At 54.6% G+C, this 272,655-nt stretch overlaps 15 protein-coding genes across 25 annotated transcripts in view; 6 read left to right on the top strand and 9 right to left on the bottom strand.

Moving 5' to 3' along the window:
* EMILIN3 (elastin microfibril interfacer 3) overlaps positions 1-5,386 on the bottom strand; it is a gene marked incomplete at both ends in the record, with an annotated part of 5,973 nt that extends 587 nt beyond the window's left edge. Inside the window, 4 exons of the mRNA XM_082773634.1 lie at positions 1-1,308; positions 1,855-2,102; positions 3,332-3,454; positions 5,199-5,386. The exon at positions 1-1,308 is cut by the window's left edge and continues 587 nt beyond it. Of these exons, the coding sequence (XP_082629760.1) occupies positions 1-1,308; positions 1,855-2,102; positions 3,332-3,454; positions 5,199-5,386 (1,867 nt within the window). The remainder of the gene's footprint in view (positions 1,309-1,854; positions 2,103-3,331; positions 3,455-5,198) is intronic.
* Positions 5,387-64,058: 58,672 nt separating this feature from the next.
* On the top strand, positions 64,059-83,705 carry RPN2 (ribophorin II). 2 transcript variants are annotated; one of them, XM_082773042.1, is made up of 17 exons: positions 64,059-64,277; positions 65,123-65,218; positions 66,549-66,724; positions 67,580-67,655; positions 68,044-68,178; positions 70,218-70,394; positions 70,792-70,910; positions 71,335-71,440; positions 73,838-73,929; positions 74,785-74,899; positions 75,391-75,585; positions 76,103-76,189; positions 76,744-76,839; positions 77,738-77,813; positions 78,705-78,834; positions 81,202-81,287; positions 83,303-83,705. In XM_082773042.1, the coding sequence occupies exons 1-16, from the start codon at positions 64,074-64,076 to the stop codon at positions 81,251-81,253; spliced, it is 1,932 nt and encodes a 643-aa protein (XP_082629168.1). In that variant the 5' UTR covers positions 64,059-64,073; the 3' UTR covers positions 81,254-81,287; positions 83,303-83,705. The 2 variants fall into 2 exon arrangements, with proteins under 2 accessions (XP_082629168.1, XP_082629169.1); XM_082773043.1 differs by lacking the exon at positions 81,202-81,287.
* Positions 83,706-86,993: 3,288 nt separating this feature from the next.
* On the bottom strand, positions 86,994-91,393 carry GHRH (growth hormone releasing hormone; the record flags this gene model as incomplete). Its single annotated transcript, XM_082772961.1, has 6 exons — positions 91,130-91,393; positions 90,158-90,289; positions 89,185-89,289; positions 88,455-88,592; positions 88,056-88,115; positions 86,994-87,018 (listed from the first exon to the last, which is right to left on the bottom strand). The coding sequence occupies exons 1-6, from the start codon at positions 91,207-91,209 to the stop codon at positions 86,994-86,996; spliced, it is 540 nt and encodes a 179-aa protein (XP_082629087.1). The 5' UTR covers positions 91,210-91,393.
* Positions 91,394-101,647: 10,254 nt separating this feature from the next.
* On the top strand, positions 101,648-108,594 carry MANBAL (mannosidase beta like). The gene is made up of 3 exons (XM_082772996.1): positions 101,648-101,706; positions 103,400-103,597; positions 106,132-108,594. Exons 2-3 carry the CDS (start codon positions 103,448-103,450, stop codon positions 106,237-106,239), a joined length of 258 nt encoding a protein of 85 aa, XP_082629122.1. The 5' UTR covers positions 101,648-101,706; positions 103,400-103,447; the 3' UTR covers positions 106,240-108,594.
* A 2,603-nt stretch (positions 108,595-111,197) lies between these two features.
* SRC (SRC proto-oncogene, non-receptor tyrosine kinase) lies at positions 111,198-147,815 on the top strand. Of its 6 annotated transcripts, none has more exons than XM_082773321.1 (13): positions 111,198-111,398; positions 136,015-136,080; positions 137,958-138,207; positions 138,437-138,536; positions 141,456-141,554; positions 141,983-142,086; positions 143,075-143,224; positions 143,705-143,860; positions 143,969-144,148; positions 144,230-144,306; positions 144,444-144,597; positions 144,733-144,864; positions 144,974-147,815. In XM_082773321.1, exons 3-13 carry the CDS (start codon positions 137,967-137,969, stop codon positions 145,180-145,182), a joined length of 1,602 nt encoding a protein of 533 aa, XP_082629447.1. In that variant the 5' UTR covers positions 111,198-111,398; positions 136,015-136,080; positions 137,958-137,966; the 3' UTR covers positions 145,183-147,815. The 6 variants fall into 6 exon arrangements, with proteins under 6 accessions (XP_082629447.1, XP_082629446.1, XP_082629445.1 ...); XM_082773320.1 differs by having other exon boundaries at positions 136,012-136,080; XM_082773319.1 differs by lacking the exon at positions 111,198-111,398 and adding an exon at positions 124,023-124,187.
* Positions 147,816-150,974: 3,159 nt separating this feature from the next.
* BLCAP (BLCAP apoptosis inducing factor) lies at positions 150,975-158,481 on the bottom strand. Of its 4 annotated transcripts, XM_082773314.1 has the most exons (3): positions 155,990-157,080; positions 155,173-155,402; positions 150,975-152,696 (listed from the first exon to the last, which is right to left on the bottom strand). In XM_082773314.1, the coding sequence occupies exons 2-3, from the start codon at positions 155,236-155,238 to the stop codon at positions 152,349-152,351; spliced, it is 414 nt and encodes a 137-aa protein (XP_082629440.1). In that variant the 5' UTR covers positions 155,239-155,402; positions 155,990-157,080; the 3' UTR covers positions 150,975-152,348. The 4 variants fall into 4 exon arrangements, with proteins under 4 accessions (XP_082629440.1, XP_082629442.1, XP_082629441.1 ...); XM_082773316.1 differs by lacking the exons at positions 155,173-155,402; positions 155,990-157,080 and adding an exon at positions 158,325-158,481; XM_082773315.1 differs by lacking the exons at positions 155,173-155,402; positions 155,990-157,080 and adding an exon at positions 157,108-158,146.
* Positions 158,482-159,800: 1,319 nt separating this feature from the next.
* PIGT (phosphatidylinositol glycan anchor biosynthesis class T) lies at positions 159,801-165,808 on the bottom strand (the record flags this gene model as incomplete). The annotated part of the gene is made up of 12 exons (XM_082772940.1): positions 159,801-160,318; positions 160,690-160,773; positions 160,910-161,075; positions 161,615-161,815; positions 161,920-162,085; positions 162,358-162,455; positions 162,538-162,625; positions 162,964-163,050; positions 163,166-163,266; positions 163,890-164,017; positions 164,814-164,991; positions 165,610-165,808. 12 exons carry the CDS (start codon positions 165,806-165,808, stop codon positions 160,066-160,068), a joined length of 1,749 nt encoding a protein of 582 aa, XP_082629066.1. The 3' UTR covers positions 159,801-160,065.
* Positions 165,809-167,282: 1,474 nt separating this feature from the next.
* DBNDD2 (dysbindin domain containing 2) lies at positions 167,283-173,934 on the bottom strand. Its single transcript, XM_082773690.1, has 4 exons — positions 173,775-173,934; positions 169,223-169,378; positions 168,582-168,719; positions 167,283-167,725 (listed from the first exon to the last, which is right to left on the bottom strand). The coding sequence occupies exons 1-4, from the start codon at positions 173,815-173,817 to the stop codon at positions 167,517-167,519; spliced, it is 546 nt and encodes a 181-aa protein (XP_082629816.1). The 5' UTR covers positions 173,818-173,934; the 3' UTR covers positions 167,283-167,516.
* A 1,813-nt stretch (positions 173,935-175,747) lies between these two features.
* On the top strand, positions 175,748-182,894 carry TP53TG5 (TP53 target 5). Of its 2 annotated transcripts, none has more exons than XM_082773691.1 (5): positions 175,748-175,762; positions 180,884-181,030; positions 181,704-181,769; positions 181,852-181,988; positions 182,394-182,894. In XM_082773691.1, exons 3-5 carry the CDS (start codon positions 181,713-181,715, stop codon positions 182,710-182,712), a joined length of 513 nt encoding a protein of 170 aa, XP_082629817.1. In that variant the 5' UTR covers positions 175,748-175,762; positions 180,884-181,030; positions 181,704-181,712; the 3' UTR covers positions 182,713-182,894. The 2 variants fall into 2 exon arrangements, with proteins under 2 accessions (XP_082629817.1, XP_082629818.1); XM_082773692.1 differs by lacking the exon at positions 175,748-175,762 and adding an exon at positions 179,018-179,095.
* A 1,406-nt stretch (positions 182,895-184,300) lies between these two features.
* LOC309884438 (neuritin-like) lies at positions 184,301-187,620 on the top strand (the record flags this gene model as incomplete). Its single annotated transcript, XM_082773393.1, has 3 exons — positions 184,301-184,352; positions 184,839-184,974; positions 187,380-187,620. The coding sequence occupies 3 exons, from the start codon at positions 184,301-184,303 to the stop codon at positions 187,618-187,620; spliced, it is 429 nt and encodes a 142-aa protein (XP_082629519.1).
* A 3,467-nt stretch (positions 187,621-191,087) lies between these two features.
* Positions 191,088-194,057, bottom strand: SYS1 (SYS1 golgi trafficking protein). The gene is made up of 3 exons (XM_082772939.1): positions 193,710-194,057; positions 193,365-193,432; positions 191,088-192,703 (listed from the first exon to the last, which is right to left on the bottom strand). The coding sequence occupies exons 1-3, from the start codon at positions 193,869-193,871 to the stop codon at positions 192,463-192,465; spliced, it is 471 nt and encodes a 156-aa protein (XP_082629065.1). The 5' UTR covers positions 193,872-194,057; the 3' UTR covers positions 191,088-192,462.
* Positions 194,058-199,173: 5,116 nt separating this feature from the next.
* Positions 199,174-217,807, top strand: SDC4 (syndecan 4). The gene is made up of 5 exons (XM_082773165.1): positions 199,174-199,326; positions 212,482-212,623; positions 213,533-213,585; positions 213,833-214,016; positions 215,229-217,807. Exons 1-5 carry the CDS (start codon positions 199,261-199,263, stop codon positions 215,378-215,380), a joined length of 597 nt encoding a protein of 198 aa, XP_082629291.1. The 5' UTR covers positions 199,174-199,260; the 3' UTR covers positions 215,381-217,807.
* An 11,791-nt stretch (positions 217,808-229,598) lies between these two features.
* On the bottom strand, positions 229,599-234,226 carry LOC309884301 (dynactin subunit 2-like; the record flags this gene model as incomplete). Its single annotated transcript, XM_082773130.1, has 13 exons — positions 229,599-229,724; positions 229,811-229,902; positions 230,013-230,115; positions 230,230-230,301; positions 230,492-230,569; positions 231,147-231,185; positions 231,263-231,328; positions 231,409-231,556; positions 231,677-231,837; positions 232,092-232,153; positions 232,270-232,366; positions 233,611-233,679; positions 234,191-234,226. The coding sequence occupies 13 exons, from the start codon at positions 234,224-234,226 to the stop codon at positions 229,638-229,640; spliced, it is 1,110 nt and encodes a 369-aa protein (XP_082629256.1). The 3' UTR covers positions 229,599-229,637.
* Positions 234,227-237,687: 3,461 nt separating this feature from the next.
* LOC309884236 (antigen-presenting glycoprotein CD1d-like) lies at positions 237,688-244,261 on the bottom strand. Its single transcript, XM_082772995.1, has 6 exons — positions 244,143-244,261; positions 242,735-242,992; positions 238,471-238,752; positions 238,103-238,387; positions 237,869-237,965; positions 237,688-237,784 (listed from the first exon to the last, which is right to left on the bottom strand). The coding sequence occupies exons 1-6, from the start codon at positions 244,198-244,200 to the stop codon at positions 237,778-237,780; spliced, it is 987 nt and encodes a 328-aa protein (XP_082629121.1). The 5' UTR covers positions 244,201-244,261; the 3' UTR covers positions 237,688-237,777.
* A 6,127-nt stretch (positions 244,262-250,388) lies between these two features.
* LOC309884565 (antigen-presenting glycoprotein CD1d-like) lies at positions 250,389-256,992 on the bottom strand. The gene is made up of 6 exons (XM_082773649.1): positions 256,869-256,992; positions 255,462-255,719; positions 251,172-251,453; positions 250,804-251,088; positions 250,570-250,666; positions 250,389-250,485 (listed from the first exon to the last, which is right to left on the bottom strand). The coding sequence occupies exons 1-6, from the start codon at positions 256,924-256,926 to the stop codon at positions 250,479-250,481; spliced, it is 987 nt and encodes a 328-aa protein (XP_082629775.1). The 5' UTR covers positions 256,927-256,992; the 3' UTR covers positions 250,389-250,478.
* Between the last annotated feature and the right edge of the window lie 15,663 nt (positions 256,993-272,655).

Here is a 272,655-nt window from a genome sequence, read left to right as displayed (position 1 = left end):
CCGCCGCCTCCTCCTCGATTCGCCGCTGGATCTCCAGGATGGTGGCGTTCAGCTTGCGCAGGAGGTCGTAGTTGCTGTCCATCCGGAGGAGCAGGTCCTGGTTCCTGTTCTGGCAGTCCTCGATCTCCGTCCGGAAGGTCTCCACGTCTCTGGAGGCAGACGTGCAGCCCGAGGAACAGGTGCTCTCCAGCGTGACGAGGCGGCTCTGCAGCACCTCCAGCTTCTCGTCCGTGCGCTTCTTCATGCCAGCGAGCTCCCCCTCCAGCACGGGCACCACCGCTCCGTCCATGCCCACGGGAGCACTGACGTTGTTCAGCTCCCCCACGATGGTCATGAACCTGTCCTCCAGGGTCTGCATTTTGTCCTCAAAGGCAGTCCTCATGCCATCCACCTCTGCCACCACTGTGCCTCTCATGCTGTCCTCTATGCTGGAGCAACAGCTCCCCGTTTCCCTCTCTGTAGCATTGAGTCTGGCTTCCAGGTCCTCAAAGCGCCCTTCGAAGAGGTTCCCCAGGGTGACGGTGGAGATTTCTCCATCCATCCGTGAGTGCAGGTTCTTCTGGGACTCCGAGATGCTGTGGAGGCCCTTCTCCAGGATGTTCATGCGATCGGTGAGGTAGTCGAGGTTGCTGCAGCAGCTCTCCACCACCGTCAGCCCTTGGATCTGGGTCTCCAGCTGGGAGATCTCCTTCTTGATCTCCAGCTCCTTCCCATCCAGCGTCTGCTGCAGCCGCAGGTTGGCGGCTTTCTCCTCCTCGCACTGCTGCCGCACCTCTTGGATCCGGAAATCACACGTGGTCTGGATCTTGCCCAGTTTCTTCTCAAAGCCATCGAGCAGCTCTCCGCGCAGGGTGCTCAGCCGCGTGTCCACGTACTCCTCCAGCAGGTCGATGGAGGTGAGGGGTGAGGGCCGGGCTGACTCCAGCAGGTGCTTGATCTGCCCGTCGTGGTCCAGGACCATGCCGCGAACCTCGTGGAGTAAATCCGCCTTGGATTTCAGCACGTCGCTCACCTCCGTCACCTTGGTCAGGATCTCCCCCACCGGAGGGAACGCGGCGACGTCGGCTTTGTCCGCCGCGTCCACCAGGCCGTCGGGGATGATGCCGAAGCCCACCGTGGAGTCGGGCGTGCCCGGGCTGTTCATCAGCGAGCCGATCATCTTGGTGGTGTCCTCCTGGATGGCCAGGCGCAGGCGGTCCCCCAGGCCGCTCACCAGGGCGTGCAGGCTGTCGTAGGACTGGGACAGGCGCCTCACCTCCTCCTCCAGCCGCTCCAGGCGGTCCCCGAAGAGCCCAGGCAGCTTCCTGCCTGCCCAGGGGAACAAAGAGAGGGGACAGTCAGTGCCAGAGCTCCCTTAGCCTCCCCCCGGCTGCTTCTCCATTCAAGCCCTTTTCCTAACAAACGTTAGCTCCCACCTCCCTCTCGTTGCTATTTCAGCCAGATCCCTCCCCACCTTTTCTCCTTTCCCCCAGGATCTTTTCTCGATTAGATGGGGAAAACCTGCTCTCTTTCAGTGCATGGGGTCAAGCCCCGTGATCTCAAGTTCAACAGCAGGCAATGAGAACAGCCTAGGGAGCTTCATCTTGAGACACGCTCTATCAACCCCCAAATTAACAGAGACATGCTTTAAAGCAATGGGGTGAGGCGATTTCCAAGCTACACGTTTTGAAAGGCAGCAGGTAAGAAAAGCAGGTGAGCCTCAGAGCAATCAAAGGTCGGGTTTCTGGGCAGAAAACAGGTCACCCGCTGGTGTGCCAAACTCCTGCCCCATGCTGGAACAGAAAGAAGCAGGAGGTTTGTGCACAAGGCCACAGGGTGACAACCTAGGGACGTGAAGCAGGCATGAGGTCTCACCGTATTGATTCTTCTTGGGTCCTGCAAACAGGTCAGGGTGGCTTTTCGGATGGGGAGGAACTCTAGGAATTGGAAACATCTTCTGCCCGGGTGGCATTTTAGGGCTGGGATGCTGGGGCAGGAGGCCGGGCTGGTCGGTGGGGCTGTCGTGGCATCCTTCTCCCAGGAAGCCTGGGCAGCACCTCCAGGCCAGCTCGGTCACGGTCTTGTAGCCAATCTTGTATTTGGGTCTGAAGAAGGTGCGGTACCTTTCCAGGAGAGGGGAGGAAGAAAGAAGACAGTTTAGAGAGACAACCTCAGCTTCAGGCACTACCAAAGAGCGGGGCCGGGGTCCTGCTGGGTGGGGGAAAGCCCAGCTGAGACCCGAGCTCTGCACCCACAGAGCACAGCCCACCTCCTCCCACAGCATCCCTCCACCTGGGGCTGCAGCTCGGCAGCGGGCACCCCAGCACGCTTGCCCACCCTCCCCAGGTGGTGCCCAGAGCCCTCGTACTGGGCTGGGACAGGACCCAGGCAGCATCTGTGCCCACCACCAGCTGAGTCCTGTGGGGCTGAACACAGCGCAGCCCTTGCCACCTCCAAGATCCCGGTGCTTTGAAACTGCCTTTCAGAAAGCTCCAGCCTCAGGTTCTTCAACCCCTCGTAAATTGGGGTTCGTTGTTTTGAAACAATGCACACAGTTTGTCCTTGGTTTTGGAGGGCAGGAGGAGAAAGCAAGCCCAAACCCTGCAGTCTCTGCATTGCTTTCACATTTCTCAACATCAATAGTTTGTCCTGTGTCTTTGAGAGTTTCAAACGGCATTTGGAAAAGAAAAAAAAAAGAGAAAAAAGCAAGCTCTTCCTTGTGCCATTCCTCTTCACAGAAGCTGCCAAGTTCCTGTGCTCCTTCCTTGTGTACAGAAGCCTGCCTGCAGGTACCAGGGCAGGGAGAGGCAGGATGTGTCCGTGCCCAGCCACCACCAGCAGCATGAAGCAAGGCTGAGCACAGCCCCCAGGACACCTTCCCTGCTGCCTGCCAGGCTCCCACGAGAGCCCCTTCCAGCCCTGTTTTCCTCAGCACTGCTGCTCCAGTGGGTACGGGGAGGATGCAGGAGCACGGCACTTCTGCACAGAGAGCATCCCCAGCCGGGGGCGATGCACAAAGCCCCGCTGTCTGCCCTGCCCTGGCACAGCGGGGTGTTTCCCTTCAGCATTTATAAGGTGGCAGAGAGGTTTGCAAATATTTTCCCGGGGCAGGAAGCCCTCAGCCTTCCTCAGGCTCTCCCCTCACTGCCACCTTCCTGCCAAATTGCAGCTCTGTGACAAAACGCTCCCCTGCGCTCCCCCCCTGCTTCCCACGGAAACATTCCCCATTTATTTCTGGCGAGGGGCCGAGCTCCCTCCCTCTCCTAAACAATCCCACCTTGCCTCCTGCCGGCGCCGCAGCATTAACCACCCCCTTCAGCCCCTTTTGCTTCCAGGCACCCCCCGTACTCACAGCACTTTCCCCGGGCACTTGGGTCCCCAGCTGCACTTGTGGTACTCGGCCTTGACGTAGCTCTCGGCGCCGTCCTGCAGCGCGCAGGTGACGTTGCGCTGCACCACGTAGGCACAGTAACTCCTGGGGGGGGAAAAAAGCACGGTAAGACAGCGTCAGCCCCTGCCCCGGGGCCAGCATCACCAGCAGCCCCCCACCAGGCTGGGGAGGGGGCAGCAGGAGGGTCCCGGGGCAGGAGATGCCAGCGGAGTGGAGGCTGGGAGCCTCTTCGGTCCCTCGGATGGGTGGCGCGGGGAGCAGAGCCGGGTGCTGAGGATGAGGCAGCCGGGAGGAAGGCTGCAGGGACAGATGGAGGCCAAGGCTGTTCCGCTGGAGGTCAGAGCAGGTGGCCCGTGGGGATAGGGACAGCGGGGACGTGCAGCGAGGCAGGGATTGAGGGCAGTGGGAGGCGGCAGATGGCAGAGCGGGAGGAGAAGAGGGCAGAGGCAGCGCAGCTTGGGGACAGAGGGGCAGCAGGATGGAGCAGATGGGTCAGAGCGAGCTGCCGGAGCAGGGAGGTGTTTGGTGAGGCGGGAGGACCCCGCTCATCCCCGTGAGCTGCAGCGGTGGCTGCTGTGCCTGGCCGCAGGCTGGAAGCAGCCTGGCTCCTCCAGCTTCACCGTGGTGCAAGGAACAGCCTGGGGCTGCCCAGGGAAACGAGCTGCAGGGCCTCAGCCCTGCTCCTGTGGCACCCAGGCAGGAGAAAGAGCTGCCCCCTCTGTCCCCCAGCCCCACAGAGCCCCTGCTCCCCCCACAAGGAGCACCGGCACCCCTTCCCCGGCCCCTCTACGAGGGCTTCTTCGCACCCCAGTTCCCGGCAGCATTTCCAGCCTGCCCAGGTGCAAGTGGCTGTGCCCCAGCAAGAGGCTGCCAAGCTCCAGGCATGTGCAGGGACCGGTGCTGCTCCAGAAGTGAGTCATCTGTCCGAACACACGGCTACCCGAGAGCTAGGGCCAGCCACTTTGCTTAGCTGGAGGGAAGGGAGATCATGTGTGCCTGTGGAAATTTAGGCTCACTGTCTATCCATAAGTCCAGGATCTGGTTAAAAACGCTGCAAGCCTCCTCTTTAAGGAAGCTGGTGGCCAACGGAGGCAGATCTACTAGCCACTGCCAGTGACTACCTGGGGCAGGGTGCTGCTGGCTCCCTCTCCTCCACAGGAACCCTTTTCCTCCTCACCCACCTGTGGCTAGCACTTTTATTGCTCCAGCCCGATGCTTGAAGAGTGAGCAGCTGGAAAATGTTACGGGTTTTGGAAAGCTCTCCCTGGCACTGCCAGCATTGTTTGTTTCAAATGTTACTTTATTCATTTCAGCTTGTTCAGAGCGCTGCGTCCCCCCTTTTGCAGAGAAGCCCGATCAAAACCCTGCTCTGGCAAACAAGCCGGGGGGGGGGGAGCCCCCCAAAGTAACACTTTTTCCATTCAGTTGCAAAATGGGTGTATTGTACGCGCAAAGCCCGCATTCCTCCGCCGCCTGAGCTTTCCAGGTTATACTCGGAGCTTATTTAAACCCCAGTAACTCCGCAGAGAGCTCCGCACCGAGCCAACCCGCACCCCCCCGGGCAGTGCCACCCTGCCCTCCCCGCATCGCCCCCGGTACCCACGAGGAACAGGTACCCACGGGCAGCCCCACAGACCCCCACCCACCTTCACACCCCTTCCCCAACCCCATCCACGGAGCACAGCAGCACCCACACCCCCCACCCCGCTCTCTCTCGGCTCCGGGACCCCCACAACCAGCGGGGGCGCAGCCGGGGCTCGCCCCTCCAGTCCCGACCCCACTCCCCGCTGCGGGGATGCCCGGAGGGTCCGCGCATGGGGTCGCTTACTTGTGCTTGCCCACGGGCTTCCCGGGGCTGAGCTGCGGGCTGGAGCCGGCCGTGTAGAGGCTGTACCTGCCGCCGTAGGGCAGGGGGGCGGCGGGGGGGTAGAAGACCCCCTTGGCATCAGCGAGGGCCAGCAGAGTCCCCAGGGAGATGCAGGCGAGCAGAGCCCCGCGGCGCAGCGCCCGCCGCATGGTCCCGGGGCGGGATGGGACCGGGAAAGGGAAGGGGAGGGAGGGGGGGAAAAAAAAAAAAAAAAAAAAAGGGGAAAGGGGGGAAAAAAGGACCGGGGATGGGAAATGGGATGGGAATTGGGATGGGGCCGGGACCCCGCCCGCTGCGCCCTGCCCTGCCCGGCGGCACACGCCGCTCCGCCGCCCGCCCGACCCCTTTTGTAGGGCGGCGGTGGGGGCGGGCCGCGCTCCTCCCCACTGCCCTCCCCCAGCCCCCGACCCCCGGCCCCGCGGGCGGGGAGACAAAGCCGAGCCCCCCGCCCCATCCCATCGCAGCACCCCCCCCTCTCCATCCCACCGCACCTCCTCGCCCCGCCGGGGGCCGCCCCGACCTTGCGCAGCCCCCGCTGGCCGCCCCATGAAGGGGGCTGGATGGGGCAGAGCCCCCCCGGCGGCAGCAGGTGCCCCCGGGTGCCCCCACCCGCAGGAGCCCCGGGGCAGGAGGTGCTGGGTCCCTGCGCTGCCCCAGCACCCCCTTTAAAAGCGCACCCCCAGCACCTCCACGCGCCCTCCGTGTGAGCCCCCCGGGGCCTCGACTGCTGCAGGGGGGGGTGCAGGGAGAGGAGGAGACCCCCACCCGTGGGGTCACAGCCCGGGTGCTGTCCAGGTCAGCCCGTAGCCCCGCAGAGGTGAGGCCACCACCATGTGGATTTGGTCCTAAAAGTGGAACCTGGGCTGAGCATCCCGTGGCACCGGGACACTCGCACCCCCTCCCCAGGAGCAGGTTCTCCACGGGGTCCTGCTGGGTCTGGCCGAGGCCATCCCGGGCAGGGAAACTCTCCAGAGGCACACAGAGCTCCTCTGAAACTCTTGGAGGGAAGCAAGCGGCTGGGAAAGGGTGGCTGGGTGGGATCCCAAACACCAGAGTGAAACCTGCTGCTGGGGGAAGGAGTCGTCAAGGCTTGGGCTGACGCTGAGAGAGATGATAAGATACCGAGACAAACGGCCCTTTTTTTTTTTTGTTAAAATGAGCCTTTGGCTGGGTCTGAGGCGGATACGGAAACATTAGCAGGAGAAGAAAACCCATAGGAGAGCCGTGCCGGGGGAGGCAGGCTGGAAAGATCGGGCAGGAAAGCCGGAGGAGGTCTGCACAACGAACCAAGGCTTGCCCACCTCTGCTCAACCTGCTGCAGGGCGCAAAGGGAAAACAGGCTGCACCCCGCGGTGGCTGCGCTGTGGCTCCCGCACGGTGCGTTTGGCAGCACGCGGAGCAGTCCTCGTGCAGCTGGCCACTGGCTGTCCCCATCCCCTGGGACAGCGCAGGAGGGACAGGCCAGAAGCAGCTCCGTAACAACAAACCCAACCTGCCGAGACCGCGCGGTTGGATGCTAAAGCCAAGAAGTAACCCTGCGCACAGCTTTTGTTTTTTTTTTGTTTTTTTTTTTTTTTTTCCCTGCGTTCAGGGAGCACGATCCAGTTTTCATAACAGCGTGCTGCACGTGCGTGTCCGAGGGCGCAGGAAGAAAACATCTGCTGCTGCGTGGTTTCAGCAGAAACCCGTGGTCCTGCCTTTCGAACCTGCGGCGGGACGAGCGGGCACAGCGGGGCTGCTCAGGGTGCTTCATCGCCCTCCCCAGCCCGGCTCTGAAGGGGAAGGAGGTGGGAGCCACCGCTCTCGCAGGGCTGCGGGTGCACGTGCCTTTCTGTCCGCCTGTCCCTGCTGTCTGACCCCATTTCTGAAACCCTGGGTCACTTGCTGCCAGATTTCCTAGCGAGGCGAGATCCTCAGAGAGAATGAATTCCGCTATCCTGTTCCATTGTCTAATTGTTTCATGATAAAAAAAAAAAAAAAAAAGCATCTGGGTAGACAAGAGAGAGCCAAACCTGGGTCCCCACTGCGGAAATGGATTCGTCATCAACTGTGTTATAAAACATCAAAGAACCCACACGGGAGAGAGCCATTACGAGTGCCCCAAACCATGGGAAAAACTCTCATGTGCCTTGTTAGCCGGGAGCTAATCCCACCGTGAGACATGGGGTGGCAGGGAACGGGGTCTCGCTGAGCTGCACTCCTCACGGAGCTGCTCGCTGCTCGCTGCTCCCTCCTCGGTGCTGCCGCACACCCCTGGGGCCGGCATCCCAGCTCCGGGGAGCGACCACCCCGGGGTGAGCCTCAGCCCCAGGGTGTCCTCCCGACGTGGCCATGTCCCAGGGTTAGCAGAGAAGAGGCCAAATTTCATCCCCCGAAGCCACCAAGTGGGGCAGGAGGGCTTTGCCACCCTGAGCTGCGACCGGCGGGCTCTGCAGGCGCGTTCCTTGGTAAGCTTCGTGCCAGGGAGCACCAGCCCCGGGTGCCTGCCGGAAGAAAGCCCGGCTTTCCCTCCTGGGAGAGGAAAGGGATGGTGCCAGAGCTGCTGCTGGAGAGCAGTTCTGGCCGCTGGGTAAATCTGAGACCCCCCCCAGGGGGCTGTGTCCATCGGTGTCCCCCATGTGAGCAGCCCTGCAGCAGCTCGGGGTGTGATGGAGACCTTTTCCCCTGCTCTGCCTGCCAGAAGTTGCTTGTTTCTGTCCCCATATTTGCAGAAAGAGCTGGATCTCACCTCTCGCTGTGGGATGCCCAGACTTTCAGGCTACTGGTACCCCAGGGAGCAGTGATGGGCTTGGTTTGCTCTTGCTGTGGGCACAGCAAGCTGCTGCTCACCCCACAAAGTGAGGACACAGGCAAACAGATCCAGAGTGCAGGAGGGGAGCCCAAAATCTCTGTGCCATCCTGTGCCTGGGGCACGGCTTCTGCCCGCTGGGGGACTGGTGCTCAGAGCTTGGCCACGGGCATCTGGCCCTGTATCCTGTCCCTGTACCCAGCTGAGCTGCTAGGGGTGAACGTTTTCCCAATTAAGGATCCAGCAGAGATCTGGCTAAAAAGCAGGGACATTGTAGATGGCCCGAGAGGTGCCCCAAAATAGGAACTGTGCCCCAAAATAGGACCTCGGTTGGAGAAGAGAGCGGGAGCAGATGTCCTGCAGGCAGCTCTTCCTTCCCCTGCTCTGTCCCCCCGGGGTGGGCTGGGCGGCGAGGCCAATTTCACAAGTGGATGACACCAAACACTGCCCCGTTCTGCTTCACATGCTTTTTAATTAACACCTGCGTGGCCTCCCCAGCTGAATAATTGCCTCCCTTCATGGGTCAACAAGCCAGCAGCCTCTGACCTCCCGTTCCCACCTGGGTACGATGTTTGGGGTCCGCACTGCCCAACCCCCTGCAGGCCCACACCGAGGTGGGAGAGGTGCAAGGATGCTCCAGGGGCTCGGCAACGCCGCTCACTCCTGGCCAGGACCAGCCTTTTTCATCCCCGTCCTGAGCCAGCAGGGCTGGGCAGGGGGCACAGGGCGCGACGGTGGGAACAGAGCTGTCCCCGTGCTGCCAAGGGGTGGGAGCAGGTCCCAGCAAGGGAAATTTAAGATGGATATTAATAAAATAAAATAAAAATATTCTGGTAGTAACATTAATATAGCCCTGGAGGAGACTGCATTGAGCCATCTGGAGGTTTTAAAGGAAAGGTTAGATTAAAAAAAAATCTGTCAGGACCAATTTGGGGTAGGGAAATGGATTGGATGTCTTCCCAAGACCTCTCCCAGCCTGAGTTTTTCCGAGTACAAATTCATTTCCCAAAGTGGCAGCCCAAGTTAGAGGCAGAGTTCCTCCCGAATGATCCCCCCTGGACCAGGAGCGTTCCTTGACCTGGCACTGACAGGGGCCTCTTCCCGTGGCAGCAGCTCTGTGTCTGTGAGGGGGAGGCTTCAGGAAGCCCCAGCCCTCCCGTGCCTCCAGCAGCATCTCCCCAAGGCCATCTCTGGTGTCCCCACGTCTCTGGGAGGCACCGCAGATGGGGATGCCGCGGTACCCAGACGGGCAGGGGAGATGTCCCAGGCAACACCACTGCCTGCCTCGCTGGGAGGATGCTCAGGTTTTGTCCTCAACCACCCCCAGCCCCGCTCCCCAGGGGCTGTGGGTGTCCTGCCAAGCTCGGGGCAGGGAGGCAGCAGCACCAGGGGCAGAGCCCCCCGCAAAAACCCCTCCTGGGGTGGGGGCACCGGGGTCTGGCCGGGCTGGGGGGGAGCCGGGGCCCTTTCTTTGTGGGAAGGCGCGGTGAGGTGAGGCGCTCAGGCAGCCTTATCTCTGCTTCCCAAAGCCACGGGCTGATCGTTTGTCAAGAGGAGCGCGTGCGGTGGAAGGGATGGAGCTGCTCCAAATCCCCGCTCGAGTCTCTTCCCCGGGCTCGGGGCCATCCACGGAGGTGCCAGAGCGGCGGTGCTGGCAGGCAGCGCGCTGGGGCTGCGGTTTGGGGAGGGCCGGGGGGGGACAGCCACAGGTTGGGCAGGGAGCAGGATACCTCCAGGTGGCTTTATTTATGTACCCACGGGCATCCTGCCGCCAGGAAGGCTCTCAGGGCAGATTTGGCAAGGGCAAGGGGCAGGCAGGAGGTCTGATGAGTGGAAAGGGGGGGAGGGAGGGGGGCGATGGGTTTTAAAAAGCTTTTCCCAGCTGTGCCAGCACCCCGGGGACAGGTGAGCATCAAGAGGTGACAGCCGTGGGCACGGAGCAGGAGCATCCCCAGGGGCAGTCCCAGCTGTTCAGCAGCACGCAGTGAGGAGGATGAAGACCGAGCAGGGATGAAGGAGGTGACGCTCCCCCAGTAAACCCCAGCACGTTGCCGGTGGGGCACTGGGGACCCCACCTCGCTCTGGGCTGGCCTGTAAGCCTGAGGAGGAGCAGCCCTGACCTCAGCTGGTGCCACCAGCTTGGGCTCAGCTGGGCAGCAGCCAGGAGAGCTCTAAAAGGCTGCAAGGGGGCATCTGGGGCTGGGGCTGGCTGGGGTGGGGGGGTGAGGAGCAGGTATTGTCTGGGGGCAACGTGTTGCTGCACCCGGGGCATGCAGAGGCATCTTTTTGTGAGAAAAAAGCTCATCAGCTCCTGCCTGCCTGCGAGGATATCACCGAGGTAAGGTGACAGAGTCCCTCCTGCGTGTGCTGGGGAGAGCTCTGGCAGCTGACCTGGGGCTTGTCCAGCCTGGCTGGGACCTTGGGGGTCCCTGGTGCCCCCTGCTCCCAGCAGGGGCTGAGCTGCCTCAGGGCCCCCCTGTCCTGCTGTGCCAGCAGAAGGGCTGGCTGGCTGCTCCTCTCCCAAGGGTACCCCACAAATCCCGGGGGGACTGCAGGGCTTTGGGGCTCCCCCCAAGCGGCTCTGCCATGTCCCAGCCCAGGGCTGCCTTCAGCAGGAGGGGATGGCTTTGTGTGCTACCAGAATAATTCGGTATTTCCACCTCTGTGGCTCGGTGCTTGCCGTTCAGGCGGCCCTTTGCATCTCTGCTGGGCCTCGTTTTTCCTAGGGACAGTCCCTGCTGCAAGGAGCCCTGCCCTGGAAGGTGGAGGAGCAGCAGCCCGAGGTTTTGGTTTAAAGAAATGCCACCAGCTGGGATGTCTGATCGCCGCTTCAGGGCTTGGCCACGTCCTCCCCTGACAGCTGGTGTGCTGTGCGGAGCTGTGCCTCTGCCTGTCGGGCAGAGCCGAGCTCCAAATTGGCCGTGTGCTCAGCTGGGCCAACCTCTGCCTCTCCTGCGGGCCGGTGGCAGCAGCCCAGGGATTTAGCCATAAAACCTCCGCTCGGTGACCTCATTGCTGCGCACGGTGGAAGAAAAACACTGCAAGAGCGGGAAGAAAAAGCTTTTCCTTTGGGACCTGGGGAATACTGACGGACACCAGCATGAATTGACCTTTTTTTTTGCTGTGTTTGAAAAGCCAACACCAAGGCACGGCTGAGCTAATCGTAACTCAGAGCCTGGTTTCTGACCCTCCTGCAAAGCCGAGGGATCGCCCGCATCCCACCCAACGCTCGGGGGGCTGCCTGCTCCTGCGGGCACGAGTCGTGTTTGACGGGGTGGCCGTGGTGACAGCCAGACCTCAGGTCCTCTGTCTCCATCACCTCCAGGGTTTTGGGGGCAGGAGCCACGTGGAGCTTTCCTGGCTGCTCCAGCAGCCTCCTCGTCTCAGGGCAGGCGTGTGGCTGGGATGGAGAGCCGCCCAAAGAGCCCATGTGGGACAGGGGACCGGTGCACCAGCTGCCCTCCAGGGCAGATTCTCCAGTTTGTGCCTGTTTTGGCCAAGCTGTGGCCATTTTTCCTGGAGATGGTTCCCCATGCTGTGGGGCTGCTGCTTCTTGCCCATAGCCAGGAGCTGCCTGCTCTGAGCCATGGCAGCACGGCCCCAGGCACTGGGCAACATCTTGGAGAGACCAAAGGTGGGAAGAGCCGGGCTGAACCCCTGCTGTTACCCACCCTGCTTGCGGCAGGGGGGCAAAGGATGTGTTTTCAGGTCCTAAAAGGAGCCCTTTGGGCCTCCCTGCTGCAACCAGTTCTCCGGGGTGACCCCGCAGGCACGCGTGCCGTGTGTGTGATGGGGACAGCCGTAAATAACCTGTGGTTTTTTAGGCACACGCAAAGGAGCAGGGAGGAAAAATAGAAATGATACCAGCCTGGGCTGCTTCCAGAGCTGCTTGGAGCTGGGACCTCGTGGATATTTGGCTTCGCAGGCTTCCCTTCGCTAGCAGCTGTTCCTGCGGGCCCTGCATCTGCATTTGGCCTTCTGCAGCGCTCTGCTGATCTCTTTTCTCACTGTGCAGCAGCACGCGCCTGCCAAGGTCCCACTGACCCATCACCAAAAAAAAAAAAAAGAGGAGGAGAACTCGATATCTTCTGCAAGTGAAATAGCTTGGGTTCGGGCTTGGAGAGCTTCCCGAGCTCTCAAGGAATTTCCTGATCTTAGGAATCTGCCAAAACTTGGGATCTGCCTCAATTGGGCTGCAGATATTTCCAGAGCACACGCTGCCGTGCTGTGTTTTGGGTTTCCACCCGTGTCTTTGCGGGGGCACGCTCTATCTGAGCGGGTCAAGAAGGCCAGGAAGGAAAGCCTCTCTGTCTGTGTTAATGCGCGGGGATTTATTTAACATCCTCCCTGCCTTTATTTTGGGATCGAGGAGAGGTTTGGTTCTGAAATCCCATACAGCTTCCCCGTGCCAAACCCCAGCCTGTCGCTGCAGCCCTCATGTGAACATGGAAACGTGCAGTTGTAATACTGTAAGTCAGTGGTTCACCAGCTGAACTGAAATTAAAGGCATGACCCCAGATTGACTAAAATCCTGTGTTTTTTTGTTATCAGAAATCATGCCTGGGGCATTTGCACCAGAAGGAAGCCTCTTTGCTTGTAGCTGGAGCTCGACACTTGTGTGTTTATTGCACATATTTCAAGAGCAAACAATCTTCTGGGTGGGAAAAGCACAGCCCTTCCCCTTAGAACAAACTCAAAAGAAATTCCTCAACTCTTTTTTTTTTTTTTTCCCCAAAAAATTAATGCTGCCTGGATTTCGACCAGGTCGTTTTCGACCAGCTTTAATCTGTGAAATCAACACTGTGTCAGGAAATGCTTACATTGACTCCGAAAGACAGCTTGGCCAAAACTTTTCTCCTATTTTTGGGGGTATTTGGAAAGGGGAAAAACGTCCTGGAGGGGCCGTGTCCTGACCTCCCCACTGCTCTGCTTGATTTCAGTCCCGGGAGCTTGCTGGTCCCACTGGGTCACGACGATGCTGGGATCTGGGGCAGTTTTCCCACTGCTTCCAGCAGGTTTTGGACCAGGGTGCTGGGCCCGTTCCCCTCTGGGCCCGCAGTGCTGTCTTGGGGAAAATCCCAATCCCCGAGGCAGGGGGTCAGGATTGAACCTTTTGAACAGGCACCGACCAACCCAGAGCTTCCTTGGTGTGAGCTCTCCAGCCCCAACAGTGGGGTCGGAGCCCGCGGTGTCCCCGTGTCCCTCCGTCTGTCACTGTCCCCTCCCCAACACCTCGCTGGAGCACAGCAAGCGTTGCCCGTGAGCGGGGAGGAAAAGAAAACCCCGCGTGCACACATGTGGTGGGCAGGGGGAAACCGCTGCTGCAAAGTAAGCGGTGAGCTTAAAGAAGTGTTTGTCTGGGGTTTGTTTGGTTATCCTCTAGGTAATTTCACAGCTGAGGAGGCCGGGCCGCTCAGGCAGTGGCCCAAACAATATCCCCACTGTCTGAGCTCCGCGCGGCTCGGCGCTGCTGGGGGAGCAGAGGGAGACGGGGAGGAGAGGTTCCTTCTGCCAGCCGCAGGCAGCAAACCCCACGGAGGATGCCCTATAATTAAGACGTCGCTCCGACCGATCAAGTCACTCGGCTGTCAGGTTGAATAAACCTCTGGGTGCGAGGGGGGAGGAAGGGGCTTTGCTGGAAAGAAGCCCAGCCGCAGTGTCTCCGGCGGTGTCGCTGGCACGGAGCGGGGTGCCTTCGGCTGCTGGCTGGGGAGGAGGTGGGTGGGATGCTTCCCGGGGCTCAGGTCTCTCTGTCCCATGGGCAGCAAGTTTTTGGGATTTGTCTGTGCTGCCTGCACTGACCTCTGCCCCTGCGAGCCCCTGGGATGAGGGGAGCTGGGTCCTGGCCCCCTCGCTCGGTGGAGACGTGTGCCAAGGCGGATTTGTCCCATTGCCCTGACGTCCCCCTGAAAAACTCCCCCGCCTCTTCGGAAAGCCTCATGCAGCCCAAGCTGGAAACACGGGGGCTCGAGTCTCACAGCACTACGTGCAAATAGCTCGCATCAGCTCATAGCATTGTTCCCAAGAGCCGCAGTGCTCGCAGCTCGCAGCCAGCTTGCAGGAGGATCCCGATATTTCATGCAGACATGGCGAGAAACCAGCCCTGTTTCCCATTCACAAGGGGTGGCTCCAAAACAACACGGAGATCTGTCACAGCATATATGCGGCATCTGTGCAAATTGGCCTGACTGCCTAAATAATTCCGTATATATTTATAAACTGCGAGATGTAAGGTTTTTTCCTGTTTACTTTTCGGTTGAATTCCTCGCTCATGGAAATGCGAGCCGCACCGCGGCGGCTAGACACAACCATTGTATGGGGAGGACACTGTACAAACTGTCCTAGAAAATTCTGCCAAAGTGCCAGGCCATATCAGCCCTGATCTGCAGCCCCCTCGCCCCTTCTCACACATGTCCCCACCTCCGCTTCCCCCCCTCCCTCTGCTCCAGCCCGCCGCGTTGAACCGAACCCAGCTGGATGCTCCCGTGCCAAGGGCGCGTGCAACGTGCCCAGATTTTCATGGGGACGGAGATCCCCGTGGGCAGCTGGCCCCCAGGTTGGGTTTGGAGCCACGGCAAGGGTGGTGGAAAGGAGGGAGGGGAAGTTTTCCAGCCGGGCAGGAGCTGGTCCAAACCCCCACAGACAAATCCTCTGCCTCCCATCCCAGCACAGGGGTGCTGGCAGCGTCCTGAGCAGGCACCGAGGGGGGTGCAGGTGTCAGCGTCTGCCCTGCGTGGCTGGGGTGCAGGTGAAGCGCCACAACCACTGCCGTGGAGATTTGGGATGCCTTTAGGGGCACGTTTAGGGGCTCTGCTCCTTCCTGTGTGTGTTTGGACACAAGGGATGGTGTCCAAGTCACACGGCAGCTGCAGTGCTCCTGCAAGATGCAGCTCTGCAGCGCGTGTGCAGGTTCGGGACTGAGGTGCCAGCAGTGTTTGGGTACTGTAAGGTGAGGGATGCACGCACGGGGGCTGGTCAAGGAGAGGAGCTTGTGGGGGCGTCAGCCAGAAAGGTGACAGCGCCCTGCTCCTGCCACAAGCGGCGCCGTGAAGGACCCTGCAGGGACGGTGCCGGCTGGAGCTGGGGCTCTCACAGCTGCTGGGGAAGGAAGGGAAAGGAAATGAGAAGGGAGAGGGGATTTTAAACACGGAAAGTGAAATGTGAAACCTGCTTTCTGGGTGCTCAGGGGCCGCATGGGGGGCTCTCAGCTGCCCAGGCGGGCTCTGGGGGGCGAGAAGGGCTCCCGGTGGGGACAGCAGCTGGGGACCTGTGGTGGAGCTGAGCCAAGCTGCCCATGCTGGTCCCACCACACTGTGGGGCTGTTTTGGGGCCAGGCAAACATCGGGGAACGGGACAGGGTTGGTGCTGCAGCCAGGGCTGCTCCGCGCCCCGCAGAACCTTTACGTTGCACCCAGCTCCCATTTGCTTGCACCCTTGGAGCGACTCAGCCCCAAATATCGGCTGTGGGCAGCCCTCCAAAGCAGGAATGGACAGGACAGCCCCGGACACCGCTGATGTGGATGGAGAGGGTCAGGACGTTGCGGGGACATTGTGGTTGGCAGCGCTGTCCCCAGATCTGCTGGCCCCTGGCTGTGTTTGCGCAGTGCCCAAGGCAAGGGGAATGCAGCTTGGGGCAGCGGCTGAGCTGGCAGGAGGATGAATTGGCTACGGGGTGGGGCTGGGAATCAGAAGAACCAACATTAAAGTCAGAGTCCACGGAAATCCCGGCCTCTGGACACAGTTGTTTCACACAGTGCCAAAAAGCATCGAAAGGAGGGAGAAGGGAAAGTGGAATCGGATGTTTTTGTAATCCCTTTCTGCAGGAGGCACAGCAGCCCATCGGGCCAGAACGGGCAGCGGCTCATCCACTCCTGGGAGGGCTGGGAGAGCCCCGGCCACCCCACAGAGCCCCTGGCCATGAGGTGCCCCAGCTCCTGCCCCTGTCCCGGGCAGGGAGGAGCCGCTCCAGGGGTCCTGGGGTGGCCGAAGGGGCAGGGGAGCTGCCGGGGCCATCTCACAGCTGCTGCTGGGTTTAACAGTGTTTAGTGCTGGGGATGTCCTCTGCAGAGACAAACCTCAAAATTACACATTTGGCTGTCCTTGGGCGGATGCAACTGGCAAGGCTGTCCCTGCACCCTCCCTTGGCCACAACATGCTCCCAGTCCCGCTCAGGGCTCGGGCCCTGCTCGTGGCAGTGCTGCTGGGCGAGAAATCCTTAGCTGCATCACTCAGAGCTTTTTGCCTTTGCTTTACCCAGGTGCTGTCCAGGCAGACCAGAAAAATTGGCCAGAGCCTCGGGTGGGGGCTCCCTCCCTGCGGCAGTGTCCGGGCTGGCACCGTCCCCAGAAGCTTTCACCACGGGGATGTTCATGGGCAGGATGGAGGAGGTGGGGAGGTCTCGGTGCTCTCTGTCTTTCAGAGGTACCCCACAGCCCTGCCAGAAGCCCAGGATGCTCCCCCCGTTTCTGCACCAGGGCTCTAACCACCGGGGAGAAACCAACGGCAAAGTCGGCCCCGCTTCCCCCCCAGCTCTGCTGTGAAACTGGATCTGTTTCCTGGGATTACGTGCAGCACCTTAAAGAAAATATTTACAGAATTTATATTCACATCCCGTCCACCCTCCTCTCCGGGGGCTCTCCCGTGCCGCCCTCCTGCTCGCTCTCCATCCCCCCACGCCCCCACCCGCTGCCTGTGCCCCCACAATGCCCGCCTTTGTCAGGGGAACAATGTTTGCTCTCCCTCGAGGATGGGGGGATTGGAAATGAAAAGGAGCTGCCCCCTGCCTCGCCCCAGCCCCGTGCTGCACTCTGCGGCAGGAGAAGGAGGAATTCCTGCAGGAATGCCGGGGCGAGGGGATAAATATTCATGTGCTGGGGTGTGTGTGGCTGCAGTTAGGGGGATGCTTGCGAGGACGGCATGCTGGAGCGTTACGGGCGCATGGCTCTGCCTGCCCTTCCTGGTGCTGGCCACGTTTCCCCACCAGAAGCCGGGTTCCTGCTGCTCGCTGGGAGCCCTCCAGCCATGGGGGACCCAGGGGGAGGCCAGGAGGAAACCTCAGCCTTGAAACGTTCAGCAGCCAGTCAATGTTCAGCAGTCAGTCAATGGGGAAAAAAAGCCAAGCTTGTCCTGGCTGTCAAGCAGACGTGCCCCAAAAGCCTCCCAGCACCAGCAGACCTCCACCCCAGGGCTCGGTGGCAGCCCGTGCCTGGCTGCTGCTCATTCCCATTGCAGCGCTGGCCCCCCGCCAGCTGCTCTAAGCTTTTCCCCATGTGCAAGCAGGGGGGCTGGTGAGGGTGACAGGCATTTGGGGTCCTCTGGTGCCTGAGGGAAGGGCTGGCAGGGCAGGAACTGCAACAAGGTTTGCACTGAACCAGAGATGGGCTTTGGGAACGGTCCTGGTGCTCTGGTCTGCAGGCTACGAGCCACCTCCAGAGGTGGGCACAAAGTTTGTGCAAGTCTCTTTCTGTTTCCCGAAAAACCCCAGTGTCTAAAATTAAGAAATGCTTGGGCATCTTACTGTGGGAAGGGAAATCATCTTGTTCCTCTCCTGTTTGCACAGCGAGGGCTGCCCCATGTCCTCTGCCTGCTCCCGGCACGGGGGGCTCCTGCTGGTGGGGGTTGGCTCCCCCCAGCCCTGGTGCATCCCCCGGACCAGTGATCTGAATGATGTGGGGAACCCCACGGCACGCTTTGCCCTGAGCCCGACATGTGGAAAGACACTGCTGGCTCCTGGAAGCAGCACAGCTCTCTTCCCAATTTGTTCCAAAAAGAGAGAGAGAGAAAGAGAACGAGAAAATTTGCTGTTTCGATTCAGTGCCAAAGCAGGAAATCCTCATTCCCAGGACACCCTTTGCCTGTTGAGCTGGGACACCCTGCACAGGTACCACATCCTGCAAGGAAGAGGTTTAGGAAGAGGAATCCATTGAGATTTTCATTAAAACCTTCTGTCTTCCCCGTCCAAGAGGAGATTTGGGCAGAGGAGCCCGTAACATGGCCCATCCGCGTCGCGGGATGCTCCCGGGGTACCCGTGGGGCACACAGCTATCCGTCTTGTCCTTGTTTTCCCACCCAGACAGCCAGGTCCACCCCTTCCCTCCCACTCACTAATGTTTTCCTCGCCTCGTTTCCAGATGCTGGAGGACAAATGGGCTGTGCAGCGGCCCTACAGCCTGCTGGCCGGGCTCTCTCACCCATCCTGGGGCTGCCGGGAGCTGGGGCCGTGCCGCAGCTGGGGTCCATCAGCCCTGCAGCCACCCCGCCGGCTCTGTGCACAGGGGGTGGCAGGTCCCTCTTGTCCCTGTCACCACGGAGGGCTGTGGGTGGTCTGGGTGACCCACTTTTGCCCCCGGCCTTTGCTCCTCAAATCAATGAAAACAAACGAGCGGCAGCCGCGCTGCCTTCGCGCTCTGCAGCACGCCGGCTCCCGGCTGCTTTCCCCTGGTGCTGTTATCGGGAGCAGGCAGCGGGAGCATCGCTGTGCCATCGTGCTCATCTCCAGGCAGCACACCCAAACCGCTGCTCAGCGCCGAGCCCCAGCAGTGGTAGGGATGGCACAATCCCCACAGGGCTCGGAGGAGAGTGCACGGCCTCAGCAGAGAGGCTGGAAGGCTTTGCCCCCCTCTCTAAGGTCGTCGTCTCCAGGACATGCCAAGGTCCCTGCACTGCTTCAGCAGCACCCCACAAACCACCCGGGTCACCAGCCAGAGCAGCAGGGATCGGGGTTTTGCATCTGTGAGCTCCACACAGCGTGCCCCGTGCCTCCCCAGCCCTTCCTCTCCCTTTCTTTGGCTGCAGTACAGCGCTGGCTGCTCAGCAGGGCACCCTCCTGACACCCCTGGGTGCCCACCCAAAGGCCACGTGGATCCCACCCAGCCCCAGCCCCCAGCCAGTTTGGGGCTCCTCTCACCATGTCGGCTGGAGGAGGCTCTGACAAGAGAGCGGGAGTGAGTTACAGGGTGGAAAGAGGCCCTGCCTTTCTCTGGAAAAGCAAGGAGGATTAAAATCTCTGGTCCCTATATTGCTTTTTCTATTTCCCCTTTTTATTTTATTTATTCTTTTTTTTTTTTGGTGGTATTATTCGATGGTTAGAGAAAGCAATCTGGAAACATAACTGCATAAATTGCTGTGATTTCCGGCTGTCCCTGCAGAGCCCGGCGCTCTCCTCACCAGATGGGCTGGCGGAGAGAGCCTCCAGCTCCAGCCTGGCTCCCCGGGGGCCGCCGCTGCCCTCTCTTCCTTTGCCATGTCGGATCCTGCTCCCACCGCGGGGCTCGCAGTGGGAAGCCGTCCTGCTGCCGAGGCCAGGTAAGGGAGGCAGCTGGGCTCGGCCGCCCCCGCGCAGGGAGACACGGAGCCCTTGTTTGCTTTGGAAAATGAAAACCATGCACAGCCCGCGGCCGGGAGCACTTGGGAAATGTTGCTGCGTGCAGGTTGGGGTAGGCGCCGGGGCCGCTCCGAGGAGATGGCTTGAGGGGTCTAATGCAGCACAGGTTTGCAGCAGGAGAGCAAAATGTCCCTGTTTGCAAGCCATAAACCCCCCGAGCTCTGCTCTCTGTCCCCAGGGAATTGCATGGGAGCCTGTGCCCATCTGTCATCGTCCTTCCTCCCCCCCAGGAACAGCACTGCTCCCTGTGCCTCCAGGACACCGCAGGGACACGGAGGGTGCCCAGGGGGCTGCGGGAGCATCACCAGCCTCGGAGGTAACCCGGGGTGCCCAGAGAAGGATGGGGCGTCCCCAAGGTTGTGCCAATGGTGGCAGGAGACCAGGACCTGGAGCTGAGATGCCCGGGATGGGAGAGCAAGGGCAGGGGTGGGTGGGAAGCAAAACCTCTTCTGCCCGGCGCTGCAGCCACGCTGGGGGAATTGGCACAGGCTCTTACCCAGGAGGGCTCCAGCGTAGCTCTGCTCGCACAACCACGCACATCACCCTGCACTTCAGTCCTGCACAGCCCAGCAGTGCAGCCAGCTACAGCCGGGCGCAGGAGGCTGGAAGGAGCGTGACTCCCAAGCTCACATCCCTGATGGATACGGTCTCAGCCCCAGCTTGGTCTCTGGCCGATGGCAGCCCAGTTCATCAAACAAAACACAGCTTCCCAGAGGAAACGGGACAGGAAGGAGCCTATAGAGGTGATCTCATGATGCAGTGCCCAGCAGGAAAGAGGAGGTAGGCAGATCCCCGAGTCTTTGGGCTGCATGGGACGGGCAGCTCCTGCCACACAGCTCTGTTCCCCGTGAGCTCGTGGCTCCTCCACGTCGTCCCCACACCAAAACAGGCTGTCCCTGGGGCAGAGGCTGCTCCCCACTCCTGCCCGAGCCTGTCGGCAATGCCGGCTCCTGTGCCATGGCCAGCAGACCATGCAAAAATTCCTCAAATGCAGGAGCACCGCTGTGTTCAGCCTCATATGCGAGGAAAAATATGTATATGTTCCATATGCACAAGAAAGAGGCCTTGAAAGCCGGGAGGATACAATGATCAATAAATTATAGCTTGGATAATATTTTTCACCATCACCAAATAAATCAGGCCTTATTTTTCCCCTATGTCCACAGATTTAATGGCAGCAACAGTGCCCTCGGTGCTCGTAAAACTCCATCCTCTTGCCGAAGGGCCTCCCAAACAATTTGTCATTTGGCCTTTGCTTGTTTGCTTTAAAATTAGCTGGTCCAGACATTTAATAGCCCAGGAGCTAGGAAATCCATCAACCTACCCCAGCTTCCAGCTATCTGTGCGTGTGCTCCTAGGGCCACTCTCGCTGGCTGCATTGCAGCAGGGCGGGTGGAAGAGGGGTGGGGAGCCAGCAAGCCGTGGAGTCAGAGACTGTGGGCAATATATTTTGTCTGGGCTTTCATATCACCTTTCTTATTTCTATTTCTCTTGTTCTTCCCATCTTTCCTTTTCCCCCTGTGGTCACTTCAGCTCTCCAGCTGCCATCAGCAGTGCTATGCTTCCAGCCGCAGCAAGCACGTCAGGAGCTGACCCCTGCTCATAGGTGTAAACACTGCCTTGTTAAAAGGGGATAATTACCGGGGTCTGGTTAACCCCGGTGTAAAATCAAAGTGAATGGAGCCCCGCTGAGACTTCCAGCCATGCAGACCATGAAGCCTGCACTCCGTGGTAAACAGCCAAAGCTCCACTGCTTGTCAGCTCGGTGCATTTGGTGGAAAGTTAACTTCTTCCTGAAACAGAAATGCTGTCGTTTGGGGGCATTTCTATCCCCCAGACACAGGACCAGCAAAGGGCTGCGCTCCTGTCCCATCAGAGAGCCTCCCCAGGATTTTTTCTGGCTGCCCGTGGGCTGTTGTGTTGGGAACACGTGGGGTTGTACCTGCAGGGTAGGCGGTGTGTCACTGCGCAGGCTGCAAGGAGCATTCTCAGCCCCACAGCCCCCATAACAGGGTCCCCGGGGGCCTGGGAGAGGCCAACCCTGGGCTGTGCACAGGAGGGGGCAGCTCGGCTGCCACCATCCCTGCTCCATGGAGGAGCTCGTGGGTCGCCACCACAGAATAGCTCCTGTGTGTCTGGAGGGCTTGCAGGGTAGCCATTTCCAGCATCTGCCGCCTGAGCCACACGGCCGTATTGCCCTGTTTCCCCTGGACCACGAGCTGGTTTTAGCAGCGAGGATGCTTAGGGAGCTCTCCTGGAGCCACAGGGAGATGTGCACCAGAGGTGGGAGCAGAGGGCAGCCCTTACTCCGCATCCTTCCCCCCGCACTGCCAGGCCTGCTTTGGCACCCAGGGGTGCTCAGCAGGACCCGGGTGGGATGTGCTGAGCACAGCACTGAGCAGACAGTCCTGCCCTGCACAACCGGAGCACCTGAGGGAGGTTTCGAGGCCAGCCCGCAGGAGCAGACCCCCCTCAGGCTCCTCCAGCCATGCGGAGCACCAAGCCAGCTCCCTCGGGTCCCCTCTCACTCTCTGACCAGCGGGGCAGGCCACAGACAGCCCCAGTAACTCAGCCTGAAAGGCCAGGAATCGTATTTCTGCCTCTGCTTTCTTGCCGAGCTCATATGTGGCCTCAGTGAGATAAAATGTCTGCCTGGGAGTCGGGGCTGTGACCTAGGCCATGGGCTCGGCCGGCGCTGCTGAGAGGGGCTTGGCAGTGCGAGCTGCAGGCATTGCCATCGCTCCCAGGGTTACTGCCCAGCGTGTTTATTCCTCGAGCGAGGGGGACTTCATAACTCAGAGACTCCTGACAATGTATATATATTGAAATCTTATAAGAGTAATGACCATATCCAATGATATTTTGCTCTCATCCTGCCAATATAAACAGCTCTCCGGACTTACCGAATCGCAGTGGGTCAGCCTGAATAATTAGGCTCGCATGTTCCATTTATTACCTTGAAAATCCTTCCTCATTGTACTTTTTATATATATATTTAAATGCAATATGTTTAAATGAAAACCAGATCCGGCTCGGAAGGAATTTGAAATATGAGGCCGAGAGCACAAGAAGCGGCAAAAAGGTCCTCTGCTAATAGGAAAGGCCGGGCCGCCGGGGGGACGAAGGGAGGGAAGGGCAGGCTGAGGTGCCAGCTGCCCCCGGGGCCGGCCTCGGGCTTGTCTCTGCGGCCGCTGGTGGTGCTGAGCGCCTGGGGTGTGGGGTGAGCACAGCCCGGTGTCAGGGGTCTGCTTTGGTGCCCCTTGGAGAACAGGAGACCACCAGAGGGACAGGAAAGCATGAACCCAAGGTGTCGCCAAACCTTGCTTTGGTCAGAGCCCAGACAGTCTCCTGTGGCATCAGCAGAGAAGTGAAATGTGCTGCCAGCACCCCAAAAACTGTCCTCGGAGGAGCTACACTAGTGACAGTGGCAACAGCATTTCGTGGATAATGTCCAGATGGAGCAGTAACCACGGGGAACTGGATCTGTACATAACCCCTGCCCAAGCCCCCTCTCCCCAAGGTGCCATACAAACAAGCGGGGTGAGCAGCACCGTGGTGCTGAGCCACAGCACAGCGGGCATTATGGCAGGGGAGGCAAAACGACATGGTCCTTCAGTGCAAAAGCCCTTTGTGCTTTGTTTCCACTGGTCTTCTTTTCTCAGCAATATCCCTCAGCAAAATTAAACGGAATTGTGATTAGCACGGATCCAACAGAGCCCAGTAAGTGGCACGCCAGGAGGCAGAGCACAGCGGGTGTCAGGAATCCCCCCTGGACACTGCACCCCTCAGCCCTGGCTCCCTGAGTGTCTGAGGGCTCGTGCCTGTGGGACTCCAGTGTTTGGGTTTCTTCTCTCCATACATTTCTTCTCCCCCTGAAGGTGGAGCAGATGAGCACATCTTACGTCAGGGCTGTCCCCTTGCCGTCCTCCTCCTCGAGGGCTGCCACAGACACTCCCGACATGGGCACCAGGGAAGGAAACGTGCCTCAGGCTGTGCTGGACCAAAGCACTGCGGTGGGGTCACCAGGAAAAGCACAGTGTGAGCCACGGCCCCGTGCAGGGTGGGTGTCTTCCAGCGAGGCATCATCCCAAACCCTGCCATGGGGTGGGTGTCCTCCACCATCCCAAGCCACTCGAAGCCATGGGAAGCAGCATGGGGCTGTCTGTGAAGCCCCAGCGGGGGGTCCTGGCATGGGGACCCTGCAGCAGGGCCCAGCGAGGCCGTTTGGGGTCAGCGCGGAGGCGCGCGGTGCGTCGGTGTGGGAAGCTGGGAGCAGCCCTGCCGGCTCTCCCCATGGTTCTGGCCAGCGCTGCAGAGTGCTTCACTTGCCTGAGCAGCGAGAGTAGAAACAAAATGACATTCATTAGATGTTTTAAGGAGTGTTCAGGCATGTAATCCTCCTGGAATGAGGCAGCCATAACAAGTTACTGTAGTTATTGATGGCCATGTCAGTTAGCCTTTTCCAAGGATTAATCACCATCCTGTTCATGCCCTACAGGATGTTTTTATCTCCGTTTTCTCCCAGCATCGCACCGTGCAAAGCCGGCTGGTCTGCATGGTGTGGCTTCCGAACCCGGGGGGGAGGCTGGCTCCTCGCACCTCGATCCTAAATATTTAGCAGTCTGGGAGGGCGCAGCATTTAGAGGCATTGCGGAGGCAGAGCTGCAGCACTTTGAGGTTTCGCCACGGAGAGGCTGAACTTAAACATCTCCTTCGCTGAGATCTGGGGTGGAAAAAGCCGGGACAAGGCTGCCACAGAGGAGCACATCGCTCGTGCAGCCAGGCTGCCTCTCTGGCTGCCCCTCCACAAAACCTGGCAGGTCTTGGTGTGCAGCCAACTTCACTGGGAACCAGTGCTTCCAGGAGGCCCTGGCCTTGCAGCATTTGCGGGGGCTTGGTCAGACCCCATTGCCTGCTCAGGGGGGTCAGCGAGGGGCAGGTGCTTTTCATTTACCCGCTGGCCGGGGCGGCTGGACGAGGGCCAGGGCTGGGCTCCTCGGCAGTGCCAGTGTAACCAAGCCTGGAGCTGGGTTTGGCCTCTTGCCCCGGGTGTTTGTGCTGGCACGGCTCAGCTTGCCCCTTCCTGCTGCACGGGACAGCTGCAGGGCTCGTTTTCACTGCAGCCCTCATGCTGGGGTGGTCCTGAGTCTTACAAGGGCTCCAGAAACCACCCAGCAGGGCTCACCAGGGAAGGTCCTGACCCGCTGCTGTGGTACGGATTTCTTACTAATGCTGCTCTGTGTGGTGGGGAGGGAGAAATTCAAGTCCCAGCGGGGGCTGGCTATGTCCCCAGGTTAGCTCACGGAGCAGGCACTCATGTCCTGCTGGTGTCTGGGTGACTTCAGGAGCCAAGCACTGCTCCACGTGGCTGTCCCGATGGAGGCAGACTCACCAGAGCCACCAGGAAATCCACCCACTCACTACAGAAGGGACCCATAGCATGTATTAAAACCAGGCAAGGCTGGAAAAACACCACACGGCAGAGGAATTAGCATTAATCAAGCCTGACCCCACAGGGGATCACCCAGTGCATGGCTCAGGTGTGCAGGACCCCAAGCTGGCTGGGGAGTCTTGGGCTGCTGAGGGGTCCCAGTGAGGTCTTGCCATCAAGCAGGGACCTCCAACGCCATCTCCATCCCCCCAGCCAGCAAGGGGAGGAGAAGAAAAAAATCCCGATGCATTTCTTCTGCCCTTCAGTGCCTTTGTGGCAGATCTGCTTTCCCCAAAGGCTTCCCAGAGCTGACCGACCTCCTCGCCAAACGCTGCTCGATGGAGAATGCAGCTCGGCAGGCGGTGATGCCCTGCCCTGTGTCCACAGGAGCAGAGCCCACAGGAGGGATATCCCACAGGCTGGGAGATTCAGGGGCCAAGCTGCAGCGAGGAGGACTGGGCTCAGCTCAAACGGGAGGGGTGTCCTGCTCAGCACCCAGGGACACAGCTCGTCTCCAACAACTGGTGCTGCAATGGGGTAAATGAAACCTTTTGTCAGCATCATTTCCCCTGGTTCAGCTGGGGGGTGGAACTACATTTTATAGACCTTTGGCTTCTCATCCAAAGGGGAAAAAATAAAAGAGAGAGAGGAAAAATGCCCTTTAAATAGAACTTTCCATGCTGGAAGTACCTCTGGAAACACAGTGAAGGGGGAGCCGCCAGCACGAGCGATAGGTGCAGCACGGCGGGACAGGGGATGGATTGGGACACGACCCAGGAACAGGCGTCTGTTCTCCTCCCAGCTCAGCTCACCCTGCTGATGCTCTGCCCTCACCAGGGGAGACTAAATCCTGAGCCTTCTCCCTGCCCAGGGCTGCCCCACGGAGCCTGGCTGAGCTGATCCCTGTCCTGGCTAGGGAATGTGTCACCTGGTGCCACCCAGACCCAGGTTGCTCCATGGTCACCCCCAAAGCGATGGGACACAGTTCTCCTGCCCCAGCAGTTTCCTTTCTCAGGAGAGCCACAGATGCCTCTTCTCTTGTGTTTAATTTTGCCCAGCGTCTGGGTGCACTCTATCCCTCCCCAGGTCAATCTCCCCGTCTACTTTGCCTTTTCCCCAGATTTGTTTAATAGGAGAACTCCCAGGATTATTTTTGCTGCCGGAGCTGCATGCTAGCAGCTGGTGGGAACGTGGGCTGCCTACAGCAGGGAAAGAGAAACAAGATGCTTGGCTCATTTATCCGGCTCCCTGGCCCCCGATAAAAGCCACGCTAGCTTCGTATCCACTGGAGGAGACCACCAACCAGGCCTTTAAAGTCCAGCCACAACTGGGAATTCACGCTCAGCACACGGTGCTGCGGCTGCAGAGCGCCCTTTACCTGCTGGTGCTGGAGCTGAGCACGGAGCAGCCAGACCCGTGCACTCCTGGGCACATCGTCTTCATCCAGAGCCTTGCCCTGGTGTGCCCCGCTCAGCAGCTCCTGGCTGCATGGCAAAAAAACACAGTGAGGCACGGCAGGGGATGGCTTTGGGGGCTTTTTGCAGTGTGAGGCTGCAGATGTGGGCTTGCACTCAACAACAGCGAAGCCACTCTGAGGGAAGGGCACAGCTGGATCTCTGATGGAGGACATGAGCCATTGGAGACGGGGACGAGGAGGGACGTCTCTGAGACGGGGAGGTGTCTGCAGGTGCTGAGGTGTTCGGACACACGGGCCAGGCTCCAGGCACAGCCAGCAGGTAGCAAACCAGTGCAAAGCTGGGAGCCGGGCAGGAGGACGGTGCTGCATTGCTCCGAGTAGCAATAAGGGCTGGTTTGCAGCAAACACTGCTCCACAGACCTCACTCTTTCATTGTCCAAGTAATTCGCATTTATCCTATACTTTTTTTTTTTTTTTTCCATTTTCCACCCTTCTGTCTTATCCCCAAGGATCTTTATTCCCTATGGCAATGACTTATCAGCCTTGCTTCGCTGTGACTTGGGATATGTCACCAATGCCATTTCCTGGCTGGGATGAGACGAGCAGGACCCAGGCTGGGGGAAGGCTAGGATACACCATTGGGTTGCCCCATGCCTTGGCAAGCAGGAGCAGACCAGAGGGGCTGGGGACCCAAAGAATCACACCACTTCCCCGTGTGCAAGACCTGAACATTTGGCTTCTGTTGCGCTGAGCCCAGGTGAGGGGCGAAGGCTCAGAGGCCAGCAGAGGACGAGAACAGCGGTGGTCGGCGCTCAGCTGCGCAAAGCCCCAGCCCTCCGCCTGAGCTCATCGCCTCGGAAAACATTTGGGGAGGACGCGTCCAGTTCGGATTCGTAATGCGGAGCGGCTTGGCAGGTCTGCAAGCCCCTGGGGCCCTTTGCGAGCATTAACGAGTGGGTTAGAGCAGCCCAGCCATCTCTCTCCTTGCCGGGACCTGGGTTGCTCAGCGAGGCTCTGCTCGGCGCCACGTGATCCGGGGAAAAAGCTCGGCCGGTCCCTTTAAGGCCGAAATGACGAATATATTTCTGGAGGCTCTGGAAAAGAAGTCAAGTCTATTGGCTTCTGCGTCACCGGCACCGGCCATTGATTCCCTGTAAATGTTTCATATTTGGCCAAACTGGCTGTTGACGGAATAGTTTCTGATTTAACACTCTCGGCTACAGCCGAGACCCAGATGGGTCCCATTAGCTCTGGAGAGCACGTCCCCTCCATTGGCTGCCGGAGGAACACTTCCTCATGGCCCCCTCCTCCTTATTCCCAAACAGACACTTAAGCCCCTCTAACGAGATTTGCACTGGAATCCTGGTTATTTCAGCCTTCAGCGGATGTTGCCTTTTATCGTTATTGTTATTTATCTCGTGTTTTAATGAAAAAAAAGGGACATGCGTGGAAGCAAGCCCCGAGTCCCCGTGCCACCCTCTCCCTGCTGTTGGGGTCCTCGGTAGCTCCCAGCCCTGCAGCCCCCCCCGCCCGGCTTCCCCAGCCCCACAAGGGTCCCCCCACGTCCTTCCCTCTCCCCCTCCCACCATTTCTCTCCTCCCCTCTGCCCTTCTCGCTCCCGCTCTATTTAGTCTGTGTTCAAAACCCTGCACAAAAGCTCTTACAGATCCCCGGGCTGTGACCCAAACAGTAAAGAATGTTTATATGCTGGTCGCCTTCCATTTCTGTGTATTAATATTGCGCACACACGCTCATGCACTCACACATGGCGTTTCTGGTGCCTCCTCGGGCTGCCGGCCAAGGGAGCCCAGCCAAAGTAAAGGCATCTGGGCCCTTTTTGAGCAAGCAGGAAAAGGAGGAGGAAAGAAAAGGCAAACGCAAAGGCGTCGTGATAGAAGCAGCCCCCCCAGCCTTTGCCCCTGCAGTGCCAGGCTGTGCCTGCCCCAGCAAACCCCCGTGTCCCTTGTCACTCCCTGCACAGCTGCGGGTGGCTCTCTGGGGACAGGGGTGGCAGTGTCCAGAGGTGTCCCAGGGGCTCGGTGGGAGCCGCAGCTCAGGGTTAGGGCTTGAAGAGGGGGCACAGAGCCCCAGCAGGAGCCTTCTTCCAGCCTTTGCCCCCGGTCTCTGGAACCTGGGGTTCCTGAAGGCCTGCCTGGGGAGTAAAGACCAAGGCGAAGAAGTCCTCCAGTACCTTTTCACCATCCCATGTAACGAGGTCTCCTGTTTTATTCAGCATAGTGCTCACATTTTCCACAGTCTTCCTTCTGCTGCTGATGTAGTTACAGAAGCTCTTTTTGTTGCCATTGACATCCCTGGCTGTATTCAATTCCATTTGGACTTCACCTTTCTTAATTTCATGCCTGGATGCTCAGACTATCTGTGTTCCTCCCAGATTATCCATCCTTGCTTCCACCCTCTGCACGCTTCCTTTTTATTTTGAGCTTTGCCAGTATCTCCTTGTTCATCCACCCAGGCCTCCTGGCACTTCTGCCTGCCTTCCTCTTCGTTAGGATGCATTGGAGGAGGCGATCCTTCAATATCGACCGGCTTTCTCAGGCCCCCTTCCGCCCAGAGCCTTGTCCCGTGGCACTGCACCAAGCAGCTCTTAGGGGCCAGGTTCTCCTCTCCCCACATCCAGGTTTGTGAGCTCGCTGTTCATCCTCCCCACTGCCATAGGATCAGGAAGGCCACCAGCTCGGGGTCACTTGCTGGCTCCGTTATCACGTGGAGAAGGAAGTTCCCATCGATGCATTCCACGGGGCCTCATCTGTTCGTTCACCTGGCCGGGCAGCCTGCAGCAGACCCCACTATAATGCCACCTAACCCCGTCCTCCCTCAGCCCTAACCCCTAAACCCTCAGCCAGCTCCTCACCTGTCCCCAGGCAGAGCTCGGTGCTGGTCCCTCACGGAGGACAAGAGCCCCTCCTCGTGTCCCCAGCACGTCCTACAGAACCTGCAGCCCTCCATGGCAGCCTTCCAGTCGTGCGGCCATCCCACCACGTCTCCAGGACCACAGCAACATCACGGCCCTGCAACCACATGCACGTCCCTGGCTCACCCTGTTTGTTCCCCACCCTGCCCTCATTACAGCACAGGAGCTCAGAGGGGCACCCCAGGGTGGTGGGCTCCTAGGAAGGGGTTGGGGGATTCCTCCATAACAGAGCCCCGTAGGTATTGCCTCACCAATCTGCAGATGCCGGAGGTGACCCTGCTTAATCCCCACATTGTTCCTGTTGTGGTTTCTCCCTCTCACATCGCCCCGTGCCCTTTGTGCTCCCTCCCTCCTCGTTCCCAGCTGAGAGCAGCACCCAGGCTGTTGGCCACAAAGCACCCGTCTGCCTCCCAGTCGTTTTCCCTGGTGCTGCACAAGGTACCGACCTGATCTCACCCATCTCACCTCCTGCCCTCCTTCTGCACTGCCCTTGGTGTCTGCAGGGCTGTTTCTCTCTCATTTCTCATTCCTCTCTCCCAGATGCTGTTGCAAAGGATATTTTTTACCCTTTCTTAAATCTGCTTTTGCTGAGGCCGCTCATTGGCACAGCTTTATCAAGCAGAGGATTGCTTTTCCAGCTGGCTGGAACTGGCCCTTATCTAGCAAGGGACAATTATTAGGTTCTTCTGCCACCCTTGCAGCCCCCTCACTACCAAAACCTTGTCCCAAAACAAAAACCAAATAAATAAAAAGGGAACTGACCCTCTAGTGTAAGAGCAGCGAATCACACTCATTAGAAACACCTAAAGATTGTCAGAAACCTCTAGATCTTCCTCAGGTCCACACCCTACTGGCTCATGTTAATTTTCTACTTCAGTAAAGAACAGCAGAGGCAGCTGAAATACCCAGACAGCTCAAAGGAACTGCCTGGTGTTCCTGGACCTTGTCTCCAGATCCCGAAATTCCCAAAGAAGAACAAACCCCGATGCACAGACTGCGGGGTCACCGGGTTGGTCTGTGTGGGATTTCAGGGGGCTGCTGAGGAAGGTGAGGCGTGCCGAAAACTTCAGCCTTGGGCACCGGGGGCTGTGCCAGGTGGGGTGTCTGTGGGGCTGCAGAGTCCCCCTGCGAGAGGGGTTTGGACAGGAGCAGGCTCTGTTATCTGCAGAGAGTCGGGGTGGATTTTAGCAGTTGCGTTTTGGTAACTTACTGCAAGGGGCTTGAGCCCACCTCCCTTCTGCCACTCCTCAGAACCCCCTTTGAAAGCTCAGATACTGGGGCCAGAGTGCAGCTGCTGTTTGGAGGATGCTCGCTTTCCTCGTTAAGTGCCACTGATGGCAAAGACCTCGTTAAGCTGCTGGCAGTGCTGCTGGCCGCGGATGCCAGTTTGCATCCCGCGCTGTCTGTGTGAGCAGATCTGGGGGGTGGCAGAATGGTTGTTACTGCCCCCCGAGCTGCAAGGGGGCCTCTACATCAGCAAAACAAAGTAAAAATGGCTAAATGTGAAGGCGAAGAGGAGTTTCTTAACCTGGTCTTGCCTGAAGACCCCTACGTACGTGTACTGAGGTCTTCAATGCTGGGGCAAATCTACAAAGCCATGGGCTGCCTGGGAAGTGCCAGGTCTTTTGACTGAGCTCATTTTCCTTGTCTATAGGAACAAAAAAAAACAGTGCCACACAGCTTTACCGGCACCTGCAGGCTGTGATTTGGGGAGGGAGCAAGAGGAACCCTGCTCATCGGCGTGGTGAGGATGCTGCCTCACCCGACACGTGCTGACGGCTGCTGCAGGCTGAAGGGTGGTGGAGTTTGGTTCCTTACACACAGTCTGGCACTGATACCCACGGAGGGGAAAAGCTGCCCAGTGCCAGCAAAGCCACCAAACCTCCTGCCGGACACTGTGGAAGCTCCCTGTGCTGCTCAGCTTTTAACCCAAATAATCAGATGGGCACTGAATTTCCTCCTTGCCTTCCAGGAAAATGACCTCCTGGAGGTCTTGGCAGGGGTTAACTCTGCACAAAGTAGTCACGCAATGGGGAGGTCTTCTTCCAAGCACCAAATAACTTGCAGAAGTAATGCATTTGTTCCTAATTAGGATAATTGCCCCATCACTTTTCTCTGTGGCATCGGCCAACCTAACTCACAAACGTCTGAAAACACTAGCTGAAGTATGACCAAATTTAGGAGCTGAGTCGAGTAATATATTGCCTCGATTTGTCCTAAAACATGAATTGGCTGGGAGTCCTCCTGCGTATTGCATTTCCAGGGAACATGAGGAACCCATTGTGTAATTAGCAGTAGTATTTTCAACGCGCTGCGGTGTGCAGCCTGCACCGCGCTCTGCCCTCCTGTCCCGGGCTACTGCACCTCCTGGGACCCTCGGTTCGTGGCTGAGAGCTGCTGGGGGGCTACCAAACGCCTGTGCCACAGAAGTGCTGAGCACGGCTGTGGTTAAGCAGGAGGTAGGGGCTCACCTCCTCCTTCCTCCCCCCAGTCCCCTGTCCAGAGGCAGCCAGAGCAGGGATGTGCCTTGCTGTAACCCGCTGGGGGCCAGCAGCAGAGCTGGGGACAGGATGAAGTCCTGTGTGGGGATCCCTCTGCCTGCCGGCAGTTGTCGGCTGCAGCAATCGCTATCTCCCGGCCCATCGGATGTCCTTCCTCGGTGCCTGGCACTGCAGCAAGAAACCTTCCCCTCTTGCTGCAGGGAGGTTGTGGAGCTGAGCCGCAGCAGGACCGTGTCCTGCCCCGCGCCCTCCTGCCCACCCACACCCCGCTCCCCACAGCTGGAAGGACTCCCCACAGCCCTTCATGGAAAGAAACCCTCCCCAGGTGTGGAATTTGGTGGATCCATCCTGAATTGGACGAGAGCCGGGCTCTCCCACCCTCCCCACATTGCCTGCAAGGAGCAATGCTGACACCAGCACTCCCCACATTGGTCTAATCCCATGTTTGACAACACTCCCTTCTCTTTTCCCTCTGCATCTCCCTTTCACCATGCAAGACACCTCGTGTGAGCTGGAAGGCTCAGAGCAAAGCCCAGGCCATACACCAGTGTGCCCAGCCCAGGCAGCTTGCTGGGGGACTGGCAGAGGCGATGTCCTGCCTGCAGGCTGCCTGGATCTCTCTTGCTCCTCTTTCCACATCCACCCGGCCCCTCTGACTGCCATACAAAGCTTCTTTCCCCCAGGGGTGTTGATATTTAAAGGTTTTTGGAGAAATCCATTTGCACTGTAAGAATGACTAATGGTGAGGCCTGGGAGTGAGTTCAGTCTCCTCCAGGTCTCATCCCCACCAGGCCAGGAGCTGGCCAGAAAACAAGAGAGTGCTTCCCCCTTCCTCGGCCCTGTGCTAGCAGCATCGTGCGTTCACCCCTCACATCTCATCCTGAAATGTTCCCCCAACCCCTTGCGACTTTTGGGAGCTTCTTTGGAGGGATCGAGCGCTGCTGCCCTGGTTGAATAGCCACGCTGCTGCCCCAGGTCTCTGCTGAGAGCCTTTTTGGAGGGGAGGTCACGCAAAGGGTCTGGGGGTGCCAGAGCTCCCGAGGAGCCTGGCTGGGTCTCCTCCTTCTCACCCTACCCCATGAGCTGTGTCCCAGGCTGGGCACTGTCCCCTGCCACCCGCTGTCCCCTGTGAGGAAGGGTTCATGCTTAAAGGATCAGGGAAGGAATTGAGAGTGGACTTTCTGCGTGCCAAGACATCCTCCCGGGACAGCTAGCTGGTCCGTTTGAAGCCTGTCTCTGCTAAAGCCGTGCATTTCCTCTCCACAGGGATTTTCCACCCCATCTCCACATTTCACACAGACTTGCTGTGGGTGAGGCCCAAGCTGAAGTGCTCGTTCATTCCTTTCACAGAGCTGGATCCTGCACCTTGTACCGGCTGCCCCCCGGCCTGGCCATGCCTTCGCCTTTGCTTCCCTCTCCTCTCCCCCTCCACCTTCTTTCTCCCCTCCTCGGAGCAGAGGACTCATTTTCTTTAAAAAATACAAACATGGAAACCTTCCCACTAGTGTGTGAGCTGATGGATTTCCAATCGGCTCCATGGCCGAGGCAGTCTGCACACGCAGAACAGGGACCCGCAGCCCGCCTCGCGCCGTAGCCTTTCTATTTTTTGATGGTAGGGAGGTTCAAGTCAAGACAGAGCAGCCCCCAGGGAGTTTTTCTAACCGCAGTTCTGCCTGTTTGAAGATCCCAGCCTGGGAGGTCAGCGGTGTCTGTGCAGGACCTGGGCAGGGAGCTCAGCCCCATCCCCTCCGCAGGCTGCAAATCTGCCTGAGCCCGGCCGCTCGCATGTCTGTGCTCTTGGGAGAGCACTTAAGCCTCTTGCTTCCAGTCCAAGTGCATCCTGCTTAAATCTCCCTCCTGGATCTGGGCGCTTAATAAGTCTTAGCATTTTATTAGCAGATGCTAATAGCAGTGGCTCCGAGCCGCGTGCTTTGAATTCAAATCCCCCTCGGCTCAGCATGCTCCGCTCATCCCCCTGGCCGCGTGGACACAGACATCTCCCACATCCCCTACGTGGAGCCCTTCCTGCCCAAGGGCTGAGCAGCCAATTCCTGCTAAGTGCAGGCTGAATCTCACCAGCACCATTAACAGGGGCCAGCAGGAGAGAGGGGGCCACCAAAACTGCAGCCCCCAGACCTGCACCGAGCAGAAGCTACCGTGTCCAAAAGTGCCTCCAAAAGCCTTCCCTCCCACCTCCGGTGGCCTCTTCAGGGAAGTGGGCCTCTAGCAGGCGAGATGAACCAAGGCTGAGCTGGTGGATATTGATGGCAACCTAGGAACTGGGCCAGAAAGTTGCCTCTGGATAGGGAGGAAGAGATGCAGTGGAGAGCAACGAAGCCACATCTGGGTTTGAGGGTGAGCCGAACACCTCCAAATGGCTACACGAGGGCTCTGGCTGATCCATTTACACCTGCCGTGGATGGAGAGACACAGAAGAGGGTGGGAAATCACTGCCCTGCCTACTGGTGTTTTGCAAGCAAGCTCTGCAAGAACCTCTTTTGCCTGCAGGATGGGCGCACATCCCACAAAATCCCACCACGTCCCTTGGACCTGGCCCCTTCACGTTTTCCAGGCTGTTCCTGCAGGCTCAGTGGGAAGGTGGCACACTCTTTCCTCAGCTCCTCCTATTTTCCCTCTCCACTTCCAGGTCCAAGGAAACCCCAGACTGGTTCCTTCCTCCTAGCAGCCACGGTGTCCAGGTTTTTCTCACAGCTGAGAGAGCCCCCAGCATGTCCTGGGAAGGCCAGACGTGGTCAGCTCATCAATTCCTCAGTCCCCAGTTATTGTGGGTCCCCAACCACATAATTCTCCCCATCTGTTTGATGGCGATGTGATGCTTGCAGGCAGTCCCAGTGAGTCCCATGGCGGTGTTCCCAAGAATTGCTCCTCACCCCAGCATTGCCCACCTCTTTCTCATGCACTGCTGAACAAGCCGGTGCTCGGTGACCCTTCTTGCTGACCTCCTCCAAAAACAAAATGTGGGACCCAAGACGGCTGCCAAGGATGGTGAAAGTTGTGCTGGAAAAAAAAAAGGAGAAGGGAAAGCAATGCTCTGGGAAGGTGCCGCCCCCAGGATGGGGACATCTCGCCCGGCTCGGGGGCTGGCTGCTCCCCCTGCTCCGCAGAGGACCAGGCAGATGCCTCGAGTCCAAGCAGCACATCTGGAAGTGGGCTCCATTAAAACAAACCTTATTACATAACAACAGACATCTGGAGCCTGTTACCACTACATTTTTAGTAAAAATAGTTTTTGATATGATCTCTCCGAAGAATGTGGCAGAAGGGCTCGGAGCCAAAGTCCTCCAAGAACGGCTGTAACTGCTTCTCATAAAGCATCCCCCTCTGCCTGCTCGGGGCAGGGCTGTTTCCTCTCCGTGCACACACCGTGCCTCCCCGCTGGCGCTCGGGGGCACCGAGGGGAAGGATTTGGGCTGAAGGCAGGTGCAGGGCCAGGGGCAAAGCTGTAAGGGTTCACCAGTCCCCAAGCTCTGAGGTCTCTGTAGGCTTCACACAGCCCCTGGGATCAAGAGAATTGAACAGTGTGCACCCAAATCTCAGTTAGTCAGGGCAGGAGGCTGTTAGCTGCCTACAGACCATCTGTGCACGCAGGGAGGAGCCCCCCATGTGCTGGATGCTGCCAAAGGGCCAGGGCTGGATGAAACTCGTTGTTTGTGCCATCAAGGTGCAGCACGATGAAGCGAGCCGTGGGCTCTGTTCCCCTCTCTGAGCTGGGGGCCAGGCTCCGACCACCTCCGTGCTGCTGCCCTCACTCTTCCTGAGCAGTCTTCTCCTTCCCCTCCCACCCAGGTCCTTAGGCTGGAGGTACTTGGTGGCCCCACGTCTCCCCAGCACAGCTCCCCATCTCCTCTCCGCCCCATCCCATTTGAGAGCCCCAGCTGGTCTTCATCATCACCTACAACTTGAATTTGCACCATCCCCAGAAGTCCTCTTCTTACACCTCGCTACTCCTCGGCAGCCCACGCGCTCAGCACCCTGCCCCTCTGCTCCCTGACTTTCCCTGCACCCGCTGTGCCGAGACTTTGGTGCTCCTGGCCGGGAGGAAGATCCGGCTGAAGCTTTCACCTCCTCTTCCTTCCAGAGCTTTTGAGCCATGAGATTTCTTCCTGGCATTGTGGCTGCGATCCTGGCTCCCCCCGGCTGCCTGCAGGTCCCTCCCCAGAGGGCTGCGGAGGCTTCGCCCGGCGCTAGCAGACCCCGTGCAGCAGCAGCAAGGAGGGATTTGGCCGCCCCAACTCTTTTGCAGGTCAGAATTGGCCCGGCAGAGGAATGATGGAAACTCCCTTCCTCGCTCTTGATCTATCTGCAAGGTTAAGTGATGGGTGGAGCTGGAGTGGGACAGACCCCGGCCGCAGCCAGGAGGGCTGGTGTTGAGAAACCCGTACGAGATGGGGGATTTTGTTGCTGCCTTGGGATGCCAGCACCGAGGACCCCATGCCTGCTGCTGCCTCTCAGCACCCCAGCCAGCATCTGGCCCCAAAAAAGCTCCTGGCAGGGAGGAGGTGGCCACGCTCCATCCGGCCGCTGTCCGGCTTGGGCTCGCTCCTGGCATGCGGGTCCCTGGAGGGGAGGGTGAGCAGAAGGAGAGCTGAGCCCAGCTCGGGCTGGGCACGGGACTGCTGGGGGGATTTTGGCGACTGCCTTGCCACATCCCAGGAACAGCTCTGCTCTCCGTACGGGGCTGGGGGCCACGCGGCATTAACGCTGTCAGTGCCCTGGAGTGAGGCTGTACCCGCTTCCTCTTGCACCAGGCTATAAAAGACATGAACTTAAATCCAGTCTCTCCTTTTTGCTCCCATTTATGCCAACCAGATTGCAGATTTCCAGAGGTTATAACCTGGCTGCATCTGGGCAGATTTTCACGTCGTCACCAGGACACACACTTGGTGTGAAGCCATCCCCCCACCCCAGCAGAAGGTTGCTCGAGGTCTCTTGCAGCAAATGCTCCTCGTTTTCCTCAGCCTGCTCCTTGCACATGGCAGTGCTCGTCTGGCTGATGTGCAGCTCGCCTGGGAAAGCCCAAGTGGTTAGTCTGGCAAAGCTGAAAGCAAATGGCATGAGAGCCCTGTCGCTGGAAGCAGCAGGCTGCTTGCCTTACAGGTGAGGTTACCAGTTCCACCTACACTGAAAAATGTCAGAAATACGTAAGAATGCTCCTCGCTCTCTGCTTTTCTTTCTTTTGCTTGGAGACTCTCTCCCACTGTGCAGCCTCTGGCTGAGATCAAAGCAGTCCCAACACCCTCCCCATTTCCCATTTGCTCTGGGGGCTCTCCTGCACCCTACAAGCATCCCAAAGGGGCAGCTCCCAACAAGCTGCAGGAAGGGAGAAGAAGGGCGAGAGAAATGGTTCCCAAAACCCTGCTCGGGGCTGACGTGAAGCTGGTGCCTGCTCTTGGCTTCACCTTTGCAGCCATCATCTTGGGAGATGTTGTCCAGCTGCTTCAAGCCTGGAAAACAAAAGGTCTTTATTTTCCATCTCTCTCTTTTTTCTTTTTTTTTCTTTTCAATTTACAGATTAAAGGGATGGACATTTATGGGAAAGTCCTGCACAAAAGGAGCCGAAATGCAGGCTGCTGGGGAGCAGCGCTCATGAACTGAGTGCAGTTCCTGTGCTCATCCTCGCGTGGTTCCCCTGCATCTGCTGGTGCTGTTTTCTCTCACACCCTTCCTACCCCTCTCTTTGCTTTGGCTCACCCGACATTGCCACTGATTTTCCACCAATTTTATCGTACAAAGCCTGTGAACAAACACAGTGGTTTGGAGAAAAAACAGAGGATCAGATTAGCCTCAGCTGGCATTCGCCTTGCTATTTCCCACCCGCCCTCAGCCTGTGGATGTCATCTTCTTCTCGCTGGCTCAGTGGAGTTGCTGGACCTGGTGCTTTTCTGTGCTCCTGTGCTCTTGCCTGGTCACTAGAAGCCCTGGAGAGCAGCATCTAGGCCTGGAGCGAGGAAAAGGGAGATGTTTCTGCAAGCACCAGGCTTCCCCTGCCTGCAACATTCACGCGAGCAGGGGTGATCCCTCCTGGGCGCAATACTGCATCCTCTGCTGGGATGCTCGGGCTGTGCTATTTCTCCTGGAGAGCTGCAGGAAGAGATGGGGCCAGGGCTGCCCGACCCACAGAAGGTGTCCCCAGGAGCCCAGGCACCCCACACCTCTCTGCCAGCCTGGCACAGCTCGGGGACGTCCCTCGTGTCGCAGCAGCAGGGAGGTGCTGGCAGGACGCCGGCTGTGCTCAGACAGGACGTAGCTCCCTGCCCACAGACCCAGCGTCTGGCCTCAGCGTGCTGCAGCACAAGGAATCCAGCTCGTTGAGCAAGAAGTTCAAACTCTGATTTGCAGATATTGTTAGGAACAAAAGCCCAGAGCTCTGCTCATTGTAATCTCTGACATAATCGCTGTCATTGTGTACATTCCCTGCATGAACGTTTGACACTGGGAAAATACTTGCAGTTCCTGAAGGACTGGCAAAATCGAGCAGGAGTGTTTATTCATGCCAGAACCTAATCCAGAAACTCATTTTTCTTTCTCGCTGGATAATTTATCTGGGGAGAACACAGGTCGTGGTGAGCCGGCACTGCCCGCTCCTCGCCAGGCAGCGGGTGGGTAATGGCAACGGGATCCCACCAAGAACCCCTTGGGGAATTCGTTCCTAAAGAGACACGGCCAGCCCCATAGCACCCTCCTGGTCCTGCCCTGCATCTCCCGGCTGATCCCACCACCAGCAGGGCCACCCAGGAGATGTCCCCGATGTGCCCAGGGTCACAGTGCCGCGGGACACCTGTACCCCCGTGGTTTCCAGAAGCGCACTGTGCCTCCTGTGGCACACCAGACTGCTCTGCACACCTTCCTGGGACCAAAACCAAGGGGTTTTGGCAAACTGTGGCAAGTGTGAGCTGAAAAGTGTCCTTTGAGAGCCCCATTGCAGGCAGGGCTGGGCAGGGGAACCTCTCTGCATGGAGCATCCTCTTGCATCCTCGCCTCCTCTCTTTCCCAGCCAGGCAGGGCAGCGAGCGTCCCCCAGCCGTGTCCCTCCCAGCACTGCTGTCCCCCCGTGCCTGCTCAATGCCCTTGAGAAGCACTCAAAGAATGGGAATTAAAAAAAAAAAAAAAAGTGGGAGCCCCTTCCTCTACCCCTGCACACCTCGCCAGCAGGCAGGGGGGCAGCGATGCCATGGCCAGCCACAAGCCCAGCAGCTGGACCCTCGTCCCTCGCGAGGCTGTCAGGGTGCAAAGCCCCGGCAGCTGCCACGAAGGGAGCAGTGATCAGAAGAGCCCTGCTTGTTTTGGCACTGCAAAGGGCTGGAAATAATGCTTTGCTAATTGGAAAGCAGTCCCTGGGTCAAAGTGGCTTTCCCAGAGCCAAGAGGCAGGCTGAGGAGCGTGAAGGAGCCCCAGGATGGTGCGGGGCAAGGAGGGGATGTGGAACATCTGGATTAAACGTCCAAGATTAGGTCTGGATTAAATGCAGGTGCTGGATTAAACGACCAAGATTAAATCTGGATTAAATGCAGGCACTGGATTAAATGGCCAAGAGTGAGAGGCAGACAAAAGAGTCTGGCGTTCAAGGTTTTGTCCAAATTGCTTCAAAGCTCCCCAGCGAAGGGAAGAGCTGGAGATCCCAGTGCTTCTCCTTATTTTGCAGTGCAGCCCTCGTGAGAAGAAGGGGTGGTGCTGTGGGGCTCTTGCAGGAGTAACCCCAAACCCCACGGGACAGTCCCCGGCCAGGCAGGGAAGCACCCCGAGGGCTGCGGACAGGCAGGGGACGGAGGCACTGAGACTGGGAGCCAGCAGACCCCAATCCCACCCTCCTGTGGGTCACCATCGGGGTGATGGGACCCTCTGAGATGCCACCTATGGGGCACATAGGGCAGGGTTCACCCGAAGGGTCCTGCCCCTGGTTCATCCCCATCAGCCCTGGGCAGGTCCAAGGCCACGAGGAGCCCGCACGGCGCGGAGCAGAGCGCAGGGTTTTCAGGTCCTGGCCCCCGTGAGCCTCCACACCCCCAGCGAGAGCGGCCCCTCGTCTTCTCCCCCTTCCCCTCCTGCACCCCCCCGGCTTTGGCACCTTTCCACGCAAGGGAGTTTCCACTGCTCCTCTCAAACCGCAGCCCGGGAACGTGAAACCTGGGCTCGATGGAGAGAGGGAACCAGATTGTAGGAAACGCAGCACATGGATAAAAGGGGACGGGAAGGGGGGGGGACGGGGCCGAGAAGCCGGTTTTTATTGCTCCCAGAGTCTCTCGCCGTGGTTAGGAGCGTGCTTCTCATTCCAGCACACAGCGGGGCACCGCGCTGCACGGAGCAGCCTCTTCCCGACACCTCGCAGAGGCTTCAGGGGCAGCGCTGGGTTCGGCTGGCGGTGGCGGAGGGCTTGTGTTCAGCTCCGGGGTCTTCCCCCCCACCTCCAGCCCTGCTCCTCTTTATTTACTTCCTGGGATATTTCCTAATCCCTCCCTTTTTCCATGGCTGTCACAGCCCCGCTTCCATGGCCAAGACACGACGGAAAATATGCTTTATTTTTTTCCTGGCAAGTACCTGATTTTTATTAGGGGGAAAAAAAAAAAAAAAAGAAAAGACGACCAGACGACCATCCCTCCCTGCCCCCAGAAGCACAGGGAAGGTCCCCGTCCTCCCTGCTCCCTTCCCAGTGCCGTGGTGCTGGGGTGCCCAGCGAAGCCCCCTCCCTGCCCCATGAATCCGGTCCCCAGGGCTCCCAATGCCCCTGGACCTCTGTGTCCATCTGCAGCACCAGCGCCCTCCCCTCTGCTTTGCATCCTTTTTTCTTTCTTTTTTTTTTTTTTTTTTCCTGCTGCCAAATGATTCAATACCCTAATTACAACACTTCAGCAGGCTGTAAAATTAGCAGGCATCCAGCAGTGCTCCGCTCCAGAGGCCAAAGGCAGAGGGGCCTAATCCTGTCCCTGCTGAGGGGCCCTGCCCCGGCTCACAAGGGGATGCTCTGCTCACCGAGGAGGGAAGGGGAAGGGTCTTCGTGCCAAAAAGGCGAGGGCCAGCACAGACACCCCATGTCCCCACACTCTGCAGGAGCTGGGGTCTGAGGATCCGGGTGGGATGGGCGCACCGGGGGCTCCCTGTGCCTTCCAAGGGGCCAAACCAGGTGGCCAAGACCCTCCCGAGTCCCAGCTGAAGGAGGCTGGACCATCCGGAGAGCCAAATTGGAAGAGACAAGCTGCGGAAAGAGGTCTTTGAGGAGCCCGCAGCGGAGCCGGTGCTATCGGATAGCAGCGGGACGCAGGGGAGGCTGCGGCTCCGGCAGAGGGGCCGGGGAGGGGAGCGCAGCCGCGGGGCTGAGCCGCAGGATCTGGCCCCAAGGCAAAGAGCTCCGGCTCCATCCCTGCGGGGCATCGCACCGCGCAGAGCACCTGCAGGTTCAGGAGTGTCCCCAAAGAACGAGGGTGCCCTGGGCTGCAGAGCTGCCAGGAGGGGTTGGGAGATTCTCCCAAAGCCACAGGCTTCAGCTGCGAATTCTGAAGAAAAAATATTCCTCATGGAAAGCAGCTGGCATTTCTGCTCATTTAACCCAAAAAGCTCCCACATGGGGATAGCTGGCATGGCCAGCCCCCCTTCTGAAACAAACATCAGGAGGAAAGAGAGAAAAGCAAAATAACAGATTATAAATTTGAGGTTTTCCTCTTGTTTTGCCCTTTTCTTTCTTTTTTTTTCTTTTTTTTTTTTTTTTTCCCCCTCAGGGCAGCGCTGCATTTGCACACCTCGCACTGGGAAATGCTGGCCTGGGAAAACCTGGGGGCATTTGTGGGCTGAAGCCCGCCCCGGTCACGCTCTGCAGCAGCCGTAGGCTTGATGGGTGACCCTCGTGCCGTTGCTGGTGCTCGAAGCCGAGCCGCACATCGGCGGAAGCAGTGCAAAACCCAGGCGCAGGCTGCGCGCACGGACCCTCCCCGCAGCTCCCCTCCTGCCCCCGCCGCCCCGCTGCGAGCCCCCGGCCTCCAGCACCCCCCTGGCTTCTCACAGCCCTCTCTGGCCATGGCAGCGGGGTAGGAAGCGAAAGCTTTACTGTGCTTTTCCACCGCGCACGCAGGGCCGGGGGCGACGCGGAGCCAACGCGGGGTCCGCGCCAAGACAGCGCTCGGCAGCCCCGCTGCCGTCCAGCTGAGCTGGGCTGGGGTTTCAGCCGCAAGCCACGCGAGGAGGAAGAAGCAAAAGCAAGGGGCAGCGAGGCCACGACCTGAATTCAACTCCGGGCAGCGAGCAGGGGGCTCCCCAGCCCTGCATCCCCTCTGTTCCTGGGCTTCTCCCCCATGGGGTGGCTGCCGCTGGCTGGCAGGGAGGAGGTTGTGCTGGGGGCACTGGGGACCCCACGTTTGGTGCCTCTGCACACCCCATCCTCGAGCTGATGGCCCAGGAACTGCTTTCATTTTAAATAAATAGAGAGCCAGGGAGCGGTGGCCCCCTCGGAGGCAGCTCCCTTCCCCGCTCCCACATTGCAGCAAGCTTTAGATCAATCTCAGCTTGGAATAAAACCTCCTGCAGCTCATGCGGGCTTTTTTCTCCGTTTCCTTTCCTGCCAGGGCTGACAGCATCAGATCCGTATCTCCCCAGCAGACCGTCCTGCTCCTTGTCCTGGAGCCTGCCCCCAGCTCCCCAATGCTCCTGGGGAAACCGCGCTGGTGCCTTCCCTGCCCCTTCCCTCACCTGGGGCTGCTGTAGGATGGGAGCAGGAGGAAATACCTGGCATTCCTGCTCCCTTCCCTCACCCAACAGGCAGGGCCCAGCTCTCGGGGCTCCCATCCCGTTATTCGGGGAGTTTCTCTTCCCCTGGTGGCTCTGGGGCTGGCCGGGAGGCACACGGAGCCCTGCTGCCCTTCCTGGGACAAATGTGGGACAGGGCACGAGCTGGGGAAGGGAAGGGAAGGGAAGGGAAGGGAAGGGAAGGGAAGGGAAGGGAAGGGAAGGGAAGGGAAGGGAAGGGAAGGGAAGGGAAGGGAAGGGAAGGGAAGGGAAGGGAAGGGAAGGGAAGGGAAGGAAAGGAAAGGAAAGGAAAGGAAAGGAAAGGAAAGGAAAGGAAAGGAAAGGAAAGGCAAGGCAAGGCAAGGCAAGGCAAGGAAAGGAAAGGAAAGGAAAGGAAAGGAAAGGAAAGGAAAGGAAAGGAAAGGAAAGGAAAGGAAAGGAAAGGAAAGGAAAGGAAAGGAAAGGAAAGGAAAGGAAAGGAAAGGAAAGGGTGTCAATTCTTTGTTTCTTTTTCCCCTCTGCTGGCCAGCAGCTGTGCACAGCTCCTCCAACATCTGGAGCCTCTTGGCCACCGGCTGGGGCTCTTGGAGGACGTGAGTGCTCGTGCACACTCTGGCTGGACACGGCACGCCGGGTGAGGGAGCGATGTGCCTTCGTGTGCCTTCGGCCGGGGCAGCAGAAGGGCCACCAGCTCCGGAGCATTTCCAGCCCCGTCCCTCCCTCTCCTGGTTCACAGCCCCTGCGGGGTGCTCCCACAGCAGGAAGGGGATGTTTAGGGGTCCCCATGGGTTGAGCCAGTGGGGCCAAGCCCAAATTTCCATCTCCGGCCCCGCTGCTCCTCTCGAGGTCTCCTCCCTCCCTCTGCCATCGCCGCGGGTGGCTGCCAGGCGAGGGGGCAGTGAGGGTGCCAGGAGCTTGGGGGGAGCCCCCGGCACTCCCAGCCCAGCACCCCCCGACCCCAGCTGCTGGCGCTAAGAGGATGATCGCAGGACCCCAGCACAGCACAGGCAGCTCCTGGGCAAACAGGAGAAACCCATTAGGTCTGCGCCAGCAGGGTTGGGAGGGGGCTAGGCACTGAAATTTGGGGCATGGCTCCAGCCCCCACGCTGCCCAGGGGGCTCCCATCCTGTTCTCTGCCCAGGGCAGGAGCCGAGGGCAGGGGAGTGTTACGGATCCGCCGCTCTGCTGGCGCCGGCCGAGCCAACCCTGCCTTGGCCAGGGCTGGAGACTATTTTTGGAAGCTCTCGAGACTTCCAGGGAGGGAAACGCCTTTTTCTTTCCCTTCATTCACAGACAGGCTCGGTTTGATTTGTTACGTGGGTTTTTTCGTTATTATTATTTATTTATCCTCGCTGCCGCTGACCCGGGATTTGGGCTGTGTGTCCCCTGCCCCTTGGTTTCTCAGCCCTGCCCCTGCCTCACAGCCCCGCTGCTGGGGGCTGCCTCCTCCCCGGCCCACCTCCCGTTTCTGGGAGCCCCCAGTTCCACAGCAATCCCCCCAAAACACCACGCAGCTTTTCTTCCTTGCACGCAGCACAGAATGCAGAAAGTTCCCAAGCTTTTAGGAAAATTTGACCCTCTGCTACGTCGCCACCTGGTTTGTGCCCCACGGCCAAGGATGGCTTGGTGACACGTGAAAGCCTTCATTGCACTGATGGAGATGGAAAAAAAAAAAAAGACCCAGCGGAGGCAGTGGAATAAAATCCCCCAAAACAGCCCCCGGCTGGGAGATGCCAGCTCCAATTCCTGCAGCGCTTTCCCTGCTTGGGACCCGGCTTCCAGCCTGGCCAAGGAAACAGCAAAAAGCAGGAAGGGCAGTAATGAGCCTGCGAGCAATTAGCACACATGGGGCCGGCTCTGCTCGGCTAACCTTGGCGTAAAGCTGGGGCTGGCGGTGTTCCTCCAGCCCGACGGCAGGGAGGCCGTGAGCAGGCTTTGGTCGCGAGGAGCACATGCAATAAAACAGCTGAAATCTCGCTAAAATAACGGGATGGGGTGGGCTGCAGGCAGGTAAATCCCACAAAAGGACACAGCATCAACGTCTGCTAAAGGTCAGCCTACATGGAGCATCCCCGTGTCCTCCTGAGCTGGAGACAGGCTGGTGTGGGTGTAGGGAGTGGGTGTAGGGACTGGATCGGATGGAGGAGCCCTGAGCAGGCCTGGGATCTCGCAGCTCTTTGGAGGAGCAGCTGTGGTGAGAAGCGGGCTTGGTGCAAGCGAGCGCCCAGGTGTTGGAGCAGAGAGAGGCAGGAGGCAAGGCAGAGCTGAGCTGCCTCGGGGTGGTGACGGGTTCCCAGGCCAGGCACGTTTCTGCCCTGCCTGCTGCAGGTGGGAGCACAGGCGGAGGCTCTGGATGAGCAGTGCTGTTGGTTCCAGCCCTCCCGATGTGGTCCCACCGTGTGCCCTGGAGAAAACCTCCTGGAGAGGCAGGGGAGCAGCGTGGGGAGACAGCGAGCATCTTCCTCGCCTCCCGAATCGCTGGCTGCTCCCTAGACACGTGGGTCAAGTGAATGCTGCCAAGGGGAGCGCGGGTGGTGCCTGGAGAGGGAAGGAGGCTGAGAACAGCCTTCGTTTCCCACTGCTGCAGAGCAGCAGCTCGACATGTAACGTGTCTGGAAGCTCGCGGGGAGATCTGGCCAGCGTGGCTCTGCATCCCTCCACCAGGCACCTTCCAAGGGGAGCTCTGCAGCAGCCTGGGATGAAACGGTGGCTCCCAGGCTGAGAAACACCTTCCAGCCCTCAATGGGCTCCCTGCTGAAGCCCAGGCTGCTGTGCCGTGCCCAGGTGGTGTGGTTCAGACCTGCCCTCCCTGCGCAGCCTCACCCTGATGATGAGCCCAGCAGGAGAGCTACAGCGTGGATAATTTTGTTTTCCTGTGTCCATCTGGAGGAAATCCATCGAGGCCACTAGACCTGCCATGGTGCCCCATCTCGGCCCATGAAGCTTGGTGCTGACACAGAATTTTGCCTTTCTGGGTGCTGCAGCCATGGAGCAGAACCAAATCTGGGGCTTTCTGGCTTAACTCCAATTATCCCAGCCCCCCAGTCCCTCCCTGTGCCAGGAGCACGATCCCTGCTCAGCTCGGGATGCTTCCCTGGGTGGCGGGGGGGAGGAGGGTGGGAAGCGAGGTAGCTCCATTCCCCTCTTGATCCCTTGGCCGTGAGTCCTGCTCGGCTCCCCTGGGGCCACAGGGCTGGGCAGGGGAGGGCGGAGTCCTGGAAGCATCCCGGGGATGGACAGAAAGCCAAGAAATTCTCCAGGATGGAAGTCATCCAGCGTAAACACAAGGGTTGGGCATGTGTGTGGTCTCCATAAATTAAAGCTACTAATTGGCTTTAAAGTGCCGTTAAAAAGAACACGGTCAGGGCTCATAACAGAAGCTGGGAAAAGTGAGCCGGGCCCTACAACTGCGCCACGAGAGCCGTGCCGTGCCCCGGTGCCACCGCTCGCCGCCGGGCAGGCAGCCGGCAAAAATCCTCCCTGACACCTCCTCGGAGAGCTCCCTCCTCAACACCCTCGAGTGATGTCTGCCCCTGTCAACACGACCTGGATGAAGAGAAAAATCCCCCCAAGTAGCAGGTGTGCAGAAGGCCTGTCAGAACACATCAGCGCCGTCTCCGGAGCAGGGCTGGCCGGCGGAGCTCAGCCTGACCCCAGGATCTGGCCGGTCCCCGCAGCACCTCCGCAATTAGGGCTGGGGAAGGAGCAGCACCCGGATCGTAAGGTCCCGCTGCCTCCATCACCTTGGTGGGTGCAGAGGACGGCGCAGGGGTGCGGCTACGTGCAACGGGGAGAGCTGCAGGAACGTAAATAGGAACCTTGTGTCCCACCAGGATGGGACCGGGGCACTCAGCCGGTGCTTGGTGCATTCTCACCCCTATCTAAGGAGGCAGGACGCGCTGGGGAACATCCCTCGCCCACAGCCCAACATAAATCTTCAGCCACTGGACTGCCAAAGAGATTGAAAAGGGGTTAAGCGCTCATTTCTCAGAGGCTGACAGATTTCAGCGCATGTAGCCTGGAGGTTCTCCAGGGGGCCTGATGTTTTATGTCTTTGGGATGTTTTTGCCTTCTTCCAGTTTTGTTCAGTGCTGGTATTGTGTTTGTATCAGCAAAATTCTGGATTATTGCCTCTTCTCTTTTTTTTTTTTTTTTTTACATGCGTCTGCTACTTCTGCTTGTACATTGCTGTACCACTGTGCCCTGCTGGTGGGGAGAAGCAGCCCTCAGCAGCACTCGGATGCCCAATGTGATGCTCCATGGCTTTTGGTGCATCTCAGTGGGGTGCCGAGGGTCTGCCCCTGCTCTGGGTGATGCACAGCAAAGCATCTCTGTGCCAGCTGCTCCGTAAGGAAAGGCACCGCTGGCTCATTTAGGGAATTAGGTGAAGTTCCCTAAAGTGATGGAAGGCGAAGCTGCAGGTTGGAGAGCTTGAGCAGGAACCGCTCGTGGGGACTGAAGCCCTGAGCCCCAAGGTGGCACCTCCAGCACCTCATCTGTGTGCAGTGGATGCACATGGGGTGTGGGACCCATCGCATCTGGGGGTCTGCAGGACTTCAGCGAGGGCACTGCTCCCCGCTGCCTTGCAGGGGATGGCACAGCCCCTTCGGCACAGCCAGGGAGCGGGGACCCCAGCCCAAGCTCCTCTGCTCCGTGGCGCTGCCTCCCAGACCAGCACGAGCCAAGGGAGCGCATCACCCTGCAGGCACCTCCATCCCCTGCTTCTCCTAGTTTCTTCCATCCCGAAACTCTGCAGGAAGAGGAATGTGAGCAAACACGGACCCGCCGGGCCCCTCCTGCCCCAAATTCCTGTCTGCACCAAGCAGAGGGAGCGGTTTCAGTCACACTGGGGGTTTGCTTATGACTTCCAGCCAAAGGGGTCTGGAGACCTCCCAGCCCAGAGCTTTGCACCCAGCATCTCCCTGGAGAGGAGAGGCTTCTCCTCCCCGGGGTACATCTCCCTTTGGCTCATCACCTTCCCTCTGCTCTCCTGCCCTTCTCTCCCTTCCTTCCTCTATGCATATACTGGGAAAAAAAAAAAAAAAAAAAAAAAAAGGTTTCTGTAGGGGAAAATATAATCAAATCAAAAGAGAAATGGAAAGAAGCGCCTCAAAACTTGCTAGACAGGCGTTTTCTTTGCAAGATCAAGGGCCAAATTCTGCTTTCATCACATTGGAGAAAAATCTGGCCTACCTCCCCTTGAATTAATGGCATTCCTTTGTAAGGGGAACAGAATTTCATTCATTCGCGCCTCGTACAGCAGCACCGGGGCCATCAATCCTCGCAGCTTCCAGTCACGTCTCAGCCCACAGCTCCAGCACGGCCTGCTTGGGAAGTCCCAGATCGTTTCCCTGCATCCTTCCTTGACTTGTCAGCTCATGATAAACAGCATCTCGTCCCGATCCCAAGCGTACGAGCACACTGAGTGCTTACATCACCTCCGAACCCATTCCAATGAGATAAAATGTAGCTCAGATCCAGTTTGAATAGCTCGGTATTCCCAAATGGGCTCTCCCTGCTCATGTGCAGCGCTCAGGGGCCAAATCCTGGTGTCTGCTGCAAGGCATTCGACCTGGAGTCCCTCCCTGGAAGTGGGGGCTGTGAGCAAAGGCTCCCAGAGGGCAGCAGACCCATAAATCCACCCCCAGCATCACCACACAGGAGGGGAAGATCCCTGGGAGCCCTGACTTTCTTCTGTGCCGTGTGCCAGGGAGGGGGAGATGGACACAAAAATGTCTGGTGCTTCTAAACCATCCGGGCTAGCCTCCCCCAGGTACATCGGTGCTGTACCTACATCCGCCAGGTGCCCTCAATGCTCCTTCAGATGCATCTTAATGACATTAATTGTCTTGGCCAGCCTCACCTGGGCCCCGACCCACACCCCTGCCCTGACCCCAAGCTCTTCTTGAGCTCAGCCCCAGCTCTAAATCCTGCTTGGTGCTGTGCTGTGCCCTGCTGGTGCTGGGACCCCTTATGCGGGGTCACCTCTGGCCCTTGCCCCGTGGGGTAACGCAGTTGTGCTGCTCCCTGGTAGTGCTGTGACTTCTGCTTGCTCACACCTCTTTCTCCTGGGCTTCACTACTGGTAGGACAAGAGAGAATATTTTGTTACTGCTGTGTTTTTTTGGTTAAAAAAAAAATACTACTTGCATCAAGAGCCCCCCGAGCAGTCACAGCTCCAGCCCCTCTGGGATGGGCACGAATGACAGCCGTGATCTGGAGTCACTTGGCCCAAGGGGTGTTGAAGGTTTTTTTGAGCAAATGCTTAAAAACCAACAAAATCAAATCTCAGCCCATCTGCACCGGATGGGCAGCGAGGTGCTGCCAGGGAGTGAGGAAATCGCTCTTAACACCTCTGAAGAGCCCAGCATGGAAAACCAGAGGTCTTCCAGCAGGAAGGTGACTGCCGAAGCAATGCCCAGGCTGCTTTTTAGGACCTCCCTTCCCAGTGCGTGGAGGGGAACATGCATCAAAGTACCCCAGCCCCTGGGAGCAGGTATGGGACTGAAGCAAGGGCAGGGGGATGTGGCAGGCTGTGATAAGCCTCGGAAAAGCAGTACAAAAAGTACCGGGTATGAAAAGGAGCTGTGAGAGGAGAGCTGCCTGCCAGCGCTGGGATGCAGATGGGGAGCAGGCAAGCAAGGGTGTTTGGTTGTGCTACACCTCTGGGGCTGCCACGGGGAAATAAACAGCTCCAGCTTCCTGCCAGGTCTCCAGCCTCTGCAAGAAGAGGCTTTTCGAAATAAGTAAATCCAGGGAATTCCTGCTGTTTGCTGTCCTACTGCGGGACATGCTTGGCATAGAAAGGAGCCGTAACTGGTGCCAGGCCAAGCTCTGCTCCGGTGCGCATCCTTGATCGCGAGGGTGGAGATCCGCATCCCCTGAGCCTTGCAGCGTTTCCCTTCCAGAGCACAAACTCGGCTGCTTGCTGCGAGCTGGGACTCTGTGAGAAATGGGTTGAGGAAAGCCTGACCCGAGCTCCGGAGAGCCCAGCACCACTCCACCAGGGCCAGCAGGGATGGGGCCGTGGGATCTCCGTGGCTCGTTGTCTGCTCTGGGTTTGGAGGTGATGGTTTTTCTGCCCTTCAGCAAGCACGCCAGCCCAGAAAATGGCCATTTTCAGCAAAGCCCCTCGAAGCACTTGAATATTTGAACAGCAAATGGGGTCTGGGAGGAGCCCTGACCCCAGCTGCAGACGGGTCCTTGGGCTCCCCTTGGTTTTTGTTTAACTTGATCGATTTGCACGTGAGACAGAGCAGCCTCCCACAGATGGAGTAACCCTGTTGATTTACACAAATTCCTCCAGACATATGCTAGGGTTTATGCTCTACTGGCATTTGCATTTCTACAGTCTGGACTGAGGCTGGGAACTTTTATTGGGTGGATTCTAGGAAAACAGAAGCCAAGGAATAAAAATAACCTTTTTTTTTTTTCTGGGCTGGGTTGATTGCTCTTGCACCGGCATGAATCCAGGCCAGCCCTATTGATTTTTTTTTTTTTTTAAAGGAGTAACTGGGTTTATGTTGGTGTAACTGTGTCCCCAGAGCTGCATGAAATGTTCACAACAAAACCTGGAATTATGTGAGACCAGCAGAACTTCACTGTTTGGGGGTTTCATTACAAATTTGAATCTCAGATCAAGCTCGTCAAAGGATTCCTTAAGGTTCGTGAACCTTTCAGTCAGGCCTTGGCCTCGAGTCAAGCCAAGGCTGAGCTGATTTATAGCTCGGTATTGAAATAATGTGAAATCGGTGGTTTTGTTTGGTCTTGAGGCTGAAGCTCAACACTCACAGCCGAGCTTGGCTTTGGAGAGGTCAGTCCTCTTTGAAAGCCGAGCTCCAAACTCAATCAGCGGTGGGAGCTGGAGGAGAGGCTATCTGGATGAAAACCACGGGCCAGGTTTCTGAAGGTAACAAAAATGAAAAAATCGTTTCCAAAGGCAATTTCTGCCCAGCCCCCGAGCACAAAATCAGCACAGCTCGGGCTGCGAGCGGCACCTCGCCGCTCTGCGCTCGCGGAGCGGGGCGAGGAACCAGACACAATTCGTTAGGACGTGAGGGCAAGTAAGGATCACTTGCTTCAGCTGGCTGCCGCAGCGAGCTAAGTGCTATTAGCGCTAAGCTGACAGCCCCTGCGACCGCCCCGCGGTGAGGCAGGGGATGGGAGCACTCCTCTGATGTCCCGCTTCGCACTCCAGAGACGGTGTTGTTCCCGCTGGTTATATATTGCCTGCGGGATTAGGATTCACAGGCAGCAGCAAAGCAGTTGACAATGTGGTTTGGCAGCGCCGAGACGGCAGCACATTGCCTCCTCCCCGGCCAGGGCTGGATGCGAAGCACTCGCGGCAGCCCCGGGAGGAGAGGAATTTCACATGCAGCTCCCTGAGCCGCTCAGAGCTGGCCTGGCCAGCCTCTGTGTTTGGCTGCTTTTCTTGGCCAACTTGGGGCAAGGAAGGCCAGGAATGGGACGTTCCCCATCCTCTGCAGTAGGAATGGCCGTGACAGGGCAGGGCCTGGCTCCACGCGCTGTGCCAAACCTGCTCCTGGTGTGGTGCCGTGGCAGCAAGGGCCCTGTGTGGGCTCGGGTTTGGCTTGAGAAGGTGCAAGGCCTCTTGACGGCAGGTGGGGAAGGGCTCGGTGGGGCAGTGGTGACAGCAGCCACCATGAAGCCCCTTCTTCAGGCTGCCGGGATGGGCAGCACAGCCTCCCCTGAGAAGCTCCTGCTCGGACGGTCAGGCTCCTTCTGTTGCTGCTGTTCTTATTTTAACCTTCTGGTGGTACCCAGAGCACCCAGACACAGCCAGAGCCTTGCGACGTCCCCAGCCCTTGCTGCAAAGAGCAGAGTGGCCTGGCCGTGGCCCCACGGCGGAGCAGAGACACTTCTCAGAGGGATGTGAAGGCAGGAGACAGCTTCCCACTGCTGCTGGAGCAGCACCACCAGCCTTCCTCTAGGACTAGTTAGATGAGCATCTTGGAGAGCTCACAAGCAGCTTGCTGAGCTCTTCCTTTGAATAACGTGACTGCTGTGTCCCGGCTGATTAACGGCAGTCTTGCCTGAGCATTTTGGGGGCTGGAAATCACCGGCCAAGCCGTGTTTACCTAATCTGAGACCAGAGAGAGCAGCATGTAATCTTGCTGGGCAATCACAGATAACAAGTGCTGCTCAAATGTTAACTTCTGGCCAGCCACGTGCAGAGCGAACCAGCCAAAAGGAGATTAATTGAAAATCAATTGGAGGGACTTGACGTGCTCACAGAGATGGCCCAAGCAAAACCAGGGGCTAAATTCAGTGGATAAATAACTCACTGCGAGTTATTTGCTCAGCTCTACTTAAGTGGCTGATTATGTGGGTCTTTGGTTAATTGACTTATTGAGTGGCTGGCGTGGGTTTTTGGCTGCTCGCTCACTCCCTGCACGTTTTTGCTATTAACTCAGCTGTTTGATGGAACAAGTGGTCTATTGTCTATTTTTTGCTGGCTAGGTTGGTGTTTGGTTGGATATTGGCTCTTGGGCTAATTGAATACATCTGCTGCTGGCTGTACGGTGGCTTTGCCAGGTTCATCACTGGCTCTTTGTTTCATTCCCTGCTTGACATCTTGGTGGCACAGTTTGTCACAGACCCGATGTTTGTCTGTTTAACTTCCTCCTCCTTCCCACTTGCAAACCAGGCTCTCATTTTTTTCCCCTTTTTCATTGGGGTTTGCCATTGCTTCTTCCATGGTGCTTGGGATCCCAGGTCATAGCAGGGCTCCTTGGCAAGCTGTGTTTGATGCTTCATCTCTGGGACATCTGAGGATGGTCCCCAGGAAGGATGGGCCGTTTTCTGGAAGTCTGCTCCCAGCTGTAGCTGCATTCTGCAACCCTGGCACGGCTCCATCCTGACCTTGTACTTTTTCCATTGAATTCCTCGTCTCCTGTGCCACACTTCCCAGCAGAAGCTTTTGGTTTAGAAACAGGTGGGTCGCTGGCTCGGAGCAAAGCTCCAGCTCTGGGAGACAAGGGGAGGGAGACAAGGGGAGCAGGGGAGAAGAGACCTGGGCAGGAAATGATCCCTGAAAACTTAATAATCTCGGTCGATTTGACAAACACTTTTCATGCTTTTGGCCCTGATGTAACTTCAATTTGGGGGGTGAAAGTATATTTTTCTGCTGTGTTAAACATGACTCCTTAGAAACACATGCTGTGTAGGCTTGATATCAGCATCCTGTGGCGAAGGGTATGCAGGAGAGCAGAGCCAGGAGCCAGCTGAGAGAACTTTGCGAGGGGTCTGGGTGGGAATGAGGGAGGGAGGGAGGGGGGTGGGATGTTCTCCCTGCTTTTCTTCCACCTCTTGCTGAAGCACCTGACAGCAATTAGCACGAGGGTCCCCGAGGCAGCCTGGCCTTGCTGGTCTCTGGCTGACATGAGGTGTTGACCATAGCTGAGGCTGACTTGACAAGGCCCTGGGGAGATGCTCAAATTAGCTTGTTTACAGCTCTCCTGCCTTCATTCTTTTGCCATGCTTGTAAAATGCTTGGAGAGGACAGCAGTGCTCGTGTCCTGCCGGGCCTCCCCCGCTGCTGCAGGGGGGCCAGGGGAGCACCGGGTGTTGGGCAGCTGAGCCTTGTGGAGGGGATGCAGGAGCCCCCAAGGTCCTGGGGGATCCTTTCACGGTGTACCCAGTGCCACTGCGGGCTTTGAGTCTGGATGTGATGTATGGAAAATGCTGGTGGTGCCAGCCATAAGGAGCCTTAACCCTGCCCTGGAGCATCCATCCCTTGGTGGCCCTGCCCTGGGCTCTGTAGCCCCCAGACCTCATCCCCAGCCAGAGCAGCCGTGGCTCGGGGAGTGTCTCCTTCACCGTTTCAAAGCCCATCCCTAGGGATGCTTGTTTCTTCCCCCAGACCTATCGTGAAACTCAGAATCACAGAATCATGTAGGTTGGAAGAGACCTCCACCCAGTCCAACCTCTGACCTACCACTAACCAGTCCTCCACTAACCCATATCACTGAGCTCTACATCTAAACGTCTTTTAAAGACCTCCAGGGATGGTGACTCAACCACTTCCCTGGGCAGCCCATTCCAATGCCTAACAACCCTTTCGGTAAAGAAGTTTTTCCTAATATCCGACCTAAACCTCCCCTGGCGCAACTTTAGCCCATTCCCCATTGTCCTGTCACCAGGCACTGTCTGGGTGAAAGTTAGCTGCATCCCTGGCTGGAGAGCTGCAGAAAGAATACTTTCCTCATCGGGGCAGTTCCTGTTGCCCCAGCTTTTTATCTGCAATCCCACACAAGCCGTTCTTTGACTGTTTGTGTCCCCTCCTCCAAGTGCTGCAGCGGGAGCTGCTCCCCCTGTGCAGCTCTCCAGCTGGTGACCGCAGGCTGGTTTTCTGCCCCGCAATACCCAGGTAGGTCTGGCTGCCCGCAGGGGAAGGTCTGTAGCCTGGGGTGATTCCTTGGCGGTGTGATAGAGGGAAGGAGCGGGACACAGAGGAGCTGCTGGGGACAAGTCGTCTGTTTCAGACCTTTTCTTGGATATCTCCATCCCTGCTGTGGCCCAGGTGAACACAATGAATGCAAACCTAAAACTTAGGAGTCCCTTTGAGCAACCAGGCTCCCTCGGCAGCTTTGTGCACCCAAAGAGAAAGAATTCGTGGCCCTGGGAGCACAATGCTCCCAGCTCCCACCACAAACCAGGCAGCAGTGCCCACCCTGGCATCTCTGCTTCCCCATCCCGGTCTCCCCACCCGCCTTGTTCTTTCTCTCTGCATTCCTGTGGCTTCTTCCCCAGCAGGCTCAGGGCTGGGGCTGTCCTGGGGCTGGATGGGGAGCGAGGGAAGGTGCTGCCTGTCTACAGCTCCACGAAGGTCACTGAAAGGTAAGGGAAGAGAATAAGCTAAATTCTGTACATTTTTGCCGGTCTGAAGCTTCTCCTGTCTTGGAAAATGCCTGCAGGGGCATCCTGCTGCAATCCTGCAGGAGAACACGGGGCTTTGGGAGGGCAGATGAAATGAGGTGGCTCGGGGCTTGGGGCATAGTTGTCTTCTTTAGCTTATTAGAGGGGCAGTGAGGAAGAAGAGTGGGATGACTCCCTGCTAAAGCAAGGGAGAGAAAGACAGGAAGAAGTAGAGGAAGCGGGGGAAAAAAGAGACTTAGACCAGCCTCGGATTTACTGCCTCCAGTCCTTGGATTTCAGTGAGCTGGGGTGGCGGGGGTACAGGGTGAGGGTACAGGGTGCTGCATGCCCTGGCACCATTAACAGTTTGGGAAACGAGGCAGTAAACAGGGATGCTGTGTCTATAAATACATATAAATATATATGCAACCATATATACATATGGGTAAAGGGGAAGCTGACAGGCTGGGTTTGCTCCTCGTGGGTAGCTTTGGTGGCTGCTCAGCCCTGCCTCCCTCCTGGCAGCTCCCTCCTGCCTGGCGGTGGCCGGCACTGCTTAGTTTTGACTTGCATTTGCAAATCTGTCCAGGTCTGTGCCCCGTTTCCGTAGCACCAAAGCACTCCCGGTGATGTTTCAGCTGCGGGGGGCTGCGCCGATTGAGTGATCAGTGAAGAAAACCAGAAGGATCTGCCCGGGGGAAGGGCTTGAATTCCTTAGCACGGTGCCAGCTGCCCCCAGCCGAGCAGGCAGCCCTGTGCATGTGGCACCAGCTCCCTGCAGCCTGATGGTGTCTGAGCAACCCTGACCACATTTTGGGAGCCAGCTGGGGCCCTGTGGAGCTGCCAGGCTGCTCCTCGAGCTGCTGCATGGCCAGGTGCCTCGCTGTGGTGGGGACACGCAGCACCTCCATCCCTTCAGCCCCTGCCAGGATCTGCTCCTTAGAAGTTTTCCCAAAGCAGCCCAGTCAGCAGCACACGTCCGCTTCGCCACAGCCCAGCTGGGCTGGCCTGAATTAGGAGCTGAGCTCCTTTATGGCGCCTTTTTCTCCCATCAAAAAGTGCCCCCAACAGAAGCCTCTGGGCACACCTGAACTCCCCTGGGGAGCCTTTACACAACCCCACACGCAACAGGACTCTGCTCCTTCTGTCTTTCCAAACAGCCCTAACCATAGCACTAAGCCTAACCCTACTTAGGACCCTAAAAAACACGTACGGTGCCTGTTTCTCCCATCCAAAAGTGCTCCCAAGGGCCATCCAAAAAGATGCTGTAAGGATGGGAGAGGCAGGGTGAGAACAAAGGAGCTCCGAGGGGTCCAGAGATAAATGCCTGGATGGCTGCTGAGTGCTCAGCCTGATTTCATGGCATAAATATTGGTTACCCTGGGCATCTGAACCGGCCTTAACCCCAGTGAGGTGAGGACAAGTATCATTGTAGGGGTTCCTGTTGGATAGCAAGGAAGAATTTTCTGCATGAAAGCTTTAATTAGATTTGTTTGGACCGTGTTCGTGTGCCTCCTGGGTTCGCTTTCTGTGAATACTTTAAGTTTTGTTGGCAGGAACGCTTGTGCAAACTGCAAATTTGGGGTCAGCATCTCATCTGATATAAATCAGTGCAGGCAGCAGAAGCCCACCAATTTACACCCATGGAAAGGCAGACTCCCTAAATGAATAGTGAGAAATTAGCCTTGGAACATAAATTTGGAGTGAAAAACTCCCAGTACTTGTGCTGAAAGCGTTACCCTGAGGCTGCAGCAGCTTTCTAGTGGCAGCAGGGAGCATCGACCACTGGCCAGCAGGAATCCTGGTGCAAAGGTGGAGCCCGTCACCCTCCAGCAGCCCCTCGCCTCCTCCCTCGTGCCTGGCGGAGGGTCGGGAGGGCAGCTGCATCTCGTGGTGCCTCCCCAGGCTGCAGTGCTCTGCTCCCACCAGCCCTTCCCAGTCCTCTTGTCTTCCAGTTGCCACCACGTGGAACGAGCTCCGTGCTCTCTGGACCTGGCGATTCCTCCTCCCTCGGGGTACGTGCAGCCTTTGCCCCTCTAGGGCCTGATCCAGCCCTGCCTGGGGCTTTGGGGGTGTTGAGTTTGGATGGAAATTGTAGGGGATGGGGCTGAGCCTGAGGACAGCAGGAGGAAAAGGAGGAGAGGGGCCCTCTGATTGCTATCTCCTGGAGGAACTGGAGCGTGCCCAGAAACAATAAATGTCCAGCGATGATTTGATGTGAGTTAGGATGGAAAAGCATCACAGGGCGCGCCCGAGACGAGCTCTCCCTTCAGACTCCGGTGAACTCTTAAACAAACTCTTGTGCGCCTGCAAGGCTGGGCTCCAGATGGGCTGGGGCTGGGGGGGCTGCTCCCAGACCCACGCCTGGGGGTGCCCAACCTGCCGGGGGGATAGGGGAGGGTAGGGCTGGCTGGGGAAAGGCTGCGGGCAGCAGGGAGCAGAGGAGCAAGGTGGCCGTGTTCTGGGGCTTTGTGGACAGCCCCCATCCTTCACCCGGTCCCAGACAGCGATGGGGCAGAGCTCCCTGTCCCGCCTGGCCCAGCACAGGGCTTGGGGGGAACCTGGAGCGTCTCCTGGGACTGCCAGCACTTGTTTCGAGGCAGCAGTGGGGGATTTGTGAGGGAGCTGAGCCGCAGGGCTGCTTTCCCTGCACAGACACAGATGGAGCAGCAGGACTGGAGCCCCTTGGCACCCTGCCTCTCTCCCAGGAGCATCACAGCTCACTTTTCTCAGCCCTTTTTAGGCAAATTCTGCCTGCCCAGAGCCCCTGGCTCAGAAACCCCCTCTGCAGGGCCGCAGGTGGATGGTTTAAAAAACCAGCAGAGGGCTTTAATCCCCCAGTGGCCTGAGCAGATTATCCTTGCTTCCCAGGCCAAGCATTTTGGAAAGGTCGGGTGGCTCAGGTCTGCTCCCCGGCGGGGAGGGAAGCTGGTTATTTCTCCCCCCAGCACCTCCCTGCTGAGAGCTGGCAGCGCTGCGATGCAAGCATCATCTGGAGGTCACCTGGACTTCTCTCCCCTCCTGGCTTGAAGCACGGCAGCTCTGCAGGCTTCTGCAGCAAAGCATCAGCAAAAAAGCATCAGCCACTGAAGCCAGCGAATTCTCCTGCTTGTCGCTTCGGTTCTGCACGTGGACAAGGGCAGCAGCGACCTCCCTTCCCCTCTGCTCTCCCCAGAAAATTGCAGGAGTCACCCCGTGAGGCTGGGGCGGCTGAGCAGGGCCCCAGGGATCCAGGCCAGGATTTGTCCTTCGTCACCCATCCTGATTTGGGGGCAGGTATGGGGCTGGGAGTCTGGGCGGTCAACAGGAATAAAAAGGAGAGGAATGCAGGGGGCTCGGCCCCAGAGGAACAGGTTTGGGGTAACGGGAGCTAACAGGAGGCTGAGCTCCTTGCTAGGGCTTTATGAAGCAGCAGTGCTCCTCTGGGAGGAGGATTTCAGTCCATAAAATAATGAAAAATAACGGCGGGGTGGCCGTGGGGTTCCCTGCTCATGTATACACATGTACGCGTGGCCCCGTGTACACTGCTAACCAGGAACATCCCCACAAGCAGCCAAAGCCCTCCGCTTCCACGCCGGCATCGTTTTGGGGTGAGCGCAGGGGAAGGCCGGATGCGTGGTAGCCCTGCCCTCACACCCCATAAAACGGCTCTGTCTCTGGTTTGTGTCTGAGGGGAAAAAAGGAGAGGAGGGGGGGGGAAAAAGCCTCTCCGAAATGAGATTCCTGAAATGACAGCGTGCTGACACGCCGCGGAGTGATTTTGGCAAGGAATGAGAAAGCTCAGCGGGAGCGGGGGGCTTGCGGGATTGTGCAGGCCCCCTGGGGGCTGGGACCCCCGACACCAGCACCCTGCCTGCCTCTGACCTCGCTGCTGCCGCGCTCTGGCCCTGCTGAAAAGCAGATTCTGTAACTCAGGGGTGTTGTTTTTTTTTGTTTTTTCCCCTCTCCAGCACTGCTCTGTCTCCATCCCTGGATAAGCCATCAGAGAGGGGGTGGAGAGCAGCTGCAGCTCCCGCACATAGGGCAAGCAGCTGTGCACGGCCCCGGGGGGGGGAGAAATGCCACCCTACAGCAGGCACGAGACCCAGCCGGGGTGGTGAGCGCCCCTACCAAACGTGCTGGGGTGGAATGGGATCAGGGAACCGTCGGGGTCACCCTCAAAAAGCCCTTCTGCCTGCGTCCCGCTACGGGAAACCCTTCAGGTTTCGCTGTTGAATGGCGAGCAGACCCCCGGGGGGCACCTTCACCCCCATCGCCCTCCGAAAGCAGCAGCCGGGTGCATGCAGGGGCTGGGGGTGCTGAGCTCAGCCCTCTCCGAGCTGCTCCACGCCGGGCGCCTTCTGCTCGCGGGGCCGGAGGAGCCGTTTCAGCGCGGGGCTTCTTTACGAGCTGCCGGCCTTGGCCGCCTTCTCCCTCAGTCGGGACTGGGGGCTGGGGGCTGCTCCGAGCCGCAGAGCAGGGGCCCGGGGGGATTCACTGGTGCATTTTTTTTTTTTTTCCAAGCATCTGGCACTTGAATGTTGATGAAGGAGAGGAGCAAAGCAAGCTCGGGCAATCCAAGGCGACCCAACCTGATGCTTGCAGTCGCAGAAGGAGGCAGGAGCCGGCTGCTTCCGCGGCGGGGGGAGGCAGCAGGCAGCGCTCTCCTGGCCGGCGTCGTGCTGCTGTCACCTGGCCCGGCTCCAGCCGTGGATTTACGCCCTGGCCCCAGCTCCTTCACCCCTCTTCAATGAGATCCTGATCCTTTTTTCTTTTTTTTTTTTTTTTTTGGAGAATGAAACGCTCTCCCTCCACACTGCAGGGAGCCTAGGGGGAGAAAATCGTCCTCACTGGGAATCCTTCGCCCTGCAGCCTTGGCACCAGGCCCCGGTGTTTGTCCCCAAATGCCATCCCGAGGGGTGCTGGAAAGCCCCAAGCAGCCCCCAGTGGGTGCTGTGACCCCGTCAGGGTTTTGGGAAGGGCCCTGCTGGCTCGGCGGGGCCGTCAGCATGGGCAGCGCAGGGGGCTGGAGCTTGCACAGCCGAGGTTTATTTCTCCAGTCTCTCTGTGTTTATTTATTGTTTTATTTTAATTATTTTTAATAGTTTCTCTGAGTGCTCCCTGGGGCCTTGTTCCTTATTTATGGGCTTGAGGAAAGCCGGAGCAGAAGGGAAACGCTATCAGCCAAGCCGGGCTGTCGACCACATGCACGCAGAGGCAGGTCCTCCCCCGTGCCCGTCACCACCTCCGCCCACGCTCGGTGCTCCAGCGAAGCCAAAAAAAGGGGTTTTTGCAGGCACTCAGCCCCGGGGAGCCCCGTGGCAGCGACTTGCCTGCATCCCGTCCCTGGGTCCATCAGGAGGAGACCTATTAAGGCCCCTCCGTGGGGGCAGAGGCAGTCTGTAGGGCAGTTTCTGGCAGCATCCCTGCTCAGGTGCTGCTCCAGGGGGAAATTTGGGGCAGGCGAGCCAAGGCGGGCCAGACCAGCGGGCTCGTGGCTTTGCACTGCCTGCAACCACCCCAGAATAAGGCAAAAGGCAGCTTTGTGCGGCTCATCCTACCAGCCATATGGGAAGCATTTGGGGCCTGGGGGGTGAGATACGTCCCCATCGAGCCCTCCCCGAGCGCGGGGGGCACACAGCTCCTCCCGGCACGCCTTGCCAAGCGCTCTCCCCCTGCTTTCCATCCAAACAAGCTGTCAAGTTTTCAGCAGTCACCCCTGCGCGGGGCCGGTCACACTCAGGCAGACGCGAGAGAATTGAGTCCCACCTTCCCGGGGGCCAGGTGGGTCGGGGTGACCCCGTCCCCAGCCCCACATACCGGCATGGCCCCGCAACTACCCAGGGCGACGTGCCCCGGATAACCGGGCTGGCGGGGCTCTGCGAGAGCTTGGCTAATGCAGAGCTTTCTGAGCTGGCACTGCATTTGCTGCAGAGCCCCCATATCTTTGCACACTCCTCTATCCACCCAAAAAAATTGTGTCCCCCCCCCCAAACCTCTAAAGCAAACCCTGGGGCCCCCACGCTGCTCCCCACCAGAGCTGGGCTGCAAGGGGCCAGGCTGCTGCAGGGGGGCTGGGGGTTTTTGGGACCCCGTGACCACTGCAGTGGGGATAGAGGAGGTGGGAAAACCCATGGGCAAGGGGCACTTTTTCAAGAGGAAGACGGTTCACTCGCCTGTCCAGCGAGTCTGATGGGTGGAAGGGAAAGCAGGAGGTGGGTGCAGACGGAGAGGTGCCTGAGGGTGCCTGCAGTGGGCCAGGATGCACATCCTCTCCATCCCTTCAGGCCCCACTCAATCACATTTTCCTGCCAGCTCCTTCTGGTGGGTTTTTACCCATGGTGGGATCTGAAAAGCTGCCAGGAAAACGTCTGGTCTTGGTATGCCAGACAGGAACGGGAGCTGTGAAAAGCCGCGGGGGCGAGCCAACGGTGTTTAACCTGTCTGCGCATCCCTTTCATGTCTGGAGGCGAGTGGGGAACGCCAGGACCCCTGCTGCCCCGCAGCCTGCACCAAGCGGGAGCTGCCTTTTATTTGGGAGCAGGAAAAAAAGGAAGAGCCAAAGGGGAAAGAAATGAGGACGCAGTGCCAGCCCCTGCCCGCAGGCAGCATGCGACAGAGCAGCCGGCAGGGAGCTGTGCTGCCCTGGGGGTGTCCCCGCTGGGTTCCCCCCACCCCCAGCTCCGTGCTGCCTCCCCCAGCCCATCTCCCTGCTCGCTGCAGGAGGATCTGGCAGGGCAGCGTGGCTCTGACATCATCCCAAGGAAAAGGGAGAGCTCCAACGTGTGTGACGGGAGCGATGCAAACGCAACCCAGCTGGTGCAGCCGCCGCATGGCACCCATCCCGCGCCCGGCTCCCCCGCTGTCCCCACCGGGGTGACCCACGCTGCTGCTCGTGGTGGGGTAGGACTCGGCACATCACTGCTGCTGGAGGGGTGCTGGAGGTGCTGCCACTGGAGGGACTGGGATAACTGGGAGAGCCCCCACATCGGTGGGACACCCAGGGGTGACGCCCAAGAAGAAAGGTTGGGTCCGGGTGCAGGCACCAACAGCCCTGCAGAAAATGCGTATAAAGAATTCAATGAGATTTTAAAAGGCCTCCCAGCTGGGATTCATCAGGGAGAGCTTTCCAGGAGTATTAATAAGGCGAGCAGAGCCCAGCCAGCACCGCAATACTTTCGTGCCAGCCAGGGCGAGCTGTGCTCCTGGGAAGGCAGGTTGAGCAGCACAGGCTCCCCGAGAGGCTGCGCCAGGAGGGGTCCCTGCACTGCCGGGGCCGGGGCCGGGGCCGGGGGCTGACGGTTCAGGGAAGGGCTGTCCTGAAAAGCCGTTTACATGCAGCCTAGGAACATGCTTTAGCCCCAGAAGCACAGCACAGGCTCAGAGGCTGCTTGGCAGCGGGTTCGGAGGGACCACGGCAGCAGCAGGGAGTGCGCTGGGGGAGCGGGGAGTGCTCCTTCCCAGGCTGCTGCTATTGACCCTAAAAAGGGAACTGTTGGAGTCTTTACCAAAGAAGGCAGGGTGGCTGCGGGGCAGAGCGGCATGGAGGAACGCTGTGCCGTGGCCTGCAGGTCTGGGGGCTCGCTGCTGTGCTTGTTGCAGGCTCCTCTTGAAGGCACAGGGGTCAGGTCCATCCCAGCACTGCTGCCTCAGGGCCACGGCAGGGACTGAGCTGCCCAGGTCCTGTGAATCCTCATGCAGCAGGTGTGGGGAGGCAGCTGGGGCATGAGGCCCACGGTCCTTTCCGTAAATTCCCCCCATAAATTCACCCCGTACCTTCCCTGCTTGCACCTGCACATGTTTAAGCGAGGATCCCACAGGGGGAGAAGCAGAAGCCATCCCACCAGCTTCCCCCTTGTCCCAGGGCCCTCCTCCATCCTGCATCCTCCTTGCTCCATCCTCTCCCCTCTGCCCTCCCTCTGCCACCCACCCTCTTCTCTCTTCCATCCTCCCTGCTCCATCCTCCCTTGTTTACCCACAGCTCTCCATCACCCATCCTCTGTCGTCCATCTCCATCCTCCACCCCGCATCCTCTGAGACCTTCTGCCCTCCATCCCCTCTCCTCCCTCCCCCAAACCACGTTGCCCCCAGCAGAGCTGCAGAGGAGGCTCCGTGCGGGGTCACGCTCAGCCCCTTGCCCACCCAAGCCCCAGGAGGGGATCCTGGCAGCGCCAAACATTCAGGTTTGTTCCACACCTCCCCATTTCTCCGCCTGTGTCACCATCAGAAAAGCAAAGCTGTGGAACCCCCTCCCCGGACACTGGCCAGTATGGACCAGGCTGGTCCCAGTAAGGATCTGCCTGGGGCGAGGGCTCGCGACTGGTTTTGTAACGGGGGATTGCAGCTCTTGAAGGGACACGGGTCAGACGCATGGTTATTAGAACTCAGTAAATGTGGTTTTAACAACCATCTGGCACTTCTTTTATATGCAATAACCATCCCATTACATCGAAATAAAATCCACATTTAAGGCGCTTAATTGCACCAGTGGCCTTTAGCTCCTCTCCCATCCCATAAAATACTTCCCCTTCCCAGCAGCCACAGCAGAGGAGCTCAGCTGCGGGTCTCCAGCCTCCCCTTCAGGCCGGGCAGGTGCACAGGGGGGGTTTGGCCCCTGGGGATTTCAACCCCTGGGTTTTCAGCCCCCACGGGGATTTTGTGAGCATCTGATGTGAACTCGAGCCCACGTCGGGCTTGACCAGGAGACAAACGCCATTTCTGGAGGGATTTTAAGTCCTTCTGCTTGGCTTCGCCCCGATCCTGGACAAAACCTGCCCAGGAAGGGCAGCAGGATGGGGAGCGGCACCGCAGCTGGCCGAAACGTGTCGCTTGTTGAGCGCCAGCTGTGAGGTGACGCAAACCCAGCGTTTTGTGCAAAACCCAGGTTTTTGTGCAGAACACAAGCCCTTTCTGGGACAAAATATCAAAGAATCAGACACCGTGAGGCAGCACGTTTCTGCTTATATTTCTCCCCGTGAAGCTGCGGCAGCACCACGGGGCGTTATGGGGTGCTTGGGAGTTATGGGGTGCTTGGGAGGGCCACCCCCGGGGGACCCCATCCCCAGGGATCTCCCTGCGCTGCCCCTGGGCTCCCGGGGGGCTCCCAGCACGGGCCCCCAGTGCCCTCTGCAGGAGGCGGCCCAGCCCCGGCCCCAAATCCCGGGCCCAGCAGGAGGGCAGCCCGGCCCCGTCCGCAGCACCCCTCTGGGCAGCCCGCCTGGGGGATTTGCTCCTCGCCTCTAACCCAAATCTCCCCTTTTTTAGCTTAAAATAACACCCCCCCCCCCCCCCCCCCCATCCTGTCATCGTGTGGTTGGGAAAAGGGGCACTTTGTCTTTTTTTTTTTTTTTACAAGCCCCCCTTATAAAGGCAGGGCCTCGGGTGGCACGGCGCGACACTGCATGTCGCGACACATCACGGCATGTCGCGACACGTCGTGTGGCTTTGCCGCCGCGTCCCCTTTAAGGCGCCGTGGCGGTGCAGGGGCCGCGGGCGGCTCGGCCAATCAGCGGGGCCCACATCCCCGCCGGCCGCCGGGCGGCACGTACCACTGCGCTCCGCAGGGGGGGGCATCTCTGCCTATACCATTCCCCCCTCACCCCCTCTCCGCCTCCAACCCTCCACCCACTCCAGACGGCTCCGCTCCCATTTCCACCCCCACAGCGTCCCCGTTCGTTGTCTCTGAGGCAGGCAGAGCTCCGCGGCAGCAATCCCCATCCTCCCTCCCCCCCCTTGATCAGCATGGGTGGTACGCTCCATGCCGGAAGCGGCGCGGCGGCGCCGGAGGAGGGCCACAAGATGGCGGCGCCGTGCGGGGCGCGGGCCCTGCTGCTGCTGCTGCTGCTCGGCGCCGCCCGCGGCCTGGCCCCCAGCCACCGCCTCACGGCCCGAGACCTGGCCCGGCTGCGCGCCGCGCTGGAGCGGCCCTTCAGCGACGTGCGGGCCGCCTACCACGCCGTGGTGGGCCTGAGCAGCCTGGGGCTGCGGCTGGAGGACGAGAAGGTGAGCGGGGGGCGGGGGGCGGGGGGGGAGGCACGAAGCCCCCGTGGGGCAAGGAGGGGGCGCCTCGGGGCTGTGAGGCCGCGGGGAGGCCGCTGCCGGGCAGCGTTGCCCTGCCCTGCCCTGCCCGCATGAGCTGAGGCTGGTTAAAAGGTAGAAGTAATAAAAAATAACAGCTAGGCATAATATTTGAATGTATATCTTTGGTTTAAAACATTAAAAGTTTGGTTTAAAGCATTAAAATCCTGTCCAAGTTGAAAGGCCTGTTCTTCCCATGCTCAAAGACCAGCGGTTTATGTACCAGCAGTTAAATTCTTGGTTATTTTCTGGTCAGAAGGGGATGTGGGCGATGCACGTATCATGTAGTCCGTCAGGAGTACGCTGGCTGCTTGTCAGTGAGTAATCTCATTGCTCGCCTTCGTAGTTTAGCTGCTTACCTGGTTTATCTTATGCTTTGACATTCTGCATCCATAAATGTGTTTATGTTTGTGACGTACAGCTGGGAAGCAAGATTCTTGTCTCTGGAAGATTTTGTCTACGAAATATACACATGGGTCTTGGATGTTGATGAATGTTATACTCAAATTTGAGCTGGTTGCAGTAGAGTCAGCGTGAGAATCACTGATCACTTTGAACAGGAGCCATCTTTGTTACTGTGCACCATTTAGTAGTGTAGGGTCTGGGGCTATAGGTTCTGCTACATCACAAATGTTATTTGGATTTCTTTTGCCTTTTTTCACGTACACTGTTGTGCGTTTCTATACTGAAATTGTCTTATAGTATCTTTTAATTTGAGTCAATCATTAAAGTCAAGGCTGTTGTGCAATTTAACTTGTCTTTCCTTGCAGGCTGCGTGTAATTTCATCAAATCTCACGTAGACTCCAGCAGTGTCGACTCCCTGTTCTATGCTGCACAATCCATCCGCGTCCTGTCTGGTTGCGAGGTGAGTTTGGGGCCCTAACCTCTGAAGACAGATGCTGCGAAGTCGACATCTACCTTGATACGTGTATAAGCATAACTTCTATTTTACTTTCTCTTAGTACGTGGTATTCTGTTGTGTCTTAGGTAAATAGCTCACAAAGCGTCTGGGAGTGCTCCCAGACAAGGCAAAGTGAACAGGTATAAAGCAAGCATTTTCTTCACCACAACTCTGAGTACCTGATCCAATACTGGCTCCTCAGCCACATTCTGATTTTTTTTTTTTTTTTTTTTTTGAAGAGTAGAAACTTCCAGTTCTCTTCTTTGTTAACTTTCTGGTTTGAACAGCATCTCATCAGTAAATGACAGGTCTAGGCACAGCTGTAGAAAGCCTTTTTTGTTACATCTAATAATGTCTAAAAATTGTTTAAAACCATGCTACTGTGCTGCATCTTAGACACACGACATCCTCTCTCTGTCCTGAACGATGTGGGGATCTAGCAGAGAAGTTTTCTTGTACGCACCTGATACCAAATGATTGAAACAGAACGAGTAAATACCTTCTTAAAATGATCCTCTGCTATATTTCACACACGGTATCCAGCAGCTGATCGTTTCCTACCCCAGCTGTTTCCCCTTTACCCACCAAGTTCAGGTATCTTCTGTCCTTCTCTGTGATGGTGCTGGCTCTTTCAGCCTATGCACAACAAATAACTTCTCTGAACAGTCACGCATTTTCCTTCAAACAAGTAGATCTTCACAGAGCTGATTGTCAGAAGATCCATGGCTGTGAAGGCTGTCTGCTTCCACTCCCTTCCTTCCCCAGGTACCCCTCACATTCAGTCAAGGTGTGAATGCAGAGCATTGTGTGGGGCAGAGCCAGCCTGTAGGTATGGGAGATGACAGAGGTTTGGATGTTTCGGTGCTTTCTTGATTGGAATATCAGTGGCTAAGAAAAAAAGGAGCCAGTGTGTTTTAATAACTCCACAAAGCAGCATCAATCATGCATTCTCTGGACAGGCAGCACACCGTGTGGTTGAAAGCCCGGCAGTGAACACTGCAACAATGCACGTGCAGTCCATGCTTGCTAAGTTGTGGGTATCAGATGAAAAGCAGGTAGTATTACTAGCAGGCTTCCAGGATAAATCTGAATTGTGGATTATCCTGACTAATTGAGAGTTGACAGCAAATCTTAGGGACTTAATTGAAATGAAAGGTAATGAATGGTAAATGCTTTTTCCCAGCTGTAGCTTACGGTTCACCAGTCACGCGTGCTCCTCCAGAAACAAGTCAGCAGTGACTAGGAAGCTGTGTTCTTCGGTGTGAATCGGTGTTTTCTTTGTGCTCTTCCTCAGGTTACCATCTCAAATGAGACCAGGGAGCTGCTGCTTGCAGCTGTCAGTGAGGACTCCTCGATCACCCAGATCTTCCATGCTGTCGGGGCCCTGAGTGGCTTTGGCCTTCCTTTAGCTTCTCAGGAAGCACTTAGTGCCCTTACTGCTCGTCTTAGCAAAGAAGAAAGCGTGCTGGCGTAAGTCTTTCAGACAGAAATGTTTCACCGTTGCGCACTTACCTGTTAGCATTTGGGTTGTAGAGTAAAGGCTCTTTTAACACTTTAGGTTTTGCAATGTAGTTCCGGCAGATTGTGCTGTGTTCTCATTTGGAATATGTGTTTAGTTCATTATCATCTCTCTGGGAGAATGCGGAAAATGTTTCTGAAGCTGTTCTCTGTGATTTTAGCAAATGAGCTTATGTGCTCAGTTTAGTTCAAGAACAATGGTCAATAAAGAGGATGCATGCCAAAGAAGCCTCTTCTTCTAAAAAGATTCACAACAAATCTTTGACTTAAAATCCAGCCATGGTTCTGCATCATTCCAGCTTGTGGTATGCTGCATGCTCATCCTCAGACCTTTTGTTTATGGTCTGGGATGTGTGTGCTATGAGGTGGAAAAAATGTGCCAGTAAGCAGAAGGAATCCTGGCACTAATCACCAAAGAATTGGTTAAGTAATTTTTACTGTGAAAGGAAAGAATAGAGCTTTTCTTTAAAGCTAAGAAAGAAAGGGAAACCTTTAAAGGCTTGTTTTCTAGGCAAAAAAAATCCAGATTCCTAGAAGCTTCAGTAGCACGTTTGGGGATCTGGGCAATGCAGAGATAAGTTTGGTTTCTTCTCCGCATTCAAATCTGAGTTTATTGCAAAGCTGGTACAGCTAAAGTAGTCTTCTCTAATGAATTCTAAGTTTCCACCTTCAGATTCATTGCCTAGAGTTAACTAAATGCAGTAGTGGCTGCCTTACGCCTCATTTGGAATAGAAACTGTAATTGCTTTGAAGGATGTTTGGCTTTTAAGGAACAAAATTCATACACTTGTTTTTTTGTTGTTTCAGAACCATCCAGGCATTAGAAACAGCATCTTACTTGTCCCAGCAGGCAGATTTAAGTGCCATTGTTGAAGAGATAGAGGTAGGAACACGCTATGGTCTCTAATTATTCAGGATTATTTGCTAGATGTCTGTGATATTAAAAGATATGTTAACAGGAAACGCAGTGAAAAAACAATCTGGCAAATTCCTTGTTTGCATCAGGTGGGTTGGCTTGGCTCTTCCCTTCAAGCAGATATTTCTCGTGGAGTTCAGCTGTTTCACAGTGGACTGTGACACAAAGTCCACTGATGTAAATATAATTAAATCCAGGAAAGGCTGAAGGTATTTTTTTTTTCTTATTTCTAAATGATGTAGAAAATAATTCAGTGAATCCTGTACCAATTCTCCTGACTAGAGGTCAAATTGTAGAGTTACCTTCCTTGGATCTACTAAAATGCAACCTAAATAGAATTTATTCTTTCTGTCAGGATCTTGTTGCTCGCCTGGATGACTTGGGAGGAGTATATCTTCAGTTTGAAGAAGGAATTGAGACTACTGCACTGTTTGTTGCTGCTGCCTATAAGCTGTCTGACCATGTGGGTACAGAGCCAGCAATGAAGGAGGTCTGTATCTGCCTTGTCCTGCTTTGCATGGTGTAATTTACAGAAAGGATCTACCTGGTCATCATGGTGCACTGCAAGAGGCCAGTTTAATGAGGTGGAATTTCTGCTGGAAAAATGAATACGCTCAGTGAAAAAGGAGATCTCAGAGTGAATGTTAAATAACAGAACGTAGGAGGAAATTCCACCTTTGAGATCACATGCTGAATTTGTGTTTTGTTTTTTTTTTTTTATGTACAGAAGGAAATTGCAAGTGAGGCCTAGGATTTCTTTGTTTATTGAGACAAACTGCTGGAAAAAAAAACTCTTGTTTCAGAGTTTGTTCTGGTATTTGGCACTTGCCTAGCACTTTACAGCATTTCAAAGTGTTTTGCAAGTGTTATTTACCTGTGAGGAAACACAGACACCCTAGTCAAGAGTATCCAAAAGGGAGACAATGTTAGTACTGTACTCCTACAGGAATTCAGGCGCATAAACTTGTCACTACTATAATGAAAGATTGTTTGAAAATTTCTTTAGAGCTTAATTAAGCTAGAAATCACTATTGCAAGCTCTCCATTTAGTATTTTTTCCATAACAGGTTAGCCACAGTAGATGCGCTTTTGATTGAGAATGGCAAGAGAACAAGGCAAAGTGACAGGGTTGAAACAGAAGCAGGTGTAAGACATCTGAGTTAATTCCTGGCTCTCTTCCATGCTGCTGCCAACAAACTAACTGCGAAGTAATTTTGATGTCATTTCTGAGGTGGTGATTCTCCTACACACAATTCTAACTGTCAGCATCCAAGTGATGTAAGGAAAAAAGAAAAGGCCCAATTAAGGAAAATTGTTTAGTGTTGATTCAGAATTGTGCTGTCAGAAGTGCTATTGTCAGGGCTTTAATGCTCTTATCTCCTGTGAATGGCAAAGGTGCCTCCTGAAAACAACACAATTCACTTTAAAAAATAACAAATGAAGTATATGGAAAAATAGCTTTTTAATTTTTACAAATTAAATGTGTGTGTAAGTTGCTGGTTAAGGTCTAGAGCTATGCCATGCACTTCAGATGAAGGAAAACAGTTTGTAGCATGCAGGAGTTCTGTAGCGTCTGTCTGGATGCTTTCTATAATCACATGACGCATTAATGAGCACTAATGTACAAGCATGAGGTGGAACATCTGAGATGCTGTGGGTTTCATTTAGGGTACGTCATCTGCAAGTTACTAAATAGCGTGCCTAGTGCTTTATTTGGGGTTGTCTTTGATTATTCTCGTTTCTGGTTAGAATTTAGCCCACAGTCCTTTTTTGGATCAAAGTACAGGTAGTGAAATCCGACGTTTTCCTGACTAGCAGGGAGTACTGGAAGAATCTGTATCAGGTGGTGCAGTCTGCTCAGTGTGGTGCTGGTGCACCAACCCTACAAGGTCAGGTAGGAAAGCCAGCTGGGGAACTGTCCCATTCCTACTTCCAAGAGAAGAAATTAGTTTAGGCATGTCCCAGAGCTGGCTCGGTGTTCCTAGTGGCACTGCTTTACAGTTAAGCCTCCTAGCCTGAAGATGCTGCTATGCCCAAGGGGCTGAGCCTTTGAGGGCCTAGCATGGCTGCTTCCAGAGTCGTGAGGATGCTTGGCATCGCCTCTCTGTGGCCTTCCCACTTTGGCTGGTAGCCAGGACGTGTAGCCTAGGCCTTCTTCACAGTAAGAAGGCAGTTTACATCCTGCTCCTGGAGCCAAGCTGTCTGTTTGCAGCTGCGCGCAGTGTGGACTGCTGAGCTGAAGGCACCTTCCCTTCTTAAACACATAGTTTGATAGGTAGATCCAAATCCTATTTTTGCACGATTTTAGCACAATTACAGTAATTGTGGTTGGAACCTCCCAGCCAAGAATAAAATGCTAATGTGAAAGGTAGCTAATTTGGGGTTACCTCATAACTTGAGTTATTTTTAAAGCAAATGGGGGAAATTAAACTGTCTGTCTGAATGATGTTTTTGTTAATACCACTGTACTGTTCTGCAGTGTTGTGGTAAGCTGCTGGTGCTCATGTGTAGTTTGCCTTTCTTTTTCAGGACCAAATTATCCAGCTGATGAATGCCATTTTTAGCAAGAAAAATTTCGAGACACTCTCAGAGGCTTTCAGTATTGCTTGTGCCACGGGTGCTTTATCCCGCAACCGCTACCACTTGCCTGTCGTTATTGTCCCTGAGGGGTCTGCAGCTGTGTCTCACCATCAGCCTGTGCTCAAGGTAAGTCCATACCCTAAAATCTTAATTCATCTCTTGGCCTACTCTGTAGTCTTGTAGGTCTGGGTGAACTGGACGCATAAGGTGATGCCTTTCATTTTACGGTCCATGACATGCTCCGTTTCGCTAGGTCTGGGGTTTTAGTGCTTTTGTAGTAAATAATTGTTAGAAACCTCTGCTTACCCAGGACTTAGTCTGCCTTGACAAGGCACCTTGTAGTAGTCAGCTCTTTTACAAACTTTACCTTTCCCTGTTATGTTAAGAAGAACTAGGTCAATCAAGGATTCTGGGCAGGAGAGAACTCCAGGTACATAATACAGAAGGGGTAGAAAGTTGTCTGTGCTTCTGCATTCCTCCTGAGACAATGAGTTTCCCAGAAATTCCTCTTTTGCTTTTGTAGCTTCAAGTGACCAATGTTATGTCCCAGCCACTTACTCAAGCTTCTGTAAAGCTGGACTATGCCAAGTCTGCATCCACCAAAGCCACCGTCCTTCAACAGACACCATTTGTTCTGTCAGGGTAAGAATTCTATCTTATTTTAGGCTTTGTAAAGCAAACAGCTGTTATTTAAACAGTGTTGGACTTGCTTCCTATGCTCTTCCACCAGAAAAATGCCTGTGTGATGGCAGACTCAATGCTGTAGTTGCATTTTGTTGGCAACAGGTGACAGCATGTTCTGTACTGATGTTGAATTTGTTGCATAGGTCTTTTTCTTTGGGGAGTGGGGAGTTGCAACATTCTTCTTCTGACTTCGAGGGAGCTTGAAGATACTTTTCACGCTGTACTTAGTAGTAGTGTTAGTTTTGTGTCACATTTCTGCTTACCTGCTTAATCTAGCATATTTGGAGACATCTTGGTAGCAAGATATTACCTGCTTGTAGGTTGCCTTGTTAGTGTCCTAGAGGATGCTTAATACATTGCCTTTTTTTTTTTTTTATTACAGAGATGTCTTTGAGCTGAACTTCATGAACGTCAAACCTGCGAGTGGATATTATGATTTCTCTATCAGTGTCGATGGAGATAACAGATTTATTGCTAACAAAGTTGAGGTGGGTGTGTTTGTCACTTCAGTTCTGTGGGATTTGGTGAAACGGATTTTTATTTATATATGCTAAGCACGTTGTACAGCATCTTTATCACGTTTTTCTATAAAGTATTGGATTTTGACTTGAGATTGTGACCAGTAACCAGATTAGTATATGATCAAAAAAGATTTGTATAAGTTTCAAAACTGACTTATTGCTTAGATGTTTACTAATTTGACAGCAAATGAACAAAGGCTAACAGTGGAAATGTTCATGTAGCAGCCAATATTTTAAATTAGCTGTGCAAAAATGATTACTAAGAATGTTCTTCAGAGCATTCAGAACTTGAGCCTGTAAATCTCAAAGCTTGGCTAGCGGATGACTGATTGTCTGGTGATTGCCTGATGCATGGAGGTTAAGCATTTGAGAGCTTTAGAAAAGAGCTGTGGGTGTCTTTCTGGCTTCTAACTGGCTATGTGGTGATGTTTTTGTAGCAGAGAAAGAGTGACCAAAGCAAGTAGAAATTAATTCTTCATTTCTTGTGTTCATAAACCCTTTTTGGTGGCAAAAGCTGTTACAGCACACCTCTCAGAAGAAGAGTTTTTTGTATAAAACACTCAGAGCTCTACTTTCCCGAGTTTGTTACTGTGAGAAGCGTGCGACCCAGCTGACTACCAGCATAGTCACTGCAGTGTCAACAGCTGAGAATGCTCTTCTCCAGTGATGTCTGTTCCCGGGTTAATTTTTGCCCTCAGTTGCCTATTTAAGGAAAAGCTCAGCTTTTTAAAGTCTTGCAACGTAGTCAGCTCAGAGCAGAGGAAGACACGTATTTACAACTGCCGACCTTTCCTGTCTGTATCAAATTGATGTTGTCATTGCAGTAGTAATGGCACTTAGGAGTGTCAAAAGGGCAGTGATTGGTCCTGCTTCAGCTCGCTGCTGGCACACAGAGGTACCAGGGGGAATGCATTAACGCCGCGGTGGCTTTGTGTGAGCTGCTTCTAATAAGACACATTGTTATGGGGGAGGACTGCTGGGGGAACTGCTTTTTTTTTTTTCCTTACTGTTATTAGCATTAATTGTCCTTAATGCACCATCGTTTTTGACAGTAATGAGCTAAACCAGTGGGTTATTATTCCAGGCAGAGCCTGCATTTCCTGGCATTAAAATATTTGAGGGATGTTTGTGTACTATGCAGTTGGAGGGGCTGTGTGCAGCAGCTCTGAGTTGCCTTCACATAACTCTTTTTTAATGATTATTTCATTAGTCCATCTTTCTTTGCTCCCATCTTGGAACAGAGAAAGATTTTGCTAAAGTTAGCCTAAAGAGTCTGCTAATGGATCCAGTTTCAGTAGTAACATCTATATCAAATCATGCTTTTTTTGTAAAGGAGCTCTCAAGGTTATTGTGTTTGAAGTCTGACCTGAATAGTTTGTTTTCACATATTCTTCCCGCAGGTTTTGTGGGAATTATTTTTCAGGTTGAGGGGGTGGGGCTGTTTCACATCAGCAAACCTGCAGTAACAAATCGGAGTGTGTGTTGAAAAATGTCTTGGCAATGAAACGAATTCTCCAGGGGAGCGTTTGTAAGCTGTGAGAACAAATGTGCTAATTAAATCCTATGGACTGCAGTAACCGCTTGTGTTTGGGAGAAGGGCTGAAGTCAGTCAGACCCGCTGAGGTTCACTGTCTGGGTTGGATGGTCTGAGGTTTGGGGCAGGGGAGAGGGCAGGAAGTCGTTCCTCTGCTCAGCGTTTGTAGGGCACTTAGCACAAAGGAGCAGTGATAAATGGCAAGGCCTTAATGTCTGCAGTGCCCTAAATGATAAATAGCAAGCCTTCCTTCAGAGGCACAGTTAAAAAAACAAAAAAGTGCAGACCTGCAGGAATGCTTTGGCTTTTGCCTGCTGGTAATAAAATCAGCAGAAACCTCCTAGGGTTCAGGAGCCAACGCAGGCATAACTGGCTGCTGTCTGGAGACATCTCTCATCTCAGATTGCTGTCCAGGGCACAGAAGTACAGTGCATGTGCAGTTTGAAGTCGTGTTTTATATGATGTCATGTTTAATAGCAAGCTTCTACTAGTGTAAAAGGAAAACTAGCTGGATCTGGATATCTGGGCTGTTTCATTAAAAACAGTTCTGCAAAGTGGAGCTAACTCCAGCGCAACTGAGGGATTGGTGTCTTTAGAGACAGCTGTTAGTGAAGGGGAAAGGGTTGGTTTGGGGCTAGTAACAGATGCAAGAGCTTTGCCAGAAGGTAAATTGGTGTAGACATGCTTGTTCAGGCTAGGTTCTGTCTTGGTGTAGAGGAAGGTTCTCCGTGGGGAAGGGGACAGAAGAACGAAAGCTTCTGAAGTGAACATGACCATTGTTAGTAAATGTAGGAGTGGTCCCAGTAACTTTCTGTTGTGTTTTGTTGCAGCTGAAAGTCAAAGTTTCCACAGAAGTTGGGATTACTAATGTAGATCTTTCTACTGTGGATAAAGATCAGAGCATTGCACCAAAAACAACCAGGTAAAACGACTCACTCTGTGATCCTGTAAGGGGCAGTGCTCGTTCTAGACTAGAGGTCTTCAGAGCTTTACCTCCTTGGATCTTGTATTGGAATGCCAACAAAATTGTACTAATGCTGTTTGTTACACCTGTGAGCTCTTTGGGAGAATAGATTTGTTTCTTATAAGTGGTTTTCCTTATTGCTGAAATAATTTCTAACAGAAAACAGGTGACCTTAGTCTTCTGTTCCTTTGTTGGTACCTCTCTGTAGCAAAAGTTGAGTTTAAAACGTTTATTTTAATGTTTCTATTATTGTTGAACTTTGGTAGAGAGGATCTAATGCAATATGTACACTGTATTTTGAGGTTATGGCTTTATCACAGCCTGGTGTGCCTGATTCTCAGTTGCTCTTTAACTGACATCAATTAAAATGAAATGCTTGTAATTTAACTTCATTTGCATTGCTTCTCTGAGGTCCATCCCTGCGTATTGATAAAGCCTTTCTGTGCTGAAGTCTGATTGTGTTACATCCGTTACGCTGCCATCACACCTTTTTGTAGCAGAGCCTTGTGTAATGAAAGGTGGGGTGTAGTATTAGCAAAGCCTTGTTCTTCTTGTTCCTCCAAAACCTGCAATGAACTAATGTTTTATATAAAAACGTATGTAGCTTGCAAAAAAAAAAAAAAAGAAGAATTTTGTTCCTCCTTTTCCTTGAATTATGGGGGAACAGAAAGAATTAGGTCACCTGACTTCTTGTTAAAATAGACCACTTGAGTAAATAGCAGTGCTGTTAGTCAGGCTTGCTTGCCTCAGTTTCTTTGAATGCCAGGCCTTCATTTGAAAGATCACCTCAACTCTGTTTTTTTTGTTTCCTAGGGTAGCTTACCCAGCCAAAGCCAAGGGCTCATTCACTGCTGACAGCCATCAGAATTTTGCTCTATCCTTCCAGCTGATAGATGTGAACAGTGGAGCTGAACTCACCCCCCACCAGGTTAGGACAAATTCTTGTCATCCTGTGTCACCAAAACGCTCCATCTTGAAGCATCCAAGGTGATGGTTGCTTCTGAAAAGGTTTGGTAGGTTTTGAGAAGCCTTATGTTTCTGACATGGACTGTGGAAAAAACACTAATCTTGGTAGGAGGGAAGTGGATTTGGCTTGTTCATGTCTAAAAAATAAAATGCATCCATCCCTGTTGTGTGTTGTTGCACATACACTCTCCAGTAGCATTCAGTATGTTGCCTTGTACCCCACATGGGCATCTGGACAGAGTTGGTTCTGTGTTAATGTGGCTACTTGAAGAGACATTGTACAGGGCTGGCTGTGCAGGGATCTGGAGAGCTGGCCTCTCAGTTTATTTTCTAACTTCTGTTAAATGTTGTGCTTTTTGTTTGGGGGTAAATCTCTCATTTCAGTGGCATTTATAAACACATACATAAACATATTGTGAGATACTCCAGCAATTTCACAATCTTTCCTTTCAGACTTTTGTCCGACTTCACAACCAGAAGACTGGCCAGGAGGTAGTGTTTGTTGCAGAACCAGACAGCAAGAATGTATACAAGTTTGAGCTGGATACCTCTGAAAGAAAGACTGAGTTCGATTCTGCCTCTGGTACCTATACTCTGTACTTGATAATTGGCGATGCCACTCTGGAAAATCCAATCCTGTGGAATGTGGTATGTAGCTGGAAGTGTGGTGACATGGTTCTGAGATAATTGACAGTCTAGCAGGAGGGTGGTGTACCAGCTTGGAAGAAAAAAGCTCATTTTTTTTCTTCGTAGTGAAGCAGAAACCTTTCAGCCATTTATGGGTTCTAAGGTTTGCTGTTCATTTCTAAGTTTTCAAACTCCATGTAAACATCAAAGTGGGATTGAAATGTTTATTTCATCACAGGGTGAAATAGGAACTTAAGTGTTTTTGTGGGTTCAATTGTAAATTCACAGCAAACACTTCAAGGTTTAGCTTTTCTGTGCTTGCTGCGCTGGAAATAAGTCCAACCTTTAGTGATGAATAAAGGGCGTTACTGCTTCTGTGTAGGAGAAATTTCTTTTAAGATGTGGAGGGTTTATTTTAGATTCCTTTAAAAAAAACTTTCAATCTGATAGGCATGATAAGCAAATTGGTCACAGTAATGTAATAAAACTTTTCATACATTACAGTTAAAGTTCATGAAGTTGTGGTATTTCATTTCAGGCTGATGTTGTGATCAAATTCCCAGAGGAGGATGCACCATCCACGGTCCAGTCCAAGAACCTTTTTGTTCCCAAACCTGAAATCCAGGTACAACCAAAACCAAAAATCATGCTCTGTAGATGGGGGGGCTCGTCTTATTTTTGCATATCTAGTCTTTGCTCTCATCATAACTTTTTTTGATAAGTAATCTCTCATAGAAATAGTAACTGTGCAAGTAGTGTAATTAAAATAACACAAATGTACTGCTTAATGGGAGGGAATTAATTGCAGTCCCCTGCAGTATGAATAAATAGGCAGTGTCCTACCTGTGAAAGAGCAACTGGTGTCAATGAGAAGACTCAAACAAGAAAATTTGACGAGGTAGGCACCACAGAATGCTCTCTGCTTTTGGACATTTCTCTTGCATCATTCTAGCCATCTCTGCTGATGGCAAACTAACCAGTGCTTCTGTGAGTGCAAGTAAAAGTTAACTGAGCAAGGGACCAAATGTGCAGAGTGGAATAGGTGCTACTTTAAAGAGGCATGCTCTTCAGCCAGAGGAATGCCTAGGAACAGCAGCAGGGCTGAAGCTGGTCCTGTGTGGAGCTGAGAAGCTGTTCTGTTGGAATGCTTTCTTACGAGCTGGGTTTGTGTGTTTGCAGCACCTCTTCAGGGAACCTGAGAAGAGGCCTCCCACCGTGGTATCTAACACGTTCACGGCATTGATTCTCTCACCACTGCTCTTGCTGCTCATTCTGGTGAGTGAACTGGGCCACAGAATGACATTTCTTTCCATTTCTTTTTTTTCCATTTCTTCTACAGGAGAAAAGCAGTGATTCTGCTTTGCACTCAATATAGCCATCACAAAATCTGTGTTACTTAATCCCATCAGACTGATTCCCATTTATGGACTTAATTGGCATTTGTGTGTCAGTAGTTGAAATGTCTAGCCCTAGTTCAACTGTAGCATCAGTTCAGTGTTCTAAACTTAATGTGAAAGAAAAATCTCATCTAGTCAAGTTAAATTACCTTATTTAGAAGATGAAACTGATCCCTTACTTGCTTTGCAGTAATTTCCCATTAGCTATTCTTGCTGGAGGTTGACTTTCAGAAAGCTGTGTCCATTGGTCTCTGGAATTTGCAATGTATTTGTGGATGAGAAACCACTTTGAGGAATTTCATTGCTCCTGGTTTCCATCCTTCATGCCTTTCTCTTCTGTATCCTGAAAACTGCGATTGTTTTTGCGAGTAAATATCATGTATCTGTAATTGGTCTTTTGCTGAGTCCAAAACTACATAACTGACTGTTACCTGTTTCATCCTTTTAAATTAATTCAGCTGGAAACAAATAGCAATATTTTTCTGGAAAATGTAGATTTCAAGCGATATCCTCTCTTCACTTTAAAATAATTGAGGAACTGCCTTTGGGGACTCAGAAGCAGTAGGAGAAATTTCCACTAAAGGAACTTAACAGCGCTGTCTTTGACAAAATTACTCTTCTGTCCTCTGTACTAGAAGACAATGTGCTTCTGTAGAGAATACACTGTGTTCATTGAAGAACTTAAGTGTCTTTCAACTCTGTTTCCTTTAAGTTTAAAATAAAATCTTGTGTTTACAAGACCCTTTTTATTCAGGTTTTGTTTCTTTTCCTTTTAGTGGATAAAGATTGGTGCCAACATCTCCAACTTCAGCTTTGCTCCCAGCACCATTGTTTTTCACATGGGACATGCTGGTAAGTGTCAGACGCTTTCTGCTTTGACCTTCTCACCTGGGAGTTACAGATGAGAGCCCTGGTGGTAAATGGGCTTGCAGCCTATTAACGATAATGACATAATAGCATAACATTTGTTCTCTTGTTTTCATCTGCCTTCCTGCTCTTCATGATTGTTAATATGGTGATAAACCTGTTTTGGCCATCAGCTTATAACAGCAGTCATTACCTAGGCTCCTCTCACACACAATTTATCTGTACTTGATAGAACTTTGTATTTCCAGAGGTCACGCTTTTGTTATTGCATGTTTGTCCTCTTAAGCAGGGAGTTTCTGTGGGGACTGAAACATGCAGGGCTACCATCTACATCTTTTCCTTGAAGCTCTTCCTGTGGAAGTCTTGTTCTTCAGTTGGACTAGGCTTTGTCATCACTATAATCACACCTTTGATTGCATGGTTATTTACAGTCTTGGTAGGCTCTCAGAAACACAGGAGATTGGAAGAACATTGGGTCTACTGTTTCCTGTATGACAGCATGTTGCTTATTCCAAACCAGTTTCCTTGGAGGCCTTATAAAGCTATAAGCTCTTAAAAGTGAGTAAAGGTTAATATCCTCTGTTGAAATCCAGAATATCCTCTTTTTAAAAGCCTTCAAGGTCTGTAATAGCTCCATAATTATGCCACAGGAGGATTGGTTGCATGCTGTCCGTCATTTTTCTACAATATGAGGACCCAGATGTCGTCTTCCCTTGGCAATAATGTATAGTCTTTAAATCTGTCATTTTGGAGATTCAGAAATGAGTTAGAAACCAAGTGCTTAGGCCTGGCAGTACAACATAACAATTGTTCTGGGAATAGCTAATGGTCTGTCTTTGAAGTATAGTTTGAACTGTGGGCTGTTTTTTTTCACAGCAATGTTGGGACTCATGTACGTCTACTGGACTCAGCTCAACATGTTCCAGACTCTGAAGTACTTGGCCATTTTGGGTGGTGTCACGTTCCTGGCAGGCAATAGGATGCTGGCTCATAAAGCAGTAAAACGGTAAGCCAGGCACGGATGCCTTGGTGGGAGCAGCTTTTGAAGATGTCAGGGAGGAGATTGCATCGATGCTATCGTATGTCAGTAACTGATACAGTGATGAATGTTGCTTTCAGTTCTTAAATCTTGGGAGGGGGGTCTGTTCTTTCCCCCTCTCATGCCTGTTTTCGGATTAAGTGCCTGAACTAGGGTGATGAGGCGCTGTCACTGAGGTGCAGCTAACTGCTCCTTCAGAGAGAATAGCCCCTGTGGCCACTTGCTGAAGTGGTCAGGCACGTAGAGAAAATGAGTGGAAGCACGTGCATCTTGGCATGGGGAGAGCCACTTTTGGCAAGATAAATACCCTGACAAAATTGCTTTACTATGTGGCGTATCAACATTTTATAATATTAGGTAATGAGAGCTGCTATAAACACAGAAGAAGCCGAACTTCTATGCAGCTGTGCTTGCGGGATAAGTTTTAAGAGGAAGAATGTTAAGGTGGGGGTTGCCTTACTGCTGTCTTCTACCCAAAGAAGGATTTCAATGAAAAAAGGAGCAGCTGCTTTTTGAGAGAGTGCAGTCACAAACAAAAGGCAATACACACAAGCAACAACAGGTAAAATTCTGATAAATGTTAGGGACACAAAATTCAATGAAGGTTGTCAGGCACTGTAAAGGAGGATTCAAAGAGGTTGTGAAGCCTTTATTTCTCTGGAGGTGTTCAGAACTTGGCTGGATATCACCTTGAGTGCTCTGCTCTGACCTCAAAGTTAGCTCTGTTTTGAGCTGGCACTTGAGCCAGATCTCTGCAGGTGTGTTCCAACTCAAACTATTCTATGATTCTGTAATAAATACACTGAGGAATCTGTATCAGGCACTGTGAAACACAGGCCAGCCCTGAGCAAGTTTTCTCTCCAGCTAGAAGTTGTGCAGCAGGGCCTGTGTGGTTTTGTTCCTAGACTGTGCTGCTGAGGCAGGGCTGTCAAACCTGACTGCAGTGCTGGTTCTGAACCTGTGCTGGAACAGCTCAGCAGCACTGGATCGTGCCCTGCCCAGCTGGGTGGGTGCCTCAAGCATGGCACAGCAGTGTCTTGCCCCATATGGACATGGTTTTTGAATGGATACCTCACCTGTACTTTCTGTACTGGCGTAGGACTGATTCTTCACGTTCATGCCCCGTGCCACAGGGTCTCACGTGTGTGCCATGGCTGAAGCAGCCCGCAGGCTGTTTGCTGACCCAAGCTTCCAATACCGTGCATCAGTCAGAAGTCAGACCTTCACCCCTCCTTCACTACTGCCACTTCTGCCATGGAGTCTCCACATGAGATTTAAATTTTAGCCCTTTTGTACTCTGCAAATGTAGAGTTCGGCTCTGAAGATGATCTCATGATCTGCTTAACCATCAGACCTGTGCTTTTTTTAAATTCCCCTTTTTGAGCCTTTAGAAGTTTATCCTTGCATGCCTATTTGCATAAATATCCCTGGGTTCTCACATTTTTGATCACACTATTAAAATGAGGATAAGCTGTAAAAAAATAAAACAGCAACAACAACAAAACCTCACAAACACAGAAGAGTAGAATTTTCAGGGGTTTCACAGGGATTTGTTGCATTTAAAGCATTTCTATTTGCATGGGTATACAGGGGGCACAATTATTGTAATCAACCCTTTCCATGCTGTTCTTTCAACTTCTTCAGACTTGCTCCCTTGGATGTCCAGCTGTCTCTGGTGTGGTACTTTACTCTGTTAGCATAACAGTTCCTACCAGGAGTTTGTTGCCAGAAGGGCTATGTTATGTCACTTGAATAGTGATTCATTTTTAATTTAAAGAGTAATAATAAATCATTATTAACAACATGTTTCCTAGTGTACAGATGTGGGGAGGAAAGAATACAACAAACCTTATATTTTAAGTGTCTTAGCTCAACCAGGGCTTCTGCTAGCACAGAAATGCAGGTGGTTGGTTCCTGCTTCAAAACACTGCAGGGGGTGTCTGTGTGCTTTCTCACTGTAAATGACACGAAGCTGCAACTACAATGGCAAATTTGAAAGTAAAACTTCTACCTCAGGCTAAAGTTAAACCCTTTGTACATGACTTTAAAGTTCAAAAAGATGTATCTTTTTGTTCACACGCAGCTAGTCCATCTCAGATGTTGAAGTGCGCTGGTAATTAACTAGATTGCACTTTGAGGCAAAGCTGCTGTTGCGCTGTGGAGAGCGCTGGTAGAGGCTGGGGGGGAACTGTATTTAAACCATGTTTTTACAGAAGTTACCAGAAGGCCTGGTTTTGCTTTTTGCGTTTCTATCGTTGGCTCTGGTTCTTGGAGCAGGGCTGCTTTCCTCTTTCCTATCTTCTCTGAACCTTTCTTCCTCTCTCCTTTTGGCAGGATCGCTGCAGAGCAGAGCAGTAGGTTGGCAAAGTATAGGACGCTGCGATAAAAGGGGGTTTTGCTAGTGACCAGCTCTTCTAGAAGTAAGGGTCTTTTTGGAATTTGCCTTTCTTGGGCTTGCTGCCTGCTTCATTTCTTTTCATCCCTCCCTTCTTGCACAAAAAGATACGAGCTGAAGCTGCTTCCTTCCAACATTGTTTACTTGGCTTTCAATCAGTCCTTGGGTGTCCTTGGCTACCGCTGGGTTTGCATACTAGCAGTGCGTGTCCTCTGAGACTAAATTGCCTTCTTGTGATTCCTTAATCATCTTGAGTCTGTGTGGTGATATGCGCACATGTTAATACACTGAGGTGTAGAAATCAACCTAGTCTAAGCAATATTGTTCCTGTAAATAATTAGCAGTGTTAGCTAGAGGAGAACATAATAAAGATGCCCCGTATCCCATCCTGCTGTTGGTATTCCCTTTCCCATGTGCAGTATTCTGGTTATTCAGCTGCTAGACACTCTTTACTGTTGGTGGAACTGAATTATGTCCTTGCTTGGATTGACAAGAGCTCTGTATGCAGCAGAAACCAGGTCAGCACCACCTCATTCAGCCGAGAACATGACCTTACCCAGGGTTCACCCTTGGTTTAGACTGAACCGGTCATGATGGCACAGTCAGCAGCAGCAGCAAGCTCCCCTTGATTGAATACAACCATCTGATAGGTCTCCATTATCACTTGCTGGTGTAAAGCCCATCATTTCCTTTGATTCTGAGCAGGAAAGGTCCCAGTTTGCGATGTCCACAGTGGTGTGGGAGGCAGGACTACCCGCTACGCTGTTACCCAATTCGCTGTGCGTGGCATCACTTCTTAGCAGCACGTTATTCTATAAAGTAGAAGGGAGAAAGAATCTGGGACAAGTCCTGCAACGGGACTGAAATTGCTGAAGAATATGCTGCACTGCTGTGTCTCATGAGCGTCTGCTTTCTCTCATGTTCATAGCCAGTGCTCCAGGCACACACGCAGTGTGCTCGGCAGAGCTCAGTTCTGCGGTGCAAAACAAACCAGCGTGGCTGGCTGCATCTCAGAAACCACGTGTGCTGTGCTCTGAGCTTCTGTTTGCACATCTAAAACCATCCTCCGTGCTATCTGAAAAATCACCTATGGAGAGCTTGGCATTGTGTTGCATAGGAAAAACACCCTGGTACTGCCTCATCCCTCCCTGGGGTGCTGGAGGGGTGTTAGCACAGCACAAGCTCTGACAAGGAACTGGAGAGGAACAGGAGGCGGCTGTCGCTCGTGCTGGTGGAACGGTGCTGACTGTAGCCTGGCTGTTGGCTGGTGCTGTGCTGGTTGCTGGATGCTTCACTTTTGACCAAAACTTTGAGCCACTGCTTTTCAGCTTTAGTGGTCAGTTGCCAAATACCCAGGAAGTGTGTTCTCCACAGCTTGCGAGCTTTTTGCTTCTCAGCTGGGTATTTTAACTCCTGAATTCCCTATAGGCTGTGAGAATAATCCTGGAAGATGTTAAGAATAACTTAATATCCATGGTCCATATGTTAGGTTTTCCTAATCCCTAAGTGCAGTCACAAGCATTTTTCCTCATTGCTGGGTTTTCTGGTGCCCCAGATACGTCATATAAGACTGTATTGGTACCAGTATCTGGGGACTGGCCTGTGAAGTGCACCCAGCTATGCTCGTATCTGGCATCTCGGGAGAGAAAAGGACCCCAGAAAGACGGACCTGCTGTGCCAGCTTTGTTGGAGGCCTCTCCTCTGTGTTTACATGGACCACCTGATTCCAGTTGGATAAACTGGCCCTGTTTAAAGTAGAAGAATGGTAGAGTAGCTGCAGGCTTTGCATTCAGCCCTGCTTTTTTTGTCCCGTTTTGTTTCATAAGGCTCATCCATCCCTTTGTGCCAGACCTTCATGTTGTCTGAACATTTCCATGCTACTTGAGGTTCATTCCTCAGTTACATTGCAGTACTGGTTTTATTGCTCTCCTGTCAGATAAGCTTCCTTTGAGAGAGAATGAGGGTTCGGGGGGCGCTTTTACTCTTCGAGGAAGTACTTTGTTGCGTGGAAGAGTTAATTGTTTGGATTTTCCTTTCCAGGACACACTAGCACCAGAAGAATGGAAGAAATGGGGGAAAAAACAAAGCAAATGCCTTCAGAACAGAAGTGAATAACTGAAAGAGCAGAAGAAGGAAGGCAGAAGATTTTTTTTTTATATAAATTAAGTCGAGAGGGTTCCAGTTATACTTTTTTTAAAAAAAAAAAAAAAAAGTTTTGATTTTCATTGTTGTGTTCATGCTACCTGAGTGGTTTTCATATGAATCTCAAAAATCCTTTCTTCCCTGGATCCATGCCCCACTCCACTCTCCCCTTTTCTTCTCCTGGGATATTTGAATTTCTTTTAGAAAAAGAAGAAAAAGGAAAACATAATTCTACCTTTCCCCAGGCGCCCTCTCCTCGTACTAAGTGATTTGTGAATAAAGAGGAAAGAATGGTCCTGAATCTTGTTTTGGCTGTTTCAGTCTCGGACTGGAAGTTGAGCTCACATGAAAATGAAAAGAGCTTTTTGGCTGGGCAATTTTTCTGTATTAGTCATTGCGGTGCAAAAGTTCCTCTTCTTTCATGTCCTTTCCCAGAGGTACGTGTTTATTTGGGGGCGTTTCCCACTTCTGCCATCATTTGTGATGCTGTCATCTGCATTTCTCTGCTAATTGCTGTCCTCTCAACTCAGGATGGCGCCAGGCTCTGTGGAGCTGCCACGGGTGCTCAGAGCTCAAAGAGGAGGGGTCCTTGGGCTCTGGCCCTTGTAGGCCTCATGCCTGGCAGGTTTGGGGTGCCCTTCTGGTGGGTTTGTTTTCATGGCAGCCTCTGGAAGTGACCTCCAAATATGAGTTCGGTGCCTTTTAATTCTATGTCATTGGCTCGTGTCTTCAGGCTAATGGCACATGCACTGCTTCTCGCTCACCATCCTCCTTATAACCCTGAACCTTGTAGTTGTATTTAATAACTTCATATAATCAACAAATTAATGAGCTGGGGAGGGGGAAAGATGAATGCTTGCTTGGAGGAACAACAGATTTCTGGGGAGTTCTCCTGATGAACAACTTGCATGTGGTAAACTTAACGGTTGCTCCTGGCTCCCTCCCCTGTGTCTGTGTGTTGGCTCCTGTTTGTCCCGTGTCAGATGGGTTTCTTTAAAGACCTCTTGGCAAAGGAACTTTACAAACTGTCTTTTGGAAATGCAAGGAAATTATATCAACCAGCAAGCATGTGGATAAAGGGTGTGGAGCTAATTCCTCCGAAGAACCTCACATGTGTGAGGCATGACTCTGCTTTATAAAAGCCATCTTGCCCCTTCCCCGCTGCAGTTGTTCACACTTAGCTCACTGTTTCTGTTCTTTGTAACACCAATTCCTACCAGTTTGTTCGTGGTGAACACTGTACTGAACACCCTGCAGGCCTGATGAACTAGTCCCTTGACCTCCTCTGCACTCCTTGAAAGAACTGATCTCATGCTGCATTCGAGCCTTCTGGGAATAAAGGGGTTGTAAGCAAGAAATAGTTAAGCTACTATTTACACTATTTTACCCTGCAATTCCTTTTCACTCTTGAGTTTTTGAGCCTTTTTTTTGGGTGTTGTTACTGCACACCTATCAGCTTTGATTTATAACTTTGTTTTATAACTAATCTGTTGATACTCACACTATGACAGATGCTCCGGTACACCCCCGTAGCAGATCTCTGGCATGTTCTCCAATGACAGTACAGATGCAAAAAGAAAACCATGCAGTTCTGTGATTCATTTTCTTTGAGCTCTGCTTGTTGCTGTTGTGTTTTTTCTTTTTTGGCTATATGTTAGGGAAGGATGTTTTTACTTCCAGTGGCCCTTTATTCTTAAGACACTTTCTGATTTGCTTTTTTTTTTAAACATTTCATGCTCAGAGTTTGAGCATTTGCTTCCTCATTTTTATGCAAACCAAGCTTTCAAAGGAATCCCTCTTATTCCAGATTGGTACACTCACTCAGCTGTTTAATCATACAGACTTCGGTATTTCCAAGGTATTTTATGATACAGCTTTTGATTTAAAACTATTGAGTGTAGTATAGTGTTTGTGTATAGCTTTCATGTCACTTGTAATTTTTTTGCTACCTTGTTTACTTTCTAATTGATGAATATGCTTTTGGATAGGGGGGTTCCTTTCCTTGGAGCAATTTGTAATGACTTCAGGCACGTTGGCTGGTGTTAGACAACAGCTTTACAAACCCACTTTGAAGCAGTCCCATTCAGGTTTCTTCTGTTCCAGCTGTACTGTGAAGCAGAAGGATGACATGTCTCACCGTGACAGTTCTCTGCCTGCATAAGGGTAACGGATCACCCATTAGTGGGCTGCTGCTGTCGGAGCTTTACTGATGGACCTCAGCATCCCCCTGTTGCTTCCCCCCCTGCTGGGCAGTCGATAATATTTCTGTAGTGCTACAGTTCTAAAACTTCAACAGGGAGAATGCAATCTATCGGGATTTGGTGCAAGTATGAACTCATTTCCATGTGTGCTGGAACCTACTGCACTAAGACATGATCACCTGAGGAAAAAGGAGATGGTAAATAGTGTGAATTATCAGGGAATTGTTTGGGTGCAACGAGGGATACTTTAGGAGGCCCTCACATGCTTGTTTGCAGGTGTAATTCCAGCCTGGCCTGAAGTGGTTGGCACTGGACCCAGTGCCTTTGTAAGCACAGCTCTGAGTTGCCCTCTGTGCTCTTGCTGCTGTCTTTGAGCAACATCTTCCATTTCCATTCTGTGGCTGGAATCAAGAAACTAACATCTCGATAGACACAGAGCCATCTTGACCTGCTGTTGGACAGGTTTATTTAGAACAACTTTTATTCCCTGCTAATGATGGGAAAGCGTACCCCATCCTGACACTATTTACATTTCTGAAGACATAAATATTACATGAACGATGGGATAATTGGGGTGACAGAGAAGGAAGTAGTTATGTGAGAGATCACTGGGTTAATAACTTCTTGTAAGTGGCAGTGGGAACATTTACAGCTGTAGCCCTAGCCGTGGTGGTGTTCAGAGCCCCTGGCTGGCACCCTGAATTAAAGCAGTGTCAGCCCCATCTGATGCACAGGCCTCTCCTTTTCCTTTTACAGAGCAGAGCTGTAGCCTCAGTGTAAACACCTCGAGGCTGAACAGTAACTGCTCATCACCAGGCTTCTTAGAGACCAGGTTTGCTGCCAGGGCTCTGTGCAGGGGCTGGGCAGTGAGAGCCCCCAGCGGGGTTTGGGTGGTGGGCTGGTGGAGTCACGCGTTACCTCGCCCTGCTCTAACTGCGTGTGGCTGTGCCATCAGCATCTTTTTGGAGGAGGCTGTAATCAGTTCACTAAACTGCCAAAAGGTGCCTTTTGGTGGCCTCGTATTTATTAATCAGGCCCTCAAACAGAATGATGACTTGGCAGAAATTTTGCTGCACTTCGTGATTTGAAAGTCTTAATTAGTAGACAATATGTCTCCAGGATTACAAGTGTACTCATTTTAGCCTTTATATGTAAAGCAGCCTGAGGTTAAACCACAGAGGCTTGTTGGTTTGTTTGTTGTTTTTTTTTTTTCCTGGTTCAGTACACAAACCAATGTTTAGAGAGGGGAATTAAATTGTAATGACTGCAGTAAATTAAGTAGTGCATCAGAATTGCATTCCTTTAAACGGGTTTGAGGACTGTATGCTTCAGTTCCAGCTGGTCACCTCCAGGAATGTCTTCATGGCTGTGAGTGGCTTACTGTACAGTTAGATCCGTGAGCTCTGAGTTATTCTGTACAGAAGCAGGAGGAAAAGAGAATTATGAAAAAGCTATAGGTGAGTGCACACTTTTTATTTTTTTGAGGCTTTTCCTGGCTGACCTCATTTGTGAAAAGAACTGAACGTAACCAACTCAAACACGGCAAGAGATGCTTAAATGCCATGCTTTCCTAGCTGAATCCACACATATGATTTATGTACAGTTCTGGTCTTTCTCCCCTCCTCCCCCCCCCCTTTTTATTTAATATTCTCACAGATCTCTCCACGCTGCTTCATATTGTGCTGGCTAGGGCTAGACAAGCTTAATTTCTGAGACAGGAGTAAGATGGAATTGCTTCACGGAGGAAAACACATTTGTATGAATGAAGGGATTACCAAGGATGGCCTGAGTGCTGGCTCTGAATCCCCCAGGGCTGGCAAGGCTTAGAGCATATTTCAAGTTCCAGGCGACTAATTTTAGGACTGAGGGGAACAGAAAACTAAGGTTTCATTTCCTATCCAGTGCAATGAGGGAAAACCTGAAATGTACTGGGCATCTAGAGGAACTTTCTGTGCCTTGGGAGAAGATTTTTGTCTGCGTTTAGGTTAGCTTCAGCCATGGTGTCTGTCAGCTTTATGAGGATGTTTTGGTTGCTACCAGCCTGGTCCCACATATCCAAAAGGGTGTCTGAGTTCTGGATTTGCTGATAGATCTGAGAGCTGTGGTTGTGGTCGGGCTCAGGCCAGAGCAGTTAGACCAGGGGGCATCTTGTGGAGACACGTACCTAGGTGTCTGCTCTGACTAACAGGTCTGAGTGGTACTAATGTCAAGTACCTAAATAAGGTACTTAAAGTACCTAAATAAGGTACTTGACATTAAAAAAAAAAATGGTTGGGAGCTTTTTTTCCCTAAATTGCAGCCTACACCCTTTTCTCATGGGCAGTGGTGGGAGTTGGCTTTGCTAAGGGAAAACCTCCGAACCACTTGTTGGGTGCAGCATTACACACACAGTTGTGCAGGGAATGGTACTCACCAGAGCACGGGGAGGTGGAAAAGGGAAAAATATTTACATGAGCTTAGCCAGGGTGTTGGGAAACCCTTCTAACTGGCTGCTGTTTACGTCCCGAGGCCTGTGAAAGAGAATAGGACAGTGATGACATAACTGGGATTGAGATTTGTTTTTTTCTGCTGCTGTTTTACTGAATTATGGGGGTGAGGAGGCAGCACAGTGATGTGCTGCTGTGTGCTGCGGGCTGGCTCAGCACAGGCTGATCCTTCTGTGCACCCACCCTCCTTGCCCATGAAAGGGAAGGGGTGGGTTATGGAGTCAGGTAGGAGCTTTATTTTTTTCCCCAGGTGTATATGAGAGGTAGAACTTAATCCAATAGCTTCACAACTAAAAGCCAGACAGCAGAAAGGACCTGGCCTTATTCCTGCAGAGAGCAGGTTCCGGACCGATTCCCACCTACCTCTGATTCTGCAGGATGGCTCCCAGGAAGTCCCTCAGCACCATCCGCTGGTGGTAGCGGCTGTCCATCAGGATGCTGTCGGACTGGCGCCTCGTCAGAAGCTCGGGCACCCCTTCTTCTGGGCTGCCTTCACTGTTCCTGTGATGCGAAGACGAGAGCCGTCTTGGTTTCAGAGGTAGGTTTTAGTCCTTCAGGCTGAGCAGCGCGGCAAGGAGCCTGCTGGGCCTGGGGCTGTTCTGCCTCATTTCAGGAGGAAATTGGGCAGCTGTTTGTTCCCGTGATAGGAGTGGGGTCAGAGCTGGTTTGCATCTGACTAGCTGGTCATATTTAGTGGCAATAACTGATCTGTCTAGCCACAGCTGCCCAAGGTGTAGCAGAGAGGCTGTGCTCAGAGCAGGCATAACAGCGTAACAGTGGGCGTTTCTCAACAGTGAATGATCAGTGCAGCTATTAATCTGCAAAGACTGTTGCTCGTTGCTAGCATGGTACAGCTCGCAGCTGATCTGACGCTGATAGCCTCCGAGGGATGGATTAATTAGGCCGTTTAATAATTGTTGTCATTAGAGGGATCTTAGAAGTGGGGATATAGGATGCCCTTTGGGGTGTGGAGCAGCAGGAGATTGCTTCTGTTGCAGCAGAAGGCAGCTGTTCCTGCTACATGCATTAAAGAAATAAAACAAACACAGTACCAAAGCATTGTCTCTGGGACAGCAAACCCCCCAGGGCTTACCTGAGCCGCTTGCCAATGATGGTCTGTAAGAATTTGCGGGCAGAAATCTGCCCCAGGAATTTCCGGTAGTTGTCGGTGAATATGGCATCTGCGTGGCGCTGCATCCTAGGGGTGAAAGACAAGCAGGAGGTGTGCTCACTGAGCTAGCAGGGAGCGTTCTGTGTAAGAAGTGGACGTTTCAGGTGTCAAAATACACCAGATGTAACTGCTGAGATCAGGAGTGTAAAGGTACCAAAGGCTTCTTAGTATTGGACTGAGTTAGTGTTGGAGGGTGAAAAGATTTGAGGGATTTGGGGTTCTGAGAGGGAGGCAGCCAGAAAAACAAAATATATCTGTTAATCAGTATTTGTACTGAAATGGCTAATGAGAAGTGCCTGCAGAGCAGCAGTGAGGTCAAAGAAGCAGCAGGAAGGAGAACCAGGGACTGGTAGAGGGCAGAGTGGCAGCTGGGACACTGCTTGTGCTCTGTAGCACCGCTGTCACCTCCTGAGACAGGGCAACAGGAGCCTCGGACAGTTCTCCAGATACAGAAGCTCCACAGGTAGGAGGAGCACAAGCTGTTTGTATGGCCCCCGCTGTTGTAAGGATGAATCCCCTGTACTTAAGATAAGCAACCATCCCTTGTCTCCTGGCAGGGGTGGAAAAGAGAGGCTCTGACAGCCTTCCAGGTGGGTTTGCAGAGCCTGGTGAAAAATGATGCTCCCTGCTGAAGTGCTGGGCTTGCAGCCCTGCCCGTCAGAATGCTTTGTGCTGCTGGGGGAGAGCAGGAAGCAGCTCAGGACAGCAGCAGTGGTGGGAGCTGCCATGGTCCCAGCCTTCTGCTCCAGTTTCAGGGTTCATCTGCATTCTCCCCCTTGAGCCTGGCCTCTGTGGTGCTGGAGGGACTGAGTGACCTGCTGGTGTGCTCCTGGGCTGCAGGAAAAGCGTAACCAGCGTCCTCCGTGGCAGTGGGGGTGAGAGGCAAGGTACAAACCTTTTCTCAGTAGGGTCTGTTAACAAACCCTCCTCGTCCTGTTCCTCTGTTGAGGGGTTATGGCCCTGCAGAGGGCCACGGTCCTGTAGCTGGAAGTTCACGGCCTTGCCAGTAACAGGCCCTGGGCTGTACCTGCAAAAAATAAAAATAAAAAGGAAAAAGGCATATTGCAAAACATGGTCAAATGCTGCTCAGGGTTCTTGACTGCTCCTCCTTGTTCTGTTTTTTCCTTTCTCTCTCCCTTTCCATCCCTCCCTCACCACTAACACGAGCTCTGTCTGTCACTCTCCTCAGCCAGAAACTGCCCCGAAGCTGCCCCAGCAGTTGGGGCAGCTTCACTAACTGCCCTTTAAATGTGTTTTCCCCTCACTGAGCTCCCAGCAATGTCAAGCAAAACTCCAGTGCTTGTGGTATCATCATGCCCTGGCTTTGGCGCAAGGCCTGAAGCATTTTCTGTGGGGTGTTGTGAATCCACTTTAGAGAACCCTATGGCCAATTTTGTACATCCATCAATTTGTAATAGTGAGAAGTAATATTAACTTCAAACAGTTGGCAATATTAATATTAAAATATTAATATGCAGCTGTTGAGTTCATGTACTGATATATCTGTGGCTCCAATTTCAATGCAGGTAGCCTGCAGGCACAAATTTTAATCAGTGACGGTGCTGGTGGTGCTGGCTGCTCTGGAGTTTGCCAGATTCCCCTTCATAGGATCCAGCAGTCAATTCCACAACCAACTGTTTGGGCTGAAATATCCCATGTTAGGTGTCTGCCTTCCCTGGAAACCACTCCTAAGCTAGTGGCATTCCCAAAAAAATAAGCCAGGGTAAAGAAAGAGGTTCACCAGAGCACACACAGTTTATCTGGCTTTTGAAAGGGCTGGCAAACTGAATTTGGCACGTGCTCATTTTGCAGAAGGTCAGAGCTGAGGCAGAGAGTTCCAGCACGGATGAAGCATTCAGTATCTTACCTGAGAGCTGGGTAGAGAGGAGAGGAGATGGAGCATGCAACTAAATGCAGGAACAGGAGCAGGGTGGCCTTATCCAGCATCTTCCACCCTCTGGACTCACCTGAAATGCAGACCTGAGTCAGTGGCAGTGTCTGCGTAAAGCAAGCTCCTCACCAGCCCAGCATCGCTGCACAGGACCTTCGCAATCTCCATCTGCAGCTGTCCCCCAGGACCTCTCCTGCCCTGCTGTGTCAAGAGGAGCCCCTTCTCCACCGATCAGAAATGCCTTTGGAGCTCTCAGGACTGTGGTGCAGGTGGGATGGATTTCACCAGCAGTGTGTGTCTGCCCAGAGACAAACACTGCGGTGTTTTGCACCCTGGGGCTGGCTGAAGGGCTGTGCATCCACCATCCCAGATGGATGAGTCAGGGCAGAGAATCACCCGAGGTCGCACACCATCGGGAGCTGAATGCAATGCTTTTGTTACTGGAAGCGAGAGATGGTGGGAGAATATTCCAGTTAACGCTCTTCCTCACTTTTGATCAAAAGCAATTGATCTTTAGTTCAGAAAAGATTCTTTAAGAAAGTAGAATGTGGATGGAAGTCTTTAAAACATCAAGTTTCCTTGTTCTGCTATGTTATTTTACACAAGAAAAGAGCAGAAAGATGTTTGATCTCCGTAACAGAAAAACGTTCATTTTTAAGGGGAAAAAAAGCTTCCAAACATTTAACAATACTTAGTTGAAAAAAAAAAAAAAAAAAAGAAAGAAAGAAAAAAACACCCCCACATTTCCAAATGGAAAGGTTTTGGCTGGGCTTCTCATTTCCCCAGGGAACTTCCCAAGCAGTGGATTTTACTGACGGTGGTGGCAGGAGGGGGCCCGTTCTGGTGGAAAACATCGGCAGTGGGGACCGCTTCGCTGCTCGGATGTAGCTGAATGTAGATGACTAATTAAGGGAGAAGGTATAATTAAGGACTTGTGTGGTACCCACGCAAGTGGTGTGATGGTTTGATGTCCCACATGCCTGGACAGACATGGGCAAGGGGACTACGAATTCGGGTTTCTTGCCACAAGCCCGTGCTCAGCCAGCTCCCTCTCGCCAGCTGCTCGCGCTCTGAGCCCGCTTCCCACCCGCTCCCTGGGAGCTGAGCCAACGATCCCGACCCGAGCAGAGCTGACTTCTGGCAGCTGCAGGAGGAGCTCCCCTTCCTTCCAAAACCTGGTCTGCTACAGAGCTGCTCTTGCCCCTCGGCGAGCTGAGGAATGCCCAGAAGCAGCAAAGGAGTGACAGAGGCACACTTACAGAGCTCCTGGTCCTGCTGCTGCTTTTCCTCTCTTGCATTTGAGCTTGAGAAAGCATGCCCCTTCTGTGCCTCTCTCCCTGAAATATCTCTGAGACAAATCCCAAACCAGATCTTATTCTAGATAAAGGAGATGATCTAAAGCACATGTTGGAGGGTACCAGGAGGCCACGGCACCAACATCTGAAGAAAGTGCCAACCAGGAGACTTATTCAGCACCAGGAGAAGCCGGTACATGAGCTGTGAAGTGAAATGCCACCAAGTGAAAAGAAAAGCTAGCCCAATGTTGGCTGCTTCCCTTTTTAATTCCTAGGATACAGCCCTGATTATCTGAGTGCTGGGTTTTCCTCCAGGAATGAAAAGGTTTTCCTCCTCACATTTTGTCCCTTTGAAATTTTTCCTTTCTCTGCTTTTAGTTTTTGTGATTATTTATTTATTTATTTATTTATTTTGGTTTTGCCTTTCATCTCCTGTCTAGCTTTGTCTTCTATTCCTTTGCTACAGCCTGTTTCTCATCCCTTCAGCTTTTGGGATATTTGTCTCCATTTCTCTCTTGTGAAGGAGCCTAAAATGAAAGTCCTTCTCCCCTTTCCAGAAGCGCTTGCTGTTTCAGAGAAGAGCCTGGAGAATTTAAGCATCACCCTGCGTGCAGGCAGCGTGACAGCTCTGCAAAAACCTTGTCACCTTCAAAATTCTCCAGGGGCGAGAGATGCCTTCTTTTCTATTCTGGCAGCATGTGAAAGAAAATGATTAATAATTTCCCGTTAAGATGAAGAGCTCTTACTCCATTCCAGCAGATAAAGCACAGCAGCTTCGTTCCAGCCTGTGCAACGTTAACACGGCAGCGTTTGTGGAAACGACGTTGGAGAGATTGGGTGACTGCCTCTGAAACCTCACCTGAGCGGTCTCAAAAATACCTCTAGAGATGAAATGGAGCTTTTACTGTGCCGGCAGGTTTATGAAGTTCAGACTTTCATACTAGGATTTCTGCTTTTCTCGTGCCCTATTTCAATTTCAGTGGCTTACTCTGCGCCGTTGGGGCTGGCTTCGCGTTACCCGTAACGCAGCTGCCTTTCTCCTCACACTTGGGGATGGTGCAAACACGGTTTTACTGCTGGGTGAGTAAAGCAGCATTCATTTTCCAGGGTTAAAGGAATTTGCATGAGTACAGCAAGTGAGGAAATCTCTGCTTCCTCTAGTAAATGCCTCAGAGTTTTACAAGGCTCACCTACGGCACAGCTCCATCAATCTGCACTTAGCCACAGCCCAGCTCCTGTTTCATTCTCTAACTTGGTACAAAAAAAATCCTGTTTGCTACGAAGGGCACTGTATCTGGCAAAGCTAATTACTGATGCCAGCTTTGATTGCATCTCGCTGTAGTTTAATTGCCTCCAGTTTCCAAACAGACATCATCTTGTTAAACCCACGCACAGAGACCCGCTCTTACCGTTCCCTCAGACCACAGCTCGTCCTGGATCGGCTCCTGCCGAGGTGTCCCCTGCCCCTCCTGCAGATACAACTTCTCTGGTGCTGCTTCTGAGAGCCCCGCTGGCTGCGTCCCCTCCACTGCTTCCCGGGCAGGACCCCGCGAAGCCACTGAGCAGGGACAGGCGGCTGTGCCCCCAGCTGTCCTCTAGCTGCCAGGGAGAGGTGCAGCTCCTCCTTTTATACCTGTGCTCCCTCGGGAGCCCTGTGGTCTCCTACGCGTCAGAGAGGCAATTATCCTCCTGGATTTCAAAGGCTGCGCTGAGCAGCCCCTTTTTTCTGTGAGCAAGGACGCAGGCAGGAGGCTGTGGGGAGGGGGCTGTGGCTGTAGTTGAGGGGTGTTTGCGTGTTTTCTCTGCGTTGTTCACAGAGTGAAGAGCAAATAACAACAACGATAATCCGCCGGGGTGAATGACAAATTTGCTTTGCAGGGTAAACTTCTTTCCCTTTGCGGTTGCATTTCTTCCTCCTACCCCACAATAAGGAAGTTAACCATTAATACTTTTTCACGCTGCCTGCTCAGGAGGGTTTATCTCTTTGCTATTTTCTTTTTCTTTGATTATCAGCGTTTTCCTCCTTCCCCTTTGTTGCACACACCTGCTAGCGTTAGCGGGGCACTTCATGCTTCAGTCCCTCACAAACATCACAGCTTCGCATCGAGCTCACAGAGCAGCTGGGGAGCCCTGCTCTGCTCGTCTGCTCTGGAAAAAGGCAAGGAAGGGTCTCCCCTGGGGTGCTCCGTGCACCAGCAGCTGTTTTCATTCTTGGAACAAGGAATGAAACCCCCCTTTAAAAAGAACACACCGCTGTGATGCCAGGAAGACCGGGACAGTTCAGAGGAGTTAATAAAAAATAAAAAATGAGGTTCCAGCACGAGTTCCACCTGCCAGATTGTTAGCGTTGGTTTTATAATGCCCAGAACTGATGGGGACCCAGAGCTTCCCAGCTCAGGGCTTGCGTGACTTGGTGCTGGAGGGAAGTTTCAGCAGGTGAGATGACTCAGAGCCGCCTGCTGCAGAATGCCTTCACCTTGCACCAGGGAGCTCATCACAGCTCCAGCTGGCAGAGGCGGGATGCGGGGCAGGACGCTGCATCTGGTGTGCGCAGGGGGCCAGAGCATTCAGCACGGGTCTCTGCCATTGCTGAGGTGAGGGATCAGCACTGGGATTAGGGCTCGCTTCTTAGCAGAGCAGTGTCCTTCCAAACCGTGTGGCCTTGGCAAGCAGCAAGCCAGCGGTCAGAAAGCCTCGAAGGAGCTCAGCACGCCAAATAACGCCGTGGGATTAAAGAGCAGCCACTCCATGCCTAGGCAGATGTGCACCATCACCTCTGGCTCTGCCTGCTTTGAATGCTCCAGGGGCTCGCCCTCCCTTTGGTATCACATCAGTGCTAGGCCACTTCACAGGGAAATCAAGAAAAAGGAGTGCATGGCCCGGAGCTGGAGCTGGAGCTGGCCCTGAAGTGAGCAGCTGACCAGGGGACTTCTGATATGATCCTGAAACAGCCACGTGAAGAGAGAGCAAGAGCTGCTGCCTGCTTCCCGGCCGTAAGAAGTGACACCAGCCAGTCAACGGGGAGAGGAGCTGCTGTACAAGCCAGGTGATAGATGTGGCTCATCCTTACTCACAAACCCCAGAGAAGACTATTTCTAGGCAGTACAGAGCAGGCTTTCCAAAACCACTGGTGCACAAGGCTGTGCGCTCTCTGCAACTGGAAAGGGATTTTTGTCTGTATTTTTGAAACAATCTGTTCGTGTTCTCTCATGTGTGAGGCTGGCTGCATCAATTTTTCAGCATGACTTATTTTTCTGCCAGTCTTGGTGCTACACTGGCTGAACAGATGAATCAGACCACGTTGTTAAACCAGTTGAGAGCCAATGCTATTGCAAGATATTATCCTATAGCTTGTTTTTGAGCTAATTCTCTATCTGCCTGGCCCGTTGCCTTACACAGAGCTGCTCTAAGACCCGGGGCAATCTCTCTCAGATCAAGAGGAATCGGTCTATAATTGATTTGTTTATAGCTGCCTGCTGCCCAGCTTGGATTATGAGGGCTGTGCTCTGCATTTGTATCTCCAGTGAGCTGCTGTCAAAGAATGCTATGTAAAACCCCATGGTCCTAGGGGTTTCCTTGTTCTGCCCGGGCTGGGTTCCTGTCGTGCACAGCTGGACCAAGGAGACCTACACGACAAAAAGCTCTCTTTGTGACCAGATTAATTGTGGGAGGCAGCAGAACTTTCTGAAACCCCTTCAGGCTCCATCGGGTGGATACTGCTTAGGAGTTCTTAAATAGCATAAAAAGAGCAGCTTTTCTTTCCACAGAATTTTGCTGTTCTAGCTTTAGTCGTAGCCTTGGTGTCTTCCCAGGGCTGATAGGGGTCAGTTCTGGAGCTCCTCCACCAGGCTCCTTCAGCTTTCTCTTGGCTAGCGAGGCCGCTCCTGGGGCAGCAGCAGTGGCTGTCATCCCCCTGCTGCCGGCAGCTTGAGTCCTGCCACGGGGGCTCCGGCTGCTGACAGCTCAGGACGAAGCTGCTACAGGCTGCGATAGGATCCAGTGCTGTTTGGGGACAGTTCTGCACCCATCTGTTTCCTAATAGGGTGGTCACCCAGGTGGATCCGTGCCCCGTGCAGGTACACGTGCAAGCAGCGTGAAAGCTCTCTTCATGGGAGCTTCACTTTAGGACTAGCAGCAATTATAATTTGGCACAACAAACGACAAATCTGCCTTGTAAAGGGAGCAAACGGCTTTTTCCCTTTAGGGCATCTCTTGATTTGTTCCTAGAACCTTCCAGCTCTTCCGCACCTCTCCTTCCTCCTGCGGCTGGTTCTGTGGGCATTCTGCTGGCCCCCAGAACACAGGGTATGTGACTTTGGGATTGCCCCCACAGGTCATCACTTGGGGTCAGCAATGCCCACTGGATAGCTCTCTATTTGCCTAAGCCTACATCATTGCTGTCTGTGGCCATATACAGGCCACCACAGGTACCTTCTCCAGCTGGAGCTGCTGCATTTTGGAGTCACGTGCGCGTAGACCAAACCTCCCTGGGTGAAGCACACACCAGGTAGGGTTATATTTCACTGCTGGTCCTTCGCTGATGAAGGACATGGTGTTAGGATCCTGCAGCAATTTCCCAGGTATTGATTTCCTCTTAGCTTTACCTCCTCTAGTCCCTGTGCCATGCTTTAAAAAATCGCCCCTGTCTATTCCAGGTGCAGAACGGGTAGCTCCAGATAAGCTGAGCAGCGTGTGAAATGGGCCTGCTCACCCTGGGAGGCTGAAACTAATGGCAGGAAGAAGTAACCCATCAAATGACAAAAACATCGCTTCCTATTCTCAGCTGTCAAGAGCTTTTCTGCGCTCCTCCAGAATGTCACAGACGGGGACTGTTGGCCTCCAGTTTCTCTAAGCCCCACAACTGTTTCCTGTGGGTTTCTTTTACTCGAGAGATGTGGTGGTGGCCCACTTATCACAAGCGTCCTAATGGTACATTAAACAGAACTGACTAAGAAGATTAGGAGCTTTATTTTCTGCCTAAGTTTGCCACCTTAGAGATAGACTGGGGCATATCTGAGTTCAAATTTCTTATCCCGCATAGCAGACTGATGACATATTATAAATAAATTGACCGTTACTACATTGTCTGTTGCTGGTACATACCCAGTATTTTTAATTCCAAAGGTTTTTTGCAAAGATGCAATAATTTCTGTGGAAAGCAAACAAAATGAGACGAAACGAGAAAGACAAGGCTTGACCTGTGCTATCAGTTACTTCTAAGGAAGAAATGGAGAAGCCAAATCTCAAACACAGCAGGTGTGGTAAGACTTGCCTTTAGAAAATTATACGAGACTGGGTTTTTCCACCTTGGAAAGATGAAGTGCTGGGATTTGGATCTTCAGAGCTTCCCGAGTCGATCCTTTGAACAACACTAGGTATCCTGGGGAGAAATTTCCCTTGAAGAATTCAGATTGGTAGGAACCTGAATACAAACAATTATCAAAATAATCTCTCGCAAAAGGTCCCTCTGGATGGGAGCACAGTTTGCTCCATGAGAATGAGTCTGAAGCAAGGGATCCGATTAAAAATAGCCAAAATAAATCGGTAATTCAAAACGTACAAGGAAGTGCCATTAGAAAAGGCTGTCTCAGAGAGTTAAAAGCTTGCTTGAAAAGCCTACTTAATCTTCAAACATTACCGTATCACTGACACTACAATAGAACAAATGGCACCAGCCAGCAAGATACGTATGTGTCAGGAGGCCTGATGTGCTCTGCGGGTGAGAGCCATTTATAGAGCTGCTACCTGTCTGGCTCTGTTTATCTCCTGGTGGAGCGACAGCAGCATTTCAGCATCACCCAAGTGAACTGCCAGGAGTTTCAGCCAGATGTCAGCATCCTACAGTCACCTGAGAGTCACTGGTTCCTGAATTTCAAGCTAAATACCAGCTCTTTCCTCTTCCTACCCAGGCAGACAGAGCTCAGATGCCAGCAGTGAATTCATCTTTGGTCTTCCACTCTCATTTCAGTTTGGAAAGGAGCTTTGGCTAGAAAGTTACACAGCACAATACAGCCACATTCCAGGAACAAGAAGAGCTGGCGTTAAAATCCTAACCCTGTCCCTGGCTCACAAAAGTCCTTCATCTGCTGGTACCCCTCCTGAGGAAACACTGCTTTAAAAGCTTCTGATGAAAAATCAGAGTTTAAGTAAGACGTGTTAGTTTATGGAGAGGGTGTGAGGAAATCCGTGTTTCCAGTAAGGACCTAAAAACAAAGCAGTTATACTTATTTTCTCCTGGCTCGATAATAACAACCTGAGGATGAAAAGATCATGGTGAGCAAGGACATATGTGTAGTGTATGGTAATAAACAGGTCTCACTGCAAAGACTTGCAGGGAATACTGCAGTGCAAACCAAAAGAAATTTAGAAAGAAATAAAAAAGCTAAGGATGAGTTGGATTTGGAAAAAGACTTCACATCTGAGCTCTGTCTCTGTTCAGAATTGGGCGCTGACAAAATTGCCATTTCTGCCTGTTGAATCAATGCTAGCTTTGAAACCCACACAAATCTCACAGGCTTTGGAAAGTCATCCACCCAGCATACACCTACAAACAGCTTCCTTTTTCATCGTTTCAAAATCAGGGAAATGAATGGGTCAGCGCGGTGCAGGTGGAAGGCACGCAGCCAGGGCAGGCTGATGGCACCACCTGCTTGCAGCTCAAAGGCCACTGCCCTTGCACAGAGCCTGGCACTGCCACCAAGGCGTTTGATGGTCTGCCAGGGGGCTGGTGGTAGAGGGGATGGGTGGGAGCTGTATAAAAGCTGCAATTTTGGTCTGCCTATTTCTCCTGTCCATAGCTAGTGCCAGTTTTGTTGGCAGAGGGAATGGAGGGGCTTTAACCTGGAAGGCGGACGGTACTGATGTGAGCACTGTGTGTGCTCTGCCCTCAGACCCTGAGGATCAGTGCCGTGAGGGTGTACGTGGATGGCAGCACCCCCAGCTCAGTGTGCTGGTAGCATGGAAATAATTTAACCTGGTTGTTTAAGCCGCACTGACAGCGGCTCTCCTGACATTCACAGGAGTTATTTCTCCATCCTCAGGGGTTTTGTATCCTCGATGCTGTGTTCAGACCTTAAAGGCCAGGGTTTATTGCTGTTCCTGAGTCTGGGTTTATCCCTTGGCCATCACAGGTAGTGAAAGCTCTGATCATTATTTAAGAGTAATTTTTTCTTAATTTTTTAAGCCAGAAAAAATGCTTTGTAAAGTGCCTTTGTCCTCTGCAACTCACAGCTGTGCACATTCCCTAGTTGTCCGTAAAGTCTTCTGCATTAAAATAAAAAGATAAAAGGTTTTAAATCCAATTGCTTGAAACCTTTGAAATTGTTGTTGTTAATACCTATGTAACTGAAATGCTTGGTAGCAGCCTGGGAAATCCTTTTACTACAAATGCCGCACCTTACGCCCTCTGTGCAGAACTGATTCTTTATCAGCAAACCGATAAGGGTTCCTCAAAGTATTTAGACTCCTGGACCTGCAGCAAAACCAAGCTGGTGCTATACGGACACTTTTGGGCTAGGAAAAGGGCCAAGAAGATCTGAGTCTTTTAACACCACGGAGAAACAAAGCGCAGCACGCGCTGCTTCCCCCTTTACATATCACATCGAGGCGTCTCCATTTGGGAGCTGGGCAGGGGGAAATAAACAACCAAATAACCAAAGAATCAAACAAATAAAGCCGGGCAGCAGCAGGAGGCTTTAATTAGGGCCGCTCGGGCGCTTCGGGGAAGCGGAGCCAGCCCCGGGTGAGGGGCGGCCTGGGGGGGGCGGTTCGGGGTAGGCCGCCCTTAGCAACCGGGCGGCCGCGGGCGGTTGCTAGGGGCGGGCCGAGGCGGGAAGCGCTTCCGGGGCGGCGCGGCCTGGCGGAGAGCGGCCGGTGAGGGGCGGCGGGGACCGGGGGGGCTCGGGGGGTTTTGGGGGGCCCGAGGGGGTCTGAGGGGACCCTGAGGAGACCCGGGGAGACCCTGAAGATCCGGGGGGTCCGGGCAGAGCGGGTGGGCCCGGGTCTCGTCCAGCCTGGCCTGCAACTGTGGTTGCAGTGCTCCTGTGGCCCTGCCTGTGTTAGTTATTGTACGTGGAGATGGGGCTTGGGGGTGCCAGCTGGGAAGCACGGGGCAGCAGAAGGAGAGGTTTTATCTGCCCCTGTTAGGGTGGCTCGTGTATGGCCCTGAGCCTGAAAGCACGAGGTTCTGTATGGTGGGGCCTGTTTCTGCCCCCAGCAGGACAGCTGCATCGGCTTCCCCTGGTGGCACTGAGCAAAGCCTCGAGCCAGAGCCCTGCAGCCCCGCGTTGACTCCGTGGTGTGGCTCTGTGGTACTGCTGGGTGGCAGCAGCTAGCTTGCTGTAAAACCCCAAGAGTAGTTTTAAACCAATAATCAGGTCAGTTCTTTTAGTGTGGTTCAGCTGTGTTTTTACCTGCTTCCACCAGAGTGTTCCAGTGAGCCAGCAAGGCCTGGGGGGAGAGGCAATACCTGCTGGTAAACCAAGTGGGAGAGCTGGGGAGGGCCGTGCTGTGTCATACACTTAGGTCTTCTGCCAGAGTATAAACCTTTAAATACAGCCTAAGAACATTTACTTTAGGTGTAGGTAACAGGCTAGGCTGTCTGGGGAAAAAGGTGGCTGAGCCTGTGGTGAAGAAGAGATGGTGAAACTGTAGCTTCTCTGGAAGAGGGAGGAAGACCCGACTGGCACTCAGGGCCCTGTTGCATTGGCCGCCAGGCAGAGTGTGACGAGGTAGCTCCCTGGGTGAGAAAACTCACTTCTCGTTTGGTGTGTGCTGCAGGAGGCAGCATGCCTGGTACCGAGCCCGGCTCCCTGCTGCTTGTTGGGCCTCCTGACACATCTACCTCAGAGGTGTAGCCTCCTTCGGCGTGCAGGTCTGGGAGTCTTTTCAGAGCAGGGAATTTTTTTTCCCCTTGTATTAGTTCAGCTCCACTGATAGCAGCAAAATGAGAGGCTCTCCCGTGGGGTGCCGGCTGTGACTGCTGCGAGAGCTGGAGCGTGGTGTCAGCGCAGGGCGTGCTGCGTGGGCTGTGTTCGCCACCTGGGCGCTCGGTGCTGCTCACGTCACTGGGGATATTTACACAATTAATAACGCCCTAACGAGAGGTGAAGTAGGAAAGGGAAGGGTGACTGGCGGAATACGAGGACGGGGATTTTTGGTGTTGTTGTCTCTGTGTCAGTTCCCTTTTCTGATTTGTGTTGGTGTTTCAGGTGTGTCAATCAGGACTGTCGGTAGCAGCTTGTGCCAAGAAAACCCCAGGTGAGAAGAGAAGCAACGTGCCTGCCTGCTCTGTTTACAAAGACTGGGAGCAAGAATGAAGTTCTCTAAAAGTGTCCCAATAAGTAAAATCCAGACAAAATACAACTCAAGGCTGAAGTTTTCTGTGATTCTTGCTTAGGAACTGCTGCCTTGGTAGATTAGAGGAAGGGGAATTTTCAAAGCTGAGGGTAGTTAGGAGTGCATTACATTTATGCATGCTTTACTGGTGCTGTCCTAAACCCAGTCCCAGCGTTGGGTCTGCACTGGGACTCTGTGAGCCTGCATGGCCCAGTCCAGCTTCATGCACAGATCACGAATTCAGTCAGAATTTGAAGTGTTTTTTTTTTTTCTCTTCACTGAAGTATAGACTGAAGGAGGTCACCTGTTCCTATCTCCTGATTCAAAGGAGATATTAAATTGTATCCTGATTCAAAGGAGATACTAAACGCAGTTGGGAATACTTTTGCTGTCTTCTTCAATCCAAAATTAGATCCCGTACTTCAGCTGAATTAAAAGAATTGTTATTGCTTGTGATTTATTTACCATGCCTTTTAGTTTGTACCCAGATTTGCCTCTGTCTGTGACAGCACAGAGTTGTTGAGGTTTTTTCTTCAATGTGTCAATTATAACTTTATTCAAGTTAGCCTCTATGTTTACTGTCCTTCTGGATGTGGTCACATCTGCAGATTGTAGAAATCTCCTAGCGTAAGAAATGCAAAGCCTGCTTGGGAGATAGAGGAATTCCAGGAGACAGGTTACTGCCCTCCAAGTGAAACGTGCCTGCAGCACCATCGTGCACCCAGCCTAGTCATACAAAAGGCAAACGAAAGCCAAGAGAGAACTGTGTATAAACAAGGAGTGCTGATTCAATCAGCACACGACTGAATCATGCAGCTCAGGAAAACCGAGTAAGACAATCACAGCTGAGTTCTGGTGGCATCTCGGAAGAATTGAATTTCCCTTTTGTGACTTGCTGTGGCGTACTTGAGCAATTCTGGAGGGAGAGTTCTCAGTCATTGTAGTGAGCCATTAGTCATTTGTAGAATGAAGCGATAACTCCATTAGGAAAAGGAAGGGAGGGAGTGGCTGAAAATCTAGCTGGGGACCCAGGAGATCAATATTTAACTGTGACACAAACTTCCTGTGTGAGCACTGCGAGGTATGTGGGGCTTCCTGTAGCCATCCACTGACACACTGTTTGTAGTTAAACATTGAACTCATCCCACTGTCTTCAGCAAATCTACTCTCTGTGTGCTTTATTTAAAACGTTGGGTTTTGTACATCTAAAACAACAAGGCTGTGATTACATGTACAGTGTAAGTGAAAATGAATAATTGGCATTCATCCTGCATGCACGATCAGCCTCAGGGAGAGGTATCTTCTTGCTTTTTTAGCTTTCCTTTATTGTGTTATGGCCATCTGTCATATTTTGCTTGTTTTCCCCTCACCTGCAAACGTACTAAAACTCATATTTGAGGGCTGCTTTCTTAGGCAAGTAAAGAAAAAGACGAGCATCCAAAAGAATGTGAGTTTCATTTCCCTCTTTGTGTTTGGGTCTGTATCTGTACCAGTGTATTGTGAAGATATCCAAAGGTTATCTTCAGAAAACCCTGTAAGGTAGCCTGTAATTTTCTGCTGCTGGAAAGTAACGCCAGAGCACACGATGTAAATAACTACTCTTTTTTCTTCCCAGTGGAAACCAGTCTTCCTGAGAGCACTAGAGGAGAAAGGTGTTTCCACTATGGCTGCTGAATTGGATTTCTCCCCACCCGAGATCCCCGAGCCCACATTCATGGAGAACGTGCTACGCTACGGACTCTTCTTCGGAGCCATTTTCCAGCTTATCTGCGTGTTAGCCATAATCCTGCCAGTTTCAAAGTCCCATAAGACAGTAAGCGGTGTTCTTTAATGTTGTTGTAGATGCACAAAATCACAGAAAATCGGGGGGGAGGGAACATTTCAGAGCTGGTGGAGACACAGTAGTCTGCTCCAGAACTGATGATCCATAGCTCATTCTCTTTCCTTCCTTCTAGCTTTCCCACCTCCCGCTGGGTGTGCGTGCTGTTCCTGATCGCACACAAGAATACTTCAGTCCCAAGCCCACATTATCATCCTACTGCTGCTTTGCTCTATTAATTGCCAGGCAGGGCGCCCCCTTTGCAGGGACTGCCTGTCAGAAAGTGGTGTAGGGCTCTTGTTTGCGTGTGATTTTTGGAAACAAGGTACAGGTGAAATGTCGAGTGTATTTGAATGCCAAGAAGGCAGTTTTCAGTCCTGGCGCCCAATCCTGTGCCAGCATGTAGAGAGCCCTTTGCTGTTCGTAGAAGAGAATGTTGAAGTCAAAGGTTGAGGTGAGCTACAGGGCTCTGATTCCATCTTCTGTTTAGTTTAAATTGGGCCACAGTGGGGTGACCTGCATCCACCCAGCTGTTGTCATAAAAGAGCCCCAGGTGCTCAGTAACGCTCGTGTTGGTGGAGCTGGCAGTATTTCAGGCTGCAAGTTTGTTGGTTTGATGTAGGTTTTCTCTAAACATGCATGGTATTTGGTATTATTTTCAGTAACAACTCAGAATGGAAAGCTTTGATTTCAGGCTCTGTTGCCGTGCTTGCACCCTCTTGTGCAGAGGAAGCATGGAGATTTTCAGCAGCACGTGGAATTGATGTTACCTGCCTTGTAAAGGAGCTTGTAGGAAACAAAGTATGCCTAGGGTAGCTGGAGAAGGGAACGCCTGAGGGTGAGGCACGGTGCAAAGGAAAAAGGCTCTGGCCAATGTGTTCTGATAAGAGCAATCTGGGGGGTTAAAACCATACAACAGAGAGGGCAGAGCGAGATTTTCCTTTCTAGCTCAGGTAGGACAGTTCATGGCCCAACTTCCACCTTTAACTGTCAGTGGGATGTGGAGGTGTGTTGATGCACTGGATTCCTGATGCCCTGGCCTGGGTGCACGCTCCCTCTTGCTAGTCCTGCTGCAGCCACCAGAGCCCATCCATCTGCGTCTGTCGCTTCCCTTTATATATTTATGGCTGTTCTTGAAAGCTGGGAAGAGTGACGGTTTTAGTTTGAAGTGGGAAGCTGAAGACCAAGCCTCCAATTAAAGTGATAAAGCTCAAGGACCTGTTCCTGTTTAAGGTCATCCTTTGTTATTTGCATGCCCTTTTTTTTTTTTTTTTTTTTTTTTTTTCCCCTCCATGCTGAGCTATTGATGTTCTGCCCTTGTGATTAATTTCCGAGACAATAAACAAGAAAGACCATCCCTCCAAACCATGGGAATGGTGCTCGAGTCCAGGTAGGGTACAGATTGGCTTCTCTGTTTTGGAGGCTTCAGGTTTTGGAGACTACCTTGGTTTGAACATTAGAAGGCAGCAGTGTTCGCTTTATGGCAGCACCACGCTGCATCCTTGAGTAATATCTGCCTGTTGCTCCGTTTCTCCGGAGCCTGCCAGCTCCCTGTGCGCTGATTACAGCCTTTGGAAAGCCAGCCAAATCTCCTTCCTTGGAAAGCCACGCAGATGTGAACTGTAATAGCCCAGTGACTTGAGAGGTGTTTGAACAGAGCTCCTTGATTAAAAGGATCCTGTCAGATACTTGCCTTCCCCTCTGTTATCTGGAGCTCTGTCTTGGAAGCTTGAAACTAGCACGTCTTGCTCTGCCATTTTTTGTGTGTCCTTTTCCAGTTGGCAAGCTCTGACTGATAGAAACCAAGATGCTAAAGCAATATTTGTACTCAAATGCATTTAATGGAAGCAGGCAATCTGCGTGTGTGTGCTTTCTCAGATGAGACTGGCGCTGCTCCCTTATGTTTTTACAAGATAAGTAGAGTTTATTTCCCATGGCTGAAGTATTATCTGTCATCTCCCCTGAAGGAAACAAGCTGGATACCTAAGGACTCCTTGTTAGGCCAGGTGAAGGAAGCTTTGCCTTTGGTTCCCTCCCTGAATTTCAGGCTTGGCTTAGTGGCTCTGAACTTGACATTCGTACTGCTGTTTTGATTACCTTTTGTCTTGCACAGGATGAGGCTTAACATTTTGCAGAAATACCTATGGCATGTTAACCACGCTTACTGGTGATTTTTATGGTGTCTTTTCATTTTCCCAGTTTGAATAGTTTGCATTTAGTGTTGATTTTCTTTCTGCCGTTAAAATTGGGGTACTGTGTTTCTCCAAAGCCTGATTTAGACACTTACACTTACAACAGCTTCTCTGGTAACAAGCTGTTTCTGGGCATGAACTTGCAGTCCTCAAAAAGCACACGCAGAAGAAGCAGACATGGTGCTGCTCAAGTCTCATTAAATGTCGGCTCGGTTTGATAGAGACGTGTTCCAACAGAGATACCCAGCACTTGTTCCTTTGGCTTGCACACAAATTCCCAAAGTGAGCTGTCAGCAAACTGTTAAAAAGTTACTGTTTCTTGATTGATTCCTGTAGGACTCGGATAGTTTTGAGCCGAAGACGTCAGAGACCGTGAAGAAGCCAAAGGCAACTGCTCCGCAGATAAGCAAGAAACCCAAGAAAGAAACAAAGAAGAAACGATAAAGGCTTGACCGACGAACCTCAAAAGACAAAACAATCACCTGTAATCATGCTTCCTCAGAGATGACATCAAAGGCAACTAACTATATTAAATGGTTTTCTGGCATTGCCATGCTTTAGCTTTCAGGGACAAGGGAGAGGAACTTATAAAAGTGGAAGGGAAGGGCTTCTGCCTTAGATTTATTTTTTTTTTAAAAAGCAAAGAGGACTTCACATATCCAGGACTTCATTTGACATGATTAATTTATCAGTCACCATCAAAGTGACTTCTGTCATTTTTGATGGGTGGAGAGGCTTGTCCTATCTACTCAATGCTGGCCAGGATTTGTAGAACAGTCCCCGTGGAAGGTGGAGCATGGGTTTGCTACTTTGGATACCGGTTTGTGTTGTGTTTTTTGAAGGCAGAAGGATCAAATGGATCAAGGATACCACACTACATAGCTTTGCATTCATCTCTGTTGTCATCTAGTCTGAAATACATAGCTGCGTTTTATGGCTCAATAATAATGGCTTTGTCATATTCTTTAATTCTTTAGGTAATAACTCATCAGATGCCAGACTGCTGTAGATGAAAGCTTTCATTTCCTCAGCGTCGCTACCTCTTTCTTATTCCCCACCCATGTACTCTTCCTTTCTATTCCCTTTCTTGAAAGCAGGAGTCTTTCAGGGAATTGAGATTGTGGTGGAGACTGCAGTGACTGCAGGAATCACCGTTCGGGAAGGTGCTTAACGCCTAGAGTAATGGGATGTGCTTGGGAACTTGGAAGGACCAGATACTGCCTGGTGGAGAAAAGCTGCTCTGAGGTGGGGGACTTGAAGCGCTGCATTTGTCGTGCATCAGCCAGCACTCCCTCGCCGTGCTGTGTATAAACCTTCCTGTGAGCTAGCTGAGCCTTAACCGTGTGCTCCATTTCAACACAGCTGGGGTTTGTTGAATTTGCAAACACCCTCCCAGCCGTACCTGCTACACGGTGCGCTGCGTCTCCTCCTGTTGATTTTTTTCCTGAAGTTAAATAGGATCTCAGCCTGAGGAGATGCGGCAAGCTGACTGTGTAGCATGACTCTATGGCAAGAGACATGTACGCTATGTTCCTTCAGGCTCTGGCTCTCCAGGGCCAGGGACAATCTAGTATTAGATTTAAATATGGCTAGACAGGACTGGAAAGAGATAGGTGGTGACGTAGCCACGGAGTCTCTGTAGGGCAGCTCAAGCTTCCTGATGCCAGCTCACATCTTGGTTTGTTTGATCACGAATGAGTCAATGGGAGGAGAACCTGCTGTTTTAGGCGCACCCAGGGTTCAGAGCGGCTTTGAAGGAAAGGGTTCTCTGGCGGGGCTGCAAGTCTGCGATCCTTTTTGCATACGTAGACTCCCGTCCTCGATTCACAAATGCCTTGTGAGCCTGGGTACGGCAGCAGCGCTGTGCTGCGTGCGGGCTCTAACAGAAGCCTAGCAGCACGTCTGCAGAAGCCATCGGTTTGCAAAAGGCCGCATTTTCTGCTCCTTCCTGCTTTTGGTGGGTGAGCCAGGTGGATCCCAGTGCCAGTTTGATTCCAGCCCCTTCCTGCTTCCCTGCTCCACGTTCTCTGCTTCTCTGAACCGGAATGCTGATGCCATTGCGCTCCTTGAAATCCAGCTTAGAGTGCTGCTTGAAATTCAGCCCTTTTTTTTTTTTTTGAACTACTTAAAGGCAATACTAGGAGAACAGAACTAAGCATGTGAGACACAAGCACTCTAAAGATGCTTTGAGTTCTCAGTACAAAGAAACATTACAAAAATTTCCCACGCAAATAACAAAGAACAATATTGTGCTATGAGTTTCCATTACGGGCTTGTGCTCCTGTCTGTGATCTGCAGGGGAAAGAAAAGTGTTGCCCTTCCCTGGATAGGTACTGTAAATCACTTCCTTTTTAGTAAATGAGGATGGTGGTTGTTTTATCTAACAACTCGGTCTTTCTGCAGGTTACCTAAAGGTGGGTTCTATTGCTTTGTTCTCACAGAACTGTAAATATTGAAAGAGTAGTGCACACATTACCCAAAATACAGAAGTGCTTCCACAGCCGAGAACCAGTTAGGGATGAGCCCTGTGTGGTTACCCTGGAATGGCAGGCTACTACATCAACATCTTTGTCTAGCTGTCTAGAGGCTTAACTGCTCATTGCTAAGTGGAAATCATGGACATTGGGGGTTCATTTTGTCAAGGGGAAGTGGGATTGTGTTGTATTTTCACTCTGTTTCTAACAGCTTGATACCTATTTCAATGTATTTGTTAACTGAATTTACACTGTGTCTTTAGAAATTACCAGTGTCTTGTGTATTTTAGTTTTTGTTGAAATGTGTAATAAATACAACCTGAATATCTTTCTTTACAAAAAAACTCTTTCAAATTTTGCTGCCTCTTTCTGTGCGTTTTCTGTGAAAGCTGCCAGAGCTCTCAGAATGTAGGAACACAGAGACATAAATAACCTATTCATAAAAAGCGATCCATTAAGGGAAAGCCTTTGAGATCCTTTAATCTGCGAGAAATTGGTTAGTTAATACTTTCAGGCATGCGTCTATTTGTGTTTGACTTGGAGGTAGCGAGCTATCTCCCAGAACACCTTCACCTTCCTGGCAGGAGGAAATGGCGCAATGGCTAAATTAATTTGCCTCTCATGAGAGAGTTTGGCTCCAAGAGCCCACCTGAAGGTTCCAAAATAAAGGCAGCATTTGTTAGTAATATGAGCAGGGGATTAGGTGGGGATTCAGGAGATTGATAATGGGGATTTTCACAAGCTCCATGGTGTGTGAGTGTAGCTCAGGTTTCTGTGGCTGGAGCAAGGAGCTGCCCGGTGGCCGCTCTTGGGCTGTGGGAAGAGCAGGCGAGCTCTGGCAAGTGCCACTGTTGGTTCCCTCACCAGGAAAGGAAAGGACTAGTGTGGTAAGTCCTTTAATTCCCAAGCACTTTTCTCCAGGCTGTTTTGTAATTAACATCCCAAAGGGAGCTGAAGACTTCATTAAGTCCCTTTTATTGAAGGGGAAGCTTTCTGATGTCTGCCTCCAGATACCAGGCAGCCGGCAGCGCCTCTGTGAGCTGCGCCTTGTGCTCCTGGCCAGAGCCGGGCTGGGAGCTGGGCTTCCTCTGCTGATGGGCAGTACCACGTTCCTTTCCCTCAACAGGCCAAGAAAAAACATGGCTGGGATTTGAGACATCTTTTTGCTTCGTTTCTGGTTGCATTCAGGCAGCTCTCCTTTTCTGGCCACCCATCTCGAGAGCTGTGGCCATCGCCGTCCCCGTGAGCTGTCTCATTCACAAAGCATCCTTGTGCTCCTCCGGTGCAAGCAGCACAGTCCCCCGAGACAGCCTAATAAGTAGCTCGTGACTGGAGTTCCAGTTCACATAGTTCAATTAAATCCCTGTTAATCTTGTTCAGACCTAATTTACTTTCCTTCTCATACACACGTTTCTCTCTGCTTCAGAGGTACTCCGGTGAGGTTCCCTGCTGACAGGAGCTGAAGAGCCCGAGGCCGTCTTTGAAGAGGACTGATGTTTGCCAGTCGGCCCGTGAAGAGGCTATCAGCTAAGATGATTTCCCTGTCATCAAGAATGCGAAAACATCCCTTCGGTGCCTGGATTTCAGGGGGCAGCGAGGCTGTACGTGATACTTGAGGAGAAAACGAGGCTGTAGGAGAGGAGGAGCTGCTCGGTTCCTCTGTTTCCCAGGGCAGTGCTGAACATGCACATGTGAATTTTTGGCCAGCCTAGGCAGAGATGTCCGAAGAGCTGGGGTGCTGGCCTTCCCTCTTGGGAGCCCCCCTACCAGGCAGAGTTTTTGCAGGCAGACATTCTGTTGTTCACAGCCCGCGGCCTGTGGGGATCAGGATGAGCGTATTGATTTAGTTAGTTTGCTCATTAAACTCATGAGGCATCAGGGACTGACTACAGTGAGAAAATGGGATGATGAATGGCGAGTGATGGCGTAGGGAGCACGCGTGCTTGTTTGATGATTAGGTTGACTGCCAGATTTGGCAGTTCGGAGGCATCTGACCCTCCTCATCCTCCCCAGAGCAGGAGGGATTATTCGGCTGGGGTTGTCTTGCAAGAGACACCGGTGCTAGCCAGTGTTTGCTTGGGCATTGCTTCTGAAATTGCCAGTTACTGCAGGTGAAAGCTCCTGCTCTTCTCTGGTACCTGGTAGTTTGTGACTGTTGTTGGGGCTGTTTTGTGGTGTTTGCTGTATGGACTAGTGCAGTAGCCGGTCTGTCTAAAATGGCTCTTGCTTGGGCTGGCAAGTGCAGGGTGATGAGCTGGGCTTCTCGTCTCTCCCTTGAAATTCAGCTCACGCTCCCATCTTTCAAGTTGTTCTTCCCAGTCTGTGGCCTTTCTGTCACTTCATTTCACCCCCAAGCACCCCCTTGGTGTTTCCACCCTGTAGGCTGATGTCCATTGCAGTTCTTCAGTCCTTGCAGCCCAATTTGAACTGCCAGTGACAGACTGTGAGAATCGCCTCGCTTTGCAAGGACTGATACAAAGAACGTGGAAAGAAAGCAGCCCAGGAGGAAGAAGGCTGTCACCTGTGATCAGCCCCTTGAGCTTGTTCCCCTTTCCCTGAATATTTTTTCAGCATAACAGGGGAAAAGGCAGCTCTCGGCCCTGGGAACCCCAGGTGCACCCAGGGAGCCGTGCCACGCACCTCAGCCTACCCTTGAGCTACGAGGAGTTACAGCAATTAAATATTACGCTCCCGAGCTCTTGCGCTACACCAGCGCGATGCTGCTGCGCCGCTCAGATCCGTTCCTCGCCAGCACGCACGCATCGGCGTTGTGCAACCCCAAACCTCTCGCCCTGTTTGCTTCCCTCCTCTGAGCTTGCCCAGTTCCGTTTGGCGCCCGAAGGCCTCTGTGTGGCTTTGATGCTCTTTGCACCCTGCGCGCCGGAGGCGTGAGCAGCCACGCAGCAGACGCCCGCAGCCCCTCGGCGCGGCGCAGCGGGTGGTTGGAGCGGAGGCTGGCAGCTTCCCCCGTGGCTCGGGGCCAGCCTGCCTCCCACCCACGTCCCCACGCTGCTGTCTGAGGCGCGATCAGCCAGCCCGGAGAGAAGGAGCCTCTTTTTAATTCTGGTTTCTCTGCTTCGCAGCCCGTGGTAGCTTGTGCCCCGTGCGCTCTGGCGTCCTTTTTGGCAGGTAGGTACGAGGCAAGCCCGCTTTGGACCACGTCTGTTTTGCTTCCTTTGTAAAGACCTCTCCTGCCTGGCTGACTGCTCTGCAGCACCTGAAGAGCTCAGCTCCCAGGTGTGGGCGGAGGGGCTGAGGGTCTCTCAGTTCCTCACGCCTTTTCAAGTCGAGGGGCCGTCATCCCCAGTGCTAGGCTTTACTGATGCCCTATTTCCGTGCTAAATGCAGCATTCCTTATCTGTGGGACCTGACCCTGGACCGGCCCCTCCTTCCTAACCAAAAGGTCCCGGGGGTCTCTGTGTGCCAGCTCTGCACCAGCGCTGGCCTGGCGTTGCGCATCTTGTCCAAGCTGAGGCTACAGCCCAGGTGCCCTTGGCTCCAAAGCCAGTTCCCACCACCTTCCCTCTGGCCGCTGCTTCTGCAAAAGCCACCCCGAGCCCGTAAATGCCTCTCACACAAAACCAAAGTCCAGAGTGCAGCAGGCAGCGCGGGCCGGGCGAGCTGCTGCAGGGCGCAGGCGCTCCCCTCGCTCGGGGACCTGGCGGCTGTGTCAATGCCAGGCTCCGGCCGCTTCCCTGAGGTGGCTGCGCCCTGCTGGGGCCAGGAGCCGGCCTGGTCGCGTCCCCCCGGCTTTGTCCCTGGGTGCCTGGGGCTGTGGGCTCCACGGGTGGGTGCTCCTGGCACTGCAGCTGCTCCCTTGGGTGGCTGGAGGAGACGTCCGAGCATCCCCGGGGGTCTGGGCTTCGAGGTGATGAGAACTGCAGGGGAACAGGTTTTGAGAGACGCGGGGGAGCTGCCAACTGCTCCCCTGCCTCCCTCCTTGCTTAGTTCACCATAAACCGACCGCGGATCCGAACGTCATGTGGCTTAAATTTGTCAGACTCAGACTTTGGCCTCCTCGGCCCGTCCCTCGCTCAAAGGACCGGCACTGGGCGATTCGGGGGAAACACCCTCGTGTCTGCGCCGGCTCCGCTCCATGCAGCTCGCAGCCGCTTGCCGGACCTCGAGCAGCCCAGACGGGTGCCCCGGGGGCTCCTCTGCCCCCCGGGGGTGTCCCAGCACCACGTCCCCACGCACGCCCTCGGCTCCGGGGATTGTTGCGCCAGGGTGGCTGCAAGAGCTTTGAACCGCCCGGCGGCTGGGAGCGTTCCCCAGCTGCTGCGCTCGCAAGGTGGCTGGAAAGAGGGCCGTAAATCTCATCCGGACGCTCCTCCCCGGGCTCCTCTGAGCCGCTCTCTGCTGTTGATGCCGAGGCTGGCCAAAAAGCAGAATTTCCACCGCTGGGAAATGCTAACGTTTCGTGGGCGGCTTTTCTCCTGGACTGAGGCGGGAAGTGGAAAGTGCCAGAGTTCAGCATGAGCGAGCTGTTCCAAGATGCTTAGTTCAGATCTTGGTGAAATGTTGTGCGTTATCAGTCCGAAGCCCGACAGGGAATGTTGTGGCTGCCCCGAGCACGCGGAGCTGCTGAACTTGGTGCCTTCTTATCAGACGGCAACAAGCCAGTGGCTTCCAGCGGTCCTGGTCCCCGGGGCACTCTGCAGTGAGGTTTCCTGGCTCGTGCAGTTTGGTGCCAGGGTTGAGGGTCCCCAGCGCAGCCGATTGTCACCGTGCCAAGGGACAGGATGGGTCCTGAGCCCTCCTGGTGACTTCTCCTCCACCGCCCCCTTCATCACGCAGCCTGCCAGACACCAGCTCTTGCTGCCCCAGTGCTCGGTGAAGGGCAGAATGGCCAGAGTTAGCATTTCTGCCATGAAATATTGCCAAATAGCTCGTGCCTTGACTGTCCTTCTGGTCAATCCCCCTCGGTACGCCTAAGTCAGCCCCTGAGCTCGTCACTGCAGCTCTCCTGCTGCTGGCCGGCTGCTGCCACGCACACTCACTCTGTGCAAGACTGTAAAGCTCGGGGACGCAGCCGTGGCTGCTCCTGCGTCTGTCCAGCATCTCGAACACAGACATTGTATTATTAATAGTAATAATTCATGCAAATATATTAGGGATTTGCAGCGCGCAAAATGCAGCTAGCCTCAGGAACGGAATCCATGAAACAAAACTTATTCGTGCTTGCCAAAGGGATGCTTAAAAATAAACCTGGCTGGAGATGAATGGCTGTTTTGTTGTAAATCCCCGGCTACGCTGGGGAGGGCAGGACTCGGATCAGTGATGGGACCCCAGCGGCACCCTTTTGCCTTGCAGGAAGATTTTAGGAGCCCCGTGGAAGGTTTGGAAGGGGCTCAGGTTGTTCTGGGAGCTCGGTGGCTTCTGCAGCCCCAGGCAGTGTCCGTGTCCCCAGCAGCAGGGCCGAGCCTCGGAGCTCGCTGGGGAGGAACACTGCAGCACCGGGTGCTGCAACGCGCCCTCCGTGCACAGCACACCTAAAGGGGGAAAAACCACGTGCAGTTATTCCTCCTGCTGAAACTTGCTTAAAGGTCAGGGAAAAAAAAAGTGCAAGCATACCTGTGCTTGTCTCAAGGTGGAACTCTAACAGGAAACCAAGATGTGCAGTGAAGTGAGCCACCAGAAATACTCGGTGATAGATACACGGATTGCTTTGATTTGAAAGAACCTGCTTTCCTCCTAGTTTCAGTCCCTATAAGCTTCCTCCCCTCTCCCATGTGTTATTTTCTGGTGGTGTTTAAAGGTGAGAAGGAAGAGAATAGTTTCAGGAAAGAGACTGGAGTCCCAAGCTGGGTGAAACACCAGTCGTGGCTCGGGCTGCTTGAAGACAAATATTTGGAGTGTGGCAGAAGGAGCAGGAGAGCAGCAGGGCTGCAGGTGAGCACCGTCAGGCTCAGGACTTCAGCTGGGAGCCAGGCAGGCAGCGGGGCGTGCTGAGTTGCTTAAACCCAAATGTTTTAAATCGCGTTATCGCCAGCGCTGCATGCTTAATGTCAGAGTCCTGCGAGGGCACATTCCTGAACGGGAGCCCAAAAGATAAGAGGCTGGTTTTAAAGAGTGTCTGTTTGCCACGTGAAATTTGCACGTTGGCATCTTCCTCCGGGAGGCTGCGTCGCGGGCCCGGTGCAGCGTTGAAGGCGCCGCTGCCTCGCGCTGCCTCCGAGCCACAGCCCAGCGCTGCCAGAGATGGAAACGCGATTGCAGGGCCGCGGGTGGAAAAGGGGCCGATTGCAAAAGAGGAAAACAAAATTCAAATATTTATAAGTCATAATTGCATCTTGGGCTCGGGTCTGGATCCGGCAGAGGCTGAGTCACCCCCAGCAGCTCCCCGGGGCTGGGGCTGAGCCGCCCGCGGGGCTGCTCCTGGGCTCCCCCAGGGGAGGCGGCGCTGGGCGGCTGGCGGGGGGCGCGCAGCCCTGTCCCCTTGGGGTAGGGGCAGCGGGGACACGGCCAGGATACGTCCCACTGGGAGACAGCACGGGGGGGGCCGTGGTATGATTTATGTCCTGACAAGTGGCACACGCAGTGCCCACATCAGGTGGAGGAATCCCTCCCTAACACCTCCCTGTGCCTGCCGGGCTGCACAGTGGCACCCCAAAAAGCCTCGGGGGAAACCCAGGCCACATTTCAGGATGGTCTCAAGGGCTGCTGCCCCAAAACCAGCTGGCATGGGGTGCGCTGGCCCTCGCCAGCTTTATCAGCGGCGGCTCCTCCCAGGTAGGGCCCCTCGGCGCTGCGCTGGCCGGCGGAGATGGATCAGTGCGTGCGTGACTCCTCACTCCTGGTGACTCATGGACTCGCTGGCCTTCGGCTGTGTCATAGGAAATATTTTTTTAATAACTCAAACGAACGAGGGGGGAGGATTGGAAACAGAAAGGAAAGCTCCGCCGCATGGTTCCCTGAACCTCCTTAACTTCCCAAATTGCTTCTGAAGTGCCAGGGCTCGCTCAGCCTGGGGGGGGCTTTCCAAAATCCCCGCTCCGGTGGCTGTGAGGGTCCCTGGGGTGGGCAGGGGTGGCGGGCGAGGTGTGGATGTGGAAATACGGCCCGCGGATTGCCACGGCCTCATAAAACAGGGCAACGGGTGCGCAGGGCTTAAGGAGCGGGCTGCTTCGCCCCGCTGGTTCGCGGAGCACCAGGTGACACCGTGGGTGGCTGATGGGGGCCGTGGGGGGTGATTAAGGAGGCATTGGGGAGGCATTGGGGAGGCAAGGACAATCCCCAGACATGGACTGTATATCTCGAAACAAGACACTGAAACTCATGATAAGGAAGCGGCAGACGGACAGAGAAACAAACGTAAGGACTATAAATCTCAAAACTGGACATTGGAATTCATTATAAAGATACAACAAACGGAAGAATTGGCAACAACCAGCTCTCGCAATTAAGAAACATGCCAATTCAGCAGATTCCTGACCAAAGGTGAAAAGTACACTGTGAGGAAGACTCGGGGTCTTCCTCCCAAAGACCCCTGCCCACGTCCCAAAGACCCCTGCCCACAATTCTTGGAAGGCTCTGCGCAGGCGCAAGGTGCCAAAAGACTAATTAGCATGAGAAGCGAGGGAAGGCGGGGATAGGTAATGCATATGTATAGGTGCTTGTAGAATATTGATAGATTGATTGTATAAATTCAAGACTGCTTTCTGCTTTGAGTATGCACGATAGGTGGAGAGATCCCCCGTGCATCCAGCGCTGCAATAAAGAATATACCACTTAAAGGAATTTCGGCTTCGATCTTTGAATCAATCTGGCACCCCAGATGGGACGACCTCTCTGCCGGACCGCAGGACCCGCTGGGGACAGGACTCCCTAGGGTACCCCCGGGATTTCCCGGAGGGACTCCTCGACTCACCGGATCACTGTGGAGGCAGACAAGGACCCCATCATTGTAAGTGAGTATATTCTTTATTCTGGTTTGGTTTTCTGGTAGACCGGTCATCTGGGACTGTCCAGTAAGTCGGAAGGTGACTTCTGCAGGACAGTATTTGGTATATACTTTGTGGTTAGTACCACAAGTATATCTGGGGACCTTGGGGTCCATCTGTATCTGGAACTGTCTGTAAGTCAGAAGGTGATCTTCTGCGAGGCAGTGTTTGGTATATACTTTGTGGTAAGCACCATAAGTATATTTGGGGACCTTAAGGAAAGAGCTCGCTTTAAGGTCCATCTGGAATTGTGTTGTCTATTTCGGTTTTCTGACTCATGGAGTATGGTATTTAACTTTGGTTATTGTTACTGTGATTTTGGCTATTTTTCTGGTGGTAATAGTAGGTTCGTGGCATTGTTATAAGAGAGATATCGTTACGGTGTTACACAGTTCGGTTTTCTGACTTATCGCATGTGGAATTTGACTCTGACTATTGTTATTATGATTTTAGCAATATTGCTGGTAATAAGTAGTTTTGTGACATTGCTACTGAAAGATAATGCGTGCCTGTATTTTGTGAGTGATACGTTTTGTGATATGCTTTTGCAAGTAACATGTGTATTCTGAAAGTGTAAACTGGAAAATGGGGGGGCAAACAAGCAGTGAAATTTTAAAGAAAAGTGTGTTAGGATGTGTTTTAAGTCACTGGAAGGATATTGGAGGATCTGCCGGTGGAAGTGTGAACAGGAAAACATTGATAAAATATCGTAATCAGTGGTGGCCGCTTTATAAGCTGGAATGTGGAGAAAAGTGGCCCCTAAATGGAACTTTAAACTATAATATTTTGTTACAGTTAATGTTGTTTTTTTTGAGAAGCAGAACAGGATGAAATGTTGTATACTGATGTTTCAGCATCTTGGTGGGAAAAGGTACAGAATTAAGTTGGCCCCTGACTGAGCCTTTGATGATGGCATTAGAGAAGTACAGGCTGGAGAAAGATAAAGGAAGTGTTAAAAGGGTTGTTGAAAGTGTTAAAGGTGTTTGAAGTTGAATGAGCAGGGAAAGAAGATGTAGGAATGATAATAGTTCTGCCTCTGCCCGAGGCAGAGATCTTAAAATCATGGGTGTTAGCCCTTTGGGGCAAAGGGACCATGATGGGTCCGAGAGAGTTGTCACAGAAACAGAAAACCAGTTAACTCTTAAAACAACCTGAGTTCATGTGCGAGCTCAGATTGCCGATGGGACCGCTCAGGGAACTGTGGACAATTGCATTCCCCTGACCGACCCCCACTAAGACCCGAATCATCCTGAAAATTATGAACGGTTAAGTAAATACTAAAACCTGGATGAATTGGGAATTGAGAATATGCTTCCAACAAGGTCTAAAAGAAACCCCTATGGAATTTTTGGACCAACTCTGAAATGTAATGAAAATAAATAAATAAATAAATAAATAAAACAAAACGGTTTGGACCTGGCTTCGGAGGACAAATTGACTAGCCTTTTCCTAGGGTAATCGACCCCTGATTTCAACAGGAATAATGGGGACTTGGTGAATCTACCCTAGCGGATCCTCCACTGGTTATAATGAAGCTAGGGGAGGAATGGAAGTGAAATTTCTTATTGATATGGGGCAACATATTCAGTTCTAAATCAAGCATTAATGCCTTCACAGAATTATTATGTTAGGGTAAAAGGCGTGTCGTGGTTTAACCCGGCCGGCAGCTAAACACCACACAGCCGTTCGCTCACCCTCCCCCCTCCCTCTCTGGGACGGGGGAGAGAAATGGAAAGTGAAGCCCGTGAGTTGAGATAAAGACAGTTTAATAAGACAGGAAAATAATAATAATAATAATAATAATACAATGATGATAATAGTACTACTACTAATAATGTGTACAAACAAGTGATGCACAATGCAATTGCTCACCACCGGCTGACCGATGCCCAGCCTAACCCTGAGCAGTCCGGCCCCCCCCCCCGGCTAGCCACCCCTATATATTGTTTAGCATGATGTCAGATGGTATGGAATACCCCTTTGGCTAGTTTGGGTCACCTGTCCTGGGTCTGTCCCCTCCCAGCTCTTACTGCACCCCCAGCCTGCCTGTTGGCAGGACAGAGCAAGAAGCTGAGATGTCCTTGGCTTGGTATAAGCACTGCTCTGCAACAATTAAAACATCAGGGTGTTATCAACACTCTTCTCATCCTAAGCCAAAACATAGCATTCTACCAGCTACTAGGAAGAAAATTAACTCTGTTCTAACTGAAACCAGGACAAGGTGTAACCGAAAAGGCTTATTTTTGTGATCCTTTGAAGTACAAGTTAGGGAAACAATGGGGCATACACAGATTTTTATATATGCCTAGCTCCTCATGGGCACTCTTAGGTAGAGATTTATTAGAGCAAGCAGGAGCAGAAATTGTCTTTGAAAAAGGGAAAATGGAATTAAGAATAGGAGAAAAACAACTAATAAATGTGTTAAGCTTGGCACTAATACAAACTGACCCTAAAAGTGAAATACCTTTAGAGATCACAGATCAAGTATGTCTAGGAGTTTGGGCTACCGAAGTCCCTGGAAGAGCTAAAAATGTGACCTTAATAATTATTAAATTAAAGCCAGGACAGAAACCCGTTAAGGTTAAGTAATATCCTTTGAGGATAGAAGATAGGAAAGGAATTAAAGAGATAATTAATACATTTTTACAGTACGGATTATTGATTGAATGCGAATCAGAATACAATACACCCATATTGCCAATTAAAAAGGCAGATGAAAAAGCTATAGGCTAGTTCAGGATTTGAGAGCCATAAATAAAATCACTGAGGATATACATCCAGTAGTGGCAAACCCTTATACTTTGCTGACTAAATTAAAGAATAGTCAAGTCTGGTTTACCGTACTGGATTTAAAAGATGCCTTCTTCTGCCTAGGCTTAGCCACAGAAAGCCAAAACCTATTCGCCTTTGAATGGGAAAATCCCGATTCAGGCAGAAAGACGCAGCTTACGTGGACATTACTACCTCAAGGATTCAAGAATAGCCCCACTATTTTTGGAAACCAATTAGCAAGGAAACTCGAAACATGGATGCCTCTGGACACTGAAGGTGCTTTGTTACAATATGTACATGATCTCTTAATAGCTACTGAGACTAAAGGGAGTTGTATTCAATGGACTATAAGTCGTCTTAATTTTCTGGGTTTAAATGGATATCAAGTCTCTTGACAGAAAGTCCAGCTGGCTCAACAAAGTGTGACCTATCTGGGATTTGAAATTTCGGAAGGACAACGAGAACTAGGAACTGAACATAAGGAAGTCATTTGCCAGACTCCAGAACCTCAAATGGTAAAGGAGCTACAAACCTTTTTAGGAATGACAGGTTGGTGTCGCCTTTGGATTTATAATTATGGACTATTGGTAAAGCCTCTATGTGAATTGATAAAGATTAACCAGTCAAAGTTAGTCTGGACTGGAGAAGCACAAAAAGTCTTTAAACAACTTAAACAAGAATTGATGATTTTGAAATATCAAGCAATATTGGTAGAACAGGACAACGTGGAAATTGTGATAACTAATATTGTGAATCTAGCCTCTTTTCTTAGTGATGCTCCAGCACAACCTGTGATTCACGATTGTTTAGAAACTATAGAGACTGTGTATTCCAGCCGACCAGACCTTAAGGAGGAGCCCATGGAAGATGCGGAAGAAACTTGGTTCACGGATGGGAGCAGTTTTGTTATGCAAAGACAACGTAAAGCTGGATATGCTATAACAACTACTCAGCAGGTAATCGAGTCTAAGCCTTTACCCCCTGGAACATCAGCTCAAAAGGCGGAGATAGTCGCACTCACGAGAGCATTGGAACTGGCAGCTGGAAAAAGGGTAAATATTTGGACAGATTCTAAATATGCATTCGGCGTGGTACATGCTCATGGAGCGATTTGGAAGGAACGTGGATTACTGACTGCTCAGGGAAAACAGATAAAACATGCTGAAGAAATTTTAAAATTGTTAGAGGCTGTAAAACAACCAGAAAAGGTAGCTATCATGCATTGTCAGGGACACCAAAAGGGGAACACCGATTTTGAAATTGGAAATCGATTGGCAGAGGCTAAGCAGGCAGCTGAAATAACTGAGGTGAAGGCATTGTCTTTGATACCAGACGGTAAAATCCAAACTATATCCAAATTATACAAAAGAAGACTTAAAATTAATTGAAGATTTGAAAGGTAAAATGAAACCAGATGGATGAGTATATTTAAAAGATAACCACATAGTAATACCCTCTAGTTTGACATGGCCCATAGTTCTTACAGAACACAATAAAACGTATTGGGGAGCTGGCACACTGCATAAGAGCCTGCGTCAGACATTAGTGGGATGATATGATAAAACAAGTAACTCAACAATGTAGCATTTGTTTATACAATAACCCCAATACCAAGAATAGAATAAAGTTTGGAATAATCGGTAAAGGAAATTATTCGGGGCAACAGTGGCAAATTGATTTTTCAGAACTCCCTAGAAAAGGGGGATATCATTATTACTGGTTCTGACTGACACGTTTTCAGGAAGGCTTGAAGCCTTTCCCTGTCGAACAAACAAAGCAAGAGAAGTGGTTAAAGTCTTGTTAAATGAAATAATACCATGCTTTGGGATTCTAGTAGCAATGTCTTCTGCTAGAGTTTCACATTTTTGTGCACAAGTGGTACAACAGATAAGTAAGATTCTAAAGATAGATTGGCAACTGCATACTCCTTATAGACCACAGGCAAGTGGACAGGTAGAAAAATGAACCATTTAATTAAACAATAAATAGCTAAAATTGGATAAGAAGCTAATTTGTCATGGCCTCAATCCCTCCCTTTAGCATTACTTGGAATTAGAGTTAAACCTAGAATAAAAGGGAATTTGAGTCCCTTCAAAATCTTATATGGAAGGCCATAGCAATTTCTATTTAGTGGAGAGGACCTAACGCAGTTAGGATCAGAATATTTATATGCTTATATAACTGAACTTCAGAAACAATTAAATAAAGTACATAAATTTGTTTTAGGGACCAGGGCTAGAGGGTTGGATCAACCAATCCACCCCTTTAAGCTCGGGAATTATATATATATAAGACTTTTTCAGGACAACCCCTACAGGAAAAATGGAAGGAAAGTGGATGGGACCATACCAAGTATTACTGACAACACACACCGCCATTAAGATTAAGAAGCAAGCAGCTTGGATCCACAATTCAAGGGTGAAGAAGGTCCCGGCGAGGATATAGACCACCACTCCAATTGGACCAACAAAATTACGGTTTTCCAGATCCTAATGATTGCAGGGGTGCGGTTCTCGGATTCGGGGTGGGCAACTTGGGATGAGAAATTACACCTGACCTTAATACAAACAATTTCTCAAGTAACTAATAAGACGAACTGTTGGGTATGCACCCATCTGCCACAGCATGGGAATAAGGGTGTATCGTTAATCGGGATTCCCTTGCCTGCAAACTTATCTTGGACTAATTTGTGGGAAAACACATCTTGGGGTCAAAAATATGAAGAAGTTTTGGAACTAGAAGTGAGTAGCTTTGTGCTGTTGGAATCTTACTATGTATGTGTACAAAGGTGTAACCCACCTAGGGGTATGGGGAAACAGGATTGTATAAATACGGATACTACTTATGTGGGAAATCAGACATCTTGTAATCGAACAATTGATATTAGTACGACTAGCGGCTGGGCAAATTCAACCAGCTGGACAGTTCCAGAAGGAAAAGGGTGGTATTGGCTATGCAACGATACAGCCCGTAAGGTCTTGCCTGAGAATTGGAAGGAAACTTGCACTCTTGGAGCGGTAGTCCCCAATATGACAGTACATGATGTAGTGCCTCGAGGTTACTTGAGAAATCATATCCGGAGAATCAGATGAAAAATTAACAATACAATGGTAGAGAGACACACCCCTTTTCATAGTTTTGTGTGATGGTTTATCACATGGTTAGGAGTGAGTGAATTGGAAAAGGCAATAGTTAATATTTCTGCAATTATAGAGAAGTTAGAAAACAAAACTCTGGATGCTGTAAAGGCTCAACAAGAAGAGATATCTAGTTTATCACAGGTAGTATTACAAAATTGGATGGCCCTAGACTTGTTACTGGCCGCTCAAGGGGGAGTCTGTACAGTAATAAACACAAGTTGTTGTATGTATGTAGATCAGAGTGGAAGGATCTCTACCGACCTGGAAGAAATATGGAAGCAGACAAGGATCCTACATGATATCAGTAAAGATGATCTTTCGTGGAGTTTTAGTGAAATATGGAATAAGTTAACCTCCTGGTTGCCCAATTTTCAATGGTTGAAACAAGTGTTCATTGCTCTAATCACATTAGTAGTATTAGGAATATTTGTGTGCATGTTGTTTAGATGCCTGCTTTGTTGTGTTACTGTAAATAATGAAAGTATCTGATGCAAAAGAATTTGCATGGGAAAAGAAAAGGGGGGATTGATTAAGGAGGCATTGGGGAGGCATTGGGGAGGCAAGGACAATCCCCAGACATGGACTGTATATCTCGAAACAAGACACTGAAACTCATGATAAGGAAGCGGCAGACGGACAGAGAAACAAACGTAAGGACTATAAATCTCAAAACTGGACATTGGAATTCATTATAAAGATACAACAAACGGAAGAATTGGCAACAACCAGCTCTCGCAATTAAGAAACATGCCAATTCAGCAGATTCCTGACCAAAGGTGAAAAGTACACTGTGAGGAAGACTCGGGGTCTTCCTCCCAAAGACCCCTGCCCACGTCCCAAAGACCCCTGCCCACAATTCTTGGAAGGCTCTGCGCAGGCGCAAGGTGCCAAAAGACTAATTAGCATGAGAAGCGAGGGAAGGCGGGGATAGGTAATGCATATGTATAGGTGCTTGTAGAATATTGATAGATTGATTGTATAAATTCAAGACTGCTTTCTGCTTTGAGTATGCACGATAGGTGGAGAGATCCCCCGTGCATCCAGCGCTGCAATAAAGAATATACCACTTAAAGGAATTTCGGCTTCGATCTTTGAATCAGGGGGCTGCCAGCTGCCCCGAGGGTCGGGCAGCATGGGGGCAGCCATGGGGGTGACACGGCCAGACCCCACTCGTGTTTGTTATGGTATGGGACACGGCACGGCCAGCACTGCGCCCACAGGGCCTCCGCGCTGAGGTTTTGCCTCCTCCTGGAGATCGGGGGGCCGGTGGATCGCAGCCCTCCGGGACAGCCCGGGGCTGGAGGTGCCCGGTCTCGGTTCCAAGCACAAAATCTGCGGCCAAACAGCCGTTTGCTCTGGGGCCGTACACCAAAACGCACAACGGCCTGGCTCTAACCTCCCCAAAAAATCACCACTCTCATCTGGTGCCACCTTCGGCTGCCAGGTCAGCACCAACACCAGCTCCGTGCTGCGCCCAGCCCGAGACCCCTCGGCCCCGGGCCCCAGGACCCCCTGACCCTGAACCCCCCTCAGCCCAGAGCCCCCCAGCTCCAGCCTCGCGGCTCCCACGGCCGGGGCGCGCCCCTAAAGCCGCAGGCGGGGGAGGCTCCGCACCCCGCTCCGCACCCCTCGGAGCCCGGCTGCCCGGAGCCTTCTCCCTTTAAAAAAAAAAAAAAAAAAAAAAAAAAAAAAATACAGGGGAGGGGCTGCATTTTTATTTTTTTCCGTATAGCCGCTTCCGGTTTGCTGCCATATTCCTATTTTATTTTTTATTTTTTTTTTCCTCCCTGTGGGTTGCCCCCCCCCAAACACACCCCGGAGAAGGTGGCGGGGGGGGGGGGGGGGGGAGAGGTTGGAAAGCGAAGCGGGGGCGGGAGCGAAGCGGCGGCGCTGCGCGATGCTGCCGGCGGCGCAGCCCTGAGCGCCCGGCCCGGCCCGGCTCGGCTCGGCTCGGGGCTGCGGGGGGGGCACCGGGGCTGCCACGGCTCGGGGGGGGGCGGCGGCCGCGCCCCCGGCACGGAGACAAAGCCGCGATCGAGCCCCGGAGGGCGCGCACGGGGGAGGTGAGCGGGGGGCGCACGGTTTTGGAGAGGGGGGGGGGGGTCCCCATGGAGGTATGGGGGGGTGCTCGTGGGGTACGGGGGGGGTTGGGGAGGAGCCCCCCCGAGCGGCTGGGGGTGTCCCCGCCGTGCGGTGGGGTCGGTCCGGGCGGCGGTGCCCGCGGGCGGGTTGTGGGGTCTGTGGGGTTTGTGGGGTCGGGGGGCGTCCAGCGGAGGATGCGCGGGGTTTTGGGGGTCGGGGTCTGCCGGGGGATGCCGAGGGTCGGGGTTTGGGGCGGTTCTGAGCCCGGCTGGGGGTGCCGAGGGTGCAGCGGGGTCCGGCGGGGCGGCACCGCCTGCCTGCGCTCCCCTTTGTTGTGCTCAGGGGCTGCGGGGGGACCCCCGGGAGCGCAGGGCGGGGAGAGCGGGGCCGAATGTAGGCCAGGACATGAAATATTCATCGCCCCCCCGCTCCTCGCTTTGATGTCTCCCGATCCCTTTCCCTCCTAGGCTTCGCTCGCCGCTGATTTTCGGGGGGCTCGCGTCCAGTGCCGGGGGGGGCCGCGTGGGGCCGGGGCGATGCTGCGGGGAGCAGCCCGGCGGGAGGCTGCGGTGCCCAGGGTGGCCCCACCGAGGGCTTTATCCACCCGCTGAGTTCCCCCATGGCCACCCAGGCGACACGGTCGCCACGCGTGGCTGGGAGCCATCGTGCTGGCGCGTCCCCACTGTCCCCACCGTCCCCGCCGCAGCAGCACGGGGTTCAGCAGAGCCAAAGTGGGGCCGGGCTGGGCTCCTCTGGCTGTATCGGGGTGCCGACCCGCTGTGGTGTGCCGTGTCACCCCAAAGAGCTGCGAAACCCACTGGGGGGTCCGCAGCATCCAACGTGTTTGGTCCCCATCTGGAGCCAGGCGGTGACCTCGGTCCCCTCCCCGCGCTGCCCTAGGGGCTCGGGGTGTTCCCATGGGGTGTTGGTACGTTGCTGTGGCCACCCCAGAGCATATAGGGCCACGGGGCTGTCGCGGCTTGTTCCGGACACGACGCGAGGGAAGGGGACGTGGTGGGGCTGCTCGGTGCAGGGGGGTCCCCGGGACAGGTCCCACCGCCCGGTGGCATTTGGGGCCGGGGTGCGGTGCTGGCATCGCGGGGACGGGACAGCGCGCCGCCAGCAGTGCCGCCCGCCAGCCGAGCCGCACGAGGGTGGCAACAAAAGGCTCGGTTTATTTATTTTTTTTCCCTCCTCCCAGGCTGGTGCTCCCCGCAGGAGGAGGTGTGCGGCAGGCAGGAAGCTGGAGGGTTTTGTCCCTCCTCTCCGACCTGCTGAGGCGCCCACCGCCAGCGGTGACTAGTGCGGGCGGGCGTGGGACCGAGCCACGGCCACCTCCCCCGAGGTCCGGCCTTTGGGGCTGGGGGCCGTTTGTCCCCGGGAACCCCATCAGCACCTCAACGCGTGCCTGGGCTCCCATGCGGCACCAAAATGTCACCGCCAGTCCCCGGGGAGGTGCGATGGGGACGCACGGGGGGACATCGCCAACGTTGCAGGGCAGCTCCCAGCGCTTCTGCCGATGGGGAGACCGATCCTGCGCTGCTCCCCGTGCTGCCAGCAGTTGTTCTGTGCCGCCCTGTGCCAGCTCAGGATCTGGCCCCTGGACAGACCTCGGCTATTTGGTGCCTCCGAGATGAGGCTGCTCGGCGGGGAGCCGTGTCTCTAATCATTAGCCAGTCGGTGCTGGCTTCTCACAGGAGGGCACCTCTGTTCCAGCTCATGGGCTGGCTCCCAGGGCCAGGCTTTGACCCCCGAGCAGTGGGGCAGGGGCTTGTCCAGGGAGCTTCACCAAGCCCCAGCCCTAGGATTTTGGGGACGGGGTTATTTACGGGATGGGGTTGTCCTTGGGCTGACAAGGCGGTGAAGGGAAGTCCGCTGTTCCCTGTCTGGGTCTTCAGCGGCCTCACAGAGCGCTGGAGATGCCCTAACGATATCTCTGCCCTTTAATGACTTTGTCCCACGTGAAGGCAGATCACCTCGGTGCTGTGGGGAGGCAGCGAGGGCTGGGAAGGGGAAGGAGCTGTGTGTGGCTCACGGTGGCCGAGAGCTGCAGAGGCTCCACTCATGGGCAGGAAGCTCTGTGGTGACACGGAGGGGACATTGGTGCTCCCCAGGGCAGGCTGGCCCGGGGCAAGCAGCAGCGTTTCACCAGGCTCATGGAGGCGAGGAGGGAGCAGAGGGGATGGAGCTGGGGGCTCCTGTGCCCCCCCGAGACCCCTGCCCCTCCTGCACGCCCCAAGCCGGGGCTGTGCCTGGCTCGTGAAGCCGCTCACACATGAAATTGGTATTTGGTAGGGGCAGGGAGGATTTGGCCACTCCTTATAGCGACCAGCGAGTGCGTGTAACGCCTCGACAGGGGAACAGCTGGAGCGAGCCCAGCTGAAGCAACAGCCCCCGCTTCCTCCCAGGGTGTTCAGGGGGGAAGAGCACGAGAGCATCGCTTCCACAAAGCGCTGCCCGCTCGGCCTCGCGGGGGGAAGCGCGCGGGGCTATCTGAGGCACTATTGTTTCCTGCGCTGCCTATTCTGCTGCTCGGCTTCTGACTCGTTCCTTTATCTCCTGGAACAATTTCCCGTCTGACCTCACTTCCTCAGCACTTTGCCTCTCAGCCCCGAGCCCTCGAAGCCCCGCCGGAGCAGCGCGTGTGCGCCCGGCACGGGCAGGCTCCCCGCGGCGCGGTGCTCGCCAGCCAGCTCCAACCTCTTGGCGTGGAAATTGCCCCCCTGGCCGTGCCGTCCGTGTGACTGCAGCGCGGGGTTGTCACCCTTTCCATTCTGCCATCCTTCTGTTTTCCACCTCCTCTGACTTGGGGGCACTCGGAGCTGTTCCCCCGGGGCTCGCGTTGTGCCGGAGCCTCCGTCCAGGAGCAGAAACGTGCGTGCCTCGGAGGGGGGGAGGAAAAAGTGATGATTCTGGTCCTTGATGTTTTAAACTGACAGTGAGCCATGAGATAGTCCACCCTGAGGTCCAGTCGGGAGGGCTGGAAAAAGGGGGGGGATGTTTTTTTGTTTGGCTGAGCACAGCTGGACCCGCGTGGGCTGCGTCGCAGCTCAGGTGCGCCCGGGTCCTGTTGTGGCACGGACGGCCTCGCTGCGAGGCCCTCGGCGGCGCTTTGCACATGCCTCTGCCGTGCACGGCTCGGAAAAGAAAGCGCCGAAACAGATTTCGGGAACGAATGTGGTTTGAACCTGGGCCAGGAACCAGGACCTGTAAATCTGCGTCTCGCGCTGACTTCCCTCGAGGCTACGGATCTCCTCGCTGCCCTCTGCCTCCCCGGGAGCCGAGCTGGGGAGCGCTTGGGACGCGCTGGGGGCTGCTGGGGCTGCTGCAGGGCACGGGGGGCACCTGTGGAGGCAGCGCCCGAAAACCAGCAAAGGGACCCTTGGGTCACAGGGAGGATGAGAGCGGTGCACGGAGCGAGGAGGAGAAACCCTGGGGAAGGGGGATCCAGGGGGAGGTTTTGCCTCAGACCCTACAGAAGCCTGCCCCAGCCCCACAGCTCCAGGCTGCCTTGGTGTTGCGTGGAGATGTTGTGGAGTAGCCGAAATATCTGTGGCGTAACCCGAGGGTCAGCAGGGCTCGTCTCGGTGCCTGGCTGCGTGGGAGAGGGCTTCGGGGAGGGAAATGAGGAAGTGCAGCTCTCAGCAGCAGGGCGGTCTCGTGAGCCTGTGCTCTGCGCCCATCCCTGGCCTCTCCCCGTCACCAAACCCCTGCTGTCACCCTGGTGCCATCTCCGGCTCGGTGACAGCCGTCCTGCCGTGCCTGTCCCCGGGCTGGGGCACAGCAGGGCTGCCCTGTGTGACTCGGGGACACTTGTGTCACTTGCCCCCGGTGCTGCCACAAGGCACCGAAACGCCCCTGTGAAGCCGCCACGGGGCAGCCGGGCTCAGCTCAGCCTCGCGCCCTCCTCCCCAGTGGGGTCCCCATGGGTGCCCCGGCTCGGGGGCAGGGAGCTGTTGGGAAGGGCAGGGTTTGGGGTGCTGAGGTGGGCGAGGACGGCTCGGGGCAGCCTCAGGTGGGGTGGGCTGAGCTGGTTGGTGTCTGCTCAGCCGGGGCTAAGCCGTGCGGGGGGATGGCAGCAGGGTTGGTGCCGCGTAGCCCCCGGCACAGCGACGCTGCCCGGCCCCAGCAGCTCCCCGTGCCTGCGGGCTGCCGTGTGTCTGAGCAGCCACATCCTAAAAGTTTCCCCCTCGCAGCCTGCTCAGCAGAAGCTGGGGGCTGCAGGGCTGCCCGAGCTTCGCTGCTCTGCCTCGCTTCCCCAGCCGCCTGCCTCAGTTTCCCCATCCAGACCCACTGCAGCTGGGCAAATGCGACCTTACGCACGTGGCGTGCCGCTGCTTCCCCGCCAGCAGCCCCCCGGGTGGGACTTTTAAGGGTTTCCCTCCCCAGCTCAGCCGGTTTTGTGCTCCCCAGCTCTGTCCCCGCGGCCGCAGGCTCAGGCTGTGCCTTCTGGGGTCTGGATGCTCCTGGGGTGGAGCTGTGCGGTGGGGAACTTCCCCAAAATGAAACAAAACAGGGGAAAAAAAAAAGCAAACGTAACAGCTTTCGGAGTCACTCCCTGCTCTGCCGTGCCCTTTCCTTTCCCCGGCTGCCTCCAGCATGAGATAAGGGGAGCCCCAGTGGCCCGGGGGGGCTCGGGAAGCTCTGCGTGGGGCTGGGCCCTGCCACCACGGTGGGACGAGAGCACAAGGGGCGAGAGGCCAGGGGGTGAGAGGCCAGAGGACGAGAGGCCACGTCCTCATGAGTTGGGGACACTGAGTGGTGGCCGGGCTGCTGCCTGGGGTGAGTGCGGTGCCAAGGGGGGGGCGCAGATCGGACGGGAAAGCCCAAATCCCACCAGATCGGGTGGGGAGGACACGCGTGTGACCCCAAAGACCCTGCGGTGAGGATCGGTGTGGTGCTCCCAGCTCACTGCTGGGTCTGAAAGCCTGCGGGGAGGACGGGCTCAGGGTGCTGGGAGCGTGTGCGCACACGTCCGTGCGTGCTGCAGCTCCTGGGAGCCCTTCTCGCCCTGCCGGGGGTGCTGACGGCCGCAGGGCTCAGGGGGTTCTGGTGCTGTGCTCTGACCGTGCTGTGTCCAAGCTGCCGGGGACGGGAGGCGATGGAAAGCAGGAGGTGCCACTCGGCCCTGCCCCGCAGGTGCTGTCCCCGGGAGGAGAAGGGCGCTCGGCAACCCTGGGTGGGACGAGAGACACGAGCACGGGTGGGAGAGGTGCCCAGGGAGGGCTCAAGGTGCCCGTGTGCCCGCAGCTCGTCCCGTGCCAGCAGCCCCGGGCTGGTCCCTGCCACTCGCCCAGCACCCAGCCGGGCTCTGGGCACCCAAGTGAGCGGTGCGGGGCCGGGACGTGCACGGGGCCTGGCTCTCCCCTCCCGGAGCGGCAGGATGAAAGACACCAGCTCAGCGTTTTCCTTTGTTTTGCATCTGCTGGGGCTGTTTGCGGCGAGCACCGGCTGGGCTGCACCTCGCGGCTGGCTCCGAGCATCCCGCTCACCCCGGGAGCAGCTGGGGCACACCTGGGGAGCCCAGCACGGGGTTTTTTTAGGCACGGAAACGCCGTGTGGGTCCGGCTGATCTCAGCTCACCCCGAAACCCTTCCAGTAGCTGTGCCGAGCTTCCTCTGGTGCCCACAAAGGTGGTCACCTCGTCCTGGTGACAAATGGTGCTGGAGATCGGAGTGGCCGTGGGGGCTGCTGTCCCCACCGGAGAGGTCCATGCTTCCAGGGCACGTCTCGGGGCAGAGCGTGGTGGTGCTGAGAGCAGCGCTGTGCTCCCAGGCTGTGCCCGCCGCCCTGGCAGCTGCTCCCAGCCCCATCCACACACGCTGAGGCGAAGGCAGGGGTAACGTGAGCATCCCTGGGGACCCTGCCTTGGCGGCTGCATCGCCCAGCCCTGACCCTCAGCCCCCCACAGCCCCCTCCGCCTGCCTGGTGGCCCCAAGGTTCCCTGGAGCACGCCCCATGGGACCGCTGGGGACCCTGCGGACACCTCCCAGCCCTTCTCCTGTGCTGGCAGCCACCGTTTCGCTTCTTGTTCCACCTCGGAGCCTTTTGTGCCGTCAGGGTCCCGCGGGGGCTGCGCGGGGCAGGGGCCATGCACCCCGAGCTGCGGCCCCCAGGGGTTTGGGGGGGCCCCGGGAGCTCGGCTGCCGGCCGGACTGGCCAGGCTGGTTCTGCTCAGCGGGGAAATGTTTCGGCGGTGACGCCAGCGTGGCCGGGGTGGTTGCAGCTTGCTCGGATCTGGAGCTTTTCAGCCTGAAAAAGCGTCCTCAGCCTGGGGCGCCGGCCACGCAATGGGGACGCCCGTGCGGCACCCCCTGAGCCACGGCACCCGCAGGCAGCGCCGTCTGGGGCCGATCCGTGCCGTTTGCTGCCTGCCTGCCCCTTCCCTTCCCCAGGAGCCGGGCTGGGCGCTGGGTGTCCCACAGGGAGCCCCGGGCTCTCTCCTTGCAGAAAGCAGAAGCGAGCTCCGTTTTCTGCAGCTGTCCTGGAGCCGGCAGCAGGGAGGCAGGAATGGGGAACTGAGCTCCCCGGCCCCGTGCTCCTCCTCCAGAGGCCAGCCCGGGTCACCCCGCTGCCGCCCGGCCTCTTTTCCCCCGGAAGGCTCGGGGGGAGGATGGGAACGCCGTGCATTTGGGGGGGCTGCGGGAAACAGGAGCTGGGGGGGAGCCCCGGGCTGGGGGCATGCCCTGGGGCTGGCACTGACAAGGAGCGTTCTGGGGGTCTCTTTGGAGGGCGGTTTTGGGAAGATTTGCCCCATGGCTCCGTCAGTTCTGGTGCTGGTCCCGGCTCCCCGTCAGTGCTGCCCGGCCCCGCAGGCGTTTGGTGCACTTGGGAGCATTCCCTCTGCTCCTCCTGGCCTTGGCAGGAGGAGAAGGGTGCCCTCAGCACCTGTCTGGGAGAAGCACGCTTCAGGTGAACGCACGCCAAGGGCTTTGGAAAGCATTTCTTGGAGCTGGTTTGGCAATCGCTGCTTCTGGCTCGTGCCCTGACGGGGATCCTGGAAGCACGGGGTGAGCTGGGCTGGGAGGCACCGGGAGGCGATGCGGGGCCATGCGCAGCTTGGGGCATCTCCCCAGGGACATCCCACTGCCTCACCGGGACCCGTCCCTGTGCCGGACTGGCCTTGGGGTAAAAAATTTCTTCTCTTTGATTACTGGGGTGCCCTTGCACAGCAGAGCGGGTGGAGGACACCTCTGTTGGCTGGGGGCGAGGTGCTCCTGTCCAGGTGTCCAAATGCTCTCCAGAAGCACTCACGGAGGGGCTCCAGGAGCCTCCGGCCCACTTTTGCTTCTTCCCTGACCCCAAACACTTCCTAACAGTGCCCTGAACCCTGGGACCTCCTCTGGGACCCGGGCACGGGGCTGGTGGAGCCCTGGAACCTGGGCTGGCACCTTCCTGGCTCCAGGTGAGTGGTGGCCTCAGCTCTTAGCCCCGGGGCTGGACTTGTTGCCCGGTTTGAAGCTTTGGAGACGTGGCTCTGTCGTGCCCGGGTCTGCTGCAGGTGGTGTCCGTCCCTCTCCCAGCACAGAAATCCCCTGCGTGCCTCGTAACCGCGCCCGAGGTGCTGGGATTACGCCCAGATCCCGCTGTTCTTTAAGGAAAGCCGCTGCTCTGCCCTTGCTGGGGAGGAGCCCTTGGGGCAGCAAAAGGCTTAAAACACCAGAAAACACGAGGTGCCGGCACCCTGCTCGCCCCGGGGAGCTGGCAGTGAGTTTGGGAGGTCAGCCTTGTGAGTTTTTTTCTTGCCAGCCTTAAGCAAGATGGAGCTTGCAGGGCGCCCGCAGCCAGGGTTTCCCTGCCCTCGCCTGGCTTTGGGGTGCTCTGGGGGACACCGGGGGGCACCGGGCTGTGTGCGGAGCCATCCCCTGAAACCCTGCCTGCCTGGGCAGCTTGCTTCCCATCGCCTCGAAGAAACAAAACCCAAATCTGGCTGTCGAGGGCTGGCCCTGCTGCGCCGGGCAGCGTGCGGCCCCGCGGTGGTGGGGGCGGCGCGGTCTGTCCCTGCCTCCCTGCACACCTCTCTGTGTTGTTTTTTTTTTTTTAATGTTTCTGAGTTTCTTGGCCAGATAAACATCCAGCACCTGCTTTGTGCCTCTCAGGGCTTTGGTCTGGTCTCTAACTCGTGTTTTGACACGTTCCCAAATTGCTCCCGAACGTGACTCTCCCCCGTGCGTGGAGGGGAGGGGGGGGGGTGAATTTGTATGGCTGATTTAATTATCCTTCGCCCTGTCACGACCCGCTGGCCCCTGCTAGGCTGGGCTGTGCAGCTTTAATTAAGATGGCTCTAAATTTAACGGGAGCTGACAGGGTGCTAAGGGAGGGGCCGCTCCTCGCATCGGGCGGCAGCGCGTGGCCGGGCGCTGTGACCCCACCGCGTGCATCCCTCCCTGCTCCACCACGGCCCCAAACCTGCTCTGTCCCGGAGGATTTCTTCTGGGGGAGGCAGGGAAGGGTGGCCGGGGTGCTATGGTGGGGAGGGATGAGCTGGGATGAGCTGGGGGAGCAGCCCCCCTTTTTTCACCAGTGCCTGGGACTCGGAGATGTGCTGCTGTGCCGGGGCCTCGAGCTCCGGGCAGGGCAGCGAGGTGCTCCCGAGTGCACCAGGGGCTGCGCTGCCGTTTGCTGGCCCCCAGCCGCGTGCCTTGCTGCCATCCTGGTGCCCTACAAGGTGTCCATGTCCCGGGATTCGTCCCCAGCACTGGGATGCCCTACAAGGTGTCCGTGTCCTGGGATTTGTCCCCAGCCTCTCCATCCCGGTGCCACTGCTCACGGCTGGGCTGGCGAGGCTCTGGCACTGCCTCTGCAGTGGGAGGAAGCAAAATTTCGGGGGCGTCCCTGGCACCGAGCCCCCCATTTGGGGGCAGGAGCTGCATGTGCGTGTCTGGGGTTGCGTCTCCTGCCGAAATCAGGGCAGGGGCTGCTGGAGGATGGGCACGGGGGCTCACAGCAACTCATCAGCCGCCTCCAGCCGTGGCTCTCCCTGCCTGGTGGCACACCCCGCAGGCGATTTTTCTGTGCCGTGCGTGAGCCCGTCCCTGCTCCTGGCATGGGCAAAGGGCGTGGGGTGGGCTGGGGGCCGTGCCCCTGGCTTTTCGCTCCTTCCCTCAGGTTGTGCTCTCCCCCGGTGGGCTCGGCGCTGCACCACGAGGCGGCTTTGTCTCGCGCGGCGTCCCCGCCGCCCTGCACGCTTCATTTTTCAGTCTGGCAGCAGACAGGTGCCGTTACTCATCCCGCGGGGGCTCTGCGAGGCGCTGAAGCGGGCGGGTGTGAGGGGGGAACCTGCCCGGGGCTGCTGGTGGCCCCCTGCCCGCCGCCCCCCGGCTGTGCCTGCGGTGATTGCTCCGATTTCGGTGTGTGCGAGGCGGGGATCAGGCCGTGCTTCACGCGAAGCTCTCCCAGGCAGGGCTGGCAGAGGCCTCCCTGCAACCATGCTGCAGGGAAGGGAAGCAAAACCTCTTTAGGGGGGGCGTTAAAGCCTGGGGGGGGTCACTACGCAGATGTCCCTGCCCGGCGTGGTGTCCCCATGCCTGGAGCACTGTGTCCTGCTGGGCACCCACCCGGCCCTTCAGCAGCCCCAAGGCCAGAGCCTGTTTTGCCGGAGATTTCTCCCTCCCCAAGGCTCCCCGTCTGGCCCCGGGCCCCAGCGTGTCGCAGAATTTCCCAAGGTTTCAGCTCCTGCTACACAGAAGCCGGCAAACGTGGTATTTCTGTGTTTTGTCTGCTCCCAATCAGTGCCTTTTGTTAGTGTCTTTGGGAAAAAAAAAAAAAAGAAAAAAGAAAAAGATTGCTTCGCCCTGCGTCGCCAAGCCTGCTATCGGCGTGGCTTTTACAACTTGCGCTGTATCCTTGAGCCATCCGGGTGCAGCAGCCTGGCTGGAGGAGACGCCTTGGCCCCCGAGCTTCCCCCTGTGCTGCTTCTCCGAGAGCATCCCTGCGAGGTAGGGCGGAGGAGCCAGCCTTTTCTCACGTCCCACCTCGCCGTTTAATTTTTTTGGGGGGGAGAAAAATCCTGGGGATGCGGGTATCGGGGGGCTGGGGGTGTCGGGCAGGTCAGGCGGTGTTCCCAGCCCCGGCTGTGCTGCGTGGGGGCTCTGCTGCCCCCGGCACGAGGGGATGGGGAAGCCACGGCTGCGATGGGGCCTGAGCTGAGCGGGGCAGCTCCGGGCACTTCCTTCAACTGCTTCTGGAGAGGGGAGTGCGGCGCTGCCCTCCTGCTGGGGCTCTCCTGGGCGGGGATGCACGGCTCGGCCAGGCCCTGCTGCTGCTTGCAGGGGGGGGAAACGGGGAGCCAGGAAGACCCCGTGTGTGGAACTCGGTGCTGAGCACCCTTTGGGGGTCCGGGAGGGCTGCCGTGCCTGCTGCGGGGCAGAGCGCCTCGCCACCCGAGGGATGCTGCCACGGGGCCACCGTGGGAACGTGGCAGTGCTTGGGGACACGGCGCGGGGCGGTGGGGACGCCACGTGGGTGCGCGTCGCAGCCTTATTTGTATGTGCTGCAGCCTGGAGTTGAGACTGCAGCTTCCCCCACCTCCCATCCCGCTGTGCAATTATTGGCGGCGAATATTAGTCAGGCACAAATTACAAACCATTCAAGTCGTAAAAGGGCTGTCAATCAGCCGCTGCTCGTTACCCTCATCAAATGCACTAAAAATAGCCACAAAACTTACTGCCACGGGGCGGGGTGGGGGGAAGGGGCGCAAAATAAACCCACAGCGTGGCACATCCTCGGCACGGCGCCCGGCCGGTGGGGGGGACACAGTGGGATGCAGCTCCTGTGCGGGTTTGTGCCTCGTGCTGCAAATTTGGAGCATGAGGAGCCCGGAGCAGCTGCCGTGGAGCTGGGTGGTGTGATACTGCTAACACCTGGGGCTCCTGAATGAAGGCAGGAGGCCGTGGCTGGGTGGTGAGCGTGGTTAGCTGGTGGCGTGGGGAAAAGCTCGGTGCCTGCTCCATCTGCAGTGCGCGGTGTCCCTGGAGGCGAAGGGAAGCTTGGGGTCTGGCTTTTGGGCACGGCAGCGTCCCTCTGCTGGGGGCCGTGGCCCATCTGGGGGTGCCGCAGGGGCTGCCTTGTGGCTGACCCCTGCGTGTTTGGCGCGTGGGGAGCCCCCGGCTGCGGGGAGCCCTTCCTTGCTCTGACCCGAAGCTCTGCCCTGGGCTGCTGCTGCCAGACAACAGCGTGTTTTGCACGTCCCCGCAGCACCCACGCTTGCAATAAGAATCTGTGCCTTTTGAGAATTTTGGTGAAAACACGCTTTTCTTGCTGAGTCAGGGCTTGAGCAGCGTGAGGTGCTCCAGGACCGTGTGTGCGCTCCACGCCGCGGTTTGTCTGTGCTGCTGGGGGCGGGGAGGGCCACCCGTGTCCCCGGGGACAAGGTCCCCGTTTGGTGGCCCAGCGCCCCTGTGGCCAGTCCCAGCCATCCGAGACAAAGCAATGGGTCTGGAAGCGCCCCGTGGTGCCGACTTTGCTTCTCCTCCTTTGGGGGAACGACCAAAAAAACCCCCCAGCGGGTTGGGGCGCCCTGGGAGCCGCGCGGCCCTGCTGCCCTCTCACCGCCCTGCATCGCCCGGGGCTGCCCCCGCCGCCTCCTCGCCCTTCTCTGGGTGGGTGCGATGAAGTGGAGCAGAGAATCGTCCCCTCTTCACACATGAGAGAGCAGAGCAGGCGGGGGCGAGCTGGCTGCCCCGCGCTGGGGGCACCCGCAGAGGTGGGCGGGTGGCGAGGAGGAGGAGGAGGAGGAGGAGGAGGAGGGTGGGCGCAGCAGCCCACGCGGCGGGGACAGGGCCACTAACATCCCTCTGTCTGCAGCAGGAGCTGAGCTGAGGCCGCTGGCAGCCCCCCACAACCCCACGGCCAGGCTGTAGCTGGAAAACACAGGTAAGGAATCGCCCTGGGGGGGTCTCCCCATCTCTGGGTGCCCCCAGGAGCCGGTCCCGCGGGGACCGGAGCTGAAACCTCACAGCTCAGCACCGCGGTGGTTCGCAATTTGTCAGCGGCGCCGAGCCCCCGGAGAGGAAAGGAGAGGAGTCCCTGCAGGCTGCGACGTGCCTGGGGTGCTAATCCTGCCCGCAGGAGAGCTGCCGCCTCTGATCCATCGGAGGCGAGCGCGAGGAATGCTGGCAGCGCTCCAGCCTGCCGCCTGCACCTCGGGGGGAAGCCCTGCCCCAAATCCTGCCCGGCTGAGGACAGGAGCGGTGCTGAGCTTCAGGGGAATTGCTGCGGGTGGTGGGCAGCTTCTTGCAACCCGATTGCTTTAACCCCGCTGCCCGGCAGCGCTGCTTGGGGCCAGGAGCCCCCCCCTTGTCCCCACAGCCACCCCCATGGGTGCGCTCGGGGGCCGCGCTCCGTCCGCTGCCCATCCCGGCCGTGTCCCTGCCGTGTCCCTGCTGGGGGAAGTGCCGCGGCCAGGGGAAGCTGTGAGCACGCCTTGCTCAGAGGCGCGTGGGCTGTCACGAGCGCCGTGGTCACAGCCCTGCCGGCCCCGGGCAGCCCACGGGGCCCCGGGAGTGCCAGCGGGTGCCCGAGCCCCGCACGGAGGTGAGCAGAGGGAGGAGAGCACGGGGGGGTGGCTCTTGGTCCGGGAGGGGGCTTTGCTGCTTTTTTTTTCTCAAGACCCGCTTTCCCCTGCACCTCTGCTCAAGCATTTCTGATTTAAGCAGCACATTTATTTATGGGGCAGCCTCTCCCCTCTTCTCCACCGTCAGTCTGCCAGCGGTGACGATTTGCCAGCGCGGGGCTTGTGTCTGACCTTCCCGTCCCGCTCAGCTCCAAACTCCCCAAAGCGTGGGCTGAGGCCCTGCTTGGAGCTGGGTCTCTTGGAAAACGAGCCCTGACGGCCAAACCAAGCCCTGAGCACGGGGAGGGAGCTGGAGGAGGGAGCAGCCCCAGCTCTGGCTTGGAAAGTCCTCTGTGGGGCAAAGCCTGGCAGGCAGCTGCAGCCCACTCGCCCTCTGCTCCGTGCCCCGCGGGCGCCGGCTGCCTCCTCTGCTCCTCACCTGCTCGGTTTTTCCTTGTCGAGAGGTTTCTCCGCCTCCCTTTTCCATCCTGCCTGCGTGCTCTAGCCTAAATATTGCCTTCCATAGCTGCAGGACACTGCTGTGTATCCTGCCATCTTGGGAGGCTGCGAATAATTCCCTTCCTTCATTTATATCATTACCTTGGAGGTATTTATAGAGCCGGATCCGAAGTGGCAGGGAAGGCAGGGCTATATATAAAGCAGAGATCCCTTGGTCCTTAGCCGCTGACTGCCTGACACTGCTCCCGACCCCAACTTCTGCTCCTTGTTTCTGAGGTTTGCTGCAGGCTTTGGGCTGCACAGGACCGTTCCCAGCACCCAAACCCCCTTCGGGGGCTGTACCCGCAGGCACCGAGCAGAGCCGTGGCCCCGCAGCATCCCCGCGCGGGTGGCCCTGGGGCTACCGCTGCTGCTCGCCCCGGTGTCCAGGAGCCTTTTCCTTCGAGCAGGGCTGGCCCTGGCGTTCCTCGGCGCTGTGCTGTTATCCCATCTCCCCAGCTCATGCTGTGTGACTTCTCCCCACCCGCCTCGTCTGGGGGCAGCGGGGGTGTGGGGGGCAGCGATGCCGCCCCGGGGCAGGGGCAGGAGGGCCAGGCTTCGCGGCAGCTGGTGCTTGGAAACCCTCTGGGGGTTTTGTTTCTTTTCCTAGAGGGCAGGCAGCTTGCAAAACCCCTGGGAAGCGGCTTAATGATGACGATGATGATAAATAAAAGCCCTCTGCCTGTTTTGCCTCCTCCAGCCCGGGACCATGGGGAGCAGCAAGAGCAAACCCAAAGACCCCAGCCAGCGCCGGCGCAGCCTGGAGCCGGCCGACAGCACCCACCACGGGGGGTACCCGGCCTCGCAGACACCCAGCAAAGCGGCTGCCCCCGACGCCCATCGCACCCCCAGCCGCTCCTTCGGGACCATGGCCGCCGAGTCCAAGCTCTTCGGAGGCTTCAACACCTCCGACACCGTCACGTCGCCGCAGCGCTCCGGGGCGCTGGCCGGTCAGTGCAGCCCCGGCACCCTCGGGTGCTGGCGGTTGGGTCTGGCTGGGTTTGGTTCCAGCTCCTCCTGGTGGCGGTGGGGTCCCCTCCTCTGGAAGGAGTTTTTTTTTGTTTTGGGCTAGGTTGGCAGAGGTGTTTTGTCTGGTGGTGGGAGGGTGGTGGGACAGGAGGGTGCCCCGGTGCCGTGCTGCGGGGCGGCGGCGCTCACCCTGAGCGGTTCCTGTCGCAGGCGGAGTCACCACCTTCGTGGCCCTCTATGACTACGAGTCCCGGACCGAAACGGACCTGTCCTTCAAGAAAGGAGAACGCCTCCAAATTGTCAACAACACGTGAGTGTCCCTGTGCCCCTGTGGCCAAGCTTCACCCCCTCGAGAGGGCTCCAGAGGGGTCACCGAGCCCGGCCTCGGGCAGGCCAGCTGTCCCCGGGGACACTCCAAGGGGCATTTTAGAGCCGTGTGTGGAAGCAGTGACGTGTCCGAGGCCACTGGCATCAGAGGCCATGGCTTGGGGGATGCTCGATGCTCCCCCATCCTCCTGCCCCCGCTGCTGGGCACCTCTGCCTCACAGCCCTGCCACCAAGCCACCTCCGCGTCCCAGAGCCGGTCCCCAGCTCGGGGCCACGTCCCCGCCTGCCCCCCGTCCCCGTCAGCGCTCGGCTGCCTCTCGTCTGCCTGGACTCACCCCCTCCACTCCCCAGATGCTTTTCTCGTCCTTCCGCGGTGCCTGTGACCTCAGCTTCCCTCTTGACTGTTTTTCTTCTCTCCTGCCCGCCACGCTTTCGTTAGGAGGAAAGTGGACGTCAGGTGTGTACCGCGGGTTGGTGCTGCTGCTGCTGCTGCCGAGCTGCCTGGTGAAGGGCTGCCCGCGGGTGGGAGCAGGAGGGAGCAGGGGCTGCCTGTGGGGGCTGTGCCCGGCCACGTTTGACCTCCCTGGGCGAGCGGGGCAGCACACGGAGCCCCCTCTGTGCTGGTGGCTCTGCACCGGGGAGGTCTGAGCTGGCCCCGAACCCCTTGTCTGTGTCTGGCACCCCTCATCAGTCCTGTTTCATTTGGGTTTCTGCTCCTTCCTGGTCTTTTTTTTTTTTTTTTTTTTTTTCTTTGCCTTAATTTTTGCATTTTTAAATTTATTTCTTTATTTTTTGTGAGTCGCTCCCGGGACTGGCACAGTCCTCAAGTTGCTGCATGCTCGGTCCCATTGCGCAGCGCGCTCAGCTCGCTGTCCCCGCTGCTGCCACCTCGAAACCTGGGCACCAAAACCAGCCCCACAAAGGCAGAAGGACGAGGGGCTGCCCTGCAGGCAGCGCTCCTGCCCCGCGGGGATCCACACAGCTGGGTTTTCAGTTCGGTCCTCGGCCTCCTTCCCACGCTCATCGTTTATTAATGGGGATTTGCTCAGTCCGTGAAGCATAGGATGTGCTGCGTGAAGGGCTTCAGTGGTGCACAAAAAGCCCCAGTTTGGGGTGTTTGGTGCTCCTCCGCCTCCCAGCCCCAGCAGGGAGCTACCCCGGGCTCCTGCTCCGCTTCGTGGTGCTGCTGTGGCCGAGACCTCGGAAGGGAGCCAGGCCCCGAGCAGCACCACGCTGCTCGGTATGGCTGTGAGACCGTGGTTTTGCTGCCTGGTGGCTGCTGTACTGGGGCTGGGTTTGCAGCCCATCACCCCCCTCCCTGCTCCTGCGTCCTGCAGAGCCCCAGCAGTGACCCTCGGCCTCCCCGAGGGCCAAATCCGCTCACCCCATCACCGAAAGAAGGCCCCCTCCCAGCCCGCTGGCAGACAGCGGGGGTGTAACGGGGCATTTTGGGTAAAACCGAGCAGGGAATTGTTGAAATGCTTTGTTTTGATGATGGTGATTATTATTTTTTTTTCCCCTTCCGCTGAGACATTTTTGGAATAGTTTGCTTTTGCCGAATTCCCAGATTGCAGCCTTCCAGCCCGAGCTGGAATAAAGCCCCGAGCCAAAATCTGGGCACTTCTCAGGCAGATGTTTGCTCCGGCCCCGTGGGAAAGGAGCCGAAGCAGCCCCCGACCCCATCCCGGGGAAGGTGGGGGCAGCAGCTCCGTGCCCTCTGCCACGAGGAGCGAGGGGACAGCCCCGAGGGGACAGCACGCCCCGTGCCGTGGGCACGCAGGGCTGGGGCGAGGTGGAGGTGTGCAGGGATTGGGGCACAGGGGGGCTGAACTCCCCGGGGTCAGGCTCATGGGGTCCGTGCCTGCAGCAGTTGAGGGCCAGCACCTCGAGACCTTCCTGGGGCCACCTCCTCTCAGCCCAGGCTGCTTGGGGCCAGCACTGGGACACACGGGGATGAGCCGGGCAGAGCACACCCCGCAGCACCCTGGGGCTGGGCTTTGCCTGCAGGCAGGTTTCCCCCCCATCGCCCAAATTCCAGCCACATCCCGGCCTGGGGTGCCCGATTTGGAGATGCTCGGCAAGCTGTGGACCACGGCTGAGCCCCAGCACCACCAGCCCTCGGCAGAGGCTGCAGGGGGACCCCTGTGCCTGGCTGCCCTGTGCCTGCTGGATCTGGCCCGAGGGCACCGCAGCAGCCTAAAGAGCACCTCACCCTGTTCCAGCCTGCTCCAGTCCTTATTTATTTGATCCCTTTTGTTGTTTTGAGTAGCCTGTGTTTAACAAATTCTGCCTTCTTTTGTTGTTTGTTTTTTTTGTTTGTTTGTTTTCTGGTGCTTTATTTAATCGCTGCCATTCTGTCGCTTTTTTCCCCCATTTCCCCTCCCTCCCCCTTTGCCTGTTGCTCCCCGCTTACCTGCTCGCTGGGGTTTCCGTCACGCCTCATCTCCAGCCAGACCCAGCTCAAATTCAGAGGGCTCCAAAGGTATTTTTTGGCTCTCCGGCCTTTTCTCCAGGCAGGAGACCCCCTCATTTCACAGCATCCCACATGCTGGGACCATGGGTGACCCTGGCACCGTGGCGATGCTGCTTGTCCTGGGGGTGGCAGCGGGGCTCCCCCGGTGCCAGCAGGCTCCCAGGGCTGATTTGGGGCAGGTTGGGCTCTGCTGCCACCCTCCTGCCCCATGCCCTGGGGTCTCCGTGGGGTCTTTCTGCGTGCCAGGGTCCTGCTGCGGGGCTGGGTGCGGGTGCTGCTCGCTGCTGTCCCCCCCCGGGCTGGGCTCTGCTTGCTCGTCCCGTGCCTCTAGGGACATGGGGACGCTGCCCGGAGGTAGGAGAGGGCACGGCCCGAGGGGGCTTGGGGGCTTTTTGGCTTCACACTGAGTGTGTTTTGGTTTTCTTGCAGGGAAGGTGACTGGTGGCTGGCTCATTCCCTCACTACAGGACAGACGGGCTACATCCCCAGTAACTATGTCGCGCCCTCAGACTCCATCCAGGCTGAAGAGTAATTGCCATCTTTTAGACAGTTTTTTTTATATATAAAAAAAAAAAAAAAAGCAATAAGAAAAAGAAAAACCACCACCCACCGAGCGCTTTTCCCTCTCTCCTGTCCCTCTCCTCCTGGGCAAAACCTGCAGGGGCCTCTCTTGTATTTCTTGGGGCTTTTTTTGGGGTTTGGTTTGGTTTGGTTTGGTTTGGTTTCCAATCCATGTGCGTCTCCGCAGACTGTCCCCACCCGGTGGCAGAGCCCACGGTGGGGGAATTCCACCCCCAGCTCTTGCTTGGGGTGCCCCAGGGGCTGCCCCTCCTTTGGGGAGGCTTTTGGAGCCCAGGCGCTGTGCAGTGCCCTCGGTCGGCGGCGCAGGATGGCTGCTTGCGAATCCAAGGGGTGCACGGGGGCCCCGCGCTGAGCCTGTGCCTTCCCTCCCGCAGGTGGTATTTCGGGAAGATCACTCGCCGGGAGTCCGAGCGGCTGCTGCTCAACCCCGAAAATCCCCGGGGGACCTTCCTGGTGCGGGAGAGCGAGACCACGAAAGGTGAGCCCCGGCTGCGGGGACACGGGGTGCGCTTCGTGCCGGCCCCAGCCTCCCTCCCCTGAGGTGTTCCCATTCAGTGCAGAGCAGGAGCCTGGTGCTGGCCCCTCTGTGCTCAGCGTCTGCCGCCAGGATTTGTGCCTCCGGGGTTTGCTGCCTGTGCAGCACCCAGCTGCTGCTTTGCTTTGCTTTTTTTTTTTCCTTTGCTTTGCTTTTTTTTTTTTTTTTCTTTTTTCCTTTTTTGTCCCCTTTCTGCCACACTCTCCTCCCGGCATCCAAGCTGGAGGCAGAGATGTCCTGTTTTTACCCACCCCAGCCCTAATGGTTTGCTCACCCGTGTACCCACAGGCTTCCAAAACACTTTGGACTGGAACCAGCAGCACGTCCTCTCCCTGGCTTTTTTCTGGTTTTGTTCTTTTATTTTTTGTCCCACAAATACTTTTTTTTTCCTACCACCCATGTAATGTCAAATTCTTGCTTGTGAGCAACCAGACAAAGGCAATGATTAATTTTTAGGCCCTTCTTTCAGGTCTAACGATTCTTGATCCTTGTTTTGTGCTTCCTGATTGTGCGAGTTTGATCTCCGGGGTTTGGCTGGCCGAGGATGCCGTTTCTTACCTGGAAATGTGCTTTAGTCTGGCTCCAAATGCACTGTTGGGAAAAGCTCCTTGATTTTTTTTTTTTTTTTTTTTCTGCTTTGGTGCTTTGAACGTGGTGCCATTTGCCTTATTCCAGTGGAAACAGCTCATGCAGGCAGCAGCGTGAACCTTCCCTTTTGCTCCTTGCGGCCCCATCCTTCCCCCATGCCCCTGCCCCTTTATTGCTGCATTCATCCCTGCGCCTCGTGGTGCCTCTCGGCTGTTGCACCAGTTGTGAATGACAGATACAGGGGCTTTTTGGGGTAAAACCAGCAGCCTGCGTGCACCGTCCTGCTCCCCCCATGGGGGTCCGGTGCCCACGCAGCCCCTGAGCCGCTGGGTTTTGCCCACAGGTGCCTACTGCCTCTCGGTCTCCGACTTTGACAACGCCAAGGGGCTCAACGTGAAGCACTACAAGATCCGCAAGCTGGACAGCGGCGGCTTCTACATCACCTCTCGCACGCAGTTCGGCAGCCTGCAGCAGCTGGTGGCCTACTACTCCAGTGCGTACCCGGGGCCGTGGCCAGACCCCCCTGCCCCACGTCCCAGGGGTCTGGGTGATGCCCAGGGCGCTGTGCCTGCACCAGGGGAGGTTTCGGTTGGGTGTCGGGAGGAATCTCTTCGTGTAGGGGGTGGTCGGGCTCTGGAACGGGCTGCCCAGGGAGGTGGTGGCATCCCCATCCCCAGAGGTGTTTAAGGGATGCGTGGATGTGGCTCTGAGGGATATGGTTTAGATGAGATAGTCGGACTTGGTGGCCCTGGGTGTCTTTTCCAAGATGGATGTGCCCCTGCTGCAGGGAGGGGCTGCTGGAAGCCAGCACTGGCATGGGGGTCCCCAAACTGGGCTGGGGGCACCTGGTGAAAAACACAGCTTGGATTTCAGAAAGGGGAAGGGGTCTGGGTGCGGGTCCCCGAGGTGTTTTGCAAGGAAGCCATCGCGTGCCTGAATGCCAGAGCATCACCCCCACGTTGTCCCCCGCTAGAACACGCCGACGGCCTGTGCCACCGTCTGACCACCGTCTGCCCCACGTCCAAGCCCCAGACCCAGGGGCTCGCCAAGGACGCCTGGGAAATCCCCCGGGAGTCGCTGCGGCTCGAGGTGAAGCTGGGGCAGGGCTGCTTCGGAGAGGTCTGGATGGGTAAGGACCGCGTCGGCCCCGTGTCCCCAGCGCAGCGTCCTCGCCACATCTCCCAGCTGGGGGGAGCAGGCAGGGGACACGGCCCCATTAATGTGTCCCATCCTCCAGGGACCTGGAACGGCACCACCAGAGTGGCAATAAAGACGCTGAAACCCGGCACCATGTCCCCAGAGGCCTTCCTGCAGGAAGCCCAGGTGATGAAGAAGCTCCGGCACGAGAAGCTGGTCCAGCTCTACGCCGTGGTTTCGGAGGAGCCCATTTACATCGTCACCGAGTACATGAGCAAAGGTGAGCGCAGGAGGGACGCCGGCTGGCCCGGCCGGGTGGCTCTGCTCTGCCGAAGGATGCTGAGCGCTGTCTTCCTCGCAGGGAGCCTCCTGGACTTCCTCAAGGGAGAGATGGGCAAGTACCTGCGGCTCCCGCAGCTCGTGGATATGGCAGCTCAGGTGGGTTTGTGGTGTCCCCCCCAGTCCCGTGTCCCAGTTCCCTCCAGCTGTGTCAGGCCCAGCTGCGGAGCTGTCCCCTCTCGGGGGGCTCCTTGTGTCCCCCCCGCGAGCCTCAGGCCCCGTGCCCTGCCCCGCAGATCGCGTCCGGCATGGCCTACGTGGAGAGGATGAACTACGTGCACCGAGACCTCCGGGCGGCCAACATCCTGGTGGGGGAGAACCTGGTGTGCAAGGTGGCCGACTTCGGGCTGGCGCGCCTCATCGAGGACAACGAGTACACGGCCCGGCAAGGTGCAGCCCCCAGTCCCTGCAGGGTGTGCTGTGCTGTCCCCTGGGGTGGTCCCTCGGTGCCTGGCGTCCTTTGGGGAGGGCTGGGGGGCTGCGCCAGGGTGGGGGAGCACCCCCTGACTCTCCCTCCTCGCCCAGGTGCCAAGTTCCCCATCAAGTGGACGGCCCCCGAGGCGGCGCTGTACGGCAGGTTCACCATCAAGTCGGACGTCTGGTCCTTCGGCATCCTGCTGACCGAGCTGACCACCAAGGGCAGAGTGCCCTACCCAGGTGAGAGCTGGCGCCGGGGGGCACGGAGCCCCGAGCCCCCCCGTGGTGGCGGGCACGATGCCGGGTCCTGCCCGGCCCCATACTCAGCACCACGACCCTTTCTCCTCAGGGATGGTGAACAGGGAGGTGCTGGACCAGGTGGAGCGGGGCTACCGCATGCCCTGCCCGCCCGAGTGCCCCGAATCGCTGCACGACCTCATGTGCCAGTGCTGGAGGAAGGACCCCGAGGAGCGGCCCACCTTCGAGTACTTGCAGGCCTTCCTGGAGGACTACTTCACCTCGACAGAGCCCCAGTACCAGCCCGGCGAGAACCTATAGACCTGGAGCTCCTCCTGGCACCGGAGACCTCGCCGCGGGGCGCGGAGGGCCGGCCTCCCCACCGAGGGGGCCGATTTTGGGGAGCCCCGTCGCTCGTTAAGACTGCTGGCCCCTGATTAACGACGGGGCGAGAGGAGCCCAAGGGTGCTGGCACCGGCTCAGGAGGGAGAGCGGGGCAGCGGGCTGGCGGGGCATCACCCCCCCCACACACACACACACCCCAAGAGGCTTGGCTTTCAGGAGGCTTTTTCCCCGGAGAAATCGGGGGACAGCACCTCCTGCCTCGGACACGTGGCCACGGCTTCTTGCACCCACCCTGGTTTAAAATCACCACGACTTTCCCTGCCCCTCCGCCCACCCTTTTTGCTCTCGTTTGCCCAAAGGTGTTCACAGAGACGTTTTGCTGTGGGGAAGGCGCGCGCCAGCACTGGTTTGGACTGGGATGCAGCTGGGGAGCAGACGTTGCAAGGCACCAGGCCCCAGGATCCCGCGGGCCCGTGGTGCCAACAGGACACTGGCCTCGAGGCTCCTTCCTCCAGTGCCTGCCCATCCTCACGTCGGGAGTGGGACCTGGCCCTGCTCGGGGCCCTGCTGCCCGCCCCGTCCCGTGGGACCTCCTGGGCACACAGTCGAGTCTTCCAGCCGTGCCTGTCCCCAGGGCCGTGCCTCGTCACTTCTGGGATCGGCATCGAGGGGGGGAACCCCATGGAGCCCTCGCCTGCCCCATGCAGCCCACCCGGGGCTTCTCCACCCAACGCTACGCCTCTGCCGGCCACCAACCCCAAATCGAGACCACGGGGCTGGGGCACACGACAGAGGAGCATTTTGGGGGAAATACTTGTTTTTTTGCAATGTGGTTGTCCACTGGTACGTTTCCAGCTGCCTTCCCCACTCCTGCTGCCACCCCCCCAGGGCTGGGCTGCTGGGGAGCGTTGTGCCAGGCGGGTGTCTTGCAGGCTCCCCGCGCCCTTGGCTGTGTTTCGGAGGTCTCTGCGTCCCCGTGCCCAGCTTTGTCCCCCCTGTTGTCCCCCCCCCCCAGGCTGAACCCCAGGGGCCGCGCACAGCCCCGGCGCCCCCCTTGTACATAGCCCCCTTGCGCCCCCCACCAGCCGGCCAGGTTGCATGTGGTTTTGTTTTCCTCCTGCCGTCACGCCGCCGTCTCTGTCTGCGTTTGTCCCTGAGCAGAACCCCTCACTGTGCTGGCCCAGCACCCGTGGAAAACCAGGCGAGGAAGGTGCTGGGGCCGCCCCGGGGGGAGCTGCTCCTGCCCCTCGCCCCAGCAGCAGCAGGGCAGAGCCCCCCGCTCGCTCCCGCAGCTCCCCAGCGTCTTATTTATTGAACGAGTTCTGGCTTGGTGGCTCCTTTTTAACAGTAAAGCCTTCAAACGTGGCACAAATGGAGAGATCCTGCCTTTGGCTTGGAGAACAGCGACTGTTTTAATGGATTATTTTTTTTTTAAACCACCTTGGGACTCGGAGCCTCTCCTTCCCCCAGCATCTTTGCGTTCGTGCGGGGACCGTCACGCCCGGAGGTCTTTTAGTTCTGGTCTCGTGGTCGTTTGGCTGATGGGTCCTGGAGAAGCCCCTTAGTGCTACGAGGGGCAGCCTGTGCCAAAACCACGGGTGGGACACAGAATCCCCATCCCCGGGAGAAGGCTCCTAAAGCTCTAAATCCATGTGCAGAAGATGGATCGGACCCACGAGCTGGGGAGAGAGAAGGCGAATGCACGTGTTAGCGTGTGACCTTTTGTTTTCTTTAGCACGGACAGGTTCTCGTGAGAGAACAGCCGGGCCGGGGTGCTCCCAACCCAGGTGTTTCATTCCCTGGCACAGGAGCAAGAACGTCCCAGCAGCATCGGCACCGCCCTGGGCTCTCTTCCCTGCCCTGGGGGTTTGAGGACAGGGAGAGGCTGGGGACTGTTGGTGGCAGGAGGCAGGGAAACAACCCAGGAGGAGCACGGCGCAGGGCAGGGGATGTGTGTCTGCGTGTCCGTCTGCGTGTCCGTCCATCTGACCGTGTGTGCGCGGCATTAGGTGGCACCTGGGGTCCCTGCTGCAGGTGGCCCCAACAGAGGCCACGCGGGCTCAGAGCCTCCCCACCGTCACCCTCCTGGTCTGCCAATTTGTTTTTAAATCCTGTCATTTAGAGGGGAGCCCCCCCCTACCCCACGATGCTCCTCGGCACGGACGCGATGGGCCGATAACCCCGTACGAGAGATTTTCTGCTGGTGTAATTTTTATTTTTTTTTTTTAAACAGCATTTTTGTAAGATCTCCAGACGACTATGCAGAGAACGTGTGGCTCTGGTTCTCTCTCCCCAGCTCCCCCTCCTCCCCACCTGCCTTTTTCAGTGTCAAAGTAAAATATTTAGCTTTTTTTTTTTTTTTTTTTTTTTTGGATAATAATAAAACTTTGGAAAAACCTGAAAATGTCCAGCTTTGTGGGTGGTGGGGGGCGGAGATGCTTTGGAACTCTAATGTTGTTGTAAATACTTTGCAATTTGATAATTAAATACAAACAGACCTCACGAAAACAAATGAAAAAAAAAAAGTGTAGCTCATGTATGAGAGGGTTTCTTGGCATCCCTGGTAGGGGGTCGGTGGTTACCGGAGTGAACGCAGCTTCTCTGTATGGCTCCTGGGGTTTCAGGGGGCCTTTTCCATCCAATGTGCCCCAGATTCGGTGCGCAGCCCTGCAGGATGCTGTGCGCCTCTTGGGGTTGGGATTGGGCTCGGGGGGACCAGAGCCGCCTCCAGCAAGGGGAACCTTTTCCATCACATCCCTCCTGCTCTGCCGGAGCTCCAAATCCACCCCTGGGTAATGGCCAGCACGAAATATACCTTTATATTCACTTACAGACCCCTGGTTTATGTAAGCTGCATAGAATTGCGCACAGCAAGCCTGGCTGGTGGTGCTGGGTGAGCTCCCAGGGGAGGCAGGGGCTATAATGGGATGGCAGCCGGCTCCTGTCCCGCATCCATCCATCCCAAATCCTTTTCTGCATGGGGCTGTGCGGGTGGCAAAGCCCAGGCTAGGGAGGGAAGGCTCCTCTCTGCAGCCTGCTGGATCAGCGGGCTGGCAAGGAGCAGGCTCGCTTCATTAGGGTAATTAGTGGGTGCTGATTGGGATCCCTCAGCTGGTGATTAAGTAATTGATTTGTACCAGCGGTGCGGTGGGAATAGGCTCTTGGAAAGCAGGGCTGTGGCTGAGCCTCAGCGGTGCGGGGTGGTTTTGGTGCCCTGCAATCCACGTGCTGCGCTTCTGCTCTGCTGCTGCGGTGCTCTCCTGGGGCCAGTGAGTGAGCCATGTGTCCTCCTTGGTGCCTAACGCTTCGTGTTCGACTTCTCCTTAAAGCACTTAAGCGATTGAGGGAGAATCTGCTGTTGGTGAGCCCCCTGTGTGTTGGGGGGGGGCTGAAGCTGCTGCAGCCCTGGGGTTTGTCCCTGGAGGGGGCAGAGGTTTGCTGGGTTTGGAGGGTGAGGAGGAGCCCCCACCACGTGTCCCCATCCCAAGCCTGGGGATTACACCGCTCGCCTCCTCTAACAGGCTTAATCTCCCTGTTTGTGCTCTCGCCTTGCCTCGTGAACTGGGGAGAGGGCTCGGGCACTGGTAGGGGGCTGCTCCTGCTGGGGGGGCTGCTGGAGAGGATGCGCTCTGCTTGGCCTGAGCACCCCCTTAATCTTCTCCAAAGCGTATCGAGTCCCAGCTCTTGATCCAGGCTGCTGGAGTGTGAAGGTGGAAAATGCTGTGGGTTTGTCCCGGCGCTGGGGTCCTCCCTCATCCCGCTGCCTGTCTGCTGGGAGGCACAGCGCAGCCCTCTTGCCGAGGGTTAATCTCTGGGCTCCTGAGACAGGCTAAAGTCCTCACCCGCTGCACTTAGCTCCTGCCAGCTGCCGAGGGCGAGGAAAATGCCCCTTTCGTGCAAGGAGCAGGAGCAAAGGGTGCAGGCAGGGGAAGGGCTGGCCCGGAGCGGTGCTGGTGGCTCCCTGGGTCCAGCAGGGCTTGGGCCAGCCCCGGGCTGGTGGGAGCAGGCGAGAGGTGGGAAGGGGGCACAGGGAGAGAAGCCCCTGGTCCTGAAGCTGCAGTGGGGAGCCCGAGGTGTGGCCGGCCCCGCTGCAGCTCTGATCGCTGGGCTCTGAGCTTGGCCTGGTGGTTTTTTTTTCTTTTCTCCTTCCCCTGACCCTGCAGTGCCACCGATCTGTTCCGTGACCTAGAAAAGAAAACCATCTCCTTGCGATGGAAAGGCAGAGGAGTAGCTTAAGGCTCCTGCTCCCCCGTAGCCGGGGAGCGCGAGGCAGATGGGCAATTTGCAAAGCCAGGTGCCGAGGCGTGCTCTGAGCCAGATCCCTCCCGGCCACTGCCTGGGCTCGGCAGGACATGGAGCCACGCAGCGCTTCCACCGCCCCCAGCGCAGCAGGGACCCCCCGGGTGACAGGGACACCCCGCTGGGGGACAAAAGCCACTGCGGAGGAGCCACAACCGTGCTCGTGTGGGCTCAGCCCGGCCTGTGGCGCGCAGGCAGGGAAGCCGTGGTGCTGCTCTCCGAAAGCTGTCGGGTTTGACCTGTTCTGCAGTTGCAGGCTGGTTTTTCACGGCCTCGATGAGCTGGGGATCAGGGCATTAGCATGGGATGTGAGACCCGGTTGGCTTCCTCGCCCTGCCCGAGGCTTTCTGTCTGACCGTGATGAAGTGACTTTAATTTTGTATCTTGGAGATGAAGATTGCATCTCGGCGCGCTGAGAAGTTGGCAGGTAGTGCCCCGGTGAGGGCGATGTGCACATCAAAGAGCGCCCTTAACTGCGTTTGGGGTGGGAGTGCTGTAAAAAGCAGATTTCCTTCCCCCTTTTGAAGTGCTTCCCTCCCCAGGTCAGGTCTGGCAGAAGGGGAAGCCCAAAGCCCTGTCCTGGGCTGGGCTGGGTGTAGGAAGCCAGGGCTCGCTCTCACCCAGGGCTGTCTGGCTTTGTGGCTAGGACTTATTTAAATTGCAGTAGAGCGCATCTTGGCTCATTAGCAACTAAAATATAGCTTTAAACCGACTGCATTAGCTTAAATTAAAAAAAAAAAAATCCTTTTAGCTTAAATAAATAAAACTTAAAAGTTGCTCAGAGTGCAGACAACTGTGTTGTCACAGCTTGCCAATGAGAGGACTTCCTTTTTCCCTTCTATTTTTATTCACACTGTAGCTAGCACGGCAGCTCCTGGGATTCCCCTCAGCCCGACAGGTGACGGGGCTGCCACCTCTATTCCTGAGGATGTGTCACGCTTGTTTTTTTGGACGTGCTAACACTGATATGCCTTGAACGCCTTCCAATTCGGGCTTGGTGTCCTCAGGAGCGAGGCTGGGCGTGCAGCAGCTGGGTCCCAGCCCCGTCTCTGCCCGCAGCGAGGGGACAGCACTGGGGGGACCCTGCGGGGCAGCCTCGGGTGCACGTGTCTGGTGCTGGGATCAGCGGGAGTTGGGATCAGCAGGACTGCAGGACACAGCTCTGGGGTTGGGTTCCTTAGCGAGTAAGGGAACGGTGAGGACCTGTCACACGAATAGGGACACAGCCAGAAGCTGCCGCCTGCGTTGTGTGCAAAACGGGCTTGTTTTAGGGGTTGCCTGTAGGTTTCTCAGCCTGGGTTAGGTTACCCTGTTAGTGCTGGGAGCTGCAGGGCTGACAGGCTCTGCCTCCTGCTAGAGGCTGGGATTACAGCGCCGGGAACAAAACAATACAGAGAGACGCGTGATTGCTGGGCTGAGGCATCTGCAGTGAGCAGCGAACGCATCACGCTGGGCAGGAGTCCATAGACCAAAGTTTATAAAGCTTTATTAAACATTTCGAACAGCTGTGCAATGAACAAACAATACTCGGGAAGTTTCACAACCTCATAGCTCGAACTTCCTCGGGACAGCAGCAGCCACTTGTGCTGCTCTCCCCTCCGGGACTCGTAGACTGAAGTGAAGATGAACAGATGGCAAACGAGAGGGAACCCTTGGCCAGTGCAGAGACAGTGCTTTGAGTTAACCCCCGAGGTTGCTCATCAGCAAACCCCCTTGCCCCCGGGAAGGCTGCCCCGAGAGCCACTGCTGCAGGCAGCAGCGAGTGCAGAGCTCTCAGCAGTGTAAGAGCATCCTGCAACCACCCAGCCCTGACATCCTCCTGCCAGGGGAGGTGGAGGCAGCGGGCGCCCCTCTGGCCTCTCTCCTTCCCCAGCACACAGCACCAGCACCCTCTGTCACCCCTGGCCTGAGAACACTGTCACCCAAAGCAGCTGAAGCAGCCACTGCTCCAAGCTGTGCCTCCTCCTCGGGACCCTCTCCTGCCCTGCCCACACGCAGCCTGCCGGGCTAGCGGCGAGCGTTGTGGGGTGAGGCTCGTGGCAGCTGTGAAAACCCCACGTCTTGCAGCATAGCAGTTTTTTTTTTTTTATTATCCCAACAGTCAATACCTCAGTAAACCCTGGAAATCTAGCAGGGGAAGCGGCAGTCTCGGCTGCCTGTGAGGCTTTATAAAAGCAGCAGCACAACTGAGGCTTTCAGGCTATGACCTCGGAGCGTAAGTAGTTCAGAAAGCACTTGGGCAGTGCGCGCATCTCTTTGGCAGGCGGAGCGGGAGGAGATGACTCAACTGCCTCTGGCTCCAGCAGCTTTTGGCCAAGTGCATCTGCGAGCTGCCGAGCTTTCCCTTGATCAGCAAGGCGGGAAGGCTGGCTCCCCGCAAACAGAAAGATGGAGAGGCTCCTGTAGCTACCTGGGCAGAATCAGAGGGCCGGGAGCCCCGAGTTAGACCACCGTGGCCTAATGCAGACAAGAGCCACGCAGCTCCACCACCACGCGGCAGCTGGGCAGAGGCCAGCAGCTCTTTCCTCCACCAGTTCTCAGTTAGGAGGGCTGGTGTCCGTTCCCAGTGATATGGGAAGGGAAGGAGAAAAAAAAAAAAAGACTTCTGCTTCTAAAAAAGCAGGTGGTGCTGCCAGAGTTCACACAGTAAACAAGTCAAATTTCACAGGCAGAGTGGGAGGGCTGGTCAGGAATTTACCACTCAGGTCCACACACACATTACAGGAAACAGGCTGGTTTTACTCCAGTCACATGCCTAGCACCCCCTCCCCTCCTCCCTAGCCCCCCCTTTTTTTAAAAAAAGCAAAACCAGAGCTGTCAGCAGACTGGAAGATTATCGTTCTCTAGGTGCCCACGATGCTGGGATCGTGAGCTGATTCCGGCAGCTGGGATCCTGTGCAGTGATACAAGAAGCAGTTCCCCCAGCAGCTGTAGCAGATGAGGAACAGAGCTGCCAGGAAGACCAAGGCACAAATCGTGCAAGGTTTCCGTTCCAGGAGGAAACTGAGCAGGTAGAAGCCCATGAACATTGAGTGACTGAACCACAGCGCTGGGTTGAGGGGCTTGGGTATGAGCAGGACAGGCAGCAACCACTGCAGGCAGTACATGGTGGCCGGCTGGCGGGGGCCCTGCGGCAGCAGCAGGCAGGTGTGCTCCCAGCAAGTCTTCAGCAGCTCCTCCGGTGGGCTGGCCTGTAGGGATGTGAAATGTCAGACTGTCAGAGGCGCTCAGCAAACAGACCAACAGCAGTTCTTGCACAGTTCACGCGTTCCCAAGCATCACACGCTGATGCTCAAACCCCTAATGTGAAATTCTGGTGTCACCCTCCCTGCTTCCTGAGGGAGGAGCTGGGGACACGATTACCTCCTGCTGACACAGCAGCGTATCCCCTGTGCGCTTTGTTTCTGGGGCTCTTACCCTGGCGAACACTCCTGAGACCCTTTTCTTTATAGTGCAGGGGAAGAAAGGTGGAGGGGGGAGCAAGAGAGGAGGAAACAAGCTGCCTCCCTACACCTGTATTTCTACAAGGCTGTCCAAAGCCTTTAGTGATGGTACAAATGTGCAACCGAGAGGTAAACTCACAGGTGGCACAAAGGAAGAAGCAAAAAGGGCTGGTTTGGTGTTCGGCCATGCTTCTGGGGAGTGTTAAGCACACAAACTGCCTCCTCCCCAGGCACAGCCCCACTGCAGCCGGCCAGGGGGACAGCAGAAAATTTGAACTCGGCACGTAGCTGCCCGGGGGAGCCCCGACAGCGTCCCTGCTGCTAAACAAAGGAGAGGACAGTCCCTGCTTAAGGGATTTACAACCCTTGCCAATCAGCTAAAGGCAGATAAGACAAAGCATGCGAATGGATCAAAGGGGAGGGGGCAGTCTCAAAATGGCAATTTTCATAAGTGCTGTAAACACAGGATTTCCTTTCTTGGATTATTACAAAACCCTGTGGAAGCAGCGAGCTTCAAGGGCTTCTCTGAGCAGGGATGGCAGCACACTAGCAGTCCAGAAAATGCACTTCTATCTTTAGCAACTGGATCAACTACACTGTTTTTTTTTTTTTTTTCTTTCTAAGCCAAACATCTTCAAGTATTTTAGAGGGTTTTAAAAACAATAAATGCCTTACAGGTGTTCTTACAGAGCCAGAGCTGTCGAAGGAGGGCGGAAGAATGGAGTTGAGCAGTGTGGGATAGCAACAGCCGGCCGGGTTAGCAGATGTCAGTATCGCTGGGGAGAGCAACTGATAAGATTTCCCTCAGTTTGTGGAACAACTCCTAGCTCACTGCCCCTAAAAGGCAAAAGCACACGGGAATGCTGCAAGAGGGCCCAGCTTGGGAAGCCTACTGCTCTTCCCTGCAGCACATGGGGACACGCAGCTGCTAGGCAAGACGCAGGAAGATGCGCAGGACAGCCCCAGCCTCACCCCAACTAACCAGAGCCTGGCCAGAACAGCTTTTTTGGCAGCGATCCTTTTATCTGAACATACTCATCTGCGAGGTATGCTGTCAGGAGGATGAAGGGCTGAGCCGAGCCTGTTCGGATTAGGGCTGGGGGGCGGGAAGGTTAGTAGGATGAAGGAGTGAGAAAGTAAACAAACAGCACAGTGCTCTGGCTCCTGCTGGCAGGAAAAGGGATTTCCTGGCGAAGGGAGAGAGAATGAGGGACTGAACAGAAAAGCCAAGAGAAAACCACAAATGGGTCTCTTCCAAAAAAACCACTGAGGTCAGGCCCGTGCCTCGCAGCTCGGGAAGCTCCCTGGTACCGACCAGCTCCGGTGTGGGGAGCAGGACGCACGCTGCCATCGCCCTGTTCCTAGCGGCAGGATCGATGCTAATGGCAGTGAAAGAGAATGCAGGCCAAAGGCCCCACCAGGGCAAACAGATTAAGAGTATTTGGGGGGAGCACGTTGTGTTGGCTGTCCTGCAAGAGAGTGTTCTCCAGCAGAGGCCAGCTGGGGTTCCGTTAGGCAGCCAGAGGAATAAGGAAGTTATTTTACACGGCAATATGGCTGGAGTTAAAGGGATAAAATCCCAGTGTTAATCCCATCTCATGTGGCTCACATCTTTAAGGGCAAGTCTTGAGTTTCCCTCATCTGTGAGCAGACGATCTGGGAATGATGATCGCTTATTCCACAGCCAAACTTGCTCTCTGCGAGCCTCTGTACATCACCGAGCTGTTTCTGGAGTACGAGTGCTGCTGGAGCATTGGGTAACTTCTCCAAGGGGAAGTGTTCAGAGAGCAGATTTAACAGATACGTAATTGAACCACACTGCCCAATCTCTCAGTTCCTGTCCTGCGAGGATGACGCTGCGCTGAATACAACCGAGTTGTGCTAAATCTGTGATGTGGCCAGCTTAATCCCCGAGTGCTCTCCACTTGATGTTTCCTGTAGCCTCCCTCCCAAGTGCCCTAAACACTGTGCAGGGCAAAGCACTGCATAAACACCACGCAACACCGCAGCCAAATCCAGCCCTGAAATCCTGTCAGCTCCACTTCTCTTGCTGGACTTGTGCTGCAGTCTTCAGGTCACCCCTCCTTAAAGCCTTAGTGTTGTGCCTACAGATAACTGCTCCGGGCTGTCTCTGCAGCAAAGGATGGATAAGAAAATCAGCCTAGGACAACGTGTCTATCATAGTACAAACTCCAGAACCTTCTAGGCCCGTTGTCATAAATACCTCGGATGTAGCCGTGCTACAACCACCAAGCCTTTGGCTCTCAAACAGCACTTGATTACATTTCATGAGTATAATTAAAACTCGTGACAGCTGCACTGAACTCCAGGGTCTGGCCTTCTCATGGTGGCAGGCTCCTTCCTACACACGCCACTCTCGGAACAGGTTACCCATTTTTAAATATTGATATTTTCTGGAGGAGCCAGTTGCTCGTAGCAATCAATAACACCACTCTGCAGAATAAAGAAGCATTTAATGGTGGTTATTTTTACTGTCAAGTTTCTATGGCAGTGCCCTTCAATCTGCAAAGCTCTCAGACTTCTAACAAACGCAGGTGTTTCAGCAGCTGAGCCTTGTATCTGCAGTAAGCTTTATTTGCCTCTGCCCCTTAACTACCCACCAGTTAAAGGCTGAAAACCTGCAGTCTGCGTGATCTGGCAGATCTTAGATAAGGTAACCTTTGCTTGAGAATCCTGCAGCTCTGTATTCCTCAAGACTCACACTCTTCCTCGTTCTTTGCTGGAGGTTCCTGTACGCAGCTGGCAGTGAGTGTTCCCTTCCCAAGCTCTCGCTCTTCATGCTGCAGAGGCCTTCCTAGGGAGAAGCCACGTCTCCCACCGCCAGCTCGTTAGGGAAATGGCACTCTCCTTAGTGCCCAGGGTAGGAAGTCCCTTCCTGAAGCTTTCAAAGCAGTTTTGCCTAGATGCTCACCTAGATCTGCAGGTGAAACTTGCAAATGAGACATTCCTGCCTTGTTTTCTTTGTCCCCTCCTCATGATCCAAGCAAAAGATTACCGCGTGTCCCCAAGCCAATAATTACCTGTCACCCAGCAGCACCTCTGCAAGCCCCATTTCACAACCGCATCCTGCTTTTCCTCAACCAGTTGCTCCTGTTCTCCCCTGCCTGCCTGACTCATCTGGTTCCTCAGCCGGCCTGGTGTCCTGCTCCCCTCAGGAGGGCTCGAGTCATCTGACTTGGCAGCCGCTCATGTTTACCAGCCAGTTCCTCTCCGTCGCACCACCACTGCCTCCTCTCGCTCCTCCGCAGCTCCTCAGCCACTCAGACTTGCTCGGAGCCCCTCGGCAGCACAGCACGTGCTGCTGCTGCTGTCCTGCCCGCAGCCAGCGCTCTGCGGTTCCCCTCTGATCTCCCCGTGCTGCCGGAGCCTCCCTGCCAGCTCCCGCAGGCAGAGGAGCAGCGTGGGGAGTTCCCTGCACGCCTCGGCAGCAGGCGCACACCAATACCTGTCCACACGCCTATTAATCAGTCTCCACCGTGCTCACGGTCCTTCCTCCTCCCTCCCGAGACCATTCAAAACCAGCAGGTGGGACTGGCATGTGATCGTGGGGAGGGTTTGCAAATTCCCAGGCAAGCCCGGCACACCTTTCCCACCCAGAAACAAAACTTTAATTAGGACAAGTCCAAAGCGAGTAGCCCAGCACAAGCCTCGTGTTTTGCAATGGATCATTCACCTTTACAGTAAGTCCATCCGAGGAGCTCGCAAGCTGCACCTTGGTATTCTCCGAGCTCATTCAGCACTTAGAAGGATGAGAAGTGCTCACACACCACAGACGTGCCGCATCAGGATGCCAACACCAAGTTTACGTGTTTGTCAAGAATGCCTTGAGTCCTTAACAAGCCATTTACAGGACAGAATAATCAGCTGGCTTTCGCTAATCACTCGAGGTACTTAAAAGGTAAGCGTGTTCAGACCTCACTGAGGCAGCTGCTAAGCCAGTGGTGTCCAGAACGAAGGCAAAACTTGCCCATGCTACACAAACCAGTCACCCAGAGTCGCAACAAAAGGCTGAACAACTCCTTTTTGTGTGTGGCGATGCCAATCTCCCCCTCTCCCAGGAGCCCAAGTTCCTGCTTGGGAGTTAAAAGCCACACATCTAGATAAAAATCTCTCCAGTTAAATAGCGTGGTGTACTTACAGCATGCCTCGGGGCCTCGCACCTGAGTTTCTTATGTATAAGGCTTGCCTGTACCATAGTTTGCTTAAAAGAGTTTAAATCAAGGACCTTGTCAGAGCCACGCAGCTTGCTGTGTGGGCAGAGCTTCCTGCTGCCTGCGCGTGTTTGAAGCCAGCTCTCAAATACTGCCTGGTGTCCAAAACAGCTGCTAAGCACACAACATCCAAAGCGCTGGGGGAAAAAATAGGTGAAAGAGCTATCAAGTGACAAGGGTGTTTGTTTGGTTTTTGCCTTTTTATCTACAAAAAATATCGGTGCACCAGCTTTCTAGATGTCAGCCCTCCCAAAAAAATACAAACCTACAAATGAAACAACTCAGGGCCATAACTGTTCAAACTGCTAAGTCTTATTTGTAGTAACAGGGTTTTAACTTCAGCTTTTATTTTAGTCATTGTCACTATTTTTCTATGCTTTTTTTTTTCTTTGAAAGGCTTATTCTGCCAGGGTGACTCAGCTGGAAAAAGTGAGTCTTCAACTTTTGGCCAAGGCTTTGTGCCACTCTTTGATAAGTTCATGCCTTGGAACACCCGAGGGAGACTCCGCAATGGTGCAAGACGGTTGCGAACACTTCCCGAAAGGGCAGCGACTCCTTGACGAATCAAGCCTCGGGGGTTACAAAGCGCTCTGGTTTCTCAAGCTGGGGACAATCCGGAGCAGCGTGCCTTTCGTTAGGAGCGGAGGCGCTCGGTGGGACCCCTCTTCACCATTTCCACAGCCGCTCCCTGGGCCCTGTCCCTCTGGGGAAGCGCTCAGCTGGTCTGCAGCCAGCACAGCGCCCTGCCCCGTCGGGGTTACTGCACAGTGGGCACCAGAGGCGACAAACCTGTGGCCGTGAGCGGTCGGGCAGCAGCAGGCAGCAGCAGGCAGCAGCCCCGTGGCTGTTTCCCAGCAGCAGCTGACAGGAGCAGGGCCCGCCGTGCCCTGCAGCCCGCTGTCAGCGCCGTGTGGTGCCGTTCCCCTTTGTGCTCGTTTCTCACCTCTCAGCGGCCCTGCTTCTCCACCCCTGCCCTTCCCGTGTCGGGCAGGGATCGCGACCAGCAGGCCGGGCCCCGGCCCCTCTGCCCCAACCCCGCTGGTGGCTCCGGGCCGGGTTTCAGCGCCCCCCCCCCCCCCCGGCCCGCCTCAGCCTCCCCCAGCGCCCCCCTGCCCCACACGGCCCCCCCCAGCCCCGTACTCACGGCGCGGCGCCTCCTCCCTCCTCCTTCCTCCTCCTCCTCGTCCTGCTGCCCCTCAGGCCGCCATCCGGGGCCTCCCTCCCGCCGCGGAGGCCCCGAGGAGCGCCCGGAGCCGCCTCAGAGCCCCCCCCCCCGGGCCCCGCCGCCCCCCGCCCTGCCCGGCCCTGCCCCCGGCAGCGGGGCCGCTCCGTCCGCCGGGGCGCGCACTGCGCCTGCGCGGGCACGGACGGAGGGGAAGGGGAGGGGAGGGGAGGGGAGCGCGCATGCGCGGCCCCGGGGATGGGGGGGGGGGGAAGGGGCAGTGCGCGTGCGCGGGGCGGGCGGGAGCGCGCCTGGGCTGGGGGGGGTATAGGGGAGATATAGGGGATATAGGGGATGTGGGGGTGGGGTATGGGGGCGCTGCGGCTGTTCCTGGAGCCTGGGGGGGCCTGGAGGGGCCCTGGGGGGACCCTGGGGGCTGTGCCCGCAGCTCCTGCTCGGGGTCACCCCCCCGGTTACCCCCCCCAGCCGCCCCCTTTCCTCCACCACCCGCTGACCCCGTCCCCAAGCACCCGCCCCAGGGCACCCCCAGGGATGGCGGCGCCACCACCGCCCTGGGCAACCCGTCCCAACGCCTGACTGCTCCTTCTGAGCAGAAATGCCTCCTTGTTTCCAGCCTGAACCTCCCCTGGTGCGACTTGAGGCCATTCCCTCTGGCCCCATCACTGGTTACCTGCAGGATGAGGCCAACCCCCAGCCCCCACGTCCTCCTTTCGGGCAGTTGCTGTGAGCAATTCGTGGCAGTGTTTTCATTTCAATGAAATTCATTGCAATTTCAATGAAATTCACTGCAATGCTGAGGTTCTTGTGCTTTGTTCCCCTGCCCGCACTCAGCTCTGTTCCTGTCACCATATCTAAGGTGCGAGGGGTGTACCCCTGGAACTGAGCCCACCCTGCAACCAGCAGCAAAACCACCCTGGGGAGGGTGTTAAACTGGACCCCTGCTCTGTGCTCCCAGCCCAGGGCTGCAGGGTGCTGAGCCCAGGCTCCTCAAGGCTTTGGGGACACCGTGTGGCACAGACAGGCAGAGATATATGGCAGGGGCAGAGCTTCGGGGGAAGGGATGGAGGATCGTGAGTTGCTGCACAGGGGAAGCAGGTGGAGGGGTTTCAAAACACTGCGAGTGAAAGCTGTGCTCCTGGCTTCTTTAAAAAAGGAAATAACCTCCTGGTATGAAAGAGAGGACAAGCAGATGGTTTATAGACCCAGTCTGGAGGTTCATTTGCAAACTGGCTCAGGTGTGCTCGAGGCTGGAAGGAGGGCAGTGAAATGTGGCAACCAGAACTGTGCTGGCAGAGCAGATGCAGCCGTTCCTGCAGTGCAGGTCATGCCCCTGACCCCCAGACCGTCTGCATCTTCCCCTAGCCGACCACAGCAGTCTGCTGGACACTTAGCAGTGTCTTCTGGGGTCAGCTCTGCCTGTGGGGTCAGGAAAGCAAAAACGAGCAGCACAAATGTACAAAACAGCTCAAGTTTACTTCCAGCATTGTTCCTGGTAAATAAGTTACTCCCCACCCAAACAGACGGCTTGCACATTTCCTAATCCAGTGCGAGTGCAGCTCAGTGGTTACTGCGCTCAGAGCCCTTTTCCATCTTAATTCTGGAAGCAAGCTCAGCTTGTAGGACCCAGGAGAGACGCAGGCAGCAAAGACAGGAGGCAGCAGCACGTCGCTGCTGTGCCCTGCTCCGGCGGCCCTGGCTGCTCTCAGAGGGGCGGCACGCCCCTGAACTTACGGATGACGTTAGCCAGCCGCTTGGCCAGCCCTCCCCGGCTCGGCTCTTCCACGTGAAAGGTTCTGGTCAGCAGGTTGTAGAAGGAGCCGTAGCACACCGCCACCACGGTGCAGGTCAGGCAGATGACATTATAGGGCATGCTGAAGTCCGGCGTCGGCAAGTTGACCAGCAGCGGCTCCGTGTAGAGGCGGACGAAATAGCTGGAGCCATCGGAGGAAGGGAAGCTGGAGAGGGGGAGCAGGAAAGTCAGTGCCACCCTGCACAGGACCGCCACTTTGTGCTGGAGCTGGGTGGCCTCTGGAGGTGCTCACAGCCCCTTTAGGGGCCAGGCTCTCCCCGGGACCTCCAAATCTCAGGGGAGACCACAGAAGAGGCTGCAGGGCCTCACACCACCAGCTGTCCCTTGTAGTCACCCCCCTGCCAGCAGCCCCCCTCGGAAGGGCTCCTGGGCTGCTGTTCTGACACATCAAGAACGTCCCGCAGCAGCTCCCCAAGGAGCCACGAGTCTTTGTAGGCTGGTGAAGACCAGATAGGGTAACTGCAACCAGCCCACGTGCTGCAACACTGCCCCTCTCCTGGGGACAGGAACACTCACAGCGAGGCGAAGAGCGGGCTCTCCTCCACGTCCACATCCTTCATTGCAATGACGCTGGGCACCAGGGCACTAAGCACGGAAGGACTAAGGAGACAAAGGACGCACTAGTGTCAGTCCTGCCAGCAAAGGGACAGCACGAGTTCTTCCCAGCCCCAGAGACCTGGGCAGCCAGCCCTACACAAAGCCCAGAAGGGGACAAGGAGCTGAGCGATGCCTTTACCTGACGTAAAATCCGTGATTCGGGTCAGGCGTGTACTCTGTCCACTTCAGCAAGGCTCTCTCAAACTGGATTGTGACCTTGGTGACAGAGTTGGCTGGAAGCTGGATCAGCATTTCCAGCAGGTGAGGCCGTTTGCGGTCCTGCGCTGGCTGGTAGTGGATATAACCTAGCCCCAAAGACACCCGTCAGTGGCACTGGAGTGGCACTTGTGCAGCCTCACGTTGCCTAGAGATCTCACTAGGTGGGTGATCTCGCTTCTACTGTCCCGGGAGAAGTTTTCGGGGCAAGTGAAGACGTAACAAGTAACAAAAAGCATGGGTTAAAGCTAAATCTGGATGATCTTTAGTGCTGATGACCCACAAAAGTTAGGTGTTTGTAAGAAAAGGTTAAAAATGTAAAACGTCATCCACTCATCAGTTTTACATCGAGGTTCCTTTAACTGCAAAAAAAATCAATGCCCTTTGCTTTAGATTCTTGCTGGGTTATGAAACACTGCCCAAGGGACTCTTAGAGAATGGACTTAATAAAGCCTCATCTGTGGCGAGTGCTGAACCGAAGGCTGGGAAAACATCCTAAGATGTTTTATTTCCCAGTCCTGTTCCCCAGTTATAGCTGGGGCTCAAGGGAGGGGCTAAACCATCTCTGGAATGAGCTGCTGGTGCCAAGGGCCTCGGATGCCACGTGCTGCTGGGAGCATCGACTCACTTGGCTTGTTTTCCTTCCCCTTCGTGATGATAGTCAGGGTGTGCACGTAGAGCCGCAGATACCACGGCACAGTCTCCAGCAGGATGACGGGGAAGGCCCGGTAGGGGTGAGTGTTGTGGATCAGAGTGCTGATTTCGCCAGTCTGCAGCCCGTACCCGCTCACGTAGCGCTGAGCGTGGAGCACGGGTGTTGACAGCTCCTCTGCAAAAGGGAAAAAGAAACAGGAATCAGGGGCTGATGCCAAGTGCTTTTGGGCCCAGAGCTTGGAGCGACAGTGCAGGGGGAACAGCGCTCCGGTCACTCACGGCTGTCTTGGGGCCGCTTCCACTTCAGCTGCACGTTGAGGCTGCGGGATGAATTGAAGAGCGAGGGGCTGAGCAGGTCGTAGACCGCGTAGGTTCTCTTGTCTCCCTGCACAACAGCTTCATGTACAGACGTTGGAGTGGGGGTCACTTCCAGTAGCTCTTTTTCCTGAGAAAGCAAGTTGGCCATGAAAAGGGCCGTGCCTCTTGTAGTAACTGGCAGAGCCCCTCTCAGAAGTGGCCGGCTCAGCACGCTTGCTGACACCGCCACGCTCCTCCTGAGCGCTTCTGAGCAGCCCAGCTCAGAGGCAGGAAAGCACTGCAGCCCTTCAGCAGCCCTGGAGGTATCCAGCCTGTGTGGAGTGTAGAGGCAACGATGCTCCACGGCCACGTGAAGCGGCTGAGCAGAGAGCAGGGTGCCTGTAAGTCCAGGAGCGTTACCTTGTTCTTAGGGGAGATGTCAACGTAGACCTTGCTCTCCGATGCCAGAGGACACGCGTCAGTAAGGGTGCGAGAGAACATCTTAAACAAGGACCAGTCTGCGCGAAGGAAAGTCAGTGAGAGCAGCGTGAGGCGGGCTTGGGGCAGGTTGGGGGCACAGCACGCTGGTGCTGAGCTTACCTTTCTTCCCTTGGCCACTGGTAAAGCTGTCAAAGACCACAGTGAGAGTCTGCCTGAGCTCCCAGGAAACAGCCAGGCAGGAAGCATCCTGGGGAAGAGAAAGAGGTGGCTCTGATCGCACCTTCCAGAAGGGCAGGGCAGCAGGAGAGAGCTCGAGCTACAGCAGGACTGCAAGAGTCCCAGCGGGGCAGAAGTGAGCCACCGAACCCACTGCACGGAAGCTGGGCAAAGCAGGTTCATCTTGAAGTCACAGCAAGGAGGGTTCTGGTGTTCTCTTGGGGGTGTTAAAGCTGTCTAGAACAGAGCCCTGGGGAAAGCTCCCAAACATCGAGCCTCTCCTCAGTCCCTAAAGCCCTGGGCTGCCAGGAGAGGCCCGGCTGCTGCAGGAGGATGGCACAGGAGGGAGCCACTGAGCCCGACACTCACCCGGCAGATGGGGCGGATGTGCACGGCCTGCGAGTGGTAGCTGCTGTGGAACAGCCGTTCAGCCTTCAGCAGCACGGCCAGACCAGCCTGCGGGGAGCAGAAGCAAAACTTTGGTTGCAAGTTGCTCTCTGCAAGGCCAGGAGACTTCCCGGTGTACGCTGCTGGACTGCCCCCAGCTCCCCGGAGCAGGACTCGCCGTTACCTTTGAGCCACACGGCAGCAGCTTCTTCCAGGGCGTGAGGTTCTCTGTGCAGACGACCTCCCGGGGCAGGACAGCGTAGCGCAGCAGGCGGTGATCCGTCCCTGGGCGGGCAGGCAGGGGGTTAACAGCAGGCACGACACGCTCTGAATATGCCCAAAATGCCACAAACTCCTTCAGGAACAGATCCTACTCTGTTCAGGGTGATTCGGACAGACTAGGTGAGGGTATCTCTTGGCAGTTTGTTTTTTTTTCTGAGGGCCTTAAATCCTGTGGTTCTCACTCCCTGTTTAGTAAAATGCTTTTCAGAGACAGCCGAGGGGCTGGGAGCCACGTGCTGCTTGTGGCTTTCCTCTGTTCAAGCGTAAGCCTCATCAGCAGGGAGAGGAAACGCTTCCAACAGGCTAACCCCTGCTGTCCGTGCCCTCGTGCTCCGCTACCTGCTGCTGCAGCTGGCAGCAGTGCTAGCTGGCAGGGAACCGAGTGGGAACACTTGCTCTCCCACCCCTCCTGGGCGAGCTAGCAGAGCAGCAGCCTCTGTGGTGTTTATTCTGGGACACCGGATTTCCCCTTCTAGGGCTACCTCATCGCAGTGACTTGTGAGCTCGGGAACAAACGCTGCCAGAGCAGGGCCCGCACACGGGCTCCCCCAGGGCCACGGGGCAGAACTCAAGCCGGGGACAAAGAGCTCGAAGCCGGCCCCCAGGCACGCGCGGGTCGGGCTCACCGTTGGCTAAGCCCAGGGGTTTGAAGGACGCCGTCGGCGTGACCGTGTTGGTGGAGTCGATGAAGTTGAGAGAAGCGCAGAAGATTCCCGAGAGGACGTTACTCAGCTCTTTCCAGGCTTTGTCAACACTGTGAGAACAGACACCACGGTTTACTCAGCAGCTCGGGATAACGGGTGGTAAATCAGCACCGTTCAACAGCTACACTGCGGTCACCGTGCTGGCTTCCAGCTCACAGCCAGAGGCTGCTGGTCACTCACTCTCCGCCCCTCTTCATGTTTTGTTCTAACACGTGGCATCTGGGTGACGTTTAATGCAGGGGCAGTCCCTGGGCACAGCTGGGCAGCGAGGAGGCGGGCTGGGGGAGCAGGCGGGGGGTGACAGGGCATCTTTGTGCTGCTCTGAGCGCTGACCAGGCAGCGGGGCAGGGGCAGGGCCCTTGTGGGGTGGAGGCAGCTCTGCAAACCCACAGCGAGCTGCTGGGCTCAGCCAGAGGAAACGTGCGACAGGGAATGGTGGCAGATATGGGACGGGAGTCAAAGGAAGCGAGTCACGGATGAGAGCTCAAGGCATAACCCCACAGCACAGCGAGGGGGTTGTCAGCACACAGCCCCGTGAGGGAATTGCTTGTTCCTTTAGCGAACTAGAGCTTTATCTCTCCACACCACTCTGCCCTTTGTGCCCTTTCTGCCATGGCCCCTGCTGTTACAGGCTCATTATTCCACCAAGACACTGCCAAACCCCTTCCAGCTCCAGGCAAGCCCCAGAGCACGAGGCCTTTGGTGAGAAAGGCCCCGGGGAGAGGACAGCAGTGCTGCCGCCCACCCTGCCTGGCCTCCCGCAGCCCCCACTTCCCACCCGGCATGGGCTGCAACCCCAAACACCCGGTGGTGCTGTGGTTGTGGTGTCGCCGTGCGGGTACCTACTCGGGGACGGAGTCCTGGAACCAGACCCAGAGCTCGGCACCTGCGGGGGCGCCCAGGGGCGGCTGCCCCCAGCTCTGCGTGCGCCAGAAGCCCTGCGTCAGGGCGAGGTGCAGCTCCCGCACGCCCTGCGCCGCCACCAGCTGCCCCAGCGCCTTCGGGAAGAGCCTGTAGTGAGAGACTGCGCGCAGCGTCAGTGCCGGCCAGCGCAACCCGGCCTGCTCACGTCATCATCCCCAGCCTGCTCGTGTCATCGTGGCTTGGCCTGCTTAGGTTATCGTGGCTTGTCTTGCTTATGTCACCGTCCCCTGGTCTGCTTACGTCATCGTGGCTCATCCTGCTTATGTCATGGCCAGTCCTGCTTACATCATCGTGGCTCGTCCTGCTTACGTCATCACTGCTAGTCCTGCTCACATCACCATCCCCGGCCTGTTTGCATCATCGTGGCTCAGCCTGTTTGTGTCATTGTACCCGGCCTGCTTATGTCACCATCCCCTGCTCTGCTTACGTCATCGTGGCTCGTCCTGCTTATGTCATCACAGCTACTCCTGCTCACGTCATCGCCCCCGGCCTGCTCACATCACTGTGGCTCGGCCTGTTTGCGTCATCATCCCCAGCCTGCTTATGTCACCGTCCCCATCCCCCTCACATCCCCGTGTCCCCAGGCCTCGCGGTGCCCCCTCCCTGTCCCCACCGGGTGTCCCCGCCTGGCGCCGTGACGTCACGCGGCCTCCCCCGCGATGACGTCATCCCGCCCCCCCGACCTTCCCCCTCTCTCTCGTGACGTCACGGCCCCTACCTGCCCCCCGCCGCAGGTCCGCGTCCCACCGCGTGCGGAACTGGAAGGCGGCGGCCACGTCCCCCGCGGGCAGCGGCCTCAGCAGCAGCTCCTCCCGCAGCGCCGCCCCCGGCCCCGACCCCGAGCCCGGCCCCGGCGCCCCCAGCCCCGGCCCCGCCGCCCCCAGCAGCAGCAGCAGCAGCAGCGGCCCCGCCGCCATCATGGCGGCCCCGGCCCCAGCGCTTCCGCTTCCGGTCCGTTGCCATGGAGACGCGGCGGGGCCATGGAGGCCTCGGGCCTAAGGGGAGGGGGGGGCCGGGGCCGGCCCCTGAGGGGCGAGAGATGGGGCTGTGCTGTGTGACAGGGATGGCCTCGTGTCACAGAGCCTGTCCCCGTCACGGCTGTGCCACACAGGGGGGTGGTGGAGTCACCGTCCCTGGGGGTCTTTAAAGGACGTGTGGGTGTAGAGCCGAGTGCTGGGGGTCAGTGGAGGAATGGGTAGGGTTAGGTCAGGGGCTGGACAGGGTCATCTCGGGGGTCTCCCACAGCCTGGGTGATTCTGTGCCCTAACACCATCCTCATCCTCATGTCTCACATTGCCCGCATGGCTCAGCTCTGTCCCCACGTCCCAGCCCTGTCCCCGTGTCCCAGGCCTGCCCACATCATCCTCCTCTTCCCAGCCTGCCCCTCCATTTCCCGGTCCCCCTCACCCCTTGACGAGCTCTTTCCAGAGGCAGCGGCTGTCTTCAGGCAGGGACCCGGCTGGATGCACGCTGCCTTCACCAGCCACCAGCAAATGGGGGCACCCCTAGGAAGGTCACGCCGGGACAGCGCTGGGACAAGGACACGATCAAGCTCACCGCTCCTCTTACTCCAGAGACCCAGCAGCCTCCACGCATGGCTGCCTGGTGCAGGAGGGATCATGGCAAACAGCACAGAGCTCCCCTGGGAAGCAGCAGGGGTGCATGGCATTGCCGGGATCCAGTTGCTTATCTCGCAGGCTCCTTCCCCCCTCGGGGTGACTGCGGTTGTGCTGACACAGCCGGAGCAGCGACAGCACTTTCCTGGCCTGCAGCCACTGATAGAGGCAGCAGCTCTGCAATGGTTCTTCCTGCGCTCCTCAAAGCAGCCTCCAACCGGGACAATGCTCCCTGCACTGGGTTTGGGGAGCAACAGCTGCTGGTGCTGCATGTGCTGAAGTACTCCTCTCAGCTGCTTGGCATGGGATAGCTCTCTGCTGGGGGCAGTTACAGGTCACTGGCAGCCCTCTTTGGGACAGCTGTGCCCACACAGCAGCCTCTGTGAGGCAGGCAGCACGGGATGGTACCAGCTCCACTATCGCCCATCCTTTGCAGAGCAAGCAGAGGTCCCTGCTGCCTGCTCCCACCCTGTGATATCTAGCAGGAGAAATGTGGTCATCTGCTTCTCAGCTGTACCCTCAGCACGCTTGCTTTATCCCCATCTTCCCTCCTGCAGCCCCCACCTAACCCTCATCCCCAGCACTCTTTTCTCCCAATAACACACGCACCCACTGCTGGGTTAGACAGGAGTGTTATTGTTGTGTCTGCTGTTGTTAAATGCTTGTCCGGAAAGGATCCTTGTCAGTGCGACCGGGGGAGCTGGGATCCCAAGGGATGGCTTTCTGGGAACGGTGTGGGAGGGACTGTGGGATACTGAGCGTTCGGGGGGGGGGGAATGAAGCAGGGAGTGTTAGCAGCAAAGCCTGAAGTGTTAATTTTGGGAGCCTAACAACACCCCTTTCCTTCTCCCTTGGCTGCCAGGAGAACCTGTGGAGGGAGAGGGGGGGAAACATCTCCCCTCTCCTGCAGGGCAGCAGTCCAGGATGGAGCTTAGAGTGCCAGCAGCCTTCCTTCCTCCAGGCTGGCAGGTCCGTACAGAGGAGGCTGGGAGCGGGGCAGAGCTGGCTGCTAGCTCCTGGCCGCCTGCTCTTTAGGACTGTCCTCCTGCAGGTCCTCCTCGTCCGACTGCACCACGGGGGTCTCGGCCCCCTCCTCGCTGGTGTCCAAGCTGTTGGGATCCGTGGAGACGGACGACGTGGAGGAGATGCGTGACTTGGTCTCGGCTGCGCTGGGCACCGGCAGGGTGATTTCCTCTGGGCACTGGCTGGCGTCTGCCCCTGGAGCAGAGAGAGGTAAGAGAAGGAAGAAAAAGGCTTCTGGAGGCTTCTTGGCCCCCAAACTTCACGGGTATCCCCACAAAAGCACCTTGCTCCTCTGCGGGCTGCACTGCCCTCCCACACCCCGCTTTCAGGTGCAGCGGGAGCCACGCGTTGGCCGTTCCCCATCTCACCCCCCCGGCTTGGCGCGAGGCCGTGCCTCGCATTCCTTCCCCATTTTTGGCAGCGGAGCCGTTTCTGTCTCGCGTGAGGCGCGGCTCGGAGCCGTGCTGCGTGAGGCTGTCGGCAGGATGTGCCGGGAGATGTTCGGGTTGGCCTCGGTGGCTCGCTGCAGCGCCTGTGCGTGGGGTGCTGGCACCCCAGGCTTTGCTTGTGGGACCTCAGCACAGCTCTGCTGCTGGAGTATGGGAACTGGCTGGGGAGGGGAGGGCTCCTGCAGCCTCCCTGCTGAGTGCAGCAAGCTCTGCAGCGTGGTGGGGACCTAGAAAATCATGGCAAGACACGGGCCGCTCTGGAGGAGCTTCAGGACAAGAGAATTTGCCCCGCAGACTCTGGGAAGCGTCTGAGCTCTCCGGTCTTCTGCAGTGAAATACATTTACGGGCTCCGTACCTCTGGGCTGTGGAGGTGGGTAGAGGCAGGGACCAGCCCAGGGTGAAGTCTGGCCAGCCTCACAGTTGGCCAGACACCACAGAGCTGTCTTTGTACAGGGGGTGTGCGTGTACACAGGCACGCTGAGCGCTGGGACGGGCGACTGACAGAGCAGGGCGGCCAGGGCTGAAGAATGAGCTGCTGGGGGGATGCTGGGGGCAGGAACAGCTCCTGTGCTGCACCACAAAGCGCTCCGGCTGCCTGTACCTGGCCCAGAACTGCTGCTCTCCTCCGTCCCGCAGCCCAGAAACACGTCCATGGTGTCCTGGTCTGTCAGGTCCATCATGTCCATCTGCTCCAGCACGTCCACGTTCACCTCCATGGAGGAGATGCTGCCCAAGGGGGCTGCGGAGAGAGAGGCCAGCAAAAAGGTGAGTGCAAGTGCCAGGCAAACGGCACTGATAGCCTGTGGGGCGAGGTCTGTCTGTCCCACAGACGCCAGGCAGGACCCCAAAGTGGGAGGCCAGCCTTGCAGTGGGAAACTGAATTCCACCTGTTGGTAAGAGGTCCCCGGGAGAATCCTTTTTCCTTAAAACATCCCTCTGGAAAACCTTGCTGTTTCACTGTGTCCCCTGCTCCTGTCCCAAGCTGCTGTCTGGAGGAGCCCGTCTCAAGCAGTAACTACGCAGGGAGCCAGCCAGGGTACAGGGTACCCAAGTTCAGTGCCTTTGGTGAAGTGGTGTGAGTAATCCGCACGTACACCCCCACGCAGCGTGTGTGGTCCTGTGTCCGTGCGGGACAGGCACGTCCCCAGCTGCCTTTGGACTGGGGACACCCGACCCCTGTCTAACGGCTGTGCCAGTTCCCTGAAACACCCCCAGCCCTGTGCCGGTGCCCACAGCACTCACGTCTCCGGTGCTCTATCTGCAGGTGAGACACGGGGAAGAAGAAATCTACGTCGTGCTGGAAAACCTCCTCAAAGAACTTCTGCCGCTCCCGGAGCTTCAGCTGCTGCTGCTGCATCTGCTCCGTGTCCAGGCTGCGCTGCCCCTGCTCCATGTCGGCTGGGGAGGAAGGCGAGGAGGGTCAGGCCAGGAGGGGCTGTCCGAGCCCTCCTGCCCGCCCCAGCTCACACGGTGCTGCTGTGCTGGAGCTTGGGTGATTCCCCTCTGCTCTGCTTTGCTTTTTTTTCAGAGCACAGTGATCCGGTTGCCCTGAGTGGATGTGACAGGCTGGAGTGGCAGCACCACCAGCACTTGCTGTGCCGGAGCCTCAGCCCTCCCTTCTGAGATTCAGGGCAGCTAGGAGCTGGGGGGCCGCGTGCTGCTTGCACTGCTGCTGAAGTAAATTATCGAGGGGGGAAAGGGTGTTGGTGTGAGATCAGCCACGGTTTGCACATGTTCGGAATTCATCTTCCTTGCGACAAAACAGAGGGCTGCCTGTGAACGTCAACAGGCAGGGGAAACTCCCTGGAACAAGAATTGGCGTTAGTGCTCCAGGCTTGCTGGGCTGAGGAATGCATAAGGAACAAAAGGGATTAGGATCCTCGTTAGCCCTGCACACGCTCACCCCTGCTGCCACCCCTGCCGCCACCGGCGCTATAAATACAGCCGCACCCACGCTCACAGGCTCCCGCGCTCACATCCCCTGCTTGCACAGCCAGCTTGGCTTCTGCCTGCACAAACATTTTCATTCCTGTAATTCCTCCTGCAGTTCAGCGCCGGTGCTTGAGTCCCTGGCTCGCACGGGAACGACGGAGCCCTTGGGCAGTAGCTGAAGGAAAGCAGGAGTGAGCCTGCTGCTGCATCCCAGGGGCTGGTGCATCCCTCGGGGGCTGGGTACGCGCAGCAGGTAGGACCCAGCCGCCACGGAGGGGCCGTGGCTGGTGACCCGGGCTGTTCCCAGGCTGGTGTTTGGCCTCAGTTGTTCCACATTTCCTCTCTGCAGCTCTTGGCCCGGCCGGCACAAGGAAAATGTGATTACTGGAGCAGGCAGTGCAGTAACCAAGGGAACCAAACAAACATCCCCTGCTTTGCCTGAGCACAGCCCAAACCTTCCACTCCTCCGAGCTAGGGAGGGAGCCGAGCAGCAGCCAGCGCTCAGCATCCCCACCCTGTCTGGCAGGAGCAGGGGCGAGGGCAGCGGGGGGCTGTCAGCAACATTCGGTGGGGTAGGACCCCAACGGGAGAGAGGCGGCGGGCCTGGGGAAATGTCCTGGAGGTAAATGTCACATCCCGAGAGCCCCTTCGGTGCTCTTCTGCCCTCTGCACCCCGTCCTCTGGGACATCCTTCAGCTGAACCCCAGGAGCTCTTTCTGGCAGTGGCTCTGCTCCTCGTTGACTGCTCAGCGTGTTCCTAGGATGGCCGGGGCAGCAACCCTGGCTGCCTGGAGGGGCCTTGGCTTTGGCGTGTCTGACCTGAGCACTGGGCACCCGCAGAGGCTTGCGGTGCTGAGCAGAGCCCGAGCTGGGAGCTGTGGTGTTCAAAGCACGGTCCAGGATAAGCTTTGCCTAACCAGCAGCTGACGGGTGCTGCTGCCCCCCAGCACGGGGCGCAGGGGAGGGTTTTGCCTTGCCACCTGCAGCAGGGCTCAGCCAGGGACAAGGAGGGGCTGCACTGGGACAGGGACGGAGGTGACCAGGGCACTGATTGCAGAGCTGGTGCTTTGCTGCTGCTGGAGCCAGCCCTGTCCCGTCAGAGCTCTGCCCCCCAGCCCAGCTGTGCCAAATCTGTGGCAAACAGCCCACGCTTCATCCCGCTCCTCAGGGCTGAGGAGAGCTCATCGGGCTGGGCTCAGAGCGCACTGTGCCGGCTTTTTATCAGCAGGAGGACGTGACCTCTCGCCTGTCCGCCTTGTCTCAGCTCAGGCTCCTGGATTTGGGGTTATGGAGCAGCTCTCTGTGCAGCCTCTTCCCAAAGGGGCCCTAATCTCAAGGTGAGGTGGAGAGTCTCCAAATTCTGCAGTGCACATGCAAAATAAACTAAAATAAATAAATAAAATAAATAAACGCTGGCAGGTGCTGCCTGTAGTGCTGTGAGCGTGGCTGACCCTCGCCGTTCGCGTTCTCACTGTCCATCCCCATCGGAAGGGCGCGATGGGGACAGCCAGAGCCAGCGCTGGTGGCAGCATTCCTGTGGGTGCACGGGGAGGGCAGGCCGGGATTCCTCTTGCGGGAGAAATTAGCAGGACCTGTTTGTGAACTTGTCTGTGAGCTCCGGCCGGGGCGCCGGGCACGAGCACTGAGATGCCATTGTGGCCGTCACACCGGCAGCTGCGCCGCTGGGCTCGGCCTGAGACCCGTGACCGTGGTGAGAGTCGGGGACGGAGCCTTCCCCCTCCTCCCGGGCCTTTCCGGGCACAGGAGGAGCAAACAGCCCCGCTAGTGTGTGGCTGCTACTCAGCAACCCTGGCCGGGGACATAAAGGAGAGCGGCGTTCCCTGCCGCTGCCCTTCCCCATGTGACGGCCGGTCACGCTCCCTGCCTGTCAGCGGCGGGGATTGTCTCATCCGGCTGGCATGTTCCCACCGAGGGACACGTTCGCCCGCACAATGCGGCCCCTGTGCACCGCGGGGGATTTGTCAGTACCTGCTGGTGGCCTGCCTTTTCTTACTATTGTCATGGTTATTACTCCAGCCAGCTCAGCCAAGGGGCCGGAGGCTTATCTGCATTCAGAGCCAGGCCCTCCCCGCTGGTGGCTGAACCTCCCGCGCGCCTGGGCCGGCCCCGAGCACCCCGCTGCCTGCAGATCCTTCCGGCTCTCACGGCTGGCTGGGCAGCGAGGGGCTGCCAACTGCCCCGTCCTCATCCTCCCTGCCGTGGGAGGGAAGGGGAGCAGCTCCTGGGATGGGGCTGGCGCGGGGCGAGGGCAGAACGGAGCTCGAGGGAGCACCGGTGGAAAGGTGTTCAGGCGGCGCTCACGCTGGGAGCTGAGCGCGTTTCACTTGTCTGGCTGCGTTTCCCCGGGGAGGAGACGCGTTTTGTGTTTTCCATTCCTCCTTGTCCCCGGGATCCCAGCACAAACCCCCCTCTGTGCTGGTGACTGGGAGGGGTGTGCTTGGGGGTGGGAGAAGCCTCGTTAGCGGAGGCACCAGGCCAAGAGGGGATGGGGACGGCCTTTTCTTCAGCCCGCAGCTCTTTGATACCTCGTGGAAATTTCAAGGCAGTTGAGGTTTGTTTTTCAGGACCTTCCGTGAAAAGGGGCGATGGCAAGGGGTGCAGTTTAAACAAGAGGCTGTGCCGAGCGTGGGCTTGTTCTCTAAGAACTGGGGCAGCCTCGCTCAGCCTCCTTTGCCCCTCTCCCTGCACTTTCCTGGAGCCAACCCCATGTCCGTGCACCTCCGGAGCGGTCAGGGGCACCCCGCTGCCGCTGGCTGGGATGCACCTCGCGCTCCCTGCCTCTGCAAGGAGAGGGGAGCAGAGCAAGAGGCAGCTCCTCGGCCGCCACAGCATCCTCTGGGACGCCCCGCAGAGCTCACAAGCGTTTCCCTATCAACCCTGCCCCAGAAAAACCACGGTGGCACGAGGGAGTCCCAAGGGCTCTCAGCTCCCTCAGCCTCGGGAGAAGCAGCCGGAGGGGAGAGCTGGGAACGACGGTGGGGAGGGGATGCCCGAGCGTGAATTCCCTGCGTGGGCCCTTCCCAAGCGGCACGCCTGACCTCGTGCCACAGCCGAGCAAAAAATAACCCCGGCCCCGGTGAGAGGAAACGCAGCGGGCGAGCGCGAGGGAGGCGGTGGTTTTGGCAGAGCCATGCGCTAGGAAAAGCAGGGGGCGAGGAGCCGGGGAGGACACGGCACCGCACAGCCCCTGCCTGAGCAGCGGTCTCATCGCCTGCGCTCCTCCGAGCCATCTCCAAATCCCCTGCGTCTCGGCACTAAAAATATCCCTGCCGCCCAGAGCTCTTTCCCCAGCAGAGGCTGTGTCATAAGACCCTGCTATTTACGGGGCCCTGATTCAATTCCTGCCGAAGGAGGACGGGGAACCAGGAGGGACCGGACGCAAGGCAGGGCTATGGCACCCCGTCCCCCGACACCTTTGCACTTGCTGTCGCTCCGCTCAGCCTCCTCTGGCCCCAACCCTTACCTAAGGGGGGGCACCCGCTCCCCAGGGTGCTTGGGGGGGGACCCGGGGGGCGCCCCAAACCCGTGGCCCAACAGGTGCCCGAGCTCGGGCTCTCTCCGTGCAGGTGCCCCCGCAGCGCATCCCCCTCCGGGGCACGGAGCTTTCCGGGCAGCCCCTCACCAACCAGCCGGGCTGCAGGGGGATCAGCACCGGGGCTCGGGGGCTGTGGGGCGGCGTTTTTAGGGCCAGGCTTCGAGGCGAGCAGCGCTGCGGGGCAAGGAGCACCCACGGGCTGCGCTGCGGGACGAGGAGACGGGGAGGGGGGGGGGGACCGCGTTGCCCGTCCTCTCCCATCCGACCCCTCCGAGCTCCCCCCGCCGTTTAGCGGCCGGTACTTACCGGGCAGCCGCCGGTTGCGGCTGCGAGCCCCGGAGCCCGACATGCGGCTTGTGCTGCTGCTGCCGGGCCGCCTCAGATCGGGGCCGCCGCGGGTCGCCGCTCGCCCATGCCGCGCTGCGGGGCGGTGCTGGGCGCTGCGCGGGGCGGCGCCGCCGAGCCCGGCCCCGGCGGGCGGGGACCGGCAACGGGGAGACCCCCCCCGGGACCCCCGAAATGAGGATGGGGACGCCGGGGTGGAGGGGCGAGGGGAAAAAGGGGGGCGGCGCGCAGCAGCCGGTGCTCATGGAGAGGAGAGGTCCTGGGCGGTGGGAAGGGGGATCCGCGGTGCCGGTGCCCCCGGAGGGTCGCTGGTCCCCGGGGTGGGGTGGGGGGCACGGCTGGGCAGTGTCAGCCCCTCTGCAGCCCGCTGGCAGCCGGCCGGGGAGCTGGGGGCTCTGCCCCACGCGTGGCGGGGACAGCAGCCTCTGTGGCAGGGCAGGGAGCGTGCCTGTGATTCACGCTCCTTGTGTTTTGTTTTTTTTTGCTTTTCTTCCCCAAACGGCCAGCTGACGCAGCTCGGGCAGCTCACTCTGTGGCCGGGCCGTGGACTCCTTCCGCAGCTCTCCCTGACTTCCCTCAGCAGCACCCCCAAAATCCCCTTTTGGGGTGTTTTGCCCACTTCCAGCTGGGCTGCTCCCTGCAGGGTGACTCAGTGCCCAGCGCCAGCCCTGCTCTCAGGCTGCTCCGGGCCTCTGCGTCCTTTCCTCCGGCTCCAGGGGAGTTCCCAGTGTCTGTGGCATGTCCTGCCGGCCCCTCTCAGCCTGTTTATCTCGCTGTCTGCATGGCTGGAGATAACTGGGTATTGTTTGCATCCCAGCCCTGCTTTGGCTACCATCCCTTTGCTGTCCCCAAATTGCCTCCTGCTGCTGAAAGCGGCTTTGAGCTGGGGACCTGCTCCCGCACCCCCTGCTCTTGCCCACGGCTGCTGGCTTCAGCTCCCCTGGGTGCCGCTGGGTGCGAGGGGTGAGCTTTGCTCACAGGACGGTGGCAGGAAGGGGGAGGCTCTCGGGGCAGCCGCCGGCCCTCCCTTGCCCCAGCTCCGAACCCTGGCACGCGTCCGGGCAGCGCGCTCCAGCATCAGCCGTCCCTGCTGCTGACCCCTCGGCCCTGCCCGGCCCTGCCGGCGGGGAGGCGAGAGGCAGGGCCAGGGAATTAGCTCAGGTCTCTGCTATGTGAGATGTCTGCGCCGATTGGCACCGCTTTCCCCGGCGAGGCGTTGAGGCCGTTTCTGTGCTCGCCAGCTCCCTGCGGCTCCCCAAATCCCCACGGTGGTGACGGCACCGGCAGCGCCGAGAGACCCCGCACACGGGCACCCTGCTGCTGCATCCCCTCCGTCCCGCCGGGCGGGGAGGGGGCTGGAGAAGCTCTGATATCACCCGCACGGAGACTGACTCATCCCAGCTCTTCAGCACAAGCCGTGCTGCGCAGCGGGGCACCCATTTTAGTCCCATTATACGCACGCAGCCAAGCCAGCCCCACGTAACGAGCGTTGCTCCCAGCCAGGCGTGCCTGCCCCCGGCCAAAAGGCAGGAGGGGACGGAGGGGACGCTGAAGGTGGTGGAGAGTCTCCACTTGTTCCCCGGGCTCCCTGCTACGAGCCTCGCCGGCCCCAGGGAGATACCCGCAGGGTTTGCCCCTACCCGCAGCAGCATCCTGCCTCGCTTGTGCCGCGGGTGCAGGCTCATGGCATTGCCGTGTGTCACCAGCACTTGCCCTCACTGCAATCCCCAGGTCCCTGGGAGGTGTCCCCTGGAGATGCGGGTCGCCAGCACAGGTAGGAAATGACACATCTCCTTTCCAGGACACAGAGCTCAGCTCCTGCCAAAGGTCCCCGGGGAAGCCAGCATCAAAGCGTGGCCGTCATCAGGAGAAAACGCAACGTGACTCGTTCCTCCTGCCGCTCCCGGTCAGGTTTCTCCCTTCGATTACAGGGCTGGAGAAAACAGGAGGTGAGTCAGGGTGCTGCGGGGCGGGAGGCGAGGATGGAGCTGCGCGGGGAGACAGCTGCTAAGGGAAAGGTGAGCTAGTGCCAGGCAGGTGAATCACTGGGAGGTGAAAATAGATCTTATTCGTTACACGCAGCGCTGGGAATGAGACGCAGCTTGACTCGCTCAGTACATCGTGGAGCAAAGAGAAAAACAAGGCTTTTTTTTTTATTATTTATTTATTTTTTCCCCGAGGCAATGAATTGCGAGGGAGCAGCCTGTGAAACTCCAGCGACCGAGTTCCCGAGGCTCCCTTAAAAGGGGAGATTTGAGCCCAGGACAGCGGGGAGACAGCAAAGCCATAAACACCCGTGAAGGAATGTGGCTGCTGAGAAACGAGCATCCCCGCAGCGCGGGGGCCAGCTCGGCGGGGGGAGCGGGGCTGCACCGCCCGGCCCTGCAGGCTCCTTGCCTGCGCCCCCAGGGGCACTCGGTGGCCACCAGGGCTAGCAGTCCCCAGGAGGCTCCCGCTGAGCCCCGTGGGTGTCGTGTCCCTGCCTCCTGGGGCTCCACACCATGCAGATGTCCCCGACGGCCAGCTGCTGGCACGGGAGCTGGTAGAGCTGGCAGGTCCTGTGCGGGCAGCAGGACACCCAGCCCCGCTGCCGGGAGAAGAAGGGGAACTCCTGGAGCACCTCCACGGAGACCTGGGCAGGGCGAGGAGAGGGCCCACGTCAGGAGCAGCCCCAATGCCACCGGCACTCCCTGCTTGCCCCACAGCTGAAGGGCAGCCTCCTGAGGCTGCGAGGCTGGCCGCCTCCTCCCCAAGCTGCCCTCCACAAACCCCACAGCCCCAGCACGCCCCGAAGCTCCTTCTTGCCCTCCCACATCAGGAGAGGTGACCAAAGCCATGCAGCAGCTTGGTGGTGGAGCTGCAGTTCACCCGTTTCAGCCCTCCCTGGCCTCTGACCCTCTCCTCTGTAGGGCCGGGGCCAGCCTGGCATCCAGGAAGGCCACCGATTCCGGGGTTAGGATGCCAGGGCCGGCTGGTCCCTCTCTCTGCTCTCAGCTCTCTGGGGCTGATGCTTGGAAAGGCCCCCTAAGGATGAGGCTGGGGACATGTAGGTGGCACCAGGCAGCCTGGCCTGCCTCTCCCCATGCCCCCGCTCCCTCCACGCAGAGCAGGACTGATGGCCTTGCCCGCTTCCCTGCACCTCACTGCCAGCCCCTGGAGGCGCAGAGCTTTTGGGGAAAAATATTCGCAAAGCCCAGGCGGCTCCTTTGGGTGATGAGCACAGGGAATGGCCCCGTGAGTTTGGGGACGCGGGGATCCCCGTCCCAGGGGACAGCCCCTCACGCACCTGCCCGTCCTGCTCCCCGAGGCAGACCCGCAGGGAGGCGAAGCCGGCGTGCGAGCTCCTCTGGATGCCCCGCACCACGCACGAGCTGATGCGCAGCTCGCTGCCGGCCGCCGCGCACCGCAGGAAATCCTCCTCCCGCAGCTCCTCCACCTTCCTCTGCTCGCCGCCGGGCAGCACCGCCAGGGAGCCCCTCTGGAAGTGGGGCAGCACCGCGGGCGTGCTGGCGGTGGGCAGCAGCATGGCCCAGAGCCCCCCGGTGCCGGCCGGGGCTCGGCAGCGCCGGTACGAGACCGCGGGGCAGAGCGGCCGGGAGTAGAGCAACGCGTGGGACGGTGCCGTGGGGGGCAGCCCTGGGGAGGTGGGAATGTGGGCAGGGAGTGGGGTGGGTGTCACGGGGACGGTCCCCGTGCCAGCGGGCGGCTGCTCCTTGCCTGTCCCCAGTGGGGAAGTCGCCCCTGGAGGGGGCTGCGGAGGGGCAGTGCTGGTGGGAGGTGGAGGTGAGGGGCTGGGGGGCTCCGAGGGGTTTGGGGTGTTGGGGGGGATGCTGGCATCGTGCAGGTTGGCAGCTGCCCTGCTCAGCTCGCCCGTGCCCACTGCCAGTCCGTAATACAGCCGTGCCCTGGGGACGCTGCCTGTGGGCAATGGGGTTACCGAGGGGAGCCCCCCGCCCGGCTCTGTGCCCCCAGCTGGAGCCACCGGGCTGGCAGCAGACCAGAGCCCTGGCAGGGCCCCCACCGTCCCCATCCCCGTGTCCTGCCTGTCCCCATGCTGCCTGCTCGGGGACATCCAGGCTGGGGCGTGCAGGCAGCTCCTGGCCCCGGGACAGCTTTGGGGGGTGCCCCAGCCCCTTCCGCAGGTGGTGGCGATGCCCAGGGGCTGCGGGCAGCCCCCTGCTGCCCCATCAGCCGTGCCCATCGTGGAACCAGGGTCCCTCCTGTGCCCAGACGGGGCGCATCGTGCCCACGGCTGCTGGGTGCCCGCAGGAACCACCGGCCTCACGCAGTGGGGTGGATGCTGGGGAGAGGAGCAGGCAGCCCTGGGCCCCCCCGGCAGCACCCAGGCACCCGGAGCTGCTGTGGAGCCCCAGGGCCTGGGGCTGCCCGGGGCCGGCAGCGCCTTCCTCGCCGTCATCTCCCTCTTCTTCAGGGGCAGGCTGAGCCCCCCCGTGACCGTCCTGCTTTCGGCACCCTCCGGCAGCTCCGATTCTTGGGGCATTTTGTGGGGCTGCTGCGGGCAGGTCCCAGAGGCACCGCGTCACCCGTGGGGCTCGGAGAGCAGGAGCATCTAGGAGAGCACCAGGAGCGGGGTTACAGGGCTGGGAAGTGGCGCAGCATCCAGGAGGCTGGCAATAATCCCCCGCTGGGGACATCGGTCCCATAGCAGGGGAACATCAGGCCCTGGGGCTGGGCTGGGCTGGCTCCGTCCCCATCTCACCGTGACAGCTCGGGGCTCCCGTGGGGGGCTTGGGGAGGGGTGGCAGGGGCAAGGGAAGCCCCTCCTAGGGCTTGGGGCTGATGTGACCCCTAGAGGGTCAGGCAGCGGCACCGGGAGGCAGAACAGATGCAAGAGCAAGGCTGAGCCCCTTTGAAGCTGGGCAGGGGCTGCCAAAAAGCAGCAGGTTCAGCTGGTGCTGAGTTATTTCTCTGGCTTTCTGAACACCAGCCGCAGCCCCACAGCCCCACCGCCCCCACGGCTCTCCCCTTGCGCTCGGCTCCCAGCCCTGGCTGGCTTCCCACGCCGGGGAAACCACCCCGGCTCTTTTCACTTTCACAGGGGCTACACAAGCAGCAAGGGTTAGTGACAGAGCCCGGCCACTCAGGGGTGCTCTTTTCTGCCATAATCATGATTTTTTAAATTTTTATTTATTTATTTATTTTTCCCTGCACAACATCAGCTTTAAAACTCAGCTGGCTTAATAGAAACGCAGCCCAGCTGGCCCCAGGCGGGTGACATCTCCGAGCTGGACGTGCCTGCGGCAGCCCCCAGCCAGCACCAGGTGGGTGCTGTGCCCTCCGCAGCTGCTCTGCACCGCTGCAGGGTGAGGGCACGGCCTGGCCAGGGGCTGCGAGGGGGCTAGGGGGAGCGGGATCTCTGCCTTGGTGCCTGGGACCAGCCCCGTTAGCCCTCGGAGCAGAGCTGTGCCATAGCACCGTGAGGGCTGGGCAAAATGGGAAGGGGTCTGCGACCTCCCTGCTGTCTGTGGGGTTGGGGGAGGACAGGAGCTTGGCAGGGACAGCCACCCCGGGTGCTCACATGGGTGCAAAACCACCCCCCTCAAACCAGGCAATGCTCCCTCACCCTCCTGCTCACCCCAGCACGGCACTGCCGAGCTCCAGGCTCTCCCCCAAAACACTTTGCTCCCCCAAACAGCTCCAACACCCCATCACCTCCTGCCTGGAGCCCCCCGCTCCCCATTCCCTGCCCTAAACCAGAGTCCCCCGCCTTGGCCAGGAGCCAGAGCAGCCCTTACCTCCTGGGGGGAGCCCAGTGGGAGCCAGAGGGTGCACGAGCCGCCCTGTCTGCCGGGGCACCGGGGCGCACTGCGTGCGGCGGAGAAGGTCACCGCGGGCCGCGTGGGAGGCTGCCTCGTGCAGCGCTCCTGCTCTCAGCGCCTCCTCCCGAGGCAGCCGCAGGAGGGGACGTGGGACCCTCCAGGTATGGGCTGCGGGGCCGTGGCCCCCCCGAGCTGAGCCCTCAGGGTGGGAAAGGGGCCGGGGATGGAGGCGGAGGGGGTCGCTGGTGGGCTGCACCCGCGGCACGGTGACCCCATGGGTGCTGCCATGTGGGGACCCGTGGGGACAGGAGGTGGCCCTGGGGACTCCTGCAAACAGCCCGTGGAGCTGGTGCTGCACCAGGGCTGGGCATCCCGGGGTGTGTCCTTGTTCCCAAAACCATCCCGGCAGCTTGGGGTCCTGACACCCACCCGGGCCCTGCTCAGCCGGCAGGGAAAGTGGGAGGAGGAGCAGCCGAAACAGCCTCCTCCAGCAGTGACATTTAAGCCACCTTCTCTGTCGCTGTGTTGTGGTTACACACGGCTGGGTGAAAACACCTTCCCCGGCCTGGCAAGGCGCTGCTCACACTCATCTGGGTACCGAGAGCCGGGGACGGCGGCGGGGAAGCACGCGGAGATGCTGATTTTGGGCGGGCGGCAGGGCCGGGGGGAAGCGGGGCTCGCCGTGGGTGCCTGCCCCGTCACCGCAGTGGGGTCAGGCAGCCCCGGCCCCAAGGAGCTGAGGGGTGCTCAGCGCGGTGCTGAGGGCACCGTGGGGCTGGGAGGGATGCTCGCAGCCGGGACTGCGGAGGAGAGGAGCTGCCTGCCCGCTGTGCGAGGTAGGGACGGCTGCTTGCTTCTGCCCTGCTGCTTCTCACCAGCCTCTTGGTCCCTGCACGGCTTGGTTTTCCTCCTCTCTAGGCAGGAGGGGAGGAAGGGAGAGCTTCAAATGGGAAGATGCCACCGGGGATTGAAGCGCGTGAAGCGTGCACGCGTGCTCACGTATGGACACAAACGCGATGAGGCCTCAGTTCAGCCACAGCAAGGTTTTATAGCTCACCCCCCCACAAGGCAGCCCTCCAGAGCTGCTGGTGGCAGCGGTGTTGTGCTCTCCTCGGCAGGTCCCTGGGTGCGCTGGGCTCAGCTCCCCGCCTGGTCTCCCCCCAGCTGGATGAAGCCCGTGGCAGTGCAGCCGTGTCCTGCTGCTGCCCACACCCAGCAGTGGGGCACGGGTAAATGTGGGCAAATCCCCCCCAGCGCTGTACCCGGACTGCTGGCCTTGGCCCTATTCAGGTTCTCTTGCTTGTGGGATAACGGGAGAAGGACCGGGATGACCCTCGACCTGCAGACCCGGCCCTGTGCCCTGTCCCTTCTGCCCTCTGGAGCCACTCCGTGCACCTGCGCTGTCCTCAGGATCTGCTCGAGGACATCCACGGGCAGGTTGGCAGCTCCCCTGTCCCCACCCCGGTGTCCCGAGCTGTCCCTGCCCAATTCCCTGGGCCCAGCTGGAGCAGGGGGGTCCTGCAGCTTTCCCATACCCCGTGAAGGGAAGGGGAGCCCCACTCCCAGCCACGTCTTGAGCTGTGTCACCCGAGCTGACTCCCCATTAAGCTGTGTCCCCCATTACAGGATTGTCCCCGGTCCCCTTTGCGCAGCTGGGCGCTGAGACCGGGGCTCTGGTGTCACAGAAGCGTGAGGTCACAGCCCTTGTCCTCGCTGCCACCACCAGCTCCAAGCACAACCCAGCCCTCGTCCCCCACTGCCGCTGCCCCAGCCCCTCACCCTGCGGCCCTACACTGCCATCCGAGGCCCCCAAAAAGGAGCCAGCTGCCCCTCAGGAGGTACAGCCCCACGGCATGGCACTGTGCCCCCCCGGCCACCGTCGTGGGGACATTCCTGGGCAATGCCATGGGCTGGGAGAAGCCCCTGTGGGGTTACCCAAATTACGCACCTCTGCCTTGTGGGGACATGTCCCCGCGTCCCCAGGGAGTGCAAGCCTGTGGTGCTGCTTGCCGGGACAAGCTCGATACCACCCTAACCCTAACCCCAGTCCTAACCCTAACCCCTAGCCCTAACCCTAACCTTGTCTTGTCCTCGTCTTTCCCTCCCCCAGGCTGGAGACATGGGGGACCAGCCCCGTCCCCTGGGCAGCAGGGATCCAAAAAGCCACCTCCGCAAGGTGAGGGTCCCCGCGGCGGGGCTGCGCGGGGGGCTGGGGTGCTCGGAGGGGGGGTGCTCACCCTGCCCGCCCCGCTCCGCAGGTGCTGAAGGAGCTGTCGCTGCTCAGGCTGCTGAAGCGCACGAACCGCAGGATCCTGCGGCTGCACGCCGTGGCCGTGCAGTGCTGGCACTCGCTGGCGGCGCAGGGGCTGCCCGGCCTCCTGCCGCTCCCTCCCAGGTAGGTCGGGGGGGCAGAGGGGGCCCCGCGCCCCCAGCCCTGCTTGGCTGCCATGCGAAGGCACAGATTTGGAGGGGTGAGGAAGAGCCAAAGGGGGATGAACTGCGGGGATGTGAATCAGAGGAGGGTTTGGGGTGGGCTGGGAGGGTGCCAGGTTCAGCCGTACCGGAGGTCTGGGCTCAGGGCCAGCCTGGGGTGCACCAAACCACCCCGTTCCCTGCACCCCATGGGCACTGCAGGCCATAGTGGCCTGGCACAGGCATTTCCCTGTGCTCCAGAGCCTCTCCCTCTGTGCTCCCTCCCTGTGGGCTGTTTGATGGGGCCGCGCTGAGCCATGCCCTGGGGCTGTCTGGGCTGCCCAGGGCAGGACAAATGCGCCCTTCTTCTTCTGGGATTTGGGCGCAGGATGTGCCACCTCGCACCGAAGCCACAGGAGGTCACGGAGGAGGCCATCGGCAGCCCGGCGACCATCACCACCAGCAGCAAGGATGTGCCCATGGACCCCGAGACGGGGACCCCACCGGGGGACCCCCAGCCGCTCACCAAGAACCAGGGGGCTGGCGAGGCCAAGAAGGACGTGCTGGGGACCCTGCCCCAGCGCTTCCACTTGCCAGCCCCCAAAGTGCTCTGCCGGCCGTCGGCCCAGCGCTGGGTCAAACCCTGCTGCACCCGCTCCTGCGGCGAGAGCCTGGAGCACGCGCTCACCATCCGCTACCCGCAGTGAGGGCGAGGCGCTGCTGCCATCGGTACGAACCCCAAGGTGCAGCATGCCCTGCTGGCTGGGCGGGGGTCTTTCCGCCTCGGGGACCCCCGTTAAGGCCCAGCTCGTTAGCGAGGCGGCCGTGCTGCTGGCTTTCCTTCCAGGGCTGCCGGAGGTTCGGGGCTGGGAGGAGCAGGAGGTGAGCTCCTGAGAGGAGATCTGTGGGGCGACGCAGCGAGCCCTTGTGCTGTGAATAAAGGGAGTGAGCTGCGTCTTTCTGACCCAGACTTTCTGCCCGGGAGTTGTGTTTGGTTTGGCATCCCACTGTGTTTGCAGCTTGGTGGGTTCCACTTTGGATTCGAGGGGATGGAGACGTCGGGGGTGATGCCTGTGTACAGAGGGGCTGGAAATCTTCCCTCCGTGCACCCCATCACCAGGCACGTGGAAAAGCAATGCCCCTGCTGGGCTCGGGGACCAGCAGTCCCCAGGATGCCTGGCTGGGGTCAGGAGCCTCACACAGTCAGAGGTAGCAGCTGCAGGGCTCTGCTCCCCTGGGTTTCCTTCTGGGGAGCACGGCAGCATTTTCCCACCAGCCTCGCAGCTCAAACCCCAGCTATCCCCATCTCTCCAGCCTGGAGAAGGAGAGAAAATCGTCGCCCATCTCCTGTGCGAGGAGGTGGTGGGCTGATCCTCCGGCAGGATTAATGGAGGGGCAGAGCTGCCACCGGGCTGTGAGCTGGGACGTGCCCGGCCCCCAGAGCGATGGGGGATCCAAAGCAGCCAGGAAACTGCTCCCAGTACAGCTGGGGTAAAGAAAAGCCACTCACTGGCCAGGGGCCAGGGCCGGGCTGTAAGGATGCAAACAGCAGCACGATCCCCTCCAGGACATTGCCACGACGGGAACTGCCGGTGCCAGGATCAGCAGAGAAAACTTTATAGCTGCAGGTGCCGAAATTTCGGGCTTTGAACCCACACGCACTCAGGTCTCTGTTTAACGTTTGGCCTTGGTTTGCACTGCGAAATTACAGGGGGCTGCCCGGATTGCGGCTGCTGCAGGGCGGCGGCGTCCTCCTCATGCCCTGGGGCCGAGAACTGGGAGCTGCAGCCCCCGGGGGGCACGGGGCTGGGGGGGATTTTGGGGGCTGCCTCGGCAGCGAGGGGGGCGAGCCCAGCAGGGGGCACCCGGAGCGCACGGGGCGGGGGCGCGGAGTGCGGCTGGGGAGGGATGGAGAGAGGGGAGGAGGGAGGGATGGAGAGAAGGAGGGGACGGGTTTCGGGATCCAGGAAAGGGGCAGGGCGACCCCAGCCGGGGGCTGTGCAAAACCAGGGGGGGGGAGGTCCGAAAGGGCCGGGCTGGGGGCTGGGGGATGCCTCCCCCCCCCCAGGCTCTGCCCCGGCAGCCGCGCAGATCCGGGGGGCGCTGCCCCAGGGGTGCTCCGAGGAGCCGGGCTGCCCCCCCCCAGGTGCTCATTAGCGGCGGTCCGGCCCCCTCATTAATTAACCGTGGTCAAAGCCGCTAATTAGCTGCGGCCGGAGCCGGGGCGGGGAGCGCTGGCGGCCATGGGGGGCACCGGCACGGGATTAAGATTAGGATTAGGATTGGGGTTGCGGGATGGGGCGGCGGCGGGGCACGGCCGTGCTGCTCGTCCTGCTCGGCGCCCTGGGTAAGGCTGCGACCCCCGGCGGGTGGTGGGGGCTGCCCCGGCTGGGGTGCGGGTGCTGGAGCCGGGGAGGTGCTGCCCGGGCTGGGTTTGGGGGCTCTGGGCAGGGGCAGGGTCCCGTGCTGGCGTGTGGGGTGTGCGGGGGGATGCTGGTGGGGGTCCCCTGCCTCTTCTCCGTGTCGTTGCCCTGTGGCTTTTCTCTGGGGGCTCCTTGCTGGCTGTGCCCCCCTGTTCCCATCCTCAATTTGAGCAGGGCAGGGAGGGAGGGAGGCACCCAGGCTGCCCCTCACATCATCTCTCTGAGCCCCCCCCCCCAAAACAGGCAGGGCTGGGAAACAAGCGATGGGTGCATGGTTTGCATGCACCCTGCTCAGAAAGGGGAGCTTGCCCTGCCCTGGTGGCCCAGGGCTGTGTGGGTTGCCCCAGGAGGGAGGTGGGCACCGTCCCCAAAGGTCTCTGAGCTCGCTCTGTCCCCTCGGGGGCTGGCAGGGCACTGGGCGCTGGGCACGGCGTGCACGGATGTCTACCGAGGCTTCTCAGACTGCGTCCTGAAACTGGGGGAGAACATGGCCACGTACAAGGAGGAGGAGAGCATCGAGCCCCAGGGGCTGCACCGGGTCTGTGGGTGAGTACAGCCCCGTGCCGGGACCCCCTGTGTGTCCCACCCCGTGGGGATGGTCTCTGGGGGGGTTGGGATGGGGCCCTGGACCCTAATGGGCTCCCCAGCAGCGCTGGGAGGGCAGGGGCTGGGTGACTGGGGGCACACATCCAGCACCCCTCCGTGCTGCTGTGGGCCTGGATCCCTCCGTGCACGCACCCTGCCTCCCTCCGACCCCAAACACGGGGAGAGCTCCCTGCATCCACCCACCTCCGGGCAGAGTCTGCATCCCCAGCCCTTACAAATAGCTCCAGCCCCCAGGACTTGCACCGTGACCCCCTGCAGGTGTGGGGCTGGCAGGGCTCGACCAGGACCCCCAAGTGTTGGGATGGAGGTGCCAGGACCTGGCTGCGGGAGGCAGGCTGCCTCCAGCTAGGTGCTGCAGCCCCGGGCAGGCACGCTGCCTCCCTCCCTTCCCAACCCATCATCTTTTGGGCTGGAATTGCCACCTGCCCCTGGTATTTTGCATGACTACAGTGCTGGGAGGACGTTAACTGTAGGAGACCCAGAATAGTAATGAAAGAGGTAAAAGAACCGAGAATTAGCTACCCTCAGTGCTTTCATTTCTAATTATTCGCTCTGGGAATGCGTCCCCCAGACAGAAACCCTGCTGATGGGGAGCTGGCTGTGTCCTGCTCCTCCTTGCCTCCCTCTCCACCAGACCACCTAGTTTAGGATGAAATGCCTCCCTGGGATGCAGTGGGAGGGGGGGCTGAAATGGGAACTGCTTTTCCTAGGCTGTGGTGTGAGTGGCTCCTTGGTATCAGAAAACAGCCGTGTGTGTGGCTCAGCATGTGCTTGGGGGGCTGCCGGAGGCGTGATCGCTCTGCTGAAACTCCCAGCTCCTGCTGAAATGAAGTGTAAGAGGAGGTTTTCAAGAGGCTCTGGGGCACTAAATAGGGAAGAACAGGATCTGGGAATCGGGGCTCGGGATGGGACCTTCCTCTGCGTGCACGGTGCTTCTGTGCCCAACTGCAGCCTGAACAGATGGAGGCTGTGAAGGGTGAAGGACCAGGGACTGTGATCCCTGCTGAAAGCAGAAGCAGGCTGGAGCTGCTTCCCCCAGCCACGTTTTGCCCAAATATTTCAGCCAGGCTAAACCCTCTCCTGGCAGAGCTGCCTGGGGCAGCGGCAGCAGCTCGGGGGTGAACGCGAGGGGTTGCCTGGGTTGGCACCGGGCTCTCATTATCTCAGGATATTTATTCTGCCACAGTGACTCTGTTTAATGAACTCGATCACAGCTGGCATTTTGACGTAAGCCTGGTAAGAAAACTAAATAAAGGAAGTGCTCCTGCCTGCCTGGACAAAGCTGTCATCTCCAGCACGGGGTGCTGAGACCGAAACAAGCTGCCCCTTCCCGTGCAGGGTGCGTTCGGCTCCCGTCCATCCCGAGGGACCCCGCAGCGAGCTGGTGGCCCCGTGGGGGCAGAGCAATTGCTCTCCTCATTGGAAGAAGTCCCGGGGGAAGGTTAGCAGCAAGCAGGCTCAGAGCCTTGTCTGTCCCTTGGCAAAATCCTTGTTTAGGAGGGAAGCTGCGACTTCAAACCACGCTGGGTGACCTGTGCCGGGTCGGCAGCACTGGGGTCTTGATTGCAGGTGCTGTGGGTCCCTGGGGGCTGCGATCGCCTTCACTAACAAACCTGATTCAGAAGGAGAAGATAAGAAGGAGATCTGGGACAGGAGAAAGCCCCGAGAGGTCTGGACAGAAGCAGCGGGGTCGGTGCTGCAGGCTGCTGGCACATGCTGCACCTTTTCTAGACCCGTGCCTATTTTGTGTTTCTGTTTCTGGAGCTCCTCAGAAGTCTCTTGCCATTGAATGTCTTCTGTTTGTGCAGGACAATACTGAGATAAATAGAGGTGCCTAATGAGAACACAATTCCCCAGCCTCTGCTGATATGTTATTTATAAATCAGCGAGAGGCTGCAGGAGCCGTTGTTCTCCTCTCCGTGCCTGTGTTTTGCCCCGCGTCAGCCTGAAGAAAGCCATAAATGAAGTGTGCTGGGCCTTTGACCACAGTTTCAGATGTTCAGGGTGCTCAGTGCTGAAAGGAAACACGCTGATGAAAAATAACGGGTTTTACTGACTTGCAAGAGAAAAAAATAACATCAGTGATGTTTGGAATTTTAGCCAGGATGCTCTGAGGGGCTGCGGAGGGGATGGGTGATGGTGTGGGGAAGGAGAAAGAGCAGTGAAGGGCTGTAGGGCCAGGATCCTCGCGTGGCTCCTGTCCAGCTGTGGGGTGAGAACAGCTCCACAACTTGGTCAAAGACCTGAGGCTACAGCTTGCAGGGCCGGCACAGGGCAGCGAGGCTCTGCCTGGCTCCTTGGCCTCACCACACAGAGGGACTGACGGTGATGTCTCCGGGCTGCAGGTACTGGGATGAATTTCACATCTGTGCCCTGACGGTGCTCTGGGAGTGCCAGAAGGAAGCAGCGGCTGTCTGGGAGATGCTGAGGAGGGAGTCCCAGAAGGTCAAGTTTCGAGGCAGCTTGTTTGACCTCTGCAGCCCCAGCACGGCCCAGAGCTCTGCCTGGACCCAGGTTCCCAAACTTTCTGTCCTCAGCATCCCCCTCATCGTCACTTGGCTGAACTCAGGACTCGTAGCTCTGTAAGTACCGCAGCAGAGGTGGGGGCAGCGTGTCGTGGCACCTTTCTGATCATTTTCTGCTCCAAACCCTTGAGGACTGCGGTGTGTGGTGCTCAGTGAACACTCAGCACTGTCCTGTATCCTGTATCCGAGACATGGAAGAGCTCGGCAGCGTCTTGTGGGTTTTTGTTCCTCTGTAATTTGGGATAATGCTTGTCCCCCTTTTGCCTCAAGGCACAGGTGTGGCTCTGGCTGCCTGCAGAATTTGTGGACTGTACACGTGGGATGGAGGATTTGGGGAAAAATGGCAAATCGGTTGTGAACGCTGAATTCTTTTTGCACTCTTCTATGGTTATTGGATAGAAACCTGTTCGTGTAGCTGCCTGTTTCCACCAGATCAACTCCTCAGATTTTTGACTTAGGCACTGAAAATTAGATGGGGAATTTTCACACCGGTATTTGTGAGGTGCTGGGGATGGTGTATGTCCTGCCAACAGCATAGAGGTACTGGCCATCCCTCTTTGAGGACACTTTGAAAACCCACTAAAGAATAACCACAGGTGCATGACTTCTTCACTAGCACACATCTGGACTCCTGAGTAACTCCTGTGTTATGTGTAAATCCCTTTTCTAAGGAAATGGAAAGGCAAAAGTACTTGTGAGGAGAAGCTACCTCCTTTAAATATATATATATATATATTTATTTATGGCAACTCTTGCTTTACAGCTTTTCCCAGTGGTACCTGTAAGCAGCTCTGTGGGTAACTCTGTGTAATTCCAGAGAATTAAATCTTGTTATACAGGCTGAAGCTATTTGTCCTGCGTATTGTTTGAAAGCAGTCCCTTCCAGCTTCCTTTGCAACTGTGCTACAAGCATAAAAAGTGTTTTCGACAGAGGGGTGCTTGCGTGTGACTCCTGGGTGTGCTGTGAAAGCTCAGATACGGGGCAGTGTGAGGCAGCTGTGCTTTAAGGATGCTGATGAAGCTCTGTGCCCTGCCCTACTGCACAGGGTCATGGGAGCTGGAGGCACAGCACGGGGCTGTTACCTGTCCCTGTGGAGGTCTGGGGCCAGCCCCTTGCTAAGAAGAGCACCGTGAGCCTTGCTGGGTCTTCCTCCTGCTCCATTGTGCTCCCCATGTGGTGCTGCTGCTCCTGAATGGGGAAAGGGCTGGTTTCATCATGCCCTAAATTAGGGCTCAACAGCTGGATGTGGCTGTGAACTACATGCCCTAATTAAGGGACCCAGCTGCGTCTTTCATCAGACCTGAATTGTCCGTGTTTGACTAAGAGGATGTTTTGGTCTGACTCCCCTAAGCACATCACTTTGGCTGTTTGCATGGACTGGCCACTTACCAAGGCACTTGTGGTGTTGTGGTGTTTTCTGTAAGGGAACAGTGGTTCAGGGCTCCTTAACGACGGCTCACATTCCTCTCCGGGCACTCCTGGGCTCTCTTACCTGCTCTATCACCTCTCCTTCCCCTCCAGGAGGGAAGGAATGGATGGAGGCACATTCCAAGCAGTAAGTTGGTGAGGAGCAGCTGGTGTTCAGGCAGCACTTCAGCGCAAGGTTAAACAGGCTGTCTGCAGCCACCACTTACGGACTCAGCATCGCTGGCACAGAGCCTGATGATACATAGGGGAGAAAGGCTAAACCAGAGCACTGCAGAGCCTGGGCTGAACCACTTGGCTGTTTCGGTTTCCTTTCTATTCTGCTCCAACAGTGTGTGTTGCTTGATCTGCTCTCCCTTTCCCTCATCACCTTTTTTCCAGCCTGTTGTTTGCATCGGGGGAAAGCTGAGGTGGTGAGTATTGAATGCAGCCAAGGCTGGAGTCTTTTGAATCCAGAAACTGCACCTGATTCATCTTTAGGGTAGGTGTTTAATGCCTTTAGGGAAACAAATAAGCCTGTCAGAATTACCCTTCCTTAACTTCTCTTTGATTTTGGCATCTCCTCTTAAAATTTTGTACTTTTAAATGGCTTTGGAGGGGGAAAAATGTAGAAGTTGCAGCAGAGATCTCCAAGAACCCAGAGAGCTTTTTGCAAACCTTGGGTGCAGATAGCTAGCTGATACTACCACTGTCTCTAAGAAGAGCAGGTGTTGGGGAAAATCTTCCCTGAAAGCAAAATCAACTCCATTGCACACACACACACACACACACACAAAAAAATCATTAAGAAACAAAGACCATCTGCCACCATTCAGGTATGGAGCAGCAGAATTTTTTAAAGCCAAAGGTGCTGTGGAGACCTGACAATGCACACGAGTGATAATTAGGTTTCACAATATGGGAGTGACTAATTTCAGAGGTTTTCTCCTTAATTAGTATGTAATTTTTTGCAGAACTTCCCCTATGATTAGGACAGCTATGGTATATTTCCTTTATAAAAATAAAAAGCCCTGTACAGATTGATCCCTCAAAGGGAGCCTGCTTAAAGCAAGCACCTCTAACCCTGCAGCATGCTTCATGCTCGTGCAGCGTGCTTGGATGTCCCACGGCCTTGGTGTTGGATCCAGGTTTGTCAAGTCATCTTGTGTCCTTGCTCTGCCCAAGTGTCCCCAGACACAAAGCTGCACTGAAACTTCGAATCCCCCTGCAAGGATGTCTGTGAAAAGCAGTCGAAGCATATCTTATGCACACAGAAAGTAAGGAGGTAAGTGTTCCTTGGTCCAGAGTCTTCATCCCTGTTCCTCCAGGGAAACAAAGCTAGCACCTCTTTAACACAGTCTCACAGCAACCCTGGGATCTGCTGTCTGTTCTCCTTTAAGGAATGGGACTAGTGTGACTTCTCTCCTTTATGTATGCTCACTTATATTCACTCACCCAGTCCTCTGCTCCACAGTTGCCTGGAGATCATTCCTAAGAAGCACTGGGATTTGGTGTGGTATTCAGCCTTGAATTAAACCTGCAAACCTTCCCTGCACAGGTCTGGGACATTCCTTCTCAATACTAACAACAAAAAGCAGGAGAGGACAAAATGACCCTGAAAGAGTCTGAAAGTACAACTGACGGTAGCGAGCCAGTGTTTGGCAGCCCCAAGGCAGAACATGCTCTGTGCTGTGTGCCGTGACCATTCGCATGGATCTCGTTTCTGAAGGAGATACTGGCACCTACTGGAAGACCAAGCACCAGTTTGTTCATGTCTGGGCTGAATGGGACTGTAAGGAAGGCAAGGATCCTCATACGGGAGAGCCCAGCAGGTTTTAAGAAGGGATAAAGTGTCTTGCTGGGCTCACAGCAGAGTTAGAGGGGAAGTAGTAGGAAACAACCTCAGGGGAGCCCTCCAGAAAGTTTTGGCTCCTGCACAGAAAAACTTGTAAACTTTTTCCTCTGAAAAACTGCTGCTATACTCATGATGGGACTAAAACTGGGCTTCAAGGGGGTTTGGTTAGTAACAGGGGGACTAAGACTGAGCTTAAATGGGGTTTAGTTAGCAATAGGTACTGGTGAAATCTCAGACTACAAAAAGTTCTGTCTAAACACATGCAGCCATCAATCCTTCCTTCTCTGCTGCAATCCCCCAAAATAATTAAAATGTCAGAATTTTACCCTGCCTGAATCCATAGTATCTGGATAGAGCACAAATAGAAACAGTTTCTCACCAGTAATAAAAGTCAAAAGAGCAACTTCGAAGAGAGTTTATCAACCTCAAATCATCCCTTCAACTCTCAACAAACTAAATTAGCAAATAATTTACACAAATTGGCATTTACAAACATCAACATACAAAGGAAAGTTACTGCAGCAAGAAGCTGCACAGGAGAACAATCTTTCTTTAGGACTTGCTTTGTCCTCTTTGGGATCTCACAAACAAAACAGCCCTTAGCAGGCAGCACACAAGATGCGGGTCTGCCCTTTGGCTGTGAGGTTTTTGTTTGTGGTAGCCCAGCAGGTGAGATTTTTGGAAGCATCTCTAACTGACCGTGCATCCTAACACTTTGAGAACCAAGTAGAGGTTTCTTACCTGAATACATGGTACCTCAACCAGACTGCCTAAGCTGCTAGATTTTTGAGGCCTGACAGGAAGACCCAGGCAACCAGGAAGGGTAGTGTGGCTATAGAAACTTCTGCAGATTTCCCCCAAAACAGCCCCAGCTCAGGACTAAGCATGTGGAGGCCCCGGGCTCCTGACACGCTTTCTGAAGCAAGCATTATTATGCTGCCTGATTTGCCCAGATACTTCTGTTGCCACAATACAGACGTTCATGGTATTTCTTGAAGTGCTTAGCTTCCCAGTAACACGCTCGCAGCAACATAATACCTTTATTATTACAAAAGATTTCTTCAGCAAACTGCTGTCTGACATCTCTATGTATTAAACATGGAAACAGCAAACAAACCCATCTAAGATTATAGGTTATTTAGGGTCTCAGCTGGTGATTCACATTAAGTACAATTATGTTCTCTTTCCCCCATCCATTCACTTCTTTCCAAGGAAAGCACATGCGAATTACAACCTGGTAGCAGCAGCTCCTGGCCCCGCTCTCACTGTGCCAGCTCCTGCAAGATGAGCTGACCACTGTAATACCCATACAGGGACCTCTCACATTTGCTTAATTCCAGGTGCTCCTCACGCACGAAGATTTGCTACTTACTTTTTAACAGTCTCATGAACGAAGAGCTTAAGAGCACACTTGCCATACAGTCATTAATGCTTTGTGTTAATAAAATAAACATCTGCTCCTCCCTGTTGTCTGATGACGACAGAGGAGATGCTCACACTCGCGCAGTCACCAAGATCTTAAAAAAAAAAAAAAAAAAAGTCTAAACAGACCTGCTGTGCTTCTTCAGTGATGACTTTCAGGCATTAGATGTACTTGTGCTGGAAACAATGATGCAATGCGGCACGTTGTTGCCAGAGCAAGTTTATACGTTGGATTTGGGAGCAGAATTCAGTGGGATTTCTCTGAGTTCTATCCTCATGCAGAGGTACTCCCCAATTGCAGCCATGAGCGCTGTGCACACGATGTGCACCAGCCACCATGTCAGAGTTGAGGGAAAGTGCGAGTTATAAATCCAGCAGCCCAGAAGATGGAAGAAGTGAACTGTGACTGTGAAATCCAGGCACTGCTTTCCTCTTCGGATGAAGTACAGCAACCCCAGAGCACTGCAAAGTAAAGACAGATGAATAAACATCATGCTGCACTGTGCCCGTGGAAAAGGGGATATGGCAAGATCTAGTAGGAATTGTTGGTGCTAGTTATCAAGACGTTTTAGGACTTCTTAACTGTTTTAAGGATAGGTTGTTCTTCACATTGCTCATGGATGCTGTAGCAAGATTTAAATGGCTTACAGCATTTTAATTATATGACAGCAGGCAAATGAGCTTTTAGTTTAAGAATTCCTGCCTGGCTCTCTGTGCTATCTCCCCCAGTAATCTCTGCCTAGTGGCAGGCACAAAGTACAGTACAGCTTACAGATCAGTGTTTGCTGAGACTCATTAATTCTAACTTTCAGTAAAATCTCTCATGGGACCAAGACTCATTTTTGGACTGGGAAACTGAGGCAGTAAAGTGAGATGACTTATCGGGGATCAGGATAAGTCACCTTCAGAGCCAGCAGCTCCCAGCTGGCCTCCTCTCCAGACCAGAGGCACGGGGAATAACCTGACCTCAAGGGATGTGCACTGGGCTTCCAGGAGGTGTGAGAGCGGCGGTGGTCACGCTGAATTCTCACAGAGCTCAATGTTATGAAGGAGTAAGCACAAGACACCGGGACCGCTGGCGTAACAGGCGCGCTACGCCTGTCCCAGCGACTCGCTGACTTACCAGGTGAGCGCGTTGAGGATGAAAGCCATCATGGAGAGCCTCCCGGGTGGGGTTGAGAAGCCTAAAATCTGCACAGCATCGTTAGTAAGAGACCACAGCGCCCATCGCAGCCAGCCTCACCCCACGGGCACTGCCCTGCGCCCGCTACACCCCATACGAGGGGCCGGGGCTGCAGCAGCCCTGCCGGGGGTACCCCACAGGGACCGATGCCTCCCACAGCCCCGGCGGCTCCGGATCCCCTCGGGGGGCTCCCACGAAGCACCCCCGGGACCGGGACCCCCGCGCGGAGCTCGGTGTCCCCCGAGGAGGTGGGGGGGGGACGGGACGGGGCAGCCCCTTCCTCACCTCGTCGCTGAAGACCTGGTGCAGGGAGGGCCGGGTGCTGCCCAGGGCGCCGAGGAGGGCGAGCCAGAGGCCGAGCGAGCTGTAGTAGGCGGCCTGCAGCAGCACCATCTGCGCCACGATCAGCGCCGGGTCCCACACGTAGCTGCGGAACTGCGCCGCCATCTCACGGCGGATGGGGCCGCGGGGCGGCGGCCGGCAGCGCCCCGCAGCGGGCGGGAGGACCCGGGGGTGAGGGCTCTGAGGTGGGCTGCTCCTTGCCCGCCCTTCATGGGGTCTGCTGCGCCTCGTGGGGTCTGCTCGAGGGGCTCTGAGGCACGGGAGGAGCTGCCCAGCAGCGAGCGTTGCCGTCTCTTTCCCCCAGCCCGCTGCCCGCCCGTCCCTATGTCAGCATGTGGCCCTGGAGCAGTAGATGCGTGCGCTGGCAACACCTTTGTGTCTCAAGGCTGCTCGTGTAGGCTTGTTTTTTGGGAGGGTTTCCACCCTTAATCGGTGTTTTCTTCTTTGTATGCCTCACACAAGGAGTCCCTCCTGCTCTGCTGTGCCCGCTCTGTCACCCGCTTCTGGCTGCCGAAGCTCATTTTGGGGGTCTGAAGGGCGCTGCCCTGCCCACATGGCTCCTGGCGTGAGAGCCATCGCTGCCCGCACGCCCTTGTCCCCAAGGCTTCGGGACAGCAGAGCCGTCCAGGGGTAAGATTTCGGTGGAGAAAGGCAAGAGGCAGCTGCAGAGCTCCCAGTGGCTGCAAACGCGAGGAGGAGGCTGAAGGAGGAAGGCAGCTTCATGGGAGGCGGTGGGCGAGCATCAGTCATGGGCGTGGAATATTTCTGGCTATGGGAACTCAGATTACGATCTCTGGTATTCTCTCATGACGTTTTTTCCACTTCCCAGTAAGGGAAGTTCCACACGCTGCTTTGCCGCGTGTTTCTCCTTGTTCTGTGGATGTCACTGTGCCGATGCACGTTTGACATGCTTCCCTCCCTGTTCCCGGACCTGTTGCTCCTAGGAAGGATTGTGCAAGGCTGCACGCCGTGGACGTGGGCTGTGACTGCTGAGTTTTCACAGGGGCCTTCAGAGAATTTGTCTCTGCTGAAACGTGCCAACCTTAGCGAGTGTAAAAGTGAACACGGGAAAATCCCGGGCCTTATCAAAGCTGCCTGCTGGCAGCACATTGCTGAGCATGAATTATGAGACTCAACACATCCTCTGGTACTTCTTGGTAGAAATTGGTTTCCTTTCCTGAAGTCTGCTGCGCTTGCCTCTCTGAGATGTGCAAGCTGTCACATAGATACTAACTTTCACTTCCCTGGTTCCTTTTTAAGCTTTGTAGGACTAAATTTCCTTTGCCAGCCAAAATTCTGGTTGTTTAGTCAGAGCTGACTAAAACTTCATGCTTGTGTAACAGAAGTCCTGGCAGGGCTGTTGGTGTAATTGCTGGGTATCTTTCCACAGCCTCAGTCATCAGCAAAAATATTTCAGCTTTATACTATAGCCCCTGGGAGCACACGATACGAGATAGTGTTTTGGGAGGTACCTGCTTGAATTCCTTCCAGATTTGAGTGTCCTCCCTGCTTGGTTGCTGCCCCATAATTGAAGCTGTCAGTGTGGCAGCAGGCACGTCAGACCCGTGCGTTCAGATTTCCTCCTGCCCTGCAGCGGGAACAGTCCCACGGCACAAAGCTCTGTGCTCTGTCCTGGGGGTCAGCTGCAGCCCATCTCACAAGATCCTGGATGACACGCTACGTGGTTGTGTTTGCTCATTTCCCGAGTCCAGCTCTTCCTCCTCCCCAAGCTGCCCCTGCTTACAGGGCCATGTCCTCCGCCTGGAAGAGGAGATCTCACCAAGGGGAGCCTCGCTTCACACCTTTTCTCTGTGGGAAGGGTTAAAGTGGACGTGGAAAGGAAAAGTTTTGGGGAAATAAGTGCATTTTCAATTTTCATTTTCTTCTTCTTAGATGAAATGAAAGTCATACACAGCTGTGGAGGAAAGATGTGTTAAAGGGGAAAGGGATGTCGAAGCACAGAGGTTATGCTTTCTAGCTTACCACAGCACATGTTGCTTGTCTGGCTTCTGATTAGGATGCCTTTTGCTAACCAGCTGACTGTTTTGTGCGTGACACCTGCGTGTCACGGAGAGCAGCAGGTGGAAGAAGAAATGGCGATATGCCCAGGACACAGCAGATGCCCTGAGAGTGTACCCGGATCACATGTAACTTCTCTATTGGGGGGATGGAATAAGAATGCCCTATTTAGCCAGGGATTCTTTCCATAAGAAACGGCTGTGTAGGACAGTATTGTTTTGCCTCCTCAGGAATCATTTCCTAAAACAGGAAGTTATTTGTTTAGATCATCTACATTTTACTAACTGACGGACAAAGGGCAGTGCTGCTATCTGAACTGATCCTTGTTGGGGTTCATTTACCCCTTGGAAGGTCAGATGTTTTTAAAACTCTACCTAAGGTTTCTCAGTGCTTGAGAAAATATCTTTTTCCTGCCCAATGCAGTAGCATTTGTGATCTAGAATTGTCTAAGATGGCTCAGCATATGGCCTCAGGATTATGTAGACATTTCTTCATATGCCGTATAAAAATGCAATTCCCCTCTCTCCAAATGCAGTCGGACACTGCATTCTACTTCCAGCGTGTTTGTGTCATGTATTAGGAACTGGCAGGCATTTATGTTTATTTTCAATGTAAGAGTTAGTTAACTGCTCACTGAGGAACACGGGGTTAGGAACAATTGTGGCCCGCCTACGTTATTTCTCTGCCAACTAATTTTAAATGGAGAAGGGAACCGATACACCTTGAATGTGAGCATTCACTGCCTGGAACAAATATGAGGCTTGGTGTGTGCGTTTTTTTTTTTTTCTTCTTCTTTTTTTTTTTTTTCTTTCTGCTTCCCTCACTTTTAGTGAGGCTTCAGGAGAGTACAGTTTAGCTGAGCATTTTTCTATCAGGGTCCATTTGTCCTGTCACTCTCGGTGAATGTCATATACCCACGATTTTTCTGCATTGTTCCAGAGAGAGGAGAATGGCAGTGTTTTAAGAAGAGACATGTGAAGGGCAAAATGAAGCAGGCTACTTTATGCCATGGTTTTGAAGAACTGTGTTACAATTTTTGTGGCTGCATTTCCTCTCATATGATTGTTTTTGAGACACTGCAAGTTGTGTGTGTGTGGTAGGGAGGTGGAACTACAGGATGAACTTTGAAAATGTCATCAGTAGAGTTATATCAATTTGTTCTTGAGGTTGGAAAATTAGGGTCTTGTTTAATTTTCTTTTCTGTTTTCCAGAAGTCCAAGATTTCTTTCAGGTTATTTGCAGGACTGTGCACACAGATGTGGCTGTGACAGACGATGGTGTGGTCCCAGGGCCAGGGAGGCAGGCTGGCTCCTGTCCACTCTGTCAGAGCAGGAACGCTCACCGTGATCAGAACTTCCCTAAGAGGGAAAATGAGGTCCAGTGCCACGCAGAGGGATTTTGTAGTGGACGGATGTGAGTTGAGGGGTATAAAAGCCCGGAGGTGTATTGTGCTTGTTGCAAGAGGAAGTTAACAGGAAAGTCAGCACTGTTTGTAGCCACAAGACAGGCAGCCGTCTTCGAAAGCACTTTTGTGGTTGCTGCTTTACCTGGAAAGAGGTGTAGAGGGATCACAGCGCACAAACGTGGGCCTCATGCAGAGGGTTAGGGAGGAGAACACTGCTTCTGTCCACCTCATGCTGCTGAGGCTGTCCCTGCCTGACAGGGGCCAGCCTTTGCACGTTCACCCCATCCCATCTGCTCTTGTTCCTTCCTGCCTGCTGCTGCCCACCTCGGTGGGGTGTCCAGAGCTGGAGACTGATGAGAGCTGGGCTGCCCTGCCGCGCCAGGAGTGCCTCTTTGATCAGCTACCCTGCGTGATGAAACGAGGGCAATAAGGAAGGGGAGTGATCCAGCCCACAGCACAGAGCCCTCCCTGACGTCCTCAACGGCCTTGGATGCTGAGGTGAACCGGAGGTTTACTGATAAATCGCTGTCCTGAGCACAGGGGGGCAGTTACTACAGGAAACTCCATCCCAGCCTCCAGGCCGGTTCCTACCCCCACCTGGCTGTGTGCCGTTTTCAGATTTTATGTTTGCAAGCTCAGAGCAGCGCCCCTTGTCAGGTCATACGGGACCAGCTCCACAGCCAGCTCGGGACAGTGCTGCAAGGAGGGTCTCCTGCCAGCAGAGTCCCCATGCAGGTACAGTCCTAACACAACACAACGAGACCTCGAGACCTCGTGGCCTCAGCTCACACCCCCATGTATCATCCCAAAGATACAGTTGGGAAGGCTGCTTCACCCGAGAGACGTCTTTGCTTTGAGGGTCAGCACGTAAAGGTGGGGCAGGGAGGCTGCGAGGTCTCGTGGCGCAGCACAGGAGTGGTGGAGCAGGCTGAGAACCAGCTCTAGCAGAGTCTGGATCCATAACGGGCCAATGAGGGCATGGCACACGCACGCGCTTTGTAGTCCGGGCATTGCTTCCTCATTAAGAATATATTGTACTCTCTATAAAATAATAAAATTAAAAAAAAAAAAAGTGCAATCCAGTGTGACCTGCAGTGTGAACAAGGGACAAATGGCATGCCAGTGTGCTAGTTCAGGTACACCCCAGGCTATTTCAGGGCAGGAACTGACGCTGTCAACAAACACAACCAAATACCCACGATCAGGCAAAGTAATCAATGGCAAGAAAAACCTGAAATAGTTAAACTCTGCTGTTGTGTTTTTTTGTTTTTTTTTTTTTTGACTACCTGGGGTTTTTTTTGCACACGCTGCTTGCACAGAAAACAGATGGAGCGGTTTCATTTTCTGTCTCCAAAAAGAACTGCGTGATGTAACGCGCCGCCCCATAACCGCAGCGGTGGCAGAGACTCAAACAGAAAGTCCCACTCGGCTTTCTGGAAACGTAACACTGTCACTTGTGGAATGCTGTGAAAACGAGAACAAATACCGTGTGTTTGCTTCCCCCTCCTTTTCCCTTTCGCTCCCCCCATTTTCTTTTCCCCTTTCTCCCCTCCCCCTTTTCCTTTTCCCTTCCCCGTTTTTTCCCCTCCCCCTTCTTTCCTTTTTCTCCCCTCCTTTTTTCACTCTCCACTTCATTTCCATTTCTCCCCCCTTTTCCTTTTCCTTTTCCATTTCTCCCCCCTTTTCCCTTCCCCCCTTTTCTTTTTCCCTTTCCCCCTTTTCTTTTTTCCTTCCCCCTTTTCCTTTTCCCTTTCCATTTCTCCCCCCTTTCCCTTTCCATTTCTCCCCCCTTTTCCCTTCATTCCCTTTTCTTTTTCCTTTTCCCTTCATTCCCTTTTCTTTTTCCTTTTCCCTTTTCTCTTTCCCTTCCCCCCTTTTCCCTTTCCCTTCCCCGTTCCCCTCGGTGGCTCATGGCCGGGGGCTGTACCCGGGTGCGCTCCGCCCCGCTGCCGGCCGCTATAAGCGGCGCGGCGCCGGGGATCGCCCAGAGCCTCGCTGCTCAGCCCAGCGTCAACCTCAGCCTCATCCCAGCTCCGATTCAGCCCCATTTCATCCCATCCCAGCCTCGCCATGCCGCAGCTCCGCGTCGCCCTCCTCCTGCTCGCCCTCCTCCTGGCCTCCGCCGCCGCCGAGTCGGTGAGTGCCGGCCCCGGGGCGCAGCCCGGTGCCTTCTGCCTGCCCTCCCCGCTCCGCTCAGCCGCTTCTTTCTCTCTCTCTCTGCCCTTCGGCACGCTCAGGGCAGCGGTGGGCTGCTGGCTGCGGGGCCGAGCCCTCGGAGCCCTCTTTTATCGCCGGGTTTTGGTGGTGGGTTGGAGGCACGCAGCGCGTTGCGGTGCCTGGGCGCGCTTTCCTGCCTCGCCTGGGTGTCAAAGCCTCCTCCCCTCCAACCGGAGAGGAAAAAGGGTTCCCGACTGATTTAGGACTCGTTTAAATGCAACGAGGTGAAGGAATCGGGATGCTTCGAGTCAGGCACGTGTGTGATCTCCCCGGTGAGGCGGTGGTTTTGGGGTTCTGCCTCCCCGGCGTTTGGGTTTGGGTGCTGGGGACGTCTCGCTGGTAGCGCGGTCAGGGCAGGTTCCTCTGCTGGTCTGAGGGAGCTGCTGAGCGTGAGATGGCTGCGAGGATCCCAAAGCAAGGTCCGGTTATCCGCATCGGATGTTTCGGGCAGCAGGCTGTCCGTGTGGGCAGGGCAGTGCTGCTGCTGCTGTGCTCAGCACCGGGCACCGCTCCCCAACAGGGGCAGGGGGCTGTGGGGTGGGAAACTCCCGCAGAGGGCGTCTGTAGAGCTCGTCTGCCCCCCTCTGCCCACACCAGCAAGCCCAGATCCTCTCTAGCCCAGCGTCCCTCTCCCCGCTGTTAAATTTGTGACTTGCTCGTCCGAGAAGTGGCGGGGCTGGCGGGGCAGACCTTTGGGGCAGCCAGCATCTGGAAGTTGCGCTGACCATGTTTGGTATGAAACGCGACTTGGTGTCCCTGGGGAGCCGAGTGGACTGCAAGCATCGGATTTCGGCAAAGACAACGGCTTTGCAACAGATGGATTCTGTAAATCCCCACACGCAGCCCATGCGGAGTGTTTGGCGGTGCCTTCCCCGCTACGCAAGGCGAGCCGTGTGCCCGAGCGGTCATACGAACCTACCGCAGAGCCGTATCCAAACAAATCAGGCTACGGACTGCCGAGGAGGAGATGGGATGACACAGTATCTGGGAGCGCTCTGTGCGTGCTCCTCCCCTTATTTTTTTTTCTTTATTTTTTATAGCCCTGCCAAAACGTGCAGGGCTGCACAGCATGCGGCTCCCGGCTCCTCCATGCGGGCGGGGTGAAGACAGGTAGCTGTTTCTTCACAAGACGGGGATTGTGTTGCTTGTGCTTATGTAAGAGCGTGGCTTTGGGGAGCGATTCGGTGCTCGAATATTTCCCCGAGCCTGTACAAACAGAAACGCCTTGGCTCCTTTCCCCTCGTCGGCGTGGACGGGATTTCTCCGCGTGAAGCAATCCGGGGTGTGTAGGAGGGTGGGGGCTAGCAGCGGGGTGCCGATGCGTGACGTCTGCGCCCGGGCTGGGGGTGGCTGGCGTTACACCCGTGGCGTGGCTGGGTGCGAGGGCACCGCCTCGTCCCCGTGCCCTGGGGACAGCTGGGTCTGGAGCCTGCTGTCCCCCGGTGGTCCCCAGCCCTCTCCATCCAGTGCTGCAGGAAGCAAAGGCTGTGTGGGGCCAGGAAGGGGGTCCCACAGGAGGTGCTGTAGGGGCTGGGGATGCACAGAAAGCCCCCAGTATGGCTAAAATGTGGGATCAGTGGAGTTGAGGAGGGGCAGTGTGGGGCTGTAGAGCTCTGCCTGCACTTCTAGCATCTCGCTGGCCTCTGGCAGCACAGGAGGTAGGCAGCAGGTATTCCTCGGGGGATGTCTCTGCCTGCTGGGGGCTTGCGCTGCTCCTGGCTGTGACTGCCCCGAGCTCAGCAGGTCCTCAGCAGCGCTAATGGGCTGCGAGCTGGGTGCAGCAGTCCTGCTTTGCTGCCCTGCAGTAAGCAGAAGGTTCCTCCCCAGCACCGCATTGTGTTTGTGCATCCCCAGCAGTGCAGGCAAGCAGAAATCCATCCCAAAAGCCGGGGAGCCTTCGGGGAGAGGGGGGAGGCCCTGAGCTCCGTGGGCTCTGCCGGCTCGTTAGCAGCAATCAAGCTTGGAGGCTGCCTGATTGGCAAAGCCGGTGTCTGGCCGATGATAGCCCGTGTGAGGAAAGTAGTGCAGCATTATTAATGCCAGAACCGGTTGGGCTCGTCCTGCTGCCATCGATCCCCGAGGCCTGTTCTTTCTGCTCTTTGCCCAGTTTCTCAGCTGTCCCTCCCAATCAAATCAAGACGCGGCGATCTGCGTCTTCCTCTGCCTCCCGACTTGGCAAACCCAGGGGGCAGCTGAACGTCTGCGAGAGATCCCAGCCTCCCTAAAACACCAAGCAGCAAGGCTGAGGAGATGGCCCATGCTCCTGAAGAGGCTTTTGGTACCTGACCCCGGAGCTGGCTGTCACGGTGCAATGCCTGTAACGCAGGGGAAGCAGTGGCCTCTCCAGCACCTCGTACCCCGCTGAGCAAAGCAGGCAGGAGGGGTGCATGTGGGTGGGAGCAGTGACCCCACAGAACATGGGGTGCTGCTGCCCCTGCCCCAAGTGCCTGCTGGCTCCTGCGCCGGGGAGATCTTCCTTAGGGTTCTGGTTTCCAAACAGTTTTCCCAAGAGGCAGCTTGGGGCTGAACTTGGGACTCTCAGAGGCGTGATGATACTAGAGGCTCGTTCGTTCTAGGAAGTTAAGGCTGTTAGCCAACGTGATTGCTCTCTTTCCTGCCCCTCCTGCTGTTGTCTCCAAGGCCTTGGCACTTCAAGGTCCTGCAAATGCCTGTATGCAGTCCAACAACTGTGGAAATGTTTTTTCCTCTATGTCTTCACCTCTCCCCTCCTCTCTAAGCCCGTGTTAAGCACTTTGCTGTTGCCTTGTGCTGCCTGGACGTTTGGGCTCAGCAGACCAGCCCCTGCTCTCCTCAACATGCCTGAAGTGGAGCCTGACGTCCCCTTTGCCTTGGTGCTCCTGGGTGGCTGTTGCCTTCCTGGCACACTTGTCCTGCTTCCACCACGAGGCTGGAGGCTGCTCGCCTGCCTTTGGGCGATTATGGAGAGGAAGGAGGGAGTCTGGCTGGTTGCTCAGCATGCAAACTTCAGCACAGTTCCCGCAGCTATTTTTCCCTTCCCTTCAGGCTGTTGCTGGTAAATCCTCTGAAAACGTGCCGGCTCGCTCATCCCAACGCCCCGGTCACCGCTTCAGCTAGGCAACATGGAGCATCCATCCTCCAAAACACTTCTTTGCTCTTGAGTTAACATTTAGCCTCTTCAGCTTGCTCTTAAATCCTCGCAGCCGCATTCCCTGCTCGGCACAGCTTGTTCCTCTATGCCCTATAACAACAGGAGGGGTCCTGCTGCTTTCGCAGCCTCAAGCCGAAGCTGGTGTAGCTTCAGCACTACAAAACTGGATGAACCCGGCGCACGTTTGACCTCTGGGCAGCTGTTGTGGAGCGTGTGTGGCTGTTTGTTGAGACTGGGTGGAATGCAAACGCTTCAGATTAAGGATTCAAATGATTTGCACTAGAGTGAGACTCTTGCGATGAGACTCGGCTTGCCGGCTCCAAACAGACAGGGCAGCCTGCTTAAAGGGTTGTAACAAGCTACTGCACCGAGGGGCTGTAGGAAATCCTGCATTAATGAGCTGTTAGGGCTGTGCTTTTGGGTTACTTGGGACTTCTTGTCTCTGAGCATGCACTTGGTTGTCCAGGCAAGGCTTCAGTCCGACCAGCCCTGCGGTGCGTGGCCGTCAGCCCCGCAGCAGCACTCTGACTCAGGGTTCCTGGCACTCGCTTGGCGTAGCAGCTCCCCGGGACTGCTGTCACCATCTGAGTAACGGCTCTGCCCCCGGACTCAGTGACTCAGATGTGCTTGGCACAGCCGCGGCACCGGGTCCCTCCTTACGGGGGGAAGGAAAGGGGCGACTGCGGAGCCAGTGCTGCTCCTCAGCAGGCTGTGCCGTAGCTGCTGCCGCCAGTCTCGTCCATCCCGGTTTGTGTCCGTGGTGGGTAAAAAGCTGTTGGTCGCTGCCACCGCCTTGTGCTGAGGTGGTGTTGGCAGAGGTTTGTGAGAAAACTGCCTCGTCTCGAGCAGCAGCTAACTTGCTCTGGCAGCTCTGTGGGTGCTGCCTCTTCAGACAGATACAGCTGGAAATGAGAATTGCATGGGGACAGGGGAAAAGAGCAGCGTTATCTGGAGCAATTGAAAGTGTGCGTAGCAGGGCAAAGGAGTGGAAAGTCATAAAGAGGAGGCTAAATGCTTAATCCTGAAATTGGAGAAAATGTCAGCGTAGGAGGGGGAAACACGCAAGACACAGCGAAGTCCCTCTCAATTTCTAAAGGTTGGCTGACTTCAAAAATACCCTTCTTGTAAAAGTCTTATTTTGTTTTGCTGGAAATATCTGCTCTTGTCAGTTTTATCCTTGAGTCCTTTGAGGCTGAGACTGCTCACAAAACACCAAGTGGCGCTTGTTAGACAAATTACTGGGATAACTTAAAAATCAAAGCAGTTAATTAAAACCTTGGTGAGACACTCCTTGGGGTGGGAAGGAGACTGCTAGGCACGTAGTCCTGTTACCCAAGCAGCTCACGTTGTGTAGCAAAAACAAGGTTTCTTCTTGCTTAAACAAATTGCAATCTGTCGGTCGAAGCAAGTCGTGCCTTGGGAAGGATTTCTTTCTTTTCATGTTGCTGTGCCTTAGCTGCTGAGGGGGAAAAGGTGTCTCTGTCCCAGTGCAACTAAAACTGTGCTACCTGTCTCTTCTAAAACCCCGAAGACAGCACCACGGCCGTACCTTGTTTACCTTGCTGGGAGGCTAACCCTGCCTCCTGCCCTTTAGCTGCAGTTACAGTCAAACTGTAGCAATAAAAAGAGCTGTTAATGCACATTAATGGCCGCACTGGGAAAGTGCCTGTCTTGGACTTGCAGCAGAACAGTCCCAGTTGTGCAGAGGCCAGGAGTCTCGATGATCTGTGGTCTGGCTTTGCTCCTGAAGGTGAGCACGCCTGGTGTGATCGGTGCTGCCCTGGGCTCCCAGGGGGCAGGGATGGCTCCTGACCCATGTGGCACAAGGAGGGCTACTGAGCTTTTGGAGGCTGGTGTCCCCCTCTAAGAACAGAGCAGCTTCTAGCTATCCCCCCTCAGCTGGAAATAGATGTAGTCCTTACTGATGTCAGGAGCTCTTGCTTGGAAGGCTGTGTTCCCGGCCAGATAAATATTTATTGCAAGTCCACGGCACGCGGCGGGGCTGACTGGAGCAGGAGTCTGTTTATGTGTGAGCTGTTCTTGGCGCTAATTCCGAGTTTCCTGAGGCTGAGTACGGGAGGCTGGTACCATGCCGTGGTTACTAAATGACTCGCTAGTCTGGCCCAGTGCAGGCTCTGCGGAGCCAAGGAAGGAGAGAGCAAAACAATAACTCGGTCCCTCTGCTCCTGGCTGCAACAGCGAGGGTGCAGAGAAGGGGTCAGGGAGTGCTGGAAAACTGCTGCCAGCTTCCTGCCCTCTGCTCGGAGAGGGGAGGAGATCTGGGCTGGAGTCCGGAGCTCTGGGAGAAGGACAGGACTCTGTAATGCTGCTGCGTGGTCTGCAATCACAGAACATCACAGGATCACAGCAATAGCACACACTGGGGCTGCTTGACGCTCCCAAACCAGGGCAAGCTCTGCACATTCAAGAATACTTAATTTAAAAAAAAATAATAATCCCATGCACTAGAAACTCTTTCTTTACAGTGGTAGCTAGCTAAGGGGAAAATCCCTTCTGTTGAATCTATTGTTTATATAAATTCTTACATGGGTATAGTCTGACAGTTAGTGGCACAAGTACTTCATCTTGAGTGCTTCCATGCTGATAGCTTTCACTGGTAGCTTTGCCAAAAGCAAAGCTCTCCATAGTGTAACTGCTGGCAGCGCTCAGCAGCCTGGGCTAAGCCTAAATCGCTGGGCTACTACTCCTGATTAGATTAAAAGGGTTTGTGGGAAGGGAGGCTTTTATAGGGCGCAGCACTGGGAATCTTGATCGCGCAAATCAGCTGCGATTAGCTGCCCGGCGAGCCGGCTAGGAAAGGCACCGTGCCTCTGAGCCTTTGAAGTTGGTGTCTGCCAGGCTTAATCTCGCTAACACTCTGGCATGAGGCAGAATAAAGATCCTGAAAATGCACGTTGTGCGTTTCTTGCCAAGTGGAAATTCTGCTAGTGTGTGTGTTGGGAAATTTCGGGGTATCGCCATCTTCTAGGAAGGGCAAGACGTGCCCTCACTGCCCTTGGGTGAGGGAGAAAGGCGATACATGAAGTATCCCAAGCGTGAAGTAGCAGCATGAGAAGTCACCTTGGTGGACAAGCTGCCTTGCTGTGGCCTTTGTATCCTTACAAGGAATACAAATAAATGTATTTATTCCCCCATCCCCAGGCAGAGATACAAGAGTAGCTTCCGGGGTTAGAGTGGACAACTCAGAGTGAGTCTTAACCCTCAACACTGAATCCCCCTTCTGACCTTGAATAGATTTCTCCTACTTCTGAGCTAAGCCCTTGGTAGTGAAGTATCTGAACGACTTATGATAAGATTTGTAGCTAGCATTAAAAAACAAACAAAACACAACAAACTTTGAACCCTGAATTCCTGTCCCTGACCTGGAGAACCTTTCAGGGGTTTGCCATGGCTCTGCTGTGGTTGTTTTCCTCCTCAAGTCACATGAGAGCTCCTGCTTTCCCCTCCTGCAGTTCTCCTCCTTATCTTTATTTGCTCCAGGGCAAGTGATTGACACACAGCGATCTGCAACCGCCTGCTGAGCATTATCTAGTCTAGCTGGAGGGGCAAGCAGTCATCTCCTCCCCACTCTGCTGCATGGAGCCGGGCACTGAGTATTTATTTAGAGCACCTATTTTGCCACCCTTGCAGTAAACAGATCCCAGCATGTGCCTGTCTGGCAGAGGACAGGGATCTTGACGGCTTCGCTCTCGGTTGATAATCAGGCAAGAGCAGTTAAACAAGAATCCATTCCTTTGCAATCTATCCACCCTCCTCCTGTTTGCTGCTCCAGCACGGCCTGAAGAGAGCAGGCTGTGTGTCGGCAAAGGCACACGGTTAGGAGGTAAGTTAAGAGGTAATGAGGCTTTGCTGTGCAGGGAAGCCTATTTTGAGCAAGCTCCCCAGTGCCTGCAGAGCCTGGGAGGATTCAGCCTCGCTGCAGGAGAGGGATCGCCCCGTGGGAGCGGGTCACACCGCCAAGCCCGGGATTACGGCGTCATTGTCACAGGGATTATGACTCCGCGGCCGCGTGAGCCCCCAGCAGAGCTGCTTGCTGCGACACGGTTTACAGGATCCCAGGGGGACCTGCAGGCGGGGGGTGACCCGCGCCGGGGCTGTGCTTAGCGCTGGCCACGTGCCGCTGTACCTGCCCCCATGGAGCACGTGGCCCGCTGCGTTCGAGCGCACAGGGCTGGTTTTGTGGCTGCAGGGAGACGGATACCTGCTTGGACAGGGACCGGGGATGCTTCCCGTAATGACCTTGAGCGAGTGGCGCTCCGTCAGCCCCTGCGTTCCTGTTGTTCTGTCTTACTGAGCGAGTCGCTGCTCCTGGCCTCTATTACCAAGCACAATTATGTATATACATACAAAATATATGTAAAATATAAGGCCTTTTCTGAATGCATTGGCCTGTGCTTGTCTCTGATTTCCTCAGAGGTGTTATGGGCTTATCTTTACAGCTCGCCGCGATGCACGGGTAGGGTGACTTAGTGGGAAGATGGGCTGAGCCCATGGGCCTGCTCCAGGACTGCTTCAAAAGAGTTGAGCCATAGGCAGAGTGGTACTTAACTGTGTCTGTAAGCCTGGGGGTGAGCCTGTCGTGAAACCACACACGTGTGCCTCTGTGCCTTAACTTCTGTCCCTTGGCACAGAGGGCACTGTGGGCCCTGTGTGCTGTGCTGCGTGGGACAGCGTGACCAGAGGTAACTGGGTACCCTCCAGGCACGGGCACAAGGAGTTAGCACAAGTGCTGAAGGAGTTAGGTGCGACCCAGGCTGAAATAATGGTATTTGTTCTGCTCTCAGTACAGAAGTGATTGAAGCTTATGTTTTCCCTGCACTGGAGTGGGGAGGGAGTCAAGGGTGGCTTGAGGGAAAAGCGTAGCCCCTTCTCTTTCTGCTGCGGCAGGAGCTGGCTCTGCGGGAAGCTCCTGTCACTTCTAGTAGCTTTACTTGGAAGGGCTGCAAGGTGGGAGGATAGAGCTGTCTTTGCCTGTTACCTCTCTATATGCCTCCCTCCCACGGGGTGCAGGTTTGCTGAGCTGACTCGTGCAGCTCCTCAGCCCCCTTGGTTTTGGAGGGCTGTCTTGGCTGTGCTGGGGCTGTGTGGCGAGCTCTGCTCCTCTGCGTGCTTTGCATGGGCTTAAAACCTTCCTGGTTCTGTCTCTGAGCTTCTGCAAGAGCGTGGTGGAAGTGAGCTGTATGGAAATCCCCTGACTCAGGCCTGGTGGTTTGCAGAGTTTTCGTCTCCCTGCACTGGGAAGGCCCCACCAGGTTTGGTGCTCTTTGGCCAAAAATGTGAGCAGCACTGCGGGAAAGCCGGGTGGGCAGCAGCACGGGGCTGGGAGAGGTGGCTGTGTGATGCTGCTCAGCTGGGGTCTCTGGATGGGGCAGGGGACAATCTGAACAAACACCCAAATTGGCACCCAGGAGAGTCCTGACAACGTCACCCGAGCACTAGACAGCAAGTCACGCTGTGGTGCCCAGTGAGCTCCTAGGTGACAGGGAATGGGCAAAGCTTTGCCTAGAGACTTCCCAAGAGCACATACGTACTCCAGTGCCCCTCCTGCTGTGGCTCTCTCCCCTCAGCACAGGAATTTTCCATGGATCTGCTTGACTGGAGCCCCAGTCCTGTCTGTGGCACATTCCTCAGCACACCTGGGCTCACGTCATGGATTTATTCCGGGGTCTGAGACCCCATCCTTCAACCCTGGTCACTGCAGTGAAACGAGGTGATCCATACAGCCGTCCTCTAGTACACAGCACCAAACAAAACCTGCAGGAGCTATTTATGTTATCTGTCCCCGCGGGCTATAAGGAGTTAACAGATCTGCACCTCTGCCACTTCTGCCACCTCCCTGGCTGGCCCAGGTCCACCTGCTTTTGTCTAGGAAGGGTTGACTTTCACCTTGCTCCTGTTTACTCCTAGACTTGTGTACACAGTGCTGGGAAGGGAGACGCACAGAGCTCAGCTCCCCATTACGGAGTCGTAAAACGAGATAAAGAGCGCCCTGCACTCAGGTGCCGGAGTCGCTGCGGGTCTGACTCCTCTGCTGCTCGCTGGCTGCAGCCCTTGAAAGAAGCCTTTAGAGAACTTTGGCCTGGCTGATCAGAAGCAGTGGCCACAAAAGCAAATCCCACATCTGAAAAGCTTTGTCCCTTCCCCAGAACGTAATTTGTTTTTCTTTCTGATGGGGTTTGCAAAAGCTGCGGTGAGGATGTGTGGGCTGGGGTAGGTGAGCTGCCTGGGTCTGGTATTTCCCGGCACTAGCCGGCAGCTGGGGAAACTCGCACGTCGGCCAGACCCTTTGCTCGCTGCCGTGGTGAACAGATGCTCCTGCTTTCAGAAGAGCCTGGTGGTACACCGGGCCCAGGAGCGTGGGATGGAGTGAGGTGAGCCTGCACCCTGCTCGGGGTGCTGGCTGCGACTCTTGTGCTGTAGGGCAGGAGCAGGGCAAGCCGTGTCCAGCCTCACCCACAGCCTGTCCAGGGCTCACATGAGACCTCTGTGCCCAGCTTTTCCAGGAATGACGCTCATAGTTCACGTGCCTGACGTGCTGCTCGTCTAGCAGGGAGTAAGCTCTTAATTTTTGCCACTGGCAGGCAGGGAAAGCTTCTGCTCCATCCCCGGCACACTGGTTAATCCTCCTCGGTGCTTGCTGGGGATCAAAGCTGCTTAGCGTGAGGAGGAAAACCTGGAAGCAGCAGAAATGGTAGTTTTCTGTGCAGACCTCTCCAGGAAAGGAGCATATTAATAGCAGGGCTCGACTTCAGCTGCCGGGGCAAGGTGGGGCGGCGCAGCCGTCCGGTCTGCCTCTCCCAGCGAGTCCCTGGCCCAGCTCCAGCGCGGGAGAACAGGTGGCAGAAAGCAGGCTCTGAGCAGCGGGTGCCCTTCTCCAGCTGGCAGTTGTGGAGGGTGTTAAGCTGGACGTGGCCAGAGACGACTTGGCAAGGGCTGCCTGGTGCTGTGCTGCTGTCTCGTAGCTTTTTCCTCTTGGCCGTGGCCTGCCAGCCCAGAGGAAGCAGCGGCACCTGCCTGTGGTGTCTCTCAGCCTGCTGTCATGGCTGTGGCAAGGACTGAGCCTTCCTTAGGACTAGCAGTTCTGCAGGGAGCTCTCCGTGGCACTCGGGAAGCCCTGAGCCTTTGCTTTTCAGCCTGGGAAAGTGCCCTCTCACAGGTGTGCATGCTAGGAATGTGCCTGCTGCAGACCTGCCCTGAGAGCAGGGCACTCGGCTGTTAACTCTTCCCGGCCGGAGCACTCCTGGCTGCCCAGGGCCCTTGGAAGGAGCCTGCTCCCTGGGAGAGCGTGTCCTGGGACCTAGAGGGCAGACATGGAGATGCCCAGCAGTCCTCTAACTTCCCTGTGCTTCGGGGAGAAGCTTGCAGATGAATCTGTTAAGAAATGATCCTTGCTGCCCACAAGAAAAGCTTTCTGCAAGGCTCGAGGAGCTCTCCTGGCTTCCAGGAATTTCCTTGTCCTTGCTCAAGATGATGATGAAGAGTGAGTTCAGGGAACGCTCCCATATAATCTTATTTACGCTTGTGAGTCAGTAATTTCCTTGTTATGTCCTCTGGCTTGTAAACACTGTCTGTCCTGATTTAAATAGGGCTTTCTGATAGCTGAACCTGGTGCGTTCCACAGCGTGTACTAATCGCCGTGGCTGCCTGCCATGGCTCTGCTCATGCCTGGGCTGATCTGATAAGGCCAGCCCGCTGTCCAGCCACTCGGTGGCCCAAAGGCGGCTTTCCTTCAGCCTCCCTCGCTGGGACATTTGCTGGCCGTGAGTCATAACAGCGTGCAGCATGAGCTGGCACAGGGGTGCGGCTCGGCACGGCGCTCCTGCCAGCATCGGTCTGCCCCGGCTTGGCAGCCCGCTTGTAGGGATGGCAGCAAGTGCTTGGCCCGGCCCCACTGTCCTGGTGTGGGCAAACTGGAATCGACCCTTCCTGCGCCTCAGTGGAATCACCGTGAGCTGTGGTGGGAGCAGCGACTGCCTGCTGGCAGCAGTTCCCATCGCGGGTCTGGCTTTGGCTCGGTTTCACATATCTCAAAATGAATTTGCCCTGGAGTGAGTGATCCGTAATGTTAGGAACGCCGGGTTCCAGGAGGCGAGGGGATTTCTTCCCAGCTGTCCTTCCTCCCCAGCCCCCTTCCCATTGCTCTGTGCCAGCTCGGGCAGAGAGATGGGTCTGGGAGGGGAGCTGGCCTCAGTGCTCCGTGCCCCGTGGCTATTCATTTGCTTATCCTCCAGCAGAGCTGCAGGGGAAACCAAAGATGCCTCAATAAGCTAATGAAAAGCACATCAAGTAGCCACCGCTCCTCATGCAAAATGAGAAGCATCCTGCTCTGACCACAAGGTATTGTTTGTGGTGAAACCAGTACCCTAATGGTAGGGCAATCCAGGCGGCGAGCAGGGCCGAGAGGAAGCTGACACATGGCTTATGAGCGGTTGTTAGCGTTCACCTGGAGGGGCAGAGGTGGGGATAACTCGTCAGGCTGTGGCACTGCAGGGCTTTGGGAAGGGTCACACCTGGGCTACCGGGGGGGCTAATGGGGGCCACAGGAGGCGCAGAGCCCCCTGCCCTGTGCTCGCTGCTATCCTGATAAAGCAGCCGGGCTTGGGTGGTGAGTCCCATGGCTAATTGCCCCATGGGTCTCTGCTCTTCTACCCCCAGTAATGCCATAGTTACACTCATGATAAACTTGCACAATGAGAAGAGCCCTCAGATGTGCAGGGCTGTGGACTAAAAGCATGTGTTCTGCTGGAGCTATTTACAAAGACATTCCTGGGTAGGTAAGCCTTCAGGGCTCAAACCACGGTGATGCCCAGGAAGCGTGCATCCAGTATTTGTGTGGGGACAGCATGGAGAAACGTGACAGCCTAGCTATGAGATCCATCCGTCTGCATCGCGCTCCTTGCCTTGGGGGAAGGGGTGAAGTCCCCCACCACGCCGATGACTTCATGGCTGTGGAATCAGAGGCAGGGAGCGCTGGAATCTGCGGGCTGCTGTGGGGCAACTGCGAGCTGCCTGCGCGGCACCCTCACCCGGCCCCAGGCTGCTGGGAGAGCTCCTGGGGGAATTGCACAACCTCGGTGAGGGCAGGAGGTTTGTGCCTGTGGCTCCGGCTCCGGCCAAGTGCAAATGAGCTCTGGTGTAGGAATTGCCACTGTGGCCATGCAGCTGATCCCCTGCGAGGCTCTCCTGGCCTAGCTGCTCTGCAGGCTGGGCAGCCTGCCCTTCTGCGCTGCTGTTCTGCTCCCAAGCGTCTGCAGCTGCAGTTGCCAAACCTTGGGATCCTGGGCTTGATTTTATAACTTGTTTGTTTACGTGTGATTTAATAGGTGAGGCAGGGGAAGCTCTTCCTTCAGGCGAGTCATTGCTGATAGCGAATGCTCCTGAACATCGCAGCATTGCACGGCAAATCAGCTGAACTGGCAGATCTGTTTTTAACCCTTGGGTGATAAACTAGATTTGTTCTCAATGCAAGAAGCAATGAGCTGCCTTGATGTGAAGCTTCTGTGCCATGCAAAAAAAAAAAGACCGACGTATAGGTGCCAGGCTTTCTCTGAGAATAGCACGTTCCTCCATATGCCCCTTTCTGACAAACTGAAGGCATTGTCTTTCCCCACGTGCTCTTGCTCTGAACTCCTGACCAAGATCGTGTTGTGTTATTTGCACCGTGTGGTTGTTTGGTGAACCGTCTGAATGTGCAGCCCTCAGGAAATTCCCATCCCAGACTGGCTCTCACTTCTGTTCTGAGAAATTCTAGGGGAATTCAGCTATTTCCAGGCCAATGAAGATAATGCTCTTGGTGGAGAGGAAGTTCAGCATTTAATGTTCTTGTGATGGGATCGATGTGCTCAGCCCTGAACTGCTGACCTTTTGTAAAACCCTTCAGAGTAGTTGCCTGAGACTTAACACTTCTCTTCCCCTGTCTTAAGGTGAGAGAAACCGAGACCATGGATGCACGATGGCTTGACTACCCTGGTTCTGGAGACCTGCCAGATGATGAAGACATTGGCAAATTCAAACCTCCCTCACCTTCTGATGGGTTGGATACAGATGAGACGTCTGGTTCTGGAGGTAAGCAGGGAAGGGGGTGAATGGATCTCTCTTGGCTGATACTGAAATTCTTCCTAGTGCCAGCAGTCATGAATGATGGGCTAAGGGTACAGCTTGAGCTCCAGAGGGAACTACAGAGTGTCAGGTGAAGATGAGAAAGCCGTGTGGACTGTAGGCACTTGGAGATGAGAACAGTGAAAGTGGTTGTATCGTGATGCTGAATCACTCTGGCTGGACTCCATCTGTCCTCCCTAACTTGCCTTACTGCCAGCAAAAAGGCATTGTGCTAGCTGGGTCTCTGTCCCACTGAACTCCAAAGAACTTCTGGCAGATTTTTTTAAAATTCTAATCTTGAGGTAGTGTTAAAGGGCTTAAAGTTTGGTGTCTTAGCCGAGGCCAAACAAGGTAATGGACTAACTGATGTTGAAGTGAACTCTCAGTGACATGCAAAGCTCCCTGCCCAAACCAGTTTCAGCAGCTCCTTGTCCCCTTTATGTGAACACTTGTTCTCTAAATGGAAAAGAACAAGTACTGAAATCAGTACCTGACATGTTTGGGCAGATCTGGTGACTAGAGGGTTAGCAAACTATCCTTTAGGGATGGGTGGTGAGAGCTTTGCCCTCCCTTGGCATTAGTTTAGCAAGCTATGGCAGACCTGCTTTGCAGAGCAGCTCCTGATAATCTGCAGCAGGGGCCAATAGATGCAGCTGAAGATCCCTCCCAAGCAAGAGGTGTTGGTCTGGAGATTACATCTCATGGTCTTGTGCAATCAAAGCCACCAAGTGGTGAATGTATGAGTAGATAAGAGGGAACTGTATTCAGGAGAGAGCAAGAGTGCTATTTAGACTGCCGTTGCTGAAGTGTCCGAATTGTGGAAAACCAGCCTGTAATTAGAGGAAAACTTAGCGTCCTCTTCTTTCCCCCCTGCAGACTACCCAGATTCTGAAGATGCTATGTATCTGACCACCATGGATACTCCTCTGGTAGGTATTGCCTTTGCATATATATATTTTTAAACAACATGTAGCTACTCTAGCCCATCTCTGAAACTTTCTGAATACCCTTCCCCCTGCAAGACGTGGTATTGAGAGGAATCTACCTGCATGAGCAGGAACAGCATGCTTGCAGTGCACTAAGCAAACTTTCCTTTCCCTGCACACCCTCCTACTTTCAATCGTAGGTAGGCTGGGTGCTGCTTACTGACGGGTGTGGTTTGTCTATTCTCTGTAGATACCTGACAACTATATCCCTGGAGATATGGAGAGAAAGATTGAAGGTGAGAAGAAAAACACGATGCTGGACAATGAAATCATTCCAGACAAAGCTTTACCTGTTGAAGAGAACCTGTCCAACAAGATCTCCATGGCAAGCACAGCCAACAGCAGCATCTTTGAAAGAACAGAAGTTCTTACAGGTAGTAGTCCACATTGTTCTTAAAGTTTAATGACAAATTATTAACATTGTACATCAAAATGGCTTGTATTGTTCTCTGAGGAGTAGTTCCCTTCTGACAAGGGAACTGAATTGCATTACCTTTGTGCCTGCCTCTACCAGGATCACTTCTGCTTTCTAGTCCTTACATGGCAGAAGAGCCTAGGGCTTGCCTTGCTGGGGGTAAATTGCTTGTTTTTGAGCGTGTCACCTGACTGCTGGCTTAAACAAGTCATGTGGCAGCTGCTCTGCACGTGCCTTCTCAGCCAGAGGCATATCTAGCCATAAATCAGCAATGTCATAAACTTCTAAATCAAATGCAGGCATTTTCCTTCTAACCTCTGCCCAAGACCTGCTTTTTCTGAGCCTTGCCAGGAGCCCAACAACTCCTCTAAGGGGTTTGAGCACCTACTCAGCTGTTACAAATCTAAGTGGCTCTGTCTAGAGCAGAACCAAGCAGCTGGCTTCCCCTCAGCTTGTGGGACAGATCTATATTAAGGCAAACTTCATCCAGCACTTAGACTGATGTCCGAGTGCAGACCTCAGCGAGTTGTGCCCATGTGCAGCCATCCTTCCACCTGGAGGAGGGACTGGAGACTGGATTGCAAAGCCACCTAACAAAGAAGCTGAATTAGTGCAGTGAGAAGGTGTCACAGCAAAAGATAAACTTGATTTAAGTCTTATGGCCACCCTTGGTGTGAGGAGAGGGAAAAATCTTTTGGGTGTGTGTGGGGAGTTGTTGCTGTTTAATTGAAATACTCAATTATGTGTGCTCACACATAAATGTGAGTATATATAAACAATAAAGCATTCAATCAAAGCTGTACCATTTTCCTGGAGTTGATACTGTGGGTTGTGGGAGGGCTCTCTTGGAGACTAAGAAAAAAGGGAACCATACCAAAGCAGGGAGGCTGTCCTTTTGATAAAAGTTCCTTCTTGCACTTAGCTGGAAGATTAGCACAACTGGTTAATGTGGAACATGTGATTATTCTATGGTTGGATGAAAATCAGTTTGTGGCTTTTTCCAGTAACATCTGCTGTTGCTGAAAACGTCAGTACATATGGTGATAGGCACATGGGCAGAACTGATTCCGGAGGCAGTTCTGGGAACTTGTACTGATGAAGCAGATCTCAATTTAGCTGACAGTTTGTCCAGGAGTTTAGACTTAATTTTGTGTTTATTTTCTTTCCCCAGCCCTCATTGCAGGAGGGGCAGTTGGCCTCCTGTTTGCTGTCTTCCTGATCCTTCTCTTAGTCTATCGCATGAAGAAAAAGGACGAAGGCAGTTACGACCTTGGAAAGAAACCGATCTACAAGAAAGCCCCTACAAATGAGTTCTACGCCTAAAGCTCAGCAGCACTTTGTGCCCATCAAGGGACAAATGGACTGTATGGAAACACTGTGCCCTCCAATGAGACGTGCTGAACAAACGTTCTTTTTGGATTGAATTTCAAAGTGACTTTGAGGGGGAAAAAATTTCTATATGACCCTTTCCACCCCACTCAGCTAACAAGGGCCCAATGAAATACAAAGAGTCTGAAAAAACAAAACAACAAACCTCAGTGTACTTTATCTAAAGCTAGTATAAAAAAAAAAAAAAAAAAGAAAAAAAAAAGCCAAACTTTCTGCTTGTTTTTATAGAGGGTATGTAAACACAAAACAGACTGTATGGAAGTAAACACTATGTGTTTGCATCCAGTGTGTGGTGTTCAGATTGGCAGCTTCTACAGAAGATGACTTTTTTATTAACCTTGCTAACAGACGTCTTGCAGCAGGCTGTTGATGTGAAGCATTTTTGTGGAGAACTATTTATGAATCTCTTACACTACAGATAATGTTGCCTTATCGGGGAGTAAAGGGCCCATAGGGCTCAATCCATGAATGCCATAACGGGCCTCTGGGAATGTCTTCCCCTGGAGACTTCTGTCTCTTCCTGCTGGCCCCAGGCAAGGGTCGTTAGTCCATGAAATCAGGACAGCCCTGTTTCTCTTGGCTATGGTGACACCCTTTCCTTGCCTTTACTCTCTTACCTTTTTTTTTTTTTTTTTTTTAGGATTGCCTGTAGGGTTTTTATAACAAAATTTTAAAGAAAATAGACTAATGTTTATATAAAGTTTGTAGAAATTGTTTTTGAAATAAAAAAAAATCTACTTTTTTAATTTCCTCAGATTTATTTTTTCAATCCCTTTGTGTTTCCTTTGGCTGGGCATTTCTCTAGAGATGTTTTGTATGATTCATATTCTGAACTGCAGCAGAGCTAGCTACAGTGTGTTACAGATTTCTTTTTAGTTCTATAGCAGCTACTGGAGAGGGTAAAGATATTTATGGTTTTCTTATAACTTAGGTTTTGATTTAAAAAAAAACTTTTTAAAATAGAATTATTTATAGTTTCTGAAATGGCTGCTCTTCTCTTCTGGTAACTTTTATCCTTTTTATGTAAAACGCTAATATAATGAGTCTCTGTGAAAACTATTTAAGCTTTATTCTGTGAATTTTAATTATAAATTCAAGGCAATAACTTCTAGAATTAATCTGTATGCAAAATTGGATTCATTATATATGATTGAAGTAGGGAAAAGATGAGAGTACTTCTAGTCTGTAATATATTATAATCAGTCCTATAGAGCTATATATTATATTTTACTGAGAAATACACAGTTCAGAGTGAAAAGGCTGGAGTTAATTCTTCAGCAGCCTCGCTGTGTGGCTGGGTCTAGTTTGTACTGCTCTTTGTCCAGTGTCTGCTCTGGAGTGCAGGTGGGCTGGTGAAGGCAGCTGGGGGGCTAGTAGCCGTGCCCAGGGCTGTGCCACCCCATCCCTGCTGTGCCTGGGGGCTGGCAGTGTTAGGGGATGTCAGGCTGGATCCTCTAAGGTGCAGCTGAGATCCCAGTCTCCATTCTGGGGTTGCTCTTTGATGCAGGCATTGAGAGCTCACAGTACAGGGAAAATAATTTGATTTTTGGTGCATGTCTGTGCTGCAGAGCCCAGGCAGTCCTGGGCCAAGCACTGACCTCCTGCAGAAGGCTGCCTGTGGTCACCACAGAGCCACAGGTGGCTCGCTCTGACCTCCTGTGGTGGTCCTCTGTAAGGTGTTGTGTACATAGCTCCTACCTCTTCTGAGTCACACCAGTCCCCCTAGAGCAATGGGTGGCTGCAGGTCCCAGGTCTCCGATGGAGGAGGGTGGTGCAGGAGCACCCCGTGCAGGTCCTGACCCATTGCAGCTCCATGAACCTGCTCTGGCTCGAGGCCCCTTCGCTGTGGGGTCCTCAAACTGAGCAACAGGGTTGGCAGCCCAGAAGCAGACTGTTGTGAATATTCTTTAGGAATCTCACCAGCTCCTCAAGCCTCCTTACGGGGACTTTGTTGTAGGCCTGAGGCCAAATCTGTAGAGGCAATAGCACAAAGAAATTTGGCTTCAGCTGGTGGCAGCCGCTTCTCAGTGCGGGGCTGGTGCAGCAGCGCAGAGGGGGCGATGCACTGAGATGTGAGGTCGAGAGGACTTCCCCGAGGCTTCTCCTCCAGGCTGGCTCCCTTGGTCCCAGTACGTGTGTGTTCTTGAAAACTGCAGGCTCTGGGGTGCTCTAAGAGCCAGGCACAGTTCTGTGTTTACTGGGAAGGAGGGGGAGGACGTGCGGTGCCTATGGGCAGCACTACGGGGAAGGCAGGAGAGGTGTCTGCTCCGCTGGGTACTTGGATTCTCTTGTCTAATTGCTCTTGGATTTTCCACTGTTACATTTTATTATTTTTTTTCCCCTTAAATAAACTGATACTTTATAAAACTGGCTTTTTGGACTTTTTCTGATCTAGGATTGCTTTTGGGAACTGGGTAGCTGGGACCTCATGTTTGTGTAACTCCTTGGTTTACCAAAGGGAGGGCATGCGGGGAGCTGGCCCGGGGGTGGCCTGCAGCTCCCAGGGGCTTTGTCAGCTGCCCCCACACCCTCTGCAGCATCTGACCCCCGAGGGACTCCTGTAGGACCAGCATGTTTGGCTTTGTGGAGCTCCCTGGTACTGAAGCTCTTCCAGGCAGGCAAAGCACACCTAGTATGGCACGGGGAGGTGAGTCCGTCCCCTCTGCTGTCCCATTTCTGTGATGGGACTTGGAGGGCTGTAGCCAGAAGGGCCAGAGGGAGGTGAAGGCAGGCTTGGGCCTGTCCCCTGGTGACAGCAGGACGTGCCCATGCCCGCAGGTGTAGAGCAAGGTGCACGGAGACTCGCCTGACCAAGTTTGAAGCCAGCTCTGTTTGACTGATGCAGGCCTTGAGGTAGGAGCAGGGCTGCTCCAGCCTCCCTGGGGTCGGCTGCCCTGGGAGCAAGGCTGCAGTGGCTCTGCACTGCTTCCACAAAAGGCAGCTCTTCTCTCCAGAAAGCCCCGAAGGAAGCTGCTGCTGCTTCTCCGAGCCCCTCTGCTCTGACTGCTTGGTGCTCTCGAGGGCTGGGACCCCTCTTGGTCTCCCCAGGCTGCTCGCTGGGACAAGTGCTGAGCCTCCTAAGAAGTGCTGGATTTAAACAGATTTTCCTCCTGGAGGAAATCCAATTCCCTTCTCCCTGGTGAAAGCTCCTCTCAGGATGCTTAGGTTTAGCGGGTATAAAGAGAACAAATTGGGGCCGGTCTCCAGGCTCCCTCAGGGTTGAGGGAGCAGCAGTGCTTGCGGTGCTCTGTGCAGTTGCTTGGTCCAGTGCTGGTGCTCTGGGGGGTCCCCTGAGAGCCTGCTTCTGGTACTGAGGTGCCAAGACATGCAAGCACCGAGCCCCCCCAGGGCTGACCTCTGCTCCCCGGCCGTGCTGTGTGCCAGCAAGCCGCTGACGTGCGCCTGCATTCCTTGGGCTCTCGTGCCTCCAAGGGCTGTGACAGGTTCTTGGACTTGCTCCTTGGAACAATGTGTGTTTATCTTTTCCTTTCTCCCGGGCTTCGTTTCGGTTGCAAGAAGCCCGTGTACTTTCCACAAACCACCCTCAGTGCAGAAGCGCCTTGTTTTTGTGGAGCAATCCCGATGGGTCCCCTGCAACCCCTGGAGTGTGATCCTGGCTGCCTGCCTGTGTTCCCAGGACCTGGCCTCCTGGGCTGGACGTGCCCTGGCCCCTTCAGCTGCCTTGTCCCCAGCCCTGCCCAAGGGTGTTTGGTGAGGGGGGACACCCACCAAGCCGTTGGCTCTGCCCCCAGTTGTTTTTCCTCTTGGCGCTGCTCTGGCTTTAAAACCAGAACCCAAGGAGCTGCTTCACCCGGTTTGGGGATGAACCTGGGTATGGGGCGCCTGGATGGGGCAGGGGGGGAAGCATGGGTTGTGCTGGGGTGAGCCCTGCCAGGAGAGAGCCCTTGCTCCTCGCTACCCCCGGGCACAGCACCCTTTTGGTGCGGGTGCTTTTCCCTGCAGGGTGGGAGCAGGTTTGGGGTGGGCTCCTGGAGCAGGTTTGGGATGGGGGCAGGTTTGGGGTGGCTCCCCAGGGGCTTGCGCCGGTGTCCACCGGGCATCCCGACCCCAAACCCCCGGCAGGGCTCCCCAGCGCCGCTCGCCGTGTGCCTGCTGCCACCTCCTGGCTCGGCCGGCGCCCAGCGCCCCGCTCCCGGCCCCGGCCCCCCCGAGCCGGGCGCGGGCACTTTTGGGGTTTCTGTGCTCGTTGCACCCCTGGCAGGGCGCCGGGGGGTTCCTCGTCAAAAGCATCCCCCAGCGCAGGGCAGCTAGCTGTGGTCGTGCTGATGCTGTTCTGCAATCCAGGCAGCTGGCAAGAGGGTTTTCACTCTTGTTATTATGATTGTTATTTCTATTGCTATTTTATTCCTTCTTTTTCTTCAGTGCTTTGCAAGAATCCCGACCCTAAATGAAGCCTTTGAGCCCTCAGCAGGAAGAGGTGCTGAGCTGGGGGTGCGATGAGCTCCCGAACACCCAGGTAGGATGAGCATCATCGGGGTGATCCCCGCGGGGCTGCCCGGGTGAGCCTGCGCCGTGGGCAGGAGTCGGAGAAGGGCATAAGCAGAGCGAGGCTTTAGCTGTCACATGCCAAAGCTCCTGGTCGCAGTTAGAGATGGGGCCTGGGCTCTGAAAGCTGCCCACGACCCGCAGGATCGGCCCCTCTGCAGCAGGAAGGAGGAGAGCAGCGGGGGCTGGCGAGGCCCTGCCCGACCAGGGGTCCCAAGCAGTGGGGTGGGATTTGGGGCAGGCTGCCTCGTGCGAGGGAAAGGGAAAGCAGAAGGGGCAGGGATTTCTGCTCCGCTGAAATATTGATGGCTTGGGAAAAGTGTGGGTGGGAAAAGCTTTAAAGGCTCGTTGGTCCCGGGAAGGGATTAGCTGTAATAGGGCAGGTCACTGCTGCACGGGCAGTGGCAGAGAGGGGTGCTCCAACCTTGGCGAGCCCAAACCGCTCCGAGGGAGCCAGGGTCCTCCCAGTGCCAAAAATCTCACCAGGGTGCTGCCCTTGTCCCTACATCACCACCCTCCCCGAGCAGGGAGCCACAGCAGGAGGGAGTTTCAAGGCATTTTGCCCGATGTTGACATTGCCGAGGGAAAAGACCCGGTTTTTAATCACGGACTGATTATTTCGAGGAAAGGCAGGGAAGCGGGGAGCGGAGGTGGGCCTGGAGCACACCAAGGGAACAATGGGGCCAGTGTTGGGCTGAGTGCCGCAGCTCCCTGCAGAAACGCCCGGCGAGGAGTTTTCAGCACATTTCGATTCCCCGCTCAGGTATAATTACACCGGGGAACAAAGAGCCCTTCAGCCCTGCCCGCTCCCTCCGGCACAGCCCTGGGGGCTGCGTGCACGCACGCACACACGTGTGCCAGCTCTCAGCGGGCTGCGAGGGGACGGTGACCAGGTGGATGGCCCTGCACATCGGCAAAGGGACGGTGACACTGGGTGGTGGCATGGGGACAAACCCTGGGCACATCCCCGGCTCTGCAGGCGGGTTGGTTCCTTTCGGGTCTGCGCAGCCCCAGGGCAGAAAGCAAAGAACGAATTCCTCTTCCTGCCTCTCTGCCCTGAGCCTGCCTTTTGGTGGAGGTGTCGCTGTGACCTGCAGCAGGTTTAATAAAGCCCCTTTTCTTCTGCCCCGTCCCATGCACAGGAGCTGCCACAAGTCCCTCATGGCGCCGTGCTCCTGACATCAGCCCTGTGCAGTCCGGGAGGTGAGGATCCGGGTGCCCTTTAGGTGATGGCAGCTCACGGCCACCCCCGAGCCCTGCCAGAAGCTGAATGTGCAGGTCTGTAAAACCCCAAGGGGGGTGGTTCTGGTGTTGCCCATCCTTTGCCTTCAGCCTCAGAGCCCAGAGCCCCCAGGCTGGGCCCCGCTGCTTGTGGTCACCAACAGCACACAGCGAAGCAGAGCAGCAGCATGGATGGATGCTGAGCTGAGGTAGGCAGGAGGCATTTTTTTTTGGGGGGGAAATTCATCTGCTATTAGTGCCCAGGTGCTTGGGGTGAAGGCACAAGCCCAGCACCTCCTCTCTGCCCTGGACACAGGGGCTGGAGCCGTCCCCATGGGGAGCAGAAGCTGCCTGGCTCCTTGGGGTCGCAGTAGTTGGGCACCTCTGCTGGCCCCCAGCCTAGCTCCCCAGGGCTTCCCAGGGCCAGGTCCCTCTCTGGGAGCAAATTTGCATTTGGCTGAGCTGCATTCACACATCAAAGCTGTAGAAATTAATTCTCTCTGTCTTTTTATTTTTATTTTTTTGGTCTTTGTCTCCCGCTCAGCCCACACCCTGAAATCCCGGCGCTGCCCAGCTGTCCTTGCTGTGCCAGCCCTTGTCCTGGTTGCAGGGAGCAAGGACGCATCCCTGTGGGTTGAAGCCCTCCAGGAGTTGCTGCTGCTGCTCCTCCTCCAGCACCACCCTGCAGAGCCCAGCACCCACCCAGACCCCCGGCCCCTTTGCAGGAACCAGCTGGGGTGGGCTCTGGGGTGGGCCCCGATGCAGGGGTGAGGGGCACCGATGTCTGCCTGGCGCTGTGCTCCCTGCAGCTCCCCAGAATAAAGCAGGGCCAGAGACAAGTCCAATTTCAGATTTCAGTCCCCAGTCCCACACCCTGGTGGGGTCCCAGCCCAGCACCACACAGCTCCTTCCTTGAGTCCTCGCGGGCTCCCAGGCAGGAGCTGCACCCCGTGATTTCTTTCCCAGCGCTGATCCTACCCGCTCTGTAATTGTCTGCTGGTTTGCACACATAATTACAGCAACAGTGCATGGAAATTAGCTCTGCGTTTTTCAAGCCCGGTTGTTTATATGAACTCTCTAAAAACCCACTTTCCCTTCCCAGTGAACCCTGAGAAAACCACCAGGGTGTTTCTTCTGAGACGGGGATTAAAGCAGTTTGCCAGCTCGCTCCATCCTGCCCCGCCAGCCTGGCTCCCTTGGTCATGCAGCGGCATGGGGCTGATTTTGGGAGCCACATCCAGCCCCACAGCACGGCTCTGCTCATCCCGAGCACCCCCCTACAGCCACCAGGACCCAGCTGTGGACGTGGTGGCCCTGGTCCTGTCCCGTGTCCCATCAGGATGCTGCCAGCTCCTGGACTTGGTCCTTCCCCACACTGCAGGGAGTATGGAGCTTGCCAGGAGGGAGCTTGTTTAAAACCAAACCTGTTTTTTTTTTTTTTTTTTTCTCATTTTAGGGGAGAAGAAACAACCCAAACCCTGATTTTCCACAAGGCTTTTGGCTGCGTGGACAAGGCTGAGTACCTGGAGCTGCGGGCACAGGAGCGTGGTGGTCTCCAAAAGGCCCATTTGGGATGGGGTTAACAACACCCCCACCAGGCACCAAGGGTGATGTGGGCACCCATGGATGTCTCCAGCCCACCCTGTCCTTATTGCAGCTTGTGTTTGTTTTTTTGAGCCTGGCCAGTGGTGCCACATGCCTGGGCCATTCCCGATGCGCTCAGAGTCTCTTGAGCAGGTAATTGCAATCCTCAGCAGCCCAGCTCAGCTTATTTTGGCCCTGGCATCGTTCTGCATCCTGCTGCCCAGCTGGGTTATTTATAGTTCTGCCAGAAAAAAGGATAAAGTCAGCACAGGTTTGCTGGGACTGCACAAACTTACGGCCCCATACACGCGGCTCCCCTGCCTGGGGCCGGGGGTGCCCTGGGGGGCTGCTGGGGTGAGGGGACCTTGCTGGGGTCTGCAGGGTAGGGCTGGGACCAGCACAGGGACTTGGCAGGGAGGCAGGGTTTGGGCTTGTGGTGCAGGGACCAGCCCCTTGGTTCAGCTTTGGCTGAGGTCTGTTCATTCACCACGCCAGCCCTGGGTGTCAGGAGCACAAAACTTCCAAGAAAGGTGATTTTCTCTGTACCTTTCCCCCATCTGATGGGCAGAGCTGCATCCCCACATCCTCATCCTCCTGAGGTGAGATTTACACCAAACAGTGTGGCAGGGGATGCAGGGGCAGCTGCTCTGGTGGTGGTGACCCCACGTTCCCAGTATCTCCAGCACTGGCTGCTGCAGCCCCTCCTGATGTGGGGTCCCAGGAGATGCTTTCCGTGGCCCCACTGTCCTCTGGGGGAGAGCTGGCAGCGCTGCCACCCCCTGGGTCCTCCAGGCGGGAGGTGACAGAGCTGTGACAGCAGTGGGACCTGCCCTGGGCTGCCCCTGCCAACACAAACACCTCGCTGGATCACAACCAGGGCTGGCAGCGAGCCCGCCTGCACCGAGCCCTGCTGGCACCGGCCAGCCTCCCTCCTACAGCCTCCGCTGGCAAGCCTCCCCTCTCTGCCCACCCCTTCAGCTCTGAGAGATGCAAAATTGTCTTTAAACCCATTTTTTTCCAGCCTTCCTACAGGCTGCAAAATCACCTACTGCCCTCTGAGCAAGCCAGCCCTCCGGCCACCTCGGCACAGGGAGCGGTGTCGGTGGGCTGGGTGCGAGCTGGGTGAGCAGGAGATGAAGATTCCCGGGACACCACGGCCATCCTCTGCTCCCCGAGCACTGGGTGCGGTGTGGGGCAGGGCAGGTCAGTCCTTGTGGGGTGCAGGGCCGGATCCTGCAGCAATATGGGGCCGCAGGGAGTGGGGAGCTCAGTGCCGCAGCCAGCCCTGGCTTGCCATTAGCCGGGCTCTGTGCTGTGCTCCCTTCCTCCCCCCTCGGGGCATTATTTGGAAAAACAAAACAAAACAAAACAAAAACAAACAAACAACACCACTCCACGAATCTGCTGCGTGGTTTGGGGCAAAATGCAGTAAGTCCATGTTTTAAAAAAAATCAGCAATCCCTCGGAGCCAGCGCGCAGCCCTGCCCGGGGACCCCAGCAGTGCCCCGTGTGCCGGCTCGCTAGGTGGCAGCAGCCACTCTTGATACTCTGTAGGACATTGTTTCGGGGGAGAAAGCCAAGAGTTTGTTTTCTTCTTGATATTTTTGAAGGTGCTGTCACCTCCAGGACCTGTTTATATACATATATATTTGTATAAATGTATGTGCATATTGAAATGTATATATATATAAAGTGCCTATCACCATACTGAAGCAGGAGCAGGGCGCTGCTGTGATTTCCCATTGCCTTTGGATCTTGCCACCACCCGAGGACGCTCGCACACCACCACAGCCACCCATGGTGTAAGTTATCCTGTGTATCCCTAAAAACGTGATGCTTTTTGTAATTTCCCAGCTCATGAGGTGATCTGAAAGTTTTTTCATTCTTCCTTTTAAACCCACATTTCTGGCTGCATTGGGGATGGGGAAAAGCCTGAACACATAATTCAGATAATCCATAACGTGGCTCAGGAGCACAGGAGATGCTGGAGCAGCTCCACCAGGGCCTGTGGGGACGATCCACGCGTGTTCCCGTGCGTGCGGGGTCCCTGAGCCATCCAGCAGAAGCGGGTGCTGCTGACTTGCTCGTCAGCGAGATTTCACAACCGGGTGGCTGGCGCCTGTCCGAGACAGTTTGTGTTAATTGGGGGTTTTGCAAATAAACAGCTCTGGCGATGCTACCAGCTCCTCCACCCATACATGGAGCGTATGCTTGGGGAAGAGGCTCACCCGGGAGCTACAAAGCTGCCCCTTTCCACTTGTGGGACCTGCTGGGAAATGCAGAGCCCCGGATAGATGCAGCCCGTGACTGGCTTTTTGGGACAGAGGTGAGCCCTGTCACGGCACCCCCGAGGCCCCCAGCCCTCCTGTCTTCCCTTTCCCCGTGTGCCTTGAGTTACTGCAGATGTTTGCTGGACCCCGCCGTGTTGCCCCCCGCACTGCCCCCGGCGCCGCCGCTCCCACCTGCGCGGCTCCCGCTCGCCCCCGGCCGCCAGCGCCGGGATTTTTGTGTTTTGGGGGTGGGTGGCTCGGCTCGCCCCGCCTCCCCCCGCCCCGTTAAATGCCGTTCCCGGCGTATCTGAGTCAGTACCGAGGTGGGGAGCGGCTCCGAGGCCGGTACGGGTGAGTGAGGGGCTCCATGGCACCTGCGGGGAGGGGAAAAAGGGATGGGGTGAGGGGGAGCCCCGACCCCACGGGGGAGTGGAAGTTGGGGGGGGTACTCCTGGGCTGGGGGGTTAGGGAGCGCTGTGCCCCCTCGGGAAGGTGTCACTGTTCCCCTGATTATCACTGATTTTTGGGGTTTCCCCCCAGAAGTGTACTTGCTGAGCTTCCCCACCTATATGCTTTTTCCTTTCTGTGGTGCCATCGCGTACTGTCCCCGCTGTTTTTTTATTTTTTTGGGGGGTGTAGGGTGTGGGTACTGGGGTCACAGCACCCCACTGTGGAGAGGGGCCCCTGCTCTGCTCTCAGTACCTGCGGGGAGGATGGAGGCTCTTTCCTGCCACAGGGATGGCGCAGTTTGCAATCTGCATGCTCTGCTCACCTTTTGTCTAGCTCTGGGGTTGTTTCTCGCTTATACAAGCAAGGATCTCTTTTAACAGAGAATAATAAGGTCTTTTACACTTGGGCGAAGCACACCAAGCAATAGGAGAGCTAGATCTTGACAAAAGATAAGCTGAAAAGTGTGTCCTAAATTTGTTCTGCACCGCTTCTGCATGACTGGAAAATTGGGGCTGTGCATGCTCATAGCTCTGTTTGTGCATACCCATAAACATGTTTGCATAAGCAATCACCCACCTTTGGCTTAGAACTCTGAGCATTGCATGGGAAAAAATAGCTTTGGGCATATTTGCTGCAAGCAATTATGTGGGAAAACTTGTCTGGGAAATCAGACTGTTCTGTGTTCATCAGGTCTGTGCCAACTTGCAGCCGAGCAGGGCTCTGCAGGTAACATGGTGCAGTGGTGGGTAGCCTCTTGGGAATTTTTTCCCCCCGTTTGGCCAGAAGGTGCGAGGACGGCTGTTGCTGCAGAGTAGGGAGCTGCCCAGTCTGTCTTGGTCCTGGGAGCACCCATCTGGTGTGAGTGGGGAGCAAGGAAACGGGGCTCTGCTGCTCATGGGACTGGGGCAGGTGGGAGAGGGCTCCAAAAGAGGAGCCCTCTGTTCACAAGTTTTTACCTCTTCTACTTAATCCCATGGGATTTCTGCCTCCACCAAGGCTAGATTGCATACAGTTACTGCGAAGTCCTCCCTGTGGGACTCTTTGTAGCATCTCTTGGTAGCAATAACAAAGCTTTTCCCTGTCTTTTATTTTTTTCTGAGAACAGGAGTGATCAGTCACAGGCAGTCAGCCTGTAGGCTCTCAACAGCAAGTAGAAAGTGTATTTCACAAGCAGGTTCTTGCAATCTGTTTGGGGAATATCATTAGATTGGCATCTGGTACAGGCAAAAATTGTGCATGTAATCTCCTCTCGGATCTCAGCCCTGATATTTGCCACCAGGACTTGGCAATACAAAGAGCAGAGTTAACTACTGGGCTAAATCTAGCCTTGTCTGAAATACAAATTCCCATCTGGAGGGTGTGCAAGAGATCTTCGTGTTTGTAGTAAAATGGCACTTCCCATCAAAGCAGATGGGACTGCTGCATCTAACTGGGAAAAGCTGCTGTTCTTTTTTTTTTTTTTTTTTTTTTGGAAGTTCTAACTCAGTGTTTTTTGTTGTTGTTTTTTTTCATGAATAATTAAATAAATTTGATGGGATTAGTACAAGATGGGTATGGGTGTTGCTCTTGGTGGTGGTGGTAGTGAACAGAAAAGATGCGGCCAGCAAGGCAGCCTGTTGTAGGCAATCTGTGGTCACAGAAGATGTTTGTGCTCCGCTTGCTCATGAGGTAGTATTTCCCTTGAGGTTGGTACTAGGGGTTAAAAGTTTTCAAGAAAAGCCTTTGTTTAAACATTTTTAAAGTTTCCAATAGGGGCCCCTTTGTTCGCTTTCTGAGCAGTGTGCCTGCCTTGTTAAAAACTCAGCGCTTGCTTGCTTGTAAAATGCCACTTCCAAATGCTGGATGAACAGGGCTGGAACACAGGGAGAGGCAGAGAGAAGCAGCATTTGTACCTATGTGTCCATGCAAATGCCAGACAAACCCTCCCTAACTGAACAAAAGTGACCCAGGAAAACAACAATGAAGATTGAGTGGTGCTCACAAAGAGACTTACAAAAATCAGCTGCTCCCCCAGAAAGAGTCCCTTTTGTGCCAGATGTCCTGCATGTTTTTTCCAGCTGTGCTACGAGCTTGAGCGGCTCCTATGCCTCATCATTACCTTGTGGAATTGTTTTCTCTGCTTTGGGGACAAAAAGTCATATTGCTCTTTATCTCTTTGCCTGTGCGTATCATTTGGGATAAGGCTGTGAAAGGTTATATTCCAAAATATCTTATAATACACTGGTATAAAGATTGATTCCCATTATAGTATTAATCATTCATAACCCTCATGAAGTCAGTACCATTAAAAAATCAAGTCTGTTTTGCCCAAGAGCTTGGAGTCCAGACTTTATAAAGGATTGATATTTAACTACAGTACTTTGTGTGCTATCTGTCTATTACTAAAATTGTGTTCAGTGAAATCTGTTTAGGGAAAAGGTAATTGGGAGAAAACGGTGTTATGAAGTGCAATACTTTGTAGAAAGAAAAATGATTCCAAAACAAATCTGGGGTGAGGCAATTTGGAGCCTGTTAACTAAAAGAAGTCCTTGTAAGTGAAGAAACATGCAAAGGATACAGGGTAGAACAAATAGAGAAACAACCAGTGTGATGCCAAACTGACTCTATTAATTTTTATATCCCTTTTCTAGGTTTTGCCATCTTCAGAAAAGAATAATTCAAAGCAAGCAAGAGGCTGCGAAGAAAATAGCTCTTCCAGAACATTGTAGGCTGTGTTTTGGTGCACTTCAGAATACAATTGCTATATTTAATAATAGTCTGAACAATAACCAGCCACCTGGTCTTCATATCCCACAGCAAATTGATCATCATGGTGGGACAGAAGATAGTGGATTCTCTCTGTCAGGAAACTCAAGAAAGAGATGCTCAGAATGACATCAAAACTGTCAGCAGCCGGTTTTGCAGCCACTTGAAGAAGCTGGCTCTTGCTACCAAAAATGCTGCAATATGATATCCAAATGCAGATGCAATGAGGGAACTTCAGGATCAAAATGATGAGCTGTATAAATATATGCAGCAGTTTAGAGCAATGATGGAATGAAAGATGCTTCATGGTTTTTTTTTACTTTTTTTTTAAAAAAAAAAAAACAAACAAGTGGTGAAAACTGGAATCCCTTCATTATTAGAGTCCTCTTTGCTCTCTTTGTATAGGAAGCAAGGGGAGTGCAAGAAACTCAGTGCCGCCAACTTCATCATCCCCACGTATTCCTGACAGGTCATTTATCTCGGGTACTGATGCTCCTTTAGTAGGTAAAGACCCACACAATAACAGAGACGGAGAGGATTTGTGGTATTAAATCTGTACTTTCTCCTCCACTGTTCAGACACTGTCTAGAAGTGTTATCTTACTGTTGGGGCAGAAATGTTTGCTGTGTATTCAAACAAATTTTATTACCTGATTTTTATTTTTTTATTTCTGTACAGATAAATATATTGTCCTATTTTTTTTCTATTTGGGTTCATAGAGTCTGTTTTTAAATTTAAGCATACTGTTGTGTAAGCTGTGATATTTCTACATGTACCCATCATCATTTCTAGAGCACTTGACTCAAATCTCGTAATTAGGGGTAAAAAAAGCAGTATCTGGAGAATTAGCTTTGCAACTGTTTAATATACAAATGTGTAGGCTCAGGTTTGGGTTTGGGGCTTGGGGTGGGGCTCAGAGTTAGCTGTGGGTCCAGGGTCAGCTCCAGATCCAGGGCTTGAGGTGAGCTTTGGTGTGGGGGCTCTGGGATCAAGGGTCTAGGGCTAGGGCTTGGGGTTGGTGCACAGGCACAAGGAAAAGCCAAGTCTTGGCCAGGCTGGGTGGATGGGGCTGCTCTGCATGGTTCTGCACCACAAGGCATTCTTGGGGGGGGGGAGGCTGGAAGGGTTGGGGGACATGAAGGGACATAAGGGGCTGGGGGTACCTGGGGTGCACAGTCAGAGAGGAACTGGAGGCGGGGAGTCATTATGAATGCAATAAAATATGCATTTGAAATGCTGCATCTGGGCATTGCTGATGTGCCACAGACCAAAGCAGATGCCAACATGGACACACTTTCAGACAAAACATTTATTTAGGAATGGGGTGGAAAAAAAGCCTTCCAGGTTGGGAAAGATTCCAAGGGGGTTGTGGAGTTCGAGGTTGCAGCAATGCCCAAAGAGACTCTGGGTTTCTCTCACTGCTGCAGCTGCTTGATGTGGGCTTTTAGAGATGAAAAATTGTCCCTTACAATGGCCAGATTTTCCTTTAATGTCTTCTGGACCTGCAGGGGAGTCAGAGGGGCAGGGGATGAGTGGGAGAGGCAGGATGGGACCCACTCCTTCTCCAGTGCATGCCGGTGGGACTCACCTCCACCAGCAGCAAGGCCTTGCTCCTGAGATCAACAACCATCTCCTGCTGCATGGTCACCCAGTATACCAGGGCCTGCATGAACCACGTAGCTGGGAGGAAGGTAAAAGCTCAGTGCTGCTGGGGACTGCACCACCCCCCCTCCCAGCATGTTCTTCGTCATGCCACACCACTGTCCCCAGCATCCCCCCCAGCCCCTCACCTTCCTCATGCAGGTCCCTGAGGGTCAGCAGTCGCTGTACCACATCAGGCAGACTGCTGACCACAGGGTCCCAGCGCTGCAGCATCTCATGGACCTGGTGTATCTGGGGCAAGAGGTGGAAAGCAAGAAAGGAGGGTGTAAGCACAGTCTGCAGGGGGATTCCATAAAAGCCCCCCATGCTGGCGTTGCTTTGAGGGGCCCTCCCTGCTCCTCTTACTTTGCTCTGGGTTTCAGGATCTAGCATGATTGCCTTGTGCTTGGTGTTTTCAATGATCTTCTGCAGAACGCTCTGCAGAGGGAGAAGCAGATGTGAGACCCCAAATCCAGCAGTGTCCCCCACCCCAATTTCATAGCCTTTGCTGGTGCCCTCCCCTGGGTCTCCCATGGCCCTGTGCCACCCTCTGTGGGGCTGGTGGGACTATTGCTGGCTGGGGGCTGCAGGACTCCCCCCCAGCCTCCCTCTCTCTGAGCCCTCTAACCTGCAGCCTGGCCTCCACTTGGTCCAGCACAGCCATGTCCAGGATGTTCACTTTGGCTTGGAGGATCTGCACGGTCTCCTGGGGATGGAGAACAAGGTGAGGGGGGGCAGGCAGTGCCCCATGGCTGCCCCAGTGCCATGTACAGTGGTGGGGAAAGGTGTCCCACCATGCCACCCTCACCATGGCCAGCCATACCCTGGTGCACATTCAGCACAGCAGAGCTAACTGGTCAAAAGACATGACAGTCCCACTCCACTCAATGCTGATGTGGCCTCACCTTGAGTACTTTGTGCAGTCTGGGGCTCCCCAGTATGAGAAGGAGATAAAAAATACTAGAATGGGTCCCAAAAGAGGTGTTCAACAAAGATGGGGGAAGAGCTAGAGGGCACAACTTAGGATGAGCAGCTTGGTCTGTTCTTGGTTTGTTCAGCTTTGAGAAGAGCAACCTGAGGGGTGACCTCTTTGCTGTCTACAACACCCTCAGTGTGTAAAGCGGTGAGGGAGGTGCTGATCTCATTTCTCTGGTGACTGGGCGTGAGGGAACAGCTTAAAGCTGCACCAGCAGAAGTTCAGGTTGGGTATTAGGACATAAGTTCTTCACCGGGGTGGTGGTTGAGCAGCACAACTCAGGCTATTCTAGGATTCTAGGACTTACCACAAGGCTGGTGCCCTTCAGCCCAACCAACAGTGGGTTCTGTGGGGAGGAAAATCACATCAGTGGGGCAGGATGGAGAGCAGGAGAGTGGCAGGGCTGGAGCACCTGTCCCTTACCTGGCTGTCAGGCTCGTACCGTACCATCACCTCCAGCTGTGCCAAACGCTTCTCCAGCTCTGTAATCTGGGGGGGAAATAAGGGCTGAGAGGGCAGGACAGGCCATTTTGGGGTCAAACTCTGTGACTCCCCCTCCACACACTCACACTAACAGCCTGGGAGAACTGGTCCTGCTCTGGCCTCCAGTACAGCTCAAAGGTGAGCATGTCTCCAGTGGGAGCTGGAGCCTTGCCGGGTCTCTCCCCTGACACTGCCTTCTTGAACTTCACCTCCTCCAGCTGCTGCAACAGGCGCCTGTGCAAGGGGAAGAGGTGAGCGTGCTGCTCTGGTACTGCCTCACGGGGTTGCTGGCATCCTCCCCTGCTGCCCCCCACTTCCCAAGCTGAAGGCGTGAGGCCTCGGGACCACACTTACTTGGCCAGCGTGCCTTCGAGGTCCGTAAAGTCTATGGCTGCAGCAGGGCCCAGTAGCTTCTCCATGTGGCTGGAGACCAGCTGCTGCTTCAGGCCTTCCACCTGCCTGGCCAAGGCCACGGGCATCAGCTCCTCCTCAGCCTCCGACTCCTTCAATGCACTCTGTGCAGGGGTAGGACAGGCGGCTGTGTCAGCCCCCAAGGATGGCCTGCCTGCAGGTCCCTGCAGGTGCTGGGACACCAGTACCCAAAACCCTTTGGTAGTAGCTGTGCCTTCACAGACAGGCAAGTAAACTTGTGGCTGTGGGAGGGCTGTGGTGCTGGGCAGGGATGTAACTGTGTGTTGAGGAGGGACAAGGGACCAATGCAGTAGGGTAGTTCACACTAAAGGGACATCTCTGCACATGTTGGACTCACGTTTTCATACTCTCCAGACTTGTAGCCTGTTGTGCTGGTCTTGCTTGTGCTGTCGGAGAAATCTGGAAGACAAGAGCAGAGGGTCACCCCAAAATACCTGGGGAGTCTATGCCATCCCTGGGTCCATCTCAGCAACCCAGGGACCACAACTCACCCTTCCCCAGTCCCCTTGGCTCACCCACTCCCTTGGTGCCCAGGCGCTTGTCCTTGAACTTCTCAAAGGCAGCATTGGGGTTGATGACAAAGTGCTCCACACTGGTGCTGGTAAGCTCCTCCTGCACACAGGACACAGCACTAAGGACAAAGGAAGACTCAAGGGTTTGTGTGCAGGGCTGCCATCTCTCTGCTCTCTGTAGCCCTGGCAGCCTTTGAGGGCCAGTGCTGGGGACCAGATGGGTGGAAATGGGGCTGACGGCGGCCCCATCCTCTCCAACTGCCCAGGATGATGCACAAACCCCCAGGGCAACCCTCAGGTTGCAACAGGTACACAGGGGCAGGTGCAACAGTCAGACCCAGCAAAGGCTCTGCTTGGGCAGCAAGGGCTCTCCAGGATGCACCATTTCCCAGGGCATGGCTCATGCACATCAGACCCCTGGCCTGGCCTGGCCAACAGGAAAAATCCCACAAGGGCCTGGCAGCAGGGCCAGGGCACACTGAGGCACAACATCCTTTGGCGGTTCTGGGAGCCCCACAACCAGTAACAGGCAATCTGCTGCCACACGTGTTATGTGTGGTCGGGGTGACCCCAGTCCCACAGCTGTGTTTCAGGGTGGCTTCCATCATCCACAGGCTCTGGGGTGCTTGCAACTTGTGAGAGGACTTCAACCCCTCCAAGACTTCTCCACGGCTTTCCCTGCAGCCTAGATTGGACATGTCCCCTCGAGGGGCACGTGCAGACAGCAACTTGGGGTGCTTCTCACCCTCTGACACAGCAGGGCTCTGCAGGAGGTGCCCCAAGGACACCCTGCCTGCTCCCCTCTCTGGCCCCTGTGCCTGACCTGAAACACTCTCAGGGAGCTCCGGCACAGCACAAATGGAGAAGAAGGGGTGAGGGTAGCAGGGGCAGCTCTTCAGCATGGCTGGGGGGGCTGTCCAGCTGTGGGGAGACGGCAAGTGCCACTGAGCAGAGCAGTGGCTGACACACAGGCTCTTACCAGCTACTTGCGTTCCCCAGAGGTGAGAAAATCAGAGCAAAGTTAGGAGGAGAGGAGAGAGAAAGCAGTCCCAGCAGTGCCATTGGGACATGGCACTGCATTACGCAGGACACGGAGCCAGGGGACAGGGGCAAGGACACCCACCCAGCATGAGTCTTGCCCTTGCTCCTTGCTGCCCTGCAGCAATGTCAGGCTGAGACAGGGCCAACAGACCATGTTGGGGATGTGTCACTGCAGGGACATGTGCAGGGACAGGAGCCGACCCCTGTCCCAGAGATGATCTCGCTGAGCGAGATGACTGCAGGATGGGGGCACCGACACCCTTGCTCACCCCTACCACACATGGGGCCCCAGCAGAGCCTTACCAACTCAAACTCGGCCTGGTCGCCCTCGGGTGTGTCACTGGTCTCATAGACCTCTGGTTCATTCCAGGCCTAGGACACAAACAGGCTCAGCTATTTGCTGTTTCTCATCAAGCACCCCCAAACTGCCCCAGACATCTTCAGATGGTGCCTCTGCCCCCCACACACCCCACCCCCGGCAGTTCCCTGCCCACACTCACCTTATCTCCCCAAAGAATCCTCAGCTCTTCCAGACACCTCCAATGTCCCCAAGCCCCCTCTTCCTACCCCCATGCCCCTCACACCCCCTGTGCTCAGGTACCCTACAGGCACCCCCACACCTGCAGCCGCCCTGACCCCCCTGCAAGTCCCAATGCCCTGACACGCCTGTCTGTTGACCCCACCCCAGACAGCCCCGACTACCCCCCATCTCCCCAAACACCCCACTTACTGCCCTGCTGCCTCAGATCCCCCCAGGCACCCAAAACCAACCCCAATCCCCCCAGCTCCCCCATCTGACCCTGACATCCCCAACCTCCCCACAGGCCCCACGCTCTCTCCCCTGACCCCCTGCAGACACCCCAAGGCCCAGCCCCGCACGCACGATGCCGGGCAGGTCGGCAAACTTGGGGGTGGCCATGGCTTTGGGATCGCTGAGGGGCCTGGTTCTGGGGCAGTGCAGAGGGTGCCAATGGGGGCGGCTCCGGGCTGGTGTCGGACAGGGCTGGAAGCTGCTCACAGCCAGGGCAGGTGCGAGGCAGAGCTGAGCGAGGGCAGGGGTGGCCGTGTGGGGCCGCTCTGGAAGGTTCTGTGCCACAGGGCATGATGGGGGGGAAGAGACACAAGGGGACACCTGGGGCTGGGGGCACCCCGGGGTGCAGTCAGGGGGGAAATCTGGGGAGGGACACTAACGGTGCAAATTTAGTCCAAGCTTATGGTAAGAATTAGGGGAGGGAAAGGGTTGGGAAGGAGCATAAGTGCAGAGTCCTGTCGGGAGTGGAGTTTTGTAAAGCTTGCCAAGGGAATTTCAGGTCTCTTAGAGTGCTCTGTAAGGTTCTTGCCACTTTGTCATTAATCACTCACAGTCCCAACTTCAGAGCAGCTTCCCCCAGGTTATGAATGGTGCAGTCTTTGCAAGCTGTAGCTCTTGCCCAGGGCAAGCTGCGGGTGGGATGAAAGGTGCCCACCACCGCAAGTCATGCACAGATGCATTGAGGGGATAAAGTGCTCCAAGCCCTTGGCAAAGCAGCACTGCTCGATCTGTGACTGCTCGATCTGTGATCTGACTCCTGCAGGCAAGGCACCTGAAGAATACCAAGATCTTATATGAGATGGTCCAAGATGACACTTTCTGGGGAATATAGAGACATTTGCAAAAATTGACCTCTTGGTTGCCTGACTGGGATTGGCTCCAACAACATATTTTTAGCATTCTAGCAATAATGGCATTGTGTTTCTATCATTTCTCATGACATCTGAAGAAAAATATTGAACCCTACTGTTCTAAAAACTAAAGAGTGGGAGATGTGAAGAGCTACAAAACAAAATAGTAGTAAGAAAAGAGGACAGGAGAACTGAACATCAAAGTTATGTTTTTTTTTTTTTTTTTTTTTTTTGCAGTAGAATGTGTTTTTGCAGTGGAAAATTCCACTAACTTTTCATATTCAAAAGTGATTGTGTAGGTGTGACAGTGGCATAGCAGTGGGAAGTATGTTAAGAAGATAATGGGAAGGTCCTGCTGTCTCAAAATTAGCTAAGAAAAACAGGATAAGCAGTGGGAAATCAGTAAAAACAAAAAACCATGGGCCCTCTAGTCAAGAGAAAAGAAGAGAGACCCCACACTGGAGCAGGGGCATAACTGTGAAGGGGCAGTGGAAATGAAGTGTTACTGACATGCGGAGTCAGCTTGTAAAGTAGGTATGTTTATTCAGCCTGGACAGCATGGGGGGAAGTCCCACCAAAGTGCACACCACAACACGGCAACTTGCCTTGGTTATGTGCAGTCAAGTTACATATGCATGAAGTTCCCCAATGCTCCTATACATATGCGTGACCTATACCTACTTCATATTAAAATTAGTTCCAAGAAGGCATTTCCACAAACTCCTCCCATCTGCACTTGTGCAGTGCCTCCTGGTGGTGGTTGCCGGGGATCGTCGGGATGAAGGCCGATAACTCTTCATCACCTCTAGTTGACCCCCTGCCTTTGTGCAGACTCAGCTGCTCCTTGGCTCTCGTCCCAACCACAGGGTTGGTCTCAGCCGGTTCTTGAGACAGGTTCCCTGTTTTTGTCAGGAACCACCCTTTGTGAGGGGCCCCAAGACTTCTTGTTTTGCTTAATTTGCACAGTAGTAAGCAAAGACATTAAGCAACATCTATTTTTAATACAATAATCTAGGTATTCATTCGTCAGCATCCTGTCTACTAAGATTCTCTTAGCTCCCTCTCTCACTGCGGACTGATTGCAGCCCCCATGCCCTGCTTGGGGGGATGATGTAGAAGAGGCTAGATAGGAACGGAGGGTGTTTTTAGTTTGCTTTTGGGCAATAAACGATATTATTGCCAAGTTTGTTTTACCTGTGACAATAATTGGTGGGTGATCTCCTTGTCCTTACGTCACCCTTGAACCTTTTCCATTGTATTTTCTTCCTTTTTTTTTTTTTTTTTCTTTTCTTTTTTTTTTTTTTTTTCTTTGAGGCGGAGGAATGAGAATACAGTTGTGGTGGAGTTCAGCTGCCCATCAGGGTAAAACCACGACGGGTGCCAACCCCCTGGCTCCCCATGCTGGCTCCAAGCAGGGATGAGTGCAGGACAGAGCAGGGCTCTGTAGGGCAGCATCGACCCTGGCACCACCATTGCCTTGAGGCATTTCCATTCTCCCAGGATAGTAGTCACCCCTAAAACAGCCCCTGAACCCCAGGGGACTAGGTGGCTGTGCTACAGGGTGGGCTGGATCGCAGCACGCTCATACCCAGTTACTTGTGTTTCCTTACTTCCTTTTGTATGTTCACGAGAATAATAAATAGTCTAATGGTTTTATTCTATTCTCATTTTTGTCAGTGCTGGGGCAGGTGAGTCCAAGGGCCATTTCAGCCTTGTGCCATGGGGTGAAGCCATGGGTACACAGCAGAAAGGACAAGGGGGAGAGGAAAGGAGCTGCAGGGACAGCCTAGGGTCATGTGGGAGACAGCAAAGGGACATTGTGGGATGAGAAAATGGCCAGGGCTGGGAATGTGCAGCGCAGGAAAAAGGACACTGGGGGTAGGGAAAAGGGGCAGGTATGGCATAGGAGCACTAGGTTGAAGAAGGGGCAAAGGGACAAGACTGGAGACACAGGACAGGGTGGGGACACATGGGGAAGGGTGACAGGAGAGGGGTGCTTTGGGATATGAAGAGACCATTTTGCAGCATCAACCCTCCCCATCAGCTGGGGTTAACCCCCCCCATCACCTTGAGTTATCCAACTTTTGTTTGCCAGCCCCCAGTGTGTGTTGGCATCCTGCCTGGTCATGGGCCATGTTTTCTGTCCCTGGCAGGCGTGTCCTTTGCTGCCACTTGTGCCTGGAGCTCCCCACATCGTGTGGCATAGACCTCTTCATCCACTGTTGCCCTGGGACTAAACCATGGAGATTGATTCTGACTGGAACATCCCACTGGGTAGGCAAACCTTGATCCCACTGTCTAGCCTTGCGCCTGGGCTCTTTCCCCTTCCAAGCTGAGTGCTGGCCCCATACTTATTTGTCAACGTTCCTGGATCCCAGGGACCAAACCCTGGTTAAGAGGTGCTGATGTGCTCCTGAAGGGGTTGGGGTAGGGGGAGGCGATACCCGCCCCCCTATGCTGGCATTGCTCCTCTGTCTTGGGTTGGTGTTGACGGAGTCCTGCCACTTTATGGGGAGCCTGGTGCCCCCCGGGACAGGGGCATAGGGCCGGGTACTCACTGTCGGTCTCAGGAGGCTTCCCTTCATTTCTCCCAGTGGTGAGGAGTGTGGGCCCTGCACTGCCCCAGGTCTCTGCCTGGCCCGCCCAGGGTGGGACAGAGCTGTGTGGTGCCAAGTGTTCCTTGGTATTTGTCACAGCACATAGTGGGATACTGCAGGCTCGAGGGTTTTAAATAGCAGTTTATTATCAGGAAGTTGAGGGTATTGGCATGGCCTCTGAGTATCCCTGGGGCTGGTGCATCCCACGCTCTCAGCGCCTGCAGGAGAGATGGCAGTGAGCAGGGCCAGTTGAGAGTTCTCAACCCCTTCCCCAAGCAGCATGGCTGGCAAGGAGATCTCACCTGTGCCTGTAGTACCAGACGGTCCCAATGAAGGCCGCAGCCACAGTGAGCAGCACCACAACAGCAACACCAATGCCAAGGGCCACCTTGGAGCTGCCTGAAGGAGAAAAGAGACAGTGGGGCTGCAAGTGCACAGATGGCCACGGCCAGAGTTGCTGTTGGAGCTGGGCTCACCGTCTCCTGTACTGGGCTCTGGGTCACTGCCTACACCCCATCACTGTGGGTGGTACTTACCCCAGGGGATGAGGAGGCTGCGGGTGCCCAGGCTGCAGTGGCGCACGCGGCAAGCATAAGTGTGCCCATCGCCGGGGGCCACGACGAGGGTGCTGCGGAGCTGGTAGGTGAGGTCAGCATTGGGCAGGATGGTGCTGGTGTTGAGTCCTGGGCCCGGCGGCACCTCCTGGCCATCCCGCAACCAGGCCACACTGATGGGTCGCGGGTAGAAGCCAGTGACACGACAGACTAGCAGGAGCTGAGCTGGGTCGCGCTTGTGGGCAAAGACAGTGGCCACAGGTGGCTCTGGGGGGCAAGAGTGAAGGAGTAAGGGGAGCCCCAGTGGAGAAGCTTTGAAGTGGGCCATACTGGGGTCTGGGTGTTCTCACCTTGTCTCTCCAGAGCCGCCCTGCCGTATTCAATGAATCTCTTCATGTGGTCAATGCAGGTGAAGTTGAGGAGGTACTGCAGTGTTGCGCAAAAACCAATGTAGCTGTTGAGCTCCCTCTCAACATTCACCGCCAGCTCACTCTCCTGCCACCTCTTCCAGTGGCTGCTGTCCACATCAAAGCTGAGGAAGTTGTGAGCATTGTAGGCAAGATGGTAGAATTTTGTGGAGGAGCCATTGGGGTGCAGTTCACAGCCCATCCTGCACTGGAACACAAAAGGGTCTGGAGGAGGGGGTGGGTATCAGGAGTGCATCTTGAGCTGGAGCCAGAGCTTGAAATGGCAGTTCAGCATTCCCTTCTTTGGGCACAGGCCTTTCCCCCTTCCCTCTGCACCCCAAATTATTCCCGCATGTCACTGCTCATTGTGCTGGGTGTAACTGCTCTGAATGAGAAACCTGCCTGTGAGCCCTGGAGCCCGTTCTCCTCAAGCCACTTGTTCCTGCAGCTGGGTCAGGAGCACAGCAAAGGGGGAACCACCACCTTGGGAGCATGACAGGACATGGGGTGCAGGCGTGTGGCTGTGGTAACAGGGGTGGTGCCACTTTGCCTTGCACCCTGCCCATAGGACACCAGCATTGGAATGGCGTGCAGAGCCAGGCACTTGCTCTGTTTCCCATCCCACAAAGGAGAACAGAGAGGGTTGAACTTATACTCCACAGCCTTGGAGGACTTCGCTGGTGGGATTTGGGGTGACCAGAGAAGAATATGCGGCCTGGCATAAGGGCATAAGTGGAGACACAGCCAAAGATGGACTCAGTGATGCTTGTGGATGCCTTCCAACTACCACTTCCACTGTGGATTTTCTGATTCTTTGATTCTCTGATTCTAAAGGTTATGTTGGGGACTAGGACATCCTGGTGCAGGACAGGTGGTTCAGGGGGCTCATTGCCCCAAGATAGGGCCTATCTCCTGCTCTCCTGCTAGCCCTTGGTTAGGGAAGCGACTGACAGCGGCTCTGAGCTCCTACTCACAGCTTTGTGCCTGTCCTCAGTGTTACATATGGAGTGGTAATTCGTGTCGAGAAAATGGTTGATATTAATAAAGAAGGGGGAGATTTGGGAATGTGGCCATGGGGGTTGGAAAGCCCCATGGTTGAGATAACATTAGACTCTTAACGACGAGGCCATCAGGAATATAAAAGAGTTTAGAAGGAGTAAAGAAGGGTGATTCAGGAGACTCCATGCAGTCTCCAGTTTCTTGTTCTCCAGCCGTTAAGGCATGGAAGTTTCTGGGTGTTTGCTGTTGTTGTTACATTCAAAGTTGTTTGACCAATGAAAAGTTGTTTTGAAAAGAACTGCTGTGGAGAAGGGTATAAGAGGGGAGCCTGTCCTCAAGAAGAAAAAGGCAACATGATGTAATGAAGTTATGTCATCAATAAAGAAGCAGGAAAAAGACGTGAGGAGGAACAGGCTGGCGGAATGGAGACCAGGACAGGAACAGGCACATTGATCGCCTCATGAAGATAGGTTCGGCCAGACTCAGCAAATCGCTCAGAGGAGCTCATGCAGAAAGTCACTAGAAATGGGCACACTGGAGCTGGGAAGAAGCTCAAGCTGAGAGAAGCGGACCCAACTGCCCCTCGCTGATAAGCAGTTGCACATTATGGGGAATCATACGTCCTGGTAACCTTACAGCTTTTTCTCCTTGTTAACAATTAGACACTTTATGAGCCTGAAATATGGAACCAAATTCATGTCAAGGTGTGGGACTGCAACTGAAAATGACAAGGTTGCAGTGGGATTGCTCGGCACCTGGCGAGCAGTCCCTGAGGCCTTAAAGAGCCCTGTGGGACCACAGTCAGAAATGTGTGGTTTGCCAGATAGTGAGGGAGCTGCGGGCTCCTTTACTGATCTGACTGCTACGCCATCGGCCCCTCTGCTGCTACAGCCATCTCAGGCCTTTGCTGTTACACCCCCTGCTGATCTGGACGTGCCTCTTGAACCAGGCCTCTTGGCCTTCAAAAGGAGATCATAGAATCATAGAATATCCTGAGTTGGAAGGGACCCTTAAGGATCATCAAGTCCAACTCTTGACACCACACAGGTCTACCCAAAAGTTCAGACCATGTGACTAAGTGCACAGTCCAATCTCTTCTTAAAATCAGACAGGCTCAGTGCAGTGACCACTTCCCTGGGGAGCCTGTTCCAGTGTGCAACCACCCTCTCTGTGAAGAACCCCCTGCTGATGCCAAGCCTAAATTTCCCCTGCCTCAGCTTAACCCCATTCCCGCGGGTCCTGTCACTGGTGTTAATGGAGAAAAGGTCTCCTGCCTCTCGACACCCTCTTACGAGGAAGTTGTAGACTGTGATGAGGTCTCCCCTCAGCCTCCTCTTCTCCAGGCTGAACAGGCCCAGTGACCTCAGCCGTTCTTCGTACGTCTTCCCCTCCAGGCCTTTCACCATCTTCGTAGCCCTCCTCTGGACACTTTCCAACAGTTTCATGTCCTTTTTATACTGTGGTGCCCAGAACTGCACACAGTACTCGAGGTGAGGCCGCACCAGCGCAGAGTAGAGCGGGACAATCACCTCCCTTGACCTACTAGCGATGCCGTGCTTGATGCACCCCAGGACACGGTTGGCCCTCCTGGCTGCCAGGGCACACTGCTGGCTCATATTCAACTTGCTGTCTACCACGACCCCCAGATCCCTCTCTTCTAGGCTGCTCTCCAGCGTCTCATCGCCCAGTCTGTACGTGCAGCCAGGGTTTCCCCGTCCCAGGTGCAGGACCCGGCACTTGCTCTTATTGAACTTCATGCGGTTGGTGATCGCCCAGCTCTCCAACCTATCCAGATCCCTCTGCAAGGCCTTTCCACCCTCATTCGAGTCCACAACTCCTCCAAGTTTGGTGTCATCAGCAAACTTGCTCAATGGATATGCTGGATATAAGATGGATATGCTTTTCTGTGATCCGGGAAGAACGGGACACATAAAGCCCAAAGGCTGAGTTGCTTGACAACTTAAAGCAGGACTTATTGTTCAAAAGGAGTGGAAAATGGCGACTTGTTTGTAATCAAGACAAAGAATGGAAAATGGACACCGTTAAGTCATGGAACTTAAAGGATTGCTTGTTACCTTTCCTGATTGTACGTATGTATAGGCATACTCGGGTTTAGTATGTAAAGCAATGTTCTGTATATTTAGAATGTTTGATGTTCGTGTGTGCGTGTTGGTGGAGCGTAGACTCCACGCACACCCAGTGCTGTTTACTTGCCTTTTATACCTTTTAGAAATATTTGTTTTATAAATATTACAAAATTCAGATTGAATTGAGACCTCATTTATAACATCAGCAAACTTACAGAATCATAGAATCACAGAATCATTAAGATTGGAAAAGACCTCCAAGATCATCTGGTCCATCCATCCCCCAACCACCAATATTATCCACTAAATCATATCCCTAAGTACAACATCCAGGCTTTTCTTTAGCAACCCCAGCGATGGTGACTCCACCACTACCCTGGGCAACCCGTCTCCAATGCCTGACTGCTCTTTCCGAGAAGAAATGTCTCCTCGTTTCCCAATTGACCCTCCCCTGGAGCAACTTGAGGCCATGACCTCTGGTCCTATCGCTAGTTACCTGTGAGAAGAGGCCCACCCCCAGCTCCCCAAACCTTCCTTTTCAGCAGTTGTAGAGAGCAATAAACTCTCCCCTGAGCCTCTTCTTCTCCACACTAAATAATCCCAGTTCCCATATGACTTGTGCTCCACCCTTCACCAGCTTTGTAGCCCTTCTCTGGACACTCTCCAGTGCCTCGATGGCTTTGTTGTTGTGAAAGGGCCCAGAACTGAACACAGCACTTGTGGTGCGGCCTCCCCAAAGCAGAGTACAAAGGGACGATCACCCCCCTGGTCCTGCTGGCTACGCTATTCCTTATACAAGCCAGGATGCTATTCTTGGCCACCTGGGTACACTGCCGGCTCATGTTGAGGTGAGCATCAATCATCACCCCCAGACCCTTTTCCTCTGCACAGCTTTTGAGCCACTCTGCCTCAACCCTGCAGCACTGCAAGGGGGGCAGAGAGTGTGAACTCATTCCTCCACTACCAGAAATTATGCAATCGAGTTTCCCTCATTTGTGGAAATCCCAGTGATTAGCACACCCAAAGTGCAGGGGATGAGCCTCACCCTGGGAAAACCACTGCCTAATCACGGTACCTCCCCTGCCATTTAAGTAAGAAAAGGAGGATCACCCAGTACTCACAGGGAATCTGGTACAGCCTAGCTTTGTTCTGCAGTATCAGAATGTAGTTGTACAAATAGATCCTGAACAGATTTTGCAGGTTTTCCCACTCGTCTGCGGGCAGGGCTGAGAAGACCCATGGTTGGAGGTAAATGATTTCCCGGGTGTAGTTCTGCAGGGCAGCAAAGACGATGTCCTCCAGGGTGGCCCAGCCTGAAAGTTCCACCGAGTTGCTATTGTAGAAGGTACAGCTATGGAATAGGTGGAGTTTCTGAGAGCCTGTGGGGTGACAGAGGAGAGAAGGTTGTGCTGATTAGCACGAGGGTGAAGGAGAAGGGCAGGAGGCCCCAGGAGGAGGAGTGGCCCACAGGGTCCTCAGGGATGGGCAGAGTGAGATGGGGAAGGTGGGCAGGGCAGGGGAAATCCCCTTGTCTAGCTGCTTTCACACAATTTGCAATTTCCTTCCACTGCCTCGATGTGCCTCACTCTCTCGGCTTCTTCTCTAATTCCCTTTTTACCCCTTCACCACCCTGATGTGACCACCTGAGAGCTATCACTTGGCTGTGTGGAGGGGACAGCAGGGGTGCTCTTGTCTGTGGCTGGGAACAACAGTTCCACCAGTTCACATGGGGACCCAGGTCCGGCAGAGACCTGCTCACAGTGCAGGAAATCTTCTCAAGGGGGAAGTGGGGGAGGAGAATTTTGCCTAGGTTTGTGGTGGTGGGGGGCTGCTGGGCAGCACTCATGGGAAACTGGATCGTGACAGGAGGCAGGAGAGCAAGTCCAACACTCACACAGTGACTCCTGTCATGCTGAATGAAACCCTGAGAACTAATGGCACAAAGTAAAGCCTGGATTGGGGCAGTAAGAGCCCCCCTGCCTGGAGTGCAATGAGTACCTGATCTCAGCATGGAAAATGCAGGCTGGAACAAAGCTGGAGGCTCCTTGTGGCTGCAAAAGAAAGCTTTAACCATAGCAGAAGCATGCAAAGGATCCAGCAACCTTTCAATGGCAAAAGAAATGATCCCACATGCTCAGGGCAGTGCCCAGGACCTGCTTAAGCGGTTAGAGCCCAGTGCAGGACTGTTGAGCCACGAGGGGAAAAGATACCCTTCCACGTGCGCCCATGAACGGCCAGGAGGAAAAAGGCACGTTTGGGGACACTCCATCACCCCAAGCCTGCCTGGGAGTCCTTGGCCCTTGTGCTGGAGCTATCAGCAGTGGTCTGGTCAGGATGGTACAGGGCAGTGAGCCCAGAGCTGGACATGGGAGCAGAGGGGGTGGGCAGAGATAGGGCACCTTTGGATGCTGCACCTAAGTGACGGGTATAATCTCCCCATGCACCTTCATCTCCCTGGGCCTCACCCCCTGCCACCCCTGTACAGACCCACAGTAGAGAGAACGGAGCAGATAGGAGTGTGCCACTTACCCTCTGGGTCTGCCCACATCCCAGGAAGGATGAAGAGAAGAAGGCAAGGGAACTGCATGCTGCCAGTGGTGAAGCCCCAAGCATTCAGAAGTGGGTGCAGCACGAAGCGTAAAGGGCTGCAGGAGCCGCAGCTGCACATTTCTTTCTGTTGCTGTTCTGCCTGGGCAGTTCCAGCAGTGCTAGTTGTATCAGCAGCCAATGGAGTCTGCACTGCGGTTTTGGGGTGTTCCTGGTGCACTACGGTCATTCAGGAGGATGTGGTAGAAGGCTGGCCCAGGGCTGTGAATAGTGGGGGAAAATTCAGTGGGTTAACCCTCATGGCTGCAAGACCCAGGGAGATGTCAGGTGAGCATGTAATAGGGTTTACGCTGCAATGTCTGTAATAGGGTTTACCCTGCAGTGCCCTGGCAGAGAGCACTGGGGTTGTTCTGACTGCCCTTCCTGGTAGCACATCACTCAGAGACAGGGTCCAGCACAGCTCTTTTCCAGACATCAGCTACATTGTGGGGGTGACTGTCCCCTGCCTTTCTGTCTTTTGTAAGGGCAGGAGATGGGCAAGGGGGCAGCAGTAGGGCATGGAGGAGATTTGGACCCCAAACCAGCCCAGAGAGTGAGGGATAGCAAGTCCCACAGCACGAGCAGCTTTGCACCAACTGGAAACATCTTCCTGTGTCGGAGGTTGGAGATGTCACTTGGGTCCTTCCCTCTCTCTTCTCCCTCTACAGCCAAACAGCCCTAAATCCCTTCATCTTTCCCTGTTTTGTGGCTATCCCTGTCCCGAACCCATTCAACATGGTCGCACCAGTTTTTCACTACCTTTCTTCAGGGGTCCAACATTGGTCATAAATGTGCCAGAGGAGGTGGTGGAGGTGGAAATTGCTTCTTCGGACATGCCAGAAGAGGTCGGCTGCTGTCCAGGAAACAGACTATTCCTCCTGGTGCCATGACATAGAGTCTCTGCCATGTACTGGGGATTTTCCTGTGGGGACCCTGCAAGGGGGAAGACACTTGAGAGCCACTTGTTTTTGCAGTAGAATATGTTTTTGCAGTGGAAAATTCCACTAACTTTTCATATTCAAAAGTGATTTTGTAGGTGTGACAGTGGCATAGCAGTGCGGAGTATGTTAAGAAGATAACGGGAAGGTCCTGCTGTCCCAAAATTAGGAGGATAGCTAAGAAAAACAGGATAAGCGTTGGGAAATCAGTAAAAACAAAAAACCACAGGCCCTCTAGTCAAGAGAAAAGAATGAGAAAAGAAAAAAAAAAAAAAAAGGAGAAATTAATGGTTTGTCAAAAACAAAACAAAACAAAACAAAACAACATATATGGGATAGTAATAAGCGTCAAGTAGTTTGTGAACCTGCAGTACTCAGCCAGTGAGGAAACAGGGGAGGAATCAAGTGTTGGGTAATTGGGAATATAAGATTATGTTATGCTTTTGCTGGGTGCTCCTGCTTGCAGGATGCCCGCTATTGCAATCCCAAAATAGCTTCACAGAAGACTCTGTCTGAGAAGAATATTCAGGTAGTTCACATACCTGTGGCTATGGCAGTTGTCTCTTCTACTGAGGTTTATGAACAGCTGTTATTCTCATGACATTCGTGTACTGTTACCTCCTTAAAATCCTGTGGGGAAGCCAGGAGGTGTCGTATATCATTGTCCTTCACACAACACGGCACACCCCACATCACACAGCCCAGGAAGACCCCTGAGCCATGTGTGAGGGACAGAACCTCCTGTCCCAGGAGCTAGGGGCCAGGACTTGGACTTGCTCCTTCATCAAACAAACCAAGGGCTTCACTCACCATCAGAGTCACTTGCACAGTGCCTTTGACTAGCTGTAATCGTGGCCTCCCATTATCTGCTCTAACAAGCCCATGGAGATGCTTTGTCAGTAATAGCCCACATGGAGACCCATTAGAACTCCAAAACACTTCCACATTTCCTTCTGAAATCTTTTCCAACAGTTCGTTCCATAACCTCATTCTCCTTTCGCTACCTAAGGTTCATGGACTCAGCACCAAATATACCATGAGGTTCATTACAATTCACCAATTTTCATCAAGTCTTCAAGACTTGCACAGTTAATTAGTGAGGTTTCAGGAGCGTAATTAAATGCAAAATTTTCCATGGGCACTTGTTTAAAAGGATTTTCCATAATTAAGCTTTGTTGGTTTTTGTTGTTGTTGTTGTTGTTTTTGAGTTGTGAGAAGAATTGATAGCACCATTCTCCAGTTGACATTGATCCAATGTGTCTCCTAAAGAGGTCTAGATAAATAGGAAAAGCAGTCCCATAAGGTCCTACATACACCCACGTACTTAACTTTTCATTACAAGAGACTTCTCCACTAAAGGCTACAGCAGGATGTTAAAGCTCTTTTACACCAAGTCCTATCTGCTTTCCTCAGACAACTGGCTACACACAGAAACAGAAGTTGGGGGGAGTGGGGAGGAGGGAGGAGAGAATGGATAGTTTTATTTTTATTGTGTGTGGGGGGACGATTGTTGTTTTTGGTTTTTGTTGATTTATACATTTATTACAAAAAAAATAAATTACTCCACTGTGAGTCAAATTCAAGTAGTTGCCTCCAATGAGGTGCACATTCCACAAGGGATGGCTGCACAAGCAATGTTTGACATAAATAGATTGGAAATGATAAATACAAACACAATTACAGAGTTGGCTATAGGAATGATAAGAGAAGGTGCTGAAAGATGAACATGCTTAAACTCCCTGAAGTTCCTAGAAACAACTGGATATATGAGAAATGAACAAAGAGCAAGAGCAAGTGGAGGGGTGTGGGGTTTTTACCTTGCTACACAGCTGAACTCCACAACTGCTCTCTCAGTCCTCCTCCTCAAAGGAAAAGAGGGAGAAAATACCATGGAAAGGGTTCAAGGGTTGAGATTAGGACAGGAAGATCACCCACCAGTTATGGTCATGAGTAAAACATGGATTAGATATTGTTTAAGAATGCAATAGTTGTGAAGCATTTAAGAAAGTAGTAATTGTGTGGAATATGTTTTGTAATAATATAGTGAAGGGATGAGGGGTGGAATGTGTGTAAATTGTCCTCTTTGTCAGTGTTGTGATGATATGTTTATTTTGGTGTGGGGAATTTTTTTATTTTATTTTATTTTATTTTATTTTATTTTATTTTATTTTATTTTATTTTATTTTATTTTATTTATTTATTTATTTTGAGGGAAGAAAGCCTTGTGAAGATTGTAATGATTGCAATGTAAGAGTATATTGTGATAGTTCTTAAATATGCTCTTCACGGAGGCAAGGAGTGGAATGTATTGGGTTTATGTGGCAAGGTTTTGGTAGCAAGGGTCTGCAGTGGTGGTCTCTGTGAGAAGACTACAGAAGCTGCTTCGTGTTAGATAAATGCCAGTTTCAGACAGCTCCAAAAGGGACCTGCTGCTGTTGGTTGCACCTCTGTGAGAGCATACTTCAGAAAGGGAAAAAAAAAAAACTGCTGGGCAATAGCAGCTAGGAGAGTGAGGAGTGATAAACAGCCCTGCAGCCACCAAGGTCAGAGCAGGAAGGCATGAGGTACTCCAGGCACCAGAGCAGAAGTTCTGTGGCCTGTGGAGAGGACCCTGGTGGAGCAGGCTGTTCCCCTGCATCCATGGGTCCCACATGGAGCAGATCTCCACGCTGCAGCCCGTGGAGGAGCCCCGGGTGGAGCAGGTGGATGTGGCCTGGAGGAGGCTGCGGCCCATGGAGAGCCCCCGCAGGAGCAGGCCTCGGGCCGGAGCTGCAGCCCGGGGAAAGGAGCCCACACAGGAGCAGATGATTTGGGAGGAACTGCCTCCTATGGGGGACCCAGGTTGGAGCAGTTTGCTCCTGACGGATGGACGCCATAGTATGGAGACATACTGAACAGTTCTTGAAGAGCTATTCCCTGTGGGTAGCCTATGCAGGATCAGTTTAGGCAGAACAGCATCCCGTGGGAGAGACCCCACGCTGGAGCAGGGGCACAACTGTGAAGGGGCAGTGGAAATGAAGTGTTACTGGCATGCGGAAAACGGCCTCCACAATCAGTCAGCTTGTAAAGTAGGTATGTTTATTCAGCCTGGACAGCATGGGGGGAAGTCCCACCAAAGTGCACACCACAACATGGCAACTTGCCTTGGTTATGTGCAGTCAAGTTACATATGCATGAAGTTCCCCAATGCTCCTATACATATGCGTGACCTATACCTACTTCATATTAAAATTAGTTCCAAGAAGGCATTTCCACAAACTCCTCCCATCTGCACTTGTGCAGTGCCTCCTGGTGGTGGTTGCTGGGGATCGTCGGGATGAAGGCTGATAACTCTTCATCACCTCTAGTTGACCCCCTGCCTTTGTGCAGACTCAGCTGCTCCTTGGCTCTCGTCCCAACCACAGGGTTGGTCTCAGCCGGTTCTTGAGACAGGTTCCCTGTTTTTGTCAGGAACCACCCTTTGTGAGGGGCCCCAAGACTTCTTGTTTTGCTTAATTTGCACAGTAGTAAGCAAAGACATTAAGCAACATCTATTTTTAATACAATAATCTAGGTATTCATTCGTCAGCATCCTGTCTACTAAGATTCTCTTAGCTCCCTCTCTCACTGCGGACTGATTGCAGCCCCCATGCCCTGCTTGGGGGGATGATGTAGAAGAGGCTAGATAGGAACGGAGGGTGTTTTTAGTTTGCTTTTGGGCAATAAACGATATTATTGCCAAGTTTGTTTTACCTGTGACAATAATTGGTGGGTGATCTCCTTGTCCTTACGTCACCCTTGAACCTTTTCCATTGTATTTTCTTCCTTTTTTTTTTTTTTTTTTTTTTTTTCTTTTCTTTTTTTTTTTTTTTTCTTTGAGGCGGAGGAATGAGAATACAGTTGTGGTGGAGTTCAGCTGCCCATCAGGGTAAAACCACGACGGGTGCCAACCCCCTGGCTCCCCATGCTGGCTCCAAGCAGGGATGAGTGCAGGACAGAGCAGGGCTCTGTAGGGCAGCATCGACCCTGGCACCACCATTGCCTTGAGGCATTTCCATTCTCCCAGGATAGTAGTCACCCCTAAAACAGCCCCTGAACCCCAGGGGACTAGGTGGCTGTGCTACAGGGTGGGCTGGATCGCAGCACGCTCATACCCAGTTACTTGTGTTTCCTTACTTCCTTTTGTATGTTCACGAGAATAATAAATAGTCTAATGGTTTTATTCTATTCTCATTTTTGTCAGTGCTGGGGCAGGTGAGTCCAAGGGCCATTTCAGCCTTGTGCCATGGGGTGAAGCCATGGGTACACAGCAGAAAGGACAAGGGGGAGAGGAAAGGAGCTGCAGGGACAGCCTAGGGTCATGTGGGAGACAGCAAAGGGACATTGTGGGATGAGAAAATGGCCAGGGCTGGGAATGTGCAGCGCAGGAAAAAGGACACTGGGGGTAGGGAAAAGGGGCAGGTATGGCATAGGAGCACTAGGTTGAAGAAGGGGCAAAGGGACAAGACTGGAGACACAGGACAGGGTGGGGACACATGGGGAAGGGTGACAGGAGAGGGGTGCTTTGGGATATGAAGGGACCATTTTGCAGCATCAACCCTCCCCATCAGCTGGGGTTAACCCCCCCCATCACCTTGAGTTATCCAACTTTTGTTTGCCAGCCCCCAGCGTGTGTTGGCATCCTGCCTGGTCATGGGCCATGTTTTCTGTCCCTGGCAGGCATGTCCTTTACTGCCACTTGTGCCTGGAGCTCCCCACATCGTGTGGCATAGACCTCTTCATCCACTGTTGCCCTGGGACTAAACCATGGAGATTGATTCTGACTGGAACATCCCACTGGGTAGGCAAACCTTGATCCCACTGTCTAGCCTTATGCCTGGGCTCTTTCTGGGTGCTGGACCAAACGTATTTGTCAACGTTCCTGGATCCCAGGGACCAAACCCTGGTTAAGAGGTGCTGATGTGCTCCTGAAGGGGTTGGGGTAGGGGGAGGCGATACCCGCCCCCCTATGCTGGCATTGCTCCTCTGTCTTGGGTTGGTGTTGACGGAGTCCTGCCACTTTATGGGGAGCCTGGTGCCCCCCGGGACAGGGGCATAGGGCCGGGTACTCACTGTCAGTCTCAGGAGGCTTCCCTTCATTTCTCCCAGTGGTGAGGAGTGTGGGCCCTGCACTGCCCCAGGTCTCTGCCTGGCCCGCCCAGGGTGGGACAGAGCTGTGTGGTGCCAAGTGTTCCTTGGTATTTGTCACAGCACATAGTGGGATACTGCAGGCTCGAGGGTTTTAAATAGCAGTTTATTATCAGGAAGTTGAGGGTATTGGCATGGCCTCTGAGTATCCCTGGGGCTGGTGCATCCCACGCTCTCAGCGCCTGCAGGAGAGATGGCAGTGAGCAGGGCCAGTTGAGAGTTCTCAACCCCTTCCCCAAGCAGCATGGCTGGCAAGGAGATCTCACCTGTGCCTGTAGTACCAGACGGTCCCAATGAAGGCCGCAGCCACAGTGAGCAGCACCACAACAGCAACACCAATGCCAAGGGCCACCTTGGAGCTGCCTGAAGGAGAAAAGAGACAGTGGGGCTGCAAGTGCACAGATGGCCACGGCCAGAGTTGCTGTTGGAGCTGGGCTCACCGTCTCCTGTACTGGGCTCTGGGTCACTGCCTACACCCCATCACTGTGGGTGGTACTTACCCCAGGGGATGAGGAGGCTGCGGGTGCCCAGGCTGCAGTGGCGCACGCGGCAAGCATAAGTGTGCCCATCGCCGGGGGCCACGACGAGGGTGCTGCGGAGCTGGTAGGTGAGGTCAGCATTGGGCAGGATGGTGCTGGTGTTGAGTCCTGGGCCTGGCGGCACCTCCTGGCCATCCCGCAACCAGGCCACACTGATGGGTCGCGGGTAGAAGCCAGTGACACGACAGACTAGCAGGAGCTGAGCTGGGTCGCGCTTGTGGGCAAAGACAGTGGCCACAGGTGGCTCTGGGGGGCAAGAGTGAAGGAGTAAGGGGAGCCCCAGTGGAGAAGCTTTGAAGTGGGCCATACTGGGGTCTGGGTGTTCTCACCTTGTCTCTCCAGAGCCGCCCTGCCGTATTCAATGAATCTCTTCATGTGGTCAATGCAGGTGAAGTTGAGGAGGTGTTGCAGTGTTGCGGAAAAGTCCGTGAAGCTGTTGAACTCCTGCTCAATATGCACTGCCAGCTCACTCTCCTGCCACCTCTTCCAGTGGCTGCTGTCCACATCAAAGCTGAGGAAGTTGTGAGCATTGTAGGCAAGATGGTAGAATTTTGTGTAGGAGCCATTGGGGTACAGCTCACAGCCGGTCTTGCACTGGAACACAAAAGGGTCTGGAGGAGGGGGTGGGTATCAGGAGTGCATCTTGAGCTGGAGCCAGAGCTTGAAATGGCAGTTCAGCATTCCCTTCTTTGGGCACAGGCCTTTCCCCCTTCCCTCTGCACCCCAAATTATTCCCACATGTCACTGCTCATTGTGCTGGGTGTAACTGCTCTGAATGAGAAACCTGCCTGTGAGCCCTGGAGCCCGTTCTCCTCAAGCCACTTGTTCCTGCAGCTGGGTCAGGAGCACAGCAAAGGGGGAACCACCACCTTGGGAGCATGACAGGACATGGGGTGCAGGCGTGTGGCTGTGGTAACAGGGGTGGTGCCACTTTGCCTTGCACCCTGCCCATAGGACACCAGCATTGGAATGGCGTGCAGAGCCAGGCACTTGCTCTGTTTCCCATCCCACAAAGGAGAACAGAGAGGGTTGAACTTATACTCCACAGCCTTGGAGGACTTCGCTGGTGGTATTTGGGGTGACCAGAGAAGAATATGCGGCCTGGCATAAGGGCATAAGTGGAGACACAGCCAAAGATGGACTCAGTGATGCTTGTGGATGCCTTCCAACTACCACTTCCATTGTGGATTTTCTGATTCTTTGATTCTCTGATTCTAAAGGTTATGTTAGGGACCAGGACATCCTGGTGCAGGACAGGTGGTTCAGGGGGCTCATTGCCCCAAGATAGGGCCTATCTCCTGCTCTCCTGCTAGCCCTTGGTTAGGGAAGCGACTGACAGCGGCTCTGAGCTCCTACTCACAGCTTTGTGCCTGTCCTCAGTGTTACATATGGAGTGGTAATTCGTGTCGAGAAAATGGTTGATATTAATAAAGAAGGGGGAGATTTGGGAATGTGGCCATGGGGGTTGAAAAGCCCCATGGTTGAGATAACATTAGACTCTTAACGACGAGGCCATCAGGAATATAAAAGAGTTTAGAGGGAACAAAGAAGGGTGATTCAGGAGACTCCATGCAGTCTCCAGTTTCTTGTTCTCCAGCTGGCTTCTTGTTCTCCAGCCGTTAAGGCATGGAAGTTTCTGGGTGTTTGCTGTTGCTGTTCTATGCAAAGTTGTTGGACCAATGAAAAGTTGTTTTGAAAAGAACTGCTGTGGAGAAGGGTATAAGAGGGGAGCCTGCCCTCAAGAAGAAAAAGGCAACATGATGTAATGAAGTTATGTCATCAAAAAGAAGCAGAAAGAAGGAATGAAAAGGAACAGGCTAGCAGAACGGAGACCAGGACGGGAACAGGCACATTGATCGCCTCATGAAGATAGGTTCGGCCAGACTCAGCAAATCACTCAGAGGAGCTCGTGCAGAAAGTCGCTGGAAACAGGCACACTGGAGCTGGAGAGAAGCTCAAGCTGAGAGAAGCGGACCCGCGCACACAACTGCCCCTCACTGGTAAGCAGTTGCGCATTATGGAGAATCATACGTCCTGGTAACCTTACAGCTTTTTCTCCTTGTTAACAATCGGACACTTTATGAGCCTGAAATATGGAACCAAATTCATGTCAAGGTGTGCGACTGCAACTGAAAATGACAAGGTTGCAGTGGGATTGCTCGGCACCTGGCGAGCAGTCTCTGAGGCCTTAAAGAGCCCTGTGGGACCACAGTCAGAAACGTGTGGTTTGCCAGATAGTGAGGGAGCTGCGGGCTCCTTTACTGATCTGACTGCTACGCCATCGGCCCCTCTGCTGCTACAGCCATCTCAGGCCTTTGCTGTTACACCCCCTGCTGATCTGGACGTGCCTCTTGAACCAGGCCTCTTGGCCTTCAAAAGGAGATCATAGAATCATAGAATATCCTGAGTTGGAAGGGACCCTTAAGGATCATCAAGTCCAACTCTTGACACCACACAGGTCTACCCAAAAGTTCAGACCATGTGACTAAGTGCACAGTCCAATCTCTTCTTAAAATCAGACGGGCTCAGTGCAGTGACCACTTCCCTGGGGAGCCTGTTCCAGTGTGCAACCACCCTCTCTGTGAAGAACCCCCTGCTGATGCCAAGCCTAAATTTCCCCTGCCTCAGCTTAACCCCGTTCCCGCGGGTCCTGTCACTGGTGTTAATGGAGAAAAGGTCTCCTGCCTCTCGACACCCTCTTACGAGGAAGTTGTAGACTGTGATGAGGTCTCCCCTCAGCCTCCTCTTCTCCAGGCTGAACAGGCCCAGTGACCTCAGCCGTTCTTCGTACGTCTTCCCCTCCAGGCCTTTCACCATCTTCGTAGCCCTCCTCTGGACACTTTCCAACAGTTTCATGTCCTTTTTATACTGTGGTGCCCAGAACTGCACACAGTACTCGAGGTGAGGCCGCACCAGCGCAGAGTAGAGCGGGACAATCACCTCCCTTGACCTACTAGCGATGCCGTGCTTGATGCACCCCAGGACACGGTTGGCCCTCCTGGCTGCCAGGGCACACTGCTGGCTCATATTCAACTTGCTGTCTACCACGACCCCCAGATCCCTCTCTTCTAGGCTGCTCTCCAGCGTCTCATCGCCCAGTCTGTATGTGCAGCCAGGGTTTCCCCGTCCCAGGTGCAGGACCCGGCACTTGCTCTTATTGAACTTCATGCGGTTGGTGATCGCCCAGCTCTCCAACCTATCCAGATCCCTCTGCAAGGCCTTTCCACCCTCATTCAAGTCCACAACTCCTCCAAGTTTGGTGTCATCAGCAAACTTGCTCAATGGATATGCTGAATATAAGATGGATATGCTTTTCTGTGATCCGGGAAGAACGGGACACATAAAGCCCAAAGGCTGAGTTGCTTGACAACTTAAAGCAGGACTTATTGTTCAAAAGGAGTGGAAAATGGCGACTTGTTTGTAATCAAGACAAAGAATGGAAAATGGACACCGTTAAGTCATGGAACTTAAAGGATTGCTTGTTACCTTTCCTGATTGTACGTATGTATAGGCATACTCGGGTTTAGTATGTAAAGCAATGTTCTGTATATTTAGAATGTTTGATGTTCGTGTGTGCGTGTTGGTGGAGCGTAGACTCCACGCACACCCAGTGCTGTTTACTTGCCTTTTATACCTTTTAGAAATATTTGTTTTATAAATATTACAAAATTCAGATTGAATTGAGACCTCATTTATAACATCAGCAAACTTACAGAATCATAGAATCACAGAATCATTAAGATTGGAAAAGACCTCCAAGATCATCTGGTCCATCCATCCCCCAACCACCAATATTATCCACTAAATCATATCCCTAAGTACAACATCCAGGCTTTTCTTTAGCAACCCCAGCGATGGCGACTCCACCACTACCCTGGGCAACCCGTCTCCAATGCCTGACTGCTCTTTCCGAGAAGAAATGTCTCCTCGTTTCCCAATTGACCCTCCCCTGGAGCAACTTGAGGCCATGACCTCTGGTCCTATCGCTAGTTACCTGTGAGAAGAGGCCCACCCCCAGCTCCCCAAACCTTCCTTTTCAGCAGTTGTAGAGAGCAATAAACTCTCCCCTGAGCCTCTTCTTCTCCACACTAAATAATCCCAGTTCCCATATGACTTGTGCTCCACCCTTCACCAGCTTTGTAGCCCTTCTCTGGACACTCTCCAGTGCCTCGATGGCTTTGTTGTTGTGAAAGGGCCCAGAACTGAACACAGCACTTGTGGTGCGGCCTCCCCAAAGCAGAGTACAAAGGGACGATCACCCCCCTGGTCCTGCTGGCTACGCTATTCCTTATACAAGCCAGGATGCTATTCTTGGCCACCTGGGTACACTGCCGGCTCATGTTGAGGTGAGCATCAATCATCACCCCCAGACCCTTTTCCTCTGCACAGCTTTTGAGCCACTCTGCCTCAACCCTGCAGCACTGCAAGGGGGGCAGAGAGTCTGAACTCATTCCTCCACTACCAGAAATTATGCAATCGAGTTTCCCTCATTTGTGGAAATCCCAGTGATTAGCACACCCAAAGTGCAGGGGATGAGCCTCACCCTGGGAAAACCACTGCCTAATCACGGTACCTCCCCTGCCATTTAAGTAAGAAAAGGAGGATCACCCAGTACTCACAGGGAATCTGGTACAGCCTAGCTTTGTTCTGCAGTATCAGAATGTAGTTGTACAAATAGATCCTGAACAGATTTTGCAGGTTTTCCCACTCGTCTGCGGGCAGGGCTGAGAAGACCCATGGTTGGAGGTAAATGATTTCCCTGGTGTAGTTCTGCAGGGCAGCAAAGACGATGTCCTCCAGGGTGGCCCAGCCTGAAAGTTCCACCGAGTTGCTATTGTAGAAGGTACAGCTATGGAATAGGTGGAGTTTCTGAGAGCCTGTGGGGTGACAGAGGAGAGAAGGTTGTGCTGATTAGCACGAGGGTGAAGGAGAAGGGCAGGAGGCCCCAGGAGGAGGAGTGGCCCACAGGGTCCTCAGGGATGGGCAGAGTGAGATGGGGAAGGTGGGCAGGGCAGGGGAAATCCCCTTGTCTAGCTGCTTTCACCAATTTGCAATTTCCTTCCACTGCCTCGATGTGCCTCACTCTCTCGGCTTCTTCTCTAATTCCCTTTTTACCCCTTCACCACCCTGATGTGACCACCTGAGAGCTATCACTTGGCTGTGTGGAGGGGACAGCAGGGGTGCTCTTGTCTGTGGCTGGGAACAACAGTTCCACCAGTTCACATGGGGACCCAGGTCCGGCAGAGACCTGCTCACAGTGCAGGAAATCTTCTCAAGGGGGAAGTGGGGGAGGAGAATTTTGCCTAGGTTTGTGGTGGTGGGGGGCTGCTGGGCAGCACTCATGGGAAACTGGATCGTGACAGGAGGCAGGAGAGCAAGTCCAACACTCACACAGTGACTCCTGTCATGCTGAATGAAACCCTGAGAACTAATGGCACAAAGTAAAGCCTGGATTGGGGCAGTAAGAGCCCCCCTGCCTGGAGTGCAATGAGTACCTGATCTCAGCATGGAAAATGCAGGCTGGAACAAAGCTGGAGGCTCCTTGTGGCTGCAAAAGAAAGCTTTAACCATAGCAGAAGCATGCAAAGGATCCAGCAACCTTTCAATGGCAAAAGAAATGATCCCACATGCTCAGGGCAGTGCCCAGGACCTGCTTAAGCGGTTAGAGCCCAGTGCAGGACTGTTGAGCCACGAGGGGAAAAGATACCCTTCCACGTGCGCCCATGAACGGCCAGGAGGAAAAAGGCACGTTTGGGGACACTCCATCACCCCAAGCCTGCCTGGGAGTCCTTGGCCCTTGTGCTGGAGCTATCAGCAGTGGTCTGGTCAGGATGGTGCAGGGCAGTGAGCCCAGAGCTGGACATGGGAGCAGAGGGGGTGGGCAGAGATAGGGCACCTTTGGATGCTGCACCTAAGTGACGGGTATAATCTCCCCATGCACCTTCATCTCCCTGGGCCTCACCCCCTGCCACCCCTGTACAGACCCACAGTAGAGAGAACGGAGCAGATAGGAGTGTGCCACTTACCCTCTGGGTCTGCCCACATCCCAGGAAGGATGAAGAGAAGAAGGCAAGGGAACTGCATGCTGCCAGTGGTGAAGCCCCAAGCATTCAGAAGTGGGTGCAGCACGAAGCGTAAAGGGCTGCAGGAGCCGCAGCTGCACACTTCTTTCTGTTGCTGTTCTGCCTGGGCAGTTCCAGCATTGCTGGTGGCATCAGCAGCCAATGGGGTCTGCACTGCGGTTTTGGGGTGTTCCTGGCACACTACAGTCATTCAGGAGGATGTGGTGGAAGGCTGGCCCAGGGCTGTGAGTAGTGGAGGAAATTCAGTGGGTTAACCCACATCTTCCTGTGTCGGAGGTTGGAGATGTCACTTGGGTCCTTCCCTCTCTCTTCTCCCTCTACAGCCAAACAGCCCTAAATCCCTTCATCTTTCCCTGTTTTGTGGCTATCCCTGTCCCGAACCCATTCAACACGGTCGCACCAGTTTTTCACTACCTTTCTTCAGGGGTCCAACATTGGTCATAAATGTGCCAGAGTAGGTGGTGGAGGTGGAAATTGCTTCTTCAGACATGCCAGAAGAGGTTGGCTGCTGTCCAGGAAACAGACTACTCCTCCTGGTGCCATGACATAGAGTCTCTGCCATGTACTGGGGATTTTCCTGTGGGGACACTGCAAGGGGGAAGACACTTGAGAGCCACAAGAGCCACACAGAGTGCAAGGGGCAGCAGGGCACAACGGGCAGCAGGTGACGAGGGTGTTCTCTGGGGAGCCCCAGTACATCCTGCAAGCCCTTAGTCACTTTTGCTGGAAAAAGGTGCTGCAACAGACTGGGGTCAACCTGCTCAGGTAGAAGAGGGTTAATAGGCAGGGAAATGACATCCCAGAAAATGATGCTGGGATAAAACACATGTGTGAGGCCTCAAACCTTGTCCTTGTGTCTCCCTCTCCTTACTCATGGCACCCCATCTCCATTACTGTGGGCTACGTTAGCTCCAATAGAGGTGGTGACACCTTTGGTATTCAGTCCCAAGAGAATAACAACTTCCAACCTCCTGGCCCTGTACTAGGAAAGATCTGCTATGGGGTACCCTGCACCCTCTGAATGCAAAGACAAGGGCTACCTTCCATGCTACCTGCTTGACCCTGGGCTGCCCAGGGAAGAGGTGACAAGCATCTCCAGGCTGCCCAACAGCTGTTGGGTTTGGGACAGATGCAGGCTGGAGGAAAGGGATCCTCCAGGAGCTCCTCTGTGAGGTGCAGGTCTCCAGCACCCCAAGCAGAGACAGCCCCCACCCCCATTGTGGCTGAGCCAGCTGATGACAAAGCGCTATGCAGGTCCATGGGAAGACCATTCCCCGCTATCATAGGGCCTCTGGAGTGGCAGTACTCAGCTGGGCAGGATCCCAGAGCTGGGATGGGGATGGGGCACCTTTGGCCATGACCCATTAGCTCCAATGCATGTACCACAGCTCCCATTGCCAGGAAGCTGCAGGAAATGAGTACACGCCATTTCCAGGGATTCTCCTTCCATGCCATAGTCAGTCAGGCCACCTCTCTGCTTCCCTGCACCCCACAGTGCTGTGGAGCTCTGACTCTCCCCTAAACACCCACCAGGAGAGGGCTTGGGGCTGGGCTGCAACCTGGTGCTCCCCTTCCCTTCCCACCATCTTTGGCAGGGAAACCTGCTCCCCCTCCCCAGCTGCCACCAGGGTTTGGGAATGGAAATGACAGGAGCCACCCCCCCTCTCCACTCCATCTCTCCATTGCCACCAGCATTCAGTCACAGTTCAGCAGAGTTGCCAGGCCCAGGGAGAACAATGGCAGGATGGGGGCAGCACCAGGAAGGGGTGGCAGAGTGTTTCTGCTCAGGTTTGGGCACCAGGTCTTCAGTCAGTGTTTCACAGCACCTGGTGGGTGCTGGGTGTAGGGATGACAAATTACCTAGGCCCAACATTACCTCCACAATGTGCACTACCCACTCACTGATCCTCCCCAGCTGCCCCCTAGCAGGTCCCCTTACACTGCAGTTTCTCTTCTGCTTTCGTGGTGGGTGGGGAGGACCACACTGGGGTTGAAGGCAGAACTGAAACCACAGCTAAAGGGAAGCTGGAGATAGAGCACTGATAACGTCCAAGCACAAGTAGGGCCAGGGTGTCCATTCCCTATCCTGATGCAGTGTGTCCAGTTAGCCCTCCAAGCACAACCAGCACCAGGGGTCCCTCCATCATGGGTGCCCCCAGCTGTGGTGGGGAGGTGAAGAAGGCCCATCCAGGAACACTGCAGTCTGAGCCCTGGAACCCCGAGATGCTGAGACAGACACAGGGAGACTTCCTTTCCCTGGAGCTGCTCCACAGAGAAGTGGGGATGCTGTGGTGGTGTGGTGGGACCAGACATGGCTCTCACAACTCCACTTTTTCTGCAGCTCACCTTGGCATCTCCCAGGGGACACCATGCAAATTGGACATTCCCATTCATCCTGGCATCAGGATCGGATGAGAGCTCAGCTGGTTGGATGGGAAAGGCCAGCCATTGGGTGGCCAGTGAGGGAAGGGGCAGCGAGACATTTGTCTGTACAGTTCTATCAAGGTGACCATTGGTCCTCACAGCTTCCCCCTCTTGTCAGTGCTGGTCACTGGTAGCTGAGTAGCTGGTATGGCAGGAGCAAGCCCGGGGCTCATGCAGGTTATTTTGAGGTCACTTATTGCTGGGTATCTGATAGGGCAGTTGGCACATATGTGCCTTTGCTCATGGTTTGTTCAAGGCCTTCTGCATTTTCTCCAAATGTCTCTCACTAGTGCACTGGACCAGAAGTTTTGCTTTAGCTCTCCCTCATCTCCATTCAGTGTACCTGTTCTCATGTTTTCTTTGCTTGCTTACATTATCTTAGTACTAGCTGTAGAAGAGGTCACAATTTCTTTCTCCTTGCTGTTTTCACTTTCTTTTGGTCAGCAAATTAATTCCACTGTCTTCTGTTGTAACTGTTGAGCTGATACCTTGCAGGATACTCCAGGATACTGCATGCTTATGCAGTATCTACATACCTCTGGAGATAGCACAACTCCAGGATGTTTTAACTGACTTCAGCTGAAGGGATTCCTTGAAGGAATACTAACTGAGACTAGGTAAGCCTTGGGAGATTGTTTCTATCCAGGCTTAGGTTACTATTTAAGAGCTAGAGGGCTTTCCTCCTGCTTTCCATAACCAAAGTAGTTCACACTTCTTCAAGAATGTGTCTATTTGATTCATCAGGTCAAAAACATATAAATACAGCAAGTGTTTGGGTCCACTGTCTTCTTTTGAGCTGTTAATATACTGCAGGGCTGGAAAATCTCTATTCTTGTTGCAGGCAGAACAGATGTGGCATGGGAAATTTAATTTAATTTAGTGACAATTAAGATAAACATTATTACTGGTTTGTTTGCTGAGAAACAAAGAAGACAAATATTTCAATATTTAGGGAGAACACCTCTCCTCTCCCTTTCCCAGGCCAAGCTTCACTCCTAACACATCTCCTCTTGCTTCCCAGTATCTGCTGTCACCACAGGTTACAGTCATTTCTTCTGGGAAGATGATGGCAGCATGGAAGGTTGGGCTCAGTGCACTATGTTTTTTGTGTTGTTGTTTGTTTGTTTGTTTAATTTTTTATGCCACTCTTTGTTCTTTATTCTTTTCTTCTTCTGCTTCTTCTTTCTTACTTACTTTCTTTGCTCCAGAATAGGCCCTAAACAGACCACAGGCCCTTTGGGAAAGTTCTTTCTGTGGCATGGGCTTAGTCATGGTCCACAATCCCTTTGGGGTGTATTTGCTCTGCTGTGGAGCACCTCCCACTGCTCTGGCTTTGCTGTTCCTTTTTCCAGGTATTTACTACCCATTCCTAAATATAGGGTCACAGAAGTGCCATAAACTCTGGCTAGGAAGAGGCAAGCTAAGTGGAACCAGCCATTAACAGGACAGGGCACTTCCTGATCTTCTGCAGGCATCACCCCTGCAGCCCTCCTCCTTTCTTCCCCTGATGCATAAATCTTGCCATGTATGTACGGTACAATTCTTCATTGCAGTTAAGCTACAATGACTTGAGTTGAGAGACTATTTAGCTGAGATTATATTGCAGTTTGAGTATATTCACCAAAGTAGGAAAACAAAACAAAACAAAACAACAAGCCACATATAACAGGGCCTAGAACACAATTCCACCTTTTTAGCTTAGCTCAAGGCTACCTAGCTAATAACAGCTGTCATGAAGAAAGGTAAGAAGCCTTAGTCATCCTTCTACCTTCACTTGGGAGATACTTGTAACTGTGAATCTTGCCCTTGACACCCATCTGAGCTACACAGCACGTATATTGCAGCTAAGTCAGCAGCAAGTCTCATACTTCCTCATTCCTGACACTAATCCTGTCCCTTTTGGCTTGACTGACCAAAACACCTTTGGATTTGACTTTTCACCTCAGATTTGCTGGGTGATCACTGGGCTCTTGGATGACTCCGGTCATTTCCAGACCTGATTTGGACCCTGACTTTGCTGATTTGGTTTCCTGGCTCCTTGTTGGTGATGTTGCTGCTCTTCCTCCCCTGTCTTCAGTTCCTGACTCACCTTGCCTTATAAAGCAGCCTGTCCTTGATACCTTATCTGTCAATGGAATATGGTGGATTTATGCCAGCACTGGCCAGGGCACATCTGTACATGAGGAGTGATTTATTCTTAAATCTTTGCTACTTGGTCTTTGTGGAAGCTACATTAGTTTCAGGTCAGCTGGAAGTTCTTCCTCCACAATACTAACTCTGTTTTGTGAGAGATTTGTCCCAGTGGTTTAAGGGATCCAAATCTAGGAATATTGTAAACTTCTATGTACCATTAAGGAAACTTCTCAACTAGTCAAATTGCATTTAATCCAGTGGTATGTTTTAAGTAAACAGTGGAGTGGTGTAACAACTGACAGTCAGCTTGGCTCTACCATGCCATTCTCTCTTTCTGCCTCCTCAAAAGAACAGAGGGAGAAAATATGATTTTAAAAAAAGAAAAAAGAAAAAAAAAAGTTCATGGATTGAGAAAAGAATGGGGAGACTGCTCATCAGTTAATATGACAGTAAAACAGACTCAACATAAAGGAGATTTAAGTAATTTATTAACTATAGATAACAGGTTAGTGCAGTAAGAAATAAAAGTGAACTAAAAAGACCTTCCCTCCACCCCCATCCACCCTCTTCTACATCCTCCTCTGAGCAGTGGAGGGGAATGGGGGCTGCGGTCAGTCAACAGTGCTTCACCTCTTCTGCTCCTTCCTGGTCATCTCTTTCCCTGCTCCAATGTGGTCCTTCCCATGAAATGCCATCCAATCCTATATGGGCTTCCCACAGACAACAGCTTTTCAAGAACTGCTCCAATATGGGCCCATACCATCCTTCAGGAGCAGACTACTCCAGCATGAGTCCATTGTCACAGATGAAATTTTTACACAGGTCTGATGTATCAGCAATTTAAAGTTTATTAATTTCTTTATTGTCAATCACAAATTAGTTTTTATGTTTTTTTTTTTTTCCTTAACAGCACTTAATCGTCAGTTAATCATTACCCTATTTAACACAACAATTGAATAGTGTTTGCTACAATCAAAACAACAACTTAGTTAAAGATTCAGGAGAGGTATTAGTGGATTCTATACAGCAAGGGATTGGAGATTTCTATACAGTGCGAGATTAGGGATTTCTGTACAACAAGTTATTGCGGTTTCTAAACTGAGTTGTGTACTCAAAAAATTTCCCTCTTTTGGTTCATTACACTTCTCGGTGTTGGCATATTCAGCAGATGATTGTTGAATCTTGATAAGTGAGGCATCTAGTGAACTACTCTCTTCTCTCCATGTTGGTATATACAGTGGAAAATCATTGAACCTCAAGGAGTCTTGCCCTGAGAGGCATTCTACCACAGGGGGAAATCCTAGCCCACTGTGATCCTGGAGAGCTCCAGAGGCTCTTCACTTAGGACCAATGTTTATAGGACCATGAGATGATTGGCTTTAGTCAGTAATTTTCCATCCTGGCCACAATTAAGGTTAGGTATTTTTTGTTCCATACAATTCCAGATTGTACAGTTCTGCTATCAAGGTAGCAGTAGTTTATCTCACAACTCTTGGGGTCCTCAGGTAGCTCCATCCTGAGATACTTGATGGGTCCAATTCAGTCCAATTACTTACTAGGACTCCAAGGAGTGCGGAGGTAAAGTCACCGGCTTGTCCACATACTCAACAATCACTAATACTAGTATATTTTACAATGCTTTTCACAAGTGAAACATACATGTTAGCATCAAAAGCCACACCAGACATGCTAATTAAAGCTGTAATTACAAAGAACCAAACTAATGTCTTTGCAAATGAGGTCTTAAAGGTCCAGATGGTGTTGACATCCATTGCAATTTAGGGGCCTTCTTGACTCTGGTATGGTGAATCCAGGATGATTGTTCCTTGATCTTTATAACTGTGTGAGAGGTCAGTAGTACTTGGAAAGGGCCCTCCCACTTTGGTCGTAAAGGTGTATCTGCAAGAGATCTAGCATATATATAATCCCCAGGTTCAACATTGTGCCAGGCCCATCAAGACCTCAGGTCCTAGATCCTAGGACTAGCTTCTTGAATTCCTGAAACTATTTCTACAGGCTTATGATATAACCTGTCAATATCTCGTTCCCAAGTTCAGTCGATACTCTTACCTGCACACTATAGGGCCTCCCATAAAATATTTCAAAGGGGTTTAATCCCTCTTTTGTTCAGGGCTTCATTCCTATCCTGAGGAGGCCCAGCAGTAATGACTGAGGCCATGTTAGATTATCTTCCTGACCTAATTTTACAATCTGTATCTTGATTAGATGACTCATCTTTTCTACCTGGCCACTTGACTGTGGGTTGTATAGAGTATGAAGCTGCCAATCTATCCCCAGTAGTTTACTCACTTTTGAGACAGTCTTTGCAATGAAATAGGATCTCTGATCTGATGAGATTACTGCAGGAACCTCAGATCTGGGTATGATCTCTTGAAGTAATATCTTAGTTACTTTGCTTGACTTATTGGTCTGGCAAGGGAATGCTTCTGGCCATCCTGAAAAGGTATCCATCAAGACCAACAGATATCGAAACACCCCTTTTCTTGGGAGATCTGAAAAATCAATTTGCCATTGCTGTCCTGGATAATTTCCTTTCCCTATTTGCCCAAACTGGGCTTTAGGCTCTGTTTTGGGGTTTGATTCCTGTCTGTAGGTTATTTCTAAGGTATATAACACACTGTTTCGATACCTGTCAGACAATGGTATACAAATTACGTCTTCAGTTACCATCTCATATAATAGTTTGGAGGGTATCATAATTCTCCCACCCTTTATTTGTCCTAAACCTGTTGGTAATATTTTTTTTCATTTACATCTTCAATTAATTACTTATAGATCTTAGAATATTCTATTTCATTCTCTAATGCTTTTGCTAATGCTTGTTTTTCTCTTCCCGGTACTAGTGTCAAAATTTGACTCTAACTGCTGCCCCTTTGGCCTCTGCATCAGCCAATCTGTTTTCTCTTTCAATATCAGTTTCCCCTGTTTGATGTCCTTTACAGTGCAGAATGGCAAATTTAGTAGGAAGGTATACTGCTCAGAGTAACTTCAGTATCTCTTTTGCATGTTTAATTGATTTCCCTTGGGATGATAAGAGTCCTTTCTCCTTCCAAATTGCCCCATGTGCATGCACCACACCAAAGGCATATTTCGAGTCTGGCCAAATGTTATTTTTTTTTTCCTTTTTGTCAGCTCAAGAGCTCTTATCAAGGTGATGATTTCTGCCTTTTGGGCTAATGTTCCAGGGAAAAGAGGTTTCACCTCAATTACTTTATCAAGTGTTGTTACTGCATATCCTGCAAGGCAAACTCCCTGGCGAATGAAGCTGCTGCCATCTACATACCAATCCTCCACATCTTCTAGGGGTGTATCCTTTAAATCTGGTGGCTGGAGTATACTGTTTCCATAGTCTCAGTGCAATTATGAACTGAAGAAAGAGGTTGGGTTCACAATATTAGTGACTCATTGCTGTATCAGCTGGGCTTTCTGTTGAGAAAATTGATATCCAATTAATCCCAAGAAAATTTAGTAAACTACTAGTCTATTCTACACACTACTTTTCTTCTTCAGTAGCTATCAACAGGTCATCTACGTATTGCAGCACTGTCTCCTTTCCTGGAGGGGTTTTCCAAGCTTCAAGATCACAAGCTGGTTAGTTCCTGAATATGGTGGGACTATTCTTGAAACTCTATGGTAACAGTCCAAGTACACTGAGTTTTTTGTCCTCTATTGGGATTTTCCTATTCAAAGGTAAAGAGTTTCTGGCTCTCAGTCACCACGGGCAGGCAGGAAAAGGCATCCTTTAAAACTAGTACAGTGAACCAAACTTGACCGTTTCCTAATTTTTTCAAAAAGTTATAGGGGTTGGCTACTAATGGGTATAAATCTTTTATACCCTGTATAAAAGCGAAGAGGAGTGAAGAGGAACAGGCTGGCAGAATGGAGACCAGGACGAGAACAGGCACATTGATTGCCTCATGAAGATAGGTTCGGCCAAACTCAGCAAATTGCTCAGAGGAGCTCGTGCAGAAAGTCACTGGAAACAGGCGCACTGGAGCTGGGAAGAAGCTCAAGCTGAGAGAAGCGGACCCGTGCACACAACTGCCCCTCACTGGTAAGCAGTTGCGCATTATGGGGAATCATACGTCCTTAGGAACAAAGACTGTCCTGGTAACCTTACAGCTCATTCTCCTTGTTAGCAATCGGACAGTTCATGATCCTGAAACATGGGACCAAACTGAGGTCAAGGTGTGGGACTCTGCAACTGAAAATGACAAGGTTGCAGTGGGATTGCTCGGCACCTGGCGAGCAGTCTCTGAGGCCTTAAAGAGCCCTGTGGGACCACAGTCAGAAACGTGTGGCTTGCCAGACAGTGAGGGAGCTGCGGGCTCCTTTACTGATCCGACTGCTATGCCATCGGCCCCTCTGCTGCAACAGCCATCTCAGGCCTTTGCTGTTTGGCCCCCTGCTGACCTGGACGTGCCTTTTGACCCAGGCCTCTTGGCCTTCACAAGGACATGGCTATACTTTTCTTTGATCCGGGAAGAACGGGACACATAAGGCCTTGAAGGCCGAATTGCTTGACAACTTAAAGTGAGACATATTTTTCAAAAGGAGTGGAAAATGGCGACTTGTTTGTAATCAAGAAAAGGAGTGGAAAATGGACACCATGAAGTCATGGAACTTAAAGGATTGCTTGTTACCTTTCCTGATTGTACGTATGTGTAGGCATACTCGGGCTTAGTATGTAAAGCAATGTTCTGTATATTTAGAATGTTTGATGTTTGTGTGTGTGTGTTGGTGGAGCATAGACTCCCCGCACACCCAGCGCTGTTTGCTTGCCTTTTATACCTTTTAGAAATATTTGTTTTATAAATATTACAAAATTCAGATTGATCTGAGACCTCATTTATAACATGATCCTCTGGGACACTATAGAAGCAAAACCACTAGCACATAACACCTCAGCCCAGAAAGCTCAATTAATTGCTTTGACAAGGGCCTTGGGATTAGCAGAAGGAAAAACTCTCAATGTCTACACAGATTCTAAAAATGCCTTTGGTGTTTTGCATGCCCATGGAGCAATCTGGAAAGAGTGAGGATTACTGACAACATCTGGATGACCAATCACGCACGGTCCAGAAACTTTACAGTTATTGGAGGCAGTAAAAAAGCCCAAAGCTGTAGCAGTAATGCACTGTAAGAGCCACCAAACGGGTGATCATGACATAATAACAGGGAACAGGCAAGCTGATTTAGCAGCCAAGGAAGCAGCTAGAAGGGCACCAGTAGACTTACAAGGCATGTTATTTCCCTGTGCAAAGACTTTACTTAATCTGCCACAATACTCTGCTAAAGAGATCCAGTTAGCAGAAAAGCTAAAATGTATGAAGCGAAAGGATGGATGGTGGGAGACCCCCAACAAACAGATACTAATAACAGAGACTATGACTGAACAACTAATGAAAGACTTACATGAAGGAACGCATTTTGGTTCTGATGCCATGGTATGAAGCGCTTTTCAATTGGACTGAAAATGCAAACTATAGCAAACCAAATAGTGCAAAAATGTCTTGTATGCTGTGCTAACAACCCCAAGATTCAGCCAAAACCACCACCAGGGGAGACAAGAAATGGAATGAAGCTTGGAGAATATTGGCAAGTGGGCTTTTCTGAATTGCCTAGACAAGGACTATATCGATATCTTCTAGTACTGGTGGACACATTCACTGGATGGCCAGAGGCCTTCCCTTGCTGAGCTAATAAATTTAGGGAAGTTGTAAAGGTGTTATTAAAACAAATACTCCCTCGCATTGGAATACCAGAGGGACTTTCCTCTGACAACGGACCTCATTTTATATCACAAATAGTTCAAGAAATATCGAGGGCATTACATATTAAGTGGGATTTGCATACCACTTGGAGACTACAATCCAGTGGGCAGGTAGAAAGAATGAATCAAACACTAAAAAGACAGTTGATTAAAATTTGCCAGGAATCTCAGCTAAAGTGGCCAGAAGCCCTACCAATATCTGTTTAGATTTAGGATAGCCTGCAGAGCTAAAGAAAAAGTTAGCCCATTTGAATTATTTATTATATGGTAAACCATATCCAGTAAATGAATTAGTGACAGAAAGGAGTCAAATGCATGTCAGGGGAGGGTTGGGTCAGACAGTATTGCTGTCTTTGTCTCCTGTGCTGTCCTCTCTCCATAGATATGTACAGGAGCAATTACCAATTCCACTGGATGTTCCAGTACACCCATTCTGACCTGGACATCAGGGACTGATTCAAACCTGGAAAGACGAGCCTCTAAAGAAGTGGAAAGGACCCTACACCGAGTAGCTCCACGCCTACACTGCAATCAAGGTGAAAGGGATCAAATCGTGGATTCACTACACTTGTGTGAAGGCAGCAGTACCACCACCAGCAGAAGAGGAGAAGCAAGATCTACCATCAAAGGAAGCAAAAGAGACCTTGTGGCAAGTAGAACCAACTGAGGACTTGAAATTGCTGTTCAAAATAACAAAATAATTTATGTTCTGATTATAATTTCTTTAACTGTGTTGACTTACAGTTCCAATACGTGGACACAGAACTTTAGATTTCAGTTAGCTTTAAACTTAACCCGTTTTGCTAATGTCATCTTGTTGGCTGTGTACACATGTACCTGCCTCAGCACATGAGGGAACTCCTATCTATGCCATACCACTCACTGTAAACAAGACAGATGTATGGCAGTTAACAAATTCAAGCAATGCTGGTATTTCTCCTCCACCACAGCCTCCCTCTATCCCCGTGTACCCTATCAAGAGAGAAAATTTATCATGTGTATACTCAATTAATAGAAGTAAGGTGAATGTGGTTCCTGGAATCTAATTGGACAATGTAAAACAATGACTGTAGTTGAAACCACCAATTACACTATCATAAAAAAAAATGGAAACAGAAGTGGACCTATCAGCCTCCATTGCTGGGTATCCTGGGCAGCAGTATATTGGCTATGTGGTCCACGAGCATGAAAAGCCCTTCCTCCTGGGTGGTATGGGACTTTTGCTCTAGGAGCTGTACTTCCAGATCTTAGACTCCATAAACATGTAGACATAAGGGGTTGGCTAAGATCGTAGGCCATCTTTATGACAACGCAGGAGAAACAAGGAATTTATAACCCCCTTGCAAACAGAAATACCTGGTTTCATACTTTGTGGAGGGCACTAATCCCTGCATTGGGAGTACTAGAACTTGAGAGAGCAGCAGAAAATATTTCTGCAACTTTAGAAATCATAAGCAATGCCACTACTGATGCTCATGGTTGAATACAAACAGAAATAGAACAAGTATCCCAAGTAGCCTTAGAAAACCGTCTTGCCTTAGATGGGCTACTGGCAGCCCAGGGAGGTGTTTGTGCTGTCATAAACTACAGCTGCTGTGTCTATGTAAATGAGAAGAAGCAAATTAAAACAGACATTAACCAAATCTGGCAAGCATCTCACCTGTTTCACCAGATATTTCAGGATGCAACCCTTGGTAGTGGACCAGATTTTTCCTGGCTGTGGTTGTGGTTGCCAGCTTTTGGATGGTTAAGACAACTGTTTTTAATTATTATAATAACTGTAGCAATAGTAGTGATATGTAGTTGTGTTCTGTGATGCACGCCTACTTGTTTGAATTCATATAGTACTTTATTCAGCAAGCGCACACCTCACCAGGTAATGATAGTGAAACAAGATATAGGTAACTGAGTATTTCTTCAAATTAATCGAAGTGGACAAGAACTATGCAGTGAGACCTATGAAGCCTAAAAGTGAGGTTCATAGTCTCAAAGGGGGGAAATTGTAGTCCCAAAACTGGGAAGAAATAAGAAAACTTTGAAGAAAATTGGGAGGCCTGTAGCTTTTGTAGTCTTTCTATAGCTTGTGTAGTCTTTTAACTGAAAGTAAGAGACAGGTAGCCTTGAGCTAGCAGAAGCAAGGAAGATAAGGGATAAAAGGTAAAAACAAGAAGGAGAAAAACAGCTCCAGGCTGACCTACAGTAGCCTTTTGCTCATTAAAGGTCATTATCATATTAAAAATCACACTCATCAAAATGCTAAGGTATGGTAATGTGGGATTTGATGTCACCCAAAACTCACTCTGCACTTTCTCTCTCTCCACACAGTAACAACACTAACCCTAACCGTAACTGGGACCATAACAAAACTGTACGTCGCCAATTTCTCCCATCAAAAGAGCTCACAAAGGAAGTCTTTCGTTGGACCTGAACTCCCTTATCAACCCTTTCAACAATCCCAGACACAACAGGACTCCGTGCTTTCTCCCTCTCCAAACACTAACAGCCCTAACCCTTACCCTAATTAATAATCCAGGCTCGGCTGCAGTGGCTTGCCCACCAGCGTGACCAGCAGCGCCCGCAGGCAGCCAGGGCATATGACGTCATAATTGGTGCCATGGCAACGTGATGATGTAACAATGCTCGAGCGCTATATAAAGCCGCTCGCTGGGAAACCGCCTGGGACAGACGCATCTGTCTGCCTCTGGAGTGAGAGGTGCTAGCAGAGGGTCGCAGCTCCCGTAGAGCTCTTGGAAGGAGCCATGGAGCAGCATGTCACTGCTAGTTTCCAAAACCCAGACGCACTGCTAGGCATAGCTGAGGACTACGGAGAGGTGAGCACTGTGCCCGAGGAGAGGGCTCAGAGCAGGAGCCCGGGGCGTGCGGGAGTGCTCTGGGGCCAGAGGATGCTCCCAGGAAGCTGGGGGGGATCGAAACGTGGTCAGACCGCAGGAGGCTTGCAGGGAGATGTGCCTCTCTCTGCCCATCCTGGGCAGCATACTGCTAGCAAGTGGGAAGAGAGATGCAGGGGGGTGCAGGGGTGGGCTGCAGAAGGGATTGGAGGGCCTGAGTGTCTTGAGTGTCCCTGTCTTTCTAGCTCTGGCACAGATGGGGACTTGGAGAAGGAGGTAGCGGGCTGCTGGACCTCCCACTCGGAGTCAAAATCCCTCTGCTGCCAGACACCAAGCCTGTCTTCTTCAGGACAAAGCTGGGGGAAAAGGTAAGAGAAGGAGGAAGGGGTGGAAGAGGTGGCAAAGGTCTCTTGTGTCACGGGCTCCCTCGCCATCGTTCCAAGAAGGCCTTGGGGCCACCTGCGCTATGGTTGGAGCTCCGGCACTTTGGTCCAAGTGGGTGGAGGAGTCAGGGACGGATGCTCGCGGCTCCGCAGCACAGAGACATTTCTAGCCGGTGGCCCAAGATGCCTACTTTGCTGGTGGGGTTTGGCCTTCTCTCCCCAGCCCAGGCCAGACCCTCAGCCCAGGCCTGGTGGGGGTGTTTTTGATGGCTTCCGAAGGAAGGTCCAGCCGGGAAGTAAGGCCAGAATCAGAAACCTCTAGCACAGAGGCTGGCAAAGGCTAGCCCGTGTGCATGAGGAGCTTGGAAATGCCTTTGTCTCTCTGCTGCTTTCTCCTGCCCCATTCACACTCTGGACCACCTCTCTTGCAGCTTCACCAGCCTTCCGGTCAGTTTCATCTGGAAGATCCATACTGTCGCCTACTGCGCACAGAGTACAACTGCCTGCACGACCCGCATCTGCAGGCCTACTACAATCGCAAAGACAGCCTGCAGAGCCTGAAGAGCAAGGGCTTCATCACCAGCAGCGGCAAAGTAGGTTTGGGCGTTGCGCTGACCAGCACAGGTCTCCTCTGGCAGAGGCCAATGGGATGAGGTTTAACACGGCTAAGTGCCGATTCCTGCACTTTGGCCTCAAGAACCGCGTGCAGCGCTACAGGCTTGGGGCAGAGTGGCTGAAAAGCTGTGCAGAGGCAAGGATCTGGGGGTGCTGATTGATGCTTGCCTCAACGTGAGCCGGCAGCGTGGCCAGGTGGCCAAGAAGGCCAACAGCATCCTGGCTTGTCTCAGGAATAGTGTAGCCAGCAGGAGCAGGGAGATGATGGTCCCCCCCTGCACTGTGCTCTGGAGAGGCTGCACCTCGAGTGCTGTGTTCAGGTTTGGGCCCCTCAGGACAAGAAGGGCATCGAGGAACTTGTGCGGAGAAGGGCTACGAAGCTGGTGAAGGGCCTGGAAGAAAAGTCCTCTGAGGAGCGGCTGAGGGAACTGGGGTTGTTTAGTCAGGAGAAGAGGAGGCTCAGGGGAGACCTTCTTGCTGTCTACAACTGCCATCAAGGAAATTGTGGGGAGCTGGGGCTCAGCCTCTTCTTGCAGATGACTAGGGATAGGACTAGAGGGAATGGGCTCAAGTTGCGCCGGGGACGTTTAGGTTGAAAAGTAGGAGCCGTTTCTTCTGAGAAAGAGTAGTCGGGCCTTGGAAGGGGTTGCCCAGGGGAGTGGTGGAGTCACGGTCCCTGGGGGTGTTTGAGGAAAGCTCGGAGCTACCTCGACAGTTCTCGGGAGCTTTCTGCCTTTGTCTCTCCATAGGTGGTCTGCTCTCTGAAGGAGTTCAATGAGTACAGGCAGTATCTGACCACGCTCAAGCTGGAAGCAGAGAAAATCAGGAGGCAAGAAGAGGTAGGCAAAGCTCAGCAGACACGTGTCAGTGGCACGGTACAGAAGGCTGGGGCTTTCCTTGTTGGATCTGAGGGAGGCGGGGAATGCAGAAGATGTGAGGGCTGTGCTGGAGGGCTAGGTGTTGTGGTAGGGAAAGGATGAGCCAGCCCCAAGCTCAGCTAGCGCAAGCTATTGGGGGGGGCGATGTTAGATCAGGAAAGCCACTTGCAAGCACACAGAGCCCTGAGGGAAGCCCTTCTCTTCAGCCCTCGTTGCATGGCAGAAGCAGGGCGCTGGCATGGGTGGCATGAAACCTCAGCATGCAGGGACGTGAGGCATTTCTGAGGCAAGAGTGAGCTAAAACCTGCTGTTCCCTTTCAGGAAAAGCTTCAGCAACAGCTCGCCAAGTTAAAGAAACTTGACGCAAGACTGATGGCGGGAAGTGACCATTCTCGCCAGAGCTCCTCTAATAACGTGTACTTGGTCACAAAAGAGAAAGGCAGCCTACTGCAGCCTCAAAAACCAGCTGGCCCACCTTCCCGCAAAAGCAGAAGAAACTTGCTCCAATCTGGCCAGTACAGAAGGCTGAAAGTGACTCCCTCCAGCGTTGAGTTGGGCAGGGAAGATGCCAAGCTCCCTGGCAGCATCCTTCCTGTGAGGGAGTCTGAGAGAAAGACACCCGTCCCCGCAGACGGTGTATTCAAAGCTGCCTCG

The sequence above is a fragment of the Aythya marila genome (genome assembly GCF_965140915.1).
Source record: "Aythya marila genome assembly, chromosome: 16".
Lineage (NCBI taxonomy): Eukaryota > Metazoa > Chordata > Aves > Anseriformes > Anatidae > Aythya > Aythya marila.
Note: the sequence above shows the minus strand (reverse complement) of the source record. Positions and strands in the feature narration are given on the sequence as shown.

Bases quoted from the DNA above. Each gene is read 5' to 3' on its own strand.
- RPN2 (XM_082773042.1), top strand. From the start codon at position 64,074: ATGGCGGCGCCGTGCGGGGCGCGGGCCCTGCTGCTGCTGCTGCTGCTC. The intron at 64,278-65,122 runs GTGAGCGGGGGG...CTTTCCTTGCAG, and splicing joins TGCGGCTGGAGGACGAGAAG to GCTGCGTGTAATTTCATCAA. The intron at 71,441-73,837 runs GTGGGTGTGTTT...GTTTTGTTGCAG, and splicing joins TTATTGCTAACAAAGTTGAG to CTGAAAGTCAAAGTTTCCAC.
- MANBAL (XM_082772996.1), top strand. From the start codon at position 103,448: ATGGCTGCTGAATTGGATTTCTCCCCACCCGAGATCCCCGAGCCCACA. The intron at 103,598-106,131 runs GTAAGCGGTGTT...TGATTCCTGTAG, and splicing joins TTTCAAAGTCCCATAAGACA to GACTCGGATAGTTTTGAGCC.
- SRC (XM_082773321.1), top strand. From the start codon at position 137,967: ATGGGGAGCAGCAAGAGCAAACCCAAAGACCCCAGCCAGCGCCGGCGC. The intron at 138,208-138,436 runs GTCAGTGCAGCC...TTCCTGTCGCAG, and splicing joins GCGCTCCGGGGCGCTGGCCG to GCGGAGTCACCACCTTCGTG. The intron at 144,307-144,443 runs GTGGGTTTGTGG...CCTGCCCCGCAG, and splicing joins TCGTGGATATGGCAGCTCAG to ATCGCGTCCGGCATGGCCTA.
- BLCAP (XM_082773314.1), bottom strand. From the start codon at position 155,238: ATGAAATGTAATCAAGTGCTGTTTGAGAGCCAAAGGCTTGGTGGTTGT. The intron at 152,697-155,172 runs GTATTTATGACA...ACATCCCTACAG, and splicing joins GTAGCACGGCTACATCCGAG to GCCAGCCCACCGGAGGAGCT.
- DBNDD2 (XM_082773690.1), bottom strand. From the start codon at position 173,817: ATGTCGGGCTCCGGGGCTCGCAGCCGCAACCGGCGGCTGCCCG. The intron at 168,720-169,222 runs GTGAGTGCTGTG...CTCTCTCCGCAG, and splicing joins GCAGATAGAGCACCGGAGAC to CCCCCTTGGGCAGCATCTCC. The intron at 167,726-168,581 runs GTACAGGCAGCC...TCTCTGCTCCAG, and splicing joins GAGCAGCAGTTCTGGGCCAG to GGGCAGACGCCAGCCAGTGC.
- TP53TG5 (XM_082773691.1), top strand. From the start codon at position 181,713: ATGGGGGACCAGCCCCGTCCCCTGGGCAGCAGGGATCCAAAAAGCCAC. The intron at 181,770-181,851 runs GTGAGGGTCCCC...CCCGCTCCGCAG, and splicing joins CAAAAAGCCACCTCCGCAAG to GTGCTGAAGGAGCTGTCGCT. The intron at 181,989-182,393 runs GTAGGTCGGGGG...ATTTGGGCGCAG, and splicing joins CTCCTGCCGCTCCCTCCCAG to GATGTGCCACCTCGCACCGA.
- SYS1 (XM_082772939.1), bottom strand. From the start codon at position 193,871: ATGGCGGCGCAGTTCCGCAGCTACGTGTGGGACCCGGCGCTGATCGTG. The intron at 193,433-193,709 runs GTGAGGAAGGGG...GATGCTGTGCAG, and splicing joins ACCAGGTCTTCAGCGACGAG to ATTTTAGGCTTCTCAACCCC. The intron at 192,704-193,364 runs GTAAGTCAGCGA...TTTACTTTGCAG, and splicing joins ATCCTCAACGCGCTCACCTG to TGCTCTGGGGTTGCTGTACT.
- SDC4 (XM_082773165.1), top strand. From the start codon at position 199,261: ATGCCGCAGCTCCGCGTCGCCCTCCTCCTGCTCGCCCTCCTCCTGGCC. The intron at 212,624-213,532 runs GTAAGCAGGGAA...TCCCCCCTGCAG, and splicing joins TGAGACGTCTGGTTCTGGAG to ACTACCCAGATTCTGAAGAT. The intron at 214,017-215,228 runs GTAGTAGTCCAC...TTCTTTCCCCAG, and splicing joins AAGAACAGAAGTTCTTACAG to CCCTCATTGCAGGAGGGGCA.
- LOC309884236 (XM_082772995.1), bottom strand. From the start codon at position 244,200: ATGCAGTTCCCTTGCCTTCTTCTCTTCATCCTTCCTGGGATGTGGGCA. The intron at 238,753-242,734 runs GTGAGTACTGGG...CCCCTCCTCCAG, and splicing joins TAGGCTGTACCAGATTCCCT to ACCCTTTTGTGTTCCAGTGC. The intron at 238,388-238,470 runs GTGAGAACACCC...CTTGCCCCCCAG, and splicing joins GGCGGCTCTGGAGAGACAAG to AGCCACCTGTGGCCACTGTC.
- LOC309884565 (XM_082773649.1), bottom strand. From the start codon at position 256,926: ATGCAGTTCCCTTGCCTTCTTCTCTTCATCCTTCCTGGGATGTGGGCA. The intron at 251,454-255,461 runs GTGAGTACTGGG...CCCCTCCTCCAG, and splicing joins TAGGCTGTACCAGATTCCCT to ACCCTTTTGTGTTCCAGTGC. The intron at 251,089-251,171 runs GTGAGAACACCC...CTTGCCCCCCAG, and splicing joins GGCGGCTCTGGAGAGACAAG to AGCCACCTGTGGCCACTGTC.